General features: G+C 41.7%; 1 protein-coding gene and 1 long non-coding RNA gene across 4 annotated transcripts; both read left to right on the top strand.

Annotated features, from left to right (window-relative positions):
- The first annotated feature begins 1,228 nt into the window (after nucleotides 1-1,228).
- On the top strand, nucleotides 1,229-56,604 carry tsc22d3 (TSC22 domain family, member 3). Of its 3 annotated transcripts, none has more exons than XM_079528455.1 (3): nucleotides 1,315-2,230; nucleotides 44,871-44,922; nucleotides 45,546-47,216. In XM_079528455.1, the coding sequence occupies exons 1-3, from the start codon at nucleotides 1,923-1,925 to the stop codon at nucleotides 45,798-45,800; spliced, it is 615 nt and encodes a 204-aa protein (XP_079384581.1). In that variant the 5' UTR covers nucleotides 1,315-1,922; the 3' UTR covers nucleotides 45,801-47,216. The 3 variants fall into 3 exon arrangements, with proteins under 3 accessions (XP_079384583.1, XP_079384581.1, XP_079384582.1); XM_079528456.1 differs by lacking the exon at nucleotides 1,315-2,230 and adding an exon at nucleotides 43,884-44,247; XM_079528457.1 differs by lacking the exons at nucleotides 44,871-44,922; nucleotides 45,546-47,216 and adding an exon at nucleotides 56,475-56,604 and having other exon boundaries at nucleotides 1,229-2,230.
- Nucleotides 56,605-83,860: 27,256 nt separating this feature from the next.
- LOC306921431 lies at nucleotides 83,861-218,986 on the top strand. Its single transcript, XR_013789754.1, has 3 exons — nucleotides 83,861-83,985; nucleotides 85,314-85,684; nucleotides 218,343-218,986. It is a non-coding gene; the product is annotated as an uncharacterized lncRNA (long non-coding RNA).
- Nucleotides 218,987-288,358: the final 69,372 nt, after the last annotated feature.

Genomic DNA, 288,358 nt, shown 5'->3' on the forward strand with positions numbered 1-288,358 from the left:
TGTGTGTGTGTGTGTGTGTGTGTGTGTGTGTGTGTGTGTGTGTGTGTGTGTGTGTGTGTGTGTGTGTGTGTGTGTGTGTGTGTACAATTTACATTTACAATTTAGGCATTTAGCAGACACTCTTAATCCAGAGCGATTTACATTAAGCAAGAACAAAAACATGGGAATACATCACATATGTAAAATGCATTTATCAAGAAACATGCGTAAGCTAAGAGTGTGTGTGTGTGTGTGTGTATGTGTGTGTGTGTGTGTGTGTGTGTGTGTGTGTGTGTGCGTGTGCGTGTGCGTGTGCATGTGAGTGAGTGTGTGAAACCAAAATGTTGTACATTCAGACTTAAAAGGAAAATCGGTGTTGTAATCCTGGCAAGAGAGAGAGAGCCATTCCACGATCCCTCACATGACCTGTGTCCGTGATTCCTTCTTGAGAAGACGAGGTTCAGGAACAGGCTGTTCTGGCTATAAGGCCTCGATCTGTTTGCCAGTCAAACAGTTGAGCTGGCACGGACAGATGCAGGGTCACACTGAGCAATGGTAAGGGTGAACACATTACTTCTCTGCCAATAGTGTCAAAACACTGCTAATTTACATAACCTGATTGCTTTTTACCTCCTGGGAGATGGTAGAGTTCTATATGTCTGTGTCATTTCATTAACTATGCTGAAACTTATTTTTAGTTAATAAATAATGATGATGTATTGTTGTTTTCCAAAATTAGCAGCATTCCCTTTTCAGCGTTCTTTCCATTTCGATAAATGCTGCATTGACAACGGAGCTACAAGGGCTGTTGTTAAAACAGACTACAAAAATTTATATCACACAGTGTGATTTTAAATGTCCCCTTTGCCAAAATTAATGATTCTGGATTCATTGTGTGTGTGGGGTGCGTACATGTACAGTGCGTGCGCGTGTGTGTGTCCTCGCACTCTTTCACAGAGCCACTCCTTGAGCTGTCAAGCACGGCAGGGCGGAGGTGAGTGGACGTGCACGTTTTAAGCATGCTTCAGGACTCCTGTCCCACCCTCTTTCCCGCTGTCTCATTCTATTGAATGCAGACTGAGAGAGAGAAATTCTGTGCACGCCACAGGCTTGTGCTTTTTTTGTTTTTTTTACCAATCACAGGGCTTTCCCCACCCTCCCTCCTATTCTTCCCTCCCTCCTATTCTCTCTTCTCTTCCCTCCCCTGTTCGCTCCCCTCCCTCTGTCTCTAAGCACATGCTGGCCAAAGGAAAAAAAGAAAAAGTGTAGGGGAAAAAAGTGCTAAGCAGCTTCTGGGTTTTGCTTTCACGAGCACTCCTGCTGAATCGCTGTGCGTGTGTGTGTGTGTGTAACTGTGTATGTGTGTGTGTATGTGTGTGTGTGTGTGAAGACTGTATGTGTGTGTGTCCGGGGCGTTCACTCTCTCTGCTGCCACAGAAGCAACACATTGGAGCGGTGTTCGGCCTCCCGGACAAAAGGCTGAACGAGGCAGAGCCTCTCAGGGAGAGTTGCACAGCGTGACTGTACTTCTCAGGGAGAGTTGCACAGCGTGACTGTACTTCTCAGGGAGGAACCCAACCTGCCTTTTAGCACTCCTGGCCCCTGGAGTGGAGCGGAGCGGAGACGTGACGGGACACTTCAACAGCCTGAGCACCTTGGATGCTATCCAATACCACGCCTCTCTGTCTGTCTGTTTGACTTAAGGAGGAGCACAATCTCTTCCTGACATTTGTGCGTCGCACTACATCGGTCACACCTTCACACGCAGAACTGTATGGGGAAAGTAAAAACAGGTCGGAGGGGGCTTAGTTCACGTTTTCTCAGTTCTGTTTCTGTGAACCTCTGTTCTGCCTGCTGATTTCATCTCTGTAAGCACGGCACCTGCCTGCAGCTCCTGAGCATCATCTCCCGCTGCTCTCCATCCCCCTGCCATCCGCCCTGAGATGGCAGCCGGAGAACCCCGCTCGCCCATCGGTTTGGACTGCTGCAGCTGCTGCCTAGACCTGGCCAGCGGTGCCGATGACTCCATGGCGCTCAGCCCCACGAGTCCCACCAGCCCCAGTGTCAGCCACTTCCGTCAGCTCCGGGACCAGCTGATGTACCACAACCTGAACACTGACAAGCTGAACAACATCATGAGGCAGGACTCCCTGGAGTCGGTGGTGAATGACCCATGCTTCCTCCTCAACGAGGGCATCTGCAACAGCAACATTGACCAAACCATGCTGTCCATACTGCTGTTTTTCCACAGGTATAGTCTTTCTTTCATTCATACTGTCATGGGGCGGTACTCATCTCAGTTTAAACAGGTCAGGTCAGGTTCAGAAGTGGATCTCCCCCCCCCGCCCAATATGCAGTGTTTACGCAGTATTTCTCTCCCCCAAACCAACTTTATGTAATCTAGGTTGACAATGCATGTTAATTCTAGAACTGATCATTAGTTGTAGAGCCAGATAAGTCAAAGAGAGCTGACCAACAGAACATTGACACGTGTAGGTTTTACAGTCAATAATTTGTTGTTGTTTTGACAGAAAGGTGTGAACCTGTTCTTGTATGATGTCACGACATGGTATATAAGAAATGTTTCAAAGACTTTTGACTATTTATTACTCTACTCATATTACTTAAAGTCAAGATGACAGAGATTTTCATCCATACAGTATACGATTTGCTAAAATCACTTCACCTTCACCACCTGCATGTTAATCTACAGTAATAGTAATAGGCCTACATCTAACTGAATTAACCTCAAACCAACACAGAATAAAAAATGCCTGTACTGTAGATAAACAAGCATACCGTGATGAGGTTATTCTAAACGTACCAGTTTGTTGTCATGTTGGACCGATTAGCTTTAATTGTTAGAGGTCAATTAAAACTGGTCTTTCTCCTTTTGTATTACTGCCAAATACTGTTTATAAAGAGCAGGCTTATTTGTTGTCATGTTGGACCGAAATTCAAATCTGCTTTTATTGTTGGAGGTCAATTAAAACTGCTCTTACTCCTTCTCTGTTGCCGCCAAATAGTGTTTATGAAGACCTGGTTCATTTGGCAGCTCGCTGACATACTATGTTTGTGAGGATTATACGATGTCATGAAACGCAATGCTGCCAGTTGGCAGGTTGGTTTGGCAGGTACTTTTCAATGACTTCAGCCTCAAATTAACAGTTACCATATTTCTTTGCTCAACTCTTCCACTGCTTCCTTGACCACTGCTGTGAGGTTGAGTCTGCGCCAGCTAGGAGGTGCTGCACATAATGCTGACTTTGTAGAGCACAAATTACATATGGTGTGTATGGGTTTTCGAGGCAGCAAATTGTGGAGACCCAACGAGAAATGCAATAGATACCATATTATACATACCTGGAGCTCAGCAGCATTCCTGGCAAGGGAAGCAGAGATGCTGTATAGGTTCAAGTATCATGACATATATTTCAGACACACGTCATACAGTATGATAGTGTGAACCTGATAATGTGGTAGTGTTTTAGCTTTCCTCAGAAGAGAATGGTGATATCATCATTTACCATTGCCCCAGCTCTGACCCCATCTTATCCCTTTGAAGGTCTTCTAAGGATTACGTACAGTATGTGACCAACTCACCATAGACTCAAAAAGCAAAAACGCAGACCTGCTTTTCAGTGTTATTGGCTCGGCTCCTGAAGGTGCAATAACCTTTATAACACGTACCCCCCTTTCGTTGAATACCACAAAGGTTTTGATCTGTTTTGATCAGGTAACCATAACCATAGCAGTCAAAATCAGAATCAGAATCTGTATCTTACTTTAGAAGCCAGCACACGGTTATCTTCATAGCATAATTGTCAAAGTCATATTATTATTATTTTGTTTTTGTAAAGATTTATTTATTGACAGTGTACAAAGTACAACAGGCAATCGTGAATAAAAAACGAATTTTGCCTAATTCATTTTTATCTGCCTTTATTTATATCTGCCTAACTCTACTCTCCTAACCCTGCTGATTCACCCTGCCTTATTGTTTCCACCAGCCGAAGGCATGGGGAGAGTATGTTTTGCACTCCGTCTGTCCGTGTGTCCATCCGTCCGCCTGTGAACAGCTAATCTCTGGCACTGATGGCTTGATCGCAGCCACACTCAGATTTCTCATACTCCATCCTGACTGGCTTAGATTGGCTTCCAAAGTTCGCAGGAGTGCTCCATTTCCAACAAAAAAAATGCCGCAAATCATGGCCACATTGTGTGATTCTGTGAAATTCCCACTAGGCCGAGGAACAAATGCCATTTGAAAATGTTCAACTCATGGTGGTGCTATAACTGGCCGATTCAGGTTTTTACCTATAACTGCACCAATCTGTGTCAAACCTTTTATGCACACTCCCTAGAGGACAAACCTTTGCCCTGTATTTTTCACATCTGCTTTTTATAGCGCCACCAGGAGGCCGACATATGTAAAACACATTTTTTTATATTACTCCTTCAGATTTTATCCTAAGTTCACGCAAATCGGTACACACGATCTCTATAGTCAAGATGGGTTTGTTGATTTCTCAAATTCCATCCTGATTGGCTAAGATTGGCTTCCACAGTTTTCAGGACTGGCCTGTTTTATTACAAAATGCCACAAATCATCAACGCAGTGTCCGTGTGCATGCATATTCCCACTAGGCTGAGGAAGAAATTCCACTTGACATTTTTCAAGTCAGCCTCATGGTGGCGCTATAACAGGCCGACTCGAGTCTTAACATATAACGGCACCAATCTGCGTACAACGTTATATGCACACTCCCTACAGGCCAAGGAAAAACGTCTGGCCTGCATCTTTCAATTCTGCCTTTTCGAGTGCCACCAGGAGGCCCACTTATGTGCAACACTTTTTTTATATTAGTCCTTCAGATTTGATCAAAATCCAATCCTGGTGGAGACCTGTGCCCCAAGGGGCACTTCTTCTAGTTGCCTATGTTCTCTGCCTATCAGAATGCTTGTTACATTCCAAAATAACAGATAGGGATTTTGGAATGTAACAAGCATTCAGAGGACATAGGCAATAAGGCACAATGAAGCCACCATTTAGGAGAGTAGAATAAATGTCAATTTGGCCAAAGGATTACGTACAGTATAGGCAATTATGGTATGAGGCTAACGACACATAAACAAGAGAGTCTAAAGAAGGCTGCGTTGGGAAGCCAATTACATAATGAGATATGTTGTGTAGAAAGTTTACATATTTATCTGAGGGTCATAAGGTTATTGTAATGGTTCGGGATCAAACTTTGTGAAGCATGGATATGCTCAGCAAGTATGAAAGCATTCCACATCAGCATTCCGAGATGTTACTGTGTTGGGCAGACAGACTGGTCAGACAGACTGGGCTAACCGACTAACCTACTGACATAACCCTCCTTAGCCCAAACCACACCAAAGGGTCAAGACGGGATGAGACGATTTTAGCGTTCGTCCCAGTGGTGTGGTATGTCCTGTTGCACATCGACCCAAGTGATTCAACTGGTTCAATTCAATGGCCCAAACCACACCGATGGGTCGCCATTCAACTCCTTGCAACCGTTTGGCAGCAAGGAGTTGCATGGCTACCCATTGGTGTGGTTTGGGCTTTAGAGCCCCATCACTTGCCGAACAAAAAATACACCCAATCCAAAAGTATCCTTAAATAAATGTAATAAATTCTAATTCTTCAATAAATAAACATCGCAGCAAATATTTTTAGATGACCTTAATCCTAAACGAGAAAAAAAAAATCATGTGTAAACAACACTATCTTATCATTCACTAGATAAATGTTATCATGGATTCTTTTGTATGCAATCCAGAAAAAACTTTAAGTCAAGGTCAGGAATTTTTTATCATTATTTTAATCAAACAGCTGTGCTAACCAGGCTTTCAAGAATGTACTAGTAAGACTGTTAAATTTTAACATGGTTTATCATGATGAGGCCGCCTTGCTACGTGGCTCAGGCTATTAAAGCCTATTTTTATCATTTACTGACACGAGCACAAGATAGTGTGTGAGGACATAACGGTAAACAGGACAATAAAAGAGTCCATATAACAACTGAAGTAGTAGATGGCATTAGTCTATATGTCTAGATATATGATGTCATGCCTTTTGGCAGTGACAAATTGTGCAATATTGTCACTAAACAACATTTGACTTATAGTATATAGCATGGGGAAGGACAATAAATCACACTCAGGGAATGTATTGAATTTCCCAGTATTTTCCATGTATTTGCTTATAACACCTCATTCAATGCTCATTCATTTGAGAACATTCAATGCCCATTAATTTGAGAACATTTTCACAGGCGTCTCAGCTGTGTTATTTACTAAAGGAACACTGTGTACCTGATTTATTTATTATAGAGGGGTGTGCCAGTTTGATAGGAACATAGCAGAACAACGGGTCAAGAAACTTTGGGCCATGCACTATACAAATTTGACCAGTACTCCCCTTTGACAGAGACAGCTAATGGATATCCTGGCGTGAGTCTTGAGGCTTGGACATGTTTTGATAAAGAAATCTAATATTTGTCATGTATTCAGCAGTGCACAATGATGTGTCATGTACTATTATACACCATGGTTGTATAATAGTAACGCTATGTGATCTTGCTGGTTCTGCATTTCCTTAGGTCTGAATCCAGAATCATTAATTTTGGCAAAGGGGACATTTAAAATCACTCTGTGTGATATTCATTTTTGTAGTCTGTTTTAACAACAGCCCTTGTAGCTCCGTTGTCAATGCAGCATTTGTCAAAATGGAAAGAACGCTGAAAAGGGAATGCTGCTAATTTTGGAAAACAACATTACATCATCATTATTTATTAACTAAAAATAAGTTTCAGCATAGTTGAACTGACACAGACACAGAACAGAACATAGAACTCTACCATCTCCCAGTAGGTAAAAAGCAATCAGGTTATGTAAATTAGCAGTGTTTTGACACTATTGGCAGAGAAGTAATGTGTTCACCCTTACCATTGCTCAGTGTGACCCTGCATCTGTCCGTGCCAGCTCAACTGTTTGACTGGCAAACAGATCGAGGCCTTATAGCCAGAACAGCCTGTTCCGGAACCTCGTCTTCTCAAGAAGGAATCACGGACACAGGTCATGTGAGGGATCGTGGAATGGCTCTCTCTCTCTTGCCAGGATTACAACACCGATTTTTCTTTTAAGTCTGAATGTACAACGTTTTGGTTTCACACACTCACTCACATGCACACACACACACACACACACACACACACACACACACACACACACACACACACACACACACACACACACACACACACACACACACACACACACACACACACAGAGAGAGTTTTAATCCTGTCACTTGAAACAAGAAAGCTGCCTTGTTGAGCTTACGCTCTTAGATGTTCATACATTTTTCAAATACTTGGTTCAGAAGGGCCAAAGTTATTATGAAAGAGTTGCCAAAGTTTATATTCCGACTAGGTTGTGGGTGGTCGATCCACAAAGCAGCCATCATTCTCACTGACCTTTTATTGAAATGTCCAGCATAGCACACAGAAGCCTACAAGGACTTGTTGAATATCTGTGTGAGGTAGCAGTGACCTTGTTACATAAAAGCTTCAAGGGTCAGAGAATCCTGCTGAGTGGAGAATTTCAGCTCTCAAGGCTTGTTTGGTGTTTGAGTGCTGTGATTTCCACAGGATAAAACGGGGGGAAATGGGTTGAGTTAACTTTTTAAGCTTAGAAAGCCACACTTGGCTGTACTAAGAGAGATACAGACAGCACCCTTCCAGTTTCACACCACGTAGTCAGTCAGTCAGTGAGACATAACCACAATCATAGCCTGCAGGGATGATGTGTAAGTATTTATCCTGGACTTAAGTGTTGTGACCAGTTGGTGAGTTGTTGAAACGCAATAGTTTAAAACTGGTCATGACTGAGAGAACTTAAGCTGTTTGTCAGCTTATTTTTATTTTATTTTTTGTAGTTCCCACTATACTGCCACGTAATGATCTATCTCACATTACTGATTTCTATCAGAAACACACAAAGTGGTGCTGTTACTAGATTGTTTTTAGATGGCAAGATCATCTACAAAAAGTACTGAAGGGACCTAGACACTCTCAGTACGTAGATCACAAAAAGTGCAGACTGCAGAGAAGCACACTAATGTACATTTTAATAAAGCAAAATCAGATAGACAAGAGGTTAATTCACCAGGGAACGTTAGAATGATGTGACTTTCATGCTCACGGTTAAAGTCTGTCAACACCATAATTGCTTTCTCAACCTGGTTGAGAAAGCAATTATAATGTTTGTCAGTCAAGCAAAAGTACTTGTCTGTTAGTAAAGCATGAGGAAGAAACAAAATAAAAGGAGCATAAGAGAGGATCGAGGGCTGGGTTTTGCTGCCACCACCAAGTGTGTGCAGTAACTTTAGAAAGGGATTAAGACATAACAGTTATAACCTCCCAGTCGAGTCGGAGCCAACCCGAGCCAAAGTCACAGTTTCTCTTTGGAAACATTTACTTCTGCCTTGCAGCAGTTTAAAGATTTTAACAGTTACGCAAGTTCCTTGGTTTATGGAGACAGGATCCACCTGTGCTTAAAGCTGCTGTACCATGCATCCATCCTCTTTTGGTTAGGATTGGTGAGCAATGCTATACTAACATCATGAACTACTTAAACCCATATATTTTGTTAACCAGGGTTATTCATGAGTCTATCCTTGGCCCCACCCTTTTCCCTCTTATACAGAATTGCTTTGCCGAAAATAGAACATTGGCTGTTGGCTATAATTCTTTTGAATATGGCCACACATAGCCTGAGCAGTGTCTATTCTATGTGACCTCAGAGGTATATGCAATCAGGCTATGCAATCTATGTAATGATAACCCAGTTGGAGACAACTATCACATATTGTTGGAACTAGTCCAGACCAGTGCCTGGCTGTAGAGCACCGAGTCTGTAACGATGGAAGTTGGAGATCCATGCTCCACCCGGCTATGCAATATCCGTTGTACCCGTGTCAGAATTCCCGTTCCACCCATCTGTCTATGTCCCTTTTTATGCCCATATATGGAGATTTCTGTATCTGTCTCTCTGTGTCCAGTTATAGTTCTGTGTCAGGCATGCCCAAATATGAAGTGTTGTGATGTCAGAACAGGCAGCTCCATATATGGAGATATAGGGGTGATCAGGTTCAGAGGCCAGGCAGAGGCTTTTGTGCTGGTTCTGGTCAATGGTGTATCTGAAGGACTCGACACCGGTTACTGCTCTCCCTGTGGTGGTGTGGAACGCGTGTGTCAAATTTGAAGTCTGTGGGGCGAACGGTTCTCGAGTTACGTGGATTACATACGTACGTACACATGTACCGTACGAACAGAGACTTGGTGCATTTATGGATAAAGATGTAAGAACACTAGCATTATGTCAAAAATACCTGCCAAATTATTTTATTTGCATGAATTATGAATAAGTGACCCATACGTACGTTGAAATTATTTTTATTGTTGAAATCTGATAAGCTAAAAGTTATCTGTAAATGGGGTTCTGAAAAATGTTCTTCCGCTGTTCAACTAATGAATGCCATGCCTTTTACTATGTCTGTATGAATATTATTTATGAATCTGTGCTCCATACCATGTGAAAATGGTTGTGAGTTAAATAAATGATGATGATGATAGAATGCAGGCAGGCTGTTTTATTTCATCGTTCCTCAGATAAAGAGGCCATACAGTAGTAGTAATAATAATAATAATATTACTATTATTATATTCATAATTGTATTTAGAATGCAATTTACATTGAAACAAATGCCATTGTGGTAGTGAATAGAGGTGAAGTCCCAGACACCTCCTCGTAGAAGGAATACAGTATGATTTGCATAGATCACAGACTGATTAAAAACGGGAGTCATGTACTGGATACAGTGCTCTCTCTTTACAACAACAGCTTACTGCTTTCAACTGATTTCTGCTTTCATTGCCTGGGCAATAAACATTTACACCTTTTAAGCTTCCTAACCAACAACGCTGCTATTTTCTCTATGAAGCTTTGTTCATACTGCAGCATCACAGCATAGCACCTCTCTCTGTATCAATAATAATAACAGCAACAACAACAATACCCTTGACTAAGTGGCTTTCTAACATTTTGTGCCCAAGGCACACCAAAGGCAAAGTAATAATCTTAGGGCTCACCTGTATTCATAATCCAAATTTACACCACTTAAGCCTCACAGATTTTCTATAAACTCACAACATTAGACATTTAAATTAGTATTACTATTTTGTTGGCAAGAAAACCTCACATGACCTAGTCATAAGGAACATGCACTACACTACACTATAATATACCTAAGTCCATTTGTACACTCGCAATGTTACATGAGCAATCAGGATTTTATACAGTTTGCTGTAGGCTATCTTACTCAAATAATCAGTATCAAAGTGTGACATGCCAGGAACATGCACAGAAGCAAATAATCACATTTCAAGGATAAAATAAGTCACACTTTAGGCTACGCAGAATTCAAAATAAAACTTGTGATGACTCAAGGCATAACTCCCCCTAATTTAATATTGGTGATGTCTCGGCATTGTATAAACACTCATGCTGCATTAGCCTGTGAATGAGACTTCATGTTAGCCTTTGGCAAAGAGTGTGGTTTCAAATGTCTCAACCACACATACATAATGAATTTGATTCATACCTCACAAGATAAGAAATCGGTTCCTTTATGATTTCCAAGTATAGAGAATAGATTGAATAACTGTTATGGTGTTGACAACACTGTGAAAATATTCAATTGCACAATGCTGTTAGGATTATAAGATACTGTATAAATAGTTATTTTAGAGTCAAAATTGCCCCCCCACACACACACACACACACACACACACACACACACACAGACAGACAGACAGACAGACAGACAGACAGACAGACAGACAGACAGACAGATACAGCTCAATGCAGTATGGTGGATGCCTGCGATTATGAAGTGCCCTTTTCAAGTATCACAATACATGTCAGCATTTGTTTTATTTCTTTTTTCTTTTTTTTGTTGCATTTTGACACCAGTCAAAATTCGATGGCAAACTCTACGAAGGTTACATGCATTCAGAATTCTCCACAAAAGTCCAACACAAATTACTTGCATTTATTAATTGCATTAATTAATGTAAACCACAACATATGTTCGATTTTCAAAGGGAATATAAATTCAAAGGAGTCAGCTGAGGTGGTTCGGGCATCTGGTTAGGATGCCTCGCGGGCGCCTCCCTAGGGAGGTCCTCGACGCACGTCCCACTGGGAGGAGACCCCGGGGCAGACCAAGGCGCAGTTGGAGGAAATACATCGACTCACTGGCCTTGGAACGTCTCGGAATCCCCCAGGAGGAAGTCACTAATGTTGCTGTGGAGAGGGAAGTCTGGAGCACTCTGGTGGAGCTGTTGCCCCCGCGACCCGACTACGGATAAGCGGTTGAAGATGGATGGATGGATGGATGGATATAAATTCATTGTTAATTCCAGTTCCATTATTATTTGTGTCAGTTCATCAAACAGTTCAACAACAATGCAGTTCAGTTTTCCGGTTGTTAAACAAAGCCTCAAGCGAAGCAATAAGTCTATGGAAGCAAGGCTATTCCCAAATCCCAACCACTTTAGGATTATTATATAAAAAAAAAAAAAACAACAACCGGATATTTACAGGAAAATATTTTAACTGGATGACCGCGGGAGAGAATGGTAAAATACAGGAGAATCCTGGATAAAATGAAAAGTTTATAGGTGTATCGCACTACAAAAAGTATATATATACAGGGACAGGTGTATCACCGTCATTTCTCTAATTGTATTTTTGGTAACACTTTATATTAAGGTCGCCTTCATAATGCATTATAAGCTCATTTATAATGCATTATAATGTGCTTATAAGGCATTATAACACTCGTTAATGTTTGTAATCATGTATAACAACTTATAACCACGTTTATAACATATTATAAGTGCTGGTCATAATGCATTATTATGCTCAGTGGAACAGCACATTATAACTATTATAACTTAGGTGGTTATAAAGGCACATAGAGAAGTGCTGTAAAGTCTGTGTCATAATGCATTATAACCAATGTGTTTATTAAATGGAATAATGTCTTATAAACATCAATAATATGCTATAGCATATTATACAAAGTTTTGTCACTTTACTTAAAGGTCACAAAGTCATGCAATAGGGTATTCTAAAATGATACAGCTGCTAATAACCATTAAAGAATGTTGCCACTTTACTTAAAGGTCTCAAAGTCCTGCTATAGCATATTATTGATGTTTATAAGACATTATTCCAATTAATAAACACAATGGTTATAATGCATTATTTCATTTCAACCTTTATTTAGTTCTCGGAGAACACACTGAGGGCTGAGACCCTCTTTTTCAGTGGTGCCGAGATTACAACACATCAACAATGTACAATGGGGGGGACAAAGAAAACAAAACATAGATGAATAAAGTAAATTACTGGTAATAATAACATAGTAATAACACATTACATAGTGATCAACTCAATTAAAACAGGTACAGTTGATATTTACCAACGTTGATATGTCAAGTTGAAAGCGATATAGAGAAGGAAGAGAGCTGTACTTTAGTGAAGTTTGTAGGGTGTTCCAAGTGTGTGGGGCAGCGCACTTGAAAGCAGATTTTCCAGAAGTGGTGGAGGTATGTATGGTCTCAAGCATCAAATAGTCTTGAGAGCGTGTATGATGAGAAATAGTTTTCCATTGTAAAAGAGAGTTTAAATAAGAAGGTGAGTTCCCAATTAGAGCTTTATAGATAAATAAAAACCAGTGTTGGTCTCTTCTTGACGCAAGTGAGGGCCAACCAACCTTATTGTACAGTATGCAATGATGGGTGTTATAGCTGTCGCCTGTTATAAATCTGAGGGCAGAATGGTAAACTGGGTCTAAGATTTTAAGTGTGGTAGCTGATGCGTTTCTGTAAATAATGTCCCCATAGTCCAAGGCGGAGATGAAAAGTGCTTCAATTAGTCTCTTTCTAGTAGGCCAAGGAAAGCAGGATCTGTTTCGGTAAAAAAAGCCAAGCTTCATTCGCAATTTCTTTGCTAAAATCTCAATGTGTGTGTTAAAAGTAAGTTTCTCGTCCAGCCAGATCCCGAGATATTTATAGTAAGGTACTCGTTCAATGGTGGTGCCATTTGAGGTGTATAGCTGAGGCTCATTTTCATTTAAAGCTCTTCTCTTAGTAAAAAACATAAGTTTGGTCTTTTCAGCATTTAAAACCAATTTTAGATCCAGCAATGATTTCTGGAAAACATCAAAGGCAAGTTGCAACATATGAGTAGATTTCTCCACAGAGTCTGAGAAACAATATAAGATTGTATCATCAGCATATAAATGTATATTACAGGTCTGTAATGTATTTACAGTATTATTGATATATATAATAAACAGTATGGGACCCAAAATCGAGCCTTGGGGTACTCCTTTAGATATATGGAGGAACTCTGATTTTACAGTTCCAACTTTAACACATTGATGTCTCTCAGAGAGGTAATTTTTAAACCATGTACAGGCAATAGGATCAAAACCAATATGATATAATCTTTCTAAAAGCAATGTGTGGTCCATTATGACACAGACATTACAGCACTTCTCTATGTGCCTTTATAACCACCTAAGTTATAATAGTTATAATGTGCTGTTCCACTGAGCATAATAATGCATTATAATATGTTATAAAGGTGGTTATAAGTTGTTATACATGATTATAAACATTTATAACGAGTGTTATAATGCCTTATAAGCACATTATAATGCATTATAAATGCGCTATAATGCATTGTAAAGACAACCTTAATATAAAGTGTTACCGTATTTTTTCCCCACATGAAAGACACTAAAAAAACAAACAAATCTTTAGGACAACAGGACCATCCTGCAGTCAAATACAATGGATTATTTTTTGTGCTAAGAAAACAGGCACAGTGTAGCCTAACTCACTGTTGATCTGTGCTCCCCAAGGGTCACACAGGCATTAACACGGAGTTACATAACTTCATGGGCTGCAGGTGTCATGGGATGTAAACAACAGGCGGATTAGTGGAGTGACGGGAAAAGAGAGGAAGTCTGGGAGAGACTCCAGACTCGTGGGCAGACAAGTTGGGGCAGAAAATCTCCAATGAACAAAAGGTGCGAAGGCAAGGTCTTCTTGAGCAATGTTAACAGAAGAGAAACAAGAGTGCGGAGAGTGTGTGTGTGTGTGTGTGTGTGTGTGTGTGTGTGTGTGTGTGTGTGTGTGTGTGTGTGTGTGTGTGTGTGTGTGTGTGTGTGTGTGTGTGTGTGTGTGTGTGTGTGTGTGTGTGTGTGTGTGTGTGTGTGTGTGTGTGTGTGTGTGTGTGTGTGTGTGTGTGTGTGTGTGTGTGTGTGTGTGTGTGTGTGTGTGTGTGTGGACAAAAAACCCCAGCAAAAGACAAAACAAAGAGCGTAGGTTTCATGACTTCTAAGATATAGGAATTCAAAGTTTTCATTCTTGGAATTCCTTGGTAAGAGTTCATTGCCTTTCGATAGTTTAGGTTTAGGAAGTCATTGTTTTGCTGCTTTAGGCCAGAGGGAGTGTGAAGTAATTTTTTATTTCCTCAATACTCCAATTTTGTTTCCAGAGTCTCTCCAGTTTTGTTTTAAAAAGAAACAACAGACGTTTGATTTTTAGGTCTGTCCTCTCTAAAGCTTTGTACCATAGATAAGCCCCATACTAGATGTATAAATCAAGTAGTGATAGTGGTGTGTGCAATAATAGCTCTTTAATGGACTTGTTGAGTTACTGCATTGTTGTGTCTGTGTGAATAGGCTGCCTTGGTGCTGTGCCAAGAGATGTGTGTGTGTGTGTGTGTGTGTGTGTGCGTGCGTGCGTGCGTGCGTGCGTGCGTGCGTGCGTGCGTGCGTGCGTGCGTGCGTGCGTGCGTGCGTGCGTGCGTGCGTGCGTGCGTGCGTGCGTGCGTGCGTGCGTGCGTGCGTGCGTGCGTGCGTGCGTGCGTGCGTGCGTGCGTGCGTGCGTGCGTGCGTGCGTGCGTGCGTGCGTGCGTGCGTGCGTGCGTGCGTGCGTGCGTAGTCCTCCGGGATGCACCAGGCACAGTCTATAAAGTGGTAATGAAGGGTATCCGGAGAACTCGCCAGTTTACCAACTCGCTGCAGCGAAAATTCTTCATCAATGTCTTCATCGTTATGCTAACATGCTGTCTTCATCAGTGTAGTATGTCAAACCTGCAGATGTTATAGTTAATTTCTAAAATGATCAAATTATTTTGTGCAATTAAATGGTCAGCTATTCAATGATAAAAAGTTGAGTATGTGAATACCAATGATAGTAGGCCTACCATTTCAGGATATTGTTTACTAATGAATTACATTGCGGTACTTTGGTGTTTAAACTTTAGCATTCCTACTTCATCTAGTGTAAAGTAAACTCTAAACAACTATTCTCTCTGTCTCTCAATTCAATGCAATTGAAATGAAGGTGAAGTAAAACTAAAATGCACTAAACCGCGGCGAGTCGGTAAACTGGCGAGTTCTCCGGTATCGGTAATGAAGCCGTGGTTGCTCTTTGTTGCTCTCACATATACATACTTTACACATACGTTCACAAACACTTTCGAATGCCATCATCATTATCTTGTGGCAGAGGCTGTGGTGTGAGACTTTAGGTACCTGTGAAACTATTCTGTGGCGACTAGGGCTGCAACTAGTGCTTATCTTTATTGATTTATTATTATTATTTATTATGTTTTGATTAATCAAATAATCGAGAAGCATGTTTATTTATCATAATATTATGTCAATGAATCAATGTGATGCATTTATTTAGGGTCTTTACTAACATACAGAACATTGCTGATCTACAAGCTCACAAATAATCGTGATGGGTTGTGAGCCCCCCCACAATTTATTTTATTGTAAATAGATTATACTTATTGCGAACGCAGTGAGCACTAACTATGAAACCTAGCAGAACATGTCTGTCTGTCTGTGTGTGTGTGTGTGTGTGTGTGTGTGTGTGTGTGTGTGTGTGTGTGTGTGTGTGTGTGTGTGTGTGTGTGTGTGTCTGTCTGTGTGTCACGCTGTAACACCACCCGCCCGCCACCAGAGGGCGCAGCTGTATCACACACACACACACACACACACACACACACACACACACACACACACACACACACACACACACACACACTTAAAAAAAAACTTAAAAATAAAAAAACTTTAAAAAAACCTTGAAAACACACACACACACAAAACTTAACTTAAAAAAAACTTAACTTAATTTTTTTTTAATTCTAATTGTTATTGCAATTTACGAGCTGCGTTCGCTTCCCGCGTTCGTGCGTCTTACTTGTATATATAATCAATTAAATCAATTATAGTTCAATTAACTGCTGCACCCCACAGAGACCTGTGGGGTCAGAGTATTAACCCAACTAACTAAGTGAGGTCAATTGAGGGCACAAGGATCACTGCCAAGGCTGTGGTGATGGATGGTGCGTCGTGCGTGCTGTCACTTCATCTTTTCGAGCCTTGTCACCGCTACCCTGAGGTGTCACTTGAGCGTGACTTCTGCAAACAAAGGAAACCAAAGAAACTTCAATATGAAGTTTGTAAAATCAAAAATAATTTAACACTTGGTGGTGTGATAACATAATGTGCAGTATGAATGCACTGTTGAGATTGATCCTATGCGTGCATTCTTGAGGCTTTTCAACTTGTGGACTGGTTATAGGGAGATTAATGTCATGTTTACCTTGGCTGAACATTTTCTTTTCAAAGATAAGAAATATTTTAATCAAACGATCCTGTACTTTTCAAGGATAGATAAAAGGGTCAGGTATGACTAATCAGTCTTTATTCAGTCAAGCATGAACACACACACACACACACACACACAACCACGCACGTCGCACACACTCTTGCACACCGTGAGCCAACATTAAGCAGCTGTTGACATCTCAGCATAGCAGCTGATTGCAGCTAAGATGTGTTATCCTGGTGTCAGTCACTAGGTTGATGTAGTTAGGTTCATATAGATATACTGGGTGTCAGTCACTAGGTTGATGTAGTTAGGTTCATATAGATATACTGGGTGTCAGTCACTAGGTTGATGTAGTTAGGTTCATATAGATGTGTTATCCTGGGTGTCAGTCACTAGGTTGATGTAGTTAGGTTCATGTAGATTGAGTTGATCAAAAAATCTCTTATTTATTCCTTAGTCAATAATCATTATTAATTATTCAGTATTAAAACCAAAAGATGCAGGTGTGCATAATTATGTAAAAACAACTTCCTTCTTGAAAAGTGTAATATGTTTAAAAAACTATGAAAATAGCAGAGATACAAAGCTCACAACACGTCGCAATGACACAGATTGTGAGCTAGCAGATTGGCTATTTTCACTATTTTCATTTTAAAGTATAACTCCAACCGATGCCAGAACAATACATATACATTATAATACATTTTATATTTAAATATATGATTCTTATAATATTTCAAAGCAGAGAACCAATCAAGCAGTAAATTACTAATCTCTCCTATTATTCTTCATGTTAGTGTACATTTTTCTCCCTCATTCTTCATTTTGTCCTTCTCCCTATGTTTCTTTCTTTCTTTCTTTCTTTCTTTCTTTCTTTCTTTCTTTCTTTCTTTCAAGCCTCTTCAAGTCTCATTTTATTTGGCAGAAGTCGAGCTTATATAATTCAGAGTGGAGGGGGTGAGGGTTGAGTGACCATGGCTACTGCTTACAGTCTTATCTGTTTGGACCATGGCTGTGGCGCCTATTTAGATAATAAGACAGTCTGTCAACACTCGCCTTCACACACACACACACACACACACACACACACACACACACACACACACACACACACACACACACACACAGCCCAGTACCTGACACTGGGGCTGTTGTTCTGAATGCGATGTGATGAGTAATTGCAATACAAATAGCCATTATGTTGTAATTACACCATGTAAATGACCATTAGACAGTGATAGGGGTTTTGCAATTTGTAATGCTAGATATTAGGGATAAACTTGAAAAAGAAGAAGAGGTTGCACAAAATGCCTTCTTCAAGGTATGATATTAGAGATAGTCATAATATGTCTGTCTTTTTGTCAGAGTACAAGCTTGCTTCAGACAGCATATAAATGTAGTTGTTCTCAGATCACAGCAGAAATCAATATGGCCTATAGTTCAGTGGTGGACAAAGTACTCAACCCTTACCCAACAGTACTTGAGACTCCTGGTCAAATATTACTCAACTACAAGTGAAAGTTGCTCTGTCAAATTTGTAGTATAAATAGGCCTATAGTATTGGAATCCTTGCTTTAACAAACATCTTAAAGGACCACTTCACCACTTTTCAACATATCTTCATATAATTGGTCCTCACTAATGTTCATGATAAAACACCACCATTTTTTCCTACTCAGTCTGTGTCTCATAGGAGGGCTTTGGGCAGTTCGGACACCCGTCCACCAGTGACATCATCATTAGGCAGATTTTTTTTTAAACAATATTTGTTTTAAAATATATTTAGATTTTTATTATCGTGAGAACGATGGCTTCAACTTTTGCATTGCAACTTTTCAGGAAAAGAAAGCCTGCCGTTTCTATTAGCTTGGATTCACCATCGATGATGTCACTGGTGGACGGGTTTCTGAACTGCCCACAGCCTTCCTATTAGACACAGACTGAGTAGGAAAAAATGGTGGTATTTTATCATGAACATTAGTTAGGACCAATTATAGGAAGAGAAGTTGAAAAGTGGTGAAGTGGTCCTTTAAGTACTCAAAAATACATGCTTGTAAAGAATATTTAAAAAATATATATCAATGCATTGCTGTTTTACAATCTATACATTACTCCCAAAATGCAAAGATTTTCCAAAGATTAAAACAAAATAATTAAAAAATAATAGTGCAAATAGCAGAATTACAAGCTCACAACGATGCATTATGCTGTGAGTTTGTAAATCTGCTATTGTCACTAGGTTATATATTTTAAATATAGCTTAATGTACTTTTTTCCCATCCTAGAAATGTAGGCCGAGTGGGGTCAAAAATAGCTATTATATTGGTCTTTGAAATGTAGTGCAGTGAAAGAATCGTAAAAAACACAGTAAAAATACAATACGCAAGAAAATGTAATTTGTTACTGTCCACCACTGCATACAAGAGTTATTTTCAGAATACAGCCAAAGTCAGTATTTTCTAGTTAAGAATTCCCTGGTCTCCCTGCAGGCCCCTCTGGAAATTGTGAAATGTGGGCAATAGTCTGCATTGGGCTAACCATTTGAAGCCCAGTCAAAGCGATTTGGTGAATACAGAAAAAAGTACAGTTGTTTTAGTAAGACTATCGGGGTTAAGTGGCTAATAGGCTGCCATCTCCATACCACCCAGACTGTAGCCTCGGAGACCACATGCATTTTACCCAGACTGAGTTATGGAGCCACAGGCAAGTGTGCTAATAAAAGTTTCATTCCTAGCCACACATGTTTCATTTTGATATGCCTGAGGTTCCCTTTTGACTGTTTTCTTATTCAGTATGAGAGTGGTTAGTGGGATAACCAGACGTGCAAGAGAGATATGGTTAAAACGTTGTCTAACACAACCTCTAAACCTGAAGACCTGCCACAGAATTGAAACTTGAAATTATTTCTTGATCAAGAATATTTCATAAAAAATATATATGTCAGTGAAATCTGGGATATGCCAGTAGGTCGATTCCAAATATCTGCCTTGTGTGGACCCTAAAAATGCAGGCATCTCCAGACAAGTATTCTGATGCTTATTCTTGGAGCCTTGTTTGAGAACAACATGAGCTTTTATCCCAACCGCAAGTGAGTTTTCTTTATTCTCCCCAGTCCACTGTAGTCTGTCGAACAATAAAGCCAGACAGCTTCTTTGTTGAGAGGGCCTGAGCCAGTCCTATCATTAGCTAGTCTAAACCTTCCAGGGTATTTTTCACATGCAGGTTGGGTACATACTGTACAGTACTGTACCTTGAGAGCATGCACAGTCGCACAAACACCCCCACACACACACACACACACACCATACAGACTGTAGAGAGGGTTGAATAATGACACTGAAATGCACATTAGGACTCTTGTCAGCCGATTGCACACATCCACATTCTTGCAACCATTTATCCATACAAACAGTACACGTGAGAATATTCACAAGCGCACGCTGAGCATCTCTATTACTGCCATCCAAGCCCCTGCAGGGCGTGCAGCTGGCGTTTAGGCAGACTTTAGTTACAGCATTGCCAGCATAGCCCATTATGGTGGAGAGCTGCTAGAGTTGCTGGGAAAATAACATATTTTCTTCCCTTCTACCTCTGCCCGTCATGGAGTAAGGTTTTCCAATACACAGGAAAGGTTACAGTGACACTGATGAGAAACATTATTGCTGTTGCCAGAGTCAGACATCTGCAGTTGTGCAACGCTGTTGTTGTTTTTGCTATCTATAGCCACGCTTTTGTGTTTTCTAGTAAACAATTTTGAGCTGCGGGGGCGGATGTGTAATTAAAGTCAAGAAAAGTAGCCCAAACATGACTGTCTTGTCATGCAATGAAAGAGAGCAGTTGACAAAAATAAAGGAAGACAATATTTGTCATAAAGCACAGGCAAACTTAGAACTGATAAGGTCCAGATAAGTCAAGTTAAGTGTGCAATTGGCTTTCATAAGTTGCATATGGTATATCCTTTATTAAAGCTGCAATCCATAATTGTCATGTCCTACCCGGGATTTGAACCCCAGTCCCCCTGCGCAATCGCCAACATTTCTACCATTGAGCTCTGCCACACAGATTGGTTAAAATTAAGTATTATTCACGCACAAAAGAAGTTATGAATTGTAGCATTAAATCTACTTTAAATCTGTGAAAACTTAAAAAGTCAGTGCTTTGTTTTTCTTCACCAACTGTTATTGCATCATCAATCTAGATATTTTCACAACATCGAGATGGTTTAGAAAAAACACACTGACCTCAGAGCACCTCACAGCACTCGTGCTGGGAACCCTGGGTGGAGAAGAGTTGGGCAACTCTTGCTGTTTCATCAGACCGTGTAGAACTGTACGTGCTCCTTGATTGTGTGAACTCGATGAACTGTGAATCATTATGAAACAACCTCATATGTGTGCAGATGTGCTGCTGTCATTGCTCCTAAATCAACAACACAAAAATGACACATGGCCAAATGTATGAGCCATATAACTGCCAGTAGAAATGACAAGTAATGTGTTTGGGGGGGAAAAGTCAAGCAACTGGCAAAACTTCATATACATATACCCCCTCTTTTAACGTAATGAATACGGTTTCCTGTTTATTACCAATGCTTCCAAGTTTCCTATTCTGTACAGCAAGTCTCATTTTCCATCTTGTATTTTGGGACAGAGGATCTGTGGAGAAAGAAAGAAAGAAAGAAAGAAAGAAAGAAAGAAAGAAAGAAAGAAAGAAAGAAAGAAAGAAAGAAAACAACCAAGGAAACAACAACCATAAAAGTATGATCTAACTTGGAAAATAATTGCCATGTTGGATGGACTACAATTTTCACTACGTTATAACATAAAAGTATATAACGTAAATAATACATTTAAAAAGTTCTGAAATGTAGATTCTTTCAATAGCACCACCCGCAGGAGAAGTGACCCTATGTTCTACTTAAGTGTGGTTTTGGACTCTTACTGAACTGAAATTACGTGGTTTTTCCCCCCCCCGTCATGGTAAGGCAGCTTTAGTTAGATGAAAGAAAGAACAAAAGTACAACAGAACCAAGCCAGCAATAAAGGAAGGAAACGACAAAAACAATATTCTAATTTGGAAAAGAACTTCTGGTTCACATGGCACTTTACGAAGTGGACACTCCCAAAAGTACCATAACATTTCCTTCATGATAACCGTGCACTGTATCAATGGCACAATGCAATTTAGTTAATCAGGGTAACTTCCTTTGATATAATAAGTGTCCCTTAATTTGAACAGAATCAACGTCGCCTTTTCATGGAAGCGATGCATGCAGGACTCTGGTCCACTTGGGCCCATTAGCAAGCTGTCCTAGTGTAATGAAGAGGTGCATTTCTTCTGCCAAGCTCTCTCTCATGCTCTGGATGTCTGTCCATGCAGACGAGAGAGGGGAGAGAGAGAGACGTGAACAGAATGTATGTGCCAAGTTTCACTGACTCAGTGATTGTTTCTGGCCATTCCCCAGTAGAGAGAGAGAGAGAGAGAGAGAGAAAGAGAGAGAGCAAGAGGGAGAGAGAGATTAGGAAGAAGAGAGAGAGAAAAGCACTAGCAGGTTCTAACGAGCGAAAATAACAAGATGTATCCTGTCCAAGACCTCGCTCCTGGCTTTTTGTCCTTTTGTTTACAACAGGCTGTCGTGCCACAACGTGAGACAGGGAGGGGCAATGGTAACGGGCACAGGTCGGTCGTGTCTACGTCTAATGCTCATGCCAACCTGCAGCACCATCAGGAGGAGCATTTAGCATGCGTGACATTAAATGATGTCTCATCACATTCTTTCCAGCCTGCTGTCATGGAGAGCAATGAGTCACATGTACTTGTTTGCATGCTCGTTTTTAAACAAGCAAAGATTTGGGGTAAACAGCCGACCTCTGGAACACATCGATGTTAGTGGAACAGAGCTCTCTGATGCAGAGCTCAGGGACTAGGGAATGTCCGATACTGCCAAAAGAACATGGGGTATTCAGGGAGGAATGCTGAGAAATCTCTCCCTTCCATAACCTTGTCACGTTCTTCTCCTTTAATTTTCCATTCTTTAACCATGTCACTCTCTTCTCGTCTCCTTTCTTTAACCTTGTCACTCTCTTCTCTCCCTTCAATGTCCACCTCTATGCAAATGTCTCCCTTCCGTAACCTTGTCATTCTCTTCTCCTTCCCTTCAATGTACTCTGATATAGACACGTCACGCACGCACGCACGCACGCACGCACGCACGCACGCACGCACGCACGCACGCACGCACGCACGCACACTACACAGGCCACCATCTTCACAGGTTCTTCCCTGCATACAAAGACCTGTTTGTCCCTGATGTACTGAATTGCAAGGTGTCTTATATGGGGAAATGTATGGTCGATAGCACTAGAGGACTGGTAAAGAAGGGGGTAACTTATGTAACAGTTGAGGTCATGGCTCTTTAGTTTGGGAGTCAGCTGATGCCTGCGGTCTAGACGGTTCTTGGTTAAATAGCGATGTGGCTTTTTATTCTGGATTACCTCGGGCTCAACAGGAAGGTTGACAGCTGCCCTCTTCTTCACCTTCAAAGTAACAGCTTATGGATCAGCAAAGGCCACCTTGAACTAGTTGGAGGTTAGGGTTTGCAGTCTTTGCATGACTTATATAATAAGTCATGAATTCAGTGAACTCAGTGCAGAAGATCAATGCTCCATCTAGATATTCTAAACTTAAGCCGGCAGCACTATAAAACAGATCTTTTCCACTTTGGGTGCTCTGTAATTGAACATATCAATTAAATGTAATCGTAATCTGTTTTCCATGCAATTGTTGTAATTCTGCAAGAATAATTCAGTCATAGTGGTGTGTGTCTGTTGCTCTCCACTCAGTTTTATATGTCCTAATATCTCCACCACCCTCAGGCTTGTTCAGCTTAATGCAAGTGCATTTACAGTATACTGTTTTGCTGCACACACAGAATAAATAAAATAACTTGACTCTTAACTGTTCCTGGGTTGGAATGCAAAGTAAAATGATTACCATACCCTGTATGCAGTACTATGCACGTGCGTGCGCACACATACACGGTTGTAAAGTTTATGGTGCGAATTTGAAGCAATTGCAGAATTGCACGCAACAAACCTACAAACAAGGCCAATGTATTAGACAATTTGAATATTATTCTAACATATTGTGGTGACTTCTGTTATTTTACCCACACATTTGTATCTGTGATTATCTGAAGTAACTATATGACACATTTACATTGTTAATGGCAATTAACTCAGTGCAGAAGATCAATGCTGAAGAGCTCTAACAGGTGCTTGCGGTAAATCCCTCTAATTGATAGGAGAGAAAGGAGGGTCAGGCCCTCAGGGTTTGAGTCATTTGCAGGTGTGTCGGCTAAGAGACAGCATCCATCTATAGTTCATCTCTGAGGGTTCAGTGTATAGCTGATAGTTCCTGTTGAAGGACTATTCACAGCTTTGGACAAATATATTGTAATGACCCATTTTTCTTGAATGTTTTTATTTTTTAAATTTAGAAATGTTCTTATTGTCAGTCAAATATTGCTGAACATACCTCAATAATTCATTACATTTCGCTAAACATCATCATGCGGTTAATAAGTCATGAAAATTTGAATTACGTTTGTGAATGAATCTTTACAGAAAATGTTTTGCTAAACCTTTCAAATCAATCCGTATTTGCAATATAATTATAATATAACCAATAACAATTATTTTGTCTTGAATTACAAATTACGTATTATCTCGACCAAGTTTCAAGTCTCTGCAAGTTCTTTTTTCATACCATACTGAAATGAATGGAATCCAGTGGCTTCTTAGGAAATCAAACAAGCCACGGAATGCTTAGAAAAATGGTTAGTGAGTAGCAATGTCAATTACGCCGTGAGTTCAATAGGCTAAAAATGCCAGACCACCAGTACGTCCTTTGAGTCCCAGATAGTGTTCTCTTCTTACCCAGTTACATAACAAATCCTTCTATAAATGCGCCAAGTGACTGAGTGTGATCCTCCGGATATCTAGAGAACTGCTTGACCGATCAACTTCAAACCCATGCAGAGGACCCAAGGAGTAGGACAGTTGTCCCAAAGAAATTCAATAATTCTGCAAATCCATTATGTATAGAGTACCCTGGTGAAATCAACATAACGCCATAGACTGGCCTGGACTCCATATTTGAACATGGCTGACAGGGAAGTTCTATATGGGCATAAAAGGGACATAGACAGACAGATGCAGAGATATCCTATATTAACATTGGCTGCCAGCTGGCAGGCGGGCAGCCCACTGATGTCACCATATGTCACCATGACTCAGACATAACCATAATATGGTTATTTATATGTTATATGTCCTTATGTTATATAAGGAGTTACGAATGCAGCTACGCCTAAATATGGAGTGTGTTTTCTAACCTCAATGTGTCATCATGGCAGGCATCAGGCGCAAACAAATCAGTCAGCTCCATATGTGGACATGTGCTGATTACATCAGGGACCCCCCAGGAATAAAAGGGACAAGATACAGATATCTCCATACATGGGCATATCAGTCGGATCGGCCGTGCAATGTAGGTGTAGCACCTAGATCATTTCCTTTTTCTGAGGGTATCCTGAGGATTTTTGACGATTAAATTGTCACTTTGAAGTATTGAATGAAGGTCCAGTGGGTTTCTTGTTGTGTTTAGTTTTAGGTTTTTTTCACGTTTGGGATCACTTTAGACTTTAGAGGAAAAGGATGCTATTGTATTTGTACCTGACATGAAGGGTAAATTCAGAGAAATACCCATAATAAAGACTCCTGGCTGTGGTTTGTATGGAAGTCGGCAAAGGGAGGATAAAAAACAAAGTCTTGTTTTATCACTTGTTCAGACGGCAAAGATACTTCCTCCCATTCATATTGAAAGAACCCCTCCAACTACACATATCTGTTTCAGACAAGGTGGGGCTTGCCCCGTTTCATTTCTTTTTTGTTTTGAATGTTATTGTGACTATAAAAGGATTTGGGTCATCACAGTGAATACAATGCAGCAAACACATCTCGTGAGGTCTCTCTTCATGGCAGTGTCTATTCCTCTCTCAGTTTCACCTTTCAAGCGATATAGAATTAGCATTTTATAAACGTACATTATTACTTGTGTGTTCTGGAAACAAAATGGTCAAGGAGAGCGTACGGTAGCCAGTATTCCTGGAAGGAAAGCACATCCATGCAGCAGGGCAGATTACAGATTTAGATGTGGCTTATCATTCTGATCCCATGATAAGAGCCTAGCTAATTCTGCAGATCTAGCACTGTGACCGGTAACACAATGTCACACCACACCAGACAAGCTTTTAGATATGAGACGTTACATTAAATAAAACTAGGATGATCCTCTAGATATTTTCTGGTTCATTTATATTCTTATTATTTCATAACCACATTAATCCTTGTGTCCCTATTTTGGATAAAGATTTCCGTCTATTAAAATAATTCAAAAATAGCAAATACCACTTTTTTGCATCGCTGATGGAATGGATAACTTGTTATGTTTTTGTCTTGTTAAGATTAAGACACACTGTCCCCCGCCCTCTCACTATCCATTCTTCCCTCCCTCTGTCTCTCTATCTCTCTTTATCCATCTCTCATCATATCCCTTTCCTTTCCTCTCTGTCTCACATTTCCACTCTCCTCTCTCTCTCTCTCTCTCTCTCTCTAACTCTCTCTTATGTCAAGGTAACCATGGTTTTTTTTGATAGTTTACTTAAAGAACTGGGAGTACAGCCAGAGGTTCCTATCAGAGGAAACAACAGCTGTGAAAGACCTCCCTTCCCATCCCTTCCCCTCGTTCTTTTTTCCTTTTCTTCCCCGTTTTTTGCATTTCCCCTGTTGTTGGTGTCCAGTAGCTGTCAGCCAGGCTAACCTGTATGCGCTACAAAAGCGAGGGGTTGTTCCTCGGGCTCTGGAACACACAAAGACATCTGGGTGAACTGTGGCACGGGAGGAAAGGCGATATACTGTGCATTCTTCTCGGGGTGCTACTCCGCGCACAATTCACCCAGGCTCTCTGTGTGCAGACGACAACTACCCTGACTATTATCCTGCAGCCAATACAAAGACACGGATTTGCATCTTTTCTAGTAACGCTCCAAAGACTCCAAAGTATTGGCTGGGACATTGGCAGTCTCCAATGTACAAAAAAACAGGATATGCCGGTTGTTGTTGTTCTCTTCTGTGATCAGCCAGTAACACAACGTGCTCATAAAAATTGAGTGTGGTCAGACATATCTCCAAGCAAACGGAAATATGCATATCTTTCACCACTTCCATGTCTTCCATGTTAGTGTCAAGAGCGGTTTATAGTCTAAATATAGGAAGCCAACACTTTTTTTTATGTGTGTTTGCATGTTTCCTCCTTGTCCTCATGAAGGGGTCACACAAAGTTCCATTCTCTCCGCTATCCAGCAAACATTCATCTTCAGATAAAACAAGAAAACAGCACCACTGCTGTCATGTTGCTTCTTGTTGTGTACGTGAGCATGTACACAGCAGCGTGCGTTCTAGCACGTTTGCAACTGTTTGCAGGCTGGCACTGGTTGTATGTACTGTCTGCACTCAAGGGTTCTATGATGGACAGGCATGACGTGGCACAATGTTTGCCTGCCTAGCGCGGATCGAAATTGGTGCAAACATGGAACAGTTGCAAAGCAAACACAGGTATCTCGTAACACCCTGCACAGGCCTGACCTGGTTTCACCCCTTAAACGGTCCCCGCCCTTCCACTCCCCGCCTTTCCACGCAAGTACAGTCACAGTCGTGTGCACCGAGCAGAGCTGCCTTGCCCTGTCAACAAAACGTGAGCGACACAACAGTGCCTGTGTCATAAATAGGTTAGCCCGTACCAGACAAAAGCCAGGACTGCATCCAGACACGCCTGAGACAGATAATTACCTCAGGGCTCCTTTGGGCTCGGCAATGCGTGCCAGTGAGATGAGCGTTGCTGCTCACAGACGGTGTAAAATGGATAGGAAAAACAAAAGCTAGGGAGGGGCAGACAAAAGTAAAGAGAGCAAGAGGAGAGACATAAACAGGAGAGAGAGAGATATCGGGGGAGTAGACATAGACGAAAATAGCCGATAGTAGCTCACAATAGCCGATCTTAGTGAAGTCTACTTCACAAGTCTTAGTGCTTTTTCTGGTTTTATCCTCGTAGCAGTTTTTTGTATTGACTGTATACAAAAATGTACCCATTCTACAAAATGTGAATTACATTATCAATCAATCAATCTACAAGCTCACAATGAGCTTGTAGATCAGCTATTTTCAGCGAGTGACACCGCCATACTCGAAGCATGAATCAGGCCAGACAGACCCTGAAGGAGAGCAGAACATTACAGTGTTCACAAGGTGGCAGGCGAGAGGCACCGAGCGGTCACAGCTGATTCTGTGCTAGTCACTCACTGGCAACAACAACATGTTTCTCACACTAATCAAAACAAGAGGCACATATTATCACACTGTTAGGAGTATCGCCTGGGGTGGCCATTTTTATTTTTTCTATTAAAAAAAAAGAAAAAGACGACAGCTTCCATTGCAGGCGCCACACTGTGCTTGTTCCTCTGTGGTGGGACCATAATTACAGCCCTGTCAGAGCAAAATACTAAAGCTGGTAAAGCGGAGTGTGAGTTAGACAATCAGTTATGTAATGTAGGCTGGACAACAAAGATAAATGACGTTTAGTGTCAGTGGATGTTATGCTAACTGTTAATCATGAAATACTGTATGGGTGTGCATACAGTAGGCCTATGTGGTGGGTTGTGTGTGCGTGTGTGTCTTCTGTACAGTGTGTGTGTGAGTCAAGGGGGTGTCTAGTGGGGATAGGAGGCCTGTAAGAATTGGTTTCAATTCTGCAAACTCTCTGCAGTTTCCTCAATATTTGACCTCTGTCGATGTTATTGTAAATGATTTACAAATACAGCAGCTGGATTTTACTGTAATTACAAAGCATATTTCAGCGGAAGGAAAAATCTGGTCAATGGGATTTGTCTATTGACAAGGATCTGTAGGGCGCAGTGGAGTAACTAAAACATGTTTTTTCTTCCTGTGAAATATTTTCTCTTCTGGCCAAAAACACGTATGGTGTATACGTGTGGTGGGGGGCTCAGAGTGCGACCACTAGGGAAAGCTAGGGAAAGCTTTCAACTTGCACAAAACCATCTTTGTATTGGTGAGTAGCGCAAGTGTTCTTTTTAGGAAGTTGAAAGTACCATATCGTTAAGGAGATGGCCTCCTAACGCTATGGACCAGAGCTAATGCCTGGGTTACTCCCGACTCCCTGTTTCCTGTCCTCTCTACACTGTAACTAGCAACAAAGCAATAAAAGGCTAGAAATAATAACTAAAATTTGTACATGCATTTTTTATTTACCGGTATACGTTTTATATTATAAATATAATCATATGTTTTTTGGGGGGGCTTTTTATGCCTTCATTATTGCTATAGGACAGTAGGCTGACAGGAAATGGGGGAGAGAGAGAGATGGAGAGTGACACACAGCAAAGGCCGTCGCGATCGGGACTCTTGTGATATTCGATATACAATCTGATCAAACAATGCACAAAGGATGGCAGCTAGCTTCTTATAAATACTGCTCTGTAACTGTAAGGTCAGGTTTAATCCTGTGTGACTAATAATGTGTTTTGGCTGGCGTCCTTGACCCCACTGATGAGAGGGATATGCTGAATGTGTTTCTGAGACGATAAAGTGAAGAAACAAATTTGTAATTACACTGTGTATAACACACGGTTACAGAATGCACGCACACACGCACGCACGCACACAGACACACACAGACACACACACAGACACTACCAGCTATAATCCCTATGGACATAGCTCATTATTCTGTCATAACACAATCAAATGTAGTCAATAGGCTGGGCTCATCTCTCCTGTTCCGCGAGGACATACAGTGTTCTGCTGTGTTATTGCAGGGTTGAAGCCAAGGACAAGCCAGGCTCAGTGCGTTGACATGGAATGGAATGCAGCTCTGTAGCGTTTACCTGACTTCACCTTTCACAGTCTCCCTGTCTCATTCTCTTATCCTTTCCCCTTCTCATTTCTACCCCATATTGACTTCATGGAAATCCACTCATGTGCCATTTACATACTGTAGCCTACTGCCATTCTCCCTTCCTCCCCTCATGACGTTTGTTGTGCTGGCGCGGTGCCAAGGCATTGCCATGTCTGTGGGAACCTCTTCTAACAATACCTGAAGTCTGTGATCGGGGCAGGAGATAAGGTGACAGTTCGCTGGCTCCCAGTCACTGTCTACGTGGGTGAGGGTGACATCTATTTCCCATCTCTAAAAAACAATCTCCTGGTCTTACGCACGTCTCCCTCGATCAGATTAGTCTTTTTCTTTGGTGCCTGCCTTACCTTTCCTACCCGCAGATCTGAGTGGTCCCAGTGGTGTACCTTTATGTTCTCAGATCTCTCTGCCTTTTCTTCTTTTCCGTTATCTCAGACTTTTAAGAAGACAGACGTGTCATTTTGATTGATGTCAGGTGATGACATTTGGTGGAATGACTTTGCCTTTTTCGCATAGATTTCAATTCCTGGCAGTGTAAGTCCCTCTTGCTCTTCAGGAGTATCACCTTTCAAATGTGGATTTAATCCCGAGGGAAGGAAAGCTCAGCTCTACTATAGGTGTTACGCTAGTACGAAGTTTCTTCATCTATTCAGTGGCTTAAGAATGTGAGGGATTGTCTGCCAAACACTGTAAATCTATACACGTCCAGGCAGAGGGATATTATTGTGTGTGTGTGTGTGTGTGTGTGTGTGTGTGTGTGTGTGCGTGTGTGTGTGCATGAAGGTGTGCGAGCTTGTCTGTTTCTTCATATGCATGCGTGAGTGTATGCACACGCATGACTGAGTGTGCTTGTGCACCACTTTGTGTTGTTGGCGTCCACGCTCGGATGGATGTTCACGCTTCCGTGAGAGTGAAGCTGTGTACCTGTGCCTGGGCGGGTGTGCGTGCATAACAGACAGAACAGTGTGTTCTACGGTTTCACCGGTGAACTTTGGACCCATGCTCCTTGGGTACACACTGGAGACAGGCCACATTGTTTTCCTGAGACCGAGACTGGAGTGGGGCGGGGGAATCATGTTTAGAAAAGTCTTCTGCTCTGCTGTGAAACCAGGAAGACGACATCGCAAAATCGCAATTTGTCTAGCGCACTTTGACCGACTGCAACTTCAAGAGGCTGTTTGAGTGGAAGTATTTCCTGTTTGGTTCTTGGACGAGAGCTTGGCGACGAGGCCTCATACTTTGTAGCGAGCCAGTCCTCTGTACAAAATTAAAGGGAATGACAAGTTGGGGAACATCAAGCCAACATAAAGGAGAAGCTGTATTTATGCTTTAAAGAAGTCGATCAGAATCAATTTGGGGGAAAATATATTCTCCAGTGACAAACCTGCTCTGTTTGAATTTCAAAACAGGGAACATTTTCCCCTTCAAACCTTAATTGTTATTGTCACCACCTTACACTTTCATAATCATGCAAATTAGCCAATTCACAGCACGGCAATACGTTTGTACAATTGCTTGAGTGAAATTGTCAATAGTAGAATGGAACTCACAGAGTTACTTCAGGAGGTGTAAGAGGTTTTAAAGAGTCATCTCTTTTGTCATTAGAAAGAAAGTCACAGTTAGAATGTTTTAATGATATCAGGTTAAAAGGGAAAGTAGACACATTACTTACTGTTTCTGATGTTTAGGTGCATTTCATTTACCTTAATCTCTTATGCAGTACACTGGAAATTAAGGTGATTATGTATCAACTTTAAACACTTGTATTTTCCAGTGTCCAGAAGTGTATTTTGAACACATCTTGAATTTATCCCAATTTCCGTTCCCACAACCCAGCTCTACCAAAGAGCCAGAACTAAGAAATACCCAAATGACCAATCAGCACATGGCTTAAAAGATGTGCGTATAGGATTTCAGTTGCAAGTTTTTGGACTCAGGATATTCTGGGGTTTCTGTAAAGTCTTCGCTTCCTAAAACTCAGTGTTCCCAATTAGCTTGGATCATTAATATTAAAAAAAAAACAGACCTGAAAATAGTTTTGCCAATTTTAACCACCATAAGGATATGGCTTGAAATTCTTCCAAAGAAAAACAAGCCTTGCATGTGAAGGAAGGTTTGCAAAAGTGCGTGCGTGCGTGCGTGCGTGCGTGCGTGCGTGCGTGCGTGCGCAAGTGTGTATGTATGTGTGAGTGTGTAAACAGAAAGTACACAAAGTGGTTTTTTCCCCTTCTCGGATACAGGTCATAGAATCATGACCTTTTCTTGAAAGGCAAGGAAGCATGTGACAGAAGAGAAGCTTTGACTTTAATGAGGTTAATTAAGGCAAAGAAAATAATCTACAGAATAACCCTTGTGGCTTTCCTTGTCTGTCTGATTGTGTATGATGAGCACACAGTGCACACACACACACACACAGTGCACGCACACACACACACACACACACACACACACACACACACACAGACAACACTGGTGTCCATTCTTACATTCTCCCAATTAGATTGTACAAAGTCACATGTGAAACTGATGGTATGAGATGTGCTATCAAAGGCTGTGGTCTCCAACGTATCAGGATGGTTTCTAGTTCTACTGGGTCTGCAGAGGGAAGGCTGGAGCTCACCACAGTTGCCATAGGAACCAGAGGTCCAGCTCTTCTTTCACTTTCCTTGCACGCTCTTCTTTCATTCAACTACACATGCAGGTCCACACTGAAACCCTTTCTGTGTACATATAGGCATTACATAAGACTGTGTGTGTGCGTGCGTGCGTGCGTGCGTGCGTGCGTGCGTGCGTGCGTGTTTCAGAGTCAGAGAAAGAGAGTGCATGGATGTTTTCTCTCTACCAAAGCAACAAAGTAAATACCGTACCCTCATCGGCAGGACACCACAGCTGGGGGCCACTCATGTGAACATAAGTTCACATGGGTGGTCCATGCTGTATTATGCCATTTGATTGATTCATTGAATACTTGAATACAGTTTGCATAAAAATGCACAGGATAGTACAGTTCAGTACAAGGTCTGAGAGGATGTATAACTCAAGAAAGCACTATGGCTTGTTTCCATTGAGATCCAGACAGTAAAGTGGGGGGCTTTGACTTTTTTAATGGGGCCACTTTCGAACTGCAGCCACCCGTAAGTGCTCATTGAGAGCGGTTTTGAAGGAGAGTAGGGATTCACATTCCTTTATGACTGTTGATAGGGCTTTCCTCATTTTTGTGGCATTAGGAGCGAAATTAATTTAACCCCTTGTTTGAGCCAAATATGGGTTGAACGTGATTTGGTTAACATTTGGTTACATTTGTGACATTTAGGAAGTAGTTTGACAGGTACATGGGTGTCTTTGTGGTGTAGCGTATCTTGTAGACCAGGCCCATTTGCAAGTTGTTGTTCTCTGTCCTCTACCCTGCACCATACCAACCTATCAAAATGAGCAGGGAGGGATACGGTCATTTTTAAATCCCCCAGTCTTACTCTCTTACTAACAAAGAATGACCAGTATCACTCTGCATATTTCACTTGACATAGCGTGAAGTAAGTTACACGCATGCAATTACACACACACACTATGACATAACATCAACGGGCCTAATAAGCCTCAGATGTGTGTTAATGCAATAACTTGATCCATCCATGCATGCATGTTTGTGGCTAAGCCTGACTTATATAAGCCTACCATGTGGTGACAGATATACATACCGTATGTGTATCTTGGTTGGTGGTGGTGTTGGTGGTGGTGTGTGTGTGGGGGGGTTGTATAACTACAGTCAGTCACACGTGAGTAATACATAGACTGATCATGTGGGGCTCATGGTTGAGAACAATGCAGCATCAACAACACCTACTGGCCTGGGCCGTGGCTCAGTGGTCCAGGCACCTTGGCTGGTAATCCAGTCTGGCAGTGTGCCGCGGGTTCGACTCCCGATCCCGACGGCCTTTACTGCATGTCTTCCCCCCATCTCTCTCCCGATTTCCTGTCAGCCGACTGTCTGTCCCTCCATAAAAAATATAAAATAAAGGCGAAAGCCAAAAAAAAACAAAAAAACACCTACTGTAAATATAGAAGGCGACTGTGGCTCAAGAGGTAGAGCAGGTCGTCCAATGATCCATGGGTCGGCGGTTCGAATCCCGGCTCCTCCTGTCTACATGTCGAAGTGTCCTTGGGCAAGACACTGAACCCCAAATTGCTCCCGATGTGCTGGTTGGTACCTTGCATGGCTTCCGCCGCAATTTGTGTATGAATGCGTGTGTGACTGTGAATGGGTGAATCTAATGCACAATCTATGTAAAGCGCCTTGGATAAAGGCGCTATATAAATGCACCATTTACCATTTACCAATGTAGCCCCTTGAAGAGGATCCATACTGCACATCCTGACAGGGATATAGAATAATACCAGTCGAACAAAGAACAGCCCCACACTAGTATAGCCTACATACAGTAAGCATCATGGGTAGGCATAGAAACAATCAACGCGGCCCAAATCTCTAGTAATAAAATCTAGTAATGCCCTGAGCAGTGTACACATGACAGCATCACAACTTGCATAAAGTACAAACATTATCCTCACATTGAAATTAAACATTCACAATTACCATTTTATCATTTTCACTACTATGTGACTTAATTTTTAATGCAGTCAAATTAACACGCCAATAAAACCCTCATTACCTTTGAACCATGACAGACGTTATGTAACGGATCCATTTACTGCACAACGTGTTTTTCTGTTTACTGATTTCACGAGGGTGGCCCAACATCTGGATGCACGTTTTGGTCTCTCCATTTAAGTGGGAGTGGCAGGCTTTAATTGCAGTCTCTCGTTAAAAAGCTTCTCTTGGCATTAAACGACATGTTCCCGTTTAGCAGTCAACGCAATGAAGCTCACATCTGGAACATTCCAAGTCTGTCTTCATCTGCCTGTCCCCTATCAGTAGGGGTTCCTCAACACAAAGAGGAGGGTACATTCTGTACAAGGGTACATTCTGCACACCAGTTTTATATTCCGTTGTACGATGATGTACGACTCAGGCTGGCATGGCATCTCTCTCACGTTTTGTATGCGTGCAATCCCCTGTACATCTGTTTCATTTTTTTAGGGATAGATCTTTTCCCCTCCTTGACCGAGACGGTGAATGGTTTTAATCTATGACTTTGTTGAATATACTGTACTCAAGGGTACGCTGCACTGTTGCCTGCAGCTGCACTTAAGAGTTATATGACGTTCCCCTTTGAACAAAATAAATAGTGTCGCTTCCAATGACTGTTTTTAATACAACTGCATAGCTTGACATAATTTACATACACACTATAGCTACATACTGTATAAACACAAAGGAATATATTTATAGTCATACAGTACACTACAAGTGATAAATCAGAGACATCAATAGTATTTTCCTATAAAATAAAGTGTTGAAAGATTGAACGGTTATCAGTTCACCACAAACAGTGGGGGAGATCCCTGGAATGATTCGGAATTGAAATACAATCATATAATTATCTTAATTAATCAAAGTATCATATTACCCCACCCCGAGTCACAAATGTACCAGATCTGCTGTCAAAATATATCATATCGGCTCCAGGTTTGCACATAATTCCACATGTGGCATTTACTCATGCCATATGCTACTTAAATTCCTCAATCACAGTGTGCTACATGAATGTAGGCCTAATAGTGTTATATTTCACAAACCACCTTGTTGATTCTTCAACATGACATTGTAAACTCACTGCCAATACACCCATAACCAATACATATTATTACATTATTTCATCATTATTTAGTTATTTTGCAGATGTGAGCTTCATTTTGCATATTGTTGGGGAAAATTTGCTTAAATCTGGCCCAGTGTGTCTCTGTGGTCTTGTTGAAGGAGAATAATATATTTTGTGCAACTCATTGAAATCACTGGAACCTGGTCCTGGTGGTATCATGTGTTGATAAAAAAGGCAGGAAATCTGCCCCAGGATAATATACCAACATAATAAGCTCCAGCACTGGGATCATTGCTGTCTTTCAATGAGGAGCAATCTTTTAGCCATTAACAGTACAATGGCTTTTAACAGCTGAAACACCATAAATCTTCTTTCACTGATACTGTATCACAGGGGCAATTATGATAATAACTTTTGTGTAAATGTTAGCCAATTTTGGAGATGGCAGTTTTTACCATTAATCATACATAATTTGACAATATTAGTGTGAATCGACCATAGCAGTCATGCTTAGCCTATATTGACTCACGGTATACTTGACATTACTGCTGTGCCGTCCCAAAGCACATAGTTTCCCATTATTTTCAGTATGTTTTGAAAATCAACTTGGGGAGACTTGAACCTTGTTTGAGATACACAGTCCAATAAGTATCATTGTGCGGTTAATTATTTGGGGCATGAGGGGTACATTGGGATAAGGATATGCTGAAGATGGATCTGCCAGAAGGGGCAGAAGAGGACCTTTATGGATTCGGTGAGAGAGGACATGCAGGTGGCTGGAGTGACCAAGCAAGGTGCAGAAAACAGAAGCACATGGAAACATGTGATCCGCTGTGGCGATCCCCGATGGGAATTATTTAAAAAGAAGAAGACTATTGCGTGTGGGGCATGGCAACAATGACCGCCAGTGACTGTCTCTGGTTGACCATGGGAACTTGGCTCGTTGCTCCATCTTCCCCCAGGTGGCAGAGTATTAGCTTTGGTGCTCAGCAGATGAGTCTGCTGGAATCTGTGGGAAAGCCCCATTGTTTGGATGACACTGATGGATAGAGTTAGCAGGGTGTCCATCAGCCAGTTAAAGCCATGTTCATCAGGGCCTGCCTCCCTCCAGCCGAGTTGCTGGTGACATGGGTCACACAGCTGCACATTCAGGCTGCCTGGTAGGCTGGGAAAGTGGAGGGGTAGCAGCAGGGATGGAGGTCTGAGAGAGACTATGAGGGAGGGAGAGAGGGTTTGTCTAACTGTGTTCGTGGTTGGAGTAAGTGAAGGGGGTTGGGGGGGGGGGGGGGGGGGGCATTTTTACACTCATTAAGCCCTATATAATTTGTTGTACGGCAAATAGTGAAAATAGCTGATCTACAAATTCACAACACGTTTCATTGTGGCACGTTGTGAGCTCATAGATGTGCCATTTCCTCTAACCCTAATCCTCCTAGCCCTATAATGACATGCCAAATTAGAGACGCCAGGTTGAAAGTGGTTAACTCTCATGATTTTGCACGGTGTGGGGTCGCATTGTGAGTTGCACCTACACAACTGGATGATGTTTGCACGCAATACTTTTTGATGTAGCTGTGTGACATCTTTGTAGGGTTACTGTAATTCGTCTTTAGTGCAGGTCTGCAGGATATCCAATAGAACCATCAGATATACCGTATTATGTCTGTTTGATACAAGAACTAGAAAAAGTGCACAGGTCTCCACCAGGTCAGGATGGAACGTTTGTTTGTACATTATCTGAAGAAGAAGAAGAAGAGAATCTGATATGATTCTGTTGAAAGACATATCTACTAGCTGAGAAATAGTTTTATGAAAAATCTTTGTGTGCTTATGTGAATTGTGTCTCTCTGTCTGTGCGGTCTTGTGATGGATTGCAGAACAGTATGCACCCCTCAGCCTGTTTCACAATGCTCCTTCTCAGGACACACACACACACACACACACACACACACACACACACACACACACACACACACACACACACACACACACACAGACACAGACACAGACACAGACACACACGTGCATGTGCATGTGCATGTGTGTGCTCACTGCTCACATTATACTGTACATACATACTGCACACACGCATACCATGGTAGACTAGACACAGGCATACACATGGATGGTTTTGACCTCTGTAACCTTTTGTTCTGGGATGAGGCCTACCAGTGCATTTAAATTGGGTAACGCAATTCAACATTTCATGCTCTGGTCCATGATTGACTATCATCATCCGTGCTTTGTCATTATTATAGCTCTCTTTTTCGCCCCGTCTTTTTTATTTGTGACACACTCTTTCTGTTGGATATTTTCAGACATAGCTAATTGATTTTCCATGGCAAGATTCAGTGTTGAGATAAACAACTTGCAGCACAGATGCCTGATAGATCTCTGACAGTCTGTTGTAAGTCTTGTTGACAAGTTACAGGCTTCAGGGCTGAGATACAATGAGTAATAATAATTAATTTCTATCTAGCACGGCAAGGCCAATTATTTTTAGTTTTTTAGTTTTTGTTTTGAAAAGTTATGAAAATTCTCAAACACCATGTCAGTGGTAAAGCGAAGCTGCACTAGTCAGCCAAGTGCTGACATTTTGACCATTGAGCCAATAAAGCCTGCCTGCTTGATCAGGGGACAAATTGAATCTTGACCTTCAGGTCAACATTTGTGTCAAACCAGAAATAGGTTGTTTTTTAAGGTTTTATTAACATAAAAATAAAAATAATTAAAAAGGTTACAAAGTACAAATTGTCAATGATTGTGTCATAAACAGACAGTAGACTATTGTATGTTCTAGTGAAGATCAGATGAAGTGCCATCTCCATCTTCTTAGTTATGTAACTGGGCACCGCCCTGTGTGCGTGCGTCCGTGCATGCATATGTTGAATGTTACAATGCATGCACAGAGCCAAACTACTATTAATGGTTTCATACTAAACATTATATGGGCAAACATCTCCATATTACTGATTGATGTTTCATGTAAGAAATTCATCCTATTAGTAAAGGTATTAATTACATGTTTTAGAATAACACTTTCATGACAAAAACATGAAGTAAAGTGCTCCTTGTTTTGACATCCAAATCATCTGACTGCCTAGGGTGAAGATTAAAGCGCAATTGACAATACTGTTGAGTGATGACATCTGATATGTAGCCTACAGTACATCATTGAATGTCAAAACCCTTAATTTGCCAAGAAAATGGATTAAATAGATTAATGGGTTATTTGGTGCTAGATTTATTTACTGATGCCTGTCAAACTATAGACAGTGGATAAACATTGTTCAGCCACACCTCCAGTATCACTGACGCCTTGCTATCTGAATTACACTTGCAATCATGCCAGGGTGATTCTTAAAATGTGACAAACCTGTTTAATTAAAATATAACAGTGTTTAAAGGATTATAAGAAGGAAGGAGGTGCTTTCCTGATATTTTACTTTCACACGTTTCAACTTGTTTCGACAAAGATAGGCTATAAGGAGATAAAAATCAATATTGCTTGGAGGTAAACAACCCAAATTACTTTTCATGGGATGTAGAACATGTCGCAACATTTTATGACACTATAAAAGTGTCATAAAAGTACAAATAACTGTTGACATTTGTTTCTACTCGACTGCCGTGAGAAAGCGTTGCATGACACAAATGGTACATCTCAAGAGTCTTCATTTCATGGAACAATGATGCCGCTGTGTATATTATCAGAAACACTGTTTTAACGAGGTATGGAGATTGGCATGTTGATTAGTCCCTTTCAGGTAGCATTTGAATATGGTGTTCTCTGTCTGCCAACTATATGTAAAGATTCCATCCGACAACGATTCATTGTTGGGACGTTTTTCACTGGTGGCATGAAAGCCCTTTTACATTGCAACAGAAATGGAAATGTATCAGACAAGTGCCACTCTGTGCATGGTTCTTAGTCTCTGGATTACACATCCAGAAGTATCACCAATGGTCAATTGTCTCTTTGTGCTTTGAGAGGACACTGTTGACAAAACAACAATAACAGCATAAGATATCTGTGAGCAGTCGAAGAAGTCAAAGATACTGTCCCCTGAACATCTCCCCTGCCATTCGTTTGCAACGATGGGATGCCCTCAGTCGCGTCCCGCTGAAATGGTCCTGTCTGCGGCCAAGCCACCCTTGCCAGGGGCGGTGTGTGCCCGTTGCCTAGCGGAACATCTTCCGAGATCCTGCTGTCAAAGCTACCAGCACCACTTCAACTATCCTGAACGAGTTATGAACTACTCACCCCCATATTCACCTAGTCTGTTCAGGATACCTTATCGCCGGTAAGTGGGGGCTGTGTGAGTGAGGAGTGACAGTGAACGTTAGCCAAGACAGTTCAAGGGAAAGCTGGTTAGTGTCTTCCTTTTGAGCTCTAATTGTCAGAGGCACAATACAGTATATCGCTGTCTTTCATTAGAGAGCTTGTTGAAAGAGACAGAATACTGTGTTCCATTTGAGAGCTTATTGAGAGAGACAGAGGCAGAGTATGTTGTTGTCTTCCATTTCAGTACTTATTGAGAGAGACAGAGGCAGAGTATGTTGTTGTCTTCCATTAAAGTACAAGAGAGACAGAGCATGTCGCCGCCTTAATTTGAGTGCTATTGACAGAGACAGAATAATGTATGTACTGTATGTCGGTGTCTTCTTATTTTGAGTTCTTATTGACATTGACAGAGACAGAGTATGTCGGTGTCTTCCTTTTGAGTGTTTATTGACAGAGGTCAGTGTGTCAGAGTACATTTCTTTGAGGGATTTTGTATTTAACTTAAATTTTCAAAAATAATTTGGTTCAAACAAAGTATTGGTTACTGTAATGGTAAGGGTTAACACCAGAAATTGTTGCTCACAAAGGCCAACACAGCAAAAAAAAGAAATAGCTGCAAGTGGGCAATAATGTGGTAGGAGAGGTAAATACGTTTTGTTCATCCATCTGTCTGTTGGTCCAAACTTTCAAGTAAAGCTGCCACAATACAAAACAAGTGATGGATATCCCTGTGTCCTGACTGACTGAGAGAGGTAATAGAGCATCCACATCCACTCTAGCCCAGGTGCTGGACAAATGGCAGTAGCTACTACAGAAAGAAAATAGAGTTCGCAACACTGGTAAGGAATAACTCAGCTCCACTGGTTTATTAATTCAACGTTTCGATCACTGGGATCTTCTTGCTTCCCAGTGATCGAAACGTTGAATTAATAAACTAGTGGAGCTTAGTTATTCCTTACCAGTGTTGCAAACTCTATTTTCTTTCTCTGACTGCCTGAGAGGGCATGCAACAATAACACTTATTACATTTGCATTACTTTATTAAAAAGACAGCCTTTGTATCTGCCACATCTTATTTATTAATGACGTACACTGCTGTATGTACAGTGCATACTAACTAACTCACACTTGTGGGTAAACTCATAGCTGGTCACAGCGTATCACAGATAACGTGTTTGTATGTATTTATTGATAGCATGGAGATAAATTGAACCGATTATGAGGGTGGCCACAGTGTGTAGTGCAGTGAGTGCACCCTGGTAGAGACATCTCTACCAGCCTCTGACTAACAATGCTTTATAGATACACAATATAAAGTCTGTCGCCATCCTCTTGTGCATGTACTGGACGGTATGTGTGGCCTTTGTAACTAATATTATTTTAATTGAACATATGAGCGTGGATTATTGTCTACTATATACTTTTTTCTTTTTTTCTTTTTCTTCTTTTTGGGGGGTGTTTCTGCAAACACACACACACTCACACACACACACACACACACACACACACACACACACACACACACACACACACACACACACACACACACACACACACACACACACACACACACACAATACAAACAAGCAAAAGTTAAAATAAGAACAAAACCTGGGCACATGTCTCACTGTCGGACATGTGGTGCAGATGAATAACACTATTATATAATGCTGCTGGCTCTCATGCAGAACTGGAGCCATCTGATGGAAAGTATGGCCGTTAGAGTGACTTGCTGGATCTGGCACAGGCTAAATGGTGTGCCAGTCAGAGTGCAAGGAAGGAACACAGCTGTGGGTGAAGATGCTGCAAGTTCAGACACTGAATGCGATTTGATAAATTGTAGAAAAGTGGAGCAAGAAATGCATGTATACCCGCTCTCTCTCTGTCACTCTTTCCACCTCATAGATTACGGCGTTACGCCTATACTTCCTCACTTGACTGTGTCATTCAACGCAACTTAGGCTATATGGTGGTGTGAATCAGCCTTTACAGTAGTGACTACTGTGGCAAACCTTGACTAAAGAACACTCAACAGAAGGGTCAAATGAATACCAGTTTGTGGACTATAATCATTTGAAACCAGTCAAGCAATACCACGGCATGTGGCTTAAAGTGCGGACGGTAGGGAGCCTTAAACACTGTGTGGCAAACACAGTGTGTATCTAGGCTACCTGCCGTCCACACTTTGTGCATCTGAACCAAGCTGCTGGCACACAGCAGTCTGATCTCCACTCCTTTCCGAGGTAGTGGGATATAATGGAGAGGCTGGGGCAACCGAGAGGCCCCTCATCACCACAGCAGACTTGGTATTAAACCTGACAGCTTTACTGTCACAGCACAAAATACGAGACGACAGGCCCTGTGCACCTTAATGCCCAGTCAATGTGTTTCTGCTCAGTGTCATTAGCCTGACCAAAAGTCAGCCTTTCTCCCCTAATTGTTAGGTTACATAACAGGCCTGTTTTCTATTGCAAAAAGAATGTGGTAGACCTGACCTATGAGGTTTACAAGAGGCTAATTATAACAATAAACTTTATTAATTTAGCACTTATTTATATAGCACTTATCTAAAAGCAAGTTTACCTAGTGTTTTACAGCATGGCAAAGATCAGTAGTAAAAAGCAATAGGCCTACTAATAATCATAATAAAAATGTTAAATAATAAAAGCATACTTGGCAGGGTTTGTTATTCACCCTTTCCTTGTTAGTATAAATGTACCCTTGGATGTTGTCAACAGACAAAATAAAAGTTGCCTTTTGGCTAGATTGACTTGTTATAGTATAAATGTACCCTTGGATATTGTCAACAATAAATGTTGCCTTTTGGGTTTGGTTGCAGGAAGTGATCGACTTTAGATAGCTGTATGCGTTTGCTGTAATGTTGTCCATTGCAGACAGGAAACATCTAGGTTTTGAGGAGGAATAGGGTAAAGGGTCATGGAAAATTCCTACCTAAATCATAATCTCCTGGAGTCCTGGAACGTTTTACTACTTGTGATCAATAGTTAGGCTATATGAGATGATGAATTATACGTGTTCTCCACCAGAGGTCAGTAGTGCTCTGAAAAAATACAGAGGGGAATTTTACAGGGAGATCGGGTGGAAAAGTACGAGGGAATCCCTCAAAACAACCTGGGGGTACCGTGCAGCTGTACATTATGTTATGGCATGTACTGTACTATACAGTGAACACAATAACAAAGTGAAATGAACAATATTTCACAATCGCAGCAATCACAACAATGCAAAGAGACTGTACAGTACACTGTGAGTGTGAACACAATAACAAAATGAGCAAACTGCAGACATGTCTGTCATTTTATGTGAAAGTAGACAGAGAAGGGCACGCAGTAATATTGTTGTATCCATGAATTGCAAAATAATGGCATTGTGCATAGAATAAATGAAAGCAAAAAAAAATAAAGCAAAAATAAATTGGATTATAAAATGCAATAATAAATCACATGAATAGAATAATAATTAACAGAATAATGCATAATAACATTGTTATAAAGAGGATTATAAAATGCAATAATAAATCACATGAATAGAATAATAATGAACAGAATAATGCATAATAACATTGTTATTGGTGTCACAGCAGCACCTCGTACAAATTATAGGCTACAGTTTTGTAAATGTGGTCAATGGATGCAGTCTTAAAGTCTCAAAGACAGTAATGCGAGGTGACCCTTTGTTTATTTGTGAACATAAGGTTACAGTTGCGTTTGTTTTGTTTATTTGTTGTCTATAGTGCAGTGGTTCTCAAAGTGGATGGGGGGGGGCATTGACCCTTACATGTCTGTAACTCTGACAATGTTCATTTGGTTATATTTGTACACTACACTGCCAGAGAGTTAAGGCTCGGCCCGGAGACCTTGAAATGTAAAAGTTTGAGAACCATATATATTGCGTCTTTGGGAGTTCTTAAAACTCGGTCAACACGAGAGAGGCGGAGTTGAGTTCAGAGGGAGGGCAGAGGAAGGGGAAAATCATGCCAGGCCACTCATTTGACTAATTTATTCACGCGTCAAATGACGCCGGCTACCCGGCTCGTTTATATTGCTGCCGGGTGCAGAAAATAGCATCAGTCTTCTGAAACTCAACGAAGCTCAAATCACCCGACACTGCACTAAACTCAACCTCTGAGTTATCAGTGCATCGTGATTTAAGCTGAAACAAAGCAAAGCAAAACAAAAAAAGAACCCGGATTTATATCTTAGGTGACCGACTAAATCGCAAGCGTGGCGAGAGGTATTATCCAAACGAGTCTGGTACTCGAAATGAGCACGGAGATGTTCGCCAAAACACCAATGGAGGTGGCCGTCTACCAGTTGCACAACTTCTCCATCTCCTTCTTCTCGTCGTTCGTGGGGGGAGATGTGGTATCGGTCAAACTTGACAACAGGTAAATATCTGGAATGTTTAGGCGAGGTGCTGCGTTGCATGAAGGCATGCATTTGCGATAATTTAATGTGTAATATTAAAATCATTAAATCAACAACATAGGCCACTTTTCCGTTGACCGACCGATATAACTAAAACCTACAGATTGTCTCGCAAGAGCGATCGATCACGCAAAACAAAAAGAAGAGGAAGAAACGGGATAAGCCAATGCACAATTTTTAATGCAGGGATGCATTTATTTGCGTGTGCCGCGCTGTGCACTGTACATGATACAGTGTTAAGGTCTGCTAGGCTCTCGAACTTTGAGCCACAAAAGTGGCCCACTGCCCTCATAACTTGTAGGCTGCCAACAATTCAAAAATATTTAACATGCAGTCCGTGGCATGTTGAGACTGAGTAAACTACATTAGTCTACATTATCAGAATGGACAAGTTTTCCTTGCATAAGAAGGAAAAAAATTACTGGTCTTAGGCTGCCTATTCACCACATAATACCAGGCAGTCTGGTATGTTACATAGGAGAGGTTTCATTAAGCTAGAGTGAGTGTTCCACGGTGTTGACTGAATTAACTTTTAATGTGTTTTGATGAGTCATCTTATGGTTTCTGTTTTCTTTCTTTGCAGTGCCTCTGGTGCTAGCGTTGTGGCCATCGACAACAAGATAGAACAAGCAATGGTAAGCTCATTCAAAAATATTTTATGTGGCTGGTATAGGCCTACTAATTTGTCTACTTCTGCAGCACCTGCCAAACTAAATGAACATCATGACCTGTTAGTTTTAATCCTTAGAGCTCCCAAAAGGAAGGGCACTCCTATTATGGCAGTGCACTGTGCAGCTATGGCCTACTACTTGATATTAACAAGAGTAGCCCTAGTGGTGATGTACATGTTCTTATCATGCATGGAGAACATGGATGCATGCTTAATTGAAAATTCACACACAAAAGTAGATTTAGATTTTTTTTTCAAGCTCAGAAGATGATTGCAAAAACCCTTTAAAAAAGTCAACATTTTATTTTAACACATCCTTGTGTCAACGTTAATGCTATTAATTAGATGGCACATGCTAAATAAGATGACATATTGTGATTTATTCTCACAAGATCCAGGCCTGTTTTTACTTCCCATGGATGCTATTGAGGATATAATTTGCAACTTTACAGTGTTATTGTGATGTGGACAATACTAGACTTGGGCAAAACGCTGTGTTCACCTCAACACGTAGACAGATGTAATACATGTTGACCTGCTTGTTGTCTAATTGGACCCCCTCCCCCACCTTCTTCTGTCCATGGGCAGGATCTTGTCAAGAACCACCTGATGTATGCAGTACGCGAAGAGGTGGAAATCCTCAAAGAGCAGATCAAGGAACTGGCTGAGAAGAACAACCAGCTGGAGAGAGAGAACAACCTGCTCAAGAACCTAGCAAGTCCAGAGCAGCTGGAGAAGTTCCAATCCCGCATTCCCGCAGACAACCTGCTAGCCCTGGATAACCACCAGCCTATCAAAGTGACCCCCGACCATCACTCCCTCAGTGCTGGCTCTGCTGTGTAAGTGGCTCTGCCTAGGGGCGGGCAGAGCCACAGCCAAGTAACAATAATGGACCTCCATGGTTTTTAAACGTTAGAGTTGTAAAGTAATCGCCGCTGTTGAGCAGCTTCCCTCGCACGAAGTGGAAGAGAGGGAAGCGTCGGAGCGGTAAATGATCGATGAAACCCACAACTGCTGACATATAAAAGCACAACACACACACAAAGACGCTCTGACTGGCGGTGGTCTCAGGCCCATCCTCTGACACCATTAGAGTCGTTGTTTTTTCTAGTCTTTCTGTGTAGACAAAAGCGCTAGGAGCGAAGGCTGACTGTACGCCAGCGAGCGCTTGCTACGGGACTCAGGGCTGGGGGTGCTTCCCCCACCTAGTCTTGCCCTTCCTACAAGAACCCCTTTCTCTCGAAAGGGGTTAGGAGGTGTGATAGGACTGGTCCCGCAAGGTGCTAACTTGGAATGGCTGAGGAAGAGGAGGAAGCCTCCCCATTAAAGGTCAAGTCAAGGAAGTGGACGTCTTGAGACGGCCCTCCATGTCTCAACACAAAGAACCCCAACATGTGGACTGATCTCGGCATACAAGCTCCACAATTTCAAAACCATACACTTAAGTAACCTTTAGTTTAAGACCTTACCGGCAGTAGTATATTGCTCATTATGTTAATGTACTTTTTAAGTATAACAAGAATCATAACGAAAATAATCAAAAGGACAGACTTGGGTAGCAAAGGTAGCAAAAATGCTTGTATTTTCTGCAGTTGGGGCTTGCTGCTTATTGGGGGTAAAACAAAAACGAATCCTGCTATTTTCTTCTGTTTTTTGTGATTAACAAAAAAATCTGCATTTGTAAAATAGGAGTACACTGTTCTGTAAAGGTGATTTTTGTTTTGTTTTATACATATAGCAAAAATATGGAGGAGATGGACATATCTACCCCTCCTTTGCCTAGCTCTGCACAGTAAAGGATAGCTACAATGATATGTATATAGTCTTGAAAGATTTAGTGCAGTGAAGATGGTGAGCAAGCATCTGCTTGCATTTCTTGCTGCAGATGCACTCCTGACTTTGGTCAGCATTTTCCACAGAATCTGGTCCCCTGTTTGATGGTCAGATGCCAACTTGAAAACAATGGCATGACAACAGTGCCTGTCAGTACTAGTAGTAAGAGAGGAACACATTTCCACAATGAGCTCTGTTGTTGTTTGTCTACTAGATACCAAAGACTTTGCCTCACTGAAAGCCAAGCAACCCAGGACCACATGTACAACTTCACAGGGACAAGTCTTGTTAGCTATAGCTAAGGTTATCTCTTTTGTAAAGATAACGGTATTGTTGCTGTACTGTATCCAAGAAGCAGGTGTTCACTAATGGTGTATGGATACGAATGCACATTTGCAATAAACCTTATGTTTACACAATACAGTATTATCTTCTGTCTTCTTTAACCGCTTAAACCAAACAGTATATACTTCAATGTCTGTATGTCATGCTCTTTTTTTTTTCTTTTCTCCTCAATACCAAATCTCATCACTGAAAATATCTACAATCTACAACATGTCGCATTGTGTTGGCTTGTGATCTTGTAAATATTTCCAGTGAATTTCGTTGAATGTTTGTATAGGGAATTAGGGATGCTAATTGACGCTAGTTGATGTGGTTAAAATGAAGGTAGCTGTGTCTACATAGTTGCTGTACTTACATACTATAGGCTTCAATGTGTTACATGCATCTTGTGCATTTCACCACAAAATTGCCAATGCTAGTACCTCGCAACAGCAGAGTGCACACTTTTTAGTCGACATCAGGGGCCCTGCTAATGGCAGTGAACTGAAGTAATAATAGCTAGGTTGTCAGTGGGGTGGAATCTGCAAGAGGTGGAAAATGGCTTGCCATCAGTGTTTTCCCCTCAGACACTTTGGCAGCCAGTCAGTGAAGCAGTGTGTAACCGGAGACGTGGTTGGTTTCCCTGCGGTGTAGGCCAGGCGCGACTCTCATCCATTTCTGAGAGTCCAGTCCGCCGAGTCCGTGGGCCATACTGTATGTATGAAGGTTTGGTAGCATCCACACTATATGGTTGCATACTGTAGGGCCAAACATGTTTTATAGAGTGTACACCACCTGTGTATGTGAGGTACGCACCTTCTTACATCAGCTTTATTTTATCAACCAATAGTACCAAATGTAGATTTGTACTCCTCATCACCCTTAATAGATAGGGCCCAGCTGGGTCTGTTGGAAAGCCCACAGCCCACTGGTGATCACATAGCTCACCAGTGAATACAGTGTGTCTCGTTTGTTTCCCCCTCAGACAAAAAAACAAGTTCTCTTCAGATGTTAGTGTTTAAAATGTCATAAACAAGTGATTTATTTCAATGAAACATGACCCAGATTGATGTATTTGTTCTTGTTCTTTACTCTAGAGGTTTGTAGTGGTGCTAGTGTTTGTGTGGTGTTCAGTCATCTAGTGAAGTCGTTATTAGATAGCACATTAGTACTCTTACATAAGGATATTAGAATCAGACTTGTTCTATTTCTTCCTCTTACTAAACTCACAGGGCACCCGATGAATCCTCTGTGAATGTCATTGGGAAAAAACTGCTCAGAATGAGCCACTGTAGGGTACTTAGTAGTTTTATAATTTGTGTGCTATGAATGCCAACACTTTCAACTGTCTTGCCTGTTAAAACTGGAAAAAGCTGTGACTTGTACAACTATATGGTGCACATATTCTACCGCCCACATACAATTCTGATAGAAATCTGGAGACAATTAGTATTGGCTTGAAATTGGTAGGTTACTTTGTTTTTGTACCAGTTCTATTTTGAGATTATTTGGTAACAATTGCATTTTTAGGTCGTGTCTGTTGTCAAACATACTGTTGGACTGGATATAGTACCATTTGTGTGTCTCTGAACAATCACAGCATCATATTCTACAAAAATAGTTAGTGAATTCTAACTGTAAATTTCAGTTAAATATCAATTTAAACCTTTTGTTTGAAGCTGTTCTGTCTGGGAGCATCAAGCAGCAGGCAGCTACAGTATGAGCGGCAGTTCTGCTGGATTACTGGTATGTTATGCAATGAAAAAACATCTGGTTCAGATGGAAATTTTGGTGGGTGTGCTGGGACAAGTGGACCCAGCCTAAATGTGGTTACATTCGCATGCAAGGGATTGGCTTGGCAAGGAAACATAACCATACAAGGGGCTTTGAACAGTTTAAAAACAGAGTGCCAGAGCCAACATAATTTGCAGTTATATTAGTGTGCTGAATGATAGCTTAATCTTCTATTGTGTCTGTGCCTGCACAGTGCAGACAAAGCATTCAAAAAGCTCAATGTCAATAGAAGACTAGAAATTATATAAAAATATCTGATGTTATGTTTATCTAATTTCATATTCGTCTTATCAAAGATAATCTCATTGTATTTGGATTGCATCTGTATGGTTGCTGACATGATACTGCAAATAGTCCAGGAACAGATATTAAAGCTGGTATGTTTGTAGGCTAACGGCTAAAGGCTTTACTCATGATATTCTACAGACAGTGCCTATCTCCTATCTTGTCCAAAGTTCAACGGCAACAGACGTGTTAGTCATTACATCACAAATTAAAGCTGGCTTGGACTTGTTTCATGGATAACCAACTTAATCCACAGCCATGTATCTGGTACATAAACTTACAAGTTTGCTATACTGATCAGAATGAAGAGACGTTCATTCATTTATAAATGTTTTGCTCTGCGATTGGATTATTATTACCCTTTCCGCATACATGCATGGCAAGGTATTGTAACCAGAACTGTTTGTGTCTGTGGCACTGTATCTGCGGCGTGCACAAAAGTACAGATGGGTGCATGGACTTTCATGAAACTTGAGAATATAGGTCAAAAAGGTCAAGGGGCAAGGTGACCATCAATGTTAAGGTCAAAACTACTACTAATTGACCATATATCTCAGGTGAACGGATGGAACAAAATATGTTGGGGTGGGGCAGGGTTTACTTTGTACCCCAGGCCCTCAAGTCATTAATCAATATAACATTGAAGCCTGCACAGATCCAACTGCAGAAATCCTGCAGAAACCCTCTCACAGCAGGGCTCAGCTGTAATTTATGACACATTCATCATTCACAACGTGAGAATGGCCACTAAATATTCTGCTTTCAAGGCCTTGCCACCTGAGTTTGCAGCATGCAGAAGCGGAATACAGCCAAGAAGAGAAAACGTATTTTAATGTCACAAATCACATGCTTTTTTATGTTGTTGTTGGCTCTGTTGTTTTGTTGTTTCGACCGTAGGTCGCATTTACTATGAAAACCTGCATCTCCCTTCTCCATATATGGTCACGCCTGTCTCTTCTGGCCACCAATGACACAAGATAAACAAAAAACTAAAGTTAAAACTATTCAACAACATAATTTTAGGTGCAAGATATTGCTCTGTGATTGATCTGTTTAGTAAATACATACAAATGCTATTTGTATGTGTTTACTAAGTTATATTTACAGTTGTTTACTGTGTTAAATAGCCCTCACAAAGTCATCAATTTGTTGTGATGTGAACTTCAAACCAATTTGGACCTTAAAATGTTGCACCTGAAATTGGGCACATATATTTGACCTTGATTTCTGGTCAGCATTTAATATGAAGTCATTACTTTATCAATAAAGTCAGACTGGAAAAACAAACGAAACCAGCATTAGCAGTGGCATCATTATATTTATTTTATGTTACAACTCTTGACTCTCTGATTGTGACTAATCCATTGTAAATCTCTTGTATTGGAGTCATGGTATTTGTTGTTTATGGTGGAATATCTTTACTGTCTAGATTCTAGAACCATGTCAAGAATTCAGCCAGCTCACAACATCTTACGCAAAACAAGCAGAGTAAGGAGAAAAGGTTCAGATGTGGTTGTTTTCATATTGAAGGTAGGAACGCACAGCAAGAGATGGTCATAAATGAATGCTGAGGCCCCAACCCTGACACATACAGGGCCAAAGGAGAGAATGTTACATGTGTAATTTATGGCTAAGATAACTTAGATAAGATAATATAAGATAAGATAATTATAAGACAAATATTGATTGATCACTGGAAGGAATTAAACGTGTCATATAGCAGCAACAGCAGTAAGAAAGAATAAAGAACCAAACCAAGATAGATCATAAAGAATAAAAATAAAATAAGAAATGACTGAGCTGCTGGTTAATGATGTCGGCACCGGATCTCTGAATGAGTATAGAGAACATAATGTAGACTACAGTCTATCAATAACGGTAGCTACAGTACAGCGAATATGCTGTATGAAAAGCTTGTGTATACAAATGTAAAAAACAAACTTAAAAGGCACACAATAATTAACAGAACTGGGAAATGCGTTATATAGAATCATACAATCTCTAAGTCCTTGTGTTCTCTTTTTCCCCACTAAGCTGTCACAATATGTGTTGCATTCCTCTCCACTAATCATTCCCAGGCAGCAGCTGACTCACATGTTCACAAATCAGTCTCTTCTATCAGTCAACCACATCATGTTAGCCCAGGTAACCCACCGCCTGGTCTGATCAACTAATTAAGCGCCAAGAGGCAATTTCCTAATTTGACCATGACATAATTACATATCCCCTTGATCGAATTGTGACATTCATATTGGAACATGACACTGTAAAATTAACCACTTTTAAGAGATTTACCAGAGACATTACGGAATTGCAACTTAAATTGAACTTAATTTAACCTCACTGTTTTTAATCTCTTATCTTCACAAAAGCCCTTCTCAGGATACGCGTAGCAATTAGCTTTTGATAAGCACTATGATACTTAATTGCACCTTAATAATTTTGGCTATACATAGGCTAGTTATTACTACTTACAGTATATCACTACTACACATCTATAGCCAATATAAGGTCAACATACAGTCTCCCTGGCATTTCGTTGACTAGCTGTTCACATCTTCCCAGGTGTTTGGCAGGCTGTTTCAAACTGTGTGGTTTCTCCTTAGTGTTTGATTTGTAGAATACTGTAGTGGCCATTTGCTCAGCATGAGCACACAGAGACAGAACAGTTGGAGTTAAGTATCTTGCTCAGGAACACTTAAAGGACCACTTCACCACTTTTCAACTTCTCTTCCTATAATTGGTCCTAACTAATGTTCATGATAAAATACCACCATTTTTTCCTACTAGTCTGTGTCTCATAGGAGGGCTGTGGGCAGTTCAGAAACCCGTCCACCAGTGACATCATCGATGGTGAATCCAAGCTAATAGAAACGGCAGCCTTTCTTTTCCTGAAAAGTTGCAATGCAAAAGTTGAAGCCATCGTTCTCACGATAATACAAATCTAAATATATTTTAAAACAAATCTGCAAAAATCTGCCTAATGATGATGTCACTGGTGGACGGGTGTCCGAACTGCCCAAAGCCCTCCTATGAGACACAGACTGAATAGGAAAAAATGTTGGTGTTTTATCATGAACATTAGTGAGGACCAATTATATGAAGAGATGTTGAAAAGTGGTGAAGTGGTCCTTTAACCTGTCTTAAAGGCAGACAAGGTTTTGAGAGTGCATATACTGTATGGACAGGGTACTGCAAGCTGCATAATGATCAACTAGAAAAAGTGCCCCTCGGGGCACAGGTCTCCACCAGGCCAGGTCAGCTTGTGGCCTCCATGTTAATTGGGTGCCATTTCTTCTTACGCCTTTGATGGCAATTTTGTTCCAAAAATGTGTTTTGCAAAATCCACCTGTTGGTGGCGCTAAAAACAGGCCAATGTGAAAAGGGTGGGATATATTCCTCTTTAGGAAAGTGCGTGAAAGATTTCACGTAAATTGCACGCTGCGTTCATGATTAGAGGCTTTTTGTTCAAAGCGGGCCAATCCTGCAAACTTTGAAAGTCAATGTTAGCCAATTAGGCTGGAATATGAAACATCGGACAGATCCATCTTGGGCACATGACTATACAGATACTGTGTAACGATTTGCGGGATTTTTGGACAAAATCTGGAGGAGTAATAACAAAAAATGTGTTTTACAAAAGTCGGCCTCCTGGTGGCGCTATAAAAGGCAGATGTGAAAAATGCAGGTCAAAGGTTTGTCCTTGGCCTCTAGGGAGTGTGCGTGCAACGTTTCATGCAGATTGGTGCAGTTATATGTAAAAATGGTGAAAAGCTGCCTCAGGTTCATCGTTGGCATCTAGGGAGTGTGTGTGCAACGTTTGGCATCGACAGGGTTTTAACGGTGCCGGAGATTAGCTGCTAACGGACGGACGGCGGAACGGATGGCGGGACGGACACACGGACGGAGGGCAAAACATACTCTCTCCCCATGCCTTCGGCCTGGTGGAGACAATAACTACTGCAATTGAAATGGATAGAGCTACCACATGATTTAAAAGAAACAGTCCCACACAAAACAAACGTTGCAGAAGAGCCTTTCATTGCTATTCACTCACTCCAGTGTCTGAGAGAGACAATCAAGAATGAAAGATGTAGTGGTTTATTGTGGCAATAGTGTAAGCCTACCATTCGAATGCACCGCCTGTATTCTTTTGTGAAATACTTAAACACACTTTACAACTTTTCATTTCATTGTATTTAGCTGGGCCACAGAGCCCAGGACTCAATGCAGTTATAGTCAGATACTAATCTGATCTACTAATCAATTTAGCGGTCTGAAAGCCTTTTCAATTGCACAGGGAAGTTAATGGATTATCTGCATCTTTTTTTTTTTCCTTTCAAGGAATTCTCAAGGACCATGTAAGTCTCTAGTATCTTTGTTTATTAGTCTCTGCCACAAACAAACCGAACTGCTTGAAGAACAGCTATAATTCACCAGCTTATGCAACTGTCTCTCCTCCCATTGTGGTGTGTTTGGGTGACCGTGACCACTGTGTGGTAAACATCCCTCATCCTCTGTTATAGTTTCGGCCTCCGCGAAGACAACTGTCACTTGGTCTCAGGAACTGAAAGATGTAAACAGACGAGGAAATTAAATCTGCCCAAGGAGATTTGGATCAATAGCACACCGTTTATTACTGCACAGTTTCAAATTAGTTTTTCCCCCCAATCATTATGCTTTTCTGTAAAAGATCCAATAAACAAAACAACAACTACACATAACCATAAAGCACAAAACAACATATCACAAAGACAATGAGGTCCCCATCTGTACACAGAAAACCAACCTACAGACATGGCAGTTTTTTGTCTCCACCAGGCCGAAGGCATGGGGAGAGAGTATGTTTTGCACTCCGTCCGTCCGTCCGTGTGTCCGTGTGTCCGTGTGTCCGTCCGTCCGTGTGTCCGTCCGTCCGTGTGTCCGTCCGTCTGTGAACAGCTAATCTCCGGCACCAGAATTTCCAGAATGGCCTGTTATAGCGCCACCAGGAGGCCGCTTTGTGCAAAACAAGTTTTTGGACAGTACACCTACATATTTTGTCCAAACATCACGCAAATTGGTACACAGTCTCTCTAGAGCCATTCAACGAAACGGGTCTTTCAGATTTCTCAGACTCCATCCTGATTGGCTAAGATTGGCTTCCAAAGTTTGCAGGAGTGCTCGGTTTCAAACAAAATGCTGCAAATCAGGAACACATCATGTGATTTCCGTGAAATTGTGCACGCACATTCCCACTAGGCAGAGGAAGAAATGCCCCATGAACATTTTCAACTCAGCCTCATGGTGGCGCTATAACTGGCCGAAAAGTGTTTTTACCTCTAACTGCACGGATCTGTGAATAACTTTGTATGCCAACTCCCTAGAGGCCAAGGAAAAACCTTTGCCTGGAATTTTTCACATCTGCTCTTTATAGCGCCACCAGGAGGCCGACATATGTAAAACACATTTTCTAATATTACTCCTTCAGATTGTATCCAAATTTCACGCAAATCGGTACACATGCTCTCCATAGTCATGTGATCAAAACGGGTTTGTTTGATTTCTCATAATCCACCCTCATTGGCTACGATTGGCTCCTAAACTTTTCAGGAGTAGCCCGCTTTGTACCCGTTTTGTACAAATCGCCACAACTACTCAACGCAGCGTCCGATTGTGCTGAAACTGTGCATGCATATTCCCACTAGGCTTTGGAAGAAATGCCACTTGACCGTTTTCAAATCAGCCTCATGGTGGCGCTACAACAGGCCAAGCCGCGACACACACACACACACACACACACACACACACACACACACACACACACACACACACACACACACACACACACGTTTATATTGCTCCTAAACATTTTGCCAAACATCACACACACACACTCCTATCCTCCTGGTGGAGACCTGTGCCCAGAAGGGCACTTTTTCTAGTTAATGCTGCAATGGCTGATGAGACAAAACTCCTGCTAAAACGAAACCCTTTTCCACTTCAAGGTTCTGTCATTTGTTATTGAAAGTGCTGTGATATGAGGATATGTTGGCTGTCTGTCACATGAACCATCGCTGCCTTCTTTCTCACATGCTGAAAGACCCTGTTACAGTATGTAGTGTACAAGCACTTGGATTTCCATACTGGATTAATTTCCACACTGATTTACACATTCATTTCTCACAAATTCTATTATGGGATGTTAAACAATGTAGAATTGTCTGACGCTGCAAAAGTTCCCATTCTTATAGGTCTAAATGGGAAATGGGTCTGATACTGTATGATTTCAGAGTTATGTCAATACTGTAATAACAATGATTATGTCATCATCTGTTACAGAATGAATAGCAGTGTTTGACATAGCGTGGCTTAAAGGCTAATGATCAGCCAGACTGTATCAACAGTCTGGCTGATTTCAAGCATGTCTGACAGGTATTCCCTGGGGCAAACATGTCTGTCAAACACTTGACAGACATGTCACTTGGCACTTGGCGATGAAAGAAAGGTTTCATGAGATTCAACGTGAACAAGTTTGTCTGACACCAGCACTAAACTAAAGAAACAATGTAACAATAGAAAGTGGCATGGATTAAATGAACCAAATCCTAACTAGGGTACGGTATATAGTTTTTTCTTGACCCTTGACAGTTTTAAATCACACATTGTGAGACAGAATTTACATTCAGATGTATAGCATTGCCTTCAGGAGCAAACGAGAGAAAAGTTTGTTTATGCAAATGTGTATGTGTATGTCTACACATGGAAAGCGTATGACGGTATGCATATTAATCTGTTTGAGTCACAGCTGAAATGAGTCTGTCTAAAACAATGACATTGGTGTCCTAGAATTCCCAGGCAAAACAAATAAACAAAGTAGCCTACTGTAGTATTGTAGTATGACCATGAGTATGTCCAAAAAGCAATAATGAAACCTTTAAATATTATTTAACATACAAAACAAATAATGTGGTAAGCAATGTTGCAATTGTTTTTACACTCCTTATTGCACACATTTGTACATTTTAAGGGAAGTTGTATACAACGTAGTTTCAGGAGTGGGGACCTCCTTCTGCTTGTCACGGCCACTCCCCAGTCCCCACTCATCTCCTTATCATCTGCATTCTCTTATCAGCCAGCCAATCCCCATTACAATCACCACTGTATAAATACAGAGCTGTCACTCGTTCTTACTACTAACGTTACGTGGTCTTGAACAGTCCTCCCATCCACCCTCATCCCCTAGTACCACCTCCTTCTTCTCATTCTCGCCTTTCCTACTGTTTTATCTATCTCTTCTAGGAACCCGGGGCAGTATCGGAACGGAGACGACCGCTCAGCACTCACCGAGCGAGCATTGATGGCTGTCCACTCCTGAGACTACTCCCTCACCCTGAGTCACACCCTATCTGGGTTCCCCATTCATACTCATCCATCCCTTTTCGTTCAATAAGCAGAAGGTGTGGTCTCAGTGAAAACGTGTTTCAAATTCAACAACAAAGCTGTTTCAACTTTCAACAACTGCATCATTTTGATTTCACGCAGACTAAAAGGGCTCCATTTTCGTTCGAGCATTCTAAATACACTATTTGGAGATTTAGCAGTGGGGAAGGGGCGTTCCCGCACTAAAGTGGCTATTTTGGTCACCTGTCTAAATCCCTAAAACACCTCCGCTACCCGTTACATTATGCATAGGTGTGATTTGGGCGTAACAATAATGAAACCAATCACCGTGCCACATGCCATTGCCTTTAAGAGATCCCTTATCCGTTGCCCGTTATGCCCAGTTCTATATTGCTTCATAGCTTTACGGTCTATAGCCCATGGCATGGAAGAGTGATGCGTTGCTGCCTTGAAGTCTCACTTGTGCTGCGCTGTGATGAAACTGAACGAGCAAATGGAATCACGCACAATGGCTGGCACAAGTCAAATAACTTCTTTGACTAGACAATTATATAAACACAATGGACACAAGGAAGTGACAGGTCACAGCAGGCACTCACTTCTGCTGATTATAAGAAAATTACAAAGAGATGCAATAGGAGAATAAGGAGAGATGATCAAGCAGCCTGACTCCGCGGACCTCACCATTGAAGGCACACTCTACCAAACTAATTTGGCATACGGCTTATGGGTGCTTTTGAACTCCACTATCGCCTTCCCAAATGGCAATTTAGGGGAAAGCGTGCCAACACGCCCATGACCACACATCTAGGCGAAAAAAACGGTGTCGGCAAAATAGATAGCGGGTGATGCTGGACCAAAATACCATTAAGGGACAGAGCAAGCTCCTATACTCGGGCAGCGGCTGACTTGTGGGCCGCGTCGCGGGTAGCGGCGGCGACGAAAATCAAGCCCTTAATCTTTGCAATTCTTTGTTAAGCTGATTATTGAATCAGATGTCACTTAGGCCCAAACCACACCAATGGAACTAGTTGCAACTCCTTGCAACAAAACAGTTTTAATGTTTACATGTCACACCAATGCAACTCGTTACAACTGCCAACCATTTTGGTTGCATTGGTGCGGTTTGGACCTGAGACAATGCACTTTATTTCCGGTCTTTCAGGGTGGTACAAGGTGACAATAGCATTGAATTTGCAGCTTGTCATATAACTTTCATAATTTCATGAATTCACACAGGTTAAAAAGAGTGGAAGAAGCAGCACTGCATGTGCAACTCTGCAGAATAACATGAGACGTTCGTGTCTGTATTTAGGGTGGGGGAAGGGGGAAGAAAGGCTACTATTTGCGGCATCTTCTAATGGAAATTAGCCCACACCTGTCCTCTGCTATAGTCTCATTTTTAGAGGCAGACTCGGTGAAGAAGGCAGAACACCATGTTCTCTTGGAGCGTTTATTGCCTTCCTGTGGTTTTCTGGGGTTGTGAACTTCACAAGGGTTGCTTTACAACAGTAAATTGATTTATTCTTAGCTGTGGACCGGTGCCACACACTGAAAATTGCAGATCTACAAGGACACAACACGTCACACTACAATAAGTTGTGAGATGGTAGATCGGGTATTTTTGGTGCACAACACACCGCACAACCAAGTATAAATCAGCCTGCCTCAGCCCTATTGAGCTATTTTGGATTAGAAAAAGATGTTTGCAGGCTATGTGTTGCTATATTGCCAGCTAACTGCATCATGGGATTTTATCTTTTTTTTTTCTTCACATTATAGTGCCGGCCACCCCTGTTTGTTTACCCTGCCTTATGCAACCATCGAATTCCAACATTTATTGACTTCATATGGGCTGTCCTGGTTCTATCATAGGCCACACACCTATTCCTGGCATCAGCTATGAATTGTTCATTACATACATACAGGAATAATTATCTATAAAGCACTGAAAGTAAAGTTGACGCATATCTTCTTTAGATAGTTTTTGGAAATCATCAAGTGTGTCTGCTTTTCCAAATGCAAATATTTCCCTTTCTTTATATTACCTTTGACTACCTGGAAAGTAGAATAAATACACATAGTCCGAGGTCGTGTGCACGCATCCGCCTGGGTGACGGCAGACTGCTGGGCGAGCGCTGGCGCTTTGGCATGGGGGGTTAGATCAACATATAGAATGAATTCTGTACTGGCCATATATGGAGCGTGTCCTGAGTCTACAGGGTTTGATGAGGTCAAATCAACATATGGAATGTCAGTACAGGTAAGCTCCATACTGTATATGGAGATCTAAGGGTGGCAGCGGGGGCAGTGTCTTGAGTGTACAGGGTTTGATGAGGGGCCCAGGTAGGGCCAGGCTTTAATTTTCGGGAACTTTTCGGTGGCTGCCGGACGCGGCTGCACTAATATCTTTGGGGCGGGCCCCAAAGATATTAGTTTCATGCAAAAATGGGCATCTCCCTTTGAAAGACACAGTCAATCGGAATGGAATCCAAAAACTCTGACAAATGCATCTCGATTACATGACTACAGAAATATGGTGTACCAATTTGGGTAAGGTTTGGACAAAATCTATAGGAGTAAAAAATGCAAATGGTGGAAATGGCTGTGTCCTATATTTGGGGAGTTGCGTAATGATCTAAGGAATCCAGGGGGAAATAATTTTGATTGTATGAGTACACACACACACACACACAGACTTGGTGCATTTATAGTTAGATATATGTAGCGTGGTAGTTCTTCCTTGGCCTAGTGGGACTGTGCGTGCAAAGTTTCATGGCCAAGCCAATCTTAGCCAATCCGGATGGAATATGAGAAATCGTCTTGAACTCATGGACAGGCGGACAGACGCGGTGAAAACATAGTCTCCAGCCTTCTGACAATGAGTTAAAAAAAATAACAGATGGTAACTGTTAATTAAAGGACAAATCCTTCAGGCAGACAACTCGTGAGCATGCCTACCTGATCAGGTGACTAGTCTCAGAGCGGCTAATTTAAACCTGCTTATTCCTGGCTTCTCTCCTGCTGTGCGGATGTGCACCGCTGCTGCTGCTACTGCTACTGCTACTGCTGTCTCCCTGCCTCGCTTGCTGCTAACCTGCTGCTCATGAAGATTTTGCAAATCCCACCGCCTCCCCAGCATCCACCTGTAGGCTCTGTTTCTAGATCCCCCTCCATGGGGGTCTTATTCATTCCCTGTAATTCTATTTGGCTTATAACTTAACGCAAATGTTAATGTTACAGGGAATGAATAGGGACAGAGCCCTGACGCCAATATATGCTTCATATATCTATGCTCAATTATGCTCAATAAATATATATTCTAAATTAATTCTAAGAGTTGTCTGACTGAACTGAAAATATGTTGTTCCACTGTTGGAATAGTTTTTTGTTTGCTTTAGGCTCACTTCCCTCAACTAATAAAGGAACAACTTAGCTAAAAGAGAAAAGGTAATAGAGTCATCTCTCTTTCTTTTTTTTAAATAAAATTGTTTCATTGTGCACAATGAAATTGCCAAGCATATTACTTGTCAATTAGGATTTGTAATGAATCATGAATGCAGAAAATTATGACAAGTTCCTTCTGCCTTTCTTGGAGTAGGGGTAACTGCATGTGCTACTGTTGCTCTCTAGCCTTGATGTCTGAAACTCATTAAGTCAAGTAACTTCACACCGGGCAGAACAGAAAAGAGATATTCCTGTCTTAATTACAGTAATGAATGTGCATGCTAGTGTAAAAAGACACCTGCCACACCTATGTGTGTGTATTAGGTTCAGTTGTCTTAAGTTGCCAACAAGAAGAAGGCATGTTAATGTTATGTCATAGTATGCATATTATATAGTATCGTAATAATATGGTATATATACAAATAATGTGTATTTGTTGTGTCCCTTTATTATTATTTATTATGTAGTATCACTGCATATTTATTATGCAGTGATACTAAGTGGTACAATAAAGTCAGTGAGACCTTTTGAAAATGTATTCAGTCAAATTGAATAACACATTAAAATGTCCATCCAAGATTGTACATTAAACATTATTTTTTTTCTCCCGTCACCTGCTAAGTAAGTTCTTGTACCTACAGTACAGAGCTAATCAGGTGAACAGATATTTTAAGAAAAGCAAGTTCAAGCTTCGTGTTTATTGTGTAACACCTTTTATTGCCAGCAATGGCACATTAAAACACTCACACACACTTGCCTTCACACACCTTTAACTCAGGGCTGTGTGCAAGAATTCTAGGATAAGGACATGCAGTAAATTAAACCTTTCTGACCTCTAGTTTCACGGCAGCTCAGAACAACACAATTGCTGTCACCTCTAAATGACACGACCAGAGTGAAACCAATTATTACTATAGTAATAATAGAAGTATACTTCTACCACTAGTACTACTTTATTTCATGGTTTACTGTGAAAATAATTACAAGTACAATGATGTACATGTATAAAGGATCAAGGTGATCAGTATTGTCAGGTGTTGTGTACACTGGTACATAGTGGTAAAAATCCTTTTTCTTCAGCTTCTCAGACATTGTAGCAGAAAGAAATTATAATAGCATCAGTACAACAGTGTTCCCCGTATATCTCATCATGTACATTTTCACAATATATATATTTCCCTATTCCTCAAAATAAAAGAGAAGAGGCTTGTTTGATCTGCCTGACAGCTGTCATGAAGCAGGGACAGTGTACTTTGAGGTTGCAAAGGTGTCAGATGAGTTAGATTGGCAAACGACATTCCCAGCTGTTCCATTTAGTGGAAATTACAAGCACGACCTGTCTGTAGGAGGAGGACCAGACAGACAGACAGACAGACAGACCTCAGGAACCCCGTCGCAATAGACCTTTGGCTGACATGAGGGTTGGACATTCTTAACCCCGGGACGAAAATAGCCGACCTACAAGCTCACAATGTGTTGTATATGCTACGTGTTGTGAGTTTGTAGGTCTGCTGTTTTCGTTGTGCGATGCCGTCGTGTGACGGAGCATGAATTAGGCAATAGACTGACAAGTTTGACAGGTTTTATGAGGGAAATATTTTGTTGCCCTTTCCTAAATTACATATTGTACATACTCTGGATAATGATATACAGAACCCTGCATAGCTAGACGAGAGATAATACCTTTCTGTCATAGTTGTCATAACATGTCATAGTTATGAGTCGTGACTTGAAGACCTTGAGCTAAAAATCAGATGCAGTGGCTTGTCATGAAACGTTACATAACATCAGTAACACGTGGGAAATAATATGTAATGTTGCTGCTGAGTATCTTACCACCCCTTATCCCTAAACTTATTTGGCATTTGTTACTATTTTAAAACATTTTAAAATAGTTCAAATAGCTGATCTACAACTTCAAGCTCACAACGTGTCGATGTAGATTGGCTAGTTGAACTATTTTAAAATGTTTTAAAGATAGGGCATGTCTGCTTTGAATACAAATATATTTTTCTGGAATAACGTGCAAAAACCTCAGCAAGCATCTTTTAATCATCACTTTACTTCAGCAGGACTCCATCATCGTGTTGGAAAATGCATTGAAAATGAAACCTTGTAATTAGAACAAATTCAGCCTGAGATGGTTCAGCGGTGTCTCAGATAGGCCACATACATAATGTGTTCTACTTTAGCAAGGCCATAAGGTTTATACTCTGAGCATAGGTCAGTATAAAGGTTTATACTCTGAGCATAGGTCAGACTATAAACATAACCTGGCATATGTTCAGTTGAGTGGGCCCATGCTGTGTCGTCCTGCAGATGAGGGGGATAGGGTGAGACGTTGGGGCTTTGACATACACACACGCACGCACGCACGCACGCACGCACGCACGCACGCACGCACGCACGCACGCACGCACGCACGCACGCACGCACGCACGCACGCACACACGCACGCACGCACACACACACACACACACAGTGTTGCGTAATGCCTATGCATACAGTTGCAGTGAGGACCTGTGTCTATAGCTGAATGAAAGAAGGAAAGTGAAAGAAGACCTCTGGTTCCTATGGCAACCGTGGTGATCTCCAGCCTTCCCTCTGCAGACCCAGTAGAAACCATCCTGAGTTTACACTAGTTTACATTGGTTTATGTATGAGCATGTTACATAAAAGCTTTAGGCTATCCCCCCTGGCCAAGACCTACGCTGAAAAGACTATCAGCGGAAGTGGCGGAAGTGTTGCGTGTAAGATAACTACGTCACGCGGTGCGGCTGTGTTTACTAGTCCCCACCCAATGATCATTTCAGCGGGAATACATTTTCGGGAACACAACGCTGCGATTGGTCAAAAAACGTTAACTTCCGGGGGGGGGGGTTACACGGCGGAAGTCCTGCCTTAGATAGCTTATTTGTCCTAGGTTGTGACCAGGCTCTTCTTTTTCGCAGTTAAGTGAGCCTGGGACCGAGGCTACCATGTGGTGCATTCTTCACAAGTTTTGAACAAAAAAGAGTAGGTGTGACAAGGAGGGTGACTGTCTGTTGAAGTGTATTACACTGTCATTACAATATTGTCAATCACTTTAAATGACAGGTGCATTATTTGTAGCTAATGAACCAGTGTCATTGACATGTCTTGTCAACAAGCTATTAACCGCAATGGTGGGTTTGTTTCTATTAATTTCATTCATTCTTCTGGCATTTCAGCTCTTGTATAATCTCAAACCTTGTAGAACAAGTTTTCAGAAAGATTTAATTGTAGACAATTGCAGGAATTCACACAATACTCAGTTGTCCCTGTGTTGGTAAATCTGGTACAAAAAATACAAAATGGGATAATTTAAAGATACTACGCAGCTCTGACTTAAACTCCCATAACACGTAATTTAACTGACGTCAGTATAGCTAACATCTAACCTTTACTTGAGAAGGTGTTAGAGAAGGATTGGAAATACCATGTGGAGAAAACAAGGTAACAACTACCCTTAACTGAAGACCCCAAAAAACCTTAAACCTGGTGTCAAGTAGTGTCAAGTCACAGCCCTGAAACATACTGGAGTACCATAGAAAAGCTTGCCCAAAACAGGCAAATGTGGATATCCTTTATAATTTGTACCTGCCATGCCCTGCAGGCCAAAAGGCCAGTATGTAAGTAAGTAAGTACAAAAATGATAATGCAAATGATGCAAGCAGCAAGCCCTGTGTTAATTTTAATATTGACTAATGGCTATATTGAGTGCTATCTTTTGTGTATTGCTGCTGTAGCTTTGTGTGCATGAATTCCTGTACTGTTTGGGGAATAACTGACCCTAATTCCAACTGTGCCTATGTAGTTGCCCTTGTGTTTAATGTCAAATTAAGGACAAATCCAAAATGACAGGTTAGAAGTTAACCACGTGTCTGTGTTTAAGCTGGATCCCTAAGGGAAAGAATAGGACCTTTCATGTAATACATCACATGACTCGGACACATAAATACACATGCATATGCAACAGAAAGGGACGCACGCACGCACGCACGCACGCACGCACGCACGCACGCACACACGCACGCACGCACGCACGCACGCACGCACGCACTCTGATAGTCTCTTTTTCACACACTTTGATTGACAGGTGATGACTTGCTCTGTTAGCCTCGTCAGAAGATCAGCCTCTCTGCTCTGCCCTGGGTGCTGAAGTGTCAGCAGAGTGTGAAAATACTTCAAAATGATATGTAGACCTATACTGCCTGAGAATGTATGACCATTGACCACTACTTCAAGTTCAGGCCCAGCAGTACATACAGTGCTGGGAGGATAGATGTCTTCTTTGTGCGTTGCAGCCTCAAGGCCATGTGCAATACATACACTTTTCCTCATGATTGCTTCATTTAAGACCCTCTGACCTCCATGGACCATATATGTACTCAACAGCTCTGAATACAGTAAAGATACGACTGAAGAAACGTAGAGGAAAATGTAGCATAGATAAAATATAGTTCAGGTTAATAAACATTTAAGCCCTATTTTATACTTTGTCGTACAATGGCGTTGTGGTGAAATTAGCTGCTACTTTCTCACTCACATGATTTGGAAAGTGGTTAAAATGTTGGCACATTCAGTTGAATAGTTTGCATCTTTTAAATCACCTTTACAGACAGACAGACAGACAGACAGACAGACAGACAGACAGACAGACAGACAGACAGACAGACAAATGCAATACCACGTAGCAAAATCATCAGTGTTAATGTACTGCACAAATACTGAGTTAACATTAATATTGAAAACGTATTTCCACTTCTACTGATGCAGGACGTGGACTGCCTACTAGCCAGTCCATCTGAGGACGTGGACTGCCTACTAGCCAGTCCATCTGAGGACGTGGACTGCCTACTAGCCAGTCCATCTGATGCAGGACGTGGACTGCCTACTAGCCAGTCCATCTGATGCAGGAGGTGGACTGCCTACTAGCCAGTCCATCTGATAGCATGGCATGCTATCAGATGGACTGCCTACTAGCCAGTCCATCTGATAGCATGGCTTGCTGCAGACACGCTGGAGTGTTTATAGTCAATAACAATAAATGGGAAGGAAACAGGATGCCCTGTTACACATCTGTGGGTCATGCCTATTCCTGCTCTGTCAAGACAGATTGACAGGAGACGATCATCAACAACAATGGGAATAACACATTTTTTTATTTATTTGATAGTATAGGGACAATGCTCATTAATCAACTCCGCTTTGTGTCAACTTTGGACAAAGTTTATTGGAGTAGTAGCAAAAAGGATGTTTTGAAGAAACCAGTACGTGTCCCTTGAGTCTTCACGTGAAATGTGTGCATCGCTACCTCTTCCTCTTGGCTGTAACAAAAGATTGTTAATTTTGGAAGATTGTCCACTCGATCCTGATTGGAGCCACTACTAGACAGAAGGAGCGAGTGCATTTTGGTAAAAAAAAATCACCTGTGGCATCCCTGTGTGGTTTTGGGGTAGGGTGTCAGCGTCGCTGGTTAAAACTCACCCGTGGCTCCCGACATGCGCTGCTGGTTAAAAATCACCTGTGAGGTTAGGTTTCTGGTTTAAGGGGTTTGGGGTAGGGTGTCGGACTAATGCGAAAACACTGCCGCGGCTATTATCGGCAGTTGGCGGCGACACCGGGACTGATGCCGATGCGTCAGTCAACATAAATCTTGTATGGGTGTCCCTGGCACAAAATATTTCAGATGGAGTTACGGGGAGTGTAGTCAAGATATAAGCAATCCAGGGGGAAAATATTATTATTGTGACCTATAGGAGGATTCAAGGATTCAAGAGTTATAGGCCAAAATTATCAGTTATAATATAATTCAGAAGAGCTGCCCTAAAAATGGCCGCTGCACCCATCAGTTATCTTATGCATTCAGCAATGTACACAATAGCAATGCAAACTCATGGAAACGGCTGCTGTATAAACAACAAGGTTGTAGATAACCTTCCCACCACACTACTGAAAATCTTTAAGCTGACATGATGCCGATATTTCTGCATTATCAAAGCAGAACAAATCCTGACATTCTCTAAGGGTGACAGGTTTGCCTCTTACCATATTATGAGAAGCATGAAGCGGAGGATATCTACATTCTTTCTTTGACATTCTTTTCATTTTCTCCCTAAACTCTGGTGGTCCACGTTGTTCAAGTGCTGAAGCTGAGATTATGGCTTGTTCATATAGTAACAAAGGCAAGTGCTTTAGTGAGGCTCAGGGCTCAGTCCCAGGCGGCTAGAATATTTTGCTTAGTTTTTATTTTTGGACTTGAAAAGAAAATATATTATGCAATGTCTCTTCCAAAACCTGATTAAGCTACATAACTGCTACAGAGAGCCATATTATAGCTGAATATGTTGCTTTAGATTTCCTTTTCTTCAATTTATTTCCTTTTTGAATCAGTCTATGTCCTGCTAAACATTTGTTTAACCTACTATACTTATCGCCTAAGTTAAGTAGAGATAAGTAGAGTAGGTTAAACTACCAGTAAGTTATTTTTTTTTCTGGTTCATATTATACTGAAAAGTGTATTCATTTTTTTAACCTACTACTAGGTGTTTTGGTAGCTTTCGGGGCCAGGCAGTGGCACTGGCATGGAATGTGGTCAAGTATGTTGCATAATATGTGAGACAAAGAGCAAAATCACAGGCTAGTACCCAAGACTGCAAAGCTTTGCACGCAACACTCCATACTGCATGGATTTTGTGTACACGTGTGTGGAATCAGGACTGTGCATTTTTATGTACAGTTGTATGCATGCATATTGCACACTATGGTTACTTTAGCTGTTTTCCTCTAATAGAACTGTGACATGGGATGCCCATGCCATTGAAATTCAGGTTTCTCAAATGCATACTGGAGAGATCGCTGGTTTACCAACTCACCGCAGCGAAAAGTGGAGAGAAACAAGTTTCAATGTCTTCATCGTTATGCTAAACATGCTGTCATCATCAGTAGGCTATAGTATGTCAAACCCACAGATGTTATAGTTAATTGGTGAAGTGATCAAATTATTTTGTGCAATTAAATGGTCAGCTAGATAATGATAAAAAGGTGAGTATGTGAATACCAATGATAGTACCAATGATATTTCACGATATTGTTTACTAATGAATTACATTGTTTCGGTACCTTGTGTTTATTCCTACTTCATCTAGTGTAAACTCTAAACAGATCTCTCTCTCTCTCTCTCTCTCTCTCTCAATTCAATGGAATTTAAATAAAGGTGAAGTAAAACTAAAATGCACTAAACCGCGGCGAGTCGGAAAACTGGCGAGTTCTCTGGTTACCTCTCAAATGAGCAAGTATATCCATTTTCAAGTGATACAGTTTGAGATGGATTATGTGTCAGCTTTAACTGGATAGAATATAAATTAGTATTAACACCCCATCCACACTGCCAGCGAAAGAGCGATCTGATGACGGAATCGCTTTGAGAAACTATCCTGATGTGGAGCATTGCCCATGGTGTTGCGCCTGAACCAATCAAATTTACTATAAAATGAATAAATAATAAGTGTTCGACTATATCAAACAAGACAGTAGTCCCTTTAACTACTTTACAGTCTTTTTAATTACTTTTTAATTATAATCTTTGAATTACTTGTCATCGCTCACCCGTGTAGCAGGCAGTGCGGACAGGACACTGTTTGATCAAAACATCTTTATTATGAGTTTGTGGGTATAGCTGATGAGTATTCTCAGTATTCTCAAGTAAGTAACCTAACCCTAGCCCAGTTATTATCACGTGAGGATACAGAGGGATTACAAATCTCATATGCCTGTCGTCTTTGTGTATCATTGTCATCTTTAAGAATCTATATGTCTCTCAATCATAACCTTTAGAATGACTTCCCTCTACATAGACATGTAATGTGGCATTATGTACTAAAGAACATATTCAAACTCAGATTAACTGTGTAATTCAGGCTTCTAATTCATTCTTTAGGCATCTTTGCACACTAAAAACACTCAAAGCCGCTTAATGGTTTACCTTTATACATTCTGACTGAAAATGTTATTTTGGTTATTTTCTGTTTTCGCAAGACCTGATCCCTAAATGATTCCGAAAACACCTCGGAGAGCCACTTATCCAAATCACCACGACGTTATTGGTCTTTAAATGAATGCTCAAACATTAATTTGGCTCAGAGATGAGATGGCGGTGTGAGTTTACACAAAAACAATGAACGCCCTCTAACCAATTGGAATAAGCTTCCAGGCTACAAGTTGAAGCATAGCCTATGAAGATTTCACTCTCACAATAATCCAAATCATTCTAACTTCCTACCTTGTGTTGTTTGTGGAATGCAAAAACAAAAAATAGAATCATGGAATGTCAGGGCCAGAGAGTGTTTATCATTATAAGAAACAAAGGAAGCCATCAGCTCTGCAAAGAGCAACCGTTTATGAGGTAGATTCTGCACAATAGCCATTCATATTCCCCCATGGGATGGGATCTGGTCATGGCAGGAGTGAACAAGGTCATGGAAAATGTTAATTACAATCCCATTTGTTTTTCAGGTTGGTTTACTCATGTCTGGGACTTTCTTTGTGCAGAGACTGGCTGCCAGAGTTGAGGTAAACAGCATTGTGTCATTGGTTGTGGACTGTGGATCAATGATTCTTTTAACATTATTATGTTAAAGTCTGGACCAGTTACATTAGAGTCAGGCCCGGATTATCAGTGGAATTTAGTGGTGCTTATAAGCGCCAGGGCCCGCAGCATGCAGGGCTCTGTGCGAGACTATGTCAAATGGTACAGCTGTTGCTTCCATTGAAGGTCATCGATTTCAATGTAACGCAACACAGGAACCCCCGCTAATGTTTTTTGTTGTGCAACAGTTTCTTCATAGACATAAAGGTAGACGCCTCTTCCGGCTCTGGGGCGTGTGTTCTCGAGAGGGAGCAAAGCTGGAACTGAGAATGCGCGTGCCAAAATATTTGTAACTGAGAACGTGCGCGCCGAAATACTTGGAACCGAGAACACACGCGCAAAAATACTTGTAACTGAGAACGTGCGGGCCAAAATACTTGGAACTGAGAACGCGTGCGCCAAAATACTTGGAACTGAGAAAGTTATTTTATAATTTTTATCCCACGATTTTGTAACCCATTTTTCACCCCTGTGTCAATTATCTAATGTGATCCTGGGCTCTACACACCCTCCGCCAACCTGGGGAGAGCAACAGACTTGAACTCATGCTTCCTTCATGCATGAGTGTCCAAGTCACTCCTTTGCACCTGACAGGGGGGAGTTTCCCTGGTTGGAAGTAGTGCGTGGAAGGAACACGTTATTCCAACCAGTTCCTTTCCCCTCCATCAGGCGCCCCGGCTGGCCAGGGGGAGGCAGTTTAGACACCAGGATTACTGCATGTTTTTTGTGAGGGTACCTACCCTAGGGGACACGGGGAGATCATGCAAACTCCACACAGAAAGGCCCTTTTGCCAACGCCGCCTCGGGTATGGGCACTGATGACGTGGAGGAGAGGACACGCCGCGAGCGCCCACAGCGTCCCGAGCGGGAATCGAACCCAGGACATTCTAGCTGTGAGGCGACAGCACTACCGACTGTGCCACCGCGCCCCCTTTTATTCTTACTCTTGTGCTCCACTCCACCTCAGCAATCCATCTTGGGGTCCAGCGCTTTGAAAAGGGGACTATTTGTTCTCAGCTGATACTACAATCAACCACTCCCACTTACTTGATTGAGAGTCTGATTTATTGAATGACTGATTGATAGGATGATGGTTTGTTTATGCTGAATGCAGTTAATTGACTCAAAGGCAGGGCTGGATTAGCACCTCTGAGGGCCCCTGGGCACTGAAGCTCAAAGGGCACATGCACGCGTGCAGTTTTGTGCTTTTTTGCGGTTTTGGCGGTTTTATGCGATTATTTTGGCCTTTGCCCGGCTGCCTCTCCCACCTCAGAGTGACAGCCAGGCAGTAACAAACACATTATTTTTACCACATAGTGAGTAAATGGGTGAGAGAATCCGCCAGTGCCAGTGTATTTCAGTGTTTTTACCTTTTTTTTGTCAAGCGCTATGCTTGCAGAATGTAAACAAAGCCATGCTGGATGGAGGATGCATGTCTTTTATTCCACCAGAATCACCTCTCCACCTTTCACCTGACCTCACACAGCCCAGTGGGCCTATACCCACCTTGAACAACAGCCAATCTAGCGCATTGTTGCTGCTTTACATGCAATTGCACTTTCCAGCTGCATTATCAACAACCAACTCCTTTTGACTCATTTTTTAGATAATAACAAAATGGGGGAAATTTCAATGGAGATAAAAAAGGGGTCCCCTGCGCAAAGGTTTCTTCTTGTGCTGCAACCCATTGTAGATCATTGTAGATTGTAGAATGAAATAAAAACATGAGTATGCAATATGCAACTATTGTGCTAATATAAACGAAATAACAGGTTTTGTCATGACAAAACACAGAATTATTGGTTCAGATAATTACTTCTTAGATTGCAGATAAGTGTGTTTGATGTGGTTGGCAGTGAATGCTGATTGGGGGAAATTGGCACCTAATGAGGAAACTGAAGGTGTTATCAAATGTGGTTTCCCACCTGGAGATTGTGCTTGTACAGTTTATGTAATATATCAAAAACCCCAACACCGGAAGGTTTGTGTTTCAATTGCTCAAAATCCGAGCCATTTCCCACAATTTGATCAACAATAAGATATCAATGTTGTAACATGGATGAAAATAAACCGAGGAGAGGTTTAAAATCCGCATGGCTTTAGCCTGTGCTTCCTCAGCTGCGGTGTGATACTCACAGAGCTCTATTCAGGTCTGACAGTGCGTTTTCAAGGAGTTTCCTGAGGGAAAGCTATTCTGGCACACTGACAAGAGCAACATTCTCTCTTTCTCTCTCTTCTTTAGGGACTTGTGGCCCCGTGAGTCGGACAGGAAAGAGCATCAGCCTACTTCCATAATTGTTTCCTCTCAGCTGTCAAAGCATGGATCCCCTCTGAAGGGCAGGTTGCTTGGCAGTCGATCAAGAGCTAGCTGCTTTCTTTAGACCTATAGCCAGACATGAGGACTTTATCCTTCTACATGGGTCGATAGCGGTCACTGTGAGTCTATAATTTAAGTGATGCAATGGCATAGAGCGCAACTTTACAAAACATATCCTCCATCTCCCTTTTTAGCAGTTTCCTTCACAGAATCTGCTGTAAATGTCTTTTAGAATGAACTGATAGAAGCTGACATGTACAAGACACAGACAGCTATATCGGTTAATTTATAATTATTACTAGTACTAAAGTATGTAGTGGGCAAACATGGCACCTCAAGAAACACAAGACTCAGGCCTGGAAAAGTACTGCACAAGGCAGGAGCTCACGCACGGTGAAGGTGCATGCTGGGTCGACAACACGTCCATAACATTATGGCATGTGACATACTTTGTGCTGACCAACTGACCTAATTTGGTTCACGAATGCCACACTTGAAAGTAATCTCCGTATCAGGTCATGTGCATAGGAGTCATTCTGAGAGATCATCATTAGTTTAATCATGTGTGAAAGGCGCTAAGGCACATTCATACAGGCCAGACAAAATACATCGATCTAGGAGGTCATGGTTTTATAGCCATGACCATGACCCCTGAACTGGGGTCATGTGTACAAACAAACACCCACACCAGTGTTGTGGAGGCGCTGACCACAATGAATATAAGATCAATGTTAGAAGAAAGAAGTTGCACAGCTCGACCCGTAGCCACATCGGAGCACAGGTCTCCAACAGGCCAGGAACGTTTGTGATGTTTGGACAAAATGTGTAGGAAAAATGTACCTCCTGGTTGTGCTATAAAAGGACAATGTTAAAAGTGGCATTAATTGTTCCTCAGCGTAGTGGAAATGTGCGTGCGATGTGTTCATAATTTGAGGCATTTTGTTCAAAACGGGCCACACCTGCAAACATTAGATTTAGTTAGTAATCTTAGCCAACCACGATAGAATATAAAACAAGAAATGATGACATTCGTCATATTATTACCAGCAGCTTTTATATTTGCAGCGGTGGTCCACAGTAAAAAAGAAAATAGCAGATCTACAAGCTCCCAACATGTGAAAATATGAATAGGATGCAGTGTGAGCTTGTAGATATAGGCTATTTTAACTATTTTATGTATTTATTTTTATTTTTATTGACATAAAGTTGTTCATTTATTTATTTGAAATTTCTTTAGAGGATCAGCCTCTTGAGATGCATCATCTCTTTTTCAAGGGGGTCCTAATAACATGACAACAGTGGATTCTGATAGAGACAAAGAGGATAAGCCAAGCTCTCCACAGGTGCAATATAGGGGAGTTCATCGTTGTTCAATAAATTACTTTTCTGTTTCACGAATGGGCTTTTGATTATTATATATTTTGTAAAGGAATGGTTTTGGTCATACAAGGTTTTCACCTGACAGCAATATATCTGACTATCAGTATCAGTCAGTTTGACCAGAGTGCATTAAAATTGGCTACTATGAGTATGAGGTTTCCACTTGACAGAACGCAGTTGGTTTGATTGACACCCGAACACATTGACATGTCCATCTTTCCTAAAACGAGAGTCTAAAATGTTGTAGAGTTATGGGTCCATTTGCAGGCTTGGCAGGTCTAAAGAAGTCCACGAATTATAAGCGAGTTGGAGTGCGTGTAAGTAACCAGGCAAGCAACTGTGAGGGCTAAATCAAGTGTGGCTGGAAATATGCGGACTTGGCAACCCACTCTTCAGCAACTAGCAGTGTGAACTAGCGGTGTCAGTCTACCGGTCGCATGTTTCCCATCGAAACATTAACCAGCCGCTTTTCAAGCTGCTGGTAAAAATCACACAGATCCGTCTTATATAATTCTACTTTATAAAATGTACATTTTTCCATAAATCTCTCAATTACCTGTATATAGAGCCCCTGAGTGGCTGAGATATTATCTCGATTGAACAAGATATTATCTCGATTGAACGAGATATTATCTCGATTGAACGAGATATTATCTCGATTGAACAAGATAATTATCTATTGTCTGTTTTTCACCAAAATAATTCTTCCAAAGCTAGTGGTAAAGAACTTAATACATACATGTTTAGCAGGTCTATTTAATGCAGCCGTTCCCACTCCCATACAAGCATGTAGGCCTTCTTAACCACATCAACCCGTGTGTTCTTATTTTGGGCATTTTTTCCCTGAAATATCAGATTTACAATCTCACAACACGGTGCCATGCAAATTATGCCTTGCTTTATGAGCTTGTAGATCTGCTTTTTTATGCGAAACTGTTGTATAATGTATAAAATAGGGCTAAGTGGTTAACTACATACAGATGAATAGGGATAACTTGACCAAAGTCTCCTATTTTAATTTTTTTCCCCGGGGTTCAAAATAAGAGGATAAAACATTCTGGGCATGTGAAGATGTTGTTGTTCTCGGATAGCTGGTATGTTAAAGGCATGCACTGAAAATGGTTCCAGCTAATTGACTTTTGTTTGACTGGCTTGTTTACAAACAAATACCACTATGAAAAAGGGAATGTGTGTTTAATTCTGCATAAAACGCTTGGGGAGTTTTATAGCTGCCTCCCAATTATTTTTTTCACGTTGCGGGGAGAAACATTTAACAGATGGTCAAAGATGACGCCATGCCTGTTGGAAATCACTCAAAGACCTCAAAGTTTAAAAGTTCTGAAGGCACCGACGTGCTTCCCATTTATTCACCTATAAAGCAAGTCAATGAAAGCAGCTGCTGAATTGGCAGAACGGAGGGTTAGTCGTTCTACTGTAAATTGCAACACATGTGCAATAATGGCTTCACTCTAAGCCCAAGCAGTAGTGAAAGTTCAATTCCTCATCAACTTTACAGCTTATTTACCATCCACCACATAAGTGATTGCCAAAATCCAAATTTAGGTACACAACTCCAAGTGCTTCCAGGTCCATGGTGAAAACTAGTTCAATGTGTGTTGCGAAACACTCCCATGGCCCACATAGTAAATTCTGATAGGATTTGTTAGGTTGTTGTCACGCTACAGACAAACTCTGCTCATCATCTGCACAGGGCCTAGCTGTGCAGATGATGAGCACAGTTTGTCTGTAGCGTGGCAACTTATGCCACGTGCAGAGAAAGCCATGGTTGTTTAGAATGTCAGGGCATGCTAATGGAATCTGCTCATGTTGGGATGCCTTCATAGTGTAACAGTGAGGCTCTTGTCTATACTGGCTCAGGCTGCATTATCACGGAGAGAGGGCGAAGATAGTTGGGTTTGATAATGTCAAACAGTTGTTATGTAAGTCGTGACGAGTCGACTAAGGGTACCACCGAAAACACAGACATTGTGTAAATAAACAAACAAAATGACAACAAGTGGAACAAACACAATACAGCAGCATTTACTGCAATTCGCTTTTGGCAATAGGAATTAATCTTACGTATCTTACCATTTTTAAGATGAAAACCGGAAAGACAAGTTTGTTTTGTAATGTGGCCCCATAAACCACTTAAACTCCAGCATCCATAGGGAAAGCTTTTGCAGAAAATAGCAGATCAGCTATTTTCAGCGAAAGCTTTCACCACAATCACCTCTCTTTCTATTATCAAACAACTTATTCTATGTGTCCACCAAGATGTTTTTGGGAGTGTTGGCACGCATGGGAGTGTTGGCACGCTTTCCCCTAAATTGCTATTTTGGTCACACACATTTGTGAAGGCGCATAGTGGAGTTTAAAGGCACTCATAAACCGTAATGCCAAATTAGTTTGGTATAAAGCAGCGTGCTGCGCGCCTGCAATGGAGATGTCCGCGGAGTCCGGCTGCTGCTTCATCTCTCCTTATTCTCCTACGCATCTCTTTGTAATTTTCCTATAATCAGCAGAAGTGAGTGCCTGTCACTTCCTTGTGTCCATTGTGTTTATATAATTGTCTAGTCAAAGAAGTTATTCGGCTTGTGCCAGGCATTGTGCGCGATTCCATTTGCTCGTTCATCAAATGGGGTTTAATCCGATTTCCCAAACGTTCCTTTTCGCTTGATACCGTTTCGTAGAGACGGCCTACACACACAGTCTATATACCAAATGAAAGCTTGAGTTTCGTAGATTACATAGCACATTGACATTTTAAAAATGAACGAGATCTGAGCGAGTTGTGACTCAACGAAAAGATGAGTGTTGGCTCTGTGCACGGTGGGCACGGGGGGTGTGCAGCACAAGTGAGACTTCAAGGCAGCAACCCATCACTCTTCCATGGGCTATGAGCATAGACTGTAAGGCTATGAAGCAAGAGCACTGGGCATAACAGGCAATGGATAAGGGATCTCTCCCTGGAAGGGGATCTCTCCCTGGAAGGCAATGGCATGTGGCACGGTGATTGGTTTCATTATTGTAACGGCCAAACCACACCTATGCATAATGTAACGGGTAGCGGAGGTGAAAATAGAGCCCTATATATCTAAAAATACTTGACAAACCGACTACAACAACTACATCAATAAATTAAAACCTGTGTGGTTCAGTTGATGTTCTCATTTACAAGGGGGGATTTGCTGTTGGTTCTTGCAGTTCAAAACAAGACTAATCTAAAGCACATATTGTAGTACAATAAGCTGTCCACCAGCATTCCAAGCCAGTACTGTACAAAACTCCCAACCAACGGTACAATGCACTTCTTAATCCTCTAATGTAACATTGTTCTTGGCACTCTTGGTACAAATGGGAAATCCCATAATGCTCTTCAGCTGAGAGGGGCCAGTAGGTCTCTCTCCTGGGAGTGATATGGCACTAAAGCACTATTTGCTTGAAGCACTGATCTGAAATGGTGTGAAGTATGGTGGCAAGTAGGTCTGGTAAGAGCTTCTTTATGGTCAGGCATCGGCTTGCCTCATGTATGTCACAGCGTGAATAGATCACGTGTCGAGCTCAGGCACCAAAGGACTCAGATTCTGTGAATTCCATGTGACCTTGTAAAAAAACAAATGCAGTGGCCACAGTGAATCTCATGTAGCCTACCCCTGTAGATTGCAGCATTGGAACTATGTCCTATAGGAGAGCACAGAGGGAGTCAGGCCTCCCTGCCGCTGGTTATTTGGACAGCTGCGGACAAGCCTGCTCTAAAGTACACTCAAGGGGTTATAACAGATTAAGTAAATCAAATCCACTTTGGTTGTTGCGTAACAGACACCTAAGAAAGGATAATGTAACTTGACCCAAGGTTCATTTATCATTGAGAATCAGTGTTTGTTGATGTAACATATATAATCCCTTGGGAAGTTAATCGGAATAAGCTGTATTACTCTGTTTCAGGCCACTGGCACCGACCTTAACCGCATACACCACTGGACAAAAGCCACCAGGCACTGAGTGTGTCAACTTTGTTGTGCAATTCTGCTGAAAGAAGTCCTGCCAAGTCTCCCGGTGACACACATCTGTGCTAAGTTGGATTTCCATGGCACACCGGGGACCAGTCGTCTTTAATTTCACTTAAATTTTCCCACTGACCAGGAACTCCATGGGAAAAACTAGCTGACTGAACTGTGTCCAGCCAGCCAACCTAAACACAACATGTCAACACCCCGCTCCCTCCCTGCTCAAGGCAGCTTGAACTGGTTGAGAGACAACTATTCAGAGACACTGTTGGATAGTTGCTGTGTGCAGTTTGCTGGGTTTCTGTCTCTGAGTCAGATTTTCTCCCTGTTAATTATGGGCTTCCCTCTGCCACGGTTACCAAGGAGATGAAGTCAGGCCACTACATGCAAACAGAGAGAGAGAGGGGGGAGGGGGGAGGGGGGGGGGGGGAGTATGGGAAATGGAGGGAAATGAGCACGCCTTGTGTTATTCATTCATCTAAAAATAGCCTCAATATGGCTTATATGTCACATTCTTAAACTAGGTGTGGCATGGATAAAGACACACTAGCTTTCAACTCATACACCTAGAAAAGTAAGCATTAGTCGCCCAAACACTCTTTCCTCTGTATGCAGTGGATGGTTCTCGTCTTCCACTTGTTTCAATGTAAAAGTGCAGTCAGATGTGCTCAAGTGGGACATTCACAAGAATTGCTCTCTTGGGGCAATACACTTAACAGATAGGAGGTAGGCAGACAGAGAAGCATGCTCTCACAAGCAATGAACTCACTTGTTCCTCAAATGTAAACCAAGTGCGGATTGCGGAAGGAATGTCTGGGACTGGATGACATTCAGTTCAGCAATTGGAGCACAACTCTACACACAGGCACTAATAGAACCTGTCAGGGAACTAATAGATTGTAATAGAGTAATACTGGATGAGTGAACATAGGAACAATTTATGACCATGGGAATCGTTTATTACTTGTATTGTATTATATAATACATACTGTAGCAGGACTCAAAACTAAATTTATAAGCGACATGCACGCACACACGCACGCACACGCACGCACACACACACGCGCACACACTTGTGCGAGCAGACACACAATCTGCATGCTGTATCATGTGATTTACTGCTTTAATAGGCCATATACTGACTAATGAAAACAACAACGACAATCCTACCTACGGGCTTTAGCTTTTAAAGTGTCCATGACTCAATAAGCATCACCTCCATTAACCTAATGTTAATGGAGAAGGTAACTCACACACATTAATGACAACATGTGCATCACATGGTTTTAACAATAGAAGCCATTCAAATCTGAGCCACATGCTCAGTGTGTTGCCATTTCTACAAATCATCTAGTGTCCTTTATCACAGAATAGCATAGCCAGGCCGGGCCATATTGTTGTGTTAAAGGACTTAAATATAGTATTTAGCAGAGTATACTATTTTAACTCCACCAGTTAGCTATTTTTAACTTGTGTTTACGATTACATTTGAAGGCAACAAGTGGTTTAATTTAGGATTACTTCTATACAATCATGCACACACATACACCCATGCACACACACACACACACACCACATAAATACACATACACACGCAGTACTGCACATACACCGATATCATAGTGGTGTAAAGTAACTAAGTAAGTAAATGTACTTAAGTACTGTACTTAAGTACAATTGTGAGGTATTTTGACTTTACTGAAGTATTTTCAGTACTTTTACTTCTACTCACTACATTTCATTTACTTTAACTCTTGGAAACTGTACTAGTTAGGTTGTAGATTTTGATTATTATTAGAAAACATACATTAACCACTTCAGCTATTTTCAACTATTTTGTTTATCCGAAAATAGCAAGGTTACAATGCATTGGGAATGGGATGTGAGTATGTGACACATTGTGAGCTTGTAGATCTATTATTTTTGACAGATTTTTATAGGCTACATTTGTATACATTTGAAAACTTTTGAAATTGAACATTCTGCATAATGAGTACTTTCTACTTTTGGTACTTTAAATACATTTTTATTTTACTCAAGTCAATTTTGAATTCTTACTTGTTTTACATTGCAGTATTAATTAAGGAGAAAATGTGAGTACTTCTTTCAGTTGTGAATGGCTATTTTAAAGCCCTCATCAATGATGCAATGTTGAGGCTGAATGTAGGCTGCCATTCCAGTGCTTGATGTAACAATGATTTTGAGAACAAGCATTGAAAGTAATGGGCGGTATTACTAGGCAACTCCTATTAAAAAAAAGCCACACAACCGATTTACCAACATCACATTATACTGTAAGTGCATCACAATTTATTGAACCCATTTATGAATGCATTTGTATAATCCAATATAAATTCAAAGTAATACATAATGTTTGTCAACATTGCACTAGTATAACATTATGAGAAAACAATGGCGCCATAAATATCGACAGTGCAACCGCTGCAGCTGCACCAGGGCCCAGACAGTGTGGGGGCCCAAGGGCACCAAAATGAGACAAGGTCATCCAGTTTTCTCTGCTGAAAACCTGCATGCATCCTTGAGGTAAGGTAAGGTAAGGAAAATGTATTTATAATGCGCCTTTCAAAACAAATGTTAAAAGGTGCTGTACAATTCAACACTTGAGTTGCATGCGTGCCCATGTGTGCATCTGCTCAGAGCTAAAGCCAGAGAAACAGACAGCGTTCATTTGGCCGGATTGCACTACTACTACAGCAGGATTTATGGTGCATTTAATTAATTCTATCTCCAGAGATATACAGTCAGCCATGCTAAACTAAAACATTCAATATTTACCATCCTTGGCACTTGAAAGAGAGCTGTATTAGAATTATGACCCAAAGACCGACTGACATGGTCTGTTGACCCACATCCAAAAGCCTCCTGAAGTCTCAAAGTTCAGACTCAACTACTGAAGCTTCAGTGTCACATATTGAGTGTTTACATATTACGGTACATGTGTGTGTGGAATTGCATGCGGAATTTCATGCGTGCGTGTGTGTGTGTGTGTGTGTGTGTGTGTGTGTGTGTGTGTGTGTGTGTGTGTGTGTGTGTGTGTGTGCGTGCATGCGTGCGTGAGTGTGTGCGTGTGTGCGTGCGTGCGTGCGTGCGTGCATGCAATGACACAACAAACAACAACAACAAACAACAACAACAACACAAACAGACAAACAAAACAACACAAAGAACACAAACAACACACTTCCTATACCTTACATAATCACACGATAGCATGTCACTAGGTGAATAGACCACAACCCACATGGACCACGTCAGCTTCCACAGAGCAAAAACGCAGACTGTTCGCTCCAATAAGAAGAGCATACCCCTTCAATGACTGACATAACATGGGTTATGCAACAGGTATGAATGACTGAGAGTTGGCCTTTCACAGGTTGTTGCAGGTGTGTGGCATTTCTGTCTGTCTGTCTGCAAGGGGAGTGTAAATAAGGAGGGGTCATGTCTGACACACAAGATTACAGGGGTCAGGTGAGAGAAAAACATGTAATTATAGGTAACGATAGCTACACAGACAGGTGGATATAGATAAAGCTAATTGCCTGGGCTGGTAGGCGTGAGGAATGTGTGTATTTTCTTAATACCTCAGCCAAAGTCTCTCTCTCTCTCTCTCTCTCTCTCTCCAGTGTGTGTGTGTGTGTGTGTGTGTGTGTGTGTGTGTGTGTGTGTGTGTGTGTGTGTGTGTGTGTGTGTGTGTGTGTGTGTGTGTATATATTTATATATATATATTTATTTTATATATATATTTATATATATATATTGCATGCACACAAACACAAATTGCCCCAGCAATGGGACTCCCCTGCCGGTTATAGTTCTATTCTCTTCTGTGGCCCAGGTTAACAGAAGCTGACAGAGGCGGTGTAACATGTAGGCCTATCTCTGGAGACAAGGTAATAATTACACCTGTGTCATAGGCCTGGCTACACACCATATGGCCTTATATTAAACTGCCACTCTCCATGCCTACATGGTACAGTACATGGAAACACTCCAAAGTACTCTTCAGAACACACACATAGGCTACAGTACACTCTGTCAGAGCACACTCCCGCGGGTCCATCGGAAGAATGGATACTTTATGGCGGCACTAAACATGGGTGCAGGCCTGCACTGCAACAGTAATAGAGTATGGCATGCTAACCTGTCTGTTTAAAGAGCCAGTTTCCTGTCTCATTTTGTTTTAAGTACTATTATTCATGTGGTGGACAGCCGTCCCTGTAGTAAGCTGTCAGTGCTGGGGAATGTATAGCGTACGTCCCATCTGGCACTATTTATTCTGCATAGGCGACTTAGTCTTGTTTGAGTATGTTGTGTGTATGTCATAAGGAAGTTGGTTACTCACAGGTGTTAACTCTTGGGTAATAGAGGGTATGCACGTGACATCATCATCAAACCTGGAAGTTATGCAGGAATGCCTACTGAGTGGTAAAAAACTACTTTCTGGCCTTGACAACCCATTCATCAAAACCGAAAAGTCCAATATTAAACAACGTTAAACAATGTTAAACTCACTTGCATGTTGCTTTGCCACTCGATTTGCCACTCGATGTGCCATTCACTTTAAGCATGTGCATACCCTCTATACCCGGATTGGGAATTTCATTTCACATGCAGTGTTGATATTTGTCTCCACCAGGCCGAAGGCATGGGGAGAGAGTATGTTTTGCACTCCGTCCGTGTGTGTGTGTGTGTGCGTCCGTCCGTCCTTCCTTCCGTCCGTCTGTTACCAGCTAATCTCCGGCACCGTTGGCCCGATCCATGCCAAACTTTGCACACACACTCTCTGGATGCCAACGACGAACCTCTGCCCCAAATATTCCTCAACGGCCTGTTATAGCGCCACCATGAGGCCGATTTAGGCAAAACACATTTCTGTAGATTACTCATACACATTTTATCCATACATCACACAATTCGGTATACACTATCTCCATAGTCATGTGATCAACACGGACCTGCACCATTTCCCATCTTCCTTCCTGATTGGCTAAGATTCGCTTCCAAAGCTCACATGATTGGTCCGTTTTCGAACAAAATGCCACAAATCACAAACACAGTGTGCAATTTCCGTGAAATTATACACGCACATTTCCACTAGGCTGAGGACGACATGACACAATTTATTTTCCAAACCAGCCTCATGGTGGCGCTATAACAGGGCAATTCCTGTTTTTACCTATAAATGCATCGATCTGTGTACAACTTTGTATGCGCACTCCCTAGAGGCCATGGAAAAACATTTTCCCTGCATCCCTCCACATCTGCCGGTTATAGCGCCACCATGAGGCCGATTTCTGCAAAACACATTGTTTATATTAGTCGCAAAGATTTCATCCAAATCTCATGCAAATCGGTATACATGATCTCTGTAGTCATGTGATCAAGACGAGTCTGTTTGATTTCTCAGATTCTACACTGATTGGCTAAGATTGCCTTCCAAAGTCTTCAGGAGTGGCCCGTTTTGTACAAAATGCTGCACATGTCCTGCTCATCCAGAATTCTATCCTCAGAGATGCTATGAGTGATCTGGCTCTGCATTTCCTCAACAAAATGAAGAAAATTGTTGCAAAAAACAAACAAACATGTTTATATCACTCCTAAACATTTTGCCAAACATCACACACACTCCTATCCTCCTGGTGGAGACCTGTGCCCGGAATGGCACTTTTTCTAGTTATTAGTGTTTTGCAAATGCTTTGAAGTGTATTCATATTTCAGCTTTGTCGTTGTAGATGACTGCATCACCTTTGGTTTGCTAGAGCAGTAGTTCTCAACCAGTGGTCCGAGGACCACCAGTGGTCCTTGAGGGGGTTCCAGGTGGTCCCCAGATTAACTTAAATGATGGCCAGTTGGTAACCGAATGGACCCTTTAGATCTTTAAACCCTTACCCTTACGGGTCCATTTGGTTTCATTTGACTCTCTCAAGACTCAGAGTAAGAGAAATTATTGTTAAACATCTGCATTACTTAATTTACAAGAAGTACACAATAGACTAGAGAATGTAGAAGAACTGTTATTTTGATCAACGTTTGCCTGTTATCTCTCCTATCAATCAATCAATAGCCTAGCATGGAATTGTGGACATCTTATTCAATGACAATGACAAAATATTCTCAGACAGGTTTTGGGTCTGAGAGGCTAAATGTCATCAAAATTGGTCTGTGGCATAAAAGCAGAATTAATAGACCTTAACATGACAGCATGAAAAGAGTCGAAAACCACTGCCCTAGAAAATAGATGCTCCTCCAGTGAATTGGAATAGACATTCCCTGAGCACTAAGCAGGCTTCAAGCACGCTCTTTAAAATCCTCCAGTAGCCATGCCCCTCCACACGCACCTGCTGCAAACTAGCCTTGGCATAGGGTACCCATAGTAATATAGTAAGAGAGTGGCGACACCCAAAAAAAAGGAAAACATTAACTCGATATAGACTCAGTGAACACAATTGCAATTGCAATTGAGAAAGGCCGCCATAGGCAGACCTGGTTCCCAAGAGAAGACAGACTATGCACCCACTGCACACAAAACGAGGTAGAGACTGAGCTACACTTCCTAACCGTCTGCACACTGTACCAAGACAACAGAGACATATACTTCCCACGGATTACAATCACCCAAGGAGAGTTTGAAAACATGACGAATGACAAAAAACTCCCATATCTGTTGGGTGAAGTACAACAATGTGCAAACACAGCAGCGAGATTTGTGAGCTGCTGTAACAGGAGAAGGATGTCAAATGGAATACAAACCATTGTGTGTACACTGTTTATACCCTACACTGCTTACAGCAAATTATCTCGGTGTATATAAATGATGTTATATAAACAGAGCAACTAACTTTAATTCAATTACATTTGAATAAATTGCTGCTACTTGTCGCAAATATATATTTTTATTTTTTACTAGTGAATGCAAAAACATTGAAATACTGCTGTCAATACAGCTAACGTCACCTATATGGATGATATATCTCTGACAGAAAATGCACAATCTTTTTATAGTTTCACAAGATAGTATTACCCAAAGTGTTAATGTAACACAGCTCTGTTTACACCTTTATCTAATTCCTATTTATATCCAATATTTATTTGTAAATACATCGTTTTATTTTGATTGTCTTGTTCCACTTCTGCTTTACGTTTTCTCGTGCCAACAAAGCTCCTTTGAATTGAATTGAGTGGCGACACTAGCGTTGACTGCCATTGTAACAATGGAATGCGGAAGTGCTAATTCTATCTCAATGGGATAGTTCCCGATAGTTCCAATGTTTAGCCCATAGCACCCCGCTTTGCGGCGAGATCAAAGCGTGTCACCAGTGCTCGCCACTCTCTTACTGGATTACTGTCCCTGCCCACCGTCCACGCACTACCAGGCTCTTATTTTCGTTCGCGGCTGCAAAGTCTGCAAACAAAAAGACAGACAGTGAAATAACAACTTATATCTTTACACATCATGGAAGTCTGGGTTATTAATTAGGAAGTGAAAACTGCTCGTGACAGTTTTTGAAAGAGAAGTTAATTCATCTTCATAACAAAGTGCTTTGTCGATTTGTTTTTATTCTGCAGGTGAGTTAGCTACCTATGCTAAGCATTAACGTGCGTGTGTGTGTGTGTGTGTGTGTGTGTGTGTGTGCGCGCGCGCGTGCACGCATATGTTTTGCTTTGGCAATGTAAACCAAACGTATGTTTTCTCATGCCAATAAAGCCCTTTGAATGTGTGACTGTGAGTGAGCGGGAGGGAGCCAGGGAGGGTGAAATCATAAAGGTGTGAAATCATAAAAGTGCTGTGCTTAAAGTGCATGGGTTCCCACTAGGCCACAGTCATGAAATTCCTGGAAATATTTTAGAATTAGAAAAAACATTTTCCAGTCCTGGAATTAATCAAGGGTCCTGGATTAGCCTGACTGAATTTTCATTTTGTTAATTCGTTTCACTTCATTATTCAACTTTTTTTTAATGGACGTGGCCAGCAATTCAGGGGCGCTGGAACCAGGCTAGTAGGAATTTATCAAAGGTCCTGGACCTATATCTAAAACTATTTAGATATGCATTGTTTTTAGCGATTGATTTAGTTAATACATTTTTTTCTCCAAAATATGTATAACATTACACAAAATATGTGATATGTGATGCAGCCATGTACCGGACGTGACAAAAACAACAGAACTACAAGCTCACAACTTGCTGCACTGTGATTACTATTGGATAGGTGGTGTAGCAAAACAAATTACACACCATTTGAATGGAATTATACCATTCTATATTCTATGCTTTATTTTTGCTACACTGTCTTTGGGCATTGCCCACAGGAGTAAAGGCCTATTCATAGTCCAGTTTACGGTGAAGAGGTGACCACCGTAAACTACAACATGACGTCACGCTGTGGTGGTCACCGCTCACACAACACATCTGTTTTTACTAACCACCGTTTCGGTGGTCACCTCTTCACCGAAAACTGGACTATGAATAGATGTAGAGTTGCTGGCCAATATTGATGACATCAGGGATCTCCATCCCTGATGATGTCACATGATGTCACTGGGGTAACCAACCAACCAAACAACTGACTGACTGACATCCAAGTAGTGCTGCACGATTCTTTCTCAGATTTAGAAATGAGATTGCATAGCTGTCTGAATCTAGATTTCGATATTTTTTTGATTAATTGTGCAGCACTGTGTACTATATATATATGTATGTTGTAACCGGAAGGATGCATTACACACTACTACACAGGTTGTGTATGTGTGTCTGTTGTTGCTAGTGAGTTGTGACTGGGTACAGTTTGTTGCTCTTGGTAAGCTTACTTTCTTTCTTTCTTTCTTTCTTTCTACCTTAATACTTACTTACCCGTATACTCAAAGCTTTTGTGTCTCTCTCAACCTGCTCCACAGGTACACGAGCCAGGGTGATGACCCCAGACCCCCAAGCTCAGCTTCTTCTCAGCCCTGAGTCCAGTCTCCTGTGACATGCTGTGAATGCTGGACCCTAGAGCTGGCCTAAATCCCTGACCACTGCACTACACCAGTGTGTACTAAACATCCAAGGTTGAGTGAGAAGATGGCAGCCAGGAGAATGAGGCTGGTCGGTGCCATTGATACTGGGAGGAAAGTACTGGCCAGCTAGCCAGATGTATAGAAGATGGAGATGACTGCAGACGCTGCTGGAGAGCTCATCATGAACTAGAGAGAGCCGGAGGCGCTATCTCTATCCATGGGTTCCAAAGTTTGACCCTGGCATCACTTATCGACTGATGAAGTAAAAGGTAGGAACTTTGTTTTTTGCTTACGTTGTTTTACCTTAAATGCCGGTTGCGCCCTCTGTGTCACATACTCATATAGCAACATATATATATTTTTTTAGTAAGAATTCAATTTCAGAAAACCTTAGATTAGGTTTCAGGAGGTGTTTTTAGAATCGGCCTCAGGTCTAAATGGGTTAAATCTTTGCTGCTGCTGCTTGTGTTGTATGCTGTGTGTATACTAGTGGATTCAGCTGGTGTACTATTACTTTCATTTTGGGACCCAATGACTGGGTGGCAATGAAACATGTTCAGTAACTGTGAATCTACAGTTTGTATGTGAGTTGTAACAGGGAACATATGTATGTTGCTCTTGATCACTTCAATCATTTGCTATTTCTTTTTGGTTCGAGCTAGAGGTTTTGGGCTTTGACATAACAGCCAACAATTCCAAATGTTAATTTTCAATTGAACAAACAGTAGATTATGTGTGTGGTGTTGTGGTTGCCGAGGTTCATTGTGAGTTATTGTGACAGGGTGGCTGGATTGGTTCATGACTGGCATGGTGGCAATTTCTGGTAAAGAATGTCTATTCTTTCTTTCTTTCTTTCTTTCTTTCTTTCTTTCTTTCTTTCTTTCTTTCTTTCTTTCTGTCGTTGATGCTTTCAAATGTGGCTCTATCCAAAAACAAATTGTGCCTTTGAAAACTACATTGTTTTTGTCCAGCTCATGAATGTAGCCTGTGATAGTGTGAGTAACAAGGCAGAAAGGTCTATGATGGACCCACACGACAATAGTGGTGGTCCCCAGGTTACTTTTAGTCGGGTTGGTGGGTCAAAATAAGTTGAAAACCTACATTTGACATTCTTGTTTCACATCTTGGCTATGTTACACCATCCAATCTACATTAACCACTAAGTCCATTTTCCTTTTTCCTGAAAATTGTGGAGATTTATAGATTTATACTGTATTATTTATACTAGTATAATTTCTGAGGGGTATATAGCTGATGAAGTAAATTATAGAGGGTATATGCGCATGCTTAAAGTGAATGGCACATCAAGTGGCAAATCGAGTGGCAAAGCAACATGCAAAGTGAGTTTAACATTGTTTAACGTTGTTTAATGCAATCAGATAGGACTTTTCTGTTTGGATGCATGGGTTGTCAAGGCCAGAAAGTCGTTTTTTGCCACTCAGTAGTCATTCCTGCATAACTTCCGGGTTTGATGATGATGTCACATGCATACCCTCTATAGTTGACAGCTTAAATTTAGCCTTTACAGTACCGGAAGACATGCTGCAGCTGTTCTGATATCAGAGATTCAGACCACAGTCTGTAAAACATACAAAATCTAAAACAAATTGTTTTGCGTACCGGCATGTTGGATTGTGAGCTTCTTTTTTTATTCTTCTTTCTTTTTCAACAATCTGTTTATTTAAGTTTACTAGAAATAAAGTGATCAAAACAGCAAAGCTGCAAGAGTGATGTTAAATAAGACTTTCGCTGTTGGTTAAGAAGATCTTTTGCATAGGCGATTTTAGCCTCTGTCAAGAGGGGGGCACGATTTTGTATTCTGGGGGGAAAAAACACCATGTGAGGAAGTACACAGTATGGTACGGTTAACTTGGTACACTATGGAAATAATACCAGCCAGAGAATCCTTTATACCAGAGAGAGAATTGCATGTATAAGGAACTGAGTCGAGCAGAGCCTGCGGATAATGTGTGTCAATAGTATCTGTACATAGCAGGTGGTTACAGCAGGTGGGCTGGGCTCACAGTAATGTTTGTTACCAAGGTGACTGATGGAAAAATAACCAGTGACATAAAATTGGACATCATTGCATCAGGTGTGTGTGTGTGTGTGTGTGTGTGTGTGTGTGTGTGTGTGTGTGTGTGTGTGTGTGTGTGTGTGTGTGTGTGTGTGTGTGTGTGTGTGTGTGTGTGTGTGTGTGTGTGTGTGTGTGTGTGTGTGTGTGTGTGTGTGTGTGTGTGTGTGTGTGTGTGCGCGCACGACTGCGTGTGTGCTCTTCTAGGCACTAGCCTACTACACAGAGCAGAATAATGCGGCAGTACGTCACAGTGTGAGTAATATTGTCTGACAGTAGAGGAAGGTATTCTCACTCTGACTGTTGCCGATATCAACAATGACAGTATAGCCTGCACCATAGCAACTGTGTGTATGACAACACGGGTGGTGTCCATCCTTTATGCAAATTTAAGATGAACACATAACCACACTGTTTTTTGTTTGTTTATGTTTTTGTCATTTCAATAAGATTTTTTTTTCCATCCAAGATTCAAGCTTTGTCATTGTGGGAACAAGACTAGAATGTGCTTATATCAGCTCTGCATCCTGCCACTCTCTTCTCACTGTTCTTTCCCTCTTGCACTTATCTTTCTCCCACAACTCCACCCTGCCCTGCACTATTTCCCTCTCTCTTGCTGCTCCATCACAGCCGTTCAGTTCCCCTCTCTGTCTGTGCTGACCACTCCACCCTCCGTCACCTCATTTCTCTCACATGTATTGGCTTTCTTACTCTCACCATTAAGTATGTCAATCCCTTAATTTGACTTTTGGTTAGATGAAAATGTATAAGAAAAATGTATAGTTGCACACTCGTAGCTGCCAATGCCACACGTTTGTTATCTGTGTCCTCAATAAACGTGTGGCATTAGCAGCTACGAGTGTGCGGCTATACATTTTCTTAATTCAGTGTCTTTCCCGTTGGCTGGCACCTCACAAGGACTGGTGTGCTGTGCACCTTTTGCCTATAGTACGGTATATATAATTTGCAACTTTTTATCTCCCAATTCCGTCTTATACCCGTAGTGTATGTACTGCTGTCTCTGTCGCTGCCACTGTTGGCCGGACCCGGGTGGAGTCACCTGCTTCTTTTCACCAGACAGTTCAGAGAGGTTCCCATGCACATCTAGTTCCTCTTCCCAGCCCCCAGGCAGACCAACTTTACTAGACCAAAGAGCTGCCCTGCCCCACAAGCATGACCTTGATTGTTGGAGCGTCCGGCCAAGCCGTTAACACCCACTGCCGGAATCGAACCCGGGCCTGATGGTGGGTGAGAGCTTTACTGCTATACCATCCGTATGCCCCACCGAAAAATAAGATATAATAGTTGGTTAAAGAAAAACTCATGCTGAAATTAAGGTAAAACATATTAGCTTATTAAGTGGCAGCGGTGGCCGAACGGATTGCGGAGCGGTCTTGATACCGGAAGGTCGCCAGTTCGAATCAGCGGTCCGACACGTTAAAATTACCACCGCTGAAGTGCCCTTGAACAAGGCATTGAACCACTACGATGAAATGTTCTATGAGCAGGGCCTGGCTGGAAACAAGTTCTTGAGCTTAGCCCAGATACCCTGGGTAAATATAGTAATCATTTCAGTTCATTTCAGCTCATGATGTTTCAAGCCATTGCCTAGATACAGTCGGCAGTGAGCATTGTTGGTCACAAAACAAAAACTATGACTTACCTCTCTCTGTAATCTCTGTTCTGTTGGCAGGACTGGTATTTCTACAATGAACCCTATGTTTCGATGTGAATGCCAACAATTAACTAATGATGAAGGACTTTCATTTCATTAAATTTAACTGTAAGAGTCTAGACAACCGAATCTATGCTCCTGTTTCCACACATACTGTAATGTACTGAAGAGAGCAAGAAAGTACTGCCGAAGCAGACAACCCGCAACACTCCAGGTTAGAATAAAGTCCTTACGGTGCAAGGCTCGAATATACAAGTTGAAGAGAGCACACCTGCGTGAGTGAATACATGAGTCAGTTGGACATCATGACATCAGTTGGATTTGTTTTTAAATCACAACATTTCAGACCAAAAACCAACAGCTTTTCATGTTATTTAGTATTTACCCTGTGTTTATCCCACTGCCTCTCACTCGCTCCCACTCACTCTTTATCTCTCTCCGCTTCCCTCTCTTAAACCACAGCACGTTTAGCCAAATTACTGCACTAATCTCCCCTGTCTGCCAAACAGCTTAATACACCAAGGTCTTTTTCTGTTTAGGTTAAAGGCAACATAAGCCTGATACTCAAGGTCACCTCCATCAGCTGTCACTGCGTAGGTCTAGCAAACACAGTGAGGTCATTGCTTACATCTGAGAAGGTCAAATCCTTAGTGAGACAGTTGTGTTTAATATGACAGCTTAGGACCCCCTTTCATCCTCTCCTGTCAGTACACTGTGTTAGCTAGAGGGGACCGATGAAAGATAATAGAAGGGAATCAAAGGATTTCCTAGAGCCATTTAGCTACTGGAATATCTGAGCGCTTTTGGAATATTCATTACAAGGCACGTGCGTCCGGTGTGCTGGATAGTGGACACACGTTTGACCATATGGCAGATTCACCTCAACACCTCAACAGAGGTTAAATCGGATCACAATTTCAAATGAAGTGAAAAAGAAAAAGACAGCGTTTCGTTATGCAGTGCGATAAAGATGTAAAGGCAGTATTATTATAACAATTGCCAATGTTTTTGTAGATATTTCAAAGGCAGAGAGTGAGAAAGAGACTGTGTGTGTGTGTGTGTGTGTGTGTGTGCGTGCGTGTGCGTGTGTGTGTGTGTGTGTGTGTGTGTGTGCGTGAGAGAGAGAGAGAGAAAGAAAGAGGAGTTCTTATATCTTTTAAGATCATAGGCTTTTAGGACATAAGCCAAACAAGACATTTGTTTAACAAGCCGTTTCCTGCTGACTGCTGGGGAAGACAAAACCATCTCCCAACCTTTTATCCAAAGAGAAAACAGATGATGATGTCATGAACCCCACGACATCAGCAGCTTTTTTGTCCAGCTTCCTGTTTACCTCCTCCTGATAGCGGGCAAGTGGGGAAACACCTTCAGCAGCAGCAGGACCCCTTGAGAGGGAAAGCACACTGGTGTATGACAACATCAGGCCTATTGTCACCAGACCCCTCGGAGGGCCTTAAAAGGACAAATACACACCACTGGCTCCGCTGAGTGCAGAGAGAATCATAGTGGTGGGAGGGGGAGGGGGAGGGGGAGGGGGGTAGTGCCAGACAAGAGTAGCCCAATAATGGAACGTTGAAAGAATGAGAGAGCTACAGAAGCAGGCAGCTTGGGAAAAACAACGTCATGGATGGTGGATTGGGAATCCCCCCATCACCCCGCTACCCGGCCTGCAGGCCTAATTCACGAAGACAGGAAGACAGCCAGACTATGTTACGACCTAAACCTTCTTCAACTACCCAACTACACACACACACACACACACACACACACACACACACACACACACACACACACACACACACACACACACACACACACACACACACACACACAGGGAGCACGGCCAATGAAAAAGTCAAGTGCAAACTGTCCATTGTGTGTTTTACAAAATGTCAAGAATGGTTTTGCAAAGACCTGTTGGCAAGTTAGCGTGTTTCTTTCACCACAATTTCTTATCAGTATTTGTTCCACCTCTTTTTTACTTCAGTGTTGTGTCGGGACACCGTTCCCATAGCGACACAGATCAGCTCTACAAACAATGCTCTGTAAAGGGGAAGTGAAAGTACTTTAGCAAAATTATGCATGGTCTGCAATAGCCACAGTTGCCACAGAATGTTGCAATACGTGTGGGAAGATCATTACAGAAGTCTAAACAATGCTCATCATTAATTTTAAAATTTTAGTGTGGTTGCCCTAACAGGGCAACCAGACTATTGTTATTGTAAATGAGCGATACTTTGCCACACTACTCCTCCCACAGTTTTTGCCACACGCACTGGAGCCATATGTCAAATCAACCGGCTTCATCGGGAATCGTGTGCTTGCTCATTGCTAAGAGATCCGTTGTATAGTTTCTTTGATATTAATTAATTAGTTCTACATAGACTTATAATGGGAAGATCAAAGACTAATTTAGGCTCCAATTTAAGTATTTTTTCCTTTGGAGACCATAAGCGTCATATTTACAAGACTTGGGGGGGAGGTTCATAATAATTATGAAAATTAATTGAAAAGGAATTACATCAGTCGGCCTCATGGTGGCGCTATAACAGCCCACTTTACATTTTTCCCTATAACTCTTGAACCGTAAGTTGTAAAATCAAAATGTCTTTTTCCATGGATTTCTTGGATCATGACGCATCTCCCCATATAGGCCACGCCCATTTCGACCTGGGAAGAATTTCCACCAAATTTGAATTTTCTTCAAAATACACTTTTTGCTCTTCCACGTACAGATTTTGTCCAAATCTCACAAAAATCGGTACACTTGATCTCTGGACGTATCCGATTAAAACACCACAGGCGTAATGTTGGTAGTCCGTATCGTTCGGCCGTAATCGTCGTCCGAAGTTAGTGGGAGGGGCCTAATTTATGAAAAAATGCCGCAAATCACGAACGGAATGTCCAATCCATCCCAAATTTGAATCTCATGTCGCGGGTGGTTTAATCAACGCAGAGCCAAAAGCAATTTCATTTTCATCCATAGGGGGCGCCGCAAATTCGAAAAATGTAACAAAACATGATTTTTGGGGGATAAATCCCCTCCGAATTACTTACGCATGATCACAGGGGAGACGCGACATTGTAATTGGCTGGTAAAATTGGTAAAATGGGAGGGGCCTATGTAAGCGACTGTGGCAACCACACTTTTCTACTTATTATTATTATTATTTATTAATAATAATTATGTATTAATAATGTATGTTTCTTGCATTCATAAATCCTTAAAAATACACTTATGTCCCAAGCCCCAAAAGTAACTTTGTCTTTTCATTTTCTGTGAGCAAATCCCCCCCCCCCCCCCCCCCCCCCCCACACACACACACACACCACAGCACAGTAGCGGTGATGTCATCGTTTTCACAGCCCCTCCCCACATTCAGCCAGCTGTGTCTGGGAGTAGAAAACTCAACATGTATACACTGATTGGCTGTTGCAGATGTCATACCACCCCTGTCGTCACAGAGGAACGCTTACATCGCAACTTCTAAAGTGGGCACATTACGTTGTGTGTACATCTATATTTGGCGTTGGAGTCACACCACTGGATGTCAATGCTGCTGTTGAGGCAGAGGTTATGTTAAAAGAGGTTCATTCATTTTTACATCCCCCACGCCCCAACCCTTTGCACAACCAAAGTTAAGTGACCCATTTCATAGTGAGTGAGCCAACTTAAACACACTGGCTGGATCTCGCTTCATGAAGTGGTTCTTTGAACTCAGTCCAACCTCCGTTTTCAGTTAAATGCTGCTGCCTCATATTTAGTTAATGAACAGAATATCTCCTACTACATGTATGACGTGACGAGTCAAAAATCGCTCGTATGAAATAAAGGTGTTTTTTGGTTTTATTATAAATCACAATACACATCCTAAAACATTTGCCAGAACACAATGACTGTTGGCACACAGGACATTTTCTCAAGTTGGTGCTACAGTATGTAGATTTCCATCTACAGCACAGTAAATGTTTGTGTTTCTTTAGGGAGGGAAGAGGCAACCATTATTAGCGCAAGAAGGGGGCTAGGGGCTGTGTAATTCCCTTTTCCAGTGATGACCTCACCTCGACGCCCTGGTTCAGCCTCTCATCCCCGTCTTTTTCCCTATAGTATCTGACTCAGTCCATTCTCACACGCAAGTGCTTCTATTTTAAGCAATCATTTCCATCATTCCACCAGCAGGTAAACATAGCTGTGGATTTTAATGTGGAACAAAAATAAATCCAATGTCAAATATGGAAATACCCTGCTGTTTTCAGGGAAATGTCTGCTCTTCATATAATTAAATATGTTGTTGAGTGGTAGTAGTAAACAAAAAACAAAACCACAGCTAGGATATGGTTCAATGTTGTGTCACCAAGGTTAAGCTAGGGACCTTGTGTCATCAGCTTGGACTGTTGAATGGGTCCTAATAATCGAACCCAGCAGTGATTGTGATGCCCCTCACATTGTCTTTGTTGGCTTATCATGCGCTCTCATCCCATTCTCTTAATATTCCCAATGCAAATTGTAACCAAAGAGCCATTATAATCCATCTGCATCACTTAGGCTAACAAAATCAAATGTAGTTTTTGACGGTTACAAACCGGCATTCCGAAGCCTGCTATTCCGACGCTCCGGCATTCCGACTCGTTCTTTACTAATCCTGTCCCTAACCCAAACCCTAACCGCACATGGTAGGTTTAATTCTTGATTTAGTTGTGTTCACATTAATTAAAAGCCATTCTCCGAAAAAACAAAAACAAAACTGAACCATCAGTGTCAGGTGCAGGGGCAACATCCCACAACACACACTGCACATACCTACAGTATATACACAATACAAATACAAAAGTATCATACAGCACTACAGTGTTCCCCTAAAACAAAGCATGTTGTCTTAGATAATGTGTCACCTAATGTCTATGAATCATCATCATCATCATCATCACCTTTATTTATTCTCGGAAATACAGTTGAGGGCAAGCCCTCATTTTCAATGTAGCCGAGGTTACAATTCATAAATACAGTCAAAACAATACATCACACAACATTATAAATCAGGATACAATTACAAAGGAACAACCAGTAAAATAAATCAATTGAAGCAGGAGCAATCATGGTGAAAAAATGTTCTGTAGCATTCCTTTGAACTGACCGAATATAGACAATGTGTCACCATAATGTCCATATGTTATTAAATATAAACAGTCCATCATCATAGCCAAAAGGCACAGCCAGCCTGTGCCAAAACAAACACACAATCCATTGTAGCACTGGCGTATATCTATTCTACGTCCGAGCATAGACACTGGCGTATATCTATTCTACGTCCGAGCATAGACACTGGCGTATATCTATTCTACGTCCGAGCATAGACACTGGCGTATATCTATTCTACGTCCGAGCATAGACACTGGCGTATATCTATTCTACGTCCGAGCATAGACATGGTAACGCCCTGCCTGCCTCTGATTGGCCTACCGACACTACATGGTAACGCCCTGCCTGCCTCTGATTGGCCTACCGACACTACAGAATACCGCTGGTCTCACCAGACTGTCCTCCGTCCGAGGTGGGAAATAATACAAGTACAACAGAATGACAGCTTGGCATGCGCGACAGTAACTTTTATTTTTGTAGAAGAGGCAAACTAATATTGTTTATGCCGTTTGCTTTGATTGAACGATTGATTGAACACGTTTGTATGATTTGATTTGGGTGTGTTCTAAATTAAAGTGTTAGTGTTGATTATCGTGTATTAATCTAATTATAGTAAAATTGGAATACGCTCAGGCTCTCCTTCAGTCTCTTGAGCAGGCCTCCAACTGTGTTGGTCTTTATCTCAACGAGACGAAAACTGAATACGTAAACATATGCAAATCCAACAATAACCACATTATAAAAACACTTAACAACACTCCTCTGTAACGTGTTGATGACTTCAAGTATTTGGGTTCATATATATCTTCTTCCCAAAAGGACTTTCAAACTAGGAAGGGTATGGCCTGGTCAGCCTGCAATGACATGCATACGATCTGGTCATCCCAGCTTAGTAAGATGTTAAAAGTAAAAATATTTAGGACGACCGTTGAGCCCATTCTACTCTATGGCTCCTCAAAGAAACTAGAGAAACGGTTGGATGGCACTTACACCCGCCTTCTAATGAGAGCGCAAAATCTGTCTTGGAAGAGCCACCCATCGACTAATCTAATATACGGTTACCTTCCCCGTGTTTCTTCCCTTCTTCTCTGGAGTCCTGCCTCAAAGCAGACCAGAGGTAGAAAACTGTAGTTCCCTGATGTCATCGCTAGGGACACAGGCATCAGTAAGCAGGAACTGGGGATGGCAATGAAGGACCGGGAAGTCTGGCGTAATATTGTGAAATCCACGATCTCGACCGCGGTCGAAAAATGATGATGATGACCATATGCTCTCAAACACATGATTCAGGCCTATGGTAATACATCTTTTACATGGCAGCAGTTTTACAAGTATAGGAACAGTGGTTCTCAAAGTGCAGTCCATGGACCTGCAGTGTTCCGTGAGGGCCCGGGTTCCAAATGGATCCCTTAGGTCTGTGAGAGTGTACAAATGGAAACAAGCCTTGAAAAAGGGTTTATAATCTTTATAAATGTGTTGTGAGCTTGCAGATCGGCTATTTTCACAATTCTTGAAAATATTTGGTTTGTTTTGGTAAAATATACAGTATTTAAATACAGTAATGCAATAATTTTAAAAACTTAGTTACTGAGAGAGTGAGGTCTAGCCAACATCAACTCGGGACTCCTGGGTGGCTGCCCTCCACACTTTCCTATCTAACATCAGGTTCTTGAGCTCTACAGTGTTGTTGGCTAAGCTGTCGTGCCGCAGTGCGTCAGTATGTAGGACTTGTAGGTGATGCGCTTCTTTCCCCTCATGGCTTTGCCCTGGGTTGGCTCCCATAGAGTACATTTATTTGCAGTTCTGGGTGCCTGCCCAGTGCCCACAGACTTTGACTGTGACCCGTGGTATGTAGGTCCCCATAGAGGTCCACACCTAGTGCCTAGTGCCACACCTAGTGCCATATTAAAAAGAAAATGTACTTTCTAATATTTACTTTTCAATACTAGTAGTGTTGAAAGTATTTACTGTGGATACTTCAATACTTGCTTCATGTACAAATTTGACTTCAATTGCTGTTGAATAATATTTGACCATTGGGGGAGCATTAGAACTGACTGTACTGTAGCTTTAATGGGATCCTACCCGTCCTTGGCATCAAAAAGTGTCAGTCTCAACGACCGGGTCTCTTGGCTGAGTTGAGGATTCCTGTCTGGCCATGCAGTTGGTGAGACATCACAGGGTGTGTTAGTTTCAAAACTCCTATTGATGCCAGCTCTCCTATTGATGCCAGCTCTCCTATTGATGCCAGCTCTCCTATTGAAACTCCTATTGATGCCAGCTCTCCTATTGAAACTCCTATTGATGCCAGCTCTCCTATTGAAACTCCTATTGATGCCAGCTCTCCTATTGAAACTCCTACTGATGCCAGCTCTCGGCTGGTCAATGTTTAGGTCTGGAAAGATTCATTGGCATGTAAAATGCCCAATGCTTGACAGCTGGTGCTCGAAAACAAGAGTAGGCCAGGTCCTCGTTCCACTTCATATAAATTGATGCTTTTCCCCAAGCACAGGTGGCAATGTTCTTATTCATAAACAAACACATAAAATCATATCCTTTGCCAGTGGGCAACGCCCTCAATTTGAAGGCGTGGGACACATAAATGCACTTGAACACACCCTCTCCCCCACAGCAAAAGGTGGGTGTTTTTCCACTCTAAAACTACATTCCAAAAACTGCAGCACCACACTTTTGACATCAAATTAGTGCCCTGGACCAAAACAGAGTCGGGATTACTAAAGCAGGGTTTGTTGACACTAGCAGATGACTCTAAGCATAGTGCTTGGAAGCCATATGGCTTCAATATTACTTACGTTTTACCAGCTGTTTGTGACCAAATTAGCCTCACGACTCACAAGTCTACAACAAGGAACACTCTGAAGCAGTTATTCCTGTTGATGTTGAGCCATCATGATTTAAATGTTACAGAGAGGCAACAGGAGACAAAATCAAATGAAATTGATTTCTCAAATAAACCTAAAATAAACTCAATTGGCCTGAATTCACCTCTTACTGGGAAACATTAGGCATGCGTCTAAACCTCAATACATACAGTGGTACGCAGTCCACTAGCTGAAATGAATGGTTTCCACAGGATATTTTCTAATCTTATCTATAAATACAGAATCTGTATGTGTGTTTCCATTTTTGAAGTGGCCTGCTCCTTTGACTCTAGCTTAGAGTCATTAAATACCAGCTGCTCCTCCAAACCATCACAGAGCTAGGCTATAGGAGCAATTTACTTGTGTTCATCTTTGCAAAGCAGCCTTGGACAGAGGCTTCCAAAAAAGAAAGAAAAAAAAGCAGCTAAACCATAGCGTAGAGCTATAATATATCTAGAGAACGGATTGAGGAGCGACAGCCACGCGTTCAACGTTGCCCATCCATTCTGGGGGCTTGAGCTAAACAGCTTTCAAATTTCTGTGACCCTTTTACTATAGGTAGCTGCCAAATATGGCAAAGACACCTGAAGGGGGTGTGGGTATGTCCCAAGATTTGCTGACTGTACATTATTTACAGGACCTTGTAATATTTGTGTCCTTGTATTGTCACCCACGGTTGTCCAGAACCACCCCAAAAAGTCCTCTGCCCGGGCTCTGGACAGGGCCCCTGCCCAGGGGCCATACTGTATATGGAGCTGGCCTGTTATGACATTATGACGTCTGCATATACTCCATATTTGGGCTTGCCTGACAAAGAACTCCATATATGGGCATAAAAGGGACACAAACATAATATCTGGGTGGGGCATTCATTTCCAACTTGCATCGTTCCAAGTAGGCCAATGCCCAACGGGCACCACTGTAGAGGCCCCACGGGCACCGCTCTAGTAGTTCTACTAAAATGTAAATGGAAGTAACCAAGATTTTCTTTTGGCAGTTTAGACTTAGATAGGAGAGTTCAGGAGAGACAGGAAACTGAGGGCAGAGGTAGGGGAGACATGAGTTGAATTCAAAGGCTCCTCAAAAGTGGTAAGGAACATGTGGTCAGTGCAACTGATTGAGCTAACGCAGCCCACACCCCACAGTGACCAGTTATGGACATGTACTGTGTATCTACTTCTAAAATGAAACCCCATCCCCCCTGTCTGACTCACAATATAAAACACTAAGTTGGCAGTGACTAAGAAGCAACTGAGTGGGAAGAGAGACAATCTGCAGTGCATTAGATTTCTTAGCGGGAAGCTTTGTAGCCTGCTATTATTAGAACAACAACATCCTATGGCAGTAACAGCAAACTGCAGGACAAAGCAAAACAGGTACAAACATGCATCTGTGTGCTATAAATAGTTTGCATGATTCATCTCTGTTTAGGAGTTATTCTTCGCAACTTTATATTGACTCTTTTTGAACGACAAAGGCATTTATCACCAGTAATGAGAGGTCGTAACGTTGCGTTTTTCATTGAACCTCTGAAAATGCAGCCTGTTTTTGCTCAAGCCAACAACATTAAATACAAGATTCCATGTAAGAAGCAATGAAAAATGGGGAATGAAACGTGTGTGTGTGCGTGTGCGCGTGCGTGTGTGCACGTGTGTGTGTGCGTGCGAGTGGAAGAGAGAAAAAGGGGGAGGGAGATACATTTATCCATGGCGGGAGAGAGAAAAAAGGAGAGGCGGATCATAAGCATAGCTCTCCCATACGAACAAAAACAGTCATTTTGCACAGAGGCCACCCTGTAGCCTGGAAAGAATAGCTCCATGGAAATAAAAGGGCTTGTCCCTCAGCTGAGCGCCTGGAGAACCAGTAGTAAATCCTGTGCTGCCTGCAGAGACGTCAACACATAGAGTAGAGACGAACTCAGGGGAAATCCTTCAATGTCCTCTACAAAGGGGCTAGAAGGTCCCAAGTTCCCGCCGGGGACGCTGTGGGCATATTCTCTCCTCCACGTCATCAACACTCATACCCTAGGTGGCGAATTGGCCTTTCTGTGTTGAGTTTGCATGTTCTTCACATGTTCCCTAGGCGTACGTACCCTCACAAATAACATGCAGTAATCCTGGTTTCTATACTGCCCCCCCCTGGTCAATCGGGACGCCTGATGGAAGGGAAAGGAACTGGTTGGAATAACGTGTTCCTTCCACACACTACGTCCTACCGGGGAAACTCCCCACTGTCCTCATGCACTGAAGGAAGCATGAGCTCAGTTCGGGGCTCTCCTCAGGTTGGCAGATTGTGAGTAGCGTCCAGGTTTACAGCCTTAGGCAATTGGCATGGGTGAAAAAATGGGTTACAAATCGTGGGATAAAAATTTAAGAAGAGAAAAAATAAATCTCCTATTGAAACATAATTGCGGTAGTTTGCAGTTTACTGCAGTATGCAGGCTTTTCTTTTTGTAAAGGTGGTGGCAAAGTGCTTGAAATAATGTTTAACTCTCCCCATAGACGCTGACCCTGTTCACACCGTGAAGGCAGTTTAGATCCTGACTCACTCACACTTTGGATCAATGACATGGAAACCGAAACGGGAAGACAGAAGGACGTGTTTTGGTGTCTGTGAGAGAGAGAGAGAGAGAGAGAGACGGAGAGAGAGAGAGAGAGAGAGAGAGAGAGAGAGAGAGAGACGGAGAGAGAGAGACAGAGCGTGCGAGAGCTGCTGCTGCAAACCCCTCTATCTTTGGCTGTGCTCACGCCCCAGCTGCTGGTTCAAAGTACGGTCACTGGCAGACAACCAGGCACAGGGCTGCAGAAACATACCAGCACCGCCACTTCACAGACGGAGGGAAAAGAAAAGGGAAATGGAATGTCTTTGGAACAAAGACCATGACAATCAAGTCCGATGTCTACTTTAACCTCTGCAGCAGAATGCTTGAATATTCTGGATGAGACAGGACTTTGATGGACACGTTGCCAAGATCAATACTTAATAAATCACTAGAAAGTGCAACTTCAACTTCATTGTCCCATTACACATTTTACAGCTGTAAAGGATGAAGTTCTGTTCTAAGCTTCTACGGATAGACGTTACAAAACATAATCAATCAAGAAAGGAAATTGTAAAATAACAAAACAATAAGGTTACAAATATAATCTTGACTTTGGCACACTGTCTCCACTCCCATGCCTGCTTTTTTTGCATTTAGTAAAAAGGTCTTAAAGGTCATTAAATTGTAACTTTAGAAATGTGCAGATACCCTGTATACACTTTGGTTTGTTTACTGTTGAGTGAGAAGAAAAAACATGCTGAACATTATTGTAGGGACCCCTGGCCCCCAGTTTGGGAACCAATGACCTCCTTGGTGTAATAGTAAGGTATAGGTTCCTGCTCCCATCCACTGCCTACTGTAAGTGTATAGTCCAGGACTATAATGAAGAGGAAGGGGGGTGAGCGTGTCCTCGTGCAACACCCCCACCAGGATGTCAAACTCCTCGCTGGTGCCGCGTGGGGACACGACATTTACTCGTGTACATGGTTCCTATGGCAAGAGAGGGACACTGCACTCCTTGATTTATTCATGAAGATTTTACATTTTACATTATCTAAAAGAGAGAGAAAAAAGTCTACATTATCATTCTGTACATGCATGGGACGGTGGGAATACTGTACCCTGTCTCGTCAGTTGGCATACATTTCCCATATTTGTTATGTAATTTATTTATATGATGCATGCATGCAACGGTGCATGCATGTATCAAACATTGCTTTAAGCATTCACACACACCATGTATTTCTTTGAATTGACTTGCTATGCTTTCATGTGGTAGTGTGGCTTGCTTGGCAGTGGTTATAGAAATCATGCAACTGGAATTTTTTTTAGGATAAATGCAAGAACAGCAAGAAACGTAACCCCTACTCACTTGTAGTTAGCTGCTCTGGGTTAGATATCAGATTAGATGTTCAATCTAACAGACCTGTATCATATTTCTTATTCAATATCTATTCAACAAAACAGTTTTGATTTATTTTATCAATTAAATTGTTTACAATTACCGGTAATTGTCTCCACCAGGCTGAAGGCGTGGCGGAGACTATGTTTTCGGTTCTGTCTGCCTGTTATTGCGCGTGTGTGCATCCGTCTGTCTGTGAACAGCTACTGTAATCTCTGGCACCGTTGGAACGATCGACATGGAACTGTGTATGCACACTCCCTGGAGGCTAGCGCAGAACCTCTGCTACAAGATCTTCCCCCAAATTTGCACACAATCCCACTAGGCCAATGAAAAAATGCCACCTGACCTCATTCATGGTGGCGCTATAACAGGCAGATTCACGTTTTGCCTGTAACTCTTGAACCGTACGGTCATACAATCTTGGCAAGCTTTCGCTTCCAGCAAAACCTCCATGTTGCCTCCTCTCGAGATACACACGCCCCAGAGCCGAAGAGCTTTCTGGGTCTCACCCCACCCTGTGATTATGGATTGTCTGGTTCACCTGTGTCTAGTTATCCCTGTTGTTCTAGCTTAGCTTGTGTTGATTGAGTATCTGTTCACCTGAGTTTGTGTTATATTGCTCTCTGTGTTTTGTTCCTCTTTGCCAGTTTGTAACCTCCTGTTTATCTATTGTGAGTTTGTTCTTTTGGGAGTTTATCTTCCTGTATTTCACTGGGTGTTTGTAAATTAAACCTTGTTCATGACGCGTCCCACTAATATAAGCCAAGTAAGAACCTCTATTCCAATTTTTTACAATCTTCTCATGGTGAACATATACAGACCACTTCACTTCACTTATGTAGACCCTATTTGTGCCAGATTAAACTTTCTGCCAAAAACAAAACAAAACGTTTTGCTACTAAACTCACAAAAAGTGGTATACACGTAATGTCTGGGGTCATGTGATCCAGATGACTATGAGCAAAGTTTGCAGGCCCTGGTGGAGACCCCATTTCTGTAATCTGGAAATTCTGTACTGTATTTAATGTATTGGGAAACTTTGTCCCAGTTTCTTTGAGGAATGTATTTATTATACACTATTCGGTCAGATTTGACAGATAAACTTGTCCCAGGCAGGAGATATAATAAAATTGAGTCATTACAAACTGCCTCCTCAACCAAATGTGTCATTAAAATATCAAACTAAACAGTGTACATAAGAAAAAAGAAAAAAGATTTGATTAAAAATTATTTAAAAACATTTATTTACCTTTTTTTTTTAGCCTTGGTTAGCTTCTGCGACTAGCATTCATATGCCTCTCATTGTAGGCACGCGCACGGGATTATTAGTTTTATTTATGCTCATTTATAGCCTATTAAAACGTTAATAGCTGCGCTGATCATCATCGCTGCTCTGGGGGCCATCGTCCTTCCCTATGCTTACACTACAGATACAACACTACATCACTTCCGGTGCGGGCAGAAGTGACCAGTCTTCTCTGCTAATTTCGCAGATTTAGCTGGCACTGGTGCCACACTCTGGTCTAGAGGGCTGGGCAAGTGGGCAGTATTGTGATGTGATATATATATATATATATATATATATATATATATATAAATGGATTATGGTCTATTTCTAACATCGACTTTGCCCTACTATGCACTCTTGCTCTTTGTCTTGCTCCTCTCTTCTTTCTATCTCTATTCTCTATTCCCCCATCAATTTCCTCCAAGTTTCTCTCTATGGTATCATGTGAGTAGACAATGCAGCACTGTTGAGGACACACTGGCACACTGTGGCACATCAGTGTCTGGCAGCAGACCTGTTTTAACAAGACTGAAGAGAGTGGGAATTATTAACCAAGTTCAACCCGGGAAGACGACCTTGTATAGTCCCGTGGTATGTCTAGGTAAATCTTAATGATTGGGCTCAGGGCTCAGGCTTGATCAGTCTGTAGCTGGCCACCTTTGATGAGGGTGTATAGTGTTTAAAGGCCGAAACACCAGCTGATTCAAAGGCATTTGACATCCTAGTCCTACCCCAGTCTAAAAGATACACATCCCATGCCACTCTTAACATGAAGACAAACCTCATGTGCAATTGTGCGTCATGAGTGAGTGCATCATAAGTGGTGTTTTATGATTCTGATCGTGACTATTTTTTTGTCATGTCATTATATGCAATATTTTCAGAAATTGAGCACCGGTGGTCTGAGGGTACCTGTAAGTAGCACTCCCGTTTTAACTTATTTTTTATACATTGAAACCAGGCCTAAATGGTTAGGGGCAGAACGTTGGCACCCCCCCCCCCACACACACACACACACACACACACACACACACACAGTACATAGAACGTAGTACAACTTAATTCAGTCTAAATGTTTATTTTTATTGTTCATTAAGTCATTGTATTAACATTGGTGAACAACATCACTCTATATATCATGTCTGCTATTACACGTTGACTGAGGAGCGAGTAGTAGACAGGGTAGGACATTCTGTGAGTCATGTAACTCACACACACACACACACACACACACACACACACACACACACACACACGCACACAGCACTACAGGATACTTATTTAATCTCAATATCCAATGCATGTCCCAGAAGCTTTGGCCCAGGACCAGAGGAGCGGGACACAGTCCAACAACCAATTTAAAGGCAGCATGCTCAGCAGTTGGTTGACTTTAACATCTGGCCTGGAACCAAGAAGCCATCTAATCAAATTACTCATATATGTCAGTAGAGGAGCTTGTTATCCAAATAGGGCCTTGTCCCTATTGGTTTTCAATTAGACAAAGCCAACAGTACTATGTCTGGATCGACTATTTCTCCCGTTTACTTTCACTGTTACAAATTTGTCCTCCTGACCCTGCGACTAAAGAAAACCCAATGTACACAAGCAAACAAAAAAGGAAATGTCAATACATGACCCCTCTGCATTGCAAGTGTGGGTTAGTGTTACTGTGGGTGGCGCAGGTGAATAGAACAATCATGTACATTATAGCAGTCGCTCTTTTCCAAAACCTCATACTGAGGGGTCAGTTTAATGTGTTCAAGTTCACGCAAGCATGCATGCCTGCATGCATGCACTCGCTCGCGCACACACACACACACACACACACACACACACACACACACACACACACACACACACACACACACACACACACACACACACACACACACCCCTAACCCTTAAATAGCGGAAGTGTATATAGGACTGACTAGTAACTAAACATTGTATTGTAGTGTAGTACAAGTACAATATTTGCCTCTGAGGTGTAGAAGATTGTAAATACTCCAGTAAAGTAAAAGTACCTCAACATTTTAGGCCTGAGGCCGATTCTAAAAATCCTTCTAAATCTTTTTTTAAGTTTTCTGAAAAACTAAATATGTATATAGCAGCATCACATTTTTGTAATTTTTGAAATCTGTACATACTGTACAGAACCCCAAAATGGGCTCCCGGCCTGAAGGGGTAAAACACCTAAAGGGGTTCCCGCCCCTTTAGGTACTGTTCTTTATGTCATGTACTGGGTTACCTTACACTACTGACAAGCAGCTGTCATCGCATGATAACTAATCAGTGTGAATGCAGAGAGAGACATCACACTATATCACTGACAGGGAGGTGAAGCCTGTTTCCTCCTGCCCATATTTCACACTTCAATTTGATCTCATTTGCCAGTGGTTCTCAAACTGGAGGGTACCTTATTTTGGTGGTCCCCAGATGATTAGCTATTTACAGTTGGGTGCCACCGATATTGTCCCTTATCATTTGACCCATTTAGGCCTGACCTCAAAATTTTAAAAAATCCTTCTAAATCCTCCAGTTTTCTGAAATAAATATTTTCACGATTTTTCAAAAATAGCAGACCTACAAAGCTCGTAGCGCGCTATGAGCTTGTAGATCTGCTATTTTTCAATAGCTAAATTATAATGTTTAGAACACCAAAAGGGGTTCCCGCCCAAAATGGGTTAACTGTCCTTTTGCGCAGATCACGCAAACCTCAGCAAAAAGAAAAGGACAATATCGATGGCCTCCAACTGTATATGAATAATTTCTGATAAAAATGTGTCTGAGCCGACATACGTAATCGTTCTGTTCCTCCAGGTGAATGTTCATTCAATATATAACATATGATCCTAACTCTTGGGGTTTGAGGCTAATTCAAACTGCCCACCTATTATATTGAAAATTCATTGACCACAGCTAAATGTTTGAAAGTGGAGATCAAGATGATCAAATGCAGGTCTTGCAGGCTGAAATAGTCCATGGCCTGAGGGCTATTAAATGTATGTCCTAGACTACACCAACATCTATTGGTTAATATAATAGTAGTAATATTAGTATTATGCATAGTTTAAATTAGTATTAGCACTAGTATGGCCTTTATCTGGTAATAATTCTTTATTGCCAGCTCCAAGACATCCAGTAACAGAATACACTCTAACATATTTTCCTCTTTAGAGCCTGTGTTCAGAATTCTCCAGGGCGTTACTTTATGAAAAATAACATAGTTTAAATATTTAGATGTGAGGTGTCTGCCAGACAGCGACGGTATATGCAATCATTCAAAAGTCACGATCTGAAACAATATTGTGAAATTGTGAACACAGCACGTCATCAGCGGATACAATATCATAACAGTGGTAAAAACATATCAGGTATCCACCTCCTCTAGTCTTCACTGCAGTGGTCTTTGTTCATGTCTGCATCCCCCACGTGCATATCTCACACCACAGCACCACTGGTGGTCGGATAGGATCACTGCACGACATTTGTGTTAGTTAATGTCTCATCTATCTCATGCATGATGCACACAGTATCGATGGCAAATCATGCACCATTGCATCATTATGCAAAGATACTTGTATTGTACAGTATCTGTGATATTTTTGATGAATGACATGGCAAAATCTGAGTTATAAATCTTATGTATACTGTAATGTGCAAACATTTGTACTTGTCTACGACAGAAAAACGGATGCAGACAAAGTACTTATCAACATCAAGCAGATACACTTTTATACTAAATGAGAAAAAAGGAAGAAAAAGGAAGAAAAAGTGTTTACCCTTTCTCACAGGAAACATTAGTAAAGAGGCCCTGCCCTCCCACTTCCTGGAATGGGCCAGTGTTTTATTGATGTTTTATATCAGACAGGCAGGATACATGCTGACATGTCGAGGCTCAACAGTCTTACATAACAGATTACCACCCACCCATTCAAATGATTGGATTTAAGCAGACACTCTTTAATGAGCTACGGTACCTACTCTCTCTCTCTTCTGCGCGCACGCACGCACGCACGCACGCACGCACGCACGCACGCACGCACGCACGCACGCACGCACGCACGCACGCACGCACGCACGCACGCACGCACGCACGCACGCACGCACGCACGCACGTGTAGTGTAGTGTAGTGTACTGTATATATACTGTATATCAAGTGGATTACATTGCTATCATTCTAAGTTGTTTGTTGATATTGAAATGACTATATACTGTAAAAGCACTCTTGTATGAGATGCAGTAGCTCAAACTGGCACTATTTATTATTGACTGTGTTTACGGTACAGAACAGGGCCTCATTACGGTAAAAGGAGCTCCCTCACTGTGTGTGACTCTTTCTATTTCCCGGACAGGACAGGAGGCCTGCATGGGGAGTTACAGGTATTGTATTGTAATCCCAGACAGGAGGCCTGCATGGGGAGTTACAGGTAGTGTATTGTAATCCCAGACAGGAGGCCTGCATGGGGAGTTACAGGTAGTGTATTGTAATCCCAGACAGGAGGCTTGCATGGGGAGTTACAGGTATTGTATTGTAATCCCAGACAGGAGGCCTACATGGGGAGTTACAGGTAGTGTATTGTAATCCCACACAGAAGGCCTGCATGGGGAGTTAAAGGTACACTGTATTGTAATCCCGCTGGCAATGTTATGAAGGTTATAACCACTTAAGCACTATTTATTTAGTCGTACGATGAAATGCGAACATAGACGATCTACTTTTTGAATTTTGATTGATTGATTGAAATATTTATTAACAGTTTGCAGAATTACAGTACATTTCAAGCACAACTACAAGCTCACAATGTGTCGCGTCACGGCACATTATGACATTGTAGATGTGGTTTTGCTATAAAAAAAAAAAGATGAATATTTGCCCGTACTGTGGTTATAACCATATTAGTGGTAAAGTATATGTGCGTGTGCACATGCATTGTGTGTGTGTGTGTGTGTGTGTGTGTGTGTGTGTGTGTGTGTGTGTGTGTGTGTGTGTGTGTGTGTGTGTGTGTGTGTGTGTGTGTGTGTGTGTGTGTGTGTGTGTGTGTGTGTGTGTGTGTGTGTGTGTGTGCACAGTGTACTGTATGTTTAGGAAAGTAATATCACACATATACCAGAGACATACATTCAGTCTGTTTTGAGGCTAAACCCTTATAAACTCCTACTAGTGCCTGGATTAAGCCACTGTGTTCAGACAGCTAACAACCCCACATGTGTCTGGTACGAACTGCTCATCCATTCACAATGCTTTATGACTGGGTACAACCCACAGTCTCCTTCCACCAAGGAGACTGTGGGGGGGGGGGGGGCATTTGCAAAACAAGAGCTCAGACTGAAGGGGACAGACTGTAGATGATAGAGTTGGAAATAGAGAGAGGGGGGGGTTAAATGTGCATTTCAGAGGGTAGAACTTAACACATTGAGAGCCCACGCTTAACTGCCCAAAATCACTTTCACCTAGAAAATCCATTCACATTTTTTATAATTCAGCTGACTGGAGACACATGCTGGAACTTTTTACTTTGAAATGTTTTATAGTTTCTGAGTTATTTAATTTAAATGCCAAATGCATTCTCAATGGCGAAAAAACGAACTTTGGCACCACGTGTTAAAAAAAAAAAAAAAAAGTGTTTTGATTTTTCTGATTTTTTTTAATAAAAAAAATAATTAAAAAAAAACACGTGCGGTAATACCCAGGACGTCCACAGACGTTTTGGGCACAAAATGTGTTTTAATAATAATAATAATGGATTGCATTTTTATAGCGCCTTTCTATGCACTACGTGCTTACTCAAAGCGCTTTACAATGGTTATTCATTCATTCATTCATTCATTGGGAATGAGAGGGGGTGCACGGTATATAGTTGTAGACAGAATTTGGTTAGAAGAGGTTGAGGATGACAGGAAATTGGGGGAGGAATTGGGTCGTAATATGCTTAAATATTCACATGCAAATACATTTGTGCATGGGCAAGTCTACATGGACCAAACTATCCTGCAGAGTGGCCTGTCTAGAATGTCACTGGGGTTCAGGTCGGTGCATTTCACAATATATGTACCCAGAATAATGACTGGGTGGTGGGCAACATTAAGTTAACAAAATTAATAGACAATGTGGGGGGAAGAAATATCAATTAGTAGCCACTTGTACTACTTGTGACTCCCCTTCATTCTGCATTCTCTAAAAAATTATTTAGTTATTCGACTGTAGGTTTCATGATTAATGGTCACTGTGTTTTCACTTTTTCTGATGAGAAGTACAGTATATCATTTAATTTTAAGGTTTCTCTCCAAATGTTTAAATAAATGTTTTACAATTATTTCAGAGGGAATAATCTGGTGGTGTTGGGGATGTGGGAGCACACTTTTTGTTTCACCCAACATCCTGCATGTGCAATTTTGAAACCCACAACAGATTGCCAACTTGGAAGCCACATGAGGCCATCAGCTACTCGGTGTGGAGACTTGCTTAGCAGCTTGCTTGTGTGCAACTCAGTATTTGCATTTTTATCCCCATCGCTGATGGTGAATTATGTCTACATGTCCTAGGAACTGTAGACATTACCGGTCTGTTGGGAGGGTATTTGTAGCTCGGCAACCAGAGGTGTTCATTACACAATCACAACCACTTCTATTGTTGTATCTCTTTCATTGTGTAACACACTACAGCTGTTTTGAAATTAGAGTTAAAAGTTAAGGTTATGTACAAAAATTGGAAAATTGAAAATTTGTTGAGCAGAATTGAACATTTTTTTTATTTATTTCTTTGGCTTTCGCCTTTATTTTATATTTGTATGGAGGGACAGACAGTAGGCTGACAGGAAATGGGGAGAGAGATGGGGGGGTGACATGCAGTAAAGGCCGTCGCGATCGGGAGTCGAGCCCGCGGCACACTGCCAGACTGGATTACCAGCCAAGGTGCCTGGACCGCTGAGCCACGGCCCAGGCCCAGAATTCAACTTTTTATACAATTTCTGGCTTTGAAATAACACCGTGGAACAGCATAGCTTTAAATCACCACCATGTGCCGTGAAAATACAGACATGATATAACAAACAAAAAGTTACAGCACCTGGAATTTACCAATCCCAATAGACATCCATGTGGAATTCTGTCAAAGTGGGTCATGTCCACCTATAAGCTACGAGCTATGAGCAGTGGGCCAGTTTCACATATGAATGTGAGACACGCTCAGTGAACAAAATGTTCCTGGGAGAATAAATTCCCCACCCATTTTGTCCAGTTCTGCCCCAGCTGGGCCACAGAGGCTCCCCATCACAGTCTCATACAGAACCAGCAAAGTCTTACAGGTCAATGACCAGCCTTGATTGACATAGAAGAAAACACAGTTTGACCCACTTTTATTAATGTGACCCAGGAGATGTACTACATGCTCCAACACTGTTGACCAAGTGAAAGCCAACTATTATATGACCCAGAATGCAAAACACTAAGGGCAGTGTTCCAAGTTCCATATCAGTACGCTGTAAATCATGGCCAGTGTGATATATTTGTGTTTAGTCATCCAATTATTAAATTCCCCGTATTTTCATTTAAGATTAGTTTGATTTGTGAGAAAATATGTCTCAAAGACACCAAGGACCAAAATGTATATGCACGCCACACACGCACGCACACTCTATTTCAGTTTAATAATTTTCCCAAGTTATCATTTGTATACCCAAATAGATCCACACATAAATTAATGTATAACCTAATCACTTCAAAGGAACGGTTTCATAATCATTATCAATGCCTTGCAGTCAACAGGTGCATTAGATTCCCTGGTGCGCGTAGGTGTAATACTGCAGGCTCTTTGCAAGTTTGGCAAAGGTTGCGTAACATCCTCCAAGGTGAAAAAACAAATGACACATTAACAGCTGGAGAGGGGGGGGGGAGGGAAACTATTGCCAACTGACTCGTAGCCTACCAGAAGAGTGCAATGGTAGGCGAGAACAAGATGCACCTTTTTTTATTGGGTAATTGTGTTTTGGATATTGCAGAATATATTTTTGCAAGGTTTGGATGTATGAGTATGAGTATGCGTATGTGTAGGGGCATACATTTGTAAGGAGGTATGATTGTGCATAGGGCCACACAACTATCGATTATTTCTCTTAGCAATTATTCTATCGATTACATTTTCAATTCATTAAATAGTCGAGATTGTGTGCTTAAATGTTTAAAAGAATATATCTTTTCATATCAACAAATAGATTGATTGATTGAAGTATTTATTAACAGTTTGCAGAATGGGTACATTTCACATGAAAGCACAACTCAATACCAAGACAAGTGGACGACACACTGATAAAGCATTACACTTGTTTACAACAGGGTCCACCATTGGGTCGGCTGGCGACCCTCGATAGCCTACGCTATCCGTGTTGTAGTGATAAGGGGGTAAATACTCCACTGTAGAGTGGTTCTTTAGATACAGTCTGCTCGTCTGCTACTACTACTACTCGTGCAGTGTGAACTAGATACCATAATTATTCTCAATGTCAACTCTCAATTCATATACCAAATGATCAACTCCAAAGCAAAGCTAGCGAAAAAAATGAAACGAGCCCAAAAGAAGCAACCAGTTTCACCACTTGAGACCTACCGTATTACATCCGCTATTTAAAAAAATAATCATCAAAGCAAGCCCAAATAAGCAACTACTGTACACTTAAGAAATAAGCCCAAACTAAAGCAACGGGCAACTATGAATATTAAGCTATGTTACAGGAAAACTAGCCCAAAGCCGTTTATAATAAGCAGAACTGGCAACACTGCAAACTGTGCTGCAGGCTGCTTTTTGCAATTTGCTGATTTTGTGCTGATTAAAAAATGCTAGTCTGTTGCAATCTGACAGTTTTAAGTAGTCTTTGACTAGTCTGAACAGTTTGCTTGGTGTGGAGTCACCTTTAGAGACGTACAAAACTACAAACATACACTTCTATATAAAATATCACACCTGTGTGAAGTGAGTGGTGCAACTGTACCGTGTGGGGGTCCCCGGGGGGGGGGTCCCCGCAACATCCAGACCCCCAGGAACGCGTGTGTCGAATCTGGGTTGAACATGGTTTATTGAACTCCCTCTGGTGTTGTGGGTGTGAACGTATTTAGACAGGTACATGGGTTTCTTGGTGGTGTAGCAAATCTTGTGGACTAGACCCATTGCAAGATGCTGTACTCTGTCGTCAACCCTAAGCCATTCCAGCCTGTCAAAGTGGGCAGGGGCTAGGTGGGTTCGGGGAGTGAGGCCAACTACTGTAGTAGCCTGACCAGTTTGTTTTGGGAAGTCAGGAGTTTTGTTTTAAGGGCCTTTGAGGTGCTGTGGTACCAAGAGGTGCATGAAATAGTCGTAGAAACCTTGTACGAGGGCTTCAGTGTTTTTGTTGACTAGTGACCAGATCCTGTATAGGAATCTTGTTCTTTGGTTGACTTTTTTGATTACGTTGGTCGCCATTTTATCACCAGAAAGATTTGCCTCCTGGATGGAACCTAGGTAGATCATTTCATCTTTTCGTGTGATAATATTGTCACCCACTCTAAGCCGTCTGCCTTGCTGTGGTTACTATTTGATCCAAAGAGAATGGATTCAGTTTTTGGATTCAGATTGACCACTGTCTTAGATGTTACTTTACTTGTCGTATAATGGAGCTGTGCAAAGATACTGTTGACTCGGGGAAAGGGTGCTGTTTTTCCTTTTTTTTGTAGATGGGTACTCAGATTGGTGCAGATAGTGAAAATACAACGATCTGCAAGCTCACAACGTGTTGCAACGTGTTGTGATGTTGTGATTTTGCATTACATTATTATTATTCAATTATTGATTATTTTTCATAATTAATTAAACCCATTAGTTTGATCAATTCTTGCACCCATTAGTCGTGTATATAATTATGTAAGTGCACACTGATAGGGGAACCTAATAGTAGGTGTAATGTATAAGGGTGTGTGCTAGCATCATGAATACGGTATGCATCTCTGTGTGCATGTGTGTGTTTCATCATTAACCCCAGGTGAGAGCCAGCCAGGAAAGTAGAGCCAAGGTAATCCTAGGGCTGTGAGTGACATTTACGTTATGTTCTTACAGTATGGCTGCAATATGTGTATATGTAATAATGAAGTCAGATGGAATTCCATGGAACATTATGTGGCTTGGGCAACTGGCTATTTTACAGAGTTATGTGGGGAACAGGGGCTGGGACCATATGGGAAAACATTTTCATATACTGTAATTTTCTCTGTGTGTGTGTATGTGTGCGTGCGCGCACATTATGCTGCTGCCTCTTTTGATTTTTGTAGCAAAGTGCTGTTAAAACACAATTCAGCATATGGTCATGTGCCCTTTCCATGGAATATGCATATAGGGGGATTGTGGTCACATTTAATATAGGTTAATCAAAGGAAAAGTAACCCTGGTAGCGGAACTACACTTAAGTAGGCTACGTCATGAAACAATATCATTTTTTAATTACAGTTTTCATTGAGCTAGTGTGGGCTGTATCACTCCAAGGAGTTTTAACATTTATTTTCATGGAAGGAATTAATACCACAGGTAAAACTGTGGGATTATAAAAATCCACAGCACCATGGACTATGGCTCTATATTCAGACAATCATTACTATTATATAGTGAGTGTTTGTTCAATAACAGGGGTTGCCCCACCTCGCCATCTCTTTAATTATTTTACTGCAAAGTACGTATTTGTACCCCCCAGCTATGGGACGTTATCTGCTAGGTACGTATATATTCGTAACCCCCCCCTGATGCAAACTAATAGGCGAGTGCACTCCGGTGCTGTATTTCCGAACGCGCCCTTATACTCCATATATGAAGCTGTTGCTATGCAACGCCACCAGCTATGGGTTCTTTACAATGAACTCCATTTACTTCTGTTCAAAGCATGATTTTCAAAGCCCCGTAGCTCTGAAACTACGAGCGCTGTCCTTGGTGATCGTCATCCATCCAAAGTTCGGATGTCATTTGTAACTTTGTCTCGCATCACTCCCGACATGTAAACATTGTGAGCTAATGCTAATGATAGCAGACCTTCACAATAACAGTCTGCAGGCTGCTACCGCGGGGAGGAACCTGATTCTCTTAAAGGGGACACAGGCGCTGGCACAGCTTAACTACGCTTTTGCTACCAGCTAGCGGCACAGAAAGAATTAATACACTTAAACTTAAAATTGGTAGTGTTCCAGTTTAAATTGTGTCTGCTCAGTTCTTTGTGTCATATTGTTTCACATCACATTTCCCTTGTTTATCCTGTATGAGTTCTCGAGAGCCTGTTACTGAACAGACACTATGATTGCTGTCAGAATATAGAGCTATTTAACACATATTTTAACAAAATAATATAACAATAATTCTAATTTCCTATTGTTGCCCTCTTAGTACCGGAGGAGGCCATGTTTTCTCATAATTCTTATACACGAGTAAACAAATTCCCACACATTACACAAAATGTTCACGGCACATGTCATTGATTTAGACAGAATCCATTCAAATTGTTGAAAAGAAAAGAAAATAATGTTCTCATAGAAGCAGCAGTTTTAAATATACAGTCATTGTCAAACATTTCCTCTCAGTTCCTGCTATGACCTTCAATACGGAGCAGATACGAAACCACAGTGTAATAGGAGGCTGCACATTTAGCACAATATTGCCACACCTCATCAACCAAACATGTATGCTATAGACCCACTCCTCTACGGTATTGCAGCACATGCCCTCTGTGCTACACAAGAATAACTCACTCGTCTTTTATACCTCAGCCAAAAAGCAGAAGTGCATCACATGACATCTGCGCATCTTAGAGCAGTTTTCCCATCACGCCCTATAGATGGGGGAGCCGGTGAAGACATTGAGGCAACACTACTGTGACCACAGACTTCCCCTATCTGTGAGGACAATCAAGAACTGTGGTGAAACATCCACACCTTTCGGGGTGGTGCTGCTTCCTGTGAGGGAAACAAGGTTGTTGAAAAGTCATACATCTGTCAAGAAATGCAAGAATGAAAGCAGTGAGAATGAAACACAGTGGAGAGGCTGCAAAATTAGCATTTGAGATGTTTATGAACCCATGCACCCATGACTCATCTAATCCAATGTTGTAATTTTGGTAAATGAAATTATTTAAAAGACCTTACAGTGGTCTGGTTAGACCACTGACTATGACTTACGGCCAGTCACAGTCATGGACATTTTAATTTATTTCGTGAATCAATCTTTTCTCCAGCCGATTCCACAATTGATTGATTGATTGATTGATTGAAGTATTTATTAACAGTTTGCAGAATTACAGTACATTTCAAGCACAACTCAATACAAAAAACTGTTAACTGTGAGTGGACGACCAATAAAGCACTAGACTTGTTTACAAGAGGGTCCACCTTGTTCAATTCATCATAACATTTAGAGACATACAAATATACACTTCTATATATCGAAAAAACAGGAAATCATCACCATAAAGGAGGTAAAAAGGGGAAAGAAAATATACAGTGAGGGGGGGAAAAGGGATTCAGATTTTACGGGGGCCAGTTTCGAATTGCAGCCATCCATAATTAGGTGCCCTTTGAGAGCGGTTTTGAAGGAGTCAAGGGATTCACATGTCTTAATGACTGTTGGTAGGGTGTTCCACATTTTGGTGGCATAGGAGCTAAATTAATTTAGTCCCTTGTTTGTGCCAAATCTGGGTTGCACATGGTTTGTTGAGCCCCCTCTGGTGTTGTGGGTGTGGACTCCGTTGACATTAAGGAAGTATTTAGACAAGTGGACCTTCAAAGAATTAAGAATTAATTAATACCTGGCAGTGAGTGTGTTAAAGTCCATAGACTTGTCTGCCACTCTATGTTTGTTTAATCTAATGTGCTCTAAACAAACGTTAAAGAAAAAAACAGGTGTTTCTCAAAAAAAGTTTGAGAACCACTGTGCTACACTAAATGGAACAGAGCCTTAATTATTTTAGTATAATTGTTGTTGATTGACCTGTGAAGGAAGTTAGGAAGAGGACCAATTTATTTCCAATATGGCTACTTGCATAGAGCCTATTGAGCCTGGGTTGAAGAAATCAACTACTAAACGTCCTAATGTATAGGACATGTTGAATGACAATTACATTTGTCATATATGACAAATATGACAAAGTCATATATGACATGGTCATAATTAGCCATATGAGGCAAGGTTTGTTTTACATATTACATGATTACATTATGAAAAACATTTCCGTCAAGGGCAACCTTAATCAAGACAGCTATTTATTACAGTAGCCTAACTGGAGAGGTCAGAGGTGTGTGTTGGCGTTAGCTAATGTAATAATAATCACATGATTTCATTACCAAGCCAATGAATTGAAAGTAAAACTTAATCCATGGGGTTTTCCAGACTGTCTTTCAAATTCCTTCATTGCTTCATCTGTTGTTGTGTTTGCTAAGTAAGCTTTAGCTGAAGTTGTTTTGGTATTTTAACACCATATAAATAAGCCAAGAAGGCACTTATGTATCTGTCAAGGAGAGCAGCCTACTATTGGAGTGATACAACCAAAAAGCAATACAAATTAAAAGAGATCAGGTGAGATTACCATCCCAAACAAAAACCCCAGCTTTGTGTAGGAGCTGTGAAATCACATCCAGCCAGTGAATGTTTAGTGCAAAGTTAAAGAGTTGCTGCTGGCAGTTGTGAATAGACTGCCAAGCTGCTACTTGAGCCGAACACTATTGATCAACCTGGGCTTCACACACACACACACACACACACACACACACACACACACACACACACACACACATACACACACACACACACACACACACACACACACACACACACACACACATGCGCACGTGTTTATGTGGTCAGACAACAGTAGGCAGAAAATGCTAACATGTCAAAAGGACACTGAGCAATGACTTACTATACTCCTCACCTCCCACGTACACTCCACCCTCTCTCCATCCAAACCCCTGAACATCTTGTTCCCATCCTACAGATAATGAACAACAAACCCCGACAGGTCAGGTTGACCCCTCAACGGGGCTGGCAACCACCTCTTGAAATACAAAAATCGTCCCTTATTTGGAAACTAAAAGACGCGTCCCTCTTTGAACTCATAAGCGACACACTTGTTTTGGAATCAATCAATGACTCACACTCACACACACTTACAAGTTCACACAGCTCATATACATAGTATACTATAATACAGGTTATAAAATATATATAACGTTTTATGTGTCCCTTTTTTTAAATAAAGGACGCAGGTATAGTTGGCAACCCTATGTCTGAGACACATGCCAGGCACATTGACCTGGCAGAAGGAATATTAGACACTTATAACTACACTTGTCATAGATGAGGCCTCCTGTCTGTCCAGTTAGCTAACGTCATTCTTTATGATTTAATCTTGGACCAGTGAGACCCCTACAGGAAGACAGCTGTAACTGCATTCTGGCTGAGCACCAGCTGTCACCTGTGGAGTGTGAACCAACATACCTGAGCTGGCAAAAAGAAAGCCCTGGTATTATCATATCAACCTCCATTCCTGCTCTACCTGCTCCTGAACACGTGACAAATGTAGTTGTGGACAAAGTACTCAACCCCAATGCTTGAGACAAAGTATAGATACTCCTGCATGGTCATATATTACTCAACTGCAATTGAAACTTGCTCTGTCAAATTTGTACTTGAATTAAAGTACTGGGGATTTTAAGTATTCTAAATGCATGCTTTAAAAAAATAGTATTCAAGTACATATTACAAGTACATTAATGGTCTTTTTTAATATCAACGCATTGATGTATTAAAAGAGTTTCAAGCTATTTTCCAAAAATGTCAATAATAGTGAAAATAACAGATCCACAAGCTCACAACGCATATATTTACTATTTTCCACTATACTGTAAATAGGTTAAGTGGTTCATATTGCACTTTTTCCCTTCCTAGAAATATGGTGGAGTCAATAGTACAATATTTGTCTTTGAAATGTAGTACTGGAGTGTATCCAAAAATACAAATACTCATAAGAAACAGACAGTAAAGCCCTATCGTCCCTATTCTGGGATGGACAACAAATAACAAAATTGCAGACCTACAAGCTCACAGCTTGCATTTTTAGCTTGTAGATCGGCTATTTAATTTAGAGCCCTGGGGGATCCCGGTGGTTAAAGTTAAATACAAGTGGGTCATACTCATTTGCACTTACAGTACTTATTCGTTCTTAGTCATTGCACCTCTTGCAAACACATCTTTACATACAGTATGTTGTTATTAAATTGTACTCATTCCTGGCTTAATGTGCATCTGACCTCACCTACCCACTTGCTAGATCCATGGCATTCCTAGATTGCAATGGTTAGATATCTTTTGCCTTTCTTTTCACATGACTTCAAACATGACCTTAGAATTTGCTGGATTGTGCACATGTTCATCTTCTCATCTGCATCGCACAAAGCGTACAGCGTAACCATGAAAAGCAGCACATCGCATCTCAGCTTAAATTTGAATTCCATTTGCACTTTCACCTGCAATTTGGATGTCTGTGCACACAGTCAATTCCTCAATGTTAATGTTTCCATGTGTAACTGAGAGTGCAAAAAATGGAACCACATTTGTAGTTCTCAAAGATAAATGAACATGGGGATATTTACTATGTATGTGTATTTTGCCAGCGCTTCACCCGATGTCTTTTTATGCGTCCCATTTTCTTTTTCTTTTTTTCTTTTTTTTACAGTAACGGGCACCATTTATTTAGTTGCTGCTTCTCTGAACCTGCTGAGTGAGTAAACACTACGTGACCTCAGCTGTCCCTGGGCTGGCACACTTTGTCTGTGCCTTCCACAGACTGGCATGGTGCCCAGGCGGCGCCTGCTGCTTGCGTGCCACCACTGTTTGGGCAGATTTGCATCTGGGCTTCAGGGCACACTGGGATGATTCATCAGACAGTGTGTGTGTGTGTGCGTGTGCGTGTGCGTGTGTGTGTGTGTGTGTGTGTGTGTGTGTGTGTGTGTGTGCTTGCACGTGTCCGTCCGTGTGTGGGGTTGTCCTGTCTCCATCTATAGTCTCTCTCTCTGTCTCTTTCATGCCTTCTGTTTTGCTTCTGAGACAATTCATGTCTCATCACTCTTGGGTGCAGCTGAAAAAGTGAAAAATGGAAACATTGGAAATGATTATGGCAACTAGCACCCTACAATAAAGCATAAAGTGTGACCACAGGAAGGACCTTGGCTTGGATGATGTCAAGAGGGTGGATATCAGGAATAGGAGAGGAAAAGGAAACGTTAATGGTTTTGGGTGGAAACTGCCTGCCTTTTTTCACCCCGCTGATATTCCAGAGAGGTGGGTTTTCCATGACAAATTCATCCACTTTGCAACGTGAAGGCCCACTGGGTAATAAGCCTTGAGCACTTGGTGAAATAAGTGTGCCCATTCATCATGAGAGCCAATGAAAATGCAGGGTCTTCGTGAAATACATCACATGTAGTTCAAGTATTGAATATAAATCTCGCAGTAAAGGAGCACTGTTTGTGTCTTCAGGATTTTGTTTGTCTTTGGGCGGGGGATCTCGACTCTTCTCACTCTAGTGTAATGGACAGTTGGACACACAGTATAATATTTCAGTACATTTTCTGGCATTGTGAAAGCCTATAGATTATCATCCATGCATTCACCGTCAAGCTTATTCCAGTGAATGGTGTCGTGGTATAATGAAGCCGGGCATGGATGATGCCCATGCAAAGTTCATTACATACCATCACCTTATTTAGTCACAGGGACGAGAAGACAGCTTTTGATCAACGCAGAAACCATGGCGGCCATGGTTGACATGCTGAGTTCCTGCAGCAGTGAGGTCACACACAGTTCAGCGCACGGTGCATGGCACTCAAGCTCATGCTGATTTGATGATATTTAGATTTGCCCTAGGGTTCATAACAGTCATCACCCCCTGATCGTGTATCACTCTCCTCATCCAGGACGATAATGATATTACAGTGAATCATTAGTGCAATTGTTTTTAAGTGCTCAGGTCATAAACCTCACAATCTTGCACAATGTAATTGATGTCTCAAAAAAACAATAATTCATATACCTTATTTCTACAATGGGAATACGAAGCAACAGGAATCGCTAAAAAGTTCGTTTTTCTTATTTTTGTTTGTGTCACAGAGGTTTTACTTATGGTGACGGACAGGTTTTACTTATCATGGTGACGCCGTGACGGGCACACCTCCAATGTGTTTGTTATCACTATCAGATGTTGTATTTGGCAGTACACTTTTGTGATGTTCTTGGCTCAGCTCCAGACTGGGTACACTAGGTACTCCAATTCCCCAATTCCTTCCATTGCCTATCTTTTGTTCACTCTCTGTCTCTCACGTTCTCTCTATTACTCCGTAAATCCTGTGACCATTATGTTATTTTGGTCAAGGCAAGGCATGTAGACTAATTGAAAACTCTCTTCCAAAGATAGTAATGTACTGTAATCATCATAATTCTTGTCTTGAAAGGAAACAATCCAGATCACCTTGACATGTCATCCCAACTATTTCAATTACGGTAGATAAAGCAGATAGTAATAATGAATACACAGGTGTGGTGTCATCCACACTTAAGCACCTGTTATGTTTCCAAGACAAATTCTTTATCTACTTTTTAACATAGAATTTATAATGTCCCTGGGTGTTCACACTTAAGCCATTAAAACCGGAATAGCAGCAATCTGCTATTTTTGAACATTTTGGAGAGAGAAAAAAATCAAGTGTAAGAACTACAGATTTGGAAGGCAGATATTTTACATTACACTAATTCACATTTGAGAGCTGATTTCCATTTGCTGTTCTGAGGCATGCTAGATTAGAGCCATGACTGAATTCTTTGCATATAAGTTAGTTACATGTTCTCATACAATATCATATAATATAAAATCAAGTTTTTTAAAGCGGGGTCTAGGACGGTGGAGAGAAACAAAGGCCAGAGAGAAGTCCTTGGCCTGGACGACCAGGGAACCAGGGAACCAGGGACACTGCAGTGTTCTTACTGGACGACCAGGGAACCAGGGACACTGCAGTGTTCTTACTGGCAGAGCCACCGAGGTGCTCCGAGTGCTCTCTTCACTGCTTTTCTGTCTTTATTTCCTTATTTTCTCTTTTCTAAATGTTTTCGTTTTTGGCTTTATTTTCACATCAATGTTTTTATACCTATTTTTAATCATACACATGTTGCCAAATTTCTGTACATCTCTTTTGCTCTATTTACCCCCTCCCCTCTCTCCCTCTCTTATCCAAACACCTGAACTCACTGTTGCCGTCTTAAGATGAACAACAAACTATGGAAGGTCAACTTGACAGCAATCTGAAGTCTGATTCATGCACGTTGTTGGGGGGGGGGGTGGAAACTTGGAAATGTGCACTGTAGGCTACAGACAGAGACAGGACACCCACACAGACAGACACACACGTGCAAACTCACTCACACATGCACATCCGAGCACACACATAATATGACACTATGATATGAGAGAGAGAGTCGAATCCCTGATGTGGTGTTTTGCATCAGAATGAACCGTGTGGGTGGGAATGGGATGTGATTGTTGCACTTTAATCACCTATCTATTTCGTTCTGTGAGGTCCCTTAAGGTGAAGTTGGCAGTGCTGCGGGCGGCCTCAGTGTGCTCAAACAACACAACCTGGTCACAGTGTCACAGACCTTGAGTGTGTACTCAAATACCACACCACGAAACACATACACACACAAGCACAAGTGCAGATGGGCTTCCACGCACGCACGCACGCACGCACGCACGCACGCACGCACGCACGCACGCACACACACACACTCTCTAACACACACTATCACTTAGCACAAACACTGTACTGTACAGTAGGTCAGAAATGTGGTTCTCACCAATTACACGCACGTACGCACGCACGCACGCACGCACGCACGCACGCACGCACGCACGCACGCACGCACACACACACACACACACTGACACACTGACAGATTGACGTTAATCTTATGAGAAGTCCATGACACAGGAATGCTTGGTACTTACTGCTTTACGTAAATGGTAAGCTTTTGAAATTATTGAATTTCTCAAATCCACGTGGTGCACTAATATTTGCACGATTTTGGTCAAGTCAGTCACTGTAAATTTTAACCACTTAAACATTTGAATCTTAGTGAAACAGACCTAAGTTACAAATGTACTTGGACTACTTTTTCCGTCGCAATGTGGCTCGTTGTGAGCTTGTACATCTGCTATTTTTGGAGAATGTTCCCATAGGGATGCAAGGGGTACCGTTAAAATGGTAACAGACCGTTATTTTCATAGTTTGAAAAAAAAACAACACAGCCATGCCAACAACCACCACCAGAATAACAACAGATCTCTTTAAATCCCAGTAACATACAATGATGTGATAACAAGAGTCAATACATATCCTGACAGGCGGAGACTCTAATTAAATACATTTGATCATAACAGCAAACTGAACTCGCACAAATAAATAGATTCACACTTGGATCGCTTTCCCTAGAAAGTGACACCCATGACTCTTTGCAGTGTGGTGTTGTTTATGATGTGTTATTGGTGTGACCGCTTGTGAATGCATTGTCTTTCTTTGGTTTTAAAAAAAAATGTTTATTTTAATTCCCGTGACCGTCAACAGACTGTAGATGGATACAGCACTGTGACACGTCACGTGTGAGTGTGCACGCGCAGTCACACACTCTCTCTCGCTCTCGCTCTCTCTCTCTCTCTCTCTCTCTCTCTCTCTCTCTCTGTCTGTGTAGGTGGTTTTCAGCCACTTCCCTTTGTTGAAAACCAACCAAGGACAGTTTGTTCTGAACAATTTTGCTTTAATTTTGCAGAGTGGCCATGCACATAACAGTGGCATGAGAAACACGTTGTGTGAATCTGAGGTGCACATTGTATAGCAACAACAACACACTTCGAGGTCACCAAAGAAAATATCACAGTGACCTGCGCTCATTTCAGCCAGGATTTATTGTATTGGTTTGCGGCCTTGTGAGGCGTGCCAAGAACACGTGCAAACACGGACACGCATACTCAGATTTAAGGGCCCATAGTGTATTTATGCACATGTAAACTGAAAGCCCAAGAGTGATAAATTCACAAATAAGAAACGGAAGGCATGAGAGAGAAGGGGGGGATGGTACTTGGAAATGTGGAAATGTGCACTGTATAGACAGACACAGGACAACACACACATGCATAAATGTACACACACACACACACACGCACGCAGGTAGATGCTTAGGGTACTTTTTCTTTTTTTCAAATGTTTTTTTTGTGGCTTTCGCCTTTATTTTATATTTTTTTTATGGAGGGACAGACAGTAGGCTGACAGGAAATGGGGAGAGAGATGGGGGGATGACATGCAGTAAAGGCCGTCGGGATCGGGAGTCGAACCCGCGGCACACTGCCAGACTGGATTGCCAGCCAAGGTGCCTGGACCGCTGAGCCATGGCCCAGGCCAGGGTACTTTTTCATCCCAATTGTACAGTTGGCTTATGATCCAGAGAACAAAACACCTGAATATCATTGCTGTCCGGAAGAACAGGGGTAGAGTGGCCGGATGGTAACCGCAAGGTTGCTAGTTCGAACCCGGGCTCCCCCAGAGTTAGTGTCGAAGTGTTAGACTCTGAACCACTAATTGCTCCTGATGTGCTGGTTGGTGCCTTGCATGGTTTCCGCCGCCATCGGTGTATGAATGTGTGCGTGAATGGGTGAATGCAATGCACAATCTATGTAAAGCGCCTTGGATAAAGGCGCTATATAAATGCACCATTTACCATTTATAGTCATTACTCATAACTCAATTTCTGAGGTTTTTGATTTTTTTGCTATTGAACACCCTTTACTTCTGTGTGTTGTTTCGAAAATATTGAACCAATGGAAAGTAGTAAAGAAACGCATGGGACAAAACCTCTTAACTCCATTGGACCCTCAAACTGTCTGCCAATACAGCTAACTCCACCACCTCTCTCCTTCTCATGCAAATATATATATATATATATATATATATATATATAACAATATCTAAAGTCACAACACCAACTTTTTTGGTTCTTGGTTTTGGTTCTTGTTTTTTTGTTTTTTATTAATTTCCTGAAAAAATTACATTTTGGAGTTATGAGGTTTCCTCCGAACAGCAACGATAACTGCCAACTGATGTCATACAGAATTGGGACTTAATAAAACGGATAGTTGCAGCCTCGCCTCGCACGCCTTGTAAATAGAAATGACTCTCATGGCTAGAAGGGGCCTGGTCCCCTGGCTGAGTTGTAGACTTCAAGCTCAGTGGAGATGTCTGCAGCAGCATCCAAGCTGAGACAGGTTTGCTCTTGGGGGGAGATCAGAAACAAGAGTATTATAGTATAGTGCAGTCCTGTCTGAGTGCTCTAGCAATTTACAGAAAGGGGGAATGAATAAGTCATGCTGCTAAATGGGATTCTGTTGAAACGTTAACCTTTGCGGTTAATGTGTTGGAAATTATTTGGAATACAAACAGTTGCCAATGGGAGTCCAGTTTGTGAGGCGAAATGACACAGCCTGATCAATAGACACGATTGTTCTGGGATTGTTCTGGTCATAACAATTTCTCCAATTAGAACAAAGCCAACTTGTCATTACTGAGTTTGAATTGCCGTCGGCAACAGTAAATTAGTTTCCAAGATTCTTTGGCAATTGAAAAAGGGACACTGGGCACCCCAGGGCTATTTGCCAGCCATATTCCCTTTTTGGTAAAAGTATATACATTATACATATCAAAATACTCAATCGCCCAAATTTACCTCTGAGGGTGTAAAAATCGACCCAACATTTGTACACTCCCATGTAAGTTCCATGGGACTTACATGGGAACACAGGCAAGCCACGCACAGCTAATTCCCTTGTACTGTATGTCAGTGCTAAATCCCACAGAAGCAGCAGCTTATCACGTAGGCACCAGCATTGTCACACTCTGTTATCACTGGGTAATCGAAACTGGTGCTGATGCATAGCTCACAGACACACAACATCAGGCTTTTACATCACTTGAACTTTCTTAGTGCTGAACTTTTACCAAATCTTACACTGTACAGCTTCACTGCATTACCCAGCTGCACAGCGATAGAGTTGGTGTATCCGTTTCCTACCCTGTGGTCGGACGCACGCACGCACGCACGCACGCACGCACGCGCAAACAAACTCACACAAACTGATGCTATTGTGCACATGATACAAATATACACAAGCAGTTTTGCCACAGCTGATTCTATTACGTAACACACACACACACACACACACACACACACACACACACACACACACACACACACACACACACACACACACACACACACACACACACACACACACTGTAAATTCCCAAAATAAATACACATAATGTGTATTTATTTTGGGAATTCACAGTACATTCATTCCCTGGGTGACCCTGGATCCCCTGGCCGTAGCCCCCCATAGTGCTGCATGCTCACCCTTAACCCTTACATAACCCTGACCCTCAAAATAGCCTCTTGAAAACCAGGACAACAGAAAATACTCACTTTATTCCAGGACTCTTCTCATCTCCCTATCCTTTTGAGGACATTAAATGTCCTCAAAATGACACCGGTATGTGCGTGCATACCGCACGCATACCGGGGTACCTCTATTTTTATCCTCACACAGATAGAGGTACACCGGTATGCGCACGCAGCCACACACACACACACACACACACACACACACACACACACACACACACACACACACACACACACACACACACACACACACACACACACACACAGGTTTTCCTAAATAATCACATGCCAGAGGATGCTTGAAGGACCTCTAATCTTGTAAGTCAAGAGAAAACAAGCTGTCTAAATGTGTTAGGATTGACCAGGACGTCATTTGATTAATGCTTGTGAGCATGCCACACACATTCAGATCTTTGTTAAACTTGCTGTCTTTTAGTCATGGGTGTTGCACGTCACAGGGATCAAAACGTGATCTCTTTCTTACATCTCACAAATGAACTCTCAAACTTCCACTCCATGCACTCATAATCCCTAGAACCACTTCACGGAATGAAGGGACGCTAGTGTTTACATGGAGCACAGTATTTTCACACGCCTGGCACGTCACCAGCTATGCAAAATATGTTCACTTTCTTCATGCAGTCGCCTGAGTTGCTGACTTCAAACCTGCTTTGGCGTGGCTGACCTCATGTGAGAAAAGAAAGGGCTCAGACTTCTAGAACATAATGTCCCAGACACACACAGCTGAAAGTAGGTCAGGAAGTTGGGAGGGAATGCATGTGCTTCCTCCTGCTGGTCGTTATCTGTACTGTAGGTGGCTGTTAATTGCATTTTGGACAGAGCCCAGGTTTAGGTCATTTTTAAAAGGATATATATAGTGCTGAGTTGAAAGCAGCTTTCTTATTTGCCTTGGGGCCACATTTATAAAGGATTTGCAGGCCTTTTTCATGCTAACAAGACAAAGACCATCTGTACGCACCAGAGCTTTGAAACTTTGCACTGGTGAAATGAGAGAAAACTGGCTTTGCTCAACATTGCATATTTGGGTTAAGTTTTACAGTATGGCCTGTAAAAGTTAATGTGCATTTATGGAATGTAAATAACAAAACAAAAGGCATCTAACATGACACATAATGAACACATTCTCCGCACCTTCTTTCTCTTGCTGTGTTCTGACAGAGATCTCTGCAGCAGGCCTTTCAGAGAGCTCAGACACCACTGGAGGCCTCAGCATAGGCACTTCGACTGTAACATCCTACGTGTCATTTTAACTCTTGAGACACGTGGCCACATTCATTCTGACTACGTGGCTTCGGTTAGGGTTTGGGTTTGGGTTAGGGACAGGCTTAGTATTCAGCGTGTCGGGATGGCAGGCTTCGGAATGCCGGTGTGCACAAGAGAGACCAAATTGGCCCGGATTGCGGCTTTAAATGAACACTGAAGACATTACTTTGTGTACACATTATGCACCTTTTCTGTCTGCACTTTATTACTACTGCTATTATAATAAATAATCTTATTTTTTGGTTCCTTCTTTTGGTTTTTATCGTGCTGCTATCACGCTAGCTTCAGTTGCTGTGAAGCACAGTGTGCTGCCTGCCTCTCCTCGCAAAATGTGCAATAAATAAAATTACCTGACCTTATCTTGTGTTAAGCCGCGGCAGTGCATTTAATTCAGCTTGCTATGGTTGAGCTCATTTATATTATCAGTCTTAAGTAAGTCGGTAAATGTTTTTTATAAAGCACCTTTCAAAATCATATTTACAAGGTTCTGTACAATGAGCAAACAACACATGGCAATAATAAAGAAAGATTAATAAGTAAGTACTGCATATGGAAAACTCGCACTGATGCAGAGATTTGCAGTTCTGGTTGAATGGTTGTATCAAAACACAATCCATTAAAACTAACTCAGTCCATATGTAAAGGACAAGAGCACATCAAGGTGTAACTTCAGCTACAGTAGATGTGTCTAGAAACAGTGTCCTTCAACAGGGGAAGGCAGGTACAACACAACTACCTCAATGTTACCTTAGCCGCGTGACTGATAACAGCGTTATCTACAATCACACCCTTCATCACAAAAGCCCCAGGACACTGTGTACCATTCTTCCAGGGAAAGAAATCAAATAAAACATTAGGGAGAAAGCTACTACAGTATATCCACGTGAAAGACAACACAGACAACATGATTATTTTAATAATTGCATGTACCGGTATATTATATTTGACTGAAGCTGCCAAGTTAAAGTGTGTGGTGAAGCAAGTCTTATTCACTATAGCTTTGCCTGAGTGCACTTCCTGACATTCACGGCAGCATGCATTGCCAGTGGAAATTAGACAGGTGTACCAAAACTATAAACTGCTTAGATAAAAATAACCCGCGCACGGCTCCTTTGAAGAATCCATGGGCTGCTGCTTTGTGTCTCTGCTCTAGATTTTTCCCATGATGTGTGGGTGGGAGATAGGATGTACTGAAGTGTATAGGACAAAGAGAAGGACACCACAATATCACTCTCCCTGACCTCCTCCCCCAGACGTGCAGCACTGCCGACCTGTGAACAGACCGCACTCCGACTTGTTGGGGAGGGTTAACTAGGGGGATAATTAAGCCACACAGCTACCTGCCAGCTCCCACCTGTCGTTCTTTGTATCCTCCATCTACTTCCCTCTCCAGCACCAACACTTGTGGAGTCCCATAGCCCTTTGTTGGCTCTCTGCTCCCGTTCTAATCTGGCATGCTGCTCCACTTCTAATTCGGGGACTCATTATGGGAGTGATTATCTCAGCGCCGGGCTCACTCCGCGCTGAGCTTGAAAAAGAAACTGAGATAGTTTTGCTTATTGGAGCAGTGTGACTGCGTGACTGTAAGGCGTGCGCCATAAAATTGCCTTTTCTTTCTCAGCGTGGAAAAAAGTGCAGCAAAGAGGTTAACGAATGAGTCAGATAATAGTAATATCTGTGTAATTGAGCCTTGAAATGTGTCTTTTGTATGCATCTCTCATTCCGCCCCTCATTTCATGAAGACTGAATGACATTCAGAGCAACGCCACCTCTGTCTGATTCAAAGGATTTGCTTATTAAACAATTGAGCATGAACATGACTTAATTAATGTTAAATAGTCTAAAAGACTATCTTATGGAGATTACTGAGATTATGGTGCTTCCTGGCTCTAGAGATTCCCCCATAGCTATTCAGTTTAATGGCATTAATGAATTACATTTTATCTGGGAACAATGGGAACATACACTATACTACTTGCATATATTTGAAGCATGGTGGCAATTAGAATCATTTCCATGTCAGTGTTTCCTGCAGGAAAAAGCTTTGGCATGGAGCTGGGCACGGGGGGACCTGCGTGCCGAAAATTTGGATTAATGAATTAATGAATTTGATTAATGAATTCATTAATTGGATTCATAAATGAAGATCAATTTGTATTATTGCTCTTGTATTGCTATTGGAGACACTGGGGAGACACTGGGGAGGCACTGGGGGGACACTGGGGAGGCACTGGGGGACACTGGGGAGGCACTGGGGAGGCACTGGGAAGGCACTGGGAAGGCACTGGGGAGGCACTGGGGAGGCACTGGGGAGACACTGTGGAGGCACTGGGGGGACACTGGTGAGGCACTGGGGAGGCACTAGGGGACACTGGGGAGGCACTGGGGAGACACTGGGGGGACACTGGGGAGGCACTGGGGAGACACTGGGGTGGCACTGGGGGGACCTGGGGACTTCAGTGCAATTATGTTGCGACCTTCGCAACATAATTGTAAGTGTATGTAAGTACAGTGCAAGGAATGAGTGCATTCACCATGTACTTGAAGGAAGTCTAATCTAATCACTCTTAGATTTTCTCCAGTTTATCCCTGAGTTTAAGTTTACCCTATTGTTGTAGGATTTTTGATGTATTTAGCCTTATTGGGCTTTGTTTAGGGTTAATTCACCCCATGGCTCCTCAATTAGCCAGTGGCAGGTTTTATGACTAGCTCGTGGCTTCTGTGAGGTTTAGGTTTAGCGTTGGAATTTAGGTTTACGTATTTGGTCTATTCTTAAAAAACTAGATATATTTTTTTGTTATTTGAGTTTTTACTGTTTTACTGGGGAGACACTGGGGAGGCACTGGGCAGACACTGGGGAGGCACTAGGGGAGACACTGGGGAGGCACTGGGGAGGTACTGGACATTTCATATCACACACCATGATTCACTAGCCCCCTTTTTTCATTTTTTTTGCAGCTTAGCATGGCGCGATTTATTTCAAGCATGGCACAGCGCCATGCCAATAACATTGTGCAGGAAACCCTGCATTTTCAAGTTTTACCATGGTTTTACCCACAAGGTTAACATATGTGTTGTATGTATACTGTGCACATATATAGCTTTGTGCAAGCATACACAATTTCATGCAAAATTCCCCATGCTCTCCATGAGATAAACTGACCAGGTGTGACTACTGACTAGATATAACCTATGATGCTTTGTAAAGTCAGCTGTTAGTTGTAGATAAAATAGTTGTTGGTTTAAAGGGGAGTTTTTAAATTTTCGAAGCAACTTCGACATGGAATGTGAAAAGTGTTTTTTAAAAAGGGTGGTCAGTCTCACATACTTTGCACCATATGCACAATGGATTGTCTGGTGAGTAGAAACAAGGGTCTATCTTTCATTTTGACACATGATGGCACTAGAGAGCAGTGCTTCTCCTGGAATACATGATTGTCTTTTCACCAGTCAATCATTAGGGTCATGTTCACTTCTCACACTAAGCAGAATTGTGCTGGCTTGCTTGCTTGATTGACATTTTTATTGACAAAATGCATTTTATACATGGTCATAATACTTGTACATAAGCCTACATAGAGTAGGCTATCTGTCAAAAGGATAAAACACAACACAAAAGCCTGAGAGCATATTTCCACTGTGGTTCAGTTAGACATGTCACTTTCGACTCTGCTCCTGTGATACTGCAGATTATCTGCACAAGCATGACACAGAATCTGATATCACTACCCCCCTGAAGCAGAGCATAAGATATAGTTATTGCTTGAACATGAATCCTTCAAAGGCATAAGTTAATATACACAGACATATAATAACATCATACAATCCACAGAAACATATATTTAACGTAGAGAAGACCTAGAATAGATGGCACATGGAGGAGGTTTGATCACTGACAGGCTGCAGAACGCAGTGCTAGGCCTATGACCAATGCTGAGCATGAACTAAACTATGAAGTGTGAACAGAGTTCTGGTTAAAGAGACTGTCTTGAATGAACCATTATTGAGGGCATGTGTGTCCGCTTGTTAGCGGATGCAGAGGGAGGTTTAGTGAGCTGAACGTGGGCGAGCGGCCTGACTGGGTGTTATGTCTTTATTAAGTTGTTAGCAAATGAGAATAAAGGGAGATCGAGTGAGGTAAGCGTGGAGAACCGTCCCTGACCCTGACTGAACTATCACAAAGCTCGGTTCCTTAAGGCTCATTCATAGTCTGGATTTTCGGTGGTGAGGTGACCACCGCTCCGGTGGTGAGGTGACCACCGGAGCTGAAATAATGTTGAGCGGTGGTGAGTAAAAACAGAGAGATGGGCTGGGGTGGTGACGGTGGTTTGCTCTTCACCACGGCTCGTGACATCATGTTGTAGTTCGGTGGTCACCTCACCACCGAAAGTCCAGACTATGAATAACGTTTTAGAATGAGTGCATTTGTTTTTTGGGGTGGTATGTTTAATTGTCCAGGAAGCTGGATTCCGTTAATTTGTGTACAGTAAACCAACTAGCAGAGCCTATTGAAACTTAGGCAATCCAACACAATGAATATTGTTGCACGTTACATCTGCAACAATACAATGAAGTTTGCTATGTCAGTATGTCCATAGTTTAAGGTGCACACTCTAATTTTGTCATGAATATTTAATTGAATTTGAACTAATTTAAACCACAATCCTGTCCTTTTTCCTTAGTTAGTTAGTACCACAGTACCACAGTATTATGTTATTCTTCATGCCTACTGTATAATTCGAGCATTCAAGTCCAAGCTGGGTGGGGGAAAGGTGAACGCCATCGATTCACAGTGTGTGCACAGAACAGAAAGAGGGCTGGAAGGTGAAAGGAAATGGTACGGCATTGTGCTGAGTTGCCACTCAAGTGAAGCATCATGTACATCTGACACGAAGACGATGTTAAGATGTCCTGGCCCTGAGATAGATCATTGTCCTGGCTCTGAAAGCAAAATACAGGTGAAAAGGATGAGCAGGCCTCGGGTCTTGTTAGAGCATTTAGTGCAACGGTGCAAAGAGGACAAATGCAGATCGTTAAGGATACAGTATGCGGCTCTTGTCAATACTTTTGCTCCTTGAACTGAATGTGGGAGTTTGATGCACCATAATGTAGCTGGATATACCCTGAACTTTATATATGTAGCTGGATATACCCTGAACTTTTGAGTGATACTTGGCAACTTTCTTGTACTTTTAATACACTAGCCCTCACCCGTTGTGAAATACTTGCCGCCTTGTGGGCGTTTTCGCATTTTTAATTCACTAATAAATTCATTATTAATTTATAATTTGTTAAATTGGAAAAAGGGCTTCGTTAAGACCTCCATATTATTATGGTCAAATCTATGTGTGAAAAGTGGGAGCGATTGGTGCAGGCAGTGAGGAGCTACGGCAGTTACAGTGACACACAGACACACATTCATTCATTCAGACAGGCATTGGCTTAATTATAGTATTATTATAGTATGATATGATGATGAATGCTAATTTGTAGGGGTGTAACGATATAGTAACTGAATCGAAAAATCAATTTTAATTTCAAGAATCGAAGTATATCGAAATGTAAACGGAAACATATCGTATCGTTTGATTTTGTATATTGTATCGTTTTGCAATGCAAATAATCGGTATCGAATCGTTTTGCAATGCAAATAATCGTATACTACTTGTGCATTGTATTTAGCAATAGAAGATTTTAAGAAGAGGGAAAGAGACGGGTTTAATTACTTTTCCCTTAAAATACTTGCACTATCTACTTGTTTCACACATTTAATTTCTTTGTTAAATAGTTACTGTATGGATTTTAAATCATTGAATCGTATCGTATCGCCATGAATGAACCAATATCGTATCGTCAACCTGCATGTATCGTGGTACGTATCGTATCGCTGTTAAAATGTATTGTTACACGCCTACTAATTTGCAATAGATAACAGGGCCTTTCTGTCCCTTTCTGTTCCATTCAGGAATCGAACCAAGCTCCATCCTTTGGCACACACTATCTTGCGGCTGTGACTGTGTGCTCAACATAATGCAGCGATCAATTGCTAATTCACACACAAGCAGACAGGAGTATTCGGTCAAGTCAGCGACTCAAAGGCACTAATTCAACAACCACTCAGCCTATACGTATCCCATGTGGCAGTTTGTAAAGATCTACGGTGACCACACAAATCCTGACCAGCGTGATTAATGTCCCCTGCACACACACGACTAGAGTTGTGGATAAAGAGACTTGGATCAATAGCAACTTTATTGATAGTCCCCACCAAATAAAGATGACATTTGCTTGCTTTAACAGATCTTACAATTTGTCATGCTAAGTGAAAATGTAATTCATTCTCAATGCTGGGCCAGCTTCAAAGGTCATACAGCCAGGGGGCAAGAAAGGTAGATTGGAGAAAGCAGGGTCTGAAGGAAAGAAAGAAGGGAAGAAGGAAAGAAAGAAGAAACTAAACAAAACTGGAATTATACTGAAATTTCAAACAAAAACCCTGTTTTGTATGCCATCCATACATCTGCCTCCCTCTCTGTGTATTTACACTGAAGACAAGCCTCAGTGTTTGCACAGCTTTGGTATCAAGTTTGAGCTGAATAAAGGCACAGGCCTCCCGGCTCCCTTTGAGACACTATGTCATATAGGGAACATTGAGCACTCAAGCTGGGCAGCCAGATGCATTGTTGAGAGAGCACACACAGGGGCTTGTGATTCGGCCACAGGCCCAATTGGGGAGGGGGTATATTTGAGGTTTTGCAGTTCATACCGCAGATAATGCGCCCCCACACACCTCCATGTCCTCTCCGTCTTCCCAGCCACCCCCTTCCTTCCCTCTCTATCTTCCTCCTCCCCTCTATCAAACGCTTTGTGATCCAGGTCTGGAGCGGTTGCCTCCCTGATGCCAGGGCGCCTCCCCAATCACGCTGTGATTTGAGCAGCTTGCTGCTCATTGGAGGGCCGATCAATAGGCGAGGATTCCACACACAAAGCTAAGGTGACAGGCAGAGACTGTGAGAAAGGGGAGTGTGACCTTTGGAGAATACAATTTTAAACATCTCTCTGACTCGGGCTAAGTTAACTCTGGCATCGTGCTGCGCCTGCACTTGCGGATCGTTTATTTTCCTGGACGGTACCAATTGGTGGGTGGAGTACGGGGGTGGTGGGGATGGGGGAATGAGGGTAAAGGTAGGGGCGCCGGGGTGGTGATGTTGGATCGGGCTTTGGGCCAAGTAAACGGAGTGCACCAATTTCAGCGTTGTGTTGTGCCAGTGGATTTACTTGTTTTGGTCTCCCTTCCCTTACCTTGTCTCATTCTATCAGTGGTCCTGCAAGGGTTGTTTAAGGAGGCAGACAGAGTATGTATGGTTTTGCAGAGATCCAATAGCCCGAGCACTGTATGCTCTGCAGCCTGGCTTCCCTGAGACTCATTTACATCCTGTGAGGCGAAAAGATGGTCCGAGCCTGTACAATTACAATGAAACGCTGACAGAAAATCTATATTTGTCTGCTGGAATGATTTAGCTGGTGCTCTTTCTCTCTTTTCTTTCTTTCTCTCTATCTCTCTCTCTCTCTCTCTCTCTCGCAATATATATATATATTTGCTATTTTCTCTGAATGTTTGCCTATTGTTACTGAATTTTACCTATTATGACATAATAGGGATAGGGATAATAGGTTTCAAGTTACTAAATCCCTCTCTCCCCAATTCTCTCTCTCAATTTCTGCCCCTGCTCTACATGGACAAAGAAGAATGGGTGGACTGGTTCTTTGTTTTGTGCTTGACAAACATTTCAGATCTACTGTAGTTTGCAGGTAGGAATCAAATGTTTGATTTATTCATGCCTTGATGGTCAGTTTTTCATAATCCCATCAGACACATCATTTAAGATTTTTGTTCTCAATTTTCAAAACCTTGGATACAACACTCAAAAAGCCTGTCCTGTTTTTTTATAATGAGATAAAAGGAGATCCCGCACACTGTCTTCACTTAAATGGCAGCAGTTTATTCAGCTGAGTAACGACGTTTCGGTCTCACGACCTTCATCAGGTAACAGTTATATCAGAAAGGCAAGGACCAATCAGAGACACACGGCAGTCTGTTACCATGGATAGGGGACAGCCCATACAGGTGGTAAAGGTGATATTTTTCAAGTACATAGTAAATATAATAATACACATAAATACATATTTAGCAATGAAAATAATATTACAGAATACGTTGAAAAATTATAATTATAAAGTCAATATAGAGAGTAATAGGGGCTGGGGCACAGCCCCAATTACGAGTATGAAATACCATTGGGCATTTCAGTCGAGTGACATAATTCCCCAGCACATGATGCCTCTCCCCCCGGCAGCGCCACGGCTGTTACCGGCAGTTTACTGGCAGTTGCGGCGGCTGGAGCGCGGCTGCCGAACGGACCGACAGAGCAGCGGAACGGAGCTATCATAATCCATCCTAACCACCAATCCGGCAGCTGCCGGTCCTCCACACGTTGCCGGATTATGCACTCGCTGCTTCTGGTGAATGCAGCAAAAACAACATGCTATCTAAATAACATTCTTAACATTTGTGGTCAAAACAAAAACAAGTCTAAGTAACAAAACCTGAACAACAAGTGGAGATATATCTGCATAGTAAACTTAAACTAGCATAATTATATCTAAAGAAAATGCCAAGAAGGGATGCAAGGAGAGACTGGTTCAACGGATTCAGTCAGATTTTTTTTTTTTATATATTTGGGGAAAAGGGTTGGGAACACCTGCATTATAGGATCCCAGCACAGTTTTGCATCGATCCGACCATACTATCCTTTGAAATCGCAGCACGCATTGTTATGTTGTGTGGATGGTTGCCCGCAGGCCAATGAAGTCTCTACGCCTCTGCCTTGTTTTGGTCAGGTTGCTGCATTCTACAAAGAAGTATGGTGGTTCTCTACCACCCTCTAAAAATACATTTACACATCAAACTTGAATCTTTCACAACAGGAATCTTAAAACCTTACATACTTATTGCTTTTGTTTGATATTTCTTTAAAAATAAAACAAGTAATAAATATGTTTCATAGAGACCTTTGTGCCTTTTCAAAAGTATGGTTAGAGGACTTATAGCTATACCACATCAACATTTTTAAATGTGTGTTCCTGCATTTCGGTCAAACGGATGCGTGTATGGTCTAAATTGGCCACAGCTCTTGTTCCGCACTAAGGCCCCTGCCACTGGTATTTGGCTTCCTACTCGCTACTACAGGGAAAACACATTGAGTAACCACAACATTTGTTACATATAATGAGTTGTTGCTGTTTGGTGGACCTTGTACAACTGGTATGACCAAAACACTTTTCAGGAAATAGACAAAACAAAACTGCGTTCCAATGGACCAGTGAGTGTAGATATAAGTTAAGTCACAAGCTCATATTAATACTTTTCATTGGTTAAAACCCCAAATGAGGGGAAATGGCAGATCTATAAGCTCACGTGTCACATTGTGATGCATCATGAGCTTGTAGACCTGCTACTTTCATATTGTATACTTTCATAATATGGCAAACCAAATAATTTATTTATTTATAAAAATAGTAATATATGAAACGAGGACTTATTGAGACAGAAGGTTTCTGCCCCACAGCAACAATACTAATATTGTGAGTACAGTTTCTCCAGTTCCTGGAAATGTACTGTACTGATAACATTTCAAGTCCTAGTGATTTGTTACGGGGTGGTATCCAGTAGCACAACTGTAATTTGACAATTCATAGTTATGCTTAGACTTCGGGTTCTTACTGCATAACGTCCTGATAATTAGGGCTAATTTTGGTCGCCTTATATTGGGCTGAACCATCGTAGCAGGCCCAGTCATGGTCATTCCATGATTGATCGCAAAATCCACAATTACTGCGTCGATTTCATTGGATTTTATTGACTTGTCGCTGTGTTGGTCTGTGTGGCCTCGACCAGGGAGGCTAGTACCCCCAGCCTGAGCTACACTTAGTTTTGAATGGGCGTTGCATACCAAAAATAGCCAATCTACTGTACAAACCCACAACGCGGCACACGTTGGGAGCTGGTAGATTGGCTATTTTCAGCGCCCATGCAACTGAGCATAAATCAGGCGTAAGCTGAGACCCATGGCCACCTCAGAGGCACATCCTCTGCCATTCTACTGATGACCTCCTGCTCATCCTCCTGTTCATCTTCATCTTCGTCTCACCGCTTGAGTATCTGCTACTGTTACATGTTGTTGCAAGTGGATACAGACCCTTTTAGATCCTTACTTTAATCACCAGTAATGAGTTGTCATTGTAAAATGGCCTGCATACTTCTTGTGATCTAACATCAGTTTCCATCAGTTTCCATAAATATATGCATAATGTTACAGTTGTCCTATTGAACAGTTATGTACTCATTGGCATTTAATTCAATTAATAACATTACACATGTTGTGTAATCTGTCTATTTAATTTTCAAAGGCTTCTACTGAGATGTCAAAAAACAAGTTATTTGATTCAGTGAACAGATGATCTCTGGTTTCTGTTTATTGTATCCAAGCAACTGCAAATAAAGAGTATTTAAATATAGAATGTTTGATTATGCATCATGAAGGATTTTGAAAAATTACCTCTAGGTTCTGAAATTAGTATCAATGATGGTGGAAAAACTGTAAAGGGCTGAAAAAAGTCACACTTAGAGCAGCTATATTTTTCATGTGAAATGAGTGGCCTTTTAAAGTCATGTATGTAGGCTATTCATGAAGCGTTTCATGAATAAGTTGGTGTCTGGTGCCTGCCTTGGGCTAAGCTGCAGTTCCGCTTCTGCCCTGCCTGATGTTACCACTACCAGACAGCAGGGGGCAGTGTTACACGAGGTATCTCGTTCAGAAGCCACTTTGTGTCCTCTCCTCAAATTGTTGGTGGAGAGGAGACATGTCTCAGAGAGAGAGAGAGAACGAACTACTGCATTGCACAACAGACCCGTGTATCAAGGGGAGAATAAGAGGAAGCCGGTGGATTTACGTTTGTAGCTTTCTCCCCTTGTTTTACATCTCAATTGTGTTTGGACAAGCCGCGCTCTACATGTGTAATTACCACAGACACTGTTACTTTTTCCAGACACAAGTTCAGGCCTTTCCCGGGTGATTAGTATGCTTTGTGTCTCGGGGGCACCCGTAAATACAAAAACCAAGGGCTCTCAGTGTGTTCGCCATATATTTGCTTTGTTTCCATTTTTCTCACTGTCCCCATTAATGTGAACTCACTGTTATTAATAGCCCTCAAGGACGAAAGGCAATTTGTATGCAAGTCTCATTTTGTCTGTCTTGAAATCACTTGAAATTGGAGAGCATGTCATTAGAGTTATGAATAATTCCAGGGATCTGCCATCTACATTTCCTGGTTCCGGCATTTCCTTGTGGGGATTGCGAACAACACGACTAATTACATATCATTTGATCACCAAATTCAGCTGGGACAATATAGGGAAAGGATAATGCTGATAATACCTCCAATGGAAGGATTTGTCTACAGCAGCGCCCATTGATGGCAAAGATTGCATCTTCAGGGAAAATTAAAATTCATCGCCACACAGTTAAAGACTAAATCAATTTCTCTGCTTCCATCACATTGCCTTATCAGCCCTGAGATTGTAAACAGACAGTAAGTGCCACCGTCTTCCTGGTCCAGAGGCAACCTAACACACAGCATAATGGGCCCTTCTACGTGATAATGTTTCCCACAGAGAGATGTCGTACATCAATATTCATGTTTGCTTGAATTTATTGAAGAGTCAATGTGGGCACACATCCTAACAGGGGCGGGGGGGGGGGGGGGGGGGTTAGTTGCTGCCAGCTGAGTGTGATTAAAAGATCATCTTATGACAGCAAATTATGTTTTTGCATGTTTATTTTTAATTTGACTATGCTTTTTCAGGAAGGGGCTGATTTCATATCTGTGAGCAAAGATCATTTGAATTTTTACGTGCTGAAGGGGCCAGCACCTCTAGAGCAGGGTTTGTCTATCTCTTTCTGTCCCCCCAAAAAGTAGGCAACACACTACACTGGTCAGCTGACACTGCTATGCTAATCACACAATCCACATAGTGTTGGCACATCACTGTTGCTTCATTCGCAAACTGCACACACAATACAGTGACTTGCTACCCATAATTTAATACAGATTGCTCAGGGAATCCTTGCTGTTAATAGAAACGTTGTGTTTTGTTCACGTTAGTTCATTTCCAAGTGCAAAAAAGATTTAAAAGTAGTCTATAGACAAATCCGCAGAGCGGTTCACTGTAGCCCAGCTGTAGGCAATGAATGCTGCGGTATCAAGCTGCGCTTAATGTGACACCGCAGCTATAATTGCGCCCTGGGCAGCCTGCGTGGATTTGTCTATACTGTTGGATCATTTCCACAAAGCATTATACTGCTCCTGCTGAAGGAACCTTGTATCAAAGTTGAGTTAAACAAATTGAATGAGCACAGAAGTGTTTTATTCTTTGCAAGCTGAATATGATGTGCTGTTTGCTAGGAATTATGGGTCCCCCAAAATAATGTTGCACAGCGAGCGTGATGAGTAAACCCTAATAATGTTGCACAGCGAGCGTGATGAGTAAACCCTATCGAAACAAATTGAATTGCTCTTCTTTGTGCACCACTGCACCTTTCACAAACTTCAGGCAGACACTCATTCTGTCATACTTTCTTAATGAATGGAATTCTCTTCAGGAAAACCATGGCATCTATGGGGAACATGGTGCAATAAAACCACGGCCATCAGAGAGATCTCTCCAAACAAACATCCCTTCGGGAGCTGTGAACCACTCCTGCACCCAACCTTGAGCCGACCGCCCAACATACTGGCATGTTACGGTGACAAACACATAGCGATCCCCGCAGGCCCTCAGGGGTCTTACATTTCCTTCCCTCCCTTGAGTCCTCCGTCCGGGACCCCCAACACAAAAGGCAGCCCGCTATTTGATGTCCTTCAAAATGCAATTAGCAGCTTGCATTTCCTCACGTAAATGAAATGACTTGTTTCCATGGAACCTGCCGGGACCTCAAAGACATATCCCTGCTGCCGGCATGTGCAACGTAGGGTCTGCCAGCATTAACATTTGATAAGAAGGGTCGTTTACAACTCCCAGCTGCATGCCAGCACCAGCCAGTGACCTTTCAAACAACAGTAAATTTTACAGACCTTTAAAAAAATGCACCCTGCCTCGGTCTCGCTGTCTCAAAACTTCTTTCATTTTAGCCATAACGTGTACGCTCTTGCCATAACGTGTATGCTCTTATGTACCCCACACAAAGGTACAGTATTACCTAACTTCTGTTGGCTGATATTTTGAACTCAAACCACACACACACACACACACACACGCAAAAATCGTCATGTGAAAAACAAAATGCAACTAAAGAAATTCACTGATCATGGAACTGCATTGATCATTTTCATTGAGTGTTCTCTTGTGGATTGGTCCATAACATCACAGGTTAGGTTCACGGCATGCGTACATCGTAGAAAGAGTCTTCTAAAATGCACACCCCAGGCCTACCATTGGTCTGTAATGTTATTAGGGTGACATGATCATGTTTCTCAGCTCTATGCTGAGGAGCAGGTAGAGGTTGGTGCCATGCCTAAAGGTCCTTCCTAATCTATGCTGAGGAGCAGGTAGAGGGTGGTGCCATGCCTAAAGGTCCTTCCAGACGGGGAGCGACTGACGTGCCTCGTAATTCATTTTCAATGAGAGGCGCACGTTTATTTTGGACATGCGGAGAAGTTGAGGGGCGATTATACGCAAGCGTATTTTCGTGGGCGCGGTCCTGTGAAATTGTCGTGTGTGTGCTCGTTTCGTGCACACGCCCTCAGGCGACTAGACCTGGATTGTAGTGGGCTTTCTTTTCTTTACGCTACGCGTCCCACGCCCCTCATTAGCAGACCTGTCGTTGATCAAGGTGTCAACGCCTGCGTTACCTGCTCCCCGTCTGAAAGGACCTTTACTCTGCACCACCTCAGCATTACAATGTTGGCATTCAGCAGTCACTATGCAGAGCGACTTACTGTACAAGTGCAAGATCAGAATAGCATTCTAGTCAGTAAACAACAGTGTTAATAGTATTGTTCCTCTTAGACACTAGAATACCAGGTAAACAATGAATGTATTATCTGTCAAAAATATGCTCATATGCTTATAACATTCTAACATTTTGTCTCAAGACCATTACAAACTTGTAAACATGAGAAACAAGTGGATATATATATCTTCATAGTGCTATCTATCAATTTTTCTCTTTCTGTCTGTCAAACAGCAATATTTTGGGGTTGGGTTCCATTGTTTAGCATTCCTTTAGTAAATCACACTTAATCCACTTTGTGCATGTGCTTTGCACAAAATGTGTTGCCAAGAAAGAAGTGCTTCAAAGAGAATAAGGCAGAGGGTTTGTAAGGTAAAGAGCAAACAGGCTGTTGAAGGAGTGGGTAAATTATATAGTTGTAACACGGTATAGCGCACTGCTGTGGCAAGGGAATATGGTAGGAAACTCACAACGACAATAATAAGACAGCCTTGAGAGTGAGAAGTATTGATTATATGAGGACGAGAATACTCATTCATGTGGGTTAAAACATAAATGGAAACGTATGGAGGTACGAAACAGTCATAGCACACATGCTACTTTAGTTCTTTGCCATGGCAACAGCATGTTCATTGTGACTTTTACAGAGGATGATATTTCAGAGGTGACACATTTATCAACGTCTTCATGATTTCAGTCTATATTGTTTAGATTTGATAACTTCCATTATAACATTTTAAAAGTTGAATATTTCAGAAAGTTTAAAACATATTTATGTGAAAAATGTGGCAGTGTGCGAAATACTTTTTGAGCGGTGTCCCCACTCCATTACGCAGCTATGTGTGTCCGTATGTACTATGTATGCGTGTCCCTGTGTCTCTGTGTCTGTCTGAGCACGGAAAGCTGCAACACAGTTACTCGGGGCAGGCCCCCTGGAGATGTTCCTGCGAGTCTGGATGGTCCGGGGACCCCCACACAGTCACTCTGTTATTTCTCAACCGTTTCAGACATATGGGAAGGCTCGGCGGAACCAGGCCAGCCACACGGTTTCCAAATATAATGAAAGTACAGTACAGAGCACAGTACACTACAATAGCCTACAGTACAGAGCACAGTACAGTAACTATAAATGCATAGTTGCACCACTCAGTTCACACAGGTGTGATTTTTGGTGCTACACCAAACATTTTAACCATTTATTTATGTCCACACAAAGGATATGCATACAAGAACACAAATATTATAGGTGCATTAAAGTTACATCTGCAAAGTCATGGCATGTGTTTTCATGATACAACAGGCATGTCACACAGTACTCTATGGGTATAAGGAACAGCGTCTCCGCCATATATGACGGCTGCCAATTATAGCAGAGACACCACAATACCTTTCCAGCCTTTTTGCCTCCTTTTTGGGCATCCCAAGCTGTTGGAACCCTCTAACAACCAGTCTGTGCATATGCCCTAGGCTGCAAAAGAAAGACAAATAGTCTGCACCTATAGCCCAGCTCTGAGATGTTATGTAGAAGTGGTTGGTATTTTATGACCTTGGTCATAAAGGCTTCCTCTAGGCTGTGGTCAAAGGTGCAGGCTATCTCTAATACAGACACTTCTCTGGACTCTTCATCAAACACAACAATATCTGGTGTATTAGCTGCTAGAGATGTAAAGGCATCTGAGTTATCACAGAGTTGGAACATGGATGGAATGACCCTGGAATAATCTATCATGGCGTGCTATGTACATTCCTTTGTATGCATAACATCCATTCAAGACGTGTGACACACACACACACACACACACACACACACACACACACACACACACACACACACACACACACACACACACACACACACACACACACACACACACACATTTTAGCTGGGTCATGACTTCCCTTCAGGTGTGGCCATGACAGCTAATACAATCCACCTTTTCGTTTCCCCTTCCCTCCCTCCCACACACACACACACACACACACACACACACACACACACACACACACACACACACACACACACACACACACACACACACACACACACACACACACACACAGAGAGAGACCAACCCTCTTATAGACGGTAACTTCCTGCAGTGCTCAGTAATTGGCTGTGGGGCTGTCAGTCAGTCGGGAATGTTGAGTGGGAGAAGCAGGATGGTGTTGCTCCATCCTCCCAGTGGGGGCTCCTCACTGGCAGTTGAGTCAGTACAACGGCAGTGACAACAGAAATGTGTGGAGAATAATTAATTGTCACAATGACTAAATTGTGAGGGGGGAAAAAATGTAAAATGTAGTAGCTATTAAAAATATTTTTTAACTGTGGAAATTAGTAGATATAGACTAGAGTTGTAGGATAAATCTACTCCCGTCATATACATTTAGAACACATTTGAGCACTACATGCAAGTTAAATGGTTTTATCACATGGCTTAGTTGAATGCTTGAATAGTTGAATTGCTGAATTCAGCTGTGTGTTATTTCTTGATAATGCTCTATAACAGACCACAGTCTAATCAAAGCCTCAGAGCACCTGCTGCGCTGCTTGGATTTTATGCTGTATCCAAAAGCCATTTAAAAGAAACACGTCATGTCATTTACAACTACAACTACACATTGCTCTCAAGAATGTTTTTGAAAACACTTGAAGTGTGAAATAGACGATGCAGTAACCAAATATGTATTCTATTTGATCAACTCACTTCCTTGTTTTCCAAGGCGACTGTGCTGCAGCTGGGCAGGCTACTTTCAAAGCATTACCGTAAGCAAGGAAATATCTTGTTTTGTTGATACTTTTGGGTCAATTTATGAATGTATTAATAAAGTAGCCGAGTAATAAGTATGTATGCTGTAATGTATGACACGGCGGTAGTTGTTGGAAAAAAAGCCCTTCAGGATAGTTATACACCTCAACTTTATCTCTGTGTTTAAACATCCTGTCAGGCATTATTTTTCAACAACTCATCCTTAACCTTCCGTACTCTACACTATGCACTTTTGAGTATTCTGCACTATGCACTTGACATTGCCCTGTGTTTTTGTCTGAGTGTTTTTAGGTTTGTAGCATGCTTTTATGATCATGTTTTTCTTGTATTGGAGCTTCTGAGCATTCGTTTTTCACATGTATGTACCTAAACCGTGCATCTAAGTGACAATGAAGTGAATCTGATTCCCTTCCTTAATGCACACCTTCCAGCCAATCAGAAACTAGTATGCTGTACATCCAGATTATGGATGCATGCATGCACACCCCTTCCTTTCGCCTCATGGTTTCTTATTCACCGTATTCACAGTATATGCTTAAGTTGTTTATATAAACTCGGACTTGGTTTTTAAATTGTACTGTAGCTAAGTGTTAAATCTTTAGATTTTGGAAAAATAACAAAACAAAAAAACCTCCGCGTTACAGCAGAGAAACTGTGTGCAGCTGGTGATCATTTTATTTTAATAATGTGCCACCAATTACTACAATCACTAAAGAAACACACTATGAATGTGTACTACTTGGGGCATTATCTCTTATTTGCCAGAGTCATATCTTATCTGATCTTTGGAATGGCTCAAGAGAAAAGGCTAATCTGCTGACTGCAGCATATTGATGTGGTTTAAACTCTTCCACCCATTACTCTGTGCATCTGTTGGTCAATCGTTTTCCATTCTGAATCCTTTGCCAACAGCAGGTGAGCTTTGAGCAAAACTCCAAAGCACACTGAGGAAATTAATGAATATTCATTTTATAATGTTAAGTGGTACTTTGCAGAGTTTAGAAGTGATACAGTAGATTATAATGTATATTTTCAATAAACGTGTTAATGAGGTTAGTTGATGTGGGAGGGAAGACGTAAATGACTTAAAAGCGTGTTTATTTCAATAAAGTTATCCTTTTACTTATAGTAGAATAATTATTCTATATGAATCATAATGGTGTTCACATGGGGGCGGCGGTGGCTACGACTGCTGCATTGGTACAGTAGCTACATCAAGAGATGGAGCTAATTCTTTTTTGGTTATCACATACCAACTTCACTTGGGTGAGGGGAGTGATAAAAGGATTGAGATCGTGATAAGCCATATCAGCAATAGGTCTGATAACTGTTATCACCCCAGGGCACATAATACAGCAGTAGCTGACCCATCAGTACAAGCTAAAGCGCCACTGCACACTGAACTGTCACCATGAGTGACCTTGCTGCGGAAGGAACTCTGCATGTGGCTGTCAGTAACAAGAGTAGCCTAATAATAATGTTAATAACCTCGGGCAAAGACGAACGAACGCCCAGGTGGTAATCTATATTTTTAACACCCCCTTTTATTGCTTCCTTTGCCCGCTAACATTTTGGACACACCTGGGAACTTTATAAGACAGCAATGGAGAAATGGACTGCAATACTTTATTTTACAATTGGCCGTGCCTGGATTGACCAGTAGGCCTAAGTGATACATGTTAATACCAGTGGTTGATAGTAGCCTATATTTACTTTACCTGTGTAGAAAGCGAAAAAAGTCCATCATGAATGAACAACTTAAGCTCTGTTTCAAATATAGTAACATTTCTGGAAAATCTTTCAATTCTTTGGGAAACTGTCAAATCTTTAGAACAGCAATGCACTGAGAAAAAGAAATGCCCTTTGTAATTTTGAATACTTAAGTATTTTTAAAAGCAAGTAGGCCTACAAATTTGACAGAGCAACTTTCATGTAGTCGAATAATATTTGACCAGGAGTATCTACACGTAGAGAGTATCTACACTCAAGTACTGGAATTTTTCTTTGTCCATGATTGGTTAATTATTATCAGAAAATGTGTAGTATGAAAACTATTCAATAGATCAATTTCCATTCCATATAGCACTATGGCACAAAACAGTTGGACCACACACCTCCAACAACCTGTCCCAAGAGTTATGAGCAGTTAGCACAGTAATTAATTGTTACCATAGTAAATGTTAGCCCAGTATTAATATAGCATAGCATTCTATTAAAGCATAGCACTACAGCATGTTTTAGGACTAACAAATTTCACAAATTAGATTAAGAAAGCCAGTAAGCCACTCATTGCACAAAAGCACATTAATAAAGACCAACACATAATTTAGCTTGAGTCTGTGAGTCTAATCTACACAACACTCATATTGCACGAGTGATGTATGCCCAGTTTGTGCTTGCGGTAAGCTTCATGTTCATGATCCTATGTGTATTGCAGAGTAAGTTACACCTCAACCAGACAAGTATGATACTGGGAGCCTTGTGATAAGACCAATGAGAGTTAGTATACTGCACTGCACGCGGCTTGATAAGTGTGATGTAGAGGGATTTGGAAGGGATTTGGATAGATGTGAGGACCATACGTAATCTTTCCCACCCTCCTTCAAATGAATCCTTTATTCCTCTAAGCCACATCTGATGGGACCTCAGCGGGCACTCAATCAAAACCTTGCTGCCTCTCTCCTTCTCTCTCTGGGTGATAAAGCTTGTCCAAGCCACCCCCCCTACCCTCGCTGCATGCTTAGCAAGCTAAGCTACACACGGTATATGGGATGCAGCCTGATTTATATTTCGGCACGTGACGTGACAACATTGTACGACTGAGTATAAATTAAGCAGGATACAGCTGAATAGTAGTAGGCTATAAGAACAGTAACACATGCCTACCAGGGGTGTCTTCTCCCTATATATTACATCGCTAATACATGCAACTCCCACCACCACCATGCGCATGCACGCACACACAGACAAAGACACACACACACACACACACACACACACACACACACACACACACACACACACACACACACACACACACACACACACACACACACACACACACACACACACACACACACATATTTTAGCTGGGTCATGACTTCCCTTCAGGTGTGGCCATGACAGCTAATACAATCCACCTTTTCGTTTTCCCTTCCCTCCCCCGCCAACAGTAGAAGACAGCGTGGGAGCACTGAGCCTGGTCAAGTTAAAATAGTGCTTCTCAAACTTTTTAATTTGAAGGCCCACAGTTTGGTATACATACGACCCCCATAACTGTACACTCTTACAGTCCTGCAGGCCTGGATTGGCCACAGGACGTACCAGGCGTATGCACGGTGGTCCGACCCTCTGGTGGGTCGGTCTGGGCCAAATGTTAAATCAGTTGTCTGTTGGTTGTGTATCATGTATATTTATGTTGTACTGTGAATATGGTGGTGTTGAGGGCTTGTATTTCAAGTATTTGTATGGGCCTCGACTCAAAAGTCAGTAGAGTATCTATGCGCTGGTGGTGGTGGACCAGTCTGGGCCAAATTCCACATTTTTGCTGTGGACTCTCTGGAAATCACCACACACACACACACACACACACACACACACACACACACACACACACACACACACACACACACACACACACACACACACACACACACACACACACACACACACACACACACACACACACACACACACAAGAACCCCAGGGGGACTCCGGACCCCAGTTTGGCAACCACTGATTTGAAGCACAAAGACCATGATCCATTCCAAAAGAAGAAGAAGTTTGGTGAATTAGCCTCTACAATATTCATATGCATGTATGGTTCAACAGAAGTATGAATGTGTGGCGTCAAGGTCTTACCCCCAATTTATATATTAGAAAGCTACATTTTAATTAATTGTAACATTTACGCAACCCAGAGAAATTATTCAAAAGAAGAGATTCTAATGTAATTTGTTTGGAAATATTCTCCTGCAGAAACCATAGCTTGGATTGTAATCAAAATATTAGCTCTTAAATTCTTAGCTCTTAAAAAAAAAGTTAATCTCAAGTTCATCTTTGTATATATCTATCATCACTTTTCTTTTCTTTTTTGGCACCTGGCATTATAGGCCTGCACGATTAAAGATTTTTTTCCCCCACACATAACGTAACGTAATTATGAAGCTTGACAATTCATTTAACCATCTTATTTAGTCAGCTGTTCTTGCCCTTGTCTCCTCACCATTACACAAGAGTTAATAACCAGAACATTGTACAATCCATCTCCCCAGCCATCAGGGTCACAGAGGAACAATAAAATTACAGGGACCATTACATGAGAATTTTTGTTCCCAGATAATTTTACCCCAAAAGTTAAATCTGTTTGGGGCAGCCTATAGTCTTCATTACCAACACATTTCATTAAAGTCTGTGACTTATGTGCATATGATGTTGACCTTTACAATCTATGAGAGCAAAGTTAAATATTTTTTAGGCTATTCGTTTCTAATCAACTGCACACCAGAGCGATATACTGTGTACAACAGGGGTGCCCATACATTTATGACGTGAGATCTACTTTCAAAATGACGAGCTCAACAAGATCTACCCACTGAAAAAATAATTGTACCATTGCTGAAAATAGTTTAAATATATAATGTACCTGGGGGGGCTTTGGAATAGGGAGTGGGTGAAATTATGACAGGCAGTTTCTGCCGTCAAAATATGACCCCCCAGTATTTAACTTAAACGCCCAATGCATTCTCAATGGCAATAGCACAAACCTTTTTAAAAGGCAGGTGGCTTGCGCACATCCAGTTCCTGGCTGGTGCCGGACCAAGGCAAGTACAGGGAAAATAAGAGAGTCCGCACACAGGATTGCTCCAATGGTGTTCTTTTATTGAAACACCATAGTTAAGACACGACGCTTCGACCGCAGGCGGCCTTCATCACCTGATGAAGGCCGCCTGCGGTCGAAACGTCTTTGGCATGCTACTAGTCCTACATACTTACACCTAGAAACCCCATTCAAACCTATTAGGTCCATCTTACGGTGGACATGTTTGCCTGAAAAGGAATCTTTGAAATGTTTCATAGTTTTAGAAATATAGTGCTTTCAATTTTGAGAAATTACAATGGGGCTCAATGGCAGATATTGGCACGTCAAAAAAGCACTTTCACCTAGAAACTCCATTCACACATTTTATAATTCAGCTTACTGTGGAGACACATGCTGGAGCTTTTTACTTTGAAATGATTTGTAGTTTCTGAGTTATTTAACTTAAACGCCCAATGCATTCTCAATGGCAATAGCACAAACTTTGTACAATATGTCACCAATTGGACTATTACATCATTGACAAGGAAGGAACACAACTCAAACATCTACTAAAGTGTCCTATTGCTTTAGTAATCTCTCTGTCTGGGGCAGCCTGCTGACCATTCCCATCAAGTTCTATAAGAATCCGGCCATCCGTCCTCAATGTATTTGGCTAACAGGCAGATGAACAGACAATGGAATGTGGCAAAAACATAACCTCTGTTCAGCTCCAGTGGTGGAGGTAACAAAATATAATCATGGTTATTATTTTGTTCTCGTGCAGCCCTTCATCGTGGGTATTCTTGCCTATTGCCACACATTTTAGCGATGTGCAAGCGCAGGCGAAATTGCACAATTTCAGGCCATGGAGAAAAATCTCTGAAATCTTTTTCCTTCTCCTTTTCATCTCTTTATTCCTCTTAAAGGGTGGTTTTAATTTATCACTGATCCTTAATATAATACTGAGACACGTTTTATTTCACCTCACTTGAATAGTGCATCTTAAAGTACCATACCAGTGTCTGCGTCATTCACAGCTTCAGTCATATATCGTACATAAACTATATAACATTTTCCCATTAAAGGCTTAATTTTATTACATTTTGCGTGTATTTACATGTAATCTAAAGTTATTAATATGTTATGGAGAGAGGTTGTAGTCCTGACTAAGAGGCGGAGGTCATTCAACAGCCATGCAGGAGGGAGAGAAGTCTAGGATGCTTGGAGCGACAGACATCCTGTGTTAGCTGATCTAAGTGTGTGGGAGGCAAGGGGTGTAGACCATGGATCATGTCCTGGAGGTATGGCGTGCCATGCCCTTGATTGCCTCATAGGTCATCACCACTGTTTTGAATTGCATGCAGGCGGCAACTGGACGCCAGTGGAGGGAACCCAGAAGTGGGAGACGGGTCAAGGTTGTACTGTAATGTTAGATATTGTGTACAGGTACATACTGTAAGAGTAAAACTTATTTTTGTTTGGCTTCCTTACAGACAATGCAGCGGCATAGATAGCATAACATTCAAAACAACAAATACACACACTGATGTGTCTATTTCTTGCACTTTATCTCAATTAAACATTTTAGAGTCAATTAACAAAGGAAGTATGTAAATATTTATAACATTCAACATATCTTTTTTTATTACATTTCTAGAAGATACTGTATAGTATTGGTCATGGGTGTCTGGCACCCACTGCACCAATTTATAGCCCTGTGGGGAAATTCGGTCCAGCTTCACCCATCTCTCAAGACAGACTGTTGACTATGTGAAAATTCAAATGAAAAGAGCTTTTTTCCTGTATTTTTTGATGATGGGTTCTCAGATTGTCATGATGAGTGCTCAGGGGTGGAGGTTATATGTCTTGACAGTCTTGCTCAGGGACACTTCATTATTATTATTATTAAATAGTTTTTATTGTTTTTTCTACACACAACAAGACATACGTACGTACATACATACATACATACATACATACATACATACATACATACATACATACATACATCGCTAGACTACACATGAGCATACAATACATTAAGAACACCTTGAGAAAAAGGAAAAAAAAGACAGGACCAAAATAAAAGTATAAAGGTAATAAGGTCATATCATTTTGCATCACATTACATTGTTCTCAAACAGATTGTCACTTGCTATACAGGAATAATTCAACTATTAGACAACCGTCCTACACCTGAACATCCTCAGCCGGGAATTGTTGTTTAAAATAGTCCAAAAATGGCTGCCAAAGCTTATAGAATTTCTGGGCGGAGCCCCTGGTGGAATATTTAAGCTTCTCAAGTTTTAGGTGTGCCATCACATCTCCGACCCAGCGTCGATGTGATGGGGGAATAGCTGATTTCCAATTGAAAAGGATAAGGCGTCGGGCCAATAGGGAGGAGAAGGCTATAGCGTCGGATTGGACGACCGATGCCGTCATTTCACCAGGGACCACCCCAAACACAGCAATGAAGGGGTTAGGACTGATCTCTTTGTCACCGATGTAAGAGAAGGTCTCAAAAACAGAAAGCCAGAATTGTGATAATGATGGGCACGACCAGAACATATGACAGAGAGTGGCTGGAGCCTGGTGGCATCTGGAGCAAGTCGGATCTACATCTGGATAAATCTCAGCAAATCTGCTCTTGGAGAAGTGTAACCTATGAAGCACTTTGAACTGAAGTAGCCCATGTCTGATGCAGACAGAAGAAGAATGAATTATTTTAATTGCCATTTGCCAAGAATCGTCCGGGATCTCAAGTCCCATATCGTTATACCATGACTCCCTAATACGTTCCAGAGATGGGGATGCTCAGGGACACTTCATGATGTATGGACTGGCACGGGAGGTGACGTACCAAATGGCCTCTAAGCTAGTTTCAAGAAGTAGCCTACCTTTATTTTAATATACTCAAATGAATGGAATCCAGTCGCGTCCTCAGAAATAATAATAAAAAAAGAAAAACACACAACATACTTTGGAAAATGATCTGCAGTAATGCCAACTGCATTTTATGTGTGAGCAGTACATATGAATTACAATGTAGTATACAACTGTAGATGTGGACTGTGTTATAATGTTGAATTGGGAAAAATGGGGAATTTGCAACTTCACTAGCTTCAAGCCACGCTGTTGACCACCTGCCAATTTTTCAAGTGATAAAAGTCATGCACGTACTGTAAAACCATTCTATATTAGGTTGAGATTGAAACAAAACAAACTGTACTCATTCCCTCTGGCCCAGTAAATCTAGCTCTAACCCCTTTCAGAGCAATTGAAACAACTACTAACCTATTCAATCCACCATGGTTTACCATCTTGGACGTTGGCGCTTGTCAGCATGCAAGGCTCGGCGCAAAATGTGCACTCCCCCTTTCTCTGGCCCATTCAATCTGGCACCTCATGGCATTCTGGCTAGAGATGCACGGATCACACTTGGCAAACTTGCACAAATCTCATGGGGACAAATGCCGTCCGTGTCTAACAAGGGCGAATGATGATAAATCTGATACAGTAAGTACAGTAAGTATTTATTTATCAATCAGCAGCAGGAAAAGTTGTGATGGAGCTCATTAGGAGGATGGCTGCTTTTTGGCTGCTTTCTCAGCCCAAAAATGATCCTGTCAGCAGCAGAGACTAAATTAGACTGCTGTACGTACCTCGTGCACATTATGCAGTGTGTTGATGAACCTCTGCTGTTGAAGATGGACAGTGATGACGGTGTACGAGCAAAGAAGCAGGTGGACTTGGAATTTACATGGGAAGAATAGACACCCAATTTAATGTATTCCTCATTAATTATGTATTTCACCCACCCACAACACAACCGATCCGCTATTCATCAGAATGTACATTTTTCACTGCCTGGATCCGCCCACTATGTGCATAACCGAGGGATCCGCGGATATAACTGCAATCCACAAAATGAATGTCTAATTATGACGGATCTCTTTCTCTGGCGTGTCAGTGTGTCAGCATGTCAGCATGCTCATTTGCTTAAAAAGAAAACATAAATAAATCCCCACCTCTATGGGAAATGTGTAAATTCACAGGTGAATTTGCAATTTCCAATTTTGAAGATAGACATGTAAATAATGTTTTAATTTACAGTTACTAAACAATAAATTCATTTTGAAGACAAGGCAATGTAATAATTATTTCTATTTACAGACATCATTTGGACAATTTTTTAATCTGTTGCCTTGGCGATGCCTAAATGATTATCATCATACCCAGGCATGCCTGTACCCACGTTATGCCACCAGCGTGGAACAGTTCTATTCCTACCCTTACACTGGAACAGTTTGCTAATAAAGAATAGGGCAGTGCTTTTAAAACTTTTAAATAATATATGACACTCAATTTAAATCATGCAAACGAACATGCAAGATCAACTGAAATTAGGGAGCTACATGCAGCAACATAATACTGTAAATCCTAACTGGAGGGGAGAGAACATATGGTGGAGGTGAACGGAACACTGCCCCCCCCCCCCCCCCTCCCCGTGAGCTGTGGAATTCCACAAGGAAGCATACAGTACTAGGGACTTTACTGTTATATGTAAACGACATTACATCAGCTTGTGACTGCAACTTGTTCCTGTTCACAGATGACTCGGCACTGCTAGTCTCGGACAGGAACAAACTGCAGGTTGAAAAGGCCCTCAGCTCTGAACTCAGTAGAATCTGCATCTGGCTCGCTGATAACAAACTATCTTTACACCTGGGAAAAACTGAATCCATTCTCTTTGGATCAAATAGTAATCTCAGCAAGGCAGATGGCTTCTTGGTTAGAGTGGGTGACAATCACACTACGGTAAAAGATGAAATTACCTACCTAGGTTCCATCCTGGAGGCTAATCTTTCCGGTGATAAAATGGCCACATAGTCAAAAAAGTCAACCAAAGAACAAGATTCCTTTACAGGACTGGTCAACAAAAACACCTTGAAGACCCTAACAGGAGCCCTCGTACAAGGTTTCTTTGACTATGCATGCACCTCCTGGTACCACAGCACCTCAAAGCCCTTAACACAAGGCTCCAGACTTCCCAAAACAAACTGGTCAGGCTTCTACTTGGCCTCACCCCCCTAACCCACCTCACCCCTGCCCACTTTGACAGGCTGGAATGGCTTAGGGCCGACGACAGAGTACAGCATCTTGCAATGGGTCTGGTCCACAAGATTTGATACACCACCAAGATACCCATGTACCTGTCTAAATACTTCCTTAATATTAACGAAGTCCACACCCACAACACCAGAGGGAGTGCAACGAACCATGTGCAACCCAGATTCGGCACAAACAAGGGACTAAATTATTTTCGCTCCTATGCCACCAAAATGTTGAACGCCCTACAAACAGTAATTAAGACATGCAAATCCCTTGACTCCTTCAAAACCACTCTCAAAGGGCACCTACGGACGTCTGCAATTCGAAACTGGCCCCCGTAAAATCTGAATCCCCCCACCACCCACCCTTTTTACCTCCTGTATGATGAATTCCTGTTCTGTTCTTTGGCTATATAGAAGTGTCTATTTGTATGTCTCTAAATGTTTTGATGAATTGAAGAAGGTGGACCCTCTTGTAAACAAGTGTAATGCTTTATTGGGTCGTCCACTCGCAGTTAACAGTCTTTGTATTGAGTTTGTGCTTGAAATGTACTGTAATTCTGCAAACTGTTAATACATATTTCAATCAATCAATCAATAACCAAAGTGAAATAAAACAGTGGGAAGTGATGACCACAAGCTCATTATGTTATCAAAGCTGATATATGATGAATGACATGCGACAAATCATCACATAAACACATGAAACAGGATTCCAACCGGGCCTGATTCACAGTGCTGGTAGTAAATAACGTGTGAATAAATGCTGGATGCTTTCTTTGTCATGTAGCATAACCTACACCTACGTGTACATTATAAACGTAGGTTCTGAGGTATTCTATTTATAGTGACTCATAGGAATAGGAGCAGTATGGGTTAGCGCCCCAGCCTGCATCCTCCGTGAGGAGGAAGCCCAAAAACCTTCGATGAGGCCTTTAGGAGGGCCATTCGAGCCGCAAGTGGAGCCTGCAGTGCTACCGTTGCCCAGGTGGAGCCATCGCGGCTCAAGAATCCACCACTCCTGAATGAAGTGTCTGGTGCTGGGAGTCTGGCGCAACGCACAGGTCCTCGCTGTACTCCTGGTGAGAGCAGGAGTGGACCTGGTGAGACGTAGGAGGGGCCCGGACAGGAGGCAACCCACAGAGCCTAGTCCCTCCACATACCAGAATTATACCCACTCAGTCCCGGCATAGTAGTTCTGGAGTGGTTCCAACGGATTGTGTGGCCCTGGTCTTTCCCTAGTGGGTCTGATCGAGGGTAGCTACTGGGACGTAAGTCGGGACTTGATCACCCCGGCTGGGTCACCCGAGTGAGGGGTATGATGACCGAAACCCTGATGACCTTGGGATACATCACTGAGGATACGTCACAGTTGCATCCATGCAATGTATTTTCGTTCTTCTTCTAGGTTAATGGTTAACCTATGGTTAATGACACATTAACTATCGCCACATCATGCCTTAGAAGATTTTAGATCTGCTTTTTATATTTTTATTTTATGTATTTATATATTTTTGCTTATCATGATATGCTTCCAGCCAGGTTGAAAGTGGTTAAAATGTTTGACATTGTAACTGGAGGGATCTGTGGGGGTTGATTTCACTGTGGTTTTCAGCTGCTTGCATGGTAGAAAGACTGCAATATAAAACCCGATTGACCGCTGAGATGCTGAGCTTTTGTAAAAGGGTTATTCGCGAATCGCGATGCAGGTGTGGAAGTGTACATGAAGTGCTCAGTCAAACCTGCAAAACAAGTACTTTACATATTTTCTCAGGCAGCCAGCAAAGCTATTGCTGAGACACAAGCATGATATAGCGCTTTGATTGATTGAATACTTTATTAGACAGAAATGTAAACAGTACAGAATACAGTCAGACACTTGGCACCAAAAAAGGATAGCACCAAAAAATAGTCCTTGCGGTTTTGTTTCCATTCGGGTCCTATGTATTCAATTCATAAACATGACATGAAAAATAACAACACATTTCAATATTAAAATATACAACTACTGTATATGTACAGAGTGAAAAAAGAAGGTGGTTGTAAAGAGGGGGGTGGGGGGTTGATGATACGGAGAGATGTGACTCAAGAGATGTGACTAAAATAAGACCAATGCAGCAAGTTTTTTAGAAAACCCATTTGGGAAATTGTAACACTGTTTAATGGCTCACGATTTTTTTCATCATGTATAAATACAGTATGTACGTCAGTCAGCGGAGGTCTTTACAGTCAGTACCAGGCGCGTAGTGTGGATCAAATGATGGTGTGAACGATTTTGCCAACGTGCTAATGGGGGACGATTTAAAACAAAGGCAGCTTGCATGCTGTAGTTTGCTACTAAACAGACATTTGCATGCACAAGGGCTGCCAAAGTCGGCTATATTTTGTCGTTTTTATTGTTTTTTCGCCCCCTCTCTTCGAAGTTTGACTGGGCCAGATCTAAACTGACTGGGCCACGGCCCGCGTGGCCCAGTGGACCCTACGCCGGTGTACAGTACCAATGTAGAGCTGCTCTTGAAACATATTCCCGACATCACCGTTGTCCAGAGAATAGCCCTCAATAGAGTATGCTGTATGCAACTGCTAGCTTTATAGCAATGTGTTAAGTCATAAGGGTAGATAATGCTTGGTATAAATTTGGAGGTTCTGTCAAAAGGCAGTTGCAGTTAATGATGCAACCTGGGCCAAGTGCATCTGGGCTTGAGTGTATAAATTATGTGTGTGTGCGTGCATGCATGCGCACGCCTGTGTGTCTGTCTCTACCGACACCACTGTATCTGCAGTATAGCTATGCATGTCTATAGGTCTGAATAGGTCTTTTTTGCGCATATTTGTTGTGTCTCACAGTCTCACTGTGTGTGTGTGTGTGTGTGCGTGTGCGTGTGCGTGTGCGTGTGCGTGCGTGCGTGCGTGCGTGCGTGCGTGCGTGCGTGCGTGCGTGCGTGCGTGCGTGCGTGTGCGCGCGCGCGCAGAATATCTCCTGGTTGAGAACCACTTCCATGGCTACTGCTCTCAGGGCAACAGACACACATAGAGAGCGGGAGATGTTTGCAGGACACTGTCTGTCTCTCGCGATCTCTGTCTCTCTCTCTCTCACGCCAGTCTTTTTCTCATGCTCTCTCTCTCTCTCTCTCTCTCTCTATCTCTCTCTCCCATACACACACACTCTTCCTCTCTCTAAGTTCCCCCTCGACAACAGCCGGGCCAATTAAAAGGAAACTCTTGAAAGGAGAGCAATTATTTTTTTTCCCGCAGCATACATGGCTCATGCTTGCTTCAACCCATTATTATCTCTCTGGTATCCTACCACGAGGTGCCCAGCCAACCATTCACCAGCAACCCCACTACATATCTGCCAGCCTCACTGCTTCTTCTCTCTATCTGGCTGTCTGCACTGATGAGAGCTGTATTGTACGACAGGGCAGTCTGAGGAGCAATGGCGAACAGAGCAACATGAGATAATGGGTGGATTATTAAGGGGAGCCCCTATTGAGAGAAAATATGTTTTTCATGCCAGTGCCACCACCCGCCCACTCCTCCCAACCCGCACTCCGTCTCTTTCCTTCCTTCCACCCCCCCCCCCCCCCCCCCTCCTCTTTTCTTTTCCTCTCTCTCTGTGATGATCCCCAGCTGCCACATGCAAATGCAAGACAGAGCAGCGGGTTTAATGCTAATCAATACTGCGCAAACATTCATTTAAGGAGACGGGTGTGTGGCGACAGAGGGACACGGCCTACTTGAAATGCATGCTTTACATTAGGGGCGCTGTCAGGGAAATGTGCATGAATACATGCAATGTAACCCCCGACACAACTCGCAAAAAAGGCCTTGGTTAATCAGCTGGCAAAGACAGGGAGAGTGGAATGGAATAAAAGGATAGATAGATAACAACTGCAGAGACCAAAAAAGGGGAAGGAATCGGGTGCTTTCATATACTGCATATAACCACCTCACCTGTATAAATAATGGAGACCTCTCTCGCTGTCATTACATAAGGCTTTTGTGTGAAGATTGCGCATGGCTGTACCCAAGGAGAAAGGTGTAAATGGAGAAAGGCATGGGGTGTAAGGTGCCACAGGCGTGGGCTCCCTGTTGCCTCCATCATCCATAAAAGCACATAAGTAGACACCTAAAGGGCTTGGATTAAAAGCTCCACAGTGAGAGAAGCATCCTGGGACATGTAAAACAGCCTGTTAATATAACTTTGATCTCTGCTGCTAATCAATCATCTTGCATGATGTTTTTTATTTATTTCTTTTATTTTTAAGGATAGGCCATGGCTCAGGCTGCTTAAATGAGTATTGGGTAATTAAACCATGGCCTGACAGCTCACACGCGAGCCTGCTTTCCAATCCCAGGCAGCGTGCATCTTCATATGAGCCCATTTGAGATTCTCCAGTGGAAAATTGACACTGATTAAATTGTTGTGATTTGAGAGTGGAAGTGAGAATTAGTCATTGGAAGCATACTCGACCGAATAATGACCTTCACTAAAACAGAACTCGTCATTTCTAACACCTGAGCCCATTGGATATCTAACAGTAAACATGGCAAATTCTCTCTCTGAGCAGGTAATAAGATGGTGAGTATGATTATGTAGGCTAAACAATTTACAATTTATATCTCTTTTCTCTGTCTTACAGCAAAACAAAATAAGCAAATTAACCGCATACTGTAACGTAACCACAACTGACAATTTCGATGTTAAAAGTAAATTATCAAAGTCGTTCTATCAGACCATCCAATTACAAATTTGCAGTCAAAGGCTGATTCTGCTGTGTGTATTCTGTGAGACTTTGGAATTTGGTTTTGCATGAATAATATAGTTCTTTTGAAAATCCCTTGAAAGAATAAAGGTTTCAGTTAAAAGTACTATTGGTGAAGATATTGAGTGAATTGTGCAATTAAATGTTCAAGATAGTAGGAATGTAAGCCATTTCTATTTCTTTGGGAAGAACATTACATATGTCACTATAAATCACAATTGGTTCTCTGCTTTTTTGACCTGTTGGCTCATTGATTATCTGAGTCATACTTTACTCAGTATGGAAATAACAATGCTGAAAAATATCTCAGATGGACCTTTCGATTCCCTCCGTGTTTTTTTCCCCGTGGGTGTGGAAGTGGGGGAGTTATGAGTGTGCGATTCTCATTTACACTCTGAAAAATCTGCCTCTTCTTTCAAGCTCTGTGCCCAGCAGACTCTCATTTGGCCACATCACAGTCCCAGAGAGACGTTGCCGGATTGCCTGTCTAGTGTCTACCATGGATGCACGCACGCACGCACGCACGCACGCACGCACGCACGCACGCACGCACGCACGCACGCACGCACGCACGCACGCATGCACGCACGCGCACACACGCACACACGCACACTCGCGCACGCACGCACGCACGCACGCACGCACGCACGCACGCACGCACGCACACACACACACACACGCATGCTTGTATCCACCTCTCAGGCCTGTCTGCGCCAGCACTCTCATTGAGATGCTTTTTCTGTAAAGTGGGGCGCTCTGGCCACTGTCTCTGACCCCGAAATAGAATCATTGAAAACAAAATAACACCCAAACATTCCCCAAGCTGTCATTTACAATAGCCACACAGCTCGACAGGACCTTGTTTTACAGCTTGCTCCAAACAATCAATACGCATCTCTCCAGTGGTGTAAAGTAACTAAGTGCATTTACTCAACTACTGTACTACAATTTTGAGGTATTTTTACTTTACTGGAGTATTTCCAATTTTCAGTACTCTCAGAGGCAGATATTGTACTTTTACTCCACTTTGAAAACTTAAGTCACTAGTAGATATTTTTACAAAACATACATTGACCACTTCAGCTCTATAGATTTTGGCCATTTGAAAATAGCCGTTCACAGTCCACAATGCGCTGCAATCTATATAGATCTGATATTTTCAAAAGATTTTATAGGCCTACATTTTATACATTTGAAACCGTATGAAAATGGTAGGATGCATAATGAGTATACTTTCTATACTAGTAAGTACATTTTGATTGCCAATACTTTTGTACTTTTACTCAAATTGATTGATTGATTGAATACTATTAACAGAGCACAGAAGTACAGTTCAATACGAGGTCTGCTAAGAGGATGAGCGGCCAACAAAAGACATCTCCCTACGACAGTGAGTGAAGCACAGTAATGCCTGATTTATTCTTCGTCGTACAACGTGTTCTGTGCTGAAAATAGCTGATCTGAGCTTGTAGATCAGCTACTTTCAGCACGCAGAGATATGCAGGCTGTGAGAACCATAAAGACAAGGAAAAGGATTAAGAATTTGGTGGCATTTCACATTGCAAAAGAGATAAAGAATAAAATGATAAGGAATACATTTGGATAATGTTTTTTTTTTAAGGTTTGGACTTCATTCCCAATAGGAATAAAGTCTGCGGTTTTATATGGCTATGGGCTGTGGCAATAATTTTAAAAAAAAGAGAGAGAGAGAACGAAAAAGAACTATAATAGTTCATTTTTTTGGAACCATGAACTTTAGTTCAACATTTTGAATGATTGATTCATTTTTAAATTTTTGAACTGTGAACTGAACTAGTTCATAAAAAATGTACTTTCCCAACACTGACTGTTATCACCTACAAATACTATTAACATTGAGTGACTGCAGTTTCTTCCAGTGGTGAAATCTCCCTTTAAGTGAAAAATGCGAGTTTTTCCTACCACTGCACCTCACCATCAACGTGCTCCCTCTCGCTGGATGTAGGGAAAACGTGTTTCCGCCCTTTCAATTTGCCTCTCCATCGTTCTCATCCCATCTCTTTTCAAACACCCTCCTTCATTTGCTCTGTCTTCTCTGTTCCGCTCCTCCCTCCTTTTTGTTCTCTCTCATCCCTCCTCCGTTTCTCCATCACTCTCTCGGGGGACAGCTTTCTCAAATAAACTGATTTTCCGCCGCTGTCCACTGTCATTGGGTAATAGGAAAAGCACAGAGGAATCGGCTGCAAGAAAGTCAATCAATCAATGTTCTCTTCGATTGGAGTTAACTCTCCCAGAAGTCAGTAACCCCGTCCATGTCCCACTTACATTCTTGTTTATAATGGAACTTAATGTACAATTGTATTGGACAGTGACGGCTAGAGTAGTTGGATAAAAGAAAGCGTTAACAATGATGAAGGTAAGGTGAAAATTGGGTTGCATTCGCCAGCTCTCCTCTCTAACAAATTGCTACCATCTGGGTGGGAAAATTCTAGTTGTGATTCGTTTTTTTGATATATATGGCCTAGATTGTGTTATATAATGGACCTTGCTGACTAGTAGCTTATTAGTGTAAAGGGCCTTGCAAACGGGGAGCGAGGAACACACACGTTGTTGCCTGGATCAACGACTGCTACAGGTCTGCTCAAGAAGGGCGTGACAACGCAAGCGTAAAAAAAACTAAACCGAATCCAGGTCTGGTGAGTCATGGCCGTGTGCAGGAAACGCGTGCAAAAAAGATCACGGGACCGCGCTCACGTAAATACGCTTGCGTTGTCGCACCGCGACTTCTCCGAGCAAAAACGCAGGTCTCATTGAAAATGAACTATAGGCGCGTTTTATCGCTCCCCGTTTGCAAGGCCCTTTAAGCTTCTCCTGTGGATAGCCTATCATAATGTACTTTTATTGACCCTATAAGTAATTTAATATAGGTAAGGTTTTACCCACTCAAATGGTACCGATATCTGGTCTGGCCCATGGACTATCTCTCTCTCTCTCTCTCTCTCTCTCTCTCTCTCTCGCACACTGACAGAACAGAACAGCCAACATCCAGTGGCTGTCACTCTGCCGTTTAAATGAATGGTTGCCTCTTGCCCTGTCCAACGAGCCCGCTAATTGTATTTTCTCTTACTTGGTGGCTTTTGACAAGCTCCATCAGTCTTGTATGGCATGTGTAAAATGACAGTCCACCTAGTTGACATTGTAAATGGTAGTTCGGTCAGGGCCCTCTTCTCCTCAGGGCCAAGAGGTTTGTTCAAACATTTTGCCTTGCCTCATTAATTCTTCCTGAAAAAGGGAAGGCAAGACTTAGTCCTCCATTATGTTTGGCTGCTCGCCCTACCTTTGTGTAGACTGTAGAGGGACGAAGAAGATGTCTGTTCTCCCAATTTAGCCCTTGGGTAAATGGGTATACAGTACATGAAGGGTGATAGAAACTACTATAATAGAATATCATCTCAAAATCCAACAACTTTTTAATTTTCTGAAATGACGACTGAATTGTCGCACGTTAAAGAATGTGCGCGTTGAAGCAGAATGTAGCACAATGTATCTCAGACACTGAGGAACTTAATTTAGTGAAAAGGCTGTACATACTGTACATATCACATAAAGACACAGTCATTACAACAGTGTTACATTCTCCCATGCTATAGGAGTAGTGGAACAGAAGGTCTTCAGTGTGATGGTGTAACCTTTTCCTTGGCAGTACTTTAGCCAGCCCTTATATATCACTTATCAATAGATAATTATAACATATCATCAAGCAGCATCTCTCTGACTCAATTCCCTGGCTTGAACGCTGAGCTAAAAGTCTTTCAACAGCTGGGTTATAATGGCACGAATCACCCAGACTTGAACTTCCGGCTCTCAAATGTCAATGTACAGTAGCACTGCGCGAATATAAACGCTTAACATTTAGTAGGCTGTGGTCAAGGCATTGTGCAGTGTGACATTTCAGATCAGTGACCATAATGTTTTCTGGGAAGATGTAAAACACAATGTGTTGGAGGCTCTCAATGTTTCAATGTTAGATTTGAGGGAAAAGCGGTGTGTGTGCGGCTGTGCGTGTGTGCGCGTGTGTGCGAGAGAGAGAGAGAGATGTTTTGTGTGTTGATTTCATGGGTAAGGGAGCCAGAAGGGGGAGGGGAGTGGTATTACGCAGGAAGAAAAATTGCCATTGTCGCAGGCAGAGACAGTGGTAAATGGTGCGTCATTTTGCAGTAATTTACAAATCGCGTAGTGGAAACAAAATTAGATTAAGTGGGTCCGTTGAAATGGACCTGCTAAACATCACTATTAATTATGTCGCTGTCAAGAACAAAGATTATTTATTTCCGTGTGGAGAGTGAAATCATGTCGTATAGGTGACTACTTTGGGTTTTCTTTTTTGGAGGGAGACATTTCTCATACACATGCATTCTTAAAAGGAGCCAAAGGGAAACATGGACATTCAATCAACGGCCACTAATGTCTCCATTATTGTCAGGGCAACGAATGGCTTAACTTGACATTATGGGGATTAATAACCAGTGGAACCCAAAAGTCATTGCAGACATTAATGAGCGAGGCATTGTTTTCCATACTTTGACAGCCAAAGAAAAAGTAGTGATCGTCAAAATAAAAATCAGTTCTGACATCACAAAACTCACTGACATTTCAAGTATTCAAATACTGCATTTGAATCCAATTTGAACGTTTTTAAATATTTTAAATATTTAATTTGACACAAAAACCTTAAAGCATGTTTACTATGTCCAGTTTGAGGTCAAATACTAAATAGGTCAGAGACAGTATTCCTGACTGGAGAAACCATGTGGGAGCAGTGAAAGCATAAACACCTACTGTGTGAGCGTACTGATACTCAGTACCATTACTCGGTACTCATTTATTTGTATGTCTTTAAAGGTTTTGATGAATTGAAAATGTAGGACCCTTATGTAAACAAGTCTTATTGCTTTTTCTGGTTTTATCCTCTTTTTGTATTGACCTCTATTTTCCTTGAACTGTGCCCATTCTGCAAACTGTTAATACAATTTTCAATCAATCAATCAATCAATCAATCAATCAATCAATCAATCAGTCAGTCAGTCATTCAACCTGAGTGTCAGGGGTAATAGGGGACTGCTAGATGACTGTGGCTGTTTGTGCGATAATGACGGTAAACATACAGTACTGAACAGGTATATACTATAACGTAACCCTCTTGCTCATAACAACCACACATATTCTTGAGGCCTACAGTATTAATAGTGGAAGTCTGCAGTGGGAACATTCACAGTATTAGAGGGGCCAACCAACTGCCTTGATCTCAGCATTTACTTGAAATCACTTGGTCAGGGAAACAACGGACAAAGTGCAGCCTGACGTGTAAACAAGAATTATGTGAAATTCTGCAAGGAACTTGGAATCCACAGGACTACTTCTAATACTACCGAAGTGAATCACTGCCGTTTTCTGCTCTAAAAGAGGCCAAACATAATAGTGACTTATTGTAAAAAAAAAACTAAAAAAACACACAAGTTTCATATTTAGCATTGTGTTAATATTTGTTTGCCCTCCCCATTCCCTCCCACAAATATACACACAGCTCAGATAAATGGTTTAACATTTTCTTTCAATACTTTCAATATATTAGTTTCCTTTCTTTCAAAGACTTTCAATATTCTATTTAAATCCTGGCCTTAACTCATCTCCAATTATAACTGCAGGCTAATTCCAGAATTTGTAAATTAATCCAATTCAATTCAAAATATTTAAGTCAATCCAAGTCTGAAACCTGATTCTAAAGTTCTTGCCTTCATTAGCTCCAGCTCTATCCTCAACTCCACCTCAGCTCCTATCTTTATCCCCAGATGCCAAGTCTAACTCTAGGCTACCGGTATGCTAAATTCAGTTCGGCTTCAATATCGGACCTAGTTATAACCCGGCCCCACAACTACTACTCGGGCCACTGCTTCATCCCCTTTAACCGTGCTCTCTACAACGCAGACCCTGCCCTCCACAGGCCCAGCAAAGGCCTGTCATTGCTAGCCGATGGTGGATAAGCCCATGTTCCCCAATCTCTATCTGCCTGGCAGGCTGTCCCATACTCATTAGACCCCCTTACTGGGTACCCAGCTGGGGGGTTGGGGGTTGGGAGGAGGAGCAGGAGAGGATAGGCCTAGCCCCAGATCCCTCGGTACTGGCCATCCGGAGGGGGGCATCTGGCAAGGCTGCACCCCAGGTCAGGCTATCTGAAGAGGGAGCACATCAGTGGGTGCTTCATAGATGGCTCACTGTCTGTCCCTGGCAGCTTGTCATCTATCACTGCTGAGCAGCGGCGTCAGGTGGGAACGTGATTAATTTCACTTTACCATTCTCAGAAATAAGCCCTATAAATCATCTTAAGCTTGGCTTGGCTGCAGGTTTTGTGTTGCCGGGGCTGGTATGACAAATCTTTACCCGGGTCCCTTCGCCCTGCTCCGCTTCGCCTTGCCTCTGGGGTTCAGGCAAAAGAGACCAATAGCAAAGAGACAGCTTTACAGTGAAGCTCAGGGATGTCAAGTGTCCACTCGCAAAGGTGTGAAAGAGAAATGTGCACACACATTCACACGGCTGACATTCACGGCTGACACATGCATTGACAAGACATGTCATCATCATTGTGACGAAGAAGACATGTGCGACGTCATTAACAAACATCAGGACCTCTCCTTTTCAATCTCCTCTTCCCTTATCCGTCCGTCTGGCCTGTCTATGGCGGATGATAGGAGAGGAGAGAGGGATGGGGTACTGGACAATCAAATGGAACATGCTGATGATGTGGACGTGTCAGTGGATTCTGTGACAGTTGGGGAGTGTGGGAGCAGAGAGGGTTCTAGTTTATTACCACAGCTAGAGAACACATCACATCTCATATGTCAGAGGTAATAAGGACACTCCAGTGATGGGTGGCAGACTGCCAATATGTCAGGCAAGGCACCCCACTATGAAAGCCGTTTCTATTAATTTTACAGATGTGCTGCTGTTCGGTGAGTGATTTAGCTACTCTTTAGTGAGACCTCCACTTCCTCTCTCCCTCTACCCTCTCTCACTCCCCATAACTCTATCTCTTCCTCTCTCACCCTCTCTCTCTCCTTCCTTTCTTTCTGAGTGCATGCAGTCAATGGAGCTAGGCAACATTGGTTTTAAAAGTATATAATTGACGTACGTCAGCAGAAATGAGTCATTCTCCCCTGAGATGTTCTTTTTTTTTTTTTTACCTCACGATGCCAATGTTTTTAATTAACTAATGCTTTTCAAATGAATCTCCGATCATGTGTGAGGGAAGATACTTACCCTTAAAAGTATCTTGGGCTTGATGGATTAACTCTTGAGGAAGTGGGTCATGTGTCTCATACATTAAGTGTCTCTCCATTGCTTTGTCACTCCTGTTAACTAGAGGCATAATGGGGCATTATGTGTAGAGATATCTATAGCGCTGAAGCTGTCACTGATTTAACATAAGATGGCATGAGAAAATGGTTGACATTGATAGATGGGACATGTGGTGGCATACAGTTCTATCTTTTCTTTTTCTACAGTTATGACACTTTCACCTTATAGCCCAATGGCATAATACTCTTACTGCTCCGTAAGACCCATATTTACCCTAACAAGCATTGTCATTCCCTGGTGAGCTTAACAATTGCCCCACAATCAGTTATCTGCAAAACCCGTGGTACAGTATGCCCGCAACATTACTCCAGCACTGAACGAAGTCAGGCCAATCGATTGGATCATCATTTTATTTTGACGGTGGTCAGAGCCACCGTCAAAATAAAATGCTCCCTAGAAAAAAAGGAAAGAATGAGGACACTTTAAAAAGTAATCACATTCATGGTACAGAAAGAAGGTGAGGAGGTTGTAAAATTGGAGAGAGTGAAACAAAGGATCCTTTTTCTGCACAAAAGATGTGAGTGTTTGCAATTCCTCTTCCTGATCTCCAGTCTCCACTTCCTCTCACCGGCACATTGTAGCACAAGGATCCAGATTGCATGCCTAAATACCCATGTAGAGCTTTCTCTATTTGATATTTATATTCCCATTGAAGTGTTCTTGTTCCTGAAGTTTTAATTGGATGCTAATAAATAAATCATTCCATCTCTTCCTCAGCAGATGTGCGAGTGAGCGTCCTGCCACATGATATCTTGCTGCTGTGCAGGTGTGTGCGCTCGGGTTCATGTCAGATCGGTACGTTGGGCACTGAGATATACCAGCCTGGGCCCCCTTAATCTGGCGCGCTGGAGCACAGTGTGAATGTCACATATCAAACACAGGCATGTTGACAGGCCCCGGAGAGGGCTCACAGTTCACTGTGACCCCTTTCTTGCGGTAGAAATGCTTTAAACACATCTGTAGATGGATGGTTTATCTGTCCTCAAGGAGGAAATAAATCTCCACGGTCCGTGCATACAGTCCATACGTAAGACATATGGAGTTGTACTGAATTATGTAAAATGCAGTATTTACATGAACTGACTGTTCATTAGGAATCAGGAGGGGAGATGAAGATATGTACATATATGTAAATTAGTTTTCGATTTCTTTATTTATTAGCACAAAGAGTTAAAATACATATAACCATATTGTGCAGGAGAGGTTTAGAAGCCTAGAGGCTTATAGAGAACTTCGCCGATTTTGTAGAATCAACCCACATAACCAAATGCATACAGTATATGTACATTTATCTAGTGCTTTTTGGATATGAGCATTTTTTGTAGTTTGATTTAAAGACCAGCAGAGGAGGAGATTTTAATTCATTCATTCATTTGGTATGTGTGTCTGTAAATCAGTGAGAACTTCGTCTGGGAAAGTATTGTATTGTGATATACTTTGATGCCAGATTGGATCGTCAGTTTGCAGCTAATTAACCCATTAAAACCGGGAAAGCATATCTGTGTCATCTTAGATTATAGCTAAAAAGCCTTAGATTATATACTTTGGCTAATCAAAAATAGCAGCAAGCTTCGTGCCACAAGCATTTTTAACCACAATCTTTGCTTTTGGGGGTCCTTGACATCCTTGACATGAAAAAGTTTGTGCATCACTGCTAGCACTGCTATGAATTTAAGTTTTTCAGAAAACTGTTAGTATTGAATAGCTTGAACCAGTGCTGGTTGTCTCGTTAGAGCCCGCTGCAGTGGTGTCCGATCCGAACTTAACCGGGATGCATAAACTTCTGGGATCGCTGAGGACTTTTGGGTTGTAAGGCCAAACATCCTGTCTCGTACGGAAAGCAATAGAATATCTTGCGTGGAGCGTAGCAAATGCTGCTAACATCCTGTCTCGTATGGAAAGCAACTGTGAACTTGGTAGATCTGCTTTTAGCTTCTGTAGCCCTACCACATTGGTACCCTTGAGTCGTTTTAAAACCTTGGTGAGCATACAGACCCCCACAATATGTAACTGTTTTAGATCGTTTTGAAATGTGTCTTAGCTTTTTATTTGTAAACCTATGTAATTCATATTACTCGACGACACTGAAAATCAGTTTGATTACTCAGTATAATTTCGAGAATAAACAAAACTTGAATGAATGAATGACTAACCGCAAGCACGGGAGCAGCGCATGTCCGACTGTTGTTTCCGCATGTCGGACCTTTGGTGTGTGGGATCTGCGTGTGCATCCCAAACAAGTGGCCAGATCTATGAAAACAAGCCCAAAAGAAGCAACTGGGCTGTGTTTTACCACTTTACATCAGCTACTAATCTACTAATCGAGTTCCAGACCCACAGGAACGCACCCAGGGTGCCGGCCCGATTCCAGCGAGCAGCCCGTGTCCGAAACGGTTGAGAAATTACAGAGTTACCGTGTGGGGGTCCCTCTACTGTACCCTCTACTGTACTGTAGGCCTACTGTCACTGTACTGACCCACAACCACAGGAACGCACCGAGGGTGCCGGCCCGATTCCGGCAAGCCGTCCCGCGTCCGAAACGGTTGAGAAATGACAGAGTTACCGTGTGGGGGTCCCTCTACTGTACCCTCTACTGTACTGTACTGTCACTGTACTCTGTACTGGCACACACAAAATCACCATATATACAGTTAATATGTGCGTGTGTGTGTTAGGTTGCGCACAGGTGGTGAAAAACAACCATGCTGTTTTCATGCTCAGACGCACCCACCCAGCCAGCCAGCCACCCACCCACCCACACACATAGCTCCGTAAGGGAGTGGTTGCACCACTCAAAAACACTACCAATAATTTCAAGTGAAAAACAAGCCAAAAGTTTCTTATAATAAGCAGACATGGCAACCCTAACCCTGGCTGTGACAACTGAATAGGAAGTGTGGAGGAAGTGAAGCACACATTCGCTTTGTGTGTTTTCCCCTAGTAAGCTCCTTGGGAAACAGGTTGATAAGATCATGTAAGATAAGATAAGATAAGATAAGATAAACCTTTATACTGTATCCTGTGGGGAAATCCAGGTGTCATAGCAGCAACAGCAGTAAGAATGAAACACAGAAGAGCTACAGGTATTTCAAGAATCATACCAACACAGATAAAATAATTAAACTTGGACACTAGACATCTGCACTGCATCTAAATGACATCTAAAATAACTTCTGGAAGATGAAGAAGTGGGTGTTTATACATGCAATATGTAACGTGCATTAGTATACAGGCACTTACGTATATACAGTACACTTGTGCATGCTTTTATGCATGCTGTGGCCTGTTGAACATACATATGTATGACCCTGCTTTGTCTTGATGTCATCAGAAGTTTGGCCTTCTCAAACACAATCTGCACATAATATTATTATATGCCTTTGTGTCGTCTTTAATTTACTGTCCGTGGAGACCCCATGTGTGTGGGTGGCATTGAGGAAGGCAATGAGTGAAGGCCGGGTGGTGGGCAGGCAGTTTACCAACCATAGTCCAGCAGGGCTGAAGGCGTTCTATGAAAAATGAACTCCACATGCTGTTTACTCCAACCACCCTTTCTTCTGCTGTGACTTCTTGTATAAAAACAATGCGTGGCAGTGTCCTGGGCATGAGTGGGCAGCACTTGCACGGCCAAGAGGGATAAGCTGGCACACCTCTCAAATGGAGAGAATGCCCACCTATTGAGAATGTCTGCCTAATTACTAACTAACCGACAATAATGGAAAAGTGGTACAGTATATTAATTGCATCAGCCGTCTGTGAGCAGCTGGAAGCAGCTCACAGGCGGCAGTGGGTGGTGGCTCTGTAGTTGCACACTGCTTTTTCTCTGCCTTTACATCTAGATTTCCATAAGCCTCTCGGTACAACCGATTCGCCACTCATTTGCAATGGTAGGATGATGATGAAGATCAGATGTAAACAGAAATAGAGCATAGGGTCACTGCTGCTGCCAGGCATGGTACTGTACCAAGTGAATACATAAATCAAAATAAATAAAACATCTTAGCAATGCAACTCTTTTGAGAAACCAAGCCTGTGAGGATTAAAGAGTACGGACTTGGCTGTATCAGATCTTGGTTTTCCAGAATCCCGAGATTCCAGAGATCTTTACCCCATTGTAAACCAGCCTGGATTATTTGAAGGCTACTGTAATTATTTTCTATTTAGAAACCCATGCTTGCCAAATTGCTTATAGTAGCCTACGTACATTCTTTCATGTGGTTGACATGTCTATATAGATGTAAATGCTAACCAAGGCACACATTGTTTCCATTCACAGTGATCGAAACATACAGTGAGTAGCTTACATTGATAACTAAATACTGGTAAAGTCCCATACACCTATTGTACATTGAGTCAGACCAATGTGATCTAATCATCTCTCTCTCTCTCTCTCTCTCTCTCGTCTCATCTCCTCTCTGTTTCTCTGACTTTATTTTGCTCTCTCTCCCTCACTCGGTTCAGCGGCCCATCCTATCCCGTCACAGCCGGTCCTGCCCAACCCCCCTACCTGCTTATTAATTTAGAATCATTTGCAGCACCTCCAGGGGGAGATAAATGCCAGGTGCAGAGACAGGGCAGTGGTGAACCCATAAAAACTATTACAGAGGCTTCTTCATCACCCCTACTGCCATGGCCTGATTATAGCCTCAACACTGCAGCGCAGAAGCCAAACCATGGGAGACCATGGTGTTTCTTTCTCACTGTCTGTTTGCCTCCCAGCCTCTTTCCTTTGAATCAGGGCCACCGACAACAGTGTCATAAGACACGATGGTGACATGCAATTGTGGTACAGTGCAGTCAGTGGTAGGCTACCCAAATGTGGTGCCGAGGCACAATGAATCATGGTGTACTGTGAGACCAGACCGGGTGCATGTCTTGGGATTCTGTGACAACCACACATTGTTATTGTAATAATCCCTGTACTATGTGGTTGTAAACAAAACTCATTAATTATCTTTACATTTACTGTATTAGTACTTTGTGCACACTCATTTCCCAATACAGAGGCAAATACAGAAAAAAAAAAAAAATATTAACCACAAAACATATAAATATATTAGACGTATATAATACTTAACCGCATAATAGTACAGTAACCCGTGTATGACTCTATGTGCATCTGCATTCCACCCACTCACCATCTCACTCTTTTTTTTTATTCCTTTATGGTGTTGCTGTGATTATTGTTTTGAATAAGACGTTTTCATTGGTGTATATTCATTATAGAAGTTTATGGCCTAGATAGAAGTCGAGATATAAAAACATTGCAGATGAAATGATAAGATATGGCCTCAGCTCTTCTCTCCCTGTGCTCCAAAGGCTATTAGCATGGGGATTGTATGGCCAGTGCATTGAAACACCCACGCATTTCTAATTCATCACAATGGGGAAAAAAGAAAAGACATGTTCTGTACAGCGAATCTCTCTCTCTCTCTTTCTTTCTCTCCCTCCCTCGGCCCTCCCTCCCTCCCTCTCTCTCTCTCTCTCTCTCTCTCTCTCTGACTTGTATCGCGTCTCATCTTTGCTTCATGCTTCAAAACCAATGTTTCATGTTTATTTTTAGGGGGCATAAACAAGAGAGAGGCTTTAAGGGCTGAGATGAAAACAACTGGCCATAAAGTGCAAAGCGACCGAATAAACCTAATCCGTGACTTGTTCTTCTTCTTAGTACTAGAAGAGTGTCAGTAAAACTTGGATGAGCCCGAAACACCCCAAATCCTATTAAGGCTTTGTACGTGAAAAGCTGACATTTTGTAGTAGCCTATAATTAAAATGTTCCCACAATGAATTGCTAAATGGTTAACAATAATTAACAACTGGCATGGGATGCTCCAACAGGGACATAACCCCGTTAGCTGGCTATAGCTCTGTCCATGTTTCTTTGACAACGAAATTGTGAAGCAAAAACAAGGGTGTGGAGAATCGGGACCCTCTTTGATGTATCATTATTCATATTATCCATTTTCCCTCTCAACTTTAATTATTCAAATTGTAAAAAAAAAGGCATTGCATGCTGTGTATAAATTAGATTAATGCATCCATTAAATGATCAGTTGCTATCATAATCAGCCATTTAACCATGCGGCTCTGTGTGGCTGTTGTGGCTGCTGTGTTTGTATAATTGTTTATACAATCATGCAGTCCCTGCTTTCCACTGATTTGCATTTTCTACGAATGTCTCCAAGCAACAAACCGAGGCAGGAGGGGCTTCAGGGAAGCAACATCCCCACCCCTCAGGACACTCTACTCCCATGTCCATCGCTCTCTCCCACTTCGCTGTCAAGACACATCCTTAGAAACCACCCGAGTGTCACCGTGCTCCTCCGTCCTCTTTCCTACAAAGACACAAGGAGGGCAGACACTCTGTTAATCATCTCTCGCTCGCTTCTGCTTCTCTTCTTCTAGTCGTTCAAAATAACAAAAGCTGTCAGATAGGCTCATGTCATCTCCTGGTGATCATAACGGATAATTACCCTCCCCCTGGGACACCACCAGTCTGGCCCCATCTCTCCCACAAGCACTATTTCACTCTGAATCCAGCAGCACTTGTGAAATGGCTGTGTGTGAGTAACAAGCCCTGAGTGGCAGTGATTTAGTCAGAGATATCCCGCCCATCACGGCAACCAAAGGTAAGTCAAACTTCAACCCCTGCTTCTGTCGACTGATAAAAAAAACGACTCTCTTTTCTCCCAAAGCAGATCTATAAATCAATGGGAAAAGGATGAGAGCCAGAAATCTTTGGGACCGGTCGTTTTTCAAGGGGGGGACATCATCTTGTCCAAGTGCCAGATGCCCTGTCACCAACAGGGGGCAGTGTTGTTATTTTAAACAAAGGGAGATGCATGGGGCTGACGGCCAGCCTGCCTGCTGCAGTGAGTGAGTGAGTGAGTGAGTGAGTGAGTGAGTGAGTGAGCGAGCGCCGGTGAGCGAGTGAGTGAGTGAAGGGCTGAAGGAGATAACATGTTCACTGACTGACAGGGGGGAAGCTACAGTATTCAACATTGATCCTGCAGTGAAAACCTCTTGCCACCACTGGTCCCTCCTCGGCCTGCCATAGGGCACAGCCGAGCAGTGCATTATGTGGCAGCATGATTTCATCTCTTGGCAAATATTTATCTCTGATATTACACAAAGCATCCGTTTTTGGCAGCAATCATGCTATATTTGAACAATTTACACTGACGGGAAAGATTAAGAGAAAGTCGGGATCAATCGTCTTGGGAAATATTTCAGAATCCAGGTCCATACTTCATTGTGGGAGCCACGTATTGTATGCATTTAAAATGAGGTCTGAAAATATTCTCGCAGCACCGGAAAATATACAATTTTATTAAGTTTTCGGAGTTGAAAACATTGAAAGAGATGTTGCCGATGAAGTTATACCTAAGGGAGTATATTGTTCAGAGCGACATCAAATGGAAATGTTCAGATATAGAGGCCAACATTTAAAAAGCAATTTATAAGACTTGCATACTGTAACCTCATGCAGTCCAATTTAAGGTAAGACATGCCTGGGGCCTCTATTTTAGGGCATGGTGAAATTCAGAGAAACAGATGGTGTGTTAGACTGAGGCTTATTTGCATTGAAATAGTCTGAATATCTCCTTTTGTGTTACATCTCATTGTCTACAAGCAAAAAAACTGTGAAAAGTTGGAATAGAATACAAACATATGGGTTTCATTTGTAGATAACAGTTTCTGAGAGACTGTGCATATACAGTATACAGTATAGAGATTATCACCCATTGCCCGAGGGCAGGCTTATCAACCTCGCCGCTGCCTGCGAGGTTGTACAGTTGGGTGCCACCGATATTGTCCCTTATCATTTGACCCATTTAGGCCTGACCTCAACATTTTAAAAAATCCTTCTAAATCCTCCAGTTTTCTGAAATAAATATTTTCATGATTTTTCAAAAATAGCAGACCTACAAAGCTCGTAGCGCGCCACTCAGTGGCGCGCTATGAGCTTGTAGATCTGCTATTTTTCAATAGCTAAATTATAATGTTTAAAACACCAAAAGGGGTTCCCGCCCAAAATGGGTTAACTGTCCTTTTGCGCAGATCACGCAAACCTCAGCAAAAAGAAAAGGACAATATCGATGGCCTCCAACTGTATATTATAAGGGCAATGACAAATGCCTGGCTGATCATTTATACCACAAACCCATAGACTTATTTATTTACAAACACAGTGAGGGGAAAAAAAGGAAAATCATTTGATCAACACTTTAAGTTAGACATTAAAGCCTGATGTGTACTTGGTTGTGCATCGGTGTCACACACCGAAAATAGAAAATCTACAAGCGCACCTCACGTGAATCACGTCACATGTTGTGAGCTTGTAGATCTGCTATTATCGGTGCATCACACTGGTGCACAACTAAGGCCACGCACAACTGAGCCATGACATCAACCGTTTTGCGGATTCCACTGTGTTGCCCATTTACAATGAGACGCGATGCAGAGCGTTTTCACGAGCTTTCCATTCTGGAAGGGGGTTTGACCTTGTTTCATTTTCAACCCCCGATAACACCGTAGTCGTCTAAACGGAAGGCACGCACAACTGATATTGTATTTTGCCGTTCTCTCTAGAGACTGTTGTCATCTAGACGGGGCCATCACCTTAACTGTCAACAAGGAATTGTCCCGTTAAACAAAATGGTATAGTTTCACTGGGATTCCCAGATAGTGTGGGAATAGTGTTGGCTCAGCACACCTCGCCTTTGTTGGTACAGTACAAACTACAAAGCCAATGAGTCGCTGTTTTGTGCGTTTTGGTTCCTTTGCCCTGGGTTGAACTCAAATGTATCCATAGCCATGAATTAATCACATAATTTCGGACCGAGACCTTCAACTCACTGGATTGATTCGCGGTCAAGTGTGCAGCGGCTGGTATGAGGATTAGCATCTCCAAATCTGAGGCCGTGGTTCTCAGCAGGAAACCGATGGATTGTGCACTCCGGGTAGGGAACGAGACTTTGCCCCACGTGAAGGTGTTCAAGTATCTCAGGTTCTTGTTCAAGAGTGAGGATGTTCCTTCCACGCGCTACGTCCGGCTGGGGAAACTCTCCCCTGTCAGGTGAAAAGAAGAAGCTTGGACTCCTCATGCATTGAAGGAAGCATGAAGTCAGTCCGCTGCCCCCCCAGGTTGGCAGAGGAAGTGTAGCACCCAGGATTACATTAGATAACTAGAAAAAGTGCCCTTCTGGGCACAGGTCTCCACCAGGAGGATAGGACTGTGTGAGATGTTTGGCAAAATGTTTAGGATTAATATAAATATGTTTTTGAGGCATTTTGTTCCAAAAATGTGTTTTGCAAAAATCAACCTGTTTGTGGCGCTATAACAGGCCAATGTAAAAAGGGTGGGATATATTCCTCAGCCTAGTAAGAAAATGTGTGAAAGATTTCACGTAAATTACATGCTGCGTTCATGATTTGAGGCTTTTGTTCAAAACGGGACAATCTTGCAAACTGTGAAAGCTAATTATAGCCAATTAAGATGGAATATGAAATATCGGACAGATCCGACTTGAGCACATGACCATAGAGATAGTGTGTAACGATTTGTGAGATTTTTGGATAGAATCTGGAGGAGTAATATCAAAAAATGTGTTTTACAAAAGTCGGCCTCCTGGTGGCGCTATAAAAGGCAGATGCGGAAAATGCAGGTCAACGGTTTGTCCTTGGCCTCTAGGGAGTGTGCATGCAACGTTTCACGCAGATCGGTGCAGTTTTAGGTAAAAAATGTGAAAAGCTGCCTCATGGTGGCGCTATAACAGGCCGTTCTGGAAAATGTGGGACAGAGGTTCATCGTTGGCATCCAGGGAGTGTGTGTGCAAAGTTTGGCATCGACCGGGTTAACGGTGCCGGAGATTAGCTGGTAACAGACGGACGGACGGAAGGACGGACGGACACACACACACACACACGGACACACACACGGACGGAGTGCAAAACATACTCTCTCCCCATGCCTTCGGCCTGGTGGAGACAATTAGCACTGGGTGGAAAAAACGTGAGGGGAGTACGGAGCAGGAGATCAGCCGGAGAATTTCTTCCAAATCTGTCAACAAGGCCTGCCATATGCACTGGAAAAATATGTGTGTGACATTTCTTTTTTAAAACAATGTTTTAACATATAGGAAAACTATTGGTGGAGAGGTTTGTCTAACCCATGTTATGCTTAGCTGTGATTGGACCATAGCAGTTTGGGGAGGGGCTTAGCTATAGGTCAATCGGAGCAGTCGGTATTGCAGTCGCTGTACCGCACTGTTGTGACGAAAGGAGAGCTGAGTCAGAAGGCAAAGCTCTCACCTAATGGTCATGAAGTGTGGGTTATGACCGAGAGACCGAAAGAAAAAAAATCTATCTATCTATCTATCTATCTATCTATCTATCTATCTATCTGCATATGTATACCTGAGGATGTGAACAGTCATTTGCAGATTTTTAGTTATGTTTGGGCAAGGTGTGTGTTCGATGTCTGCCTACAGTAGCTGCAAAGGTTCCAGCTAGATCAATTGCTGAACCCATAGAGGAGAAAAACCTGTACAGACAGACAGAAAGCGGTTCCTAGAATTATAGGAGGATATACTGTGTATACGTACACTCACGTGTGTGTGTGTGTGTGTGTGTGTGTGGGGTGCGTTCGTGCGTGTGTGTGTGTGCTTGCGTGTCGTGCGTGCGTGCGTGCGTGCACTGTAGCAATCAAATATATTGTGTAGCATTCTCACAGTGGGCTTCATATTAAAGCCTCCCTGATCATTTGGAATTACAGGGGTGGGAGAAATCTCAGGGAACCCAATCCCTCCTCTCTTCCTCTTTCTTACTCCATATAGTCCTCCCATGTCTGAAGACATGTTGTACCTCAACGGAGGTGTTGAACACAGTCAAACTCATTTTGGAAAATAACTGGCTACTTCCATCGCCTATACCAGCACTGATTGGAGCAGTAATTTGTGAAGCACACAGAACAAAAGTTCCTGCAGCCTTCTAGTTAGGTTCAGTAAACACCAATTCTGGTTCCTAGTGTACAATAACCCCCCCCCCCCCCACACACACACACACACACACACACACACACACACACACACACACACACACACACACACACATACAGTACGCACATTTCAAGTGAAATCTATAATGGAGATCCCTCATCCCTCCCTCTTTGGTGCGGCCAATTGGTATTCTGCTGGATCTTCCGGCCCCCTGCGGTGTTCCCATTCCCAATCTCCAACCAGGAAGGAGAGAATAGAGGGACTGCTAAGCCCCTGGATGGAGAATGCCTGGCTGTGGATTAATGGGCAGAGGAACAAATGAAGTCCAGGAGAGGGTTTATATACTATATCAATACAAAGTAGCAGATTAGGCCCTGAGACGGCTGTGTCTCTATTTTCATTTGTCAAACTGTTTGGCTGCATTACGCCATTGATAGAATCAACATAGCGTGGTGAAATTAGAATAGGATCAATGGTTGCAGCGAGAGCACTGCCTGCTCTGCATCTAAAAAAATAAACTCAAGGTTTTCAAGACCAGGTTTTCACTCTTTGCTATTCATTAGGTTTCTTGTTGTGTTGTTGCATTGTTTTGTGGCTTGTGGAATGTGTGGACGAGTAGCCAGAAAGATATCTGAGGATCTGTGCAATCTTTATTTCAGCTGCTACACCTTTTCTACTGTTCCTAAATCTATAACATAATTGTATTATGGGTAATTAGCTGTGTAATACCATAAACGTCAACCAGCATAGCACAACACAACACATAACCTATCTATGTTTACCTACATTATCTGCATTACACTGCCATTACATTATGTATGTGTTCCATGAATATCATAACATATGCTGGCATACATTATACATTATTGTCTTTAATATTATAATACTAGTCCTTACCCGTTCTGAATATATGAACAGCAAATTATGTCCGCCAGATGGGGAAGTAGAGAGTACTCTCTACTGCCCCATCTGGCGGAGTCAGGTTAATATAAGGAAGTGTATGCTACAGACAGACAGAATGACTGACAGACATTTTTCGGTGAATTAATAGATAGATGATATCTCTGCTGTCGGGAAGAAACCACCTAACTCCAAAATGTTAATTTTTCAGGAAATTAAAAATATATGTATTTTTTTTTTCAGGAAACGAAGAAAACCTTTTTAAAACAAACCAATACTGCCTCATCAAAGTTGGTGTTGTGACTTTATGTATTGTCAATTACTTGCATGAGAGGGGGAGAGGTGATGGAGTTAGCTGCTTGAGGGTCCAATGGAGTTACGATAAGAGGTTTTGTCTGAAGCGCTTTTTACTACTTTTCATTGGTTCAATATTGTTTTAACCAACACACAGACATAAAGGGTGTTCAATAGTACTGATTTATGCAAAAAAAAGAATGAAATGGAGTTAGGTGGTTTCCTCCTGACAGCAACGAGATTGTGTGTGTGTGTGTGTGTGTGTGTGTGTGTGTGTGTGTGTGTGTGTGTGTGTGTGTGTGTGTGTGTGTGTGTGTGTGTGTGTGTGTGTGTGTGTGTGTGTGTGTGTGTGTGTGTGTGTGTGTGTGTGTGTGTGTGTGTGTGTGTGTTTCTCTTTTCTTTGTCTTCTGTATAATTATTTTAAAAATGTGTGTGTGTGTTATTTTTTTATGTATCTATGTTTCAAATAGCCAGGAGCAAAAACAACTACTCGAGAAGTCAGCAAACACAAACAATTCCCCTGACATGCAGGAAAGGATGTAGATCTTACTTAGTAAGAAAATATCTTCTAAAATATTTTCAGTGGTTCTCTACCTTCACTACTTTTAAGCCTTGAAAGTTGTTTGTGTTTTTCTCTTCATCGGTATATCTGACCTTTCAGGGGCTTTGAGGAGCTTCAACCTTTGTGCCCAGTCTAGGGCAACCTTGGTCGATCCTGTAATGAATTTAGCCGGCAGTAATAACAGTGTCAATCAATAGCAATCAGTGCCGTGTCATTGACAGGTTAGACACTGTAATGCCCGGCCATGGTGGGTTGTCAAAAGAATCAAAGTAAGCCCACTGCTTGTTATTGTGCTCTCCAGACAAGTAGGAAAACATTTATGACATCTAGTAAACAAATGTCCATCGAAAGGAATACAAACGCTTTGATGGTTCACAAGATGGTTCTTCAGTCACACTCTACTGAAAACCTCATGACCTACAGTATGTCCTATGATCTTCGTGTAGTGAAACTGGCTATATTTAATCTGTATCTATCTGTGCTCTGTAAACAAGACACGTTTGGCTGAAGAGATTCAAAGAAACCTTTAATAATGTGTCTTTGATTAAAAAGTGTCCTGCACAGAGGTGGGTGCAGTAAGCCACTCTATCAGAGGCATTCACAATGTTTCGGCAAACACCAGATACTTCAAATGAAGGTCTTTTGGAGAAATGAACTGTATTACCATAATATATAAACAAAGGCATGCCCCCTTTTATGACTTAAATCAATCCACATCTTAATTGGATTCAAACATAACTATTTCTAAATTCACAGGTACTCAATTGAAGTGAGAAGCGCCTGGTAAACATTAGAAGTCCATAGACTTGGCTGCCATATTACGTAATTCCGAAAGCCAGACATCAAAAAATAACCATGAAATGATGTCTGGAGTACAGACTGATACATTGGCAGATATATTGGCCATTATTTGACTTTTCGACCACGATATTGGTAATAATTATGCAGCCAAGGTGTCCTGATTTTTTTAACCGTGGTGTCCCTATTTTGGACATTTAGCCAACTCGGATCGTGACAAATCATGACAACAAACACAATTTTTTGGGCCGAACAAATAATTAGAAAGAAGAAAAAAAGGGCAGGGTACAACACTTTTTTTGTTGTTTTTCTTTGTGATTTTTTGTTCGGCCCAAAATATTGTGTTTATTGTCATGATTTGTCACGATCCGAGTTGGCTTTGTCTGAGGCTTACAGATCTTTAAATAAATACCTTTTGAAACGTCTATGGGAAAAATGCATGGGATATTATTTTCCGGGCCGCTCGTCATCATGAAAGGGGGCAGGACTGCGACGCTCTATACGGCCAATGGGATATTTCTGGCAGAAGCCCTTGACAGCTGATTTCACCCTTCTGCTGGGACACTAAGCCCCACGGCCAATGGGTCACTAAGCCCGCTCTCCTCTCCCCACTGCACCATGACCAGAGACTGCAAATGCAACTACAGAAAGCCCCACTAAAGGTACAATATATATATTTTTTAATCCTTTCAAAATTAAAGTAGGCCATGTCAAATTCATTACAGTTGATTTTGCTCTTTTTGCTAAATACCGGGGCTAGGACTCTGGGCTAGGACTCTTTTAAATCAGGTTCAGCATCAGAATCACAAGCACAGGTACTGTATTGTAAGTTCTCAAGTTGATCTTACCTCGTTGAAATGAACATAACCCAGCAGCTTCTTTGACAATCAACCAAACCATGGGTTTTCAATTATCCCTGCAGTGTATCAACCTGACCAAGGGAAATGCCACATGACATGGAGTAATAACATTACAATAACAGCACTACACCCAGCCATATAAAAGGATTCTGAAAATGACTGGCAGTATTGTCATGTAGGCTTACTGTGAGTTAGACTGACTGGATTTTGCGCAACACATCTATTTGACTACTATGGTTATTAATGTAAGAGGCTCAAGCCGGACATGTGCTCGAATTGTGCTTTAGCTCCGCCCAACGTCTGCTTACTCTGACATTCCTACTAATACATAACGTACAGTAAGTATAACGGAGATGGAGACAAAAAGAGGGTGGGGGATTTGTCTGTTGAATTTGTCATCCGTCAGGTTGTACAGTACGTTCACCGTACGTTCAGCTACAATACGTACAGTTGGGTGCCACCGATATTGTCCCTTATCATTTGACCCATTTAGGCCTGACCTCAAAATTTAAAAAAATCCTTCTAAATCCTCCAGTTTTCTGAAATAAATATTTTCACGATTTTTCAAAAATAGCAGACCTACAAAGCTAGCTAAATTATAATGTTTAAAACACCAAAAGGGGTTCCCGCCCAAAATGGGTTAACTGTCCTTTTGCGCAGATCACGCAAACCTCAGCAAAAAGAAAAGGACAATATCGATGGCCTCCAACTGTATGGCCCTGTAGTGAAATAATCACACCTAGTGCGAAGTGAGTGGTGCCTTAACGTAACGTAATCGTTACGTGACGTCACTGAAATTGACTAATAGACACAGTAGCCACAGTTACCGTGCTGAAATAGATACCCACAAGTGCTACACCCAAACACACAAATGTTGGAGTGGTTAGCGCCGCACAAAAGGTCTCTGTACAAAGGCCTTTACAAAGAAACAAGGACGGGAGGCCACTTGAGTTGCTCAAGTGGTATAACCAACACCTGTGCAATTAAAACCCTGAGGTCAAATCTCCACATGTCTACAGACCAAACCTTGAAACCTTGAATACTCCACTCCACTTTGTCCACTAAGTTTTCTCACCAATTTTCTTTTCAAATAAAATAAAAGCCATAAAACGGTTATAATGAAGGCAGTGGTTTTATCTATTAGTTAATAGGCCTATACCTGGGGTTGGGTGAGCCCAAAGGGCCCCATCCCCAACTACAGTATGCCTATTGCTGAAACCTTTTCTTTAGTGTTGCCCGTAATTTTCAGCTCGCTTGGAGGCTTGAATTGCTCCAGTAATTGCTCTTAGTAATTCATTTTCAGGCAATTATTTGGGACGTGCGGAGACGTTGAGGGGTGGAGAAGCAAGCGGGCACGGTCCTGTGAAATTCTCACGTGCATGCTCGTTTCACGCATGTGCCCACGGGCAGCAGGAACTGGATTGTTGTCGCCCGCGCCAATAGTCCCCCCGTCTGAAACTGGCTTGTCTGTGACCAAGGCACACCAACCGGCAAGTCAAATTATAAGGCACACCTGTAGTCATATTCGATCTACAAGCTCACAACCTATTGTGGTGTCATCACGGCTTCTTATGATGTGCCCAAAATAGTGACACCATGTTGAAAGTGGTTACAATATATTTATTTTTATTGGGAAATGATGATAATAATATTAAAATTATTCTGAACTTTTTCTGTAGTTGTATAGTTGTATATATTATATTATTATATAATAATAATCTGTGGTTGTCACAACTGGACTTGTCTCATGGCACACCAGTGTACCTCGACACAGTGTGGGACCTTGTGTTGAAGTCACTCATGTGCTCCGTCCATGGCTCCATACAAGTCCTACTTCCCCGAGTCTACTCTTGCGAATGGCCAAGTTCAGATCCCCTCAGACTAACTGAAAATGAATTAGAGAATTGGAAAAATCTGCTTCACCACACACAGAGAGGCCGCCTGGGTAGAGAGGTCACCCGTGAATGTTCATGGCTACAGGCCAGGGTGACATATGGTGTTGCCACCCCAATTTCTAATGTAAATATTTGAAATAGGAGTATAACTTGGAGTACAAAGAAAATTATGTTTTCAAAGAAACTAAGGTATACCAGATAAATATAAAACCAAATTATATGCATTTGTGGTCAAGCAAAAGAAGAAGAAAACCCTCCAATAATAATCAAAATCGCATAATATAAACAACCAACATATCTGCATAGGCCTAGCATCAAAACAAAATATGTGACAAGAAGAACGGATACAAGGAGAGAGGAGTGCTAGGGGGTAGGGTGGAGTTTGAAGAGGTGAGTTTTCAGACTGCAATGGAAAATTGGGAGTGAGTCTGCAGCAGTTCTGATTGCGAGGGGGAGTTTATTCCACAGATTGGGAGCCAGTAGGGAGAGTCTAGGTCTAGGACGTGTGTAGTGTTGTCGACCAAGGTGTTTTAGGGAAAGGCCAAACAGACTTCCTGATGTGAGCTTATCTAAGTGAGCAGAAAGGTGTGTGGGACGGGACCGTGTCCTGAAGGTGAGGGGGTGGTGTACGTGCCATGCATGACCTTGAATGCCTTGTCGGCCATCATCACCAGTGTTTTTGTACTGGGTGTAGTGGTGGAAAGTAACTAAGAGCATTTACGCAAGTACTGTACTTTACTGGAGTATTTCCACTTTTCAATAGGCCTACTTTTAGTTCTACTCCATTACATCTCAGAGGCAAATATTAAACTTTTACTCCACTACAATTATTTAAAAACTTGAGTTACTTTTTGATTTATTATTACAAAACATAGCCTACATCGACACATTGTGAGCTTGTAGAAAAGGATACCTCGGCGTATATATTCATTTGAAAACTTGTGAAATGGGACATTCTGCATAATAAGTACATTTTGATGCAACTACTTTTACTCAATACATTTTGAATACCAGACTTTTACTTAACTTCAATGTTTCAGAATTGATACTGTTACTTACTAAAACTTGTACTTTTTCCACCACAGGCTGGTGTGCAGAGCACAGCATGCGAAAGGGGGGGGGGGATGTGTACATCTTGTAAGAGCAGACATGCCATTCTGGATCAGTTGAAGGGGTTTGGGTGAGCATGCTGGGAGACCAGCATGGAGGGAGTTGCAATAGTCAAGCCTGGGGATGACTGAGGCTTGGATAAGGAGCGGGGCGCACTCCTTGCTGAGGAAGGGTCTGATCCTTCAGATCTGTGTGTGTGTGTTTGTGTGGTGTGTGTGTGTGTGTGTGTGTGTGTGTGTGTGTGTGTGTGTGTGTGTGTGTGTGTGTGTGTGTGTGTGTGTGTGTGTGTGTGTGTGTGTGTGTGTGTGTGTGTGTGTGTGTGTGTGTGTGTGTGTGTGTGTGTGTGTGTGTGTGTGTGTGTGTGTGTGTGTGTGTGTGTGCACGCGCACACGTGTGTGCGTGCGTGCGTGCGCGCGTGCGAGAGAGAGAGAGGAAAAGTGAGTGATGATGTAAATATAAATAATCTAAAAACATGCATTGGTAAACCTATTGGGTTGAATTAGAAAATATCTAATCAGCAGTAATTCCAACATTTTAATTAGGGATGTCCTGCTCAAGTTTGATCCCGATCCGATTCTGATCATTTGATTTTGAGTATGTGCCGATACCGATTTTTCCTGATCCCATATTTATATTTTTATAGAACACTTATATGCCATATCACAATAGTACAATATCTAGTCTAACTTCATGATATGGATATAATATTGATACTAGGAATGTCCTGATCGCTTTTTATTTCCAGGAAGTAATTAGTAGTCCGGTGTAGTACTCTTCCTTTGTGGATCTGAATGTGGATTGTTCCCTGTGAAGGGGCCTTATGAGGTTTACCTTCTTATGTGGCCCCATGCTGTTGTGCTGCTACCTTTAGCACCGCACGTCTAACCTCATGTACAATTTTTGCTTATTTATGATATGAGTTTTTCTCCCTCCCTCCTTCCTCTCTCTACCCCTTTTTTATTTGTTTCCTGGAAAACAATGAAACGATGGAGCTTGCAACACATTTCACACAATGATTTGTACAACTGTAAACCTGTGATGTGACAATAAAACAGATTCTGAAATGTATTTTAGATATGTGTTTTCCACAGATATACATAATTCAGTTTTATATTAGGATTCTTCTATCTTTGGCCATTTGTCTGTGAAGAAATATTTCTTAAAAAAAGAAATGCTTGCATTCTCAACAACTTTATTAAGAAATTATTACAATTGTATGGTACTTCATAATTTCACAATTCATTCTTTTTTCAGCCTGGACAAATTCTAAATGGGTCCAAGTTTATTACTTGTAGTGTTTGTGAATATCTATAGCCGACAGGAAACAAGACCGGTGGCCGGCCATATTATGAAATGCTAGAGAGGTTTTAATTTGAAATGACGGATAGGCTACAGGAATTGACATTTGGCCGAATGAACTTATCCATGCAGGATATTATAGTATCAAAGAGCTTAGCTTGTGCTAATTTTGAATGAACTTAGTCGAATAATTGATAACTGTGGAGCCACTTTAAATGGACCCTGGTGACAATAGGAAACTTTTCGTACAGAATAATTTTGAAAGAGACTGACTCCAACAGTCAGTGAGTCTGTTATAGAGTTTTGCGTTCATAGGGTTGGCCCTGCAGCCCTGTTGTGGTGCAGCCAATAAAACTGAACACAAACTCTCACATCATTTTTGAGATATTTCATAACAATGTGACCTTTCAATTTTGAAATATTATATATATATTATTATTATATATCTGGCCTAAGAGTGGAGCTAAATGACAGCCCATGGGGCCACCAAAGTCAGTACGAGCATGCAGCATGGCGGTGCACGGCAGATTACATGACCAGTAGTTTCTGATATTTCAGTGTTGGGCGGATGGACTGACAGGCCAATGCTCCTTTGGACCCCGCTGCTAGTGGGGCTAATATGCTGTCTGTGTCCTGAAGCACTTTTCATATTCCTTAATTCAATATTTGGAACTACCAGGAAATATGCTGAGTTCAATGACATTATTGGTTGTAACATCAGAGGCATCATGAAAACTGAAAACCTTTGGGTTCAACGATAGCCAAATAGCTTGACTGTACTAGTGTTTCAGGCCACAGGTAACAAAGACGCATCAGACACATTTGCAAGGCTGATTACATCATGTTCCTCTTACTATTCAATACCCTCCAGCTAGGGGACTCTAGGGAATTGGAATTCTAGTTCCCAGAGTCATTTGTATGTGTCTAGGTACCTGACTTAGGAAATTGCATTTCCACATCCCGTAAGGTCAACCCTCTTACTTCCTCCTTACTTCGGTTTCCCGAGAGGAAAATGATCCCCAATAAGGAGGACAGCCCAGTAGATTGGGAGAATGGGGATTGAACCCCCTCAGGAAGTTCAAGTTCGCAGAGATCTGCTATCGCCACGTCACAATGCAAGAATGTCACAACACAGACTCTCCCTTTGTCTTTCTATTCTTGTCTCTCTTCTAATCGTTTTCGCTATCCCAGAGTCCTTCAGTCATGTGTACTCTCTGTCTCTTCTGGTCGGGAGGCATGAATGTGGATGGCAGATGGCTGGGATGGCTCATGTCTCGGAGGGATAGTGTTTGCCTCATCCCCCTCCCCACTCCCAGCCAGGAGGTCAGCAAGGTGGGCTGAAGAGTAATTGGCAACTGGCAGGGGGAGAGAAGACACAAGGGCTGTCTGGGGCCGTATTATAATTGACAACTGTAAATAACAAATGGAGCTGATGACTCCGATTACCTGTCCACACGATTCTCCCCATTAAATGCCTCCTGAAACGTGACCCAACATAACAAATGACTTTTTTTGAAAATGCCATCTCGGGTAAAGCTGGTAGTTTGAGTACTGAGAGAGAGAGAGAGAGAGAGAGAGTGACAGAGAGTGTGAGAGAGAGAGAGAGAGAGATTGAGTGTGTCAGAGTGAGACGGGGAGTGCGTGAGAAAGAGACGAACACATCAAGGAACAGATTGTTAATATCAGCCGTTTCATCTGGCCGATTGTGAAATAAATGGCAATGGGGCTTGCAGTAACATGGCGCGACGCGATGTGGCGCGTAATGGGACGAGCAGCCCTCCGCCAGCAGGGACCTAATGAAGTGCGACATCGTTTTTCACCCCCGCGACCATGACAATGTCAAGGTGCTGCAACATGCCATTTGTGAAACGACAGTGGCAGGACGTCACCTGCTGAGCTGGGGCTGAGCGTGGACAGCCAAGGCGTCCACCCGTCCCGACAATAAAACTGGGACGTGCCTTCAGGAAATCAGCGATCAATTCCGTCAATCGACCTGCTGTTGACCGCGAGAGAGACCCCGCTGCAAACCCCTTTCCCTGCAGTCTTTGGCCACACACCTACAGGACAATACAGCCCTGATGGGAGAGACAAGAGTCGACCTTGTCGTACAAGGTGCACTGGGACACGGTTTCTATTATTACAGGTCTGGAGGCAGTCATGCAGCGGAACACAAAGCATGTGTAGGGGGAGGGCTTTTGACTGATGACGGGGGAGAAAGTTGCATAAAGGCTGCGGTGGCATTTGATTTACTGGCTTCTCCCTGCACTATAATGAGGAGTAATTCTGCTTTGACACCACCACGTCTCCCTTCCCTCCCGCTCCTCTCTTCCTCCATTCCGATCATTTTCCTCCCTTTTCTCTCTGTCTACATCCCCCCACGCTCATGCACACACACACACACACACACACACACACACACACACACACACACGTTTTTATACGACATAGTCATTGCTAGCTTCAGAGTTTTAGAGGTACTTTTCCCCCCAGGCGAGAATAACCTGATATCTTGTCTTATTAACCAATAGGTTTTACATGTATCCTCATTAGCAGGATATTAAAAAAAGACACATTTTCACAAATATGCAAATATGACAGTGACTTCTACTCCCCAATATCCGCCAGGGAGATTAAAGATAGCACAGATAATTTATATTCCAGCATAATAATGGCTATAAAGATACAATATGTAGCTCAAACAAGTAGAAGAAGCGAAAAATAAGCAAAACAAAATAAACCATTGTTTGAAATGAAAAGAAAGTGATTGGATTTTGTGTTTCATTTCATTTCGGTGTTGGACTTCTGTTTAATATTGTCCCTTTGGCTTTCAGACACCTTTGTAGAGCTGGAAGGGTCGTTTAATGACCTTGTGTCATCATGCTGTATACCAAGCCCGCTTCCTTCCGCTCTTTTATTCTCCTCAACAGAATGGTCTTCAACTAAGATGGACAAGTAGCTGCCAAGGTGAGGGGATCTATTCAGCCAGCTATTCGCTTGCATCGATCAACACTTTGCCTCGTGCTCAAGATGGACTCCACAAAGGCACATAAGAACCGTCTGCATGCAGCGGCGTCCAAACCCAAGGACTTTTCAATGGCATGCAAAGAAAAAAGGCTGGTAAACAAGAAATTAAATTCATACAACATACGCCTTTATATGGACCATTGATAGTGAACATATAATAGCAAGCTGTGGATAAAACCGTCAGCTGTAATCTGCCATCTGGCTGGTAAACAAAGTGTATGAGAGAAAGCTCCAAGATGCAGAGGGCTCAAAGGGAGAACCAATAGTTAACTTGCCATACACGTTTAACGAAGAGAATTGCAGCAGAGTCTCAAAGCGTGTTCTACTGCTGTGGCTGCCCACCCCCCGCAACACACACACACACACACACACACACACACACACACACACACACACACACACTCCACATTGGTTTACTTTCCCACTAGAGTAGAGGAGTCAGCTGTAATTTCTCTCCCGCAGATAAATTCAGAATGAAAATAGACATCCCCTTTCTCTCTCTCTCGTACACTCTCTCCCCTGCTCTCTTAAGTCTTAATTAGCTGACGCAGAAACAAACAAGCTCCTCTTGTCTTTGCAGCTCATTTACTCAAGAAGTGACATTCAAACGTACGTTTCCACAAATGTTTTATACAAGTGTCTGCCGCTGAGAAAAGTTTTCCCTCCCACCGCTATGTACACTTTTAATTGAATACTCTCTGTGTCAAGCTATAGAAGTCTGGGGTCCTGTTGTTGTAAATTGCAGACAGGTGCTCTTTAATGGTGGTTTTGAATGAGGATATAGGGAGTTGCTGTTTGATGGCTGGTGGTATATGGACGTTGACTGATTGATATATTTTCTTTTGAGATAACATAATACAAACAATCGTACAAAAACCCAGTAGATATCATGTAAATTGTAAAAGAATACTTAGTAACACACCACATGTCAAGATGGCATGCTGAAGCTCTTGGTGTTCGAAGCTCATCCCTGAAGGGTTTGCCTGTACAAATTACCCGGTAATATGACACTGATCTGAGAAGACACATTCTTAGCAATAAATGTACAAATGAATGAGAGAAAATGGCATCCGGCCGAGATGGCTTTATGTCGTATGGGGGTGCATGGCTCGATTGCTGTGTACATGGCCGTGAGGCATTGGATGGGTATGTCTGGGGGAGAGTTGATTGATTTGAATGCAGTCATCCATCAAACTTTGTCAAACTCCTGCAACACTGTACTGTACCTAATCTCATTCCTTAGATGAGGTTCTTTGCTGATTGCTTTCAGAGTGAAAGTCATTGAAATACCTGTAGCTGATCGACCTTGATGCATTTAATATACCTACATGCTTCACCATGCCTGCCAGTGCCTACTCTAATTTAAAGTACTACTAGAGTCACAGTTCGGGCTGATACGCTGCCCACACACCTACAGTACGTCGCACCGCCGATCCCACCAGGGATACGAAGGTTCGACGTACTAAAAGTCAGACATGCAACAGTATGACACATGAATGGCTGGTTAAGACTCACCCATGGCTCCCAACATGCGTTTCAGGTTAAGACACATGCGTGGCTGGTTAAGCCTCACCCGTGGCTCCAAACATGCGTTTCAGGTTAAGACACATGCATGGTTGGTTAAGACTCACCCGTGGCTCCCAACTTGCGTTGCAGGTTAAGACACATGCGTGGCTGGTTAAGACTCACCCGTGGCTCCCAACATGCGTTGCAGGTTAAGACACATGCGTGGTTGGTTAAGACTCACCCGTGGCTCCCAACATGCGTTGCAGGTTAAGACACATGTGTGGTTGGTTAAGACTCACCCGTGGCTTCCCTGTGAGGTTAGGGTTATGTTAGGGTTTGGGGTGTCGGACTAAGGCTGAACGATTAATCGTTTTCAAACCGAAATTGCGATTTGAAACCACGCGATTAGCAAATCGTAAAGGCTGCGATTAAAAAAAAAATCATAATCAACCCGGAGCGTGTCTGATCCAGTATTTACAACACGGCTATACTGTGCTCTCTATTCTAACCAATCAGAAGTGTCCCTGCAGTGCATGTGACTGCAGTGCATGTGTACACGCGCTCCCAGTGCCCAAAACAAAGTCATCATTTACGTCTACTCTGCTCTGTGTTCAGTGCGTTGATGCTAATGCTACCATGCTAGCAGCTGAGGAGCAGATGCAAGCATAGCGTCTGCGGAGCCCGAATAAACTTTCTGAAGTCCGCACAATTTAATCCCAAAGAGATCAGGCACTTCGGGGATATGGCATTATTTTGGTTTTGACGTTACAGCCGTCCAACAAGAGAGTTTTGTGCAAGACCTGTCATGGTACAGCGACAGTCAAAACATCCCGCAGCAACACCACAAACCTTCGCATGGCACGGGCGCTGTCCTGCTGTCCTGTCCCCTGTTTATTTTATTAATGCTACATTGTCGTCGTCGTCCCCGATTCTGGTGAACCGGTCCCCATTGTGGTGCATGTACATTTGTAATGATTTGTCTAAGCGAGGTCCGCGAAATTGTACCGAGATCCGAGAGCCATCATTAAAAAAAAGCTTACACCAGGACCCGTGGTGGGAAAATAGCCGGCCAACAAGCTCATAAACATTAAAGTTAAAGTTATGAGCTTGTCTTAAACCTCAGACAAAATTATCTCTAATAATTGATAGCCTAATTCTGTCATCACATCTGTCAAAATGTAGCCTACACTTATGCAATGCATATGCTTTTATTTGGTTAAAAAAATCCCACCCGTGTGAAGTGAGGGGCGCTCTTATCATCGTACATCATCATGACGTAAAATAGACACTAGGCCTATTTCTTTGCTCAGACAATGACATAAAATTGTCAATGGGAATGTAATGTTTGTGTAGGACGTTTGTGGACATACGTGCACTGGATTTAGGAGGGGCTACTGCCCCTCAAAAACAAATAAATCAATTGAACATAATATCTAAATGTGAATATTAAATGAGAATCACAATATTGTGCTCTGATGATTAGATAACTAGCCTAATAGCAATTGCACTTAAATAGAAAAAATTACATTGCATTTATGGTCTGTATCCAGAGAGCTATTTACAATTATTTCTAACATTACAATTTGAACACACATTCTTATTGTAGTTAATTAAACACAGGTCAATTTGGTTAGCCTACATTATTTTGAGCTGTCTCACATCCTGTGAATCCTGACATCACTGCCTGGTAAAGTAAATGAATGGTATGCCATTTGGTAATGTTTCATTACTTTTTAAATGGACACAGTGAATACTAAATTGAAGCTTTACTTTTTAAGTGGTGCAACCACTTCATTATGGAGCTTTGTGTGTCTGTGGGTGGGTGGGTGGCTGGCTGGCTGGGTCTGTCCGAGCACGAAAATAGCATTTGGTTGGTTTTCACAACCAAGTGTCACTGTTGCGCAGCCTAACACACACACATACTAACTGTATAGGCCCTATATGATGATTTTGGGTGTGACATTACAGTACAGTGACTGTACAGTACAGTACAGTATAGGGACCTCCTGGGGACCCACACACGGTAACTCTTTCTCGACCGTTTCGGACGCGTGCGGCTCGCCTAAACCGGGCCGGCACCCTGGGCACGTTCCTGTGGGTCTGGAAGTTTCGGGGACCCCCCCGGGGGCGCCCACACGGAGTTGCACCACTTACTTCACACGGGTGTGATTTTAAAAAAAAATATCGCGAGTCAAATCGCAATCGCAATATTGGTCAGAAAAATCGCAATTAGATTTTTTCTCAAAATCGTTCAGCCTTATGTCGGACTAATGCTTGTCGGATCTGTGGTTCTGGGTTCTGATCTCTGTATCTGTCAGTCCTTGTCCCGTTTACGGCCATATAATGTATGTTGATTGCTACTAGGGGTGCACGATTATTACCGTCAAGGAGTTGACTGTTTTGTTTGCGCCTGATGCCATGACGAAATTTGAGACAGACTGGGCTTAGCTGCTTACAGTCGATGGATTCTTGGATGGGTGAAACATTGCCCAATTTGTAGTCATATAGAAAACTGACGTAATTTCTGGTTGATGTCACAGGCTGGCCACAAGAAGTCAGAGATTCACATCGGAGCCACACCGTTCTCATTTGTATCCCGAGTTCCACACAATTGTATTTTTATGATGCCCTTTTTATGTCCTATCATGTCGTAATTATGAAACTGCACATGATGGTGAATGTACAGTAAGATGCATTTGTTATGTCTGTGTTGTAATGACTATAATGTCTGGAAAATCTGGAAAAACCTAGAAACCCAAAGCATGACAAAAGAAAGTGGCATCGCTGGTCAAGACAAACACCGAAACAGAATGAAAGTAAACAACGCCTGTCTCAATACCTTTGTTGGATCAGAGGAACGGTGCTTCTACACAAGTAGCCCACTCAGAATAGGTAGCCTATGCGTTCTGAACGTCCCAAAAACACACACCCTCACACCCTGAATGGGCACTGTACTCATTTAATTTAGAAACGTGTTTCACATGCCTTTTGTTTAGACAGAACATCTGCTTCTCTCTGTATCTACAGTTCGAAGAGACCTTGAACAATGAAAGCATGCTCCTGTTCCATGAAAGACCTCTCGTTCTCCTCTGTTTGAAAAGGAGTATGACTCTCTGTCTGTCTCCAGATAAAATGTTCTTATTCACTTTTTAATTAACTAAATCCATCCTAATTCAAGGATGTGATCTGCACATGAATGATTTACTTAACTAAAATGATTACACACGCATTTGTACCTGCACCTGTAAAATTTGATTACATGCCGTATATGCCGTTATGCTACACAGAACTTTAAATGAACTTTTTCATAGTAATATCGTGACTATTGTTAACTTTTTTTTAGCAGTAGATTAGTTATGCTAAAGCAACATTCTTCCACATCTGATTAGATGTCTTGTTGATTTGATTGATCGTCTGTTTACGTTACTTTATGTCAGAGTGCTATCCATGGTTCTGATTGATCTTTGTCCTATTGTATAGGGCCTATACAATAGAGAACTCATCAATCAACCAAAATCCAACTCATTGTTGGTCACATATATAATCCTAATTGTGTGTGTGTGTGTGTGTGTGTGTGTGTGTGTGTGTGTGTGTGTGTGTGTGTGTGTGTGTGTGTGTGTGTGTGTGTGTGTGTGTGTGTGTGTGTGTGTGTGTGTGTGTGTGTGTGTGCGTGCGTGCGTGCGTTTTATAACGGCTGTGGCTCAGGAGGTAGAGCAGGTCGTCCAATGATCCATGGGTCGGCGGTTCGAATCCCGGCTCCTCCTGTCTACATGTCGAAGTGTCCTTGGGCAAGACACTGAACCCCAAATTGCTCCCGATGTGCTGGTTGGTACCTTGCATGGCTTCCGCCGCAATCGGTGTATGAATGTGTGTGTGAATGGGTGAATGTAATGCACAATCTATGTAAAGCGCCTTGGATAAAGGCGCTATATAAATGCACCATTTACCATTTACCATTTTATAACTAAATTAGTACGTAACGGGCCATGCACTAAAGCTTTCACTGGGGATTTACTATAGATATATATATATATAGGCTGCTGGTGTTCATTGGAGATGCATCAATGACAATGCGGCTGCCATAATGGCTGGAGCAAGCTGTGCCTCCTAATGCATGTATATTATGGCCCATGTATGTCAAAGATGGATGGAGAAACCAAGACTCGCCATCTGCAATTGATTTCCTGTTTGTGTGAGGTGAGTTTAGTTGACTAAAAGTAGAACAATATTCCAATGGAGAAGTGGAGTGACCGTTCCCAGTTCCCACTAAGGAGACCTTTTGTGTACCATTTTGCACTTGTGACAAGGCATGGGATTTGTCTTTCTTTTTAATCCCACGATTTGTGTAACCCATTTTTCACCCGGTGCCAATTGCCTAAACTGTAATCCTAGGCGCTACTCACCCTCTGCCAACCTGGGGAGAGCCCGTATCTGAGCTTACGCTTCCTTCAATGCATGTGGAGTGAGCAGGCTGCTTCTTATCACCTGACAGGGGGAGTTTCCCCGATAGGACGTAGTGCATGGAAGGACCATGGCAACTAAGGATATATAGGGTGTTGTAAGTGGTTGTAATATGTTTAGGCACTGTTGTGTAATAGTTTGGGGAAGGAGTCCAAAATATGCTGCGTTTATATGACTACAGTATGTGTGCTTTGGATGGATTGGAATCTGCAGTAACACACCTGATAAAATTGGCATCCCAGTGAAAATGATTATCCAATATGAATTGGAATAAACAAATAGTTTTTAAACTAATTACTGTCTTACTTTAAAGAACTGATGATGGAAAATGCACCCATATATTAGCCCTGCAGAGGTAGCCATGGAAACCAGGCCAATCTGCCACAGAAAAAAAAGAAAATCCCTGGAGAGATTGGTCTGGCACTCCTCAGTTTGAATTACATTTCGCTCACCCCAGAGTTGTGGGTGACCAATCAGAGCCCACTATTCAAAGTAGAGATGTCCCGATACTGTATCGTATCGGCCCTTATTTGGTCATATCGGTATTGGCGAATTTGCCAGTCTAACCACCGATCCGACACAGGGGTAAGGGGTTGACACTATGGCAGGTAAATATAATGTTGGGGCATGTGGAGTTTGCTTTCAAGTTGCCCAAACTGCAAGTGCACATAAACACAACATAAGATATATAGCTAGATATATATGTACAACAGAAGATATCTGATTCTAAGCAAACAACTCGGGCTCTGTTCCGTCCATAGAGTTGGCTTGTCTCCCCTTCTCTCTCCCTCTCTCCACACACAGTATAACACAGCACACGCACGCACGAACACACGCACGCACGCACGCACGCACGCACGCACGCACGCACGCACGCACGCACGCACGCACGAGAGCACGAGAGCACGCAACACTCAAAAAGCTCATTAACTCTACTACGATATACTGTATATAAGAAAACACCTGCAGACTTTTGTCGCATGTTCCACACGGTTCCCTACTAGTCCAACGTGTGAAGAATGCAATGCAGCTGAACGGTCAAAGCTTATGTGTCAAGTTAGACAAATGTCAACCCTTGACTTCAAGTCGGTGGACTTCAAAATAAGATATATTTTTCTTTTTGTATTATTATAAATATTATTCTCTGGTATCGGTATTCAGTTGGCTAACACAGAAATGGTCGGATCGGGAACGAAATAAGTGTATCGGGACATCCCTAATTCAAAGTGAGACTGGACATTGGAATCTGTTTGTAACTGCCCCTTGGAAATAAATCTTCCACACCGAAGTTCCAGACTAATGTCTAGTTTGTCCCATGCCAGGGACTGCAGAGGCTCTATAGCGATTGCTTAGATCTGTCATGACCTGTCATGATTGGGTTTTATTTTTTAGTGATGACCTAATGCTTCCTGTCTTCCTTTATTGCCTCACCTGTCTTGTAATTTGCAAATGTAGTTAACATGTGACCTGTGAAATGTGGTAATAAACAGCAGCTAGACGGTCAATGGCACCCGCACACGTCTACATCGTTTAACACACAACATGCAAAAATGTCCTCTTGGTGAACCATCTCTTCTTAAATGACATCACCTCTTGAAGTTTTCGGTTCTGAACTTCTTCACAGGAAAAGGCATGTCTGGCTTTCTTTTTTATATCATTTTCAACATTACTGGCTGGCTGGTGCAAATTCCGAGTAATGCAAGAAGTTCTATAGGTCAAAAAGGGACATGGTGCCAGAGGCACTGCAACACCATATAGACAAACTGGTTGGTTGAAGTTTGTCATTTTCTAGTTTGTCATTTGTTGAACAGTGCCATGTTTTAAACAGAATAACGTGTAAAATATGCTCATGGAATCACATCACCCAGCATTCACATAATTATATACAGTACTAATTGCTTTGAAGTATTAAGAGGTCCATGTACAGTATATACACTGCAGAAAAAAGATATAGGGCCAAAGTTGGGAAAGTAATAGGAATACTAGTCGGGTATCCATATCAGATTCTGAGTGCATGTTTACATTCTTCTATGCCAACTTTAGAAAGAAATGTATTTATGTTATAACATTAACCATGGCATCCCTCCTATTGTGGACACATTTGGGGAGGTCACATTTGCACGATAATTGCGAAAATTGATGATCTACATTACGCTGACAACGTGTCTCATCACGAGGTATTGTGCGCTTGTACAGTACATCAGCTATTTACGCTATTTGTCATATGCCAAATTATAGGGCTTAAGAGTCAGATCCATCGTGAGTCGTGACTTTAATTGGATTTCCTTTGAAGAATCTTTTGTAAACTCAAGCGCATCCTATAAATAACAACTCCCTGAGGCCACGTTTGTCTTTCCTCTGACTGCAGGTGGAGTACATCAGACACTTGGTGGCTTTGGGTCTCAAGATAAAGGCAGTCTGTCTGTTACAGCACTATTCATTCCACTCACAGGTGGATCACATCCCAGTGGTAGAACACTAGCCCCTTTCACCCAAGATAATAAATATTTCAAGAGGAGAAATCATTGGATATACCACGAGCTGTAAAGCCACACAGTATAACTTGGGCGACTTGAGTTCACATTATGAGGATTGAGGGGAAGAAATACTCCCAGGAGAGCCAATCCCAAGATGTTACCCTGTACAGGATATAGATGTACTTGCTACTCGTACAGACACGTACATACCTGTACACGCACAAGTGCACACCCACGGACACCTGCATGCCTGCATGGCAGCACGGTGCACGCACATAACCCAATTATACAGTCAGTTATTACATTTTCAAAACTTCTGTTTTGAAGGCTGTATCTCTGGCAGTTTTCCAACACTCTGTTTATATTTGTTATGTTAAAGGTGAAGTATAATGCAATGTGCTGTCGATATCAATTTTTTTTTCTTTAACAAAAAATTGCTCCAAATTTGTTCCATGACCATACCAATCTTACCACAATGGAAATTGTTTGTCAACATCAACAGTTTTCTCTCTCTCTCTCTCTCTCTCTCCTCTCTCTCTTCCTGACGCACGCACGTGCGTGCGTGCGTGCGTGCGTGCGCGCGTGCGCGCGTGCGTGCGTGCGTGCGTCAGGCAGGAAGGGAGTGCACACACGCACGCACGCACGCAGGCACGCAAGCACGCACGCACACCAAAGGTGCCTTTATGGACAATAATGTTTATGATATACAGAGGTAAGGTTTTGTGGAATAACATTAATAATGACACTGCTTTATGCATTACATTCTATAGGTGACATTTTAAAACTTGTGTCTACACAGCTACATGAATAAGTCAAATATGTATTGTGTACATTATGTTCATGCATGAGCGTCCATGTGTGTATGCGTGTTTTGCCATGGCACATCTCACAGTCTGCATGCTATATTATTTTATACAGTGTTCCATTTGTGCAAAGAATGGGGTGGTCTTTTTAACCACTTAAGCCCCACATTCATACAAATAATCACCAGGAGCAGAGACGTGTGTTTTCAATGAGCAACATGGTTAAAATTACCCCAGAGGGGTTTTACAAGTAAAATACTCATTTAACGTTGATTTTTAATTGGATTGTTAAATTGTGATATGATCAAACATAAATATCAAACATCAAAACTAATGCATATACTTAATTCAGTCTGACCAGAAGCAGAGATAAAACATATCCCCACCGGTGATAAAAAATGAATGACCAGAGGGGTGATATCAAAAGCAGAGACATGGACTTTCCGCCATCTCCCCCCCTGCAAATCAAACCCTGCATGCTTTTGTTCTGCCCCGCAACATGACCCACTGTTTGTCTCTATACGCCCATGAAACATGTCCATGTGCCGGTCCTGGGAGCTAATCCCCGCACAGCGTTTTGTTGCCCGGGCGTACTGTTTTATTACAGTTACCAGAGCGCGAGCTATAGGACAGCTCTGGGAACAGTCCATCTACCTTGTGTGTCTGTCGAGAAGTTCATGTGGAGCGGGTAAAGGTCATGCTGATGCTGAGGGGATATCAAAGCTTCTTGTTCACTCTGTGTGTTAGTCCTCTGTCACTTTATGTTCTCCCTCTCCATAAAGTCTGTCTTTCTATCTCACCCTCCCTCTTGTTCTAGCCCTCTTTTCCTTTCTGCTCACGCTGTACTTCCTCTATATAGCCTACATTACCCAATTCTTCCTCCTTCGCTGTGCTCGTATGCCCTACCCCGTCTCTTATTCCCTCGTGCTGTGTGTCTTTTAGTTTTTTCGCTCCCACGCGGCATGTGCCGTCAGTTCAGCATAACGATGAAATAAGTCACTTTCCTTTCCCCGTGGCCAAGTCAGTTAAGGTGCTGACTCCAGATCGTCATGTTCAATGAGTCCCGGCCAGCACGTCCAATGTCTCGCTTTTACAACGCACATCACTTCAACCTAGGGAAGAATAATATGTTTAACTGCCAGGGAAACCACCAGAGAGTTGTGGTGCATTCAGTGTCTATAATCACCAATGAATGTCTCACAAGAGTGCATGAGATAGAGAATAGGAATAGAGACTTATTTCCTTTTGAGAGAGAATACTGTAAAAGCACAAAGGGAGTGATATAACATGGACATGCCATACTGCTGTATAGAGCTCTCTTGTCTTGTCATCATGAAAAAGCATCAGTCAGACATATATAAATTGCTTATACATAATAAATTATTCACATTGTCATTTCAATGAAGTATAGCTTCGTTGAGCCTCAAGTGGTCTGGTACTGTACAACCAGCCTTCTCAGAGTTTTGTACTAATTCATTTAATAAAATAAATATAACTCACATGCTTAACTCCATTATTGCCCGCTAGGTGGCAGCATAAGCACACCTAACCTGTGCCACCCGTCAGCTCTCACTCTACGATCCTTGTTTCATTTCCGGGTTATCAGTGAGGTGGGGGCTGCTGTTGTGAGCACAGTGATCGTTAGCCGTAAGCTCATACCCCTTAGCTCTCTTCATAAACAGTTACATGACCGCAGCGTTGCGAGACAAAGTCGCAAATGATTTACGATCGTCGGGATGTGCGACAGCTCACCATGGACAGCGCTCGAAGCTTTAGAGATACAAGTCTTTGAAAATCCTGTTATAATGGAGGCTCCAATGTAGCTGGATTTAAAAATCCTATAGCTGGTGAGGACGGAGGCTCTCCATAGCAACCGGAGCAATGCTAAAAGGTAAATATTGACGGTCGCCGCTTTCATATATGGAGTATACGGTTGTCTACGAACATGTACGTAGATGGCAGATGCCGTACCCTAGCCTAGGGGGTACGATTATAATCGTAGAAAGCAGAGAAAAAGTTTAAAATGTTCACTATACTTTTCGAAATAGAACAAATTCAATCTTCATTCATTCAAAGAAAAGGGATTTCATCATTATTTTGTTTACTTTTCTAATGAAATCTCTTCAGTAGCTGGTAGATATGAAGGCACACACATGAAGCAAGGAAAACATGCTGAATGTGGCAGCGGTGGCAGCGGTGGCCGAACGGATAGCGGAGCGGTCTTGATACCGGAAGGTCGCCAGTTCGAATCAGCGGTCCGACACGTTAAAATTACCACCGCTGAAGTGCCCTTGAACAAGGCATTGAACCACTACGATGAAATGTGTTCTATGAGCAGGGCCTGGCTGGAAACAAGTTCTTGAGCTTAGCCCAGATACCCTGGGTAAATATAGTTTTCATTTCATTTCATTTCATTAAAATGGTTGGTAAAAGTGTATTATTCATACAAACGTTAAAATACATTTAAATATGTAGTGTGGGCTACAAATGCTTGGGGGGGAGTCATAAAAAGGTTAAAGATGTGTGTTGCCATCACAACGGTGCCTACACAGTGAAATAATTCACCCTTTGTCAAGTCCGTGTTTGTGCCTCTCTTCACACCCATTGGTTGCTGTTTCGTGGTTGGACAAAAATCCTTTCTCTCCATCCACTAACAGGTTTTTCAGTTGCTTCGTATTGATATTCTGTGCATTCAATTCTTACTTTAAACTTGGTGTCAGTAAAAAGGAACATCACATGTGCAGCATGGTGACTGGGTTTGTTTTTAGCTTTTTCCAAAAATGATGTTTTAGCTAATTCAACATAAACAAGGCGGAACCAGGCAGAAAGAGCCTGCTGGTTAGTCAGTCAGGGACCAATCAGAAGGCTGACAAATGGTGAATTGCGTTCATTTTATCAATTTTGTACGCAGGATTTTGTAGTGTAAATTCACAGCTCAACATAAACAACCCTCATCTCAGACCAGATTATCCACTACCATAACATTACAGACAAAACTGAGGATGCCATTGTGAAATTAGCTTACTTACCCACTGTGTTTTGATCCAATTGATTGCTAGCTGCTATTAAGTATCCTCATTCCTATTAACCACTACTGAATGAGCCGAGTCGTTTATTCCCCGTGCATGACTGCTTAACCGAAATAAACCTTAGGATAATTGCAATAGGAGTGTATGGGGGTGGCAAATTGAGGTTGTGCAGTGCCCTACAGCCTATTTATAGATGTGCAGCCAACTGCTTTATGAAATAAAGCAAGTGCCGGTGTGTGTGTGTGTGTGTGTGTGTGTGTGTGTGTGTGTGTGTGTGTGTGTGTGTGTGTGTGTGTGTGTGTGTGTGTGTGTGTGTGTGTGTGTGTGTGTGTGTGTGTGTGTGTGTGTGTGTGTGTGTGCGCATGCGTGCGTGCGCTCGTGCAAACGCAAGCACGTGCGTGCGCGCGCTCGTGCAAATGCAAGCACGTGCGTGCGCGCGCTCGCGCAAACGCAAACACAAGCACGTGTGCTCATGTGTGTGAACATGTGAAGCTGTGTGATGTGTGTATATTGTCCGGACATCACAAGGTCACATCGCTCAAAAGCACATTTAGACTCGCTGCTATTCTATTCATCCGCCATGGCTAGTGGACAGCCATGTCCATTAGAGATATGTGCTTCTTCTAGTGTTTGTAGAGTGTCTAGTTAATTCTACTTATTGTAGAGAAACAGTTTGCAGTTCTTGTGAATGTAATTTAATCAGTTTGCAGTTCTTGTGAATGTAATTTAATTACATTGATAATGCTTTCTGTGGCTATAAGTAGTTACATGTTATACACAGTACACTCTTATGTAATAACATTAACTTGAACAATTGGAATTCTACATGTAAAGGGCCTTGCAAACAGGGAGCGAGGAACGCACACGTTGTTGCCTGGATCAACGACAGGTCTGCTACAGGACTGCTCAAGAGGGGCGCGACAACGCAAGCGTAAAAAAGAAGCTAAACCGAATACACGTCTGGTGAGTCGCGGGCGTGTGCACGAAACGAGCACGCGCGCAACAAATTCACGGGACCGCGCTCACGTATATACGCTTTCGTTGTCGCACCGCGACTTCTCCGAGCAAAAACGCAGGTCTCATTGAAAATGAACTATAGGCGCGTTTTATCGCTCGCCGTTTGCAAGGCCCTTAATGCAGAATTCTTCTCACTGTGTGTACATGTGCGTGCCTGCCTGTCTGTCTGCTTGCAGTTTGCACTGTGTGTGTGTGTGTGTGTGTGTGTGTGTGTGTGTGTGTGTGTGTGTGTGTGTGTGTGTGTGTGTGTGTGTGTGTGTGTGTGTGTGTGTGTGTGTTTAAGTCAAGCTTGTGTGTTTTGGATCAATATGTTTTGGCTGCTGTGAGGTACAGCCAAAAGCTAACTGTCAGAAACATAAACATAGCAACAATGAACTTGTGTTGTTGCAACTGCTTTATAACTCAGGCTCAGTTCTTCGCTAATTGGAAAACTTTTCTGTGCTAGTTCAGTGGGAAAGTCATGCCAATTACACTGCTTTAAGTAACAATGTACATGTTGACATGGTTGACCTTTGACTGCCTGTGTTGACACAAGATTATAATAAGAGAACATTTCTTCATCTTACATGAGAGGCATGAGTTAGGAGACATGTTACAGGTGGTTTGGTAATGCACGCACGCACGCACGCACGGACGCACGCACACACAATTCCACACAGTACTCACACGCATACTCACATATAACTTAACAAAGTCAACCATCAAATGAAGACAATCTCCCACAGAGATGTAAACTGAATCGGACACACACGATGCAGAACTCACATGCCACGTCTTTAAAGAAATCAAGCATCAAATGAACTTGTCTACATCTGCTTCAGAACCTGTAAGGTGCTGAGCAAGACGGTAATGAAAGTGACTATTCATGTGACGTTAATTGATCAAGCGCTCCCGTAGGGACATTCATGTGAACAAAAGGAACAGTTTCATTATTAAGGAGATCCGTTGAAAGGTTGAATCATTTAGTTAACGTTATATCAGGCCCTGTGGTATCAAGGATTAAATAAATGGTAAGAATGAAAATCCTTGAACTGCATACAATTAAGAGTTCTATTAAGATGTTATACACAATTGTTAATTGGTGCTGACTATCAAAGAGACAACAACATAGAGTTTATGCAATATTCTCCATTTTGTTCCATGACAGGCATGGTCATCCATAATATAATAGCCTCTAAATCTATCTGGCAGGGAAAACATGGCATCTTCTGTGTTTCAGCTATAAATGTTTGGGGCACTGGGACCTCCCATTTGAGATTAGAGTTTAATGGGGCTTTCGGGGGTGAATCTGCTTTCAACAAGGCATTTCCGAAGCCAAGCCAACGCACCCACCAGCTAAAACAGCAGGTGATTATGCATGGCTGTCAATCCTATTTAGCCCCTGGTTCGAAACCTCAAAAACGGACATGACAAATTCTGGCTTGTGTTTTGTTCTGTCCATTCGGATGTCATTGTTTATTTACCGAATAAAGGACCCCAGTGTGTGTCTTATGACTGATAAGGAGAAATCTGGAAGACACAGATTTAGCAAAAGTCATCAATGTGCCAGCGGTGTTCTGTGGCTCTATTTATATTTCATTATGCCCACTCCATGACTGACATTTATAACTTGTGGTTTTGGAAGATTCTATGGAGCAACACATCATCCCCTCTGTCCCATGGTTCATTTTCTAAACCTCAAACCCAAAGCCTTGAGAGATATTTCTAATAAACCATTGTTTAAGGCGCTAATTCCAGTGTAGCAGACCTTGCAAATCTTATCAGGTGCACCGTGCACTGTTATTTGACATCGCCTTGGGCTCTGAATATTTAAACAAATCTTCTCCCTGCTCTTAGGCGAGGAATGCAAAGAATAAAAAAGATTGAGTGTCTCCAACCAAATTAATTGCCATCATCTTGGTTGAATGATAGCTGTCCTCTAGTATAGATGAAGCTAATGTGGCCTTTTAATTATTTTCATGAATACTGTAATGTGGGCTGACAAATGATTTTTAGTTTTGAACAAATTATGATATGATTTCGCAAAGGGACCAGGGCCAATAAATACTGTCCACAGTGATTTGCATCCAAAATGTTGGGTGAATAGAGTGTTTTTCAGCATTCAAAGTGACTGTTGTGGCAGATGTGTGAATGTACAGTATTTAGGCTATAAAGTTGGCACAGTACTATACCTTGGAAAGCTAGGCAGGGCCAGAATCTTTTATCTATATCTAAATCTTACGCAGCATTGATGGGGACTGAAACTTTTATAAGCCTCCAGTGATTTAACAGCAACCTCCTAGAACTAAATGTTGTGGTCAAGACATATTAGCCTAAACTCTGCTTCCCGGCTTGGACTACTTTTGTTGCCAATATGCTGTGCGTGCGTGCGTGCGTGCGTGTGTGTGTGCGTGCCACTGTGTGTGTCACACACATACTGCTGAACACAACTTTACAATTCACATATTTCACATATTTACAGTTACATGTTTAACCCCTTATTAGGTGATTAAACGTAACTGCAAATATATATTGAAATACAGTAAAATGGTAAATGGTGCATTTATATAGCGCCTTTATCCAAGGCGCTTTACATTCACCCATTCACACACACATTCATACACCGATGGCAGCGGAAACCATGCAAGGCACCAACTAGCACATCGGGAGCAATTTGGGGTTCAGTGACTTGCTCAAGGACACTTCGACAGTAACTCTGGGGGAGCCCGGGTTCGAACTGGCAACCTTGCGGTTACCATCCAGGCACTCTACCCCTGAGTAATATGGGTTAAAGCCCTATTTTGAAAACTGAAAATGAGATTGTAGATTTAGACATTCTTTTTGCCTATAATGACACACCCAAAATAGGGATAACATATACAGTACAAAAATACATTTATCATAGAAAATTGCCAAATATTATGTAGATATTCATTCTTTGTATTATTATTACTACTAATAGCAGCAGGAACTTCTGTATGTTTGCCTATGCCCTGACTGTACACAAAGCATGAGACACCCTGTCACTGTACTGTATAGCGTTCAGGTCAGAATTTTTAGTTTGATGTTAATGACCGGTCACAGGAATGTATAAGAATACACACCATGGTTAATCTTGCAACATGAATCCTGGCAGTGTCAAATCTTCTGATGAACTTATGACCTGAGCACACTGAACAGTTTGACGTCACCCCTACTACTGTACATTGACTACTGTACTTTAGTACCAAATGTTGGCATCACTCCAGCGAAATAGTGTCATTTGGAGTCATGAGAGAGAGAATATTCTACAAAGGAGAGAAAGATTGGCCAGCCCAGACCATGAGGCAGGCGCTTGTCACCTTGTGGAAGGTGCAGAGAGCAGAATTGGGCTAGTAAAAATGAGAAGTGACAGGATATTGATTTGCTTATCGCTGCTGTGCAGATACACAGAAGTGAAGGGCGCGAGCGGGAGGGGGGAGGGGGTTGGCAGTGGTTATCAGACTTTCACGTCTGATAGGGAGGCCGAAAAAGGGGGGGGAAAGAGATATATCAGCCGATTGCTTCGCCTCAAATTTTGTTCCACTTTATTCTTGTGCTTTACTGTAAACGGCATATACTTTTTTTTTCAAGTATTCTAAAAAGTGCCCTTTCAGCTGGATTATTTGGCAAGGCAAATGGTTGACACTGCTATCTGAAATAGTTATTGATGGGGCTCATCAATAAGCTGTGTAAAGTAATTTAAAAAAATAGCCTACTGTACACAGTTATTAATTCACATCAATCACTTAATTGAAAATTGACAAATCACATTCTTATGCAGAGACAATTACACATACAATGTCACTACTGAACTAGTATCTCTACTAGGCTGAGGTGATAAAGAGTGGAGTCATAGTTTTAAATTGGAAGGTGAATCTTGGTGAATCTTGGCAGAACTGAATGGCAAAATGACTAAAACAAGTCACAGTTTCCAAGGTTTTAATGACCTCAATTTGAACATTGAGAACATTATCTCACAAATCAACACACTGGTTCATACGCATAATGGACCATGATTATTATAAACAAACGACCCATATATCTTGCTGATATGGAATCAATTTCTATTGTCTATGTGGGCATGTGTATAATAAATGTCCACTTGCAAGAACATAGAATTAGCAATTATTTTCATCCTCTGGAAAATGTATAGAAGGCAGCTTATTTGTCCTTTATTCATTCAACGATTTTATTGGTGCTTATGTCTGAGAACAAACATCAATTTTATAGTAATGCACCAAGCACCAAGCTATAGACAGACCAGTGTTTGTGATGTTTGGACAAAATGTGTAGGAGTAATATATGAGATAGTGTACCGATTTGCATGAAATTTGGATAAAATCTTAGGGAGTAATATTTAAAACAAAGTTTTACATATGTCGGCCTCCTGGTGGCGCTATAAAGAGCAGATGTGGAAAATGCAGGGCAAAGGTTATTCCTTGGCCTCTAGGGAGTGTGCACAGAGAACACAGATCGGTGCAGTTATAGGTGAAAACATGAATTGGCCTGTTAGCGCCACCATGATGCTGATTAGAATTTTTAAAGTGGCATTTCTCCCTCGTCCCTCGTGGCATTCCCCCACTCGTTTGTTCAAAATGGACCAAACTGCAAACTTTGGAAGGCAATCTTAGCCAATCGGGATGGAATATGGGAAAGCGGACCGATTTGCGTGATGTATGGATGAAATGTGTACGAGTAGAAATGTGTTTGGCAAAAGTCTGCCTCATGGTGGTGCTATAACAGGCCGTTGTGGAAAGATTGAAGCAGAGGTTTGTCGTTGGCATGTGTGTTCACAGTTTGGGATCGGGCCGGGTCAACGGTGCCGGAGATTAACTGAGCAATATTCACACAGACGGACGGACACACGTAGTGCAAAACATACTCTCCCCATACCTTCGGCCTGGTGGAGACAATACAGCTTTTGATTGGTTATGGAAAAAGAAAGAAACCACTTGAACCCCAGCAACCATATTCTGGGGGGAACAAAAAATAGCAGAACTACAAGTTCACAACGTGTCGCAATGTGACTGCTACATTTGGCAAAGAGATCATCAGACTCCAAGTACAGTTGCAACTCAGATTGGAGGGTTTAAGTGGTTAATGACTTAATGTATAAGTAAACACAATTCTCTCCAGTAATTTCTCTACAAAAAGAAAATGTCAAAATCAAGAAGAAGCCAATGAATGAAAATGTATTTCAAGCAAAGTCAAAACTACAAGTGGTGTGGTTTGAGTTTTCCACAGAACCTAATCAGATCATTTTTGGACCAGCTGGCTCCTGCATAGATTACAATTACTGTATGTGTCAGGATCCATCACTGTAATAATGCTCTGAATCACGGCCACAATGTTAGTTCTCTGTGATTGACAGACTATTATTACCCAATATTAGCTAGATTTAACCACTTGGACCATATATATTGTACTTTGTTATGACGTCAAATAGTGAACATAACCAATCCACAAGCGTGTGACCTTGTAGATCTGCTATTTCCTCCAAATGTTTACCTACACTGTACTGTAGGTCCTACAGTATTATGGCATGACTATTGATTGATTGATTGATTGAAATATGTATTAACAGTTTGCAGAATTACAGTACATTTCAAGCACAAACTCAATACAAAGACTGTTAACTGTGAGTGGACGACCCAATTAAGCATTACACTAGAATATGGACGCTAGGGTTCATGCGGTTAAACTGCATGAACTGCATCGGGGTGTGCTCGTCCCTGCGGAAACCCCAAACAACAAAACCTAAACTGTACTAAGCTGCATGAAGTTCTGCTAATTGCTTTTATCGACGGAATGGCCAAACGTATAACATTACAGGCCCTTCCCTTGATAAGACAGCAATGATTGTGACAAATAAGATTTGTTGGGCTGATTATCTTTTGCATTATCATTTATTTTCGGGCCTTTGGAAGCTGTCCGGGCATGGGCTGATTATTCTTAGTTTACTTATGATCCTAGATGACTATTTACCTTGTGTTGTTCTTGCTTACTGTAAGTCACTCTGGGTTAAGAGAGTCTGCTAAATGCCTAAATTGTAAATTATCTTGATGATCCATTGATCCATTGAGTTCCTTTAACGAGGTTGCAATGTTGGGAAAGTAAAAATGTATATTTGTAGAAAGACTGTAGCCACTTTGAATGAAAAGTCCTTTCGGTGGCTAATAATGGCTCCGAGAGCCTTCTCACTCTGCTGGATCTCCACTGGTGAGTGCATGGAGAAATTAACAAGGGGTAGAAGAGTTAACAGGTTCCGACAGCCCTGGGCAAAGTTCAAGTTTGCACAATGTTAGTCTCACTGTCTTTTGACATGTAGACAATAGAGTTGTCAGCTTATAGCTTTAAAAAAAAGACCTTCTAAATTGATCCTTCAACTTCTCCCTTTAATAGAAAAATCTCACTGACGCATTGGGGAAAAGGCAAAAAAGAAAGAGTTAGAAGGGGACTGATTAAATTGTCTTCATTTACTTAACTGGGTGCTAATATTTCAATTAGAGCAACTGGAGTCAGTGACACTGTAGGGTTAAAAATGGAATGAGGGGAGAATTAGTCCAACTGATTAATAGGAGGAAATGAAGACTTCCGTGCTCACAGGAGACATCCCTCTGGTGTCGTTCATCACTGACACCACCCCTCCCCGTGCACATCACTCAATTCACTGCTAAAAAAGTCTCTTTATCTGGGCTGCGTTCACTGTGGACACTGCAGCAGTTGCTGTATAGCATAAAGTTTGCGCGACACGAATAGCCGCCGTGCCAGGGTACAAGCTCTAACTGCGGGCATCAGGAGCCGAGCCTAGGTTGAATTTGACAGAAAACACATTGGAGACTTCCTCTCCCCTCCTCTGCCTTTTCCCATTACCATAAACCCACTCACTCATGATAACCATTAATGTAGCGTCTTATTAAAAACCTATCAATACAGCCGCTGCCAGTGTGCTAATGGCCAGGAATCCCTCTCAGTTAAATCTCGACTTTGGTCTCCACTCCGGACTAATGAGAGCCATCGCTCAGCATCTCTTTGGGCTAAATCACCTTTATTTGTATCTGCCTCCTCGTGCCATTGGCAATTTATAGAACAGTGTACACCGGGAGATGCATTACAGCAAAGCCTTGGGCTGGGGTTTGGGGGGCAGTGGTGGTGGTGGTGGTGGTGGTGGTGGTGGCGGTGATGATGGTGTAAGTAGGGTGGGGGGATGGGAGCAAGTAACGGAAAGAGGGAGAGTGCGGCTGCATGCAGTGCTTACCTGGCCCATCCAGCATCTGTGTGCTATAGGGACCATGGTGAGCTGTTAATTGCTCCATGCTGGAGCTCTGGCAATAAAAGCTTGCTGCCGACCACTGATGTGCAATGTAGTCATGGGAAAGTTTATCTCCAATGCAGAGTCACCGGGAGGGCACATTTGATGCAGGAGCGCCACAGGGGTTTGCCCTTCCAACCTGGGGGAGGAGTTGAATATTGCTCTATTAATCTGGGCATTTTACAACGCTGTCTCCCAACCGTGAGAAATGTGGGGGAGTGTTTACATTGCAGTTTACTGTCCAGGACAAAAAGCAAAATTCTCGGTAGCCTATGGCTTGGATCACTGCAGTATATGTTGCATGAGAGTGCAGTTTGCATTGTTGGATAGGTAAGCCATGCAACAATGCATTTAATGTTTTAGCACCTGTATTAAATGTGGTATTCAGTAGTCATTTTAATGATAACAAAATATATTGCACACGGCACACCTATTACTGTGCGTTGTTTCAATAAATGACCTATTCCACCATTGTATGTAAATCAATATAGGATTTATGGCCTTTACAAGAATTGTCATCGGCCAAGGAATTCAGCATAATTATATTTCATTCCAATAATTGAATTCAGACCAAACTGTCACCCAAGTTTCAAAGTGATATGTATTTATTTTCTCCTGGCCAAAAAGCATCACCAGAAGAAAGGTAGCATTAATGCACGGAGCAGAAAATAGTTTGTTCACGTAATTGAACATCAACTACGCACATAATGAATGACGACACACCCCAGCTGTGTAGTCACCCTAAAATGTTCAAATTTCTTGCTTTTTTATATTCTATATTTTTTGGTGGGATCGACATGGTGTGAATTATTTCCTGTTATACTTGTTATACTGGATGATGAAATATTATTTCAACTCTCAAAATGCTATCAAGCTTTGTTGAGAGCTGTGATCCTATGCTACTGTATCCTGTTTTGTGACTTCCAGATAATTAAAGATGGAGTGCCACAATTTTTTTCCAGTTTTTGACAGTACTTCATTAGACACCCTGGAGTCGTTTTTATGTGCAGTAATATAGTGTCATCATACTATCAGCCCCTCCCCTAACCCCTCCCCCTTTATCATACAACTACAGCTGTGGGTGCGGCTTCAGTTCAGGTGGATCACCACCCATCACCACCCGCCAGGCAAACCAGGCATACTTAATGAACTGGTGGGCGTGTCCACATAAAAGCATGATTTAAAAAAATACTGTACACTTTTTGGAAAATTTTATTCCTCCTTATATTATAATAATACCTGATGATCATGTTTTAGGGTGATAAAAAATCGTGGCACTTCATCTTTAAATTATGATCATGCACCTGACAATGCAAGGGGGAAATGGTTGATTACTTGATTCCATATTAAAACGTAACAGTTGTTTGGTTTTTTGCTAGTGGAAATAATATATTTTTACTGGAATTTAGTGGTGGCCAGTCACTTCATAGCAGGGATGCCATTATATCAAAATAAAAGACTAATAATCCTAAACAAGTCCATTAATTCACCTTAAACCCTTATATTTCATCTTTTGAGTAATAAGTTAACAAAAGCCGTTTAGAATAACCAACTTGACTATGATGAAAAACTATTCCACCCAGGCATTTGCAAAGGGTGAACATTATTTACGTTGTCTGTCTATATCTACCCCTTCCACTCCTAAACATCTGCCGCACATCTACTAACAGGAACTCGCAGACGTGAGCCACGTGACCATAATTGGTTCCCTGTTTGTTTTTAAATCAATGAATGGTTTGGCACCTCTGTATCTTTCTGAACTTATTAAGGTTTACACTCCTCCTAGGTCACTGCGGTTTGAGGGCCAGCAAAATCTGATGCAGAAGGAGAGTATGATGCAGAAGGAGAGGCCAACTAAACAAAATTAAAAAGAATTGGCCCGTGCTATATATTAATATAGTGGATTGGTTTAGATCTACCATAAGAGCATTGGTTACTTTTGTAGGGATGCTTTCCTCCGATGGCCTGCTGCTTTTTGTATTAACACCTATACAGATTCATCCACCTATTCACACATGGGAGCTGTCCCTGCCTGCATGCACAACCACAGACTTCTACGGTTGGCCAGTGGCCACTGACCTTGCTCAAGAACATGCAGCCAGTGTTAGACGTTGATACAGGGAACAGGAGTCATGACTACATTTACTTAACACCATTAAGACCTGGAACGGTAACCACTTTAACCCTTATTTTAATTATTGAGAAATAGCAGATATAAGCTTGAAGCTTGTAGATCTGCTATTTTTGAAAAAATCTTGAAAATGTGTGCAGATATTTTAATATAGGCCTACTGTATATATTCTTTCATAGCGAATGTTTTTAACTAAATGTTTTGCTTCTGGGGGTCCTGTAAAATAATATCATTTTGGGGGTCCTTGCCATGAAAAAGTTTGAAAACCACTGATATATATTTTTCAGAAAATTGTCAGGATATAGAGTAGAATTGGGTCTCAGGTCTTAATGGGTTAACACCGATATTCACACCTAAATGGTCTGCATGTCTAGCATGTTTATCCAAAGCGCTCTACAATGTACATTACATTACACGCACGCACGCACACACGCACGCACGCACGCACGCACGCACGCACGCACGCACGCACGCACGCACGCACGCACCCCCCCCCCCCAACGAACCACCCTCACTGGGGGGTGGTTCCTTCCATGGTTACCTTCAGAACTGACAGCCTCTAAATGTTTATATTTTGTGGATGGTAACAATAACTTGGCTTTATTTCGAAAGTCATTTGAAAAAGGACATGCATTTATTTTACAACAACCATCACTCCACACCATCAAAAAATCACACCCGTGTGAACTGAGTGGTGTAAGGTCTTATATAGCCTGATCAGCTGTGGTCTGACGTAATGTCTGACGTAATGAAATCACACCCGGGTGAACTGGGTGACCGTAGCAACCATGCTCATTTTTTCTGCACAGACAGACTAACAAAGCCAGTTGTAGGAGTGGTTTACACCACTCAAAAAAAGGACATGGTGGTAAGTAGTAACCAAATTGATTATCCTCTCCAAACAATACAATATCCTATTTGTGCTTCACAATGAAGAGGGTAATTCTTATCACTGACTTTAAGCAATAAGTCACCCAATTTAAAACATTGTATTGTAGCTTTCACTTAGCCTGAGGTGACTCTGGTGGACTGTATAGTGTATAGCAGCCAAGGTGTTGTTCTGTCGTTAGCCAGGTTTACCCCGTAGCAGTGCCCAAAGGGCAGATGCGAGCATTGAGCTCCCTGCAGCATCCCCATTAGCTTGCATGGCCACGCGGCTAACTTTACAGAATACAGAGAAAAAAGAGAAGTTGACATTTCCATCTTCGGTCTTTTTTTAACCACATAAACCCTAGTGTCCCTGTTCTGGGCATGTCCTTTAATAGGCAAACATACGGTGGGAAAAAAGTAAAATGGCTGATCTACAAGCGTTGCGTAGCCTTGTGAGCTTTCCGGCGAAGAGATTTTGCTGAGAGTTTGTGTGATGGGATCTCTGGGGACATGGAAGTAGGGAAGAAGGGTTTAAGTGGTTAATGACAGTGTAACATTCAAGATGATGTGATGATACATCACACAGATCTATGTTAAATACTGTATAGGCACTGGGAATAATATGTAGACAGAAGACAGGCTTAAACATGCAACTGAACCCATTAAGGCCTGACCTCGAAATTTTATAAAATTCTTCTAAATCCTCCAGTTTTCACGATTTTTCAAAAATAGATTTTTCAAAAATAGATTTTTCAAAAATAGCAGACCTACAAGCTCGTAGCGCGCCACTCGGTGGCACGCTATGAGCTTGTAGATCTGCTATTTTTCAATAGCTAAATTATAACATAATGTTTAAAACAAGGGGTTCCCTCCCAAAATGGGTTAAATACATTTTAAAATATATACATGTATTGTTTTACCTATACGATAATGTCTTTAAATTGATTATGTTTGTTTTTAAAGTAATCGTCATCATTGACACCCACCAGAACAACAATAACAACTTTGAAACTACCAGGACAACACACGGAGTCATAGCCTACTGTACGTAGTGGGGCACTACAAAGGGCTGTTTCACCATCGAGATCTGAACCCCAGAGAGCTGGCAGTCTTTGAAATGTCCCCTACTGTCACCTCTGTCAATAAGTAAAAAGCTAAACAGCCATAGTATACAAGGCTCTGTCTGGCAGCAAAGGTAACCAAGGGCAGAGTAACATTTAATATTTATGATAGAAGTTCAATCATTTGAATCACCTATTCATTAGCGTCTATATTGGGCTACGTTCACCATCATGCAGCGTGGGTGGACTTTCAGAGTGGGAGATCTATTTGTGGGATTTTTTTGATACCCTTGTAATAACCATCAGCAAACAAGGCCAATAACAGTTTTTATGCTACAGCTATCACAATCATTGTCCGTAAGGCAGGGAGGCGCTGTATGCCTTAACCACCAGAGAGGCCTGCCTGCCAAAAACGGTAGTAATATAAATGCACTTTGAAGAATAGAAAGAATGGCATTCTTTTGGCTGGATGCCAGCTACATATCCAGAGCTGAAAAAATCACACAGTCCTGCCGGCTTAGGCGAGGACATGGTTTAAATATTTATTTATGTTTGACTGCTGCGATATTTTAAAATGTACAAACAAATTATGTCACTGATTAACAATACAGTGCAAGTAACTGCAAACAAATCCGAATATACATACTGTAAAGGATTGCCTTATTTTAAAAGACAGGTGTAGCAAGCCTTTCAAGCCGCAATAGAATCGAATCGGTGCTACATGGAGCACTGGGGGGCAGCATTGCTATGCCGGGGTGGTTTAACTTTGACTGAAGACTTAAATTGGCCATGTAGGCTTGGAGCTCTGGCACAATTAGCAATCTATCAGTCACAACGCATTACGGCCGCAGATGTGCAGATGTGAAGAGGGGTACAAAAAAGAAAAAAGCAAGAAGAATCTGTCTCCGAGCAGAATGAGCTGACATTGTGATCCTCCCTACTGAGAGGTGCCTCTGAGCTGCTTCCCCGGTTTGTCCTCAGCGTGCTGGTAAGAGAGCTTGATTCATTACTGCATAACAAGTGGGTGAGAACGTGAGAGCTGCTCGCAACAGTGGTAGACACTCATTAACGGTCAGTGAACAAAGAGGGGAGGACGCATTAAGCCCAAACTTGAGACAGGTCTCTTCTTGATGTAAAACTAATGATAGACTGCATGAGACACACAGGGATATAACAAGTATGCAGATAATTCTTTAATAAGCATCCAGGCCTCACTTGAAAGTGAGAGGTTTTCAGACTATAACAACTTTTGATTTCACAGCTGTTGCCCAATCCCTCCACTCCCCACAGCTCAGTGCCACCACAGCACAGAGAGACCCCCCCCCCTTCATCTCCCATCCCCTTCTTCATTTTTGTTGCTTCACTGAACAACATAATTTCAACAGCAGTTGCTCTGCTCCTGTATCTCCATCCCTCAGCCCAGCCCAGCCCAGCCTAGCCCAGCCCAGTGTTAGGCAAACATAACTTTCGATAGATTCACTCTGTGCTCGTACAAGCTTTCGTTGATTATTCTTAACTTGTGTGTGTGTGTGTGGGCATGCGTGTACATGCGTGCGTGCTTCGTGCGTGCGTGTGAGCGTGTGTTTGTGTGTGTTGAATCCACCGTACAAGGTCAGGGACTGATCTGCGACAGGGAAACAGCATCTGATGAGCTTTATTGCCCCTAAAAGCCGGGGGATTATTCCCAGATGGATGTTTTGGGAGCGATGCATGCGGATGAGACTGATCTGAATGTCTCCTGCGAGTGTCGTTGTGCACAGTAAATGTCAGAGGAGTGGATGATATACGGTCACCATGCGAGCCACATTAAGGCAAAAAACACCGCAAATTTACTGGACTTCTGCGGGAAATTGACTGTTACAAAATTACCATTGTCATTTACTATCATTATCCTTACAAATTTATTGCTTTGGATTTATGTGCATGGACAGATATATGTCTGTGTGCGTGCGTGCGTGCGTGCGTGCGTGCGTGCGTGCGTGCGTGCGTGCGTGCGTGCGTGCGTGCGTGCGAAATTGCGTGCGTGCGTGCGTGCGTGCGTGCATTCTTTATAACAAATCCAGTGTGGTAGGATGGTGGTGGTGGCTGCCTATGTAAATTGTGTAGCCTTTTATGGCAATAACCGACATATTTTGGTTATTGCCATCCAGATAGGGCAAGATAGTGCAGGTCGATGGGATTATGGGATGTATGGGGCGGGTCATCCGAGCATGGATTAATTGAGCTAAAACTTTTAATTAAATTAATTTCACAAATGAATTAACTCTGTTAACTCATTTATTTTGACAGTCCTAATATATATATATATATATATATATATATATATATATATATATATATATGTATATATGCTGATCTATGGTGGTGCAGTGGTAAAGTACCTGCCCATCACTGAGGTGTCTAGGGGTTGCAATCCACCATGGTGCATCCAGCTTTGCTGAGCGTCTATACAAACACAATTGGCCCATGTTCGGGGAGGGAGGGAAGATAGCCAGGGAGGGTGATATTTGGCCCATGTTCGGGGAGGGAGGGAAGATAGCCGTGGAGGGTGATATTTTGTCAAAGCAGCACATACTCCTAAAGGGCCGGCCCGGGAAGGCGACTGTCAGTGGGGAATGTTGAGCGGGAGGAGTTGACCGAAGGCTTTAGGACGAGGTCCTGCTGGTGGTCCCAACAGCGGTGGGAGGAATTAATTGGTATAAATGACTCATTTGGGGAGAGAAAAATGTATATTCTACATTTATAAAAGAACACAAATATAATCTAATAAAAATCACACCCATGTGAAGTGAGGGGCGCTAATATATTATGTAATGGTGATGTAAAACAAACGGTGCCAACACAAACATTAAACGCCATTAACAATAAAGAGACAATATGAGTTACATTATGACGTAAATCTTCCCTTCATTGTCAATGGCGTTTACAAAACAAACATTGGACTAAAGACAAACATTAAACCTGTATATATATTTTGAGGGGCTAGCGCCCCTCAAAATAATACTACATAATAATAATAAAACAAATATAGCTGCAAGCAGCGATAAGGCAGGACCAAGAAAGAAGACAATACGCAATAAGAACAATATGCACAAATAAGACTGACAAGCTGAGTTGTCAGTACCCGGATTTGAACACACAACCTTGTGGTCCGAAGGCAAGAGCTCTACTGACTGAGCTACACAGAGACAATGAACATTTCATGCAAATTGCTCAAAAAACCAGGCAGAAAATCAGGTATAAGTGTTTTTTAAACTGCTCAAAGTGGCAGAAGATCTGAGGGTGGAGCTTACTGATCAAAGTGACACATGTGTTCCCCATGAGTCAAGGAGCAAGTGGAAACAAGTGCCATGACTTTTGGACAATGAGTTATACCTGTTCAAAGGTTTCATTTTCAAAAAATTGACATCTTTGCCCCTCTTTGACCTATTGGAGTAAGACTGCTTTCAGTGCTATTTGGCATGACCCTCTACCATACTGTACAGTTGCAAAAGCATATGACGCTGCATGTATGTATTAGGGACACAAGAAGAATTTTCACAAACCATTAATTTTCATTGGCTCATAAAAACTTTCAAAAATGTACTACGATTTCTTGTCCGTATAGGTCCAAAGTTCACGTATATAAGTTGTCGTGCATTTTGATCAAAGACCCTGGGAGGAGATACATTTGAACCGTTTTTCATATAATTCAGAGGTCAAAAGTCAGAACACGAGAGTTGTTCGGCATGAGGAGACACTGTGTATCAAACGGTTCATGAGATATGCACGTTCAAAGTTTGCATTTTCAATTAAGTGCTATAGCGCCACCCTTTGGCCAATGGTCATGGGCTTCGCATAGTCACCGTTTGGCATGGCCCTCTACCAGATTCCTGCTATTTTTGGCGGAAGAAGAAGAAGAAGGAGAAGAAGAAGAAAAAAACCCACAAAAACAAAAACCAAAGTCACTTAGTGACTTCTTGGTCCCTTAATAAGTCCCTTAATAATGTGCACATCACATGTTGTGAGCTTGTCATTATAAGAGAAAATGTAATAAAGATTTCGCCGAATTATCAAGAATAGTGAAAGGGCAGATCCATGTTTTTCCCCCTTTGGTGACATGCCCAAAAGGGATAGCAGGTTTATATAGTGGTTAAAAGGATTCTGAAGTGCATGTCTAATTGTCTCAGAACAGTGTACAGTACCACTCAAATTGCTCCTGGTATGTATCCCCCCAACTGCAGGTCACACAGTGACATTGTGCTTTTATGGCCTCTCTCCATGGTGCTTCACAAAGCCCTAAAATGACTAAATCCCTCAGCCGGTGTCCCTGACCCCAAGCAGCCCCCTTAGTGCTGCTGCATTCACACTCTTTGATGTGACCCTGAATTGGAGCCGGTCCTCGGACCCGTCCCAGGGATTGGTACCACATATTGTTCCCAAATCCCATGCCTATAAGAGGTCTACAAGGCGCAGTTGTCGGCCAGCAAATCTGTCTGTTCATCCTCTTCTCGCAAACATTCAATTGAGAGGGAATCATGAGAGCAATAAATACCTTGAGAAAAGCTCTCCCTCTCCAAACAATGTTTGATTTTAGAATTGAGCTCGGTCTCAACAAAACAGTATGAGTAGGGCCGGGCAATATATCCACATTATATCAATATTGTAAACATTGTCTAGGATTTAATAAATCATCATATCGTGATATGGCATAAGTATATTGTCTTTTCCTCCACATTTTTGTGGTATTGTGGTATTGTGCCTCAATGTGGAGCTTGAAGGCAGTCTATTTTCTCTATTTTTGATATGAACATAAATATTATTGTCACAACAAGATATCGCCTGTATATCAGACTTGGAAACATAATCTTGCTGTCATCTTCCACATCCCTATACGAAGAAAACATCCAGTTTACGAATGTCTTGTACAAGCGGGACATGAAGCATTTTGAATGTGAGGCTGCTACTAATAAAGTGGTTTGTGTAGCAGATTAGTAAGAAATACACCCACTTGAGGTCATTATTGCAAACATGACGTGAGAAACAAATATCAAATGTTCCTTGAAGCTAGTGTCAGTTATTGTTAGAAACACTTGTTAATGGTGCATTCAGGTGCATTCGGGTGTGCACTTTAACATGCATGTGCTCAGCATCCCTGACTCCTCATGAGATTACATTGTAGTCTAGTGAGTGATTGAAATTTCCAATCACATTTAATGCATCTGCTGACTCTTTCATACTCTAATATGCCAGCTCACATGCTGAGCCCTATACTGTGGCTAATAAGCCATGGAAAGCTTTTTACAAACATGCAACGATAAATTACTGTGTGAGGTAAATGTACAACGATTTAATATATGAAGAACGCTGCAATTATTGCGCTCTGGTATATTATTGCCATTGTCTTTTCCTTGATTATTCAAGGTCTGTTTTTATTATGCTTTCCTCATTCCCACAAGTGTGTGTATTTGTATTACATCTCTATATCTGTTAGCATGGTGAAGTAGGGTGAATGGTGTCTATTAGTCTCTTTTTGATCTGCGGTTAAAGATAAATAAACTTATTTGTGTACAGAATACTGTAAGTGCTAAAGAGATAAGACATTCTGAGAAAGTCTTGGATCTTAATGAAGTGTTACATTTGATTGTAAACCTGCCATCATTGTCAGTTGTATTGTAGTTAAAACATGTTTTGAGGTTGAGAATTACATTGTGAGTAATGCCAACTTGCCAAGCTGTGAGCAAACTGCATACAATAGCCTGGGTTCCTTTCATTTGTTAGTGTTTGACCCCAAAATGGAGGACCAGGTGATATTGACCCAATTTCTTTGCTTGTTTGGTGTAACCTTTTATCACGGCTGGTCATGGATGACAAATGTAATTTACTATATAGGTAGGCACCAACTAAAAACCTAGACCTCACATTTATAATGAAATGCAAGGCAAGGTACAAAGTAGGTGGGGTTGCTTAGCCAGCCAGCAAAGACATGTAGGAGATTTCAGCTAGCTGTGAAACAGCTCAAGGGTATTCTATATGAGGCGCTGTCCCTGTGAGATTTGCTCTGGACTCAAACAGGGCTACTGCAGAGATATTGTGAGATACGTGTGTTAATGAGAATATACTTATCACAGCCAGAGGTGTTATCGGTGGGTAGCCTCATCTGGGACAGTTCATGTTGCAATTTTGGTTTGTAATATAGCGTAAAGCGGTGATGCACAATGCTCAATGTGTGAAAAGACAATTATGTCAGATAAGAGATTGTAACTGTGGGGACTTCATCAGACAATGCAGTGTAATTTCCACCATCCGGCCGGCAGTAACTCAGGAGATATGTATATAGAGCGTCTGCTTGGGAATCGGAATGTTCCTGGTTCGATCTCCGTCTCCCCCTGGGTTAGTGCCGAAGTGTCCTTGAGCAAGACGCACCACTAATGGCTCATGGTGAGCACTGCAGGCTGGTGCCTTGGTTTCCTTCCGTGTGTGGCTGTGTGTGTGTGAATGTAATGCACATTGTACAGAGCTCTATGAATTAACCATTTACCATTTAATAGTAATCTCAGAGCAAATAGACCCTTTTTCAAAATGTTTTGCCCTCACCATCATTATGGTGTTATTTTTTGTAGTTTTGAGTGCAGATCGGCAACAATCCCCAGACATATTTTTTTGAGTTTCATAGCACATGCAGGGCTCCCCCTACGCCACCTTTCAACAGATCCCTTACTAATTGTTTCTGTCTCCAAGGTAGCACGGATGCGCTTTGATGTTCAAACCCCTTCTTCCTCACAAAGGGGACTGACGGCAGGAGCAGAGAGGGAGGCAGATGGGCCACGACAGGATGCTGCGAACCTGACGTCTCTCTTCCCCTTTCAAGTGCTCCGGTTCAATCAGCCCTCGCCACACAAGCTGTTGTGGAGCACCTTTGAAATCATGGAGTCTGCACAATAGTCTTGACTGTTAATGACTTCTTGTAAAGTTCCAAAGCGGCTCTGATTACACACCATGGTGCGCACACATGCACATGTATTGACAAACAGAGACAGGCACGCATGCACGCGCGCACGCACGCACGCACGCACGCACGCACGCACACCCTGCAAACACAAACAACCAAACATGCAGAGTGCAGACACACTAACATCAAGCTCCATCTCTCTCTCTCAGTCCCTCTGTCTCTCACTCACTCACGCACTCACGCATGCATGCACGCACGCACGCACACGTCATGCTTTTTATGCATTAGGGTAACATGCTCTGTCTCTTAAACAATACTCATGGATGGCAGAGTCAGACTCAGGACACAAATAAACAATTAATATGTTAATTGCCCTGATTGCTAGTGCCAGTGCACATGAAAGGAGGCCTTCACATGAAAAGCTCACTGAAAATGATATTTCTCAGAGGTGAGGAGGCAATGGCATTTCTTTCTGGTATTTTAGGGAATTGGCTGAATGTATAAAGCCATATTGAAAGTTTCTATTGTTAGTATATAAATTATATAAAATGAGTGTCTCAAAGAATTGCGAGGAGAGGAAATTTGTTTTTTCCCCAATTTATGCTTTGGGATACAACAGCAGCAATGGAGCGTTAAGCATAAGAACATTGCATATACTGTAAAAATCTCAGTGATCTGGAACTCTGAATTACCCTTAGATGAGCCTGCATTTGCTACAGTATGTATTCTACAAGTCCTATTCCGACCTTTCAAAGGGGAGGCATCAAAAGTCAGCCCCTGTATGCGATATCAAACACATAGTTGTTTACTCCAAAAAATGAACACAGTGCCTTGGAAATGCAACTGAAGCATTGGACTGCCTTAAAGGAAAAAGAAAATGGGGTGCAGTTCTCTCTGGAACTCAAGCTTCAAGGAACTGCCTTTAATTAGATGGTGGACATAGAAATTAGAATAGATGGCACATTGAGCTACTTGTTCTACAAACACAAGTGTGGTAAACCTTCATAAAAAATAATGTATTAACACTATTATTTTGCGGTATGCCCTGTTGGATCTCCAAAACACTGTTCATACCCAATGGCACAAATCATTCTGTTTCATATCACCCTGGTACTTATGTGTGCAAATCCCTCATCACCCTGTCAAATCATGTCAATCATGCTTTACCCGGCACCTTAACAAGACCACTGAAAGTGCCCAGGCACCTGTCTTCTCTTGTATCTACTTTATCCCATTAAGACCTGAGGCCGATTCTTACAAATGTCTTCTAAATCCTAACAGTTTTCTGAAAAACGTATGTTGTCAGTGGTGCTTTTTCACGTGAAGGATTTGGCTGCTGACCTCCATCGCAAATTATTTTTCTTCCAGGGACCCCCTGAAGCAAAGGTTTAAGTTAAAAAATGTTAGCTTTGAAAAATATGTGACACATACATGTGTGAAGAAATATATTTCTTGTCCTGGTATGAATATTGAAAGAAAATGAAACATAACTTACTGGGTGATAACAAGGGAACATATTGGTTAAAAATCACACCCGTGTGTAGTGAGGGGCACTAATATATTAAAGTCTAACTCATGTTGATTAGGTGATGTAATGGTGAAATGGTGCCAACACAATCATTAAACGCCATTATATTAACAATAAAGAGACAATATGACGTAATGAGTTACATTATGACGTAAATTGTCCCTTCATTGTCAATGGCGTTTACAAAACAAACATTGAACTAAAGACACACATTAAACCTGTGTATAGGAGGGGCTGGCGCCCCTCAAAAATATGGTTGAATATTTAACCCCGAAATGTAGTGTACGGAAAATAGAAACGTTTTGTGTAGTTGAATATGGTCATTCGTTTTCTGCTGCTAAGGTTTGCTGTCGGGAAAAATCATGTTAACAATAGTTCCAGGAAGTGAGGTACCAGGAACAGCTATAAAAGTACAGGAAGTGAGGTGGCTAGGCCAAAGATTCTATATAAAGAGGCGACACTCCCATTAAGTCCCATAGTAACAGTGCCTCCGCCATATTGGAGTGATAACGTAACTTCCGGTTGCTTTAAAAAACATTAAAAAGTCACGCTGTACAAAACAAGAACTTGTTTTAATCTATTCTAATCTATTCTAATCTATTCTATTCTATCTATTCTACTCTCATATATTTATTTACCCATTTATTTATCATATTTATGAATGGATCAAAGCAGAAATTTCATTCAGAATGTAAGGGTGCATGTGTGCGCATGCATGTATGCACGTGCGTGTTTGAGGTGTTTACATCTTAGAGTATATATTAATAGAGACGGCACCTGGAGGAAACCCTGAGGCGAAATTGACATAGTGGCCGAATTTGTCATTGCAGCTCGAGCCAGCACTGGTCCGTTGACTATCAATGCCTACTCGGAAGGAGGAGTGAAATCGCCTCATGCGCTTTTGAGCAAGTGGATGGGGGGAGAAATCCGGTGCCGTCTCTATTAATATATACTCTAAGGTTTACACAGACAAAGCGTTGCCGCCATATTGGAGTGATGATCTAGTGGTGATTCCAAATATTTGAGGACTGTCGTCTCTTTATATAGAATCTCTTTGGCTAGGCTTTGCCGGGGGTTCCATTTTATGTATCAAAAAGAGTGTTTGATGGTTCTTTGTCAAAGAGACTCTTAAGGCCAATACTAGACCAGGATCAGAAATTGATAAACCACAGTGGGGTCGGGAAACTTTGAGATAACGCTCCACACGTCCCAGACTCTTCTCCCTTCTGGCTCCAAAACTATGGAATAAACTCCCCATTGCAATCAGAACTGCAGACTCACTCCCAATCTTCCGCCATAGTCTGAAAACTCACCTCTTCAGACTCCATCTTGGCCCGTAGCACTTGCACTAGCCTCAAAGACTAAACTTATGTAATGTAGTTTTATTAATTTATAATTTGTGTAATGTGAGAGAGAGAGAGAGAGAGAGAGAGAGAGAGAGAGAGAGAGAGAGAGAGAGAGAGAGAGAGATCTGAACTGTACCTGCTGTCCTGTTTAACAACTGCTAGCCTACGCTTTAAACTGGTCACAAAGTCAAAGCCATCAAAGGGGCCGAACTGTCACAGGGGCCGTTTGTTTCTCCTTTGAAACCCTGCTGTCCCACTGGACAGCTGTTAGGAACAAAGGCACATATACAGTACAGTAGAGGCCATATGCCTACACTCTGTTTCTATACAAGCCTTCTTAGTTTTTCAATTGAAACATTATGGTGTTAATTTCAGGTGTTAGATACTACTACTACTTTTATCTTGTACTATTATATTCTATTGATGTTGTTAGCACAGTCTTGTGGAACATGCCACAATAACATTTTGCTCCTTATAACTAACTGTATGGGTGAGTGACACATAAGCCATATACCTACTGTGTGTGTGGGTGTGGAACTGTGTGTGGCGTGCATGAGTGTGATCTGTGGTGATTTTTTTTGTGATGTACAGAGTGTGTCGGTCTGTACGTTTTATCATATTAAGACTCAATAATGAAACATCTATTACTTCACTTTAAGCCATTTGGTGAAATCAATAAACATGATCAATAGGAGAATTTTGATTCAGTACATTAAGAGCTGCCATGCTCAAAGTGAAGTCAGGCTGTAAAGCCAGGCTCAGGCTTTCTAATGCTGGGGAGGAAAATAAACACTTAAAGAGAATTATGGTCTTGTCTGGCTTTTACAGACACATTGCGGGAAGCAAAACGGTCGATTGGTCTTACAGTACATGACTCCAGGGCATTACTTCGGCAATCATGTGTGGCCAAACTTGGCCACTTTGTCATTAATCCGCATTAAAATGGATGCCAAATGATCAGGCGGCTCTGGTTTGAACATTTCAAAAGATTTTCACTTTTCATTGTCAGATTAGGGTGATCAATGTTCCTTGTGACTTTTTGCTCTTGAGCTGTCGACATTTCAACTGCCTCTTGCCTTTGGATGGTAACCTTGCAGATAAATGTGTACAGCTTTGTGATAGACGGTATCCGTCCGCGCATCACACTGGTAACCTTATTCTGTGACTGATTCCACCCTTCTTGCCTTATTCACTCTGCATATGGCCGTAAATCCCGTATAGCTATAGCACTGCAGTGAGACCTTTCACCAGACAATGATTAAATAATGCTAATACTAGTGAATCATGACTGCAATCATTACGGCTGATGTTTATGGGAGTCTGGTAGGGACCTTATGATCTGAAACCGTTTGAAGAGCTGCATCTATAGAGGTAATTAGGCCCACGTCTGGTCAAACAAATCGGTTCAATTGCAAAATCAGATACTCAGGCCAGTCCACCATTACCAAATTAGTGATGTTAATTAGCTGTGGCACATGTCTTCATTAATAATTGCTGCGGCTTTTCCTGTAACAAAATATCAATAAATACCACTGACATCTTAACCAAACAGAATACCAATATAAGCCCTAAATTGACCCAGAATTGACAAAAGACATCTCAATATATTGCATGGAGACAAAAAAAAAACACACCTGTGTGAAGTGAGGGGTGCTCTTATCAGCATACATCATATACATCATTCCATTCCATGCTCAGCCAATCAAATCATCACAAATGTCATTCCGGCCAATCACAATTTGAACACCTTCAATGTTTGTGTTTGCACAAACACGGAAAGCTGCGCATAGGGGCAAAAAATAAAACAAAAATAATCTATTATAGCCTATCTAAAAGAAATGTCAGGGTTGACTTTTGTATTCAGCAAGCAAGTGTATAGGCTCAGAATTGTAAACATTCAGTGGGCCAGCCATGTTGGTTCACTGAATGAGAATGCATGAAGTCTAGACTACGGAATTCAATTGGTGGGCAAATATCAGCACTAAACAGACATAAGATCATGGAACTATTGAAGTTCAAGGCTACAGCACACATCATAGAAAGGACAAAAGTAGAAAGGTTTGCAGTAGTCCCCTGAAGCAACATTTCATTTGAACATTTTAGACAACCTAAAAACGGAAGTGAAATGTCCACTGGCTTATGATGTCTATGGGAACAGAGTTTTTAGAATCCTAATATCTCGGATTCTTCTTCCAGGCTGCATTTTGCATCAAAACAAGGTTGATTTGGGGCTCATTTCTATAAACGATATGATCGCCGGTTACAAACTGTATGTTTAGGGTGAATTAAATGACATTCATGGGACCTGTTACATAGCTATTTTACACTTCCTGTATCTCCGTTTCCGAAAGAAACGGTTTTCAAAATAAGACGGTTAACATTGAAGTGAACTGCAGCAACAGTGGCAATCTACGAGTATCACCAACTGGCGGTGTCGTTGCCAAATTAGTTAAATAGGCCCAACCCCTATACCTGTTTTCGTGCTACACTAAAAATCTTGAGTGAAAATAGCCAATCTACAGTTCAAGCTCACATCACGTCTCGTTGCTACGAGATGTGAGTTTGTAGATCGGCTATTTTCGATGAATGTTAGCCTCAGAATAGGGATGTGAGGGAAGTAACAGCTGAATTAGACATATGACTAATACCAAGACAGATGCAATGCGTTATGCATACACCCACACCTTGTCTGTGATTCAAATCTGATTGGTTTTCCTCTCATCACCAAGTCAACAGGAGTGTCCATGCAGGTGTCAAAGGCTCGCATAATGCGTGTATGCCATCTGTATTTACACAGCCACATAATTAGAATCAGACAATCTTGACCGCCATTAATACATTTCCCTCTTTGGAATTAATGAATTTCCTGCCAGTGAGTTCAATTGATTTCGTGCCATCGCATCATCAATGAGGCATTCGTCTCGTCTACAGATGCAAATACACCTGCATTCCAATTCACTTTTCTTCTTCACTATACCAAATGGTGACAGCCATGGAAGTAGTTCAACAAAATGAGAAGTTTAAATGGGTTCAGACTATGTGTGTAATCTGCCAATTAGTTTATGACAAATAAAATAAATAAGCCTTTGTTCGGACCTCACAGTTTGTGCCACGCTACAGGTTCAGCAACAGCCACTGTGACATAAGTCTTTTAAGGTTCCCCTTGTTGAATTGAAATGGTAAGCCTTGCATCTTTTTCCATCTCTGCTTGCAGGGTGGTACGGCTTAAGGGTATGCCTGGAGCAAAATACTTTGAATTCAGAATGCAGAATGACCCCCCCCCCCCCCTCCCCCCCTTTGCCGTCTGTTTTCCAGAGGAGAACGCTTCCTCGGAACTAATGACAAGATGAGGTTTAATGGTGAGTTTCAGAAATAACAACTTTGACTCACAAGGAGAACAATGCGGACAAGAAGATGTGATTGTGTTCTGTGTCAACATGATGCGTCTGTGGTCCTGCCAGTGTTTGTGGCAATAGAATGGCCGCGCTGCCATGGGAAATCAATTCCCACGTAGGTGCTGTCAGGACTCACGATTGAGATGGCTGGTGTGAGTGGGCATGGCTTGGAATGGATCGTGTGTGTGTGTGTGTGTGTGTGTGTGTGTGTGTGTGTGTGTGTGTGTGTGTGTGTGTGTGTGTGTGTGTGTGTGTGTGTGTGTGTGCGCGTGCGTGTGCGTGTGCGCGTACATTCTTTCGATTCTGCAAATGCATTCTAAATCAGTAGTTCTCACACTTTCGAGATCTTTCAAAAATGATCAAAATAGCAGATGCTGTGCAAGCTTGCAGCGCAGCACGAAAATAAAACACAAATAGAAATACATATGTTACATAGGGGTGACTGTGGCTCAGGAGGTAGAGCAGGTTGTCCAATGATCCATGGGTCGGCGGTTCGAATCCCAGCTCCTCCTGTCTACATGTCGAAGTGTCCTTGGGCAAGACACTGAACCCCAAATTGCTCCCGATGTGCTGGTTGGTACCTTGCATGGCTTCCGCCGCAATCGGTGTATGAATGGGTGAATGTAATGCACAATCTATGTAAAGCTCCTTGGATAAAGGCGCTATATAAATGCACCATTTACCATTTATTATGTTACAGTAAAAGTGAGAAACCAATAAAAGTGAGAAAAACGGAACGGGCGGCGCCCGATTTTCTGGCGTGGGATGCCGCGTCCCATGGGGGGTCTGGGCTCCCCCAAGGGAGACGGAATGTCTCCCCCCCCGCGCCCAAGACCGGGCGCTCCTTGCACCGTTTTTCACATGACAACATGACTGTTGCTCTCTCAAAGTTGTATCATAGATTTTAAAGGTGGACTGCCGTGATTTTTTTCTACTCTAAAACATGATCATCAGGTATTATTATTATATAAGGAGGAAGAACTTTAAAAAAAAAAAGGTATACAGTATTTGTTAAAATTACGTTTTTATGTGGACACCAGTTCATTAAAGGAGCATTCAGTGATTTGGGTGATTTGGAAACCCCCCCGGTCCGCCCCGGTAACAAGATGTGCACATGCACGCACTACAGTGGGTGGGACACACACCAAGGCCCGCCCCTGCCCGATCATGATTGGCGGAAGGCTCCTCTCTTTCCTGATTGGATGAAGGCTGGGCCACCTAGCCAAAAACGAAACCTAAGGTTTTTTGACCCCCAGGGGTTAACTGGGGACAGGGAGGAACTCCTTATATGGTCAGCACACTCTATAGTAGGGAGGATTATCACAACAAAACCGATACCAGTGTCTGACACGAGACAGAAAAACAGGGTTGTTAAGGGGGCCAGCAAAATTGTGGGGCAAAATTCAGCTGCCTGAGTTATATATGAGCAGGTGCTAAAAAAAGCATCATGTATTAGAGCAGACAGCTCTCACCCCCTATACCGGGAATATGAATTCCTGACATCCGGCCAATGGTTAAAGACCCCTGTTACAAAAACCAACAGGTACACATTTTCATTCATACCTACCTCCATCCGAGCCATCAACAAGGGAAGCAGGAGGAGGTAGATGTAGTTACACTCGGTGCACTTTACCCCATATAGTTGCACTTTATATTTAATGTAACATCTGTATCTTGTGATAATACGTATGTCTGTTGTTGTTATGTATGTTCTACTGTTTGTAATGTCTTGAGAGCTTTTATTATCTGCTGTAAAACGAAGTGCCCAGTTTGGGACATATGAATAAACTTGACCTTGACTTTGATTATCTTCACATTTCCTGGCTGTTGAGGTGCATTCATGTCGGCATAACACGGCACATATTACTTTGAATGACGTGATTCACACATATGAATGATATTGATGGGTGGTATACTGTAAATGCTCTTGATGCGTCAGAGTCCAGTCTGTTTATTTTCCTGTTTGACAGACAGTTTACAGTACAGTAAGAAAACAAAATTCACAGGAACGACATCCTTGACCAAACCAGGTGGTAGAGGAGTAATATCATCAACAGAAAACGACAAAGCTAAAAATAGTGTCTCTGCACTAAAATACGTATACATGCTGTTGCGGCTGTTGCCTCCCTTAAAGTGCAAAATGGCAGCACAGCAACTTAAGAAAGTAGTTCTGCAGAAAAGTGTTCCAAATTCCTTGCAGGATTTAACATAACTCTTAGAATTTGGCCTCCATTTGTTCTTTTCCCTGACCAAATGATCCCACAAAACCTGTTGCGGTTGGGGCTCTGGGGGGACCACTATATTGTTAGTGCTCCAAGGTCTTAATCGTGTTTGCAGAGACGTTGGGGCTGTTATCACGCTGAAAGACGATGTTGTGTTGTAGTTAAATTATTTCCCAAAGGCACAGAAACTCTGCATCTGTTTAATACCATACATTTCAAATGTCGACACAGTTTCTACAGACTTTTCTTTTTTCTGTCTTATTAATGTATCTTTGTGCTTTGCTCAATGTTCACATGATTGACCATGCATTTGTGTATGTTTTGAATGTTGAATGATCAATTGTTTTTGTATAAATCAAAATACTACATAATATGCTGTAGGAGTAAGATACTACTAGGTATATTTTATTAATATAAATAAATAATGTATTATTATCAATATTATATCCATATTGTGATATGAATCTAGATAATGTCTGGGATTTTGTATATGGCATGTGTGGTCTTTTCTCTAATTGAATCACTTAGGTCTAATTTTATTGTGATTCGATTTCGTCTAGGCCCATCCTTACACTCAAAATTGTCAGCTGTTGGATCCTATGCCATTCTTGCTTTTGTTAAGTGGTATTATGAGTACTTTTACCATTGACTGATGCTGATATACCACTCCGACATTGAAAATGTACTTTCAGCACACAAAACCCCATGATGATAAGAACATTCTTCTGACAAATGCTATTCAAAGTCCATGATTGCTACAGTATATATGAAAAAGGTTGTGGCCTTTGACGATATCTGTCCCTTTTAGCCTACTCCTTTTCAGTGAGACATCTCATTCCCATTTACTGCATACTTTTGTTGAATAACTTGAGCTGGAATTCATTTGGAGTTTCAGACACCAAGTTGTACTGGTTCGGACTAGCACCAGCCAGCTTCCGGTTGTGAAGATTTACTTAAAACATATTCTAAGACACCACAGCTTTATTTAGGGATTCGATGTTCAGAGTGATGCAGTCCAGGCTATCCTTCTTAGATCAGGCAGCTATAGCTACGTTAACTGCGTCAGGTAAATTGCTAGCGAGTGGACATGCAGCTGTTTTATCACCACGCTGACCACCACCACCACGCTGACCACTTTCAACATGGTGAAAATTTTCAATGGTTTCCCTGAAACTGCCAAAAAAAAATAAAAGTCACACCTGTGTGAACTGAGCGGTGCAACTATACATTTATTGTTATATTTACTGTACTGTGCTCAACATCCAGACCCCCAGGAACGCGCCCAGGGCTCGTACTGTAGTGTACTCTGTGCTGTACTCTACTGGACACTTTAGGTGTTGCAGCTGTCCGTGCTCGGACGGACGGACAGACACAGAGACAGACATAGGGACACACATAGCTGCGTAATGGAGTGGAGGCGTGTGCGTGCGTGCGTGCGTGCGTGCGTGTGTGCGATGATCTGACCAGTTTTTTTGCATTGTCACCATGATCGCCCTATTTAGACTTGAGATTCTTTCTGCCCGTCACGTTTTTTTCCAATCGGGAAATCAGCTCTGAGTTTTCGACACTTTTATTTACAGTTTAATGGCCCGCGTGCGTGCGTCCGTCCGTCCGTCCGTCCGTCTGTGTACAGCTACTCCGGCACCGTTAACACTCCCTGGATGCCAACGATGAACCTCTGCCCCAAATTTCCAGAACGGCGTTATAGCGCCACCAGGAGGCCGACTTTTGTAAAACACATTTTTGATATTACTCCTCCAGATTCTGTCCAAAAATCCCGCAAATCGTTACACAGTATCTGTATAGTCATGTGCTCAAGACGGATCTGTCCAATATTTCAGATTCCATCCTAATTGGCTAACATTGGCTTTCAAAGTTTGCAGGATTGGCCCATTTTGGAAGAAAAGGCCTCAAATCATCCAATTGCCATCAAAGGCATAAGAAGAAATGACACCCTTTTCACATTGGCCTATTATAGCACCACCAGGAGGCCACAACCTGACCTGGCCTGGAGACCTGTGCCCCAAGGGGCACTTTTTCTAGTTTCTATATTGGATACTGTCAAATAACATCTTGAATATGAGTCACATGCTTCACTAACATGGAAACTACTTTTTAAACATAACATCTTGCTTCCATTGATCAGATGGCACAACGAGTACGTGTTTTATGTTCTCCCTGCAATAATGATTGTAATTTAGACAAAAATGTAAATGAATTCACGCAATCAATTTGCAAACCTCTCGGATGAAAAAGCACAAGACATTCTATAAATACAATTAAGTCATCAATTCCAGATGCTCCTACAGCTGTCATCTCTCATAGGAACAGAACATGTTCAATTAGCAGAATTAATTGAATACCACAGCCTATAGTATACATTCAATGATTTTGATGGCTTTATTGCAGATGTATTGTGGCACATGAAATAGGGAAGAAAAGGTATTGGAAGTGCTCGAATATACAGACACCTGCTTTATAATGAACTGTAATGTGTGTAATTTGATAACAGATGTAATAATGGCTCATGTGAAAGAGGTGATTATCATTAGCCAACAAAATGGCAACTTGGTGAGCCCTGTCTCTATTTTCTTCTTCTTTTTGAGTGGTGTAAACCACTCCTACAACTGGCTTTTTTGTGCAGAAAAAATGAGCATGGTTGCTATGTTCACCCTGTTGTAATGACGTAATGAAATCACACCCGGGTGAACAGGGTGAACATAGCAACCATGCTCATTTTTTCTGCACAAGCAAAGCCAGGTAATGAAATCACACCCGGGTGTGATTTCATTACGTCAGACATGATTTCATTACGTCAGACAGACCTTACACCACTCAGTTCACACGGGTGTGATTTTTTTAACTGTGAAGTGAAAAGTATACAGTATAGCTACTTGTGCAGGCTTAGTTGTGGAACATAAATTCGAGGCTGTCTCAAGGTCACATGCAGTGGGTCGTTACCAGACATTGATATTTGGCTCAATATGATTGGGATATTAATTCATTAGTACAGATGTAGCTTATCATTATCTGGAGAGTAGCATCAGTGGCCTCAAACAAAACCAGGCAACATTTTGTCAACATCATCTAAGAAATATCCTCCCTGCACGTGTTCTTTGAGCTGATGCCTTCTGGGCTGAGCTTCGGGCCATCCTGTGTTCTGATGTCGTATTTCAAAGGATAATTTAACGAAAAAAAAGCACATAATCAGCAGCACTACAAGGGACACCTTGTTTTGGGCTGGAATTTCACAGAAAAACCCACAGAATGAACATTCTTGGAAACGCATAACTTCAAATTCCACTGGCAGCAGTTAGAATGCACCACGAAAAGGGCCTGATGACTTTGACCTAAAGTTTGTCTTACAATAGGCCTGCTCAGTTGCAACATGACATCTGGCAAAGAATAGGTTGCTATGACTCCAAGAGTCCAAGCGTGTAAACAGTGTTAATGATTGAGGGGTGAATAACAGAATAACAGATACTGTTGATGAATACACAGGTCACGACCACCCTCTAACTCGGTAGTTCTCAAAGTGGGATCTGGGGACCCCCAGGGGTCTTTGAAGATAAAATGAGCAAATATACAGTAGTATAGCATCATAATCACTTTAGCCACTTTAACCCTATTGTATACGTCATCTATGTTGTAATTTGTTGAAAGACACAGTTATGCAAGATACTAGCCTAATAAACCACAGGTGTCCCTAATGTGGTACTTAAAAAAAGAAAAGAAAAACTATATATTTTTTTCTGTGGATTGGCAAAAATAGTCGATCTACAAGCTCACAACGTGTCGTGAAATTGTAGATCGGCTGTTTTTGCTTTAATCCTTAATGGCATTTCACTTCTGATTTCTGGAGAAGGTAAATCGGTATGCAGGGCAGTTTGAAGCATTTCTCGCTCTTTTTTTAATAGTTAGCATCATCATGCACACTAGATACAAGTCAACATAGTGTTTGAGTTTGACCCCAATCGCTATGCAATTCTATGACTGAAGAAAACTCCCCCTGGCACTGTAGTGGTATCTCCCAGCAATTATTTGGAGCAACCCCACTGGAGGAGCCATCTGAAGCTGATTTCAATTTGCACACACAAACACAAGGGAGCGTGTGCCTTTAAAATCTTTAATTGAGATGGATTGGGTCATCCAATTAACCCCCAACACTCTTGGGCGTCTTTCACGCGCTTGAAGCCTTTGCTTTTGGGTATTGTCACAAATCTTTAAGTCACCGCAGAACTGGTACACCTGTCCTCATAGCCATTATGAAGCTTAATTGGGTTGAGCCCTTTATCAAATCATTGCTGTCAGGCGGAAACCTTACTGTATGTCTATATTGTCTAAAACTGTTACTTTTCAGGAAATGTAAAACCGAAGCTGTGTTTCCAATGGATCCAATGTAGTTATCACAAGTGCTTGTTGATACTTTGAATTGCTTTGTATTGGTTCAATATTTAAAAAACCCACAGACCCACATTTATAATCACTTTCAAAAGTGTTCAAACATAGCGAATATAGCCGATCTACAACAACACGTCGCATCATTTTCACTACTTTTGTGTGACACTGTTGTGTGATGAAGTAGGCCATTATTTATGAAAAACAAACAAAGTTCAACATGGAGATGAAGGTTTATGCCTGAAAGCAACAGAATATAATACAGCCTGGCTATATTGTATTTGGCAATGAGCGACAATACACTGGCTATTTATTATGTACCTGTCAAATCTCTCCTCTTGAACGTCTGAAAAGTGTCGGATCATATGTGACAATAGAGAATAAATAACTAATTTGTAATACTGGGTGAGCAATCCAACAGATTGCTCAGATTCACTTCACAATGTTTATTCATCAGTGAGTGAGTGTTCTTTCTTCATTAAAAACAGTGTATCGAATTGACCAAAATTACAAAGTGAACTGACTCCAACCTGACCTTGGAACAACACAACAGCGAGCCGTGTTGTTGTAGTGACGTCAACAGACATCAAAACAAAGGGGAACATTACAAAGAAAAAAATAAATCAAACACAACTTAACATGTAAGTGTTACTGCCAGACAATAGCCTAGATACATAATTAAATAAATTCATAAATACATGAATGAAGCAAAAGAAAGGTCTGCGCCGAAGTAGAAAGTACCCTCTCCATCTGTTTTTAATTATAGATAATAAGAACTGCTACATTTAATTGTTAAGGGGAACTGAAGCAGACTCTTCTTTTGGGGCAATTTGATTTGAGACACAGATCTCCAAGCTAGAGAGCAGAGAAAATAATGTTAATTATTTAGTATTTAATCCATATCATTTATGTATCATGTGGGAGAAATTACAGGTGCTACATTGATGGAACAAACACGACAACCAAACAAATATCTGTCCACATTGGTTTGAGTAATTTAAGAACAATTTGTCTCATTTAACCAGCTAATAAGATATGCATGTATTAAAGCAACGATTTCCAATATACCATCCTAGAAGAAAGGAAAACCAAAACACACAAACTTGGGCTCCATTATTGATATCCCTAATATATGCAGAGGACTGTAAAAAAAAAAGGTAACTAAACTGTCTACCAAATGCGTATTACTCCACATAACAATTAATACCATTTGATAATTTTTTGAGGGGCGCTAGTCCTTCCAAAATCGGGCTTTCAGAAATTACGTCATATGGACAAAGTAAAAAAAAAAACAGCTTTTAAAATTTCAGCTGTCTTGTTGTCACCCTCCTCCCCCCTTAGGGTACGATGTGTGTTTAATTCCCCTCCAATGTCTGGCTTTCAGACATGACGTCATGTCACGGGACAGCCAATTAGAAAAAAAATCACACCTGTGTGAACTGAGTGGTGCAAGGTCTTATATAGTCTGATCAGCTATGTCAGTGACGTCACATACTAACCATAGCAACCATGCTCGTTTTTTTGGTACGAACACGTGTACACGGGTACAAAGCCAGTTGTTGGAGTGGTTTGCACCACTCAAAAAACAGAGATTTGATTCAAGTCTTTTTTTTGCGAACATATATAATTTATTTTTGAGTGGTGCAAACCACTCCAACAACTGGCTTTGTACCCGTGTACCCGTGTTTGTTTGTACCAAAAAAACGAGTGTGTGTGTGTTAGTGTGTGACGTCACTGACATAGCTGATCAGACTATATAAGACCTTGCACCACTCAGTTCACACGGGTGTGATTTTATTTAAACACTTGAGCCCTATTCAAATTATTTAAACAATCTACAGGCCCGCAACATGATGCATTTAACGGCCTTCCGGCTGCCGATATATCTGTTCTACTGTACAACAATAGAAGAACAGGATCCATCATGTGACACACCAATCCATAATGTAATTGTTGTGCTACTGCACACTGTATTCTAGTAAATATAAAATTGCATTAACAGTCCCACTGAGTTTGGCCTAAAATAATCTGACCAACCATTCACAATAACCATCCAAACACTTGTTATGGCTCTGTATGAGTCTAGCTGTCTATAACGTATATATGTGTGTGTGTGTGTGTGTGTGTGTGTGTGTGTGTGTGTGTGTGTGTGTGTGTGTGTGTGTGTGTGTGTGTGTGTGTGTGTGTGTGTGTGTGTGTGTGTGTGTGTGTGTGTGTCTCAACCTTTGTATGGACTCTGCCAGTAGGCCACAGAAGTACCTCTAGTAATAATGTTATCACATATATTTTATATACTTAATAGATATTATTAAATATTAAGTATAATATAAATATTTAGCCTATTGTAACAATAATCCTGCTTGTGCGTTAATATGTTATGCCTAATTTATGCTTCGTGCTCACTGGAAATGACAGACGAAAAGCACAACATAAATGCAGTATTGTTAGAATAAGTATACGTTGCCATGGTAACGGGCTGACAGTAATCTTTTCTGGTATTGCTTTAATAAACGACGGTTGTTGCCAGGCAGAAAAGCTGCATTGCAACTGCATGATTCCCCATGTCACTGAGCTTGGTCACTACAGTGCAATCAGTGGTGGACAAAGTATATACTCAAATAAATACCAGAGTACTCAAAAGCAGTGGTGGAAAAAGTGCTCAAATGTTTTACTCATGTAAAAGTATCAATACTGCAATGTAGATATACTGATACAATTAGAAATCCTGTATTCAAAATGTACTTGAGTATTTTTATATTGCAGAATGTCCCATTTCAAAGTGTATGTAAAAAAATCTGAAAATAGCCAATGTACACGTTTTGTGAACTTGTAGATCTGCTATTTTCAAATGGCAGGAAAATATATAGGGCTGAAGTGGTTTGTTTGTTTTGTAACAATAATCTAAATCTACAAAGTAATTAGTAACTCAAGTTTTCATATAATTGGAGTGGAGTAAATGTACAATATTTGTCTCTGAGATGTAGTGTAGAGTAGAAGTAAAAGTACTGAAATTTGGAAATAGTACCTCCAAATTGTACTTAAGTAAATGTACACCACTGCTCAAAAGTACAAATTACGAAGTGCCTGCCTTATATTGCATTGAAATTGAAAAGAACATAAATGTGAGCAAGTGTAGATCGGCTATTTTCACGGTTTTTGCAATAGAGCTAAAGTGTTTCATTCATAATGTAGTTCAGTGAAAATAAATGAGCTATATAGCCTTTGGAATGCATTTGGAGCCCATAGTGGAGTGAAACATGTGCTTATGAAAAACAACCAAAAATTGTAGTCCTTTTTTGGTCCTTTTAATACGCTTGATAATTGATATGGTCTCATTTTGATTTCAACGCTTTTATTCAATAGGCCTATGATTTATTTAAACTATGTTAATGTGTTCCGCAAAAGGGTAGCAATTACCGTACCATTAATCATAATATAATTACAGTCAATGGCTAAATTGTGACACAAAGCCTCTATTTCCTAAAGGTATTAATACAAGTCTGTCATTTAGAGTTATGAGCAGAATGGGCATCTTAAGATAATCTTCCCTAAATAGCAGAAGTCACACTAGTCTTTGACTCTTGGAAACAATGTTTAAATGTCTGTCTGTCTGTCTGTCTGTCTGTCTGTCTGTCTGTCTGTCTGACAGATTGTTGCCTTTACATGGATTATGACTCACAATAATGATCCTCATAATCATCATCATCATCATCATCATCATCATCATCATCATCATCATCATCATCATCATCATCATCATCATCATAATAATACATGCAATTTATACAGCTCTGTTCTGAGTACCCAAAGTCGCTTTGCGTGTGTGTGTGTGTGTGTGTGTGTGTGTGTGTGTGTGTGTGTGTGTGTGTGTGTGTGTGTGTGTGTGTGTGTGTGTGTGTGTGTGTGTGTGTGTGTGTGTGTGTGTGTGTGTGTGTGTGTGTGTGTGTGTGTGTGTGTGTGTGTGTGTGTGTGTGTGTGTGTGTGTGTGTGTGTCATCAGCCCTGGCATTTCTGGTCTTCACTGGCCCAAAGACGGCCCAAAGACGATACTATGTATTTTATTACTTTTTCTTTTGGCTCAGCCCTGGCCCCATGACTGCCCAGTCCTTCTGGCATCTGCCAGAATTGACAGACTGTCCAGTCTGGGCCTGGGGGGAGGGGAGGGGGGAGGGGGAGGGGGGTGCAGGGGGAAGAGGGTAACAACAACTTTATTAAGAAAACAAAAACTAAGATACCATAAGCAAGTAAAAAAAGAGATAAAGGCAATAACAAACCCAACCCAAATAACAGTTGATACAGGGTCAACTCGGAAAGGCAATTGTGAACAGATTCAGGGCGGTTTTGAAGGTAGGGAGTGAGGGGCATCTCTTGCGTTTGGAAAATGTGGCTCGAGGAGGTCAGGGAGGTACTCCAGGTTGTGGAGTGCCTTATAGGTGAGGAGCATTTTGAAGTGAATTCAGGCAGCCAGTGGAGGTCATGAAGGACTGGTGCATGTGATGTGATCTCTGGAGCGGGTGCTGGTGAGCTGGTTATTGAGGGTTTTGGAGGTGATGCCATGGAGACAGGCAATGTTCCCAGTGTCAAAGAATGCTGTTTTGGTGATGTGGTTTACGTGGGGGAGGAATGAAAGAGTAGGGTAAAAAATGGCACCTATAGGTTGCGGATATGGGTGGAGGTCGAGACTAGGGAGCCGTTGATGTTGAGTGAGATTAAGTCCTGGGTGAAGCGAGTGAGGGAGTCGGGGCCTATTATTTCTGATTTGTTGCAGTTGATTTCGAGAAAGTTCTTCATCCAGGTTTTTATGTTTGTGAGGCAGGTGGTGAGGGTACAGTATGTGGACTGGTCCTAAATATAAGGGAAATGTAGGATGAACATCGACAAGACTAAGCTTTCCTCCGCGTAATGGAGGCCTGTTATCGCAAAATGAATTCTGCTTAGTAATGTAGAAAATAGCTTGAGTGGAATGAACAGCCTTTCAAACCGAGTCGTTTGGTGGTTGGAATGAACAGCCTTTCAAACCGAGTCGTTTGGTGGTTGGAATGAAACGCCTTCTCTACAATAAATGATGGTCAACAATCACAGAAATAACTTTGACCACGTGGACATTTTAAAGCACCAAGCTTACATGAGTGGCATCTTGTAGATCTGCATATAGTGCAGATCCTTTTGCACTCAAGAAAGATTCTGTAGGGTTAAAAGCATCAACCAAATTGCATATCGTTATGTTGCAGATAGGTAGATAGATAGATAGATATTTTGGGCCCGACATTCTTTGTTTCCTCTTTTTAACTTAATTGCATATTTAAAGTACTCCACAGTCAATAATACCACTGTTTGTTGCTCAAGAAATGTTAAAATATCTTCATTCCCACACTGCAATACTGAACATTGTATGGAACAACATTTCAGTAGGCCCATAATCACCTAATCACAATTATATAATACTTTTTGTCAGGTGAAACCAACCAAATGTAAGTGACCTAGTCTTCATCAGTCATCATCATCCTCATGCTGGCTAAGCCAATGGGAGTCTGACCCCATACCCTGAAACGCCACCTAAGCCAATGGGAGTCTGACCCCATACCCTGAAACGCCACCTAAGCCATTGGGAGGCTGACCCCATACCCTGAAACGCCACCTAAGCCAACAACGGCCACGAATCGCGACAGAGAAACATACACGTTACTAAAATAATAATAATATATTAATAATATGGGGGGAAAACAAAGACAAAAAGGGGGACAACAGAGACAGTGCCTGTTTCACCTGACACATTATGACTATGTCATCATTCCTTGTTTTTGAGTGGTGCAACCACTCCTTGGAACAGCAATGGGACTATGGGACTATGTCCCAATGTACCAGTAGGGGCAAAAGTGGCGCTGTTGTGCCAGAAACAGAGAGAGAGAGATAGTGTTGCACTGTTGCCTGCTAATTACAGAGAGAGAGAGAGAGAGAGAGAGAGAGGGGCAGGGGGAGAGGGGAGTTGCACCACTTTTATTGCATAATTGTCATAATCAGCCATGTTGAAAATAATACAACAACATACATTTTCAAACATTTTCAAGAAATTGCAGAAATAGCAGATCTACAAGCTCACAACACGTCACACGTGAGCTTGGTTATATCCACTGTTTGTTTTCGTAGCCTAATTTATAAAGTTAATACACATACACGGTAATTTCTTATTTGTTATTTGTCACATCTTCCCAGTGCAGTTTACAGAGCCTAAAAGACAGACATTTCATTTTTTTTCATGTTAATGTTCAATGCCAAACATGTCATGATTGTGCCAGGCCTACACAGCTCACTGCTCTCAGTTACTAGTTCTGTACTTGTAATGTAAATTGACATGTAAATCATTTATTGCGATTGCGAGAATCATAACCAGTGCATCATTTGAACTGCAGCATCAAAACACCAGCAAAGATGGCAACACCATGCCTTTCAACTTTCCTTCTTTTTCTTTCTTGCTTTTTTATCTTGCTTTTCTTTTTTTTTTCTTTGAGTAAACAGTATCATGCAAGTTTTTTTTCAGCCTCCACTGCCATTCTTTGGCCTCAAAGAGGTCTTCGTTTGATACTGGCAATCCCGGGAAAGGTCACAGGCATCAAGGAAATAGAAGGAATGAGCCAGGAGGATTTCAAGTTGTATTAATGAGGACCCCCTTGGCCAGCACCCATCTTAGAGGTCAGGCCATCACCTAAAATGATAAAGATTTATCATGGGGAGGCAAGGCTGCATGGTCAAAGCTCTCTCTTATCACTGGCTCTGCCTTTTACAGCAGCTACCAGTCTGTCAAGAGTCCCGCATGGATGAAAGACTTTACTCTCCACCACTGTTGCAAACCTCTAGTAATATTCCTGACATCGGTAAATAATTCAGCCAATATAGTTTGTACTCTTTGAAAACAATCGAGAAGATGCAGGTACATTAATTCGATGCTGCGTATGCTGGGAAGCCCAGCTAAAATGTGGTGGTGGTGGTGGTGGCACATATTAAATTAGATGATGCAGCATGAGATTACACAATGGCCAATTGGCCATATATCAGCTTTGTTTTAATTCCTAAGAGTGGTGATCGCCTGTTGAATTTGGAAGGAATATGAACCAAATTATAACTGAATATAATAATGTTGACCTTCAAACTCTGGTTTATTTTCTGTTTCTTCATTCTGTTTTAACCAAAGTTTTAGCTTTTACTGCCTTAGGCACCTGCTGAAGGCTGACTGCTCGATCTGGCTTTCAACTTTTAATAATTGGCTGTTTTCACGGTTTTGACATTTGTTGTCTTGGCAAATGTTTTAGCATTGGTTGCTTTAGCTAACCTTTTAGCATTATTAACTGAAGATTAACTTTTAGTTCATTGAAACACTTCAATTCTGAAGTTGAAGAATGACCAACCATTAACCATTTATTGCAAAGCTATTGCATTTAGTATGGCGCTGTGGCTCAGCTCGTGATATCATATCATCTGATATCATATCACATTTGATATATCAGATTATCTGTGCACCGAGACACAGCTCTGATATCAACAACAACCCCCGGAGCAGAGCATAACAAAGACATTACATCAACAGCATAACTTTAAATGCATTCCATATATCACATAGATACTGAACATATCACATGATCATAATCCATAAAACACATTATAATCCCAGATACCCATAACAGAACTAGATACCACATATAGTACAATCCATAAATCACATGTATAATCACAGAATCACCCATTACAGAACTAATGCCACAGGGAGGAGGCCGGGGAGGTGGAGGAAATTTGGACGCTGACATCTGAACAACAGAGACACAGAGTCAGCTAGCATGAAGACTGAGGACAGGGTAGTGACTGCTTCAAAAGAACACCTGATTGAATGTGGGCGTGAGTGACTTAGCTGGCAGCGAATGAGAGTGAGGGGAGTTGACATGGAGAGAGACAGCTGATTAGAGAATGAAGGGGGGATTATATATTAAACCTTCTGCTTTCCGTTTCTCAATGAACTATCGCTGCGCTGGATTTCCCGAATGACAAGCAAAAATTATGTTATGGATCATTACAAAACCCTAGTAAAAAATGAGGATTATTTCTGCATATGCACAATTATTACATCTATCTGTGTGTGTGTGTGTGTGTGTGTGTGTGTGTGTGTGTGTGTGTGTGTGTGTGTGTGTGTGTGTGTGTGTGTGTGTGTGTGTGTGTGTGTGTGTGTGTGTGTGTGTGTGTGTGTGTGTGTGTGTGTGTGTCCTACACAGATTCTCCCAGACAAGTGCCCTGACAGTGAACCTAACTAAGACTAAAATCATGTTATTTAAAAAAAGATCCAGCCGCCAAAACCATACATATTTCCTAAATACAATCCAATTAGAACAAACAAAATACTATACCTACCTCAGCCTATACATCGGCAGCACAGGGAACTACAACCAAGCTGTAAAGGACCTGAGAGACAAGGCAAGAAGGGCATTCTATGCCATCAAAAGAATCATCAAAATTAAAACCTGGCTTAAAATACTGGACTCTGTGACAGAACCAATTTCCCTCTATGGTTGCAAACCATGACCTTGAAAAATGGGATAAACACCAAACCGAGACCCTACACACAGAATTCTGCAAATCCATTCTCCGGACCCAGCGAAAAACACCAAATAATACATGCAGGGCACAATTAGGACGATACCCACTCATAATCAAAATAAAAAAGAGAGCACTTAAATTCTACAACCACCTAAAAGAAAGTGACCCAGATGCACTCCATAACAAGGCACTCACACACAGCGAAACTCTAGAGAGATGCCCGCTCAGCCAGCTGGCCCTGGAACTCTGTGCACAAACACAAACAGAGCCATGAGATAGAAAACCCATTGGACTAAACCAAATTATAAAACAGCAAAAGGAAAACTATCTGACACATTGGAAAGAAGCAACATAAAAGCAGAGTAAACTAGAATGCTATCTGGCCCTAAACAGAGAATACACCGTGGGAGAATTCCTGAGCACCATGACCGACCCAAAACAAAGAAAAATCTTAACTGCAGACTCAGTGAGCACAGTCTTGCGATCGAGAAAGGAGCATCATAGACAGACCTGTATCCCAAGAGAAGACAGACTATGCACCCAGTGGGTGCACTGCATACAAAATGAAGTGGAAACCGAGCTACACTTCCTAACCATCTGTCCATTGTACCAAGACATCAGAGACACATAGGCCTACTTCCCACAGATTACAATCACCCACAGAGATTTTGAAAACATGACTAATGACAAAAAAAACTCCCATATCTGCTGGGCGAAGTACAACAATGTGCAAACACAGCAGCAAGATTTGTGAGTTGCGGTGATAGGAGAAGGATATCAAATGGAACATAACCACCCTAAAGACTAATCATTGTGTGTATCCCTGCACTGTCTATCTGCATCGAGTGATCTTGGGCAAGACACTGAACCCCAAATTGCTCCCGATGTGCTGGTTGGTACCTTGCATGGCTTCCGCTGCAATCGGTGTATGAATGTGTGTGTGAATGGGTAAATGTAATGCACAATCTATGTAAAGCGCCTTGGATAAAGGCACTATATAAATGCACCATTTACCATTTAGACATAGATTTATTGAAGATTCTGACTTTCAAATGTACATCATTTTTGTTTTGATTGTATTGTTGTATTGTGCTTTTTGCTTTGGCAATGTAAACATATGTTTTATTCTATTCAAGCCCTTTGAATAGAATTGAAAATCGTGTGTGTGGGTGTGTGGGTGTGTGTGTGTGTGTGTGTGTGTGTGTGTGTGTGTGTGTGGGGGGGGGGGGTTCACGTATGCACCCTTTTTTTGTGTGTGAGGGCATGAGCACTTTGTGAAAGTTGCATCGGGGAGCAATGCTAATGGCAATCATTAAGTCCACTATAATTTCAATCACAAGGGGATAGAAGCAAAGCAAGCGACAGCCAGACTAATGCATTCAGTAAGCTTAGACGTAAACCCAGCAAACTCATCATCCTACAAGTGCATGCTGGTTATGCCTCACTGAATGGTACCTCATAATGTTTGCCCTAATGAAAGGTGTTATCTAAGAACTGTCGATCTTGCCTTTCAACAAGATAACAAGAACTTTCACTCTGCTCTCACCTCAACATGTTATGACGGGCAATTATTCTAGAATTAGCCTCCTGTGCATTTTTCTTGTTACCTTTAACCACAACCCTATAACGTCTATTCTGGGCACCATTCTGCAAAAATGGGCAAACATTTGGGGGGTATAAGTGAACATTTGCTGAAAATATCAGATCTATAAGTTACAAACTATTTTTGTCAAAGAGATTTGGTGTACAAGGAATTTGGAAAATGGAGGGAGTCAAGTATAAACCCCTGGGGGACCCCAAGTATAATGGTTTAAGTATTTAAAGGGACCTTCAAATGTATGAAATCGCATACAATATACATAGTACCATGGGGCTATGGTTATCCAAACTTTAGTCCTAGGGATAGTTTGGTTAAGGTGTAGGTTCAGGACAGCTATAGCTCTTGAAAATGACTAGGCATAATTTTTCTGCAGATGTTTGAGTCCAAAGTCAAAATGAAGACAGCTGCTTGCATCTCCTGTCTTCATTTTGAAAAATATACCCCAGCGGCGTAGCTATAATACAATATGTCATCTAACCTGCCACTGCTAGGCAGCCAATAGCCTGATCCAAATCAAATTATTCAACTGCCAAATGTACATTTGCACAGACTGGACACAAGCATTAGCAAAATTCAGCTATCAAATTGTGGTCTGCAAGTCATTTATCATAGAGGTCAGGACAACAACTGGAGAATCACAATCATAATATCCATGTAGCTATGCCTATGTTAGCCACATTATATTGAAGAAAATTAACAACTCAATATTAGTGCAATATAACAACAAGCTGATGCATGTTTGCTGACAATGCTACATATATATATATATATAGATACAATGTAGGCCAGTCAATCTTAAGATTTGACCCAAAATAAATTGCAATAGTAATCGTTCAAGGTTTTTTATGATCCTTAGGGTCATCCAAATAACTGGAAAAATTGAGTATTATATACATTTTGGATCATGCAGGGGTTGAAAGTTGGAGTACCATTAACTCTTTGAGAGTTTCATGGATTTCTATATAGTTTTTAGACTTCTCTATGGCAGAATGGCGTTTTTGAATGATTTATTGAAAATTCTCTGCTGTGAATGTGTGACAACGAAAGACCTTCAGAGAAAGCTTGGCTTGTCTGCTTCCAGGGAAAAAATGAACTGAGTTGATAAAATGTTTAGTTGTGGTGTTGGAAGCCATTTAAAAGAGCCTGCATTTACACTGGGTAGTGTTTCTAGGACAACAAAAAAAGTTATGACCGGTTGAAGTTTTATTTTCTAAATAACTTTTTTTCTGCTGGGCGTACATAGCCATGCAATATCTCATTTTAAAGGGTGAGTTGTCTAGTTCAATTAAAATAAAATAAAAAGTTTCTCACATGTACCACTGTAGATATTTTGCCATCTATAAATAGCATGGTCAGTCATGATCAATCTGACCTATCCAGCTAAAAGTCCCCCTAGCTCTGAAATGGAACATCATATAAACTCAATTCTTTTTTGGGGTAAAATTAGACATTCTAACGCACATTTTGATATATACCATGTTTACATAGTCTTACCAGTACCGTGTCTATTCATGCATGTATCTCAAAAACCTGTTGTGAAGAAACAGTTTTGATAAAAAACTCATCCAAGGACATTGTTTTGATATGACTTTGTGCCCATGATATGTATCAAAATATAGACTTGAATGTATACTGTATTATAACAAAAAAATTGGGTTCTTACCATCTACCGTTACAGAGTAAATCACAGTTGAAACTCGCTTAGTCAAACCATAAACCTCAGACTAGTGAACAAAATAGCCATGACAGGTCTAACTCATTGTAAAAGCTTGTCTTTTATTTTTTATGACTAACATAATACAATTATAATAAATATTACAGAAAATAAATAGGCCTACATACAAAACAGTTGTCCCCAAACTCCCCAGTGTCCCCAAACCACTGCATTCCAGTTGTTCTTGACGGTGTGTGTGTGTGTGTGTAGGCTAAATTTAAAAAAAACAACAACTGAAATGAATGAATGCATCCGGTTCAGTGTCGGAGAACTCCATCGCAGTCTTGACTCTTCGTCTTCATCATCATCATCATCATCATCATCACCATCCTCCTCATCTGATGCCAGTTCTAAATATATAAAAAATAAACATTTAGCTGTAGTCAGCCCGGCCAATAGCCAGTTGGGGGGACGTAGGCTATCTGACATCATCGTCATCATCATCATCACACGGAGACACACTAAACAATGTACAATCATGATTGTATACAATATACAATGAATGCAATTATCATGCAAGCTCAGACGTGAATGAAACGTCATACAGATCTTATATAATACGCTACTGTTAGCTTCACTCCCCGTCCCCCCTCCGATCCTTGTAGCAACGTCATCATAACCACGCGTTGCTTCAGTAAACGATGCATGTTTGTTCTCCGTCTTTGTAGACAGTAAATAAAAGGAGCGAACATTACACTAAAGATCAGATCGCCTATAAGGCACGCTACAATATAAAATACTTGTACTGCCATGCGTGCATGCCTGCTACGATACATTTGTACTGCACCAACCAACCGATTGACACCAACCCCCCCTCCAGCCCTTAGCCAGCACCAATGCACCGACCAACACCATTAGCCAGCACCTTCGGTGCTGGCTAATGGCTGGGGGCCATCGTGGTGAGTCATTCTGGCGTCATGATCTGACTAGTAGTAGTAATTATCCAAGCATCTATTTGTAGCGATCATCTTATGATTTCTGATCACTATAGAAGGGCATTTTCTACAATAAGATTACCTCAAAACATTCCGGGTTGATCGTCTTCTTCAATGGTTTCCCGGTATAGCTCATCGGACGACGATGGGGAGACAATGAAAAAAGGAGGGAGGGAGCAGCGAGTCTCGCTGTAAGCACTGGACCAGGGCTACTCCGCCTGGAGAAGGCGACTGGGACGCGTATGGATCAATACTACTACCACAAAACTCGCTCAAATAAATAGTACTGCTTTCAACTTTTTCTGCTAGAAAATCGCTCGGGCGAGACGGCAAACAGGCAAAACAATGATAACTATGAAGACTCCCTCTGCCCCCACTATTTACAGGGGGTGGGACCAGCTTCCAATGGCAACACGTACACGTGTGTCACGTGACACGGGTTTTCTGGGTAATGTAGTTGGAATATAAGCTCAGGAATTTAAACAGCGCTTCGGAGCATATTAATATGTTTAGATTCATCAAAAACTGTGAAGACGCCAATTGGCGTCATTGATCATTTACGGAATTCTGATGAAGACGCCAATTGGCGTCTTTCATCTTCTAAGGGTTAAAAACCTATAGGGTGTAAAAACGTCACTAAGAGGGGGGCGGTATCTGAAAAGCTAGCGGCGCCATTCTTGTTGGCTTTAAACTCTAGCCCACATCACTCAGAATAGAGTGACGGTGGTATGTTTTTGTAAATATTGAGCTCGTTCTTGGCATAGTGAACCAACACCAGGATGGATACAAAGAACGTCGGGCCCAAATACCTTACAAGGGCAAGGAAAATGTCGTGAACAAACACGGCTGTGCTTAGATACTTTGTTGAACGTTATGTCTCTGCGCCCGTGCGCCGTACAGCCGAGATCCAAGCCATTCTACGTATTTTTGTAAATTCGTCAATCTGGGTTCCTTGATGCTGTCTCCATGCTGGAAAGCTGAAAATCTAATTCCGTTTTCTGGCTCATTCCCTCGACGTGACCTGCTCTGGCACTTATTTACTGAGCAAGTCATTGTGAGGTCAGTTTACATTTTGGTACGCTCTATAAGGCAAAAAAAATCTAATTTGATTTAAGAAGCATGTAATGTGTCAAACTAGGGGGGTTTTCGTGATTCACTCATTGGGCTAAAAGTGGCCATAGCCACTTGCCCAAATGTGCCCAAATGTGCTGACCTCATCACATTTGGGCTATGACCGTTTGGCCTTATAGGATTTAATGGTACTTTCAACCCCTGAATTTATCATGATCCAAAATTAATATAATACTCAAATTTTTTATATCTTATTTGGATGACCCTAAGGATAATAAAAACGATTATTTTTGGTCAGGCCCTTTTTTAGCTTAGATTGACTGGCCTAATGCTCTCACACTCCAGGCGTAATGCGCATGTCCCTGCCAACCACTACAATCAAGGTTTGATTTGCTGGGGTGAGAAAATCACATGCCTCTGTTTTTGATACCAGACCAGACTGGTCTGCAGAACACTGTATGATGATGTGAATTCACTAGACCGGGATGGTTTACGGATGTACTAGGCCCCCTCCTTTTCACACAAAAGATCTTCGCAGAAAATAGCCGACCTACAAGCTAAGCTCACAAGGTGTCAGTTCTGATTTTTTATCTGAATGTTTGTCCCAGAATAGGGATTAACCATTTAAGCGTCATATAATTTATTGTACGATGCATAGTGAAAATAGCTCTTACAGACTCTACGAGCTTGTAGCTCTACAAGCTTGTACTATAGATGCAAGCTTTATAAGCTTCATACTCGCATCACATCACATCAAATTGTGAGCTTGTAAATCTGCTATTTTGCATGCTATTTTTGAGAAATGTTTACATAATTTGAAAAAGGGTTTCTCAAATCCCAAAATAGGGACTCCAGGGTTAATATGGCTAGGAAGCCCTCTATAATGATGTCCTTTCAGCTCTTGTACAGTTATAATGCATGTAATGCTATCATTGGCAGGTACGTGTATGTGCTTCACAAAACCCTATGTCCAACGGTAACATGACATTTCTCATTATATGTCCATATAGGACTCCATATACACCATAAACGTCTGGAAATGTTCAATTAGCAACTATAAATTAAATCGAAATCTGACTGAGTTGATTAGGATCGTTGGAGGTCTGTGTCCCACTGCTGGCAGGGGGTTCAGTTCCTCCCAGAAGTGGTTCAATGTACAGTTGGAGGCCATCGATATTGTCCTTTTCTTTTTGCTGAGGTTTGCGTGATCTGCGCAAAAGGACAGTTAACCCATTTTGGGCGGGAACCCCTTTTGGTGTTTTAAACATTATGTTATAATTTAGCTATTGAAAGATAGCAGATCTACAAGCTCGTAGCGCGCCACCGAGTGGCGCGCTACGAGCTTGTAGGTCTGCTATTTTTGAAAAATCGTGAAAATATTTATTTCAGAAAACTGGAGGATTTAGAAGGATTTTTTTTAAATTTTGAGGTCAGGCCTAAATGGGTCAAATGATAAGGGACAATATCGGTGGCACCCAACTGTAGACACCTGATTACAGTACATACAGTATCAACACTTGGTACTATATTTGATTCCCCATGTCGATATCCATATATAAATGTATGAACATATGGTACTGTACAGCATGTTGGATACAAGTGTTTCCCAAATGGCTTGTTCACACACACACACACACACACACACACACACACACACACACACACACACACACACACACACACACACACACACACCTCTACTATTCTTAAATATAAAGAACATATTCTTAAGGGAATGGACTGCTTTCGCTCTATGAATAAGAACACACATTTATCAGTGGATATGTTGTCGTGATGCTTTCCAATAATGACAGGTTTGCCCATGAGACTTTATTCAGTTATGATTACCACAGAGCACATTCACAACATTCAAGACATTATTGCTGTTCAATAAAGGCACTCATTGTACCTACTTTCTGTGAGAAATTGCAATGAATAAAAGGGGCTAGAACGGGCCATCTTTTATAATATTCAGGTGTATGAATTATGAGTGATTGTTATTGCATACTGAAATTGTTATTTTCAGCAGAGAGATGTCATGAAAGACTTGGATACATGGCTTCAAAAGATTTGGCTGCGATATGTTGTGCTGTGCCTGTCCATTCCCCAACCACGTTTTTCTTGGAAATGGAGTTCGGCACATCGGCAGCGGGGAGCAGCCAACGCAGGCCACACTGTCCGCTCAATGTTTAACTTTCCTAAAGGAGTCATTCAAAAAAAGGAACGGGAACTTGTCTATTGGGAAATACCTCAGGATTAGGAGGGCTGAAAGATTGAAAAAGTAATTTGAAAAATAATGGGTTTTTTAATGACTACACCTATGGGACACCCAGATGTGCTCTTTGTTAATTTTCACTAGTGTAATGTAAAATTCCAAGTGCTTAATTACTCTAGGACACACAAAGCAACCGGTTTTAACGAAGCAATTACGGGAACAGCCTCTACATGGCACCACAGCTTACATAAATACATTCCCCACCTATCCCTCCTACTGATGAACCACAAGTTTTTGGCACAAAGTTATCATGCCTTTCATGTCTTAAGTAGTGACAAAATGCCAGTTACTTTATCAAAGGCTCTTTGGTCTCCTGAGAGTTTCTGCCATTTGAACATGTCCTGATTCTAATTTTCCCACATACAGTTGCCAGGGAACTTAACTATAAAACAGTTAGCTAAATGTTATATATCTACCACAGTGTCTGAAATATCTTTATAATACCATTTGACTATAACTTCATTGAGCCTTTGCCGATGATTATAATGTACAGATCAGTTCACTATTATCATTATCATTGTCATTTCGTAGAAAGTGAAGATCTGTTGACTAACGTAAATGCTAAGATATGGTTGAGTGAGGAGAAATCATCTCAGCAAGTGATGTAACCCTCAATCTATTCTAAGGCGAACCGTTGGGAATAATAGCCAATCTAAAATCTCACGTTTCGCAACGTTTGAGCTTTTAGATCTGTATTTTTTATTTTTTTGTAAAGAGATTTGGTATAGAGGCAAAAAGGAGGGGGTCTAGCATAGAACTCCAGTCAATTCAGTATTAAAGGGTTTAAGTGGTTAAAATGCAAGATTTTGCTTTGCAATACCCTTTAAAGTTATAGAAATACTGTCAACGAAAATGTCTTCTGACATTTTAGAAGACTTTTTCCTTTTTCACAGATCAATAAAGATGACTACCCAGGCAATGTTAAGCCCCCTTCCAGGCCCCCGGAGAGCAGCCGAGGAACAGCTGTTGGTAAATATCATTACAATATCACATGCTTTATCGCTGCTTTAATGGTGAAATATCAGATGTCCCAGCTCTAAAGACATTAACATTTAGAACAATCAATATAACATGCACATTTTATGAGGGACATTTTCCATCTGATAAAAGAACTTGTAAGTGATGTCTGCAGTGTCACACGTCAGTGATGCCATAAAGATCATTGTGATTAGTGGGGTTTTGGGGGAAATGTCACTCAGACATGTACAGTACAGTACTGGTCATGCTTTTTAATCAGGGTTTTCAATACCTTTCCTGAATTTACATATAGATTATATGAAGTGCAGCATATTCAGGAACACTGAGATGAAAAAGTCAGATACAGGTTTTGTTTGCTCTGATGCTGCAATGGTTTAGTTATTCATATCCTCCACAAACAGGACTGTGTACATTCATATTCAAATGGCAGCAGGAGTGAAATGAAAATTGCATTACCATCCCTTTGTTTTACATCAATGAGAATGGCAGTGTACCCTTTTTAATAAATTATACCAAAGGGCGCATCAACTCTCAGAAAGTGATAGTTGTATTTCCAATGTTTTCTTTTAATTATTATCATTATTTGAATATTTAGTTGGAAAAAGTATGTTCACATAGTTTCCCTCCCTGAACATAAAAGAGTAAAGGAAAAATATACATAAACCCACGTCAGCTTCAGTCCGATTTCAAAAATTAAAATTGGGCCTTTGAGATGCAAATGCTCGAATAATATTCTTGGTGTTGGATCTAAATTGCTAATATACAGTGTGTGAGCCCTACTCTGTCCCTTCAAGGGTGGAAGTCTTAGAGACAAACCTGATGGCATGGGTGCTGATCAAAGCCTCTGCTGTGTCAGGTCTCTCCCCTAGAGACTGAGGAGTCATTGAGATGCATTGGAACATGCATATTCCTTGTTGCATTTTTATGTTGTTAAATAGCTCTGGAACCGTAATCGTTAGTATGGCAGTACAAGAACGGCTGCAACCAACAGGATTTGGACATACTGATGTACAGACACTGAATACAATTTACAAAGGATTGTGGGTGGTGAGAGAGGCGGCGTTGACTGCTTGGCAAAAGCACTGGAACAATTGCAATATGAGTCTGCATCCACCTGGAATTATTGGCCAGCATTACATTGTCCTAAAAAACAAAGACTGAAACTGTTGCAACTGAATTTCGTCAAAATTGTGTCCACACTGTCCATTCATTACCAGAAACAATAATATTAGAATCCAGGCACTATTGCTGTGATAGCAGCCCACTCTTCTCGATTCCATCCAGGGCAGCACCTTGATAGAACAACTATATGGATTAATAGCACTAGTTACGGCGCAGCCTAAGGCCCCCTCCATCTAAGTTAATAGAGCCTATCCATTCCTGTCAGCTACTGGGGACTGATGGAATTGCAGAGGTGGCTGTGTATCCACATAGCAAATCATAAGCCCTCAGATATCGCTTGAGCTGAATGACTGCAATTTTCATTTAAAGCCAAATATATTACGGTTAGATCTATCAAAAATAGTGGGAACCATCTTCTTCTTTTTCGAGCACAGCGGGTGGCCGTGGGGGGAGGGGGAATAGGTTCTCCAGGTTGCTCGTCTTCATTTCCAGGTACTGTTGGTGGCCAACCAGCACATGAAGCCCCATTTGGCTGATGTGCAGCGTTTGTCTTTCTGTACTGCTGTCACAAGGGAGAGCGTATCTGAACGGAACGAGGAGCTGTGTTCCTGCCATAATCAATCATGTCATCATCCCTGACTCATCCATCTTGGGATCATAGGCCTGCCTGAAAGACACTGACATTTGTATTAAGATATGATCTGTGAGTGCAGTCCTTACATTGTGGCATTTCCAATGATTATTTCAGTGATATGCTAGAGATATCACTTTTAACCACGAAACCGCCAAACCATTGGCACGTATAACATATTTATCAATTACGACAGACTGACTTGCGCAGCATGTTAGGAATGTAACATATTCTATGAAGGACTTTTCATAGAATATCCTACAGAAAGTGTTGGCACTCGTACAGTATAAGCTTCCAACCTGCCGCCTCTATTTTGGCCATATCATTAAGTGAAAATGTTGAACAGAACAATTATCAAAAGCTTCAAGCTCACAATACATTACATTGTGATATGACGCATTGTGAGATTGTAGATCTGCTATTTTTGCTATTTGTGAATCATATTGTGTGACAAAGAAAGGCTCTGTGCGCGTAATCTAGGGAGCTCTCCGTGGTTTTGACCAGATGGATATACTAAACTCTTCATTTCTGACTTCAACATGCCTCTCGTTCAAAATATGAAGCGAGCAGTCATCAGCGACTTTTATCTTAATCTTTAAAGGTAAGCAAGCAAAAATATGTCTCCCGTTTTTTTTTTTTTCGTAACGGAAGTGGGTTTTAAAGAGTAAAACTGGCCATATCTTCCCAGCACCCCAAGCTTCTATTATGAAAGAAATCTCTGCGCTGGTTGTGTTAACAGTGCCCTATGGTACATGCAGGAGGTTGTTCTGCCCCATGGCCACATAGCCCACTAGGGGGCAACCTTATACTGCTTTATGGACACTTAGTCAATCTAGGAGGAGCCTTTACCTAGGTGTTATGTAACACTTCCTTGTTTTGTCATTCTGGTTTGAGCTTCAGAGCTAGCAGCAACAGAATTATTCTCCTCACACAGGACCTTGAGAGTCATGAGACTGTAAGTTTCTGTTGTTTAGTTTTCTTAAATGTTTGTACTGTGCAAGCTGTAATGTATGACATGTGACAATAAGCAATGCCTGACATGTAACTCTTAAATGTATATGTTTCAAGAGATTACAGATTACAATCAAAACATGGGTAGGGTTTGTGAAACCGCTTGTGATTTGTGTTTGTTGATTCTTTCCTAAGTTTAACTTACCTGTTTGTTGTCAATTGTAAGAAAGTACAATGTACAATTCAAGTTGATGTCAATAATTGGCCATGCTAGCTTCAGTACATTTGTTGCTGGTTTTACTGTGCCTAATTAGACCTTGCCTGTGAGAGATGGTACATCTGTTGTGGATCCAACTAATTAGTGCAGTGGTGATTGACCTCAATTGGAACCAATTTGACTGCCTTTGATATTGAGTTTGTGTTAACAGTTTAAAGGCCCCAGACGGAGATCACCGTCAAGTTCAAGTTCATGGTCAAGTGCCCCAGACGGAGATTGATAAACGGGACTGAGATTAATGATATCAAAACCGATCACATCGCTCCACAGCCTAGGAGCGCTTGTTGCCCAATCCTCGGTGTTGCACAACAGTGACACGTCATCGAAAATGTTCCCTGCCTGTTTAGCGGACGAAAACGAAAATCTTAAAACGTTCATAACTCGCGATCTAAATCATCCCGTCTAATTATGAAAAAATATCCTGTGTTAGACGGCGCTCCGCGGTCCAGTCGCTAGTCGTGATAGATTTATTCTTACCTCCTGTTGTTGTCGATCGACTCTAGAGTGGTGTGGTTATTGTTAGCTGCTACACAGACATTTACAACAATTTCCGGTGCCCCGGTAAAAGTGGTCCGGGCGCTATATGGGCACATTTTATTAATGGATTAAATAGGTCCGGGCCCTCAAGGTGTTAATGTGAGAAGATTTTGTACAATGATTGTAATACAATTATTTATTTTGATTGCAGATTAAACATTCTGCCAATGAAGAAACTCGTCTCTGTCTTTATTGGAGCTGTTGTTGTTAATTATCTGTCACGTCACATAAATGGGCGTGTGATAAGGACAGAATAGTAAAAAGTCTCCCTTCAACGTGGTTGCTTCAAGAGGAAGGATAAGTTCAACACTGCAACACCGACACAAAATCCTGTAACCAGCACGGATTCAAAAGATAATCCATCAGAAGAAGGGACATTTGAGACACCATCAAAGTGTACAGCAACTATCACTAGAAGGTAATCCTCCACACACTGTTCATGTGCAGCAACAGCTAAAAGGTAACCCTTCACACACTGTCCATGGGCAGCAACAGTCACCAGAAGTTAATCCTTCACACACCAACCCTAAGCAGACAGAAGCTACCTCAACTAAGGTGTCACACTCCACCACAAATTACAACATGGACGATAATTGTGAGGACGGTGAACTGAGCTATCATTCCTTTAGCAATGTATCGATGGAGTTGAGTCCTCTTCATCCAGACGCAAAAGCAGAACACTCATTTCATCCAGTCACAAATGCAGAACCCACCTTTCATACAGACACAAGAGCAGAACACAGGAGAAGTGTCAGCTTTCACAGGGAGAACCATGATGCACACGTTGCATACAACCAACAAGGGTACTCCTTTGAGCCTCAACGGTCACATTCATACAGTACGCCAAGTTATAACTTTCAACAAGGGTACTCCTCTAGGCCGCAGCAGCCACAGTCTTACAGTATGCCAGATCGTAACATACCGACTAAATCAGACTCATCTGACCTACCTGTAGCAAAATACTTGCTTCGCCGTGAAATTGTAAGCTCTGGCCAACCAGAGAATTTCTGGTCATGGAAGGAGTCATACCTAAGTGCTACCAAAGACCTAAACCTTACAGCCAGAGCACAGCTTGATCTAATGACTAAGTGGCTAGGGCCACAATCATCAGTGCATGCCAAAAGAGTTAGGTCACTGCATGTCCACAAGGCAGAAGTGTGGCAGAGGCTTGAAGAATCATATGGAGCATCTGAGATCGTAGAAAGTGCACTCATTAAGAAATTGGAAAACTTTCCAAAAATCGCAAATAGAGAAAATCTGAGATTATAAGTATAAGAGTATAAGAGAGAACACTTAGTTACCTACCCACCATTCTCAGAGTTCGTCAGATTTGTCTGTGAACAAGCAAGAATATGAAACGACCCCAGTTTTGCCACTTTAGCATCAGGCAGTGACAGAAGCTGTAAAATAGAGAAACCTGCAAACCAAAGTTACAGACCTGCCTTGACGGTACAAAATACAGACGTGGAATCAGAGTCAGAGATGAATCCTGCTCTACAGTCAGAGTCTCAAGAGAGTCAACCAAAGAAAGCAACCGACGATCCAGGAAAAGAGTGCCCTCTTCATCACCTGCCACATCCTCTCAGAAATTGTCGAACCTTCAGAAACAAACCGTTGGATGAACGCAAGGTGTTTCTTAAAGACAGAACAACAAACAACAGTGCAAGACAGAGAGATTGATTCGCACAACGTCTCGACTTAGGTTGGGTTGTTGTGGGAGAAGTCTGTATACAAGGAGCTCACAGGTCTACTATCGTCAATGTCCACAAAACGAACATCCGCAGTAATGGCCATCCAGCTTATCCTGATCCGTGTCCCAGACACCATCTCAATAAAGAGAACTACAATGACTCTGACGGATTCAATGAGATGAGCATCCTCGGGAGCGAGGTGTTCAAACAAATTCCAGAAATCCAACAAGCAAACAAAAAGGACACTGACCTTGCCATGCAAGCACAAAGCACTGTCCTCAAGTGTGCACAGGTTGGTGGCCGTTCGACTCACAAAGTCTTGGTCACCGTAATGGTGGAAGTAAAGTCTGTAATTAACCACAGACCCTTAGTACCCTTAGAACCAGACATGCCAGCAGTGCTGACACCTGCAATGATCCTGAATCAAAAGACCGAAAATCTACTTGCACCTTCAGGAGACATCAGCACCCCAGACCTTTACTCAAAACGGTGGAGGCAAATGCAAAGTCTCGCAAATGCTTGTCATGAACCCAATCTCCCAAGTGGGAGATGTAGTCCTGCTCAAAGACACCATGACGGAGAGGAATGTATGGCCACTTGGCGTGGTTTCTGAGACAATACCAAGCAAAGTCAACAGAGTACGAAAGGTTAAGGTTAAATGGAAGACCCTAAAGGGCCTGAGATCTATCTCAGAAGTAGTTTTGCTTTCTCAAAAGGAAAGGATTAATGGCATAATCATCCTTATACCATGGCGGGGAGTGTTCTGCCCCATGGCTATGTAGCCCACTAGGGGGCAACCTTATACTGCTTTATGGACACTTAGTCAATCTAGGAGGAGCCTTTACCTAGGTGTTACAGTATGTAACACTTCCTTGTTTTGTCATTCTGGTTTGAGCTTCAGAGCTAGCAGCAGTAGAATTATTCTCCTCACACAGGACCTTGAGAGTCATGAGACTGTAAGTTTCTGTTGTTTAGTTTTCTTAAATGTTTGTACTGTGCAAGCTGTAATGTATGACATGTGACAAGAAGCGATGCCTGACATGTAACTCTTACATTTATTTGTTTCAAGAGATTACAGATTACAATCAAAACATGGGTAGGGTTTTTGAAACCGCTTGTGATTTGTGTTTGTTGATTCTTTCCTAAATTTTACTTGCCTGTTTGTTGTCAATTGTAAGAAAGTAAAATGTAATTGTAAGAAAGTACAATGTACAATTCAAGTTTATGTCAATTGTTTGGCCATGCTGGCTTCAGTACATTTTTGCTGGTTTTACTGTGGCTAATTAGACCTTGCCTGTGAGACATGGTACACCTGTTGTGGATCCAACTAATTAGTGCAGTGGTTTGACCTCAATTGGAACCAATTTGACTGCCTTTGATATTGAGTTTGTGTTAATGTGAGAAGATTATGTACAATGATTGTAATACAATTATTTATTTTGATTGCAGTTTTACAACCAAACATTCTGCCAATGAAGAAACTCGGCTGTCTTTATTGGAGCTGTTGTTAACTATCTGTCACGTCACAGAAATGGGTGTGTGATAAGGACAGAATAGAGGTGCTAACATAATGGACCATTTGCAATTATGTGACCAAATCAACTACATTAATTATCCATTTAGGCTACTGTAAAATTGCCAGATATTAATTGCTGTCTTTACTGTAACTACTGCAACTCTGAGGACCATGGCATAACATAAGCATGAAGCATGTGTTAATGCCATGCCAATTCTAAAGTATCACTGCATATCATTTAGAAATTCAACAAGAACATCTTGAGAAAACAGGAGACAAATAGGGACTAGAAATAGTTGATGGAACTCAATATTATTGAGTTACATCAAGCTGCATTTTGCTCTGACAGCAACAATGTTAATAATAACAAGGCTGTTATTTGATTCCAAGAGACAGGCCGTTTTTCATTTAAAATGTCAGGTACCATCTTACTGGAAATACCTTACCGGTACTTTGAGGCTACCTACCCATTCTTAGCCTGCCTCTGGAACTCAAATATGTAGAAACAAAAAGTTGTAAATAAGTCATTGTTCAGACGGCACACAACAGAATTCGCACACAAGCAAGTTCATTGAAACCAATGGTGATCAAAGTACTAAACCCCAGTACTTAGTGTCATAGTGTAGCAATATCCCTTTAAAAGGAGGGTATAAAAGGGGTAGGTTTGCGGCCTTCCTTTTGGACCAAAGCCTGCATTTGAGTGTTTGGGGAAAGACTTGGAGGTAATTTGAGTGCTATATAAATGCACCATTTACCATTTATTTACCATTTACAGTTCAGCAAGTGTGGCAGTTTATGAGGTATCTGGGATGCCTTTATGCTGGCTGGCATATACACGTATGTAGGGCAGCAATAAAGGATCTCCACTTCAGTCTGTTCTGGGCCTGCATTTGTATAGATCCCCAGGTGTGATGCAGGGTCTTCAACTCTCCCTCCACTGTCCTACACCAGGTGTTCTTGGGTCGGCCTCTTTTGCGTTTGCCCTCTGGTGTCCAGTGAAGGGCAGTTTTGGTGATGTTGTCCTGTACGTATTACATGCCCAATCCATTTCCACCGTCTTCTCTTTAAGGATGGTAACCATGTTTTCCTGTTTGCACAGATCAAGAAGGTGTTTGTTGGATATGGTTTTGGGCCAGAATATTCATTGAATTTTCCGTAAGCTTTTGTTTGTGGAGATCATTTTCTGTCGTTTTCCAACATTCAGAACCGTATAGCAGTTTGGTGTTGATGCTGTACTGGGCCAACTTCCAGACGTTGGCCTCTGTAAGGTGCATCTGGCCTTGCTGAGCCTGCTTGTGATGTCGTTACCGGCCTGCTTAGGCTAATGTATTTTTGAGGGGCGATAGCCCCTCCAACGTCTGGCTTTCTGAAATTACAGAATATGGCATATGGCAGCCAAGTTTATGGACTTTTAATCGTTTCAGTACAAAGGACAGGTATACTCGTCAATACATTTTGCGCCATGAGCAGGGTCGTCATGAGGCGTTTAATATCGTTGTAACATTGCCTGGCTGTTTCTCATTCATTGAATCGCTCCGGTTGCTATGCATGGTTGCCAGGGCCCCTCCCGCACTGCAAAACTTTCTCAATAGCCATTAGCCTCTGTTTTAGGCCGCGTCTTTGAAGGCTTTTTTCTCTGAAACTAAATCGCTGTCCGTGGTGTTGAACAGATCGGCGATGTTCGGAGGTCTTTTCTGATTTTCCGTTGAGCACGATGGGAACATTAGCGCTGTCTAGAGCTAGTATGGACATCATTTTAGCTCGGTAGCATTAACGCTAATACTTTAGCATTCAAAATGGAAGCCAAAACCAGACGCATAGTGGAATGCTGTCATCCACTCCCATGGCTTTTCCTACCACTGCTATGCCGATGACACCCAGCTGATCCTCTCATTCCCCCCCTCTGATACCCAAGTGGAGGCACGCATTGCTGCTTGTCTGGCTGACATCTCGGAGTGGATGTCGACAAACCACCTGAAGCTCAACCTGGACAAGACCGAGCTGATGTTCCTCCCGGGGAAGGGCTGTCCGCACCGAGACATGGCCATCACCATTGATAATGCTGTGGTGACCTCAACTCGGACTGCGAAGAATCTGGGTGTGACCCTGGACGATCAACTGACGTTCTCGGCAAACATCGCATCAGTGACAAGGTCCTGCAGATTCCTCCTCTACAACATCAGGAGGATTCGCCCCTTCCTCACGGAGAAGGCAGCCCAGGTGCTCATCCAGGCTCTCGTCATCTCCCGCCTGGACTACTGCAACTCCCTCCTTGCTGGTGCTCCGGCATCTGCCATCAGACCTCTGGAGCTTGTTCAGAAAGCTGCGGCTCGTCTGGTGTTCAACCGCCCCAAGTTCTCCCACACAACCATCCTTCTCCGTTCTCTACACTGGCTCCCCGTAGCGGCTCGCATCCAGTTCAAAACCCTGGTGTTAGCCTATAGGGCAGTGAAAGGAACAGCTCCTTCCTACCTCCGGGCTATGGTCGATGCCTACACCCCTGCCCGACCACTTCGGTCTGCCACCTCGGGGCGACTGATTGCCTCGTCACTCAAGGGTCCTTCTGGCCGATCCACACGGTCACGACTCTTTTCTGTTCTGGCCCCACAGTGGTGGAATGAACTTCCCACTGATGTTAGGACAGCAGAGTCACTGCCCATATTTCGCCGCAGGTTGAAAACCCACCTCTTCAGGAAACACTACCCTTCCTCTCTGCCTGACCTACTTGTTGTTAACTAGTTGTACGAACGCTTGTTTTCTATTGTTGTATTGTTTTTTGGATCTTGTTTAGTCGATACACTTAATTGTTTTAGCTCATGCTCATTTGATTTAGCTATTTTGTCTCATCTGTTTAAGGAAATAGGTAGCTGATATATTGCACTTTTACCTTAGCGCTAGGTATACTCTTGGTTGCTTGTTTTTGCAGAAAATGCACTAAAGACTTCTGGTGATTAGTAGTTTTTGTTCCCTACCTATGTTGAATACACTTATTGTAAGTCGCTTTGGATAAAAGCGTCTGCTAAATGACTGTAATGTAATGTAATGAATAGCCTGAAATCACCCGGCACCCAAGCGCCATACCAGCTTCGTCCAGCAGGAGGCACTCATTGTGTTAATGGCGTAAACAAACAGCACAAGGAAAAATAAGAAAAAGGCCGCACACTCCACGTGACATCATGTGGCAGCCAATTGAACTTTTAATGTTTGTTTAGAGTACAATGTTTGTTTAAAGAAGTAAGGCGCCCCTCACTTCACACAAGTGTGATTTTTTTCCCCAATGGTTGGCTCGCTTTTGATATTTTCAAGTGAGCCCTAGAATAGGTTGAGAACCACTGGTAGATCCACGTACTGTATGCATGACTTCAAGTCTAGCCACTGTTTGACTACATACAGTTCTGTTGTTCGTGTCTTTCTTGAGCATGTTCCAAGGAATTATGTATATTGCCAAAAGGTGTCTGGAACAGATGTCCCCTATATAGGGGCTCTGCTCTTAAGGTTCCCGCAACCTGCCCGATTTTGGCCATATAAGTTCATTAAATGTCACATTGTGTAATGAGGAAAAAAGGTAAAAATAGCCACCTTGTCAGATGTGACCTGTGTGAGTTCACTTGACTTGTGTTGACACATTGTGAGACGAGACTATGACCTATCTCAGCCGATGTATGCCACGCCGGTAATGTGTTATATATTGAGGAAACAAGACAGCTAGGAGGATTGGTCTTGGTTTGTCCGAAGAGGACAACGTGGGTTGGCAATTATCTCACCCGGCGCCAGGTGCGACCTTGGATGCCTGTTTACATTGATGTGATCAGCTGTGTCCAGTTTCCCTTCATAATACTCCGGTAGTGAAAAGAAAGAAAAATGGAAATTTCGCTGGCTTATGCTGTCTGAGGAGTTTGAGGGCGCAGCTTTTTGAACGCTAATATCTCGGATTCTTCTTTTTGGCCAAAAAGAAGCTTGATTTGCATCTGATTTATCTAAACGATAGTATTTCACTAGTATGTTTTGGGTGGATTAAATGACAATAGCAGAGTTTACTTCCTGACTCAGCGGTTTCCGGCCAAACCGGCTTTCAATTTAAGAGCCTCGCTCATTGAGATTAATGAGATATAATACATGGTGGCCTGCGCCACTCTAAGCCACCACTAGATGGCGGGCAGTCAGTGAGTTATTCAAAAAGAGCTGACAATGGGCATGCCCCCTGTTGTGCCCATATATGGAGCTTTGATTTGTTTGCACCAGATGCCATAATGAAACATTGAGGTTAGACAACACTCCATATATGGCCACAAAAGGGACATGGACACATACTGATGACATCAGGGATCTCCATATATGGGCATAAAAGGGACAAGGACTGACAGATACAGAGATCTCCATGTATGGGCATATCAGTCGGCGGTGCGACATGCGTTCGCCCTCTAGTTAGTTATTCAATATTGCTGCATCCAGTAGTCTACCACTGAGAACACTTGGAGCTCTGTTTAGCAAAGGGTCAATTTACAATTACAATTTTCAATTTAGGCATTTAGCAGACATTCTTATCCACAGCGACTTTATGTGCAAGATCTTGACTAGAGTATGTATGAACTCTAATCAACAAACAAGTTAAATGCAATTAATTAGTGCCTCTAAAACGAAACTAGGATACCAGTTAAACAATGAACCTGGCATCATTCTAAACAAAAGTAAAAAACTAAATTTGAACAAATAATCATTTGCCTTCTAGCATCTAATGTCATGATTGATTTATTGATTGATGTTTTCATTGACAATAATTCATACACATGAAAATATATTTGTACATAATATCTCTTCATGTGACCACCGCGCTCTGACTGTAGGTGCGCTACCCGTTCAAAACATATAAAAAATAACGGTAGTGGGTCTCACACACCAAGACCTCAGTTCAAAATATTTATTGCATTTTTGAACAGGGACAAACGTTTCGGCTATCCAGCTCTGATGAAGGCTGGATAGCCGAAACGTTTGTCCCTGTTCAAAAATGCAATAAATATTTTGAACTGAAGTCTTGGTGTGTGCGACCCACTACCGTTATTTTTGATACATATTATATCTGTCAAAAGGATAAAACACAGAAAAGCTTGAGAGCTTAGTTATTTCCATTGTTGTGACAAAAGGACATTGTAGCCACGGTCTAATTGTGAGATGGGTTGGTTACTTGGTTTAGACTGCAACCATTATCAGAAGGCTTTAATCAGGCATACGTTATCATATGGGTTGTGTTACGGCCCTATGTGGCCTCTTATTGTGTTTTAACCCTCTTGACTGATTCCTGTGATTTCTGTGCCCTATATGGTGATTGGAGGGTGGAGTCGAGTGGAGATTGGAGGAGTGGCTTGGTGTTTGGAGACACACCTGGGCCTCATCTCCTAATCAGCCAGTCATTATAAAAGCCTGTGATGAACACCACTTCAGCCCATTTGCCATCCGTCACCTCATGTGCTGAAACCTTTGTGTAGCTAGCATTTCATTCCTGTTGCGTCTGTAGGCTGTGTCCTTGCCATATTCTGCTGTGTGCTTAATAAGGTAACTTTACTTACTGTGTGTTTAAAGTACAGACAATAGCTAAGATATTTTGTAGTTAAGAAATCAATTGCAGTATGTCAAAACATTTCTTGAGTGTCAATCCAAATCAAAAGGGAAGCTGGTAAGGGTGTGCTGCCATTTTCTTTTGTCCCCATTTTTTACTTTGTTTATATGTAGTCAGGGAGCATAGACTTGTAATCTTTGTTTGGTGTAGTTTCAGGATTTCCTTTTCAGGTAGGGTGGGGTTTTGTTTGTTGTGTTGGCTTTGGCCACCCCGAAGTTTTATGCTCTCCCTACTGTAAAGATCCATTATTTCCAATAAATGTGCATTATTATTTTTGCTACTCTGGTTTGGTTCCTTGCTAGCTATGTGTTACTCCTTAAGCCTCTAGACTCCATATAAGGTCGTAATATATTTGGGGGCTCGTCCGGGATCAGCAACCGGTGTTTGGTGTTCGGATGGTAATTTGGCACTTAGGAGGAAATTGTGGGTGATCCAACTTTAGGCAGACAAGTGTAGGACGGCAGGCTTGTGCTTCATTGCTGAAAACTCTCAGGCATCGTGTTGTCTTGCTGAAGCTAAAGGACTGGTGGTTAAAGGTGTCATCGTGTTGTCACCTGAACATGGACCTGCTCAGCCTGAACCTGACCGTGAAGACGCACCTCCCAGTGAAAGTCACCCCAAGCCTCAGGTGGAGGCTGTGTGGTGAGTGGGCTGCCCAAAGTGTGGAAGAGTCACCCCAGCCCTCAGTGGGTTCCTCTTGGGATCAAAATTCTACAATGGAGAAAGAGACTCTGGCCATGATGTTGCACTGCAAACCTTCATGTCTACGTGGGCTCCAGTCTGTATCTCCAGTGACCATCTACACCGACCACAACTCTGGTGTTTCTGGCTTGGATGTTCAACCATCAACCAATGATGGATGTGCTGGGCCCTGCCGGCAAAAAGCTACAACCTGGACAAGACACCTGAAGGGTGCTGACTATGTGGTGGACGACTCTGGTCCATGCGTGTGGGTGAGATCCAATAGAACCAATGGTGGGTTCATATAAAATGCATTTACTGTATTTATTGTGTATGTTGCTGTAAATGCTATGGTGACAGTTACACTTATTTGCACAAGTAATCAGTTGGTAACTACTTTGAAAATGTGTAGTCCTTGTTCTGGGTGGACACAGCCTGGCGTGGCTGTACGTCCAGAACTTGCTGGTTGAGTGGACACAGGTTAACCTTGAATAACTTTGTTATTCATTGTTGCCAACTGTTCTGATCTGTGTGATCGGTGTGTATATTGAAGTGTTACTGTTTTTTAAACCTAGGGGTTTACTTTTATGGGAGGAGGTGTTACGGCCCTATGTGGCCTCTTATTGTGTTTTAACCCTCTTGACTGATTCCTGTGATTTCTGTGCCCTATATGGTGATTGGAGGGTGGAGTGGAGATTGGAGGAGTGGCTTGGTGTTTGGAGACACACCTGGGCCTCATCTCCTAATCAGCCAGTCATTATAAAAGCCTGTGATGAACACCACTTCAGCCCATTTGCCATCCGTCACCTCATGTGCTGAAACCTTTGTGTAGCTAGCATTTCATTCCTGTTGCGTCTGTAGGCTGTGTCCTTGCCATATTCTGCTGTGTGCTTAATAAGGTAACTTTACTTACTGTGTGTTTAAAGTACAGACAATAGCTAAGATATTTTGTAGTTAAGAAATCAATTGCAGTATGTCAAAACATTTCTTGAGTGTCAATCCAAATCAAAAGGGAAGCTGGTAAGGGTGTGCTGCCATTTTCTTTTGTCCCCATTTTTTACTTTGTTTATATGTAGTCAGGGAGCATAGACTTGTAATCTTTGTTTGGTGTAGTTTTAGGATTTCCTTTTCAGGTAGGGTGGGGTTTTGTTTGTTGTGTTGGCTTTGGCCAAATAAATGTGCATTATTATTTTTGCTACTCTGGTTTGGTTCCTTGCTAGCTATGTGTTACTCCTTAAGCCTCTAGACTCCATATAAGGTCGTAACATGTTGGACTAGGCTGATATATAGGCTAGGCTGACTATAATATTATCAGTGGGGTGGTGGTGATAGGAGCTAGTGTTGAAATAATCAATCAACAATATTGTCTTTCCCTTCCTTTTAACATGTAATGCTCTCACTGTGCCACATGGCACTCTGCCAACTTGGTGATGGAATCTTTGGGGCTGGTGGAGGGCAGGTTAACCTAATGGAGCATTATTCCCATGTCTCCACATGGGCTACAATATGCCTACTTGGCTGACATGTTATAATAATCAGCAATTAAATGTGTTCACCATCGGACTAAGTGCATGTGTAGTCCCATACAATACATATTCATCCATCCGTTTGCAAGTAACAAGAGGGATACTTTTATTTAGAAACACATAAGCAAAAGCATGAGTGATTTTATAGGTAGTTGCGGGGCTGGCGGGTGGGCGGGCAGGCGTTGTGCGATAGTCGCGCATCAATCGTACAAAAACACAGAAGTTGACTGGCAGTGAGTCAATGAATGGCTGCTAGGCCTATTTATATATTATTATATCACTACATAATGTTATAGCCTACCATTGACCTAAATGGCGTTATATCAACAAGGATGGGGTTATAAAATAAATAATGAATACCGGTAGGCCTAATAATAATGATACCTTTAGTTAAACTTGCAGCGTAAACGCATTACTTTATGAAATAATAATCCTGTTTAGTGTTTCATTAGCGCGATCATCACAAAATAGACTACCGCATTGTTGTTACGCTGCTGCCTGCTGATCAGGAACACACGTGGCTATGAAAAAGATACGTAGCAAGGACTCACAGTAGTGATGTCACTGTTATGCAACACAGAAGTAGCACGGATGAACCGCAGTCACTGACGAATCCTTGGTGTCTTCATGCGACTGCTTTACACCGCTGTTTGGAAAATCCTGGTGGCCCAAGGTTATAGGTTCATCATGGCCGGGAAAACGTCCCTTCACGCGGTCCGGTGGTACATGACCCAGTGGTATATTGGGAATGTCTGACTTAGACCAGGGGTTCTCAACCCGTGGGTCGCGACCCCTCGAGGGGTCGCCAAATTATTTTGGGGGGTCCCCAAATTATTTTCCAAAAAAAAAAAAAAGTTTTTTCTTTTCTTTTACCAACTGAATGGCTGTAAAGTGGAAATGAAGAGTTTACATATAGTACACATAGTACATGCATACGCCTTCCCTAATGATTATGGTTTCAGTATTTATTTATGGTGTATTGTCTCTATTATTAAGGTTATTGTAGCAGTCAATTTATATTGGGGGTCAGGAGGGGGCGGGGTGGGGGTCCCGAGACGTTGCCAAAGCATTTTCGGGGGTCCCCGGCCAAAAAGGTTGAGAACCCCTGACTTAGACCATCAGAAGGCCACAGCGGCCAGCTTGTATAGTGCGGCTTTGTCAGTGCATCTTGATGTGGCTTCGTTCACAAACTGCCCACATACAATACGTAGTAAGTTATCAATCATCCATAGTTAAACATTTGACAGGGAGGCTAAGCTGTTATTACAATCTATGTCTAGAGGTAGCAGTACTATCCTTGTTATAGTATAATCACCTTGTAATGTCACATATAGAAAGACCACATACACATTACACACACAATTACTATAGTAATTAACATGACAAATGGTTTCACGGAACCCCAATTACACTATAACAGATCATTATTATGACAGCCGTACATTAGAGGCTGTCAATGTGTGCTAGATGCAGCGACTACAGTACTTCGACAAATGGAAGAATGATTCATATTCAGAAGTTCCCAACAGTAAACTATTCCCCTACAGTGGAAAGCTATATTCAGAACATTAGCACATCTCATTGCACATTAAGACATTTAGGAGCACTGCGTGGGTGCTCAATTATGTCCAACAAGAATCTGGTCCTCTTTGGGAAGGCTAGAAGATCATAAGCAATACAGTGTATATGAGTCTAGGTTCATTTCCTTTATAGCAAAACTGCATGCACACAGTACTTCAGCATATCTTAATTAAAAGAGCCAAGCCACATTGTTCAATTGAAAAATTCTAAAGCATTTATTTCAACATGACTTTCAAGTTCAACCCTTTGGTCCCCTGAAAATAATGACACGTTAGAGCTTGTAGATCAGCTATTTTCCATGAAGAGATTTGGTGTTCAGAGAAAATCTGAGTAGACCTATTATATAGAGAACAATATAATAGGGTTTAAGTTAAAAATCCCAAGTTCCCAATGTGTTTGCGCTCAACGATTGTTCATCAGGGTCCACTCAGTCAGTTTCTCATTGTGCAGGCCTTCACTGGGAAATTCTGCTTCACTTGGAAGGACTGTAAAGACCCATACCAATGAGATGCACCTTGTCATGGGCCAACTTAGTCTCTGCCTAATATACAAATGCTATCCATAATTACAATTTGAGCAGGGATCAATCAACCCCATCTGCTCTCTCTAATGGCCAACGACACTTTTGATATAATGCTGTAATTGGTTTCCAATGGGGGCATGGTCTCAGTGGATGATTCCTGGTCCCATTCATGTGCAGTGTCAGGATACGGTTGCCTGTCACAAGTGCAGGCTTGACTGGACAGGGTATACAGTAGCTCGAGAGAAGATACTATAGGCTGTGGAGACACGGCGGCTCTCCTTGGCATGGCTCTGCCTGGTATGGCTCTCTGTCTGTAATGGCCTCCATCGACAGGCTCTTTATGAAGGGTTTTACATGAGAACTCCAAGGGCTAATTGGTCCGTGGAGATCAGAGGTATTGTTAGTTCTGCATGGCTTCCAGCCGCCATGGCTACCATACTGAGCGCCTAATCACCAGAGGGCTCCACACCTGACTAAACATAGAACACTTTTCTTAATTCCAAAAAGAGTCTCATCTTTCCCTTTGTTCCTGTTCCCTCCTCTAGCTGTCTCCCCAGTGCATACAGTCAAATGTCAGATGACATTGCCATGAGGCTAAGAAGTTGACTGTGCATATACTGCATACGCAGGGGTCTTCAACGTTTTCCAGGCCAAGGACCCCTTAGCGGAGAGAGAGAAAAGCAGGGACCCCCACTACACATTGTATAAAATTGTGTTGTAGATTCAACTTTTCAAAGATTTAATAGATGGCTTCATAGACGTGTTTGACAGCACTATCGTCGTGTAGCGGTGTGTTGGATTCATGTTAATGTGTATTTTCAGACAGTAACTGGTAACCAATTGAACCATCAATATCTGCACTTGGTCTGCTCTTTTTTCCCTCTACACCAAACCTCTTTGCTGAAAATAGCCGATCTACAAGCTGCGAGGCGTTGTGGGATTGTATACCTGCTATTTTCGGCTAATGCTCTCGTCTAGGTTCAAGTGGTTAATGTAAGAAAAAATAATTAAAAAGTCCCCCTGTAGTAACTCTGGACCCCCTGTTGAAGACCCCTGCTCTATGGTAATAGTTTAATAGCATGGTTGCTGTCTTTAGAGTGCGTGGCGTAGGCACTTTGGTTGTGTGTTGATGAAGCTGCTGGCAGTTTGCTGCAGCAAAGAGGCTGAGGTTGCAAGAGGTCATAACAGACGATAACAGACTGGGCTTCTGTATTCAAATTAGAGACGGCTTCGTTACCACTAATTAACTACGACGCCAGTAGTAGTCCTGAGAAACGAGAAAGTGAAATGATGTCACAAGAAAGACTGTTTGCCCACAGTGGAACACTGTCCATTGGCTACCTGCCAAGACTGTGAAACACAAAAGATTCCCCGTGGGAGTATAGTGTTGAAATCCATGCATGCCTAAGAGATGCTGCAATATCGCAGATCTGGAAAATGTCATTGAGCTTCAGGGTTCCTGTCTGTCATTTTGATTAGAATACACATTGATTGCTCCATGATGATAAAGCATTCATGCAGCACAGTATTCACACTGCTAGGACACTTCAGCACGCATTAGCTATGCTTCTGCTGCAGATGGAACGTGATTTATTTATGTATTGAACTGATCGACCATCTAAACCTTTGCACTTCTGTCCACCTACCTGTGTGATGTAAGATGAATCACAGGCTCCTTTCTGCAGGTTGAAATCCAAAATGAATTGCTTGCTACTGCTGTATACAGGGCCTGAATTGTACATTTGAATTTTGACACGGGTACTGTAAGGTTTTTGGAATTATGTCACAAACAACGTTGTTGCCATGGATGCAATTTAATTTAATTTTAAATCAAAAATATTGCATCATATCTTGAATGAAAAGCATTTGATGATAAGCACTTGGTCTATTTTATGTTGCAGATCACAGTTATTATAATGTGGCTACTGTGATATAAGAATGAAGCCTTTCCCATTATTAGATGCGAAAATAAAATAAAATAAAAAGAAAATAATACATTCTTAACATGCAGTAGTATTAAAATCTGGTGTGTACATGTAACCCTGAAATTATATTAACTCTCAGGATTGTGCTGTGTCATATTACTATTTGGAGAGGAAAGTATGTGATGGGGTGTGGGTGGGGGATGACGGCTAAACATCTATCAAGGCCTTGGACACAGTACTTGTTAACCATGCATATGATTGCCAGCTTTCAAAACCGCAAGATAAATAATCACCCCTATCCGAGCCATGAGAACTATAATTATCTGCACTACATAATCATTCTGCACACAAAGTATTAGTGAATGCTCACATCTAATGACAGTAGGTTGGTGTCATTGCTAATTAATGACATGCATACTGTATATGTTCCTTCATCAGTTTGTGCTACTGCAGGATTACTGCAATGCTTGCGTTACAGCCATTGAGAGTTGTTAAGTAGTTCATTATGTGATGAGGCACCATTTAGATGGATACGGGCATTCAGTGGGAAGAGGTATGTTTAGTCCTTGTTTAATTATTGATAGCCCACTCAGTAACCCCATTGATCCATATATAATTTAATCAGTAATGCTCAGATATTTAACCATTAATATTTATTACAAATATTCCTCATGAAAGGAGGGGGATATAAAGCTTTTTAATATTCTGTGGTACAAGTGCTAGTTTTCGACAGTAGAATTGCTGCAAATTGATCACAGGATATTGAGGGATTTATTTGCCTTTTCAATCTTGCTGCGTGCACTAAAGGGAGTTTTTTATGTATAATGTATATACTTTGTTGTGCGACGGTGTCGTGTGCCGAAAATCGCACATCTACAAGCTCACAACGTGTCGCAATGCAACGTGTTTTTAGCTTGCAGATCAGCTATTCCTACTGTGTGACACCATTGCGTGACAAAATGAGCCAGGCTTTTACAGGATGTGCTTTATTATAATTTTGGAGTCCTCATTTCCCATCACAAGATGGTTGGAATTAGGGCTTCATGCTGTTGCAGGAAATGTAAAAGAACAAAACACAGTTCACCTTGTCGCGTCTCGGCTTCATTCAATACTCCTTGGTGTGACTTTGGTGCAGATGTGTGGCTTGTTATGCACTACTACCTGAGGGCATTATCCAAACAGGTTGCAACACTGAACAGGATGGAGCCTGGTCAAAATGATGGCATACTGCCTTATTTGCCTCTGTTACATACAATAGGATTTCCAAATTCAAAAGACAGTCGGTTCCATTCCCTGGAGAAACTTTCCTCAATTAAATCCACGCAAAGTAATATCTTTGGCATGCATGGCAGTCACATCTGAAATAATCGTATAATGGACAGAGCAAACTGTGCACTAATAATAGTGTTATTTCACAGAAATATGCGCTTTCATAAACAAAGGCATATATTCAAGATTGCTGCAATTGAATACTCATTAGTTGCCAGTAATTTGTGACATAATTGGTACTTAGAGCACAATAGTCAGAAAATTACTTTTGAATTGAACAGGGACACTAAATTAACACTTTAAACCAACGTGGGGATTAGTGGAATTCAACAACAATAGTTTCAAAATTGTATTGAATTTCCTTTTTCTTAATTATACAGTCATCTTATTATAGCGTGTGATGGATGACCTACATTGAGAAGAATAGATTTGAGTTATTTATTCATTTTTGATTATCTTCCTTGGCATTACAGTACATGCCTCTATATAATCCAGCAGGATATTTTAAGTCCACAAAAGATAATACAAATTTCTTTGTAAAGGTACAGCATGAGGAATATATTGGGACAAATTTAAGTGTAGAATAATTGATGTATAGTAATGGACAGTAGTGTTATTGTGGATGTCAAGAAAAAACATTACAGTGACCACAAAATGGTGGTCATTGTCATGTTTAATAGTTTTTTTTTTACTTATTTTTCTCAGGCTTGGTGCCAAATCAGCATGGTGTATAATCAATTGTATTTACCCGGTGCTGTCTGTGCTCTATCTGATGGCAACGCATATTCAATTATTAACTGATCTACCTCTACTGCTGCCCATTTCCTCAAAGATAAAAAAGGCTTATGAGACTTATTTCCTCCTTGTAGATAGAATGAAATATCATGTCCTTTAATGGATAGGCCTATTTTAATCTCCCGCATTAATACTTTACTATCCAGGATATTATTGTTCTGTACCAATGACTATAATTAGTTTTGTTTAATAATCTCTGTCAATCCTGAAATTGCTCACTTACTTGTTCCGTATCTTGCGAGGAAGATCATTAATTTTGCCACCCCTTACCGTATGTGGTGGGATGAAGAAAAAGATTGCCCATGATTAGCTGACATGGGGAACCAAGAGTCATACGTTGTACAAGAGATTAACTGCAAACTCACCACAGTAATACATTGTGAATGTTTATTGTGATGGCTTTGATTTTAGATTTGATTTTTGATTTTTTTACCTGTAGGGGATATTGTGTAAACAAGAATGTGATCATCACTGATGACCCCTGATGATAAAAGAAACACAAAAGAAAAGAAAAACCACACCCGGCTCAGAAAAATGTTCAAATACATTTCTCTGAAACTATTTAGATTGAATCTACTAATGATGTGCCGTGCCATTAGCCATTAGCCCAACGGCCCATTCTTCCAAAGTACCATTGGTCAGACGGCGTACATTAACTACAAATGTGACCAAATGTCACATCTTTCATCTGATGACACCCTGGCCAAATACATTCCCACACTCCAGGGATGAGGGTCCGCTAAGAGACAGTTCAAATGACGGTTGTGAAGTCCGCTTCAGCCGACTCAGCGCAGTTTGGGTTATGTCCCGACAGGGACAGAATCAAACTCATATCCCCCGTAGTCAATGTACCGTCGCGGGTAGGGTACCCCCTTCCAGTCAATGTACCGTCGCGCGTACCCCCTTCCAGTCAATGTACCGTCGCGGGTACCCCCTTCCAGTCAATGTACCGTCGCGGGTACCCCCTTCCAGTCAAACGTTTGACAAAATGTCACTTGTTTGTCATCTTGGGTGTGAGAATACGTCACATTTGTCGGATTATTTACGTTGGAATAATGGACCGTAATGGGCAGTGCCTGTCAATGATATCTGCTAATGTTAATTATCTGTGGCACATTCAAATATGTATTACCGTAATCACATTAATATAAAATGAAATTCACACAATATTGAAAACAACATGATAATAGAGTAGTATTTGAATTAAGGATTCCCACAGAAATGGCATCTCTCTGTCTCTCTGTCTCTCTCTCTCTTCAATGGCAAAGTCAAAATGGCAACGCTCCCATCACATTATACCCAGGAACATTTAAATGCTAATATTATAAGCTCACATGCCTAATATGATAAGCTGACAAGCTTATTATAAGCTCTGAAGTTTTAAGAGTTTCTTCTATTAGTTATCACGGGGAGCAGCACTGTGCCAGAAGGTATGGAGTTAAATTGTCCTGGAGAAGAGATTATTTAGGCTGTCTTCTGACGGCACTAAACAGTGACAGGGACGCACATGATGGATTGTCAAGAGATGGGGAGGTATGGAAAGGTGTTTATGCGGAAGGGAGAGCAAGGTGTGTGTGTGTGTGTGTGTGTGTGTGTGTGTGTGTGTGTGTGTGTGTGTGTGTGTGTGTGTGTGTGTGTGTGTGTGTGTGTGTGTGTGTGTGTGTGTGTGTGTGTGTGTGTGTGTGTGTGTGTGTGTGTGTGTGTGTGTGTGTGTGTGTGTGTGTGTGTGTGTGTGTGTGTACGCGTGACTGTGACTGTGCGCGTGTGCGTGCGTAAGAGATCTACTAGCCTATATACGGTATATACAGTACTGTACTGTGTGAAGATATCAAGGCTAGTTCAACTCTTAGAACTGAACCACATCAGAGTATTTTAGCACACATTCTTCTTTATGTGGGTATTTGCTGGGAGCCTGCCTTACAGACTTGTAGCCTAGTATATGTATTCTCTCTTTCAATGCATTTACAAAAGTGCAAGAGTACTGGCTAGAAGAAAAATATCTATTGATATTCTTCGTCTTCGATTTACAATATAGTCAGAGGTTAATGGACAATGGCCAAAACATACAAAGGAACGTTTTAGAAAATTATGTCAATGCATACAATATTGCCCGCATCCAAGCCCTCAGCATAGACACTTGTGTACACATCATGTACACTCTACTACTATTTGATTTGCTCTGGCTCAATACATTTTCTCAAAAGTTAATTTGAATAATCAAGACATGATCACCCACAATACTGTACATGCCACTGAATAATTGAAATTTAAACCTCAATGTGTTTGCCAGGGCATTCGATAACCGTTGGCAACTACAGGCAATATTAGCCATTCAGTTATCCACTGACATTTATTGTATAATGGTGTCCATCCACATCGATCTGCTCCCAGCTGTGACACTTTTTTTTCATTCTCATGAAACCCCAGAACAATTTACAGTAACAACTAGAACTCGTGGTGAACATAATAATTTGCCATGATACAAATGGGTCAAGGGGGTATTTACATTTTAATCAAGCTCTCCGTTCCACTGCGTTCCCATTGATTAACCTTATCGTTGGACCATATACTTTGGCCACATTATGAAAGAGGGCAGGCGTGTGGACTGGCGTGGGCCTTGCTCCGTGAACGTTCGCCGATCTCAATTAGTGAGTGATACTGCATCTGAGTAACAGCTGGCAGCTTCTGTCTGTCTAATCTCTCAGTGCAGCTGTGCTGGAACAGGCAACATGCTAGCCTAATTAGCCATGCTGTCTCCATGGGAAAATGAAGCCTTGGGGTCCTAGATCAATGTTGCTGTCCCTTATTCACCCTCCTCCTCTGCTATACACAAAAGATACTGCTCAGATCCCCCCCCCCCCCCCACACACATCACACACACACACACACACACACCACCACCACCAATACAAAGATATTGTTGTCACGAAATGGTTTTATTACCCATAGCGAGGAATTGTCATTACGTTGTTTCTGTTAACAAAAAGAGATGTTTAGATTAGTCTGCCTCACTGGTGTGTGTGTGTGGTGTGTGGTGTGTGTGTGTGTGTGTGGTGTGTGTGCGTGTGTGTGTGTGTGTGTGTGTGTGTGTGTGTGTGCGTGTGCGTGTGTTTTCAACATTTCTGCGGATGTGCTTTCAAATTGATTGTACCTGATTACTTCTTTATCAGGTTTTCCAGCTAATGACTTGTTTATTTTAAGCCCACCCACCCACATGCACGCACACAAGCATGAATGCACGCACACAGGCACGAATGGTGTAAATGGTGCATTTATATAGCGCCTTTGTCCAAGGCGATTTACATATATAGATACATTCATACACCGATGGTGGAGGAAACCATGCAAAAGGCACCAATCTGCACATCGGGAGCACTTAGGGGTTCAGTGTCTTGCTCAAGGACACTTCGACACCAACTCTGGGTGGAGTCCGGGATCAAACTGCAGGGAACCTTCCGGTTTCCAAGCGGCCACTCTACCCGTGAGCCCCGCCGAATGCACGCACGTAGGCGCGAATGCACGCACACAGGCACAAATGTACTGCGCACACACATTATTGAAACTCACAAATGTTTTAAGAAACCAGCATGCAAGTGTTATTAAGCAGAAGACTGGATCTTGGTTTTAGCTAACAATGAGATTTCTGCATGCTCTAAACATGTTGGTCAGTAAGCCTGTTTCATTACATTACTCTCGGCAGGAGAGACTACTCTCTCTCTGTGTGTGTGTGTGTGTGTGTGTGTGTGTGTGTGTGTGTGTGTGTGTGTGTGTGTGTGTGTGTGTGTGTGTGTGTGTGTGTGTGTGTTTGCGTGTGTTTGCGTGTGTATTTACTAGAATACGATTTAAAATGAAAAACTGTTGCATGCACCATTTTTGTGTCTAACTTGTCGGCATATTCAATGATATGCATGATATGATTCATAATTATGCTCTTGTTCTGGTGAAGTTCACCATACAATAAATGGTTATATACATATCGAGCATAAAAATGCATAATCATATTTTCTGCAGATTTATTCATGGCATTTTAATAAGCCAACTGTCAAGTTGTTAAAATCTCATTTCCTGCTTGTCATTTTTGAAAGGAAGAGGTAAACAGTGAAAATGTTTTTGTCCCTGCATCGGGAGAAAATTACCAAAATCCTCAAGTGATGGAGAACAATTCACTGTACAAATAGAATCTTGAGGCTGTCCCCCAAGTGACATTGTTTTTGCTTAACTTTTCTCCAAGTGGCAAGTGCACATTTTTATTGTGTATTGTCTTCAGAATAAACTGAGTTGGGATGATCTGATCAGACAGACGAGCATAGCTGATAAAGATTTACATTATGTCAGAGATATATGCACAGTGGTGTCTTTTGATTAAAAACTCTCTGCATTTCAAAACTCGCAGACTCTCAGAGCTGTAGGACCAGTTTTACTTCCTCTCATGCCTTCAGGCTTGTTTTAGATGTAGTCTATAGCTGCATGGTGTCATTGGTGTGACCCCTGTTGGCTGTAACCCCCTTTCCTCCCCCACTCCACCACCCCTACTCGCCAGGGCCCAGCGTGGGTCACAAACCTGTAATAAACAGGAGGGGCCATGGCTCGATTTGGGAAAAAATGGGCACTTTCCACAGCAAAACGTCCCAAGTAATGTGCTAAATTATTGGGGTCAGTGACTCCGCCTGCTCTGTTGATTTGTCTGTGGACACGCAAGGTTCCCACTGACATTGAAGGACATTTTTCAACTGCAGAGGACGGTAAATTAAGAAACATTCCTGTGCCAGAGAGGCTTATTGGAGACAACATGGATTAATGTTTCCCTATAAAACACACTGATGCAAACTGAGACATATGTATAGCTTTGTGAGGGTTTAAGGTTAACATACTTGTGTTATTAAAGCATGTGTGCTAAGACCATTTATAATTTAACTGGACACATTGTATGAATAATTGTGTTAAGATTTCAACAAGACACACTATCATGCACAGGCACCAGGAGTGTATTTTTAAACATTAGGCGTCCACAGAGTTGCACTATTGCAGCTAATAAGCCTAATGAGCCAAAGATTGCAGCAGTAATCAGGCGTCATTAGGTTTATGAGTATTTATTGTCAGTGGCACGGAAATAATAAAGAGGCACACCTCTTGTTGATGACACACAGAGGAGAGAAGCCCCGCAATCTGTTTATTAATGGCGCCGTGTCACCTGGACACCACAACTCAACGGGCCAGGTCATCCATCAATGCTAGGGCCTGACACCTAGAAGATAGATGTACTTCCCTTGTTATGACCTGGAATGTTAGACATTTCAAAGCCGGCACACAAAGCCAGCCGAGGTTCAGGGTGTCATGTAGGTGGCCTCAGGCAGAGCCACCCTCCTTGTTTTATCACTTATTTATTTATATCTCTTTTCATCTTAGTGTGTGGGGGTGTGTGTGTGTGTGGCAAAGGGAGACACAAATGCACCATTTAAGTACAGAAAGAACAAGTCTCATTTGTTTGCCTTCAGTTCCAACCATGCCTCATCTCGTTTGCCTGTGAGCGAAGCTTCACGCTGGTGCAGCCAGTTTTGGGGTGACTGGTGAGGAATTTAAATCATACCATCCAATGCAGCATCTCACAAAACAAAAGGTGTGTGTGTGTGTGTGTGTGTGTGTGTGTGTGTGTGTGTGTGTGTGTGTGTGTGTGTGTGTGTGTGTGTGTGTGTGTGTGTGTGTGTGTGTGTGTGTGTGTGTGTGTGTGTGTGTGTGTGTGTGTGTGTGTGTGTGTGTGTGTGTGTGTGTGTGCATGTGCATGACTGCGCGTGTGTGTATGCGTGAGTGTCTGTTCTATTGTCATGCTTGTTACAAATTACATTAAATCACATACTCGCAAAGTCCTCCCAGTTCTTCTGGCTTCCTTCTGTTGAAAAATATTTTACAATTTCAGGTAAGATTTTTACAGATTTACAGCTGTATATTTTGTTCCTGTAAAAAAAATATTAGAAATACTATTCAAGGTGACATCATCTGAGAGAAGCAGGAGAGAAAACGGGAGAAATGGAAAGAGAGAGAGAGAAACAGGGAAAGAGGGGATTGAGGAGCATGAATCGGAGTAACAATGTATCAATGTTCAGGAAACATAAAGCATGTTCATGGTTTACACCATCTGATTCCCCTTGGGGATGGTAGTACACAGAGATTAAGAGGGACATTGTGAGACAGCGGTCTCTCTGTTCCTGTTACAGTGTGATATTCCACCACATGGATTATTGCTGTCTGCATTTCCTTCACCCATAGGGAGGCTGACATATCTGAGCTCCATTCAAGCAAACAATGCCACATCTCCCTCTCATTCCTTTTTCCATCTCCTATCCCTCTTCAGTGGATAACACTCGCACACTACAGTAGCTATTTTATAAGTGGGTGAGGGCATGTGTGGACTTGGAAATTGTACCTAAGATCAGAAATTCAACAAATGTGTGAAATAAGAAAAGAACAAAAAAACGTATGTTTGTCAGCGATTAATATTTTACTTTTATACCACATTTTTGTATGAAACAATCCTGCTCTCATCGCCCAAGATCCAGCTAACTGTATCTGAAGGCAAGCTTACATTACCTGGGAGTTATTTCACGCAGACAGCCAAGCAGAAAAACAAAAATCAAAGGTTTGCTTATCAAGAATACTGGCGAGAAAGCTCAACAAATGATTATTCCTGAGTCAATGTTCACATAACTGGGGGTCTGAAATGGGGATGGGTGACACGGAAAGATTCTCGATTCAATTGTTATTGGAGCAAGCTGGTGGAGGATGACAGCCGGAGATGGCCATGGTTGCAGCTATTCGGCCACTGGTGCTTCCACATGGGAGAACTCAAACTAAATCAGTCCAGCGTGCCTGTGATTGGAGAGAATGATTCCCCTCCTTTTCGACATTACGGTTCATTTGGTTTATTCCCTTATGCACGTGCAGACTTTATATGAGAGGAAGAAAATAACAATAGGTGTGTGGACTGTGGTGAGATGATCAGAGGAGAGGGCTGGAAAAACAGCAGACACAATACTTAACTATTATTTATTCCTCAGAGAGGACACAATCTTGCATGTTTTTTGGAGTGGGACTTTCATTGTTTCTATCACAATACAAAATAGAATAAAAAAGGTTCATGCAGTGTCTGGCTAGCCTATTAGAGACTTGAGTCCTAGCAATTTCCCCCCCCCCTCGCTTCATTACCTCATTTCCATCTTATTAATCTATTCATCACAAAGAAAAATGCATGAAACCCGTTGGTGATAAGTTATTCTGCCAAATGTCTTGAAACACTTTATATTTTATGACATTCAAGAGACATACAGTACAGTATCCTGCAGAAAATGACCTTGTAAGATGCTTTAATAAAGTGCATGTAATGTTTTAAGTAAGGACATCGTCACTGTTTGACGCACACTCATGCGTCAAAGTCTTATATAAATAATTTAAATGCAGAAGTAAGACCTTTAAAGAGAAACTCATTTTGCTGTAATGCTTAGTTAGAACCAATGCTAATTGCTGACTCATGTGTTCCAGGTCTACAGTATTATACCTTAAACATAAAGATATTTTTAGCTTAACTTTCATTATACTTGCATATCTTCATAACTGACATATTTTGTTTGTGTTTACTTCATTGGAAGAGTATACACATAGTGTCTGGGAGATGGGTGCTGTCCCGTAAGTACAAATGACAGGAGGCTAGAGTGATGACAGATGCAGCTTATGTATTAATTTGTCCGACCACAAACAGGTTCCTATCAGGTGAAGAATGAGGAGGGGTAGAGGAGACCCAGGGCCTTGATGATGATAAATGTCACACTTTGAATCATATGTTTTTACTAAAGTTATCTGACACCGCAAAGGAAGATTTATGAGCCTGAGGAATATTTGTATTTTTTCCCCCTTTTTTCTTTTTTTTTCTTCCCCCGTCTCCTTCAGATTTGCCATGGATGAGCCCTGGCACATGGAGCACCAATTCAAACACAGCTGGCCTGCTCGGGGAGATTCATCTAGCTTCATTAGGAATGCCAAAGTGACTCTGAAGATGCAATTCATTAATCCTCGGCAGCGAGCAGTGTTCTTCATATTGTTATGGAAAATCAATGCGATTGAGCTGGAGGGCTGCCAACATGAGCTTCCATTGGGGGGGAGCCATGGAGGATTGCTATAATTAATGCAGTCGGCATAACCAGATCAAGGAAACATCCCAAAACACATCACACTCTGTTAGCCTTACTTAACCATGAGGTCAGCACTGCCAGGTAGACCATGGTAGAAGTGTGTATCTCACAAAGTGTGAATGATAAATGATGTTGCATCACTTTTTTCTTCATCTTTCACGTTCAATTACCTAGAACCCTGCGGTCTTCCAAACACCAATGTCAATCACCAGTGACTGTGAGTGACCACCAGGGAGAAACCATTGCTTGCAAAATAATGATGCAAGTGGTGATGTTTTCCACTGCAGTGTGGATTTGTTTAATTATTTGACTCATACACAGTGTAAGGGCCGTTCACACAAGCACTATAACGATAACGATGACTATATCGCTCACCATTCCCAAGTACATGCAGATTTAAAGTCAAATTATGGATAGCTTTGGACTTCCAGACAGCTGAGGTTAAGTCTCACAATTGTCAAGCTATATTCTATCATTCTAATAGAACAATAGTTGTATTCAAAGTAATAACTGTCATAAAAAAGACATGAAGACGTATTTGATATCATGTGATTCAAAATAAAAAATAAAAGTCCAAAATCACATTTATTAACATTGCAATTTGTGATTGTGTGTGTTAAGTATAGCTAACTATTAGGTAATATTCCTTGAACAAATAAAGTAGTCTATCTATGGGCACACTACATACTGTTAACTAATGGCTTGGTGTCTGGGAATCATCTCACATTTCCAGACAGGCTGTGAAATTCATAATCTGCATAGATCTAACAAATTCCCTTTACTCCTCTAAAAATATGTGCCTACAAACTTAACGCTGCATTGCTTTCACGGGATCACAAGAATCTTCACATGGAATAATGAACTTGGCGCGTGTTTGTGAATAATGTTTGAACAATCTGTGGAGACAGACAATGGAGGGAAAATGGGTGCTGTCTCTAACACGTTGGTCCCAGTGCATATTCCTAATACCAGTATGACAGGTACAGTACAATTGCTTTCACAGCTTTCCAAATAGACCTACTGTATTCTCAACAAAATGGCACACTGTATGGAAATCGTTCATTGAATAACCCCCGCACGATGAATTAATGGAGAAAAACAACATTGAAAACATTGTCTTGTATGAATTGATCGTCCCAGAAAAAAATATATTCTTTGCACTGAAAATAGCCTGTCAGAACATTTTGATTGATGTCATGTATGCACACAATATAGCCAGTCTACACTATTTTATAATGCAAATCTCTATTTACACCATTCTGGGAAACAGCACTTCTCCTTTCCCAGAGACAAAGTAATTAATTCTAATCTCATTTAAACTCAATCTGAATCAGCAAACATTAGTGAATAGTACTGTATGTGCATTTCATGTAATGGTTTTCAAGGTAGATGCAATGGTGCTTAAAACCATTTCCCTTTAGGTTGGAAAAGGCATAGTTTCCTCCTGCTGTAACAGTAGATGATATGCAAAGTAGATACAAAGTAATATTCATAATCAAAGTATTCAATGCATATCAATGCAAAGTAGATACAAAATATATTACTGTCAAGAGGGGTTAAAGTTCCCAAGAAGTTTTTATACATTTAAGAATTAAATATAATTGATTAATATTCTGTCCAAAGTGAGAACACAGTATGCATAGTTCATTAAGACTCTTCGGCTCAGGATTGAAAATTACCATTTATTGAAAAGCTATTGCATTTAGTTTGGCAGTGTGTCTCTGCTCATGTGATATTACAGATTACCTGTGCAACATACAGTACATAATCTGAGATCACAAACCCCCCCAGAGCAGAGCATAAGATAAGACATTACATGAACAACATAACTTTCAATGTATGTATGTATACCACGTAGATACATATGATACATCACATATAGAACAATCCATAAATCACATTATCACCGAATCACCCATTACAGAACTTGATACAACATATAGTACAACCCCCATAGATCACATATAATCACAGAATCACCCATTACGTAGCCTGGCCCAGCCACCATGATTTCTGGTATAGAGGGGCGGGTGATTTCTGGTATAGAGGGGCGGGTGCCGCCAGGATCACGGCGTTGGATCATATTGGTTCACCGATCTTGACTTTAAATGTCACCAGATGTATCGGTAGGAGGAGATACCTGCTCTTGTGTCAATGTGTGACTACCTTCACACCTTCTCTTGGAAAGGTCTGTCGACATAAGTCAAGGTCTGAACCTTTACTCATAGCAACTGACTGATGATACAGTTAAGGTGATTAAGTTTGAGAGAATGGATGGACTGTACCCAATAGATTGATAGATGGACAGATACATGCATAAATGTAATTAGGGATCAAGCCAGAAGGGGCGAAGGCCCCTATTGTTTTTTCTTCTTCCGCCACTTTTCGCAGTTCTGGCCGTTCTGTCGCTTTCCACGAAATTCGGCAATATTATCTGGTCAAGTAACGGTCAAGAACTGACAAGGACCTCTGACCTTTAGATCTCCCAATAATATGATTGTATGAATTATATGATCCACTCCATCCACTCCTGGGATTTTCGTAGTCTAGTTAACCACTCCCCCTTGAAATCGCATTTCCATTCATTTGCGCGGAAGAGTCTTGGTTGGCTGCGGGAGTACATCATTGACAGACAACCCCTTCAGCCAATCAGCGTAGCAAAACAAGTGACGTCAACTCCAGTCTCCAACCAGCAATGACTTGAGCCCAGAACACGGACCCAACAGTGTTTCTATGGCTTATTGTGCATATTGCATATAGCTTTTTTCTTTATTGCTTTTATAGCTTGGCCCGTCTTATCGCTGATTGCAGCTATATTTTTACCTTGAAATCTATGAAATGGATGCATTTGAATGCTCCAATTCAAAGGCTGTCTGACAGACCATCCAAGTCAATATTTTTATTTTAGTCACGTATGTTCTGTTTCCTTGGTGAATTTTGTATTGGGATAGCTGGCGAGTAAAATTCTTGGCTGAAAAGACCAAATCAATTTCATAACACAGTATAGGCCTCACATACACAGATAAATGAAGCCCAGTACTTGAGATAAAATTATAACTTCTTATAATTATTTCATTGGAACAAGGGAGTCCACCTTATTAAGCATCAAAAGACACTTGTCTGTGCCCCTTTGGCATCATTTCAGTGCAAGTTTGTGTATGTTTAATTAGTGTTGAAAACTGACAAGCCCACTGCACCAAGTTCCTTGATGTTTTTCGCTGGTTGCTTTTGGCATCACTGGTCACATAATCATTGGCGGCCAGGCACATCAGGGACAGGGCTTGATTTTCAAAGCCTTTTGCTCCACTGATTTGCTGTGCATCCATGAGATTGATCACAGAGGTTTATCAGTGGCAACATGTGCTTCATCCCTTCAGATTTGGGAGGTGGTCGCCCGAAGGGGTTGTGTCCTTGCTCCAGCCCTGGCTGAGGCACAGACATGGGAAGGGATGGCCGGGTGATGGTGGCAGGTGGGGCTGGTCTGATGTGGGGATGGGAGATTATGACAGCAATACAGCCATGGCCGATCAGGAGTTGCCAGTGGCCCTCTTGTGATTAAAGTAGGCAGAGGAGGCATGGGGGGGAGAGAGAGAGAGAGAGAGAGAGAGAGAGAGAGAGAGAGACGTAGAGTGAGTTAGGGAGATAGAGCAATTGCAGGAGATACCATCAACTGTTGCTTCAGAAGAGGACAGATAAGGATGACCTAACATTCATTAGGTCTTCAACTCAATTAAACAGAAATTATTTCTTATCTTCCCTCTCTTGGTAAACTGTCAGTGTATCAAAAGAGAAATGTTGCTGCAAGCCCAATGGCTAAAAATAAATTGACAAAATAACTGCATGTAGAGAAAAACAAACTCTTTCCTCACAACACTGACTGTACTGTGTATAGGTGTATGACACAGATTACATTGTTCTCAGATTTAAGCAGAAATGTGAATGAATGTGAATAGAAGGAAATTAAATCAAGGCAGGAGGCTCTTGCAACAGTTTTGGGTATTCAGAAGATGGTGCTATTTGTTTGAGTATGTGTTGTATTCATACATCTGTTTATTTGCTCCCCGTGGCTCTTACAGCTGCCCTGAGCTAAAAAGATTGACAAGGATTGCCATTGATTAAAGACGAAGTGAACATCAGTCTCATTTACACACATTCAACTAATTCAGCTTTCCATGTAAAATACGATACAAAAAACACACAATGAATAACATTACAGGTAATGTCGTTATTTTATTATTGTATACTGTAAATTTGACCACATTTTAAGAGGTAACTGCAGCACTACGACTACCCTTACTACTCCTACCACTGATACTAATATTATTTTGTACAATACCTAATTTTATTGTGTATACTACAATAGCTACAGTAAAAGGTAAATTATTGTAAACTTCATTTCCCACAATATCCAGTTTTACGAGTACCCTGAATTATCCCTTTCCGATCTGAAGATCTAAAAATCTAATCTTAGACTAACAAGCAACCTCTATATTAACACTTTAAATGGGCTTAAGTGTCTTCGTCTTTACTCTTCCATTGCTCCGGCATGCAGTTTTCACCAGATTGCGAACAAGAGAAACTCCTTTTTTTGTTTGTTTGTTTTTACTCTGGCAGAAAAAAAGAGGGGTGCAGTAATTTGCATTCATTTGAGAAAACTCAAATCTCAGAGCCTATTCCACAGGAGACCTCAAGAACACTTTCAGACAGTTGGAAAAACTGTGGTAGCATCGCCAGAAGAACAAGATCATTATTTCCATTGCACTTGTTCTATATACTGTAAGCCGGAGACAAGCTGAGAGGGAAGGGAATTGGCATTGATTTTTCTTCAGAAATTGATTTTTCTCTTCACTGACAACACTAAAGGACTCAAAGTATATATATATATATATATATATATATATATATATATATAAGTATTGAGGTGCACTCTGTACAAAATTCAAGGTTCTCATCTGATCGTGCTCGTTTTGAGTTTGACAACGAGCTACTATGACTTATTCTGTCTGAGCTGTACTATGACTTTCTCCCTTTTGAAGAATTTGACCATAGTAACTTATTTTTTCCCCTCAGTTTAGTTTTTTAGGCAGTTTTGTTTTTGTTTGCTTTGATCCGACAGGAGGCAAGAAACTCAGGGCAAGCAACACCTGGTTGCAATCGCGCCCGAGGAGGATGCAACCACACGGTCGAGGATGCAACCCCCTGCTTTCCATGAAAGAAATGTATTAAACATTGTTGAAAGGAAATTATTGTACTATAGGGCAATGGTTCTCAAACTTTCTTTACTAGCGCTACAATATTTTCTCCCCTTTTCTCCCCAACAAATAACAAGCACAAAACATTCTTTCTGATTCTGACAAATTATTCTTTTTGTTCCACCTTTTTTATTTTTTTGCTATTGTTTGACTTTAATATTCCCATGTTGTGCCAGGTCAGAAAATCATGCAGCGGCTTGTTTTTAATTGATTAGTGGCTGACATAATTAGCAATGAACAAGTACCATAATAGTTTCCAGAATTAACATGGCGCCATCAAAACGGAAAACGGAACCAATACCAAAAAGAGAGAGAAAATTAGTACCCCTAGGAGTACACCAAAGTACCTCTAGGAGTCTAGGGGTATTAGAACCACCCATTTCAGAAACACTGCACCATACAGTGTCACAGCTACACAGGAATTCTTGCTCAAAGCACGACACATATTTTTCATACAGTAGTTAGATTGAATAGACAGGAAATCTCAGCTCTCCTGATCCCTTCACAATCATTTATACACACACACACACACACACACACACACACACACACACACACACACACACACACACACACACACACACACACACACACACACACACACACACACACACACACCTCCTTTGTCTGCATACCCTTATCCCCCGGTTATACATTTTTAATGGGATATTGTCAATAATTGTTACTTTGGTGGACAAGCTTGGCAGAGGGCACCCAGAGTTCATATCCTATGCATCTTCACTTATAGTTTATATGTCCTGCGACCAAATTTGACACTGATTAGCGCAGCCTGTTTCCATGCTTTGGCAGCAGCATATTCTCTACACAAGGTCATGTAAATATGCTCCATATTAACGTAATTATGCAAAGTAATCTGGTGGAAAGCTGTCCAGTAGTGACATATCCCATTCAATTAGGGGAAACACTGATATGCTTAGGTCCTATAAAGTGACACATTTTGCTATGCATTTCATCGCTCTGGGCCAATTTGATACACTTGCAGGTTTGCAGGGAGATAACTTGTGTAGAGTTAAATGCTACCAAAAACCCATCTCAGTTCTGAGATATATGGGTTTCAGTTCTGTTCATGGGATCAGGGTTTTATTTTATTTTGCCTGTGTTATTAATGTTTGTGTGTGTGTGTGTGTGTGTGTGTGTGTGTGTGTGTGTGTGTGTGTGTGTGTGTGTGTGTGTGTGTGTGTGTGTGTGTGTGTGTGTGAGTGAGAGAGAGAGAGAGAGTGTAATTACTTCTGGAATTTGGAAGTTGCTTTTCCACTTGGTGATGATGGCTGAAGGAAGTGAGATCGTAGACAATGAACAACTAACTCTTAGAGGAAAATCATGGGGCACTAATCCTCACTGCTGTGTAGCATTTAGGCGTGTGTGCTTTTTAATTGCTGGCACTCCGCACGAGAGAACAGCATTTTCCTGTTGATAAATTGTTTTGTTTTTTTAAACTGCTGCGCTTTAGAAACAAGCTACAGTACGTAGGTTGAAGAAAATAGTTTTTCAGCTCTTATTTTTGCACAGATGTTCTAGTTTACTGTTTACTGTTTTCGGCTGCATATGTCGGTGACTCCTTCGGCCAATCAGGGATTGTGTATTGTCTTTGGTGGCGTCGCTTGGCCAATCCAATCAGGGATTGTGTCTTTTTGGTGGCGTCGCTCGGGCAATCAAAACGCAAGTTGGTAGCTTGCTGCGTATGCCGTGGCCCCTCGAACGATTGTATTGGCTCTGTATGTTGGTGGCGTCGCTTTTGTGACGTAACTTTTACCAAAAAATGTGGATGACGTAACCAAGTTGTTATAGGAAAGGAATTTTGTTTTCCATTGGTGTAAGTTTTATTTTAAATGTTTGTTTATGGGTTTCATCTTTATTTGTTATATTTTATAGAGGGAGGGACGGTAAATTGACAAGAGTCAGAGATAAGTTGCACACTCTGCTCACGCACAAGTAGGCCATTCATGGCCAACTTGTGTGCAAAGGGGAAGTTGGCAGCTGGACAGAGTGCATTTGTTACTGGGCTTTATAAGTGGTATAGTACACTGAGTTCACTGAGATAGAAAACCTTTATAAGTGGTATAGTACACTGAGTTCACTGAGATAGAAAACCTTTATAAGTGGTATAGTACACTGAGTTCACTGAGATAGAAAACCTTTATAAGTGGTATAGTACACTGAGTTACTGGGCTTTATAAGTGGTATAGTACACTGAGTTCACTGAGATAGAAAACCTTTATAAGTGGTATAGTACACTGAGTTCACTGAGATAGAAAACCTTTATAAGTGGTATAGTACACTGAGTTCACTGAGAGAAAACCTTTATAAGTGGTATAGTACACTGAGTTCACTGAGATAGAAAACCTTTATAAGTGGTATAGTACACTGAGTTCACTGAGATAGAAAACCTTTATAAGTGGTTTAGTACACTGAGTTCACTGAGATAGAAAACCTTTATAAGTGGTATAGTACACTGAGTTCACTGAGATAGAAAACCTTTATAAGTGGTATAGTACACTGAGTTCACTGAGATAGAAAACCTTTATAAGTGGTATAGTACACTGAGTTCACTGAGATAGAAAACCTTTATAAGTGGTATAGTACACTGAGTTCACTGAGATAGAAAACCTTTATAAGTGGTATAGTACACTGAGTTCACTGAGATAGAAAACCTTTATAAGTGGTATAGTACACTGAGTTCACTGAGATAGAAAACCTTTATAAGTGGTATAGTACACTGAGTTCACTGAGATAGAAAACCTTTATAAGTGGTTTAGTACACTGAGTTCACTGAGATAGAAAACCTTTATAAGTGGTATAGTACACTGAGTTCACTGAGATAGAAAACCTTTATAAGTGGTATAGTACACTGAGTTCACTGAGATAGAAAACCTTTATAAGTGGTATAGTACACTGAGTTCACTGAGATAGAAAACCTTTATAAGTGGTATAGTACACTGAGTTCACTGAGATAGAAAACCTTTATAAGTGGTATAGTACACTGAGTTCACTGAGATAGAAAACCTTTATAAGTGGTATAGTACACTGAGTTCACTGAGATAGAAAACCTTTATAAGTGGTATAGTACACTGAGTTCACTGAGATAGAAAACCTTTATAAGTGGTATAGTACACTGAGTTCACTGAGATAGAAAACCTTTACTGGGCTTTATAAGTGGTATAGTACACTGAGTTCACTGAGATAGAAAACCTTTTTTCCCCTTCTTTTTTAAGATAGATTAGCTAGATGCAATAGATCATTTTTGGGGATTAGATAAACGCCAGTTTAAAGTATAAATGAGCTCAGAGCACTTATCCTCCCAAACAAATCATTTTCAGTTCTGGGTGTTGCCTACCTCTACCTTGATACAGTGCCCTCAGTAGTTTAGATTGACAAGCGTTAAATAGCTTGGTGGTAGCTCCTGTGTACTGTGTAGGGGCATAATATCTATTATCAAAACTGTTCCTGTTTAATGCATCAAGTCTCCTCCTGTAGCACCCTGTCTCTGGCCTTCATCTATGATTCATTTTTATTACCCATCATTCCTAGGACGGAGGCCCCCTGAGGCGTCTACATGGCACGAGGGGGCGGAGCGGAAGTTAGCTGACACCTAATCTGCTCAATGATGGACCGGTGTTATTTATTGGATCTCTCTGTGAACTGCAATTCGTTGATGAATGGGGCTGGGGGGAGATCAGGCATTCCGTGTACATTGTCAAAACACATAATGTGGTGAAAGCAAGGTCATGGGACCGCCTCAAATTCACATCTCATATAGTTGCTGTCGGGATGTCCAGAACCGTTCAGGAAATGGACGAGAACCTGTGTTGCAATGGATTACAGTTTGCTTATTAATATCTTTCTTCAGTTAAATCTAGCTAAAAATTCATATTGTATAATGAAGATTACTGATTGACCCTGAAGAATGCACACAAATTATTCTAAAACCCAGATAGACAGAACCTGGTGTCCCCATTTTGGGGGCATATAGTTTTATGTAATTATTTTCTTTTTCAAACTATAGCGATAATTGCCGTTCTATAACCTAACAATGCATCATATCGCACATCCGTTGCAAGCTATTTGTGTGTGATACTCTCATACAATGAAGTATAAAATAGGGTATTAATTTATGAAGAAAAAAAAAACATTACAAAGATGAAACATGGAGATACAAGATTTCTGCCTGACAGCAACAATATTGAAAAATGCAATGGAATGAAAACTTGCCACTATCGCGCCTGTCGCCTCCTCCCCCATCCTACGTGCACAAGTCAAGGCCCAGCCACCAGGGCCTGCCTGTATTCCTCCGATTACTCTAAACAAAATCACTTTGACCAACCTACAGTAATTCTCTATGCTGACAAGTCCCCTGCAGATAATTTCCTTGCCTGCCTCTGTGTACATATTCCCTTTCTTCAGCTTCTATCAAATTTAATCAGCCTCAGCTTTCCTCACAGGCAGAATGGTCAGTAAAAAAAAGAAATGCTGCACGACTGACAACAAGGGAACTGTATTAATTCCTCAACCAGCGCTATGGCTGCCAGTCCTGTGTAATATTTGTCTTCGCTTGGGGGAAGGTGGGGGCTATATGTAAATCATGTACAATATATTCTTGAATATAAACGATTGGCGATGCTTTCCCCATGGCAGTAATGGCTTGTAGGTATTGCATATCCTTTCTTCCAAACAAATAATTTCACTCCATCCAAAGCATGAGAATCAAAAGTTTCTGTCTTTTCAGTATTCACCAGCTTGTATCGTTAGTGTCTCAGACATCCTTTTTAACCACGCTTGTGTTGCAATTTGGTGTAGAGGGAAGAAAAGGAGGGAAACAATAAGTGGTTAATGAACCATTGTAGAGGGAACCATGTGACTTTTGAATAATTTCTATCATTGACGTGCTACTATCTATGAAGTCAAGCTGGGCAACACATTTCAAGTTAAGTCTTTTTGTGTTGTGTGCTCACCTTCATGGTCAGTACTGTAACTATCATGTCAGTAAAAGGTCAGTCATGAAAACATGTCATGCTATATAAGTATATAGCATAAATTCTTGGGAGGGTTTCAACAGCATGCTATCATGACATTTGTTTTGTTTTTCAATGATATATGTAGTCACATGGTAATACTTGCTATATGCACTCTGATGCATTTATAGTATACATATACTTAGTCTCAGAAGGCTCCCAGGAAACGTGTTTGCTTCTAAGTACTACTTCCAGGAGGCCATGGCAATATGTTGTTTTGCTCTTGGTATTTTAGTATTTTTCTTTCTCTTTTTTGGCACTGAGTGTACAGCACTTTGGTTCAACACTGTTGTTTTAAATGTGCTTTATAGAGTGGATTGGATTGACTACATTTGTATTCCTACTGTAGGACATCAAGACACTTTTCCCTTCCTGGTTCTTCCACCTGTGGAACATCATGGAAAAATCTTATGTATCTTATACATACATACATACATACATACATACATACATACATACATACATACATACATACATACATACATACATACATACATACATACATATATATATATCATATATATATAACGAAAATACATCGCTTGAATGCAACTGGGACGTATCCTCAGTGATGTATCCCAAGGTCATCGGGGAACTACTCTGACGGGACTGGGAGGTACAATTCTGGCATATGGAGGGACTAGGCTCTGTGGGTTGCCTCCTGTCCGGGCCCCTCCTACGTCTCACCAGGTTCACTCCTGCTCTCACCA

Source organism: Electrona antarctica, assembly GCF_951216825.1.
Source record: "Electrona antarctica genome assembly, chromosome: 1".
Taxonomy (NCBI): domain Eukaryota; kingdom Metazoa; phylum Chordata; class Actinopteri; order Myctophiformes; family Myctophidae; genus Electrona; species Electrona antarctica.

What these genes read in the sequence shown, in the direction of transcription:
- tsc22d3 (XM_079528455.1), top strand. Translation starts at nt 1,923, where the DNA reads ATGGCAGCCGGAGAACCCCGCTCGCCCATCGGTTTGGACTGCTGCAGC. An exon ending in ATACTGCTGTTTTTCCACAG is followed by an intron (nt 2,231 to 44,870) that starts GTATAGTCTTTC and finishes CTTTCTTTGCAG; the next exon opens with TGCCTCTGGTGCTAGCGTTG. An exon ending in ACAAGATAGAACAAGCAATG is followed by an intron (nt 44,923 to 45,545) that starts GTAAGCTCATTC and finishes GTCCATGGGCAG; the next exon opens with GATCTTGTCAAGAACCACCT.